Below are 288,358 nucleotides of genomic sequence, written 5' to 3' on the forward strand. Positions count from 1 at the left end.
GGGATGTGACGTCCTGTCAATCATCTTGGGTATGCAAAAGAGGCAGGCACATCACGGGAAAGAAGCAGAGGCCAAGTTGCGTTCAGGGAGCTTGATTGTGTGTATCTATTTGTACGGATGTCGATGACTCCTACGGTTCTGTCTCCCTACTGTGGTGGTAGGGACAACCTATGGTTACAGAGCCCTGAAAACAAAAGAAGACAACTCCCTGGCAGATTGTGCAAAAAAAAAAAAAGTTGATTTCAGGAAACATGATTACTGCTTAATGTTATTTTAGATGGAAATTCAAATTGTTGAAAATCCCTTCTGAGGGTCTTTGGATATTTGAAACGTTTATTCTTTGCCTCATAAAAAAAAGGAACCCATTAATTAATTAGAGTTTGGCAAGGAGAACTGAGTTTTCATTGTTCTTTGTCCAAAACTTCATTTATTTCAGATTTCCCTGAACATTTCCTGTCTTGTTCCTCACTGCACACAGTTCCTAGAGCACCTGTCATGGCTAGAACAATGGCCAAGAGATTAAACACAGCAGGAAAAGATAATTAATCATGGCTTCCCATGTGTTTTTCTTTTCCTTTTTCTCTTTTCTGAGGGAGTGAGATGGAGAAAGTATAGTCTTTAGTTTTATTAATTTGACTTTGATTGCGAGAGTCTTTATCTTTACTGCCTCATTTCTGGATATAAGTAAATATCTTGGTATCGTAGTCCAAATTTGGTAGCTATGATAAAGTACACAAGGCTGGGTACTTTATAAGGTAAAGAGGTTTATTTAGCTCATAGTTTTGGAGGTGGAAAGTCCAAGATCAGGTGATTGCAATTGTTCTGTATTTGGTGAGCTCCTCTGGCTTTATCACAATTGGATGTTCAGCTTTATATAGAGGGGGCAAATGCTAGAGTGGTGAGCAGAAGAGAGATTTGAAGAAGGTGTCAGCTCACTTATAACAACTCACTCTTGCAAATTCAATCTAGTCCCATGAGAGTTACAGCTCTTGAGAGTCAGCACTGATTCAAATGTGGTTCCCCAAATGACCTAAACATCTCTTAACAGGTACCATCTCATATAGATTCTATTAACATTGTGATACTGTGGACGATGTCTGTTTTTGGGGAAAACCCACATCTGAATCATAGCACTTGCAGTCAACCAGGCCCTGGTCCTTCTCTTAGAAATTACTTACCTCTGCCCCCAAACAGACTGGAAGAGCCAACAACTATAAGTATGTAGGCAAGAAGTATTTTGGGAGCAGGTAGCAGAGCTGTAAACCTAGTGGCAGAGACAGAAGCATTTTCTGATTCTCTCCTGTACCATTCAGCCTTGGTCAGATCAGAGTACTATTCACTCCCATCTCATCCTGTATAGCATGATGGTAATTTAATACATTAGGGTGAGTATTTGTGTAATTCAAGGTCTTTCCTCCATTCTGGAAGCCCATAATGGTATTGAGTATCTGACAACCACCAATGTCCTTCCTACTTGCCAGGGCACCCTGTGCATCTTTAAACAGATGAAAAAAGAAAAAAAAAAGAGTTAAGATTAAACTGTTTACCTGGTTGTCTGATCACTGCTATTCCTGCTATTCTTGCCTTCTGCAAACCGACACTGCTGTGGTGGACATCTGTGCTAGGGGTGCCTTATGACAGTTAGGACTCTGCACAGCTGCTTTTTTGTCAGCCTGCACTGGGGAAAGCGTTCAGGTAGAATTTAGATTAATAAAAATTGATTTCACCCCTAACCACACAGTAAATTCTGGCCACAAAACCTCAGATTTTACATAACACATTGGCTCCCTGTGGAGAGCGTGTGTTTATTCCTGGATAAGCACGTGTGTTTAGTTCTTCATATTGACGCCTTACCCTGGGCTGCTCCAGCCATTAGCCTTTCCTCAGGAAGGAGAAACACTGTCTCTTGAAACCTTGTTCATTAAGCCACGTTGTCCTATCTTATCCCCTCCTGTCATCACATTCAGCCTGGGCAGCAAGTCCCTAAAGACGCAGGAGGGTATTAGGTTGAGTAAATGCTGGGTTCTCACTTATCATAGGGCCAGTGGCGGTCACCAGAGACAGTGAATTGATCATTATTTTTGCTCTTCTGTCTGTTGTTCCCGAACTTTTAAAAATAAAGAATTATAGAGCTAGTAGATATAAGTAGGTGGTAGTTCTGAATTGACTGGGGTCAAATGTCAGTGTTTCTTCCTATTCGAATTATTTTAACCACAACCACAAAATCATCTCTAGACTCACATGTATTCTAAGTCACTTGGATTTTACTCAGTTCTCTCTCAAGAGGAACTTTCTTTGCCGTAGTATTGTTTTCCTGTTGACTGGACTTATGATATACAATTGTCTAATGATTCTGTAAAAGTATTGTGAATACTTGAGTAATACTCATTACTCTCTTAAAGACTCATCTCATGTTAATGAGCTTTAAGCTCCAGTAGCTGTCGCAATCAGTTTTGATTAAAAATGTCCTTTTTGAGTGATACCTATCTCCTCACCTCCATTCCTAACTGTAGTAGGGGTCCACCCAGGAAAACCTGATGTGGGAAATTTAGGCTAACTCTTAAAGAGTTTCATGGGCGGGCATCAATTGTTTGGCCTTTATGGATGGCTGTCACAAACAGATTTGTATGTCAGTTGCTCCAGTCTTATACGCTCTTACTTCGTGAAAATTTTATAGCCCAGCCTATGAATTTGCATTCGTGGAGTGCACAAAGATTCAGGACTGAGAGGCTGACTTAACATCTTGGAGCGATGAGCTGGAGTGGGTTTGTATTGGCTAGTGGGAATCAACGGTTAAATTTTTATGAACTTTTCAAACTGACTGATTTCATGTTGATAGCTTGAAATTGACCACAATGGAAGCATTTACATGAAGGAATCAGCAAATGTTCATTTGGGACTCTGTTTTCCTCTGAGAACCGGCTGGTAAAATATAGCAGCTCACCACTGACTTGTTAAACCATGCACTCCCTGCAAAAAGTCCCCTTCCATTTGCTAACTATGTGTTTTTGATGCTTTGACCCCTCTGGCCTTGCTGATCCTGGATAGACTAGCCCATTCTCAGAGATGATAAAAAAAAAAAAAATTAGCTCATGGGGATGCCTTCCATATGCAGCCCAACCAATCAGAGCCATCCTGGAATTACGGGGCCCCTCCATCATGGGCTACTAACCACATGTCACTCAAGGGCCAGGCACCAGAAAACTAGGGAAAGGCCCGAGCCTCAGAGCCCACTGAAAGTATCCAGACCAACCCATCCAAAACCTGCTTTCCCTGCCTCGTTCTTTATGCCCACAGAAACCACAGTAAAGGCTTTTGCCCAACCCCATCTCCTGACCAACCTGGTCATTCCCTCTATGGCTTTCCATGGTATGGCATACCTGATCCTCTTGAGAACTTTGAATGTACCATGCCATATTTTTAATAGCAATCATCTGCTCCTCAGTTGGCATTGCAATAACTCAACAACAATAAAAGCTACAATGAAAAACACCAACTCATAAACCTGGAGTCTCATCTCATAGAGGGACTACTTTTCTCTCATTCATCAAAACAGAGTGGGTACCTGTTTTCATGTTCACAAAGGGCCCATAGAAACGATACACTGGCCTCCCACAGAAAAACATAAGCCTATAAACCATAAACAAGCTCCTTTGATTCAGGGAGACTCGGGGTTTATGGCAGGGAGAATTTACCTGCAATTGCCCTTGAAGCTTTTTCTTATGACACTTGGGTATCACCAGTGTATCCTAAGTTAGTGATTTAAAAAAAAAAAAATTTAGGTAAAGTAGTAGTGGTGGTATGAAGGAGATGAGTAACCTGTCCTTGGTTGAACTATGTCAGGTCATAGTGATTGTGGGTCTTAAATTCAGCTCAGAGTAACCAGACATGGTGACCAGTCCATGTCAGCAGTAAAGGCCAGACTGACTGATTCACCCTCATCAGTTGAAGCTGGGCAGGGTTTCCTAATTACAGCAGGGTCTAGGCACCCACCTGCTTTGGCCAAATGATTAGTCACTCCCAATGTGTTGTTTTCTTTAAGTATACTTTGCCCTTCGAAGATTTCAAAGTTCTATCTACATCCTTTATAAGTGGTGGTTAGGTTCCAGGACCTGTGAGTATATCCTGCTGAAGAGTGGCAAATATTTACCACCCTTATCTGGGCACACGTGTCCCAGTCTAGAGGCCTGTATAAGTTCAAGTCTCCCGCATGGCATACTGCAGGAATCTGTGATTTTAGTGTAATCGAAAGTTCCAGAATGAACTCTACATCAAGCACAACCACAAGAATGGGAAGTTATACTCCATGTATGTATGATATGTCAAAATACATTCTACTGTCATGCATAACTAAAAAGAATAACAAAAAAAATTACAGAATGCACCACAAAAACTTGGCCATTTGAACATTCGTATTTGTATGTGCTTTATTTATATTAAAGATGTGATATACTTTGAAGGAAAACAGGGGTAGTTATGAAACACAAATGGTAGCAAGAGTTATTTTGGACTTGACTGTAAGATTGGATATCTCCAAATTATTTGCAAAATTAGATTCCCAGGAATAAACTTCAATATCCAGCAAATATGCAGTAACTTAGCAAACATATAAAGAAAAAAACCTCCAAAACAAAACAAAAAAAAACAAACAAAACAAAACAAAACAAAAAAAAACTAGACCCTGTTGGATTTTGAAGAATTCCCATGGGAAAATAACAAAGGCTATTAAGTTCTGCAAATAATTCTATTACACACAGATATGTCACTCAGTGGCCAGATAAATACACATTTACTAAGTGTTATGGAGGCCACTTGGGAAGAAGGAAGCACTTAATACAATTATAAAACACACAGCTCCTTGTTCAGGATAAAGCATTCTTTAACACACAAATGGGCTTTAAAAACATCTTGCCAAAAACTTGGACTCCTGAAGTCACAGCGAAAGGCTCTGCTTTGTACCATTTTTTTTTTCTTTTGTAATGTGTACTATTTTGACCCTCACAGAAATTCTCTTTTATTCTGACCAGTGACTACTTCTCCATATTTTAAGTAATTTTTATAATCATGCTCTTAATTTTTAATTTTGAAAAACATACCCTATTTTTTTCCTTCTTAGGCCACAATGCTGACAATTCTCATGTGAGAGAATGATCCAAATGTTGGAAATGATAAATATCCATAGTAGAAACTCGTGTGGTGTCTGTGAGTGACCATGCCATCAGGGAAGGTGCCATCTGGCTAATCCAAAACACCTTATGTCTTTAATAATTATAATTCAAAACCGATAACAACGGATAACGTGGTTAATAGTTTAACAATTTCTTTTGGCTACCAATTCCATGGCAAAGCCTTCAATCATCCCAAAGAATTTCATCTGTGTGATCTTTGACCTTTGATTTGTACTCCATGAAATCTCTAAAGGGATTTTTTTTTACATCTTAAATGTCAAGGTTGAATTTCTACTGAGAAAAAAAAATGAAGGCACAGATTGTCAGTACATTATTCAATATGATGAATTACATTATTCAATTTTGATTTTGGCAGGAAATTGTTTTTCCTTTCACCCCAAAGCTTTGACATTTTGTACAGAAAGGAGTATACCACCACGCCTGTAATCCCGGTGACTCAGGAGGCTAAAGCAGGAAGATTGCAAGTTTGAGATGTTTTAGGGAGACCCTATCTCAAAAATTATAACAAATAAAAGGCTGGAGATGTAGCTCAGTGGAGCAGCACCCCTGGATTTAATACTGAGTACCCCAAAGGAAAAAGGAAAAAAAAAGACTTAGTTCATTAAGTTAAAAGGGAGGGAGGAAAAAGGACAGAAAAAGAGGGAGGGAGAGAAGGACGGGGAGGGGGGGGGTGGGGAGAGAGAGAGAGAGAGAGAGATTGAGATTAAATGCTTTTGAAAAACAAGTTTACAAATTTAATATTCTGATTTTTCTCCCAATAAAATCAAATCAAGAGAGAGACTTAGTTTAGTATATTTTGTTTTTGTCAACTTTTGTTCAGCTTTCTTTAAAAAAGTTTCTATGTAATCTTTCTGATGGAAGGAAGGTAAATATCTTGTTCTGTTTTAAAATCTTAACCAAAATACCTAGTCAAATCTCAAAGCCTTTTATTTCTTAATATGAATGGATATGAAAAAGGGAAGTAATAGAAAGGAGTACCTTGAAATTTTCTGTCATTACAGTGCAAAAATAGAATTAATTCTAGGGAAATATCTTGAGAAAACATATTAACATTTGGACTAACATTCCCACAAACGACCTTTCTGTTGACCTTGACAATCATATGAGTTATTTCAATTAGAACTATGTCTTTAGGATTATTTCCATTTAGAAATGACGAGTTTATTTATATTTGCATGTGTGTGTGTATGTGTGTGTGTATGTGTGTATGTATGTGTGTGTGTGTGTAAGAGAGAGAGAGAGAGAGAGAGAGAGAGAAATACACAGGGAATACTAGTACTTGTAGTTTCCTGTCAAATTAGACATTTTTGATTCTTGATAAGTTAAACTATTTGAACATTTGAGTTCCATTCTTGTGCCTCAAGTTTGGTGAAAAGACTTGTTTTCATCCTTTTATTATTGCTACTATGGCTAGAAAAATGAAAGAGTTTTAAAGAATGGTAACATTCTTGTTTTCACAATAATACAATTATGAAAATTTCCAATTTGTAAAACATTTGCACTTTTAACAACAACATTTTTTCTTTTTCCTACTAAAGCACTGAATTGGTGTCCAAGATAATATTAAATAGATATTTTCAAAATAAAGTTTTCAACTTTTAAAATCTAAGTGTCCTTACATTTAGTTCTAATGTTGGTACTTTCACATTGCTCTATCTGGAAATATTTTGAGATATATGAGGAAAGGCTCTCAATTATTTTTACACAGATCTATTTTCAATGTAAACCTTGGAGTGGGTACCCTGGAAAAAAATTAAAGGTAAGATGACTTGATAAAGCTCTGTTGCTGCCTATAGAACTAAATCTCTTCCTATTGAGTCTCCTTCTTATCACCATGCCACATACGGAGTTGACAGCAGGATTCTAGTTGGTCTTTATTCATGTGGTTCAAACATGGCAGACGCTGAGATTTCAGGACATACCAATGATGCTAAAGAAGGAAGAGTTTCATCCTGTTCAGCCCATTCTTGTAATAAAATGAGCCTATCATCTACTAAGAAGAAAAGATAATACAGTGCCACCCACAGCACAACAATGTACTTCCTCTGGATGAGTTTGTAAAGGTCAAATCCATCAAATGATTGATTTGAAATATTTTGCATGGGGTTCTTTTAGATGGGAAAGAGTGGACTCTAATTTTGGTGCTGTAGAGATTTTTTTAAAAAAACATGGCCCACAGATCTGCCTGGTGTGTCGAGGAGAGAACCTCATGCAATTCCTGACACTTTAGTTCAAGGAAAGAACCCCTACCGATGGTGGACAGGGAGAGTAGCTTGGTTTCTACATAGTCTTTCAGAATGGCTAATCATTTCCAAGTGAGCATTCAGTAAATGCTAACTGAAGAAATGAAAGGAAACAAATTAAACGATACCATCACTAAAATTTACTTATGTATTTTAATGTTGCATGGTTCATATGCTTAGAAGAGCCACTAATAACAATATTTATTTTTGGTTTTTATTATGTAATATCAATAAGATATTGATTGGGGTCAGAAAATAATGAGAAACTAAAGAGCTATTACTGCCTAGAACCTGTTCTCTATGGAAGTTATTTAATGTATTTGTTCTGATAATAACAGAATATTTCTATAAAAACAAAAATACTGAAAGTAAAGGTCAATTTTATTGAACAACAAAAAATTACCTTATTTTTTTCTACTTAAAATAATTTTGAAGATGATCAATGTTTATTATATCACATATTTAGTAACTAGAATTTTTAAAAGTGATGCATATATCCTAAGTAATTTGTATGTAAGAAAGTTATATCTGCATATTTCCCCAGACTACTTTCTTTTTAATAGGGTTGAAAGTTTGATTCAAATATATGATATGCCAAGATCATTGTACTGTCATGTGTAACTAATAAAAAAAAAAGGAGTGACTGGGGAGAGAAAAAGAAGAGTTGGGCAGAGAGGAAGGAATTTCTTTTGGTTAGGGAAGAATAGACTTGTTTCATATTTAATAAGCTCTCCAATTTCTAGACAGTAGCTTCATTAAACCAATGCATTGCAGAGCGTAATCTGGTAAAACCCGCCTGGCCAATGACTCAAAACAGACTTACAATGACGCTTCACTGAATATTGTATTCACTTGTCAGTGAGACCCAGAGGTTGCATTGCATGATAGGCTCTGGAGTTCTTAACTGCTAAAGTATCAGAAAGTTGATTGAGAATACTTGTAGCATCTGCCTACATAAACTGAACCCAATGCAAAGAAGTAAAAAAGTCCATGCACTATTTGAAGCTGCTTAATTGATGTTAATTCCCACACAAATTATGAGATAGCCAAAGATGTAGCAAAGCATCTACCAGAAGTCAAGCAAGAGAAAGGGAGATAATTAAGAATGTATCACCATAGAAGATTACAGTCTATTCTTTAAAAGACTTTTGTAAAGTGCAGAGATGCCTAAAAGAAAGGAGGCAAGTATCAGACACTTTTTTAACCTCTCTACCAGTACCATGTAGCTTCCGTTTTTTAAACCAAGAGATGGTTGGTACATGGATACACCAAGCGACGATGTGCGTATATGACCTGAGAAGAAATTTGCCTTCTAAAAATCTCCATTCCACTAGAATGTTCACTTTGGCCAGAATCTGGTTGGAAGTGGAAGGGGATTCCAGGAAACATTTGAGGGTTCATCCTTAGACATTGTTCTTTTTCTCCTGATTTTATTTTTGTTTCAAATATGCTTACCTAGCTTTTGCAAGACTGGTCATTAAACTACTGAAATTTTCTTTTTCTAACCCAAATCTCTGCCATTTGGTAAAAAAAAAATATATATATATATAATTTTTTTTTTTTTTTTGCAGGAAAAGCAATAGGTGGTTTGAGAGAACCGAGAAATTTCACTCAAATTCCCTGTGTTTGAGGGGGTGATTGATTAGTAGTGTTATAGATTATATTTTTAATTAGTGAGTGGCACCTCACTGTAGCAGTTCACTGAACTGGGGATGCCAAGGGTGATACTCTATTCTTGGATCAAAAAACAATATGATCCATGATGCTTGGCACATCCAAGACATTTCTGGAAAGACAACCACAGAGATTCCCATCATTTGGATCAGATGCTGACAAGAAATGTAATAAAAATTCCTATGGCCATCTTAAGTTCTGGACGTTATTGTATGGTTATGCTACTCGGAGGACAAATCTCATTTGCCATGTGTCGAAATGTTCTTTCATTCTATAAAGTAGGTATCAGAGGCACCCTGGTTATACATATTATGTTAATAAATATCACCTTTGCCATCTCTAAAGATGTTCCTTATTATCATTTATGGGTTCAATACTGCAAACAGCTAGGCTCAGTTCTTACAGAACATTGTCTGGTAGTGAATCTGATGCGAAGGCATTTCTTTGTCAATGTCAACAATACTCTTGTTTTCCACAAATGTTCAGCACCAGTAAGGTATATTCCTAAGCAACAAAACAAAACAAAACAAAACAAAAAAACTACTATTCCTTATTAGACATGCAAATAGGGCAGTCTCTCTAAAAACTTTCTTCCAGAATGAACATATTCTTTGGTTTAATTTAAAATTAAATAAGCAAATGAAGCAAGAAGGGTTTGAGGAAGATGAGAAGCAATTCAAATCCAAGTGAGTGAGTGAGCTCCTCTCTATTTTTGCATCCACTCTTTCCCAAATAGTAGAAAAAGGTGATTTATGGGTTAAAGTAGCCCTGGTCATAATTCTATGCTGTCTTCACCTATGAAAACTTGTCATAATGAACAGATCATTCCTATTGGCTACCAATTAAACCTTTCTAGTAAGATCAGTTACAAATGAATGAATAATGTGATAATTGCACCTTTCAAGTTCACACTAACATAACAACAACGGACTTCTCTTAAACTCAGGAGAGAGTCTGTTAGCACCTTTGAATTTGTTCATCTCTACAGCAGAGAGAACATGCTGGGAAAAAAAAATAAAAGAAGAAGAAGAGAAAGTACATTCCTTGCTGTCCATCCATGGCTCTGTGTGTGAATACATCACTGATACCTTCTGGCAAAATAAAAGTTGTGGTCTGAATTTGTCCTTGGATGTACAGAACTCAATTAAAAGACATTAGTACAGTGGGGTTCTCTGAGCAGCTTCTTCATCACACAAATCCCCAATTCTCTGCTGTCCATCAGAAGTATTGGGGGTTCTATTGTCTTTCCTTAGGCACTTGAGGAGAAGGTTGAATTCTAGCTGCAACGGTCACACCTCTGAGCTGTCGCTATGGTGGCTCTGCGGGGGCATCATGGGCTCGCTGCTGCCAGAGCCCTTCGGAGTGTCCTTACCCCTGACACTTTTCTTGCTTTTGCACATCATTGCTGCAATGACAGTGAGGCAGATGGTGAGTAATCCCACCGCGATGCTGCCCACGATGGTGACCAGACTGACCTCAGAGCTGGGACTGTTGAGCTCCCGGGGTAGGATGCCTTCGGGGGGCACTCTCCCTGGGGGGGTCTGCCTCTTGTTGGCGCGGTCCAGGGCAATGTGCTGGATGTTTGTCCCTCGGTTGTTTTCAGCACCGATGTCCCATGCCAGTGGGGGTGCGCTCCTGATCTCTCTCTTCTTCCGGCTCCCGGTAGTTATCTGTGGCTTCCCTTGATGCACCAGAGAGTGGTACTCATACTCCACACTTCTTTTGCCGATACCTCGATTGGTGTTGTCTTTTGATCTTACTGTATAGATTGTGTGTATGTACCATTCTCGGCCCAGAGCAACCTGGAAAACAGCCCTTTTTGTTAGGAAATACGATTCTATGACAACCTGATTCATGATTCTTTACAAGAGAAATTAAAGGAGATAATGAAAAATGTTAATTTAGCCTGACTTAATTTACTCAATACTTTTTGAGGGTGTAGAGGTGCAAGGCTCCAGTGTAAAGCACTCTGTGATAACTTGTGTGCAACTCAAGGAAGCTTGCACTGGTGGAATATCGGTATTTGTAGTCACAGAATGTGAGTGCTGTAAAGAAGTTTCTTTAGTACATAGTCTAGCTTATTCTTTTAAAAACGAGCAAAGAAGAATACACAGTAGTTCATGCCTTGATCAATCTCTCCCAACTAGTTAGTGGCAGAGTTAGAACCAGATCTCAAATCTGACCCTCTGTGCTCTTTCAATATGTGTTGCTGCTTTTTTATAGATAAGACCACAGTAGGGAAATATTAACTTTAAAGCTTTTCCAGGGTCTGGGAATAGGAGGGATTTTCTGATTGACTCTTTGAAGCATTCAGGATTTAGAGAAGTTAGATGTTTTGAGAGATAATAACAAAATTGAGAAAGAAATCATATTTTGATCTGTTGTTTGAAAAGAGTCAGAATAACAAATATGCTTTCTTAAGATTCCTTCCTTAGGTTGAATGAGAATAACATTCTCCTGTCTGTGCAAAAATCCTGCCTGCATAATTTTCAGTAACTATCCTGAAGGGTGTATTTGCTCCCTCAAGGATTCACAATGCCAACACATCTCTGAATTTGTTGTTTGTATTCTCAGTGTTGTTAGGACAGCCTGCGTCTCTCTGCACTCTTGTCTCAGAATTTTTTATCTTCATGGATAGAATCTTTGAGAAGGGAGATCTTGTATATTGTGCACAACTGTTTTTTAATACATTTATTCAATCTTCTGTTTATTTATTTATTTTTTATGTGGTGCTGAGGATCGAACCCAGGCCCTTGCATGTGCCAGGTGAGTGCTCTACCACTGAGCCACAATCCCAGCCCCACAATTGTTTTTATGAGCCCATCAGTTCATGCAAGATCACTCTCAAAAGTTGGCTGTGAAAAGTCCCCAGGAAGGAAATTTTCAATAAGAAAAGCAAACTATACAGTTGTCTGACTTAGCTCTATATTCTGAGCTGAATAACAGTCTTCATTACATGTAGTCTTAAAATAGTAACACATTAATAGAAATAATAATAGCTAGAATTTATGGACTGCATTATCTTAAATGTTCCCGTTCACTATGTACAATATTACTATTACTTCCATTTATCTAGGAGACTTCTGAGGCAGAAATGTCAAGAGTCTTGCACATGGTTATTCAACTTTTTAAAAGGAGCTTGTTTGGGGCCTACCTGAAAGAGTGGTGTTGAGTCGACTTTAAATCCATCAGAGCCAGGCTGATTCACTAAGAGGATGGCTTCAGGGTCATCCACTGCCAGTTTGGCATTAAAGAGGACATTTCCAAAACTGGTGGCTTGTGTCTCTGGTTGAGCTTTGTCCTTAGAGCAATAAGGAAAGTGATGGTTGCTATAGACAATGCCAGTTTTTGCAAGGGCTGATAAGTTTTCCTATTAGTTGTGTGTAAATACAAAGCTTTTTAAGCGTTTACAGATCGACATAAAATGTTACTATTTGACTTGATTTAAAAGGATGATATTGTTTTAAAGTATAAAACCAACAGGCTTAGACTGAAAAATCTATCCAGCTCATGTTTGGATGAAAGCACTTACCACAATTTTAAATCTATACAGAAGTGAAGGAGAGTCGGCTAAACAGCCATATTCTTCATTTGTTGGACTATACTTGGGGACATAGCCATCAGCTCCAGTGCATAGGAAAACCTTCTCAATGCTGCAGTAAAAGGAGTCACCCAGATTCTGGACAGGATCTACCATGACACGACCATAAATTGTATCACCTGAAACAGACGTGGCAATGTGATTTCTCTCCTGTGATAGGATGACATCTGCATGATGCTATAGCTTATGACAATAATGACCCAGAGATTATTTCCTTTGTGTCTGTCATCAAACATGGAAAGCCTTTTCCTGTTAGGATCTGGTCAACTCCCAGGTCTCCAATAAGACCACTTTGTAGAATGACTGAGGCTGTCTGGAGCCTCTGACGCTCAACCACCACGGGGAATAATCTGAAAGTCTGGCCTATGATTTGATGTTCATAACATCCCCTTGTGGTTAAAGTCCAGTTTACGCAAATTAATTTTTTAGTGGGTGAGATGTAGACTCATATACTATAAAATCACACTGAAAAGGAAAACATCAATAAAAAGTCTAATTAACTTTATTTGCTTTGGAAAGAGAGTTTAGTGAAACCCCCTGGTATTTAATCACACATTTCTCAGTAATTACTAACCTCTTGGGTATGCTAGGTATTTTTCTAGGTGCTGAGTCTATACCATTAAGAAAAGATGGGAACACTATTTTCTTGTGAGGCATTTACAATCTCATGTAGCTGCAGTATTTTAACTTGTGAAAACTGAAAAAAATAAAAATCTAAGAAAAACCACAGACTGCTCTATGGTGAACAGAGGCTAAAAACAGGATAAAGACACCATCCAGTGGCATCTGCCCAATTTTAGTGACTCCTCATGTCTGCTGGAGTGATGAAGACTCAATTGTATTCTTACCTCCACAGGAGAGGCTGTCATTTTCTCCCTCAAACACAATCCCAATAAAACAAGGACAAACCCAGCAGCCCTACTCATTTGTGAAGTAATACCTTCTGCAAAAGCAACATCGCTTTCTTGTCCAAATCCCATGGATCCGTCAGACAACCAGAGACTCTTCTTGGAGAGTAGGTACATCTGAGTATTGAGGCTGAATTCAGCTGCCACTGGATCGCTGACCTAAAACCAAGGATAAAAGCCCTTTTATGTATTCTTGATGGTTCTGAAGATTCACAAGCACACACCATACTGTCCACGTCCATGTCCACTGTGTACTGTAGAACACTAAACACCATGCTGCAATCTCCATATCCAATCAAGTCAATTTAGGGAATTATTGTGTTCATTTTTGTCCTTCTTGAAAAAGCAAAACTATTGGGATTAAATCATTTTTTTTTTGAATGGGGCCAAGAAGCATTGCTTGAACTCATTTCTACTGGCATATTGGGGCACACAAAAAAACCCTGTAAATATCATGGTTGGTTGATGGTGGGTCAACATTTAATACATAATAACAATTAGGTACTTTAAAGTGGTTTGAACGATAGATTTCATTCTCCTTGAAGATTAAGAATGAGACGTAGATGGGCAGAACTCTGAGAAAGTTCTCAAATCTCTGAGGTAGCAAACTGCAGGAGCTGACAAGATGAGATCAGATAAGAGAAAAATCACTCCTGCATGAACTTAATCTATGGATTTTAAATCTAGGACCAACAACAGATAAAACTCAATTCCGTTTGCCTTCTTTCTTCCCCTGCTTTCTTCCTATATGACTTACTTTTTTCTCAGACAGAAGAATTAAAGTCATTCATGTGTGAAAAAAGGAGTAGTGATCAAAGTAAACCATGACTTTCATGAAGTGGGACCCCAAAGTCATGGCATAAGTCACTCTGTGAAACACACCTGTTGGAATCGGATGTCAAGGTCAAAGGTGACAGGCTCTCTGGGGTTGCAGGTGACTGGCAGTCGGTACTCCTGATTGGACGGGGTGGTGCATGGCACCAGCTTTACAGTATAGGTTCCCGAGTAGTCACGTACCTTTGAGAAGGAAAGAAGGCATTTATATAGTTTTCACTTAAAAACTCAAGGTGCAATCCAAAGGCAGCAGACAAGGAAAATTAAGCAAGCCTTACTTACTGCAAAGTCAGAGACAAAGCTCCATTGCTGGATAGGCTGGTTATAGGTTGGTTCACTCCTTACAAGGCGGAGGGAAAATGTCAGGCCTGGATGATCAGCTGACATGATCATTGAGCTGGTAAAAGATGCTAGGGAAATGCCAACAATAACAACAATTCAGTGGTTCCATTGAAAGAGTGCACAGCAGTTTCGTGTTCAAAATACTTTACCACATATTATTTGCTTGTATTCTTATAAGTCTGCAAAATAGTCAAGGTTGATATGGTAATCTTCATGTTGCAGGTATAAAAAAAAATTGAGCCGAGAGCAATTACATGACTGTCCCAAGCTCATCACACAGAGAGGGTGTGTGACTTCTGATTGTTAATTCAGTGTCTTTTCTGCTATGATTTTTTCTCAAAAGGTAATTGTACAGAAATGCTCAAATTGCTCAGGACTACTTTCCAGGGAGTCAGTGCAGAGGGATCAGAGTGGCTATGAATGTTTTTATTGTGCACCAACGTTGTGAGCTGAACTTCAAATAGTCTGTTAGCATCTGCACAGCTGGGCAACCCCAATCTACAAATGGGATCTAAATTTAATTAGATTCCCTGCAACTGAGGCTAAACAAAGATTCAGTTTATGAGAAAGGTGGAGCTGGGGAAGGAACTGTAAAGATCAGGAAATCCTCCTTTTTCAGAACTGTCAATTACAATAATGCAAAATGATTCCTTTTGGTTCTTTCTTGTAGCTCAATCTCATAAAAATACAATGAACCCTCTTTATTTGCCTGCATATTCAGCTCTGGTCTCTCTTTCATTAGGGCTTACATTCTGAAAAGGGAAGGATATGGAGAAGGAAAGTCAACTAATTTTCCTTTCTAATCTGACAGAAGTTGGCACTCCAGTTAAATACACAAACCGGTTTTTAGTAGTACGGAAAGTCAAATAGGAAAACAAATTATTTGTAATGAAATGTCCTTTTTAAAACAAGGAAACATGGGGCTTCACTGACTGCAGCTTCACTCATACTCAAAGCACTGTCCATCACATTGAGTAAAATTGCCTAGACAGTCCTAGCAGTTAAAACATTTGAAACTTCAGTAGGAAAGTCAAGTACCACTTCTGGCTGTCTTATAAGGATTTCTCACAATACCTAGAAAAGGGCTATAAATGGAGAAGTGTTTGCTAAATGAATCATCTGAAATTTAAAAGGAAAAAAAATATATATATATTTTGGCACAACAGAAGCAAAGTGGGGAAAAGAATTGTTATCCCCATGTTCTTTATATAAGGAAAACTCTACTAAACATGAACTCGGTGAGGTTTCCTTTTACATTCCACTATCTCTAAGAGTCTGCATAATGATAATTTTGTGAATGATGAAATAGCAGCAAACAATTATCAAGCCTTCAAGGAGATATTTGCACATATAAAATTCACTTGAAATTTAGGGCTTTAAAGCTAGCAGGAAGCCTGCCGAAACACGTGTGAATATGAAAACTTTATCTCTTTCTTATGTGAGGAGTGACTACTAATGGATAGTGGGGCTTACCGGGATGTGACAGCACAAACAAGCCATGGAACTGAGCCTGGGTCTTGAAGTTCACAGCCAGGCGCCCCTCTTCCCTGATGCGCATGCTCGTTGGGTAGAGAGATCCTACAATGGGAACAGCACACAGAATGGAAACACAGGTGAGCAGAGACTCCTAATGTACTGATTCTTTGCAAAAACAAATAAAATTTTTCTCATCTTTAAGCACCACAGGTGAAGGATATTATCAGAAGAAATCTGAATAATTAGAGAGAGAGATTTCTTTATTTTCTAAAGAGAAAAGACATCTAAAAAGGAGGTGAAATGAATTAGGTAGTGTCAGTTCACTATGAAACACACAGATTGATTACAGTAGAAAGAGCTTTTTTTTTTTTTTAAGTTTAGTCTACAAAAATGAAGCTGTAAATTGAGGGACACGATAAACTTGTCAAAATCATATAGAGCTTTGGACATCTAAGTGGAAATGGGGGTGTGTTCTCCAAAATGACTGCAAATTTTACAGGCTTAAAGAAAACTTTCCCAAGACATTTAATATTTTTGCAAAATTTAGTTCCACATATAAGAAAGAAATGAGATCCTTATGCACACATTGAGAACCAAGGGAGGATAATCATTAAGATTCACTTAAATATCCATCTAAGGTAAGATGTGGAATTAAAATACTGGACATATCCTGGAGTGATTCCTTAGAGTGATCAGGTTACTTGTCACATAGCTTTATGGTTATTTTAATCTGTCCAGGACAGTATATTTATGATTGAGATATGCTACCTACTCTGTTTTCTTTCTGGCTAGTAATGAAGTTTCAGCACAAAGCTATAACATTCATACAACCAGAACAATAAGGTATGTCTAAAAAGAAAAAGTCCTCATCTACAATGGAATAATTAACTTTAAGCCGATAGACTTTGAGTTATTATTCTCACAGAGTTTGAAATAAAATTTTGAATCTGCCAATGGATCTTAAGTATTCAAAGACTTGTGTTTTAAGATATTTGGCTATAGTATCACAGAATAATAGAATCTTAAATAGGCTAAGAGATATTAGATAGTTTTGTGTATCCCAGAAAGGTTAAACGATATACCTGAAATCACACAGCTAGTTTCTCTATCCATTTTCTAGAACCCAAGGGAAATATACATCAATGGCTAATCATCCAAGATGCATTGTTGGGAGTAAAACACCCATGGAATGCAGAAAGTTATATTTAATGGTCACATATACAAAATTCGAGGCATTGCTATGATCTTATTAAACAAAATTCTGTCCACCACAAAATGGAAATAACCTCATTACTGAATAGAAAAAGAAAAAAAATATTCATTAGCTACAGTGAACAAACCAAACCAAAACAAACACCCACACTCAATTCTCTTAAGTAATTCAAGTGGGTAAGAAAACTGTAGAGTGCCTGTCTGATGCACGCACCTTGGAGTTCGGCTCCTGGTGGGCTGCCAATTCCATTGCTCCACAAGATGGCAGTGTCATACACGAAAGTCAGACGAAGCTCCGACTTCAAATCAAAATGCTGCCAGCCACCTACTCCCACTGGGGAGTGGAACACGTAGGACACATACAGAGGTACTCGAAGGGTCACGTAAGACTGCACTAGGTTTAGGACCTGAAACAATAAAATCATACCTATCAACACGATGAATGATCCTGTGTTAACGAGAGGAGCCAATTTTGTACAAGTCATTTTCTCCTTAGACTTAACTGAGGATTTCACATAAGTCACTGAGGAAAGGAAATGAAAGCATTCATTCTGTAACACTGTTTTCCCCTCTCTTAACTTTGGATCAGTTAAACCATTGTTACTACCACCTTGATTTGCAGCAAAGGGTATGCAAAAGAAACGCTTAGGATGAACATTATTTTGAGCATAGTATGCTCACACAGTCCTTTTGATTTTGTAGTAGCTTTACTAAGATAGTTCATATATCGTATTGCTTAAAGTGGAAAAATCAGTAGTTTTTAGTATATTCAAGGAGTTGTACAAGTATCATCACAACTAATTTTAGAATATTTTTATCACCTGCCCAAAGAACTGGTACTCATCAGCAGTCCCCTCATCCCCCAATCCCTTCTACCCACAGATCCTGAAACACTAGTCTACTTTTGTGTCTCCATGCATGGCCTCTTCTGGACATTTGGTATAAATGGATTCATAAAATTGTGGCCTTTTGGAATGGACTTCTTTCACTTAGCATGTTTTCAGGGTGGCTATGTTTCAATACTTCATTTCCTTTTATAACTGAATAGCAGCCCATTTTGTGTATACATTATATTTTATTTATTCATTCATTAGTGGATGGGCATTTGGGTTGTTGTCAGTTTGGGGTTATAATGAAAAATGCTGCTGTAAGCTACTTTTCTTTTTAGTTAAACAGAGGAAGATGAGACAAAGCAGTGAAGATTTGTAAACAAACATATTTAATAATGACATGGAACATTTAAGATGACCTAAGAATAATTAGTTGCAAAAAAAATAAATAATTATTTTCAGTAAAGTGTCTTTATACTTTTCCTCTTCAGATCCTTAGCAGGTGGACTGGGAGTAGTGGAGGTTTAAGTAATATTTATTTATTGAGCACTGATCACATTTCAGACAATGTACTAGATTCCAAAAAAAAAGCTATTTAATATTTTCACTCTCCTCCATAATTATATTTATGTTGTATGTGTGGGTGATTGGATGGGTGGATAGGCAATGAATAGACAGAGAAAGAGATAGGAAAATCCTCTTGTAGAAATGAGGTACATTTCTCCCAGGATACTTTAAAGGTCCTGAGTGGCCCCCACCAAAATTAGAATCCAGCTTCTGGTCTAAGCTTTTTCTACTCTTACTATGATTTAATCACATTCCAAACAAAGCTGACAACAGTCCAAACATCATCTAACAAAAACTATCATAGCTAATTCTCTGAAGAACAGCAGGACAAACCCGAGTATTATCTTCTGTGCAAGTGGCAATGGACTTAGGTCAGGGTCACACTCTTTAGAAGTTCAAATCCAGCTGTGAGATAATAGTCTCATTTCTCTATGCCGAGCTGACAAGAGGAATCAGTACCCAAGTGAGCAAATAATTTCAATCAGGAAAACTCTAATAATGGCATGCCACCGTGGAGTTAATAGTGAATTCCTCACGTCACAAAAATGATCACCGGAATCACTAATAAAAATATATAAAATGAGAACCATCAACCAATAAAGTGGATTCCCAGCCATGTAGAAGCTAACACTTCCCATTTCCTGTTAATCTGGGCAGCAAAGAAGGTTCCTTGCAATACAAATTCTGTGAGAGACAGTTTTCCAAGAGTGGCAGTGTAATGGAGGGTAATTAAGTCAATCTGCGAGAAGTGGTCATTATGATTCATATTTCTTCCTGAGGTTTTCTAAAGCAACCAGAAATTCAGTTGTGAATTTCAAATTAAATTTTTATGATTTTTGCCAATGGTATACTCTATCCACCAACCATTACTCAGTGTATTGTTTTGAAGGGAATTGTTAACATTCACTTGCTATGAATAATTGGGATAGAACTTCATGACTAATTCTTATTTGATTTTGTTTGATTCTTATGGTGAATTAGAAATTGATCATCTCAAGACATGAAATTAGCATCTGATTGCATTTTCTGATTATCCTTGGCCAAGTCTTCTTTCTGTCTACTTAGAATCTCTGTCTTGAGAACAATCCACAAAATTACAACTTTCTTATATTTGATAAAGGGGCTAAAAGCATGCAATGGAGGAAGGATAGCATCTTCAACAAATGGTGCTGGGAAAACTGGAAATCCATATGCAACAAAATGAAGCTGAACCCCTTTCTCTCGCCATGCACAAAAGTTAACTCAAAATGGATCAAAGAGCTTGATATCAAATCAGAGACTCTGTGCCTGATAGAAGAAAAAGTTGGCTCCTATCTACATATTGTGGGGTCAGGCTCCAAATTCCTTAATAGGACACCCATAGCACAAGAGTTAATAACAAGAATCAACAAATGGGACTTTCTTAAACTAAAAAAATTTTTCTCAGCAAGAGAAACAATAAGAGAAGTAAATAGGGAGCCAACATCCTGGAAACAAATTTTTACTCCTCACACTTCAGATAGAGCCCTAATTTCCAGAATATACAAAGAACTCAAAAAATTAAACAATAAGATAACAAATAACCCAATCAACAAATGGGCCAAGGACCTGAACAGACACTTCTCAGAGGAGGACATACAATCAATCAATAAGTACATGAAAAAATGCTCACCATCTCTAGCAGTCAGAGAAATGCAAATCAAAACCACCCTAAGATACCAGTAAGATTGGCAGCCATTATGAAGTCAAACAACAATAAGTGCTGGTGAGGATGTGGGGAAAAGGGTACACTTGTACATTGCTAGTGGGACTGCAAATTGGTTCGGCCAATATGGAAAGCAGTATGGAGATTCCTGGGAAAGCTGGGAATGGAACCACCATTTGACCCAGCTATCACCCTTCTCGGACTATTCCCTGAGGACCTTAAAAGAGCATACTATAGGGATACTGCCACATAAATGATCATAGCAGCACAATTCACAATAGCTAGACTATGGAACCAACCTAGATGTCCTTCAATAGATGAATGGATAAAAAAAATGTGGCATTTATACACAACGGAGTATTATGCAGTACTAAAAAATGACAAAATCATGGAATTTGCAGGGAAATGGATGGCATTAGAGCAGATTATGCTAAGTGAAGCTAGCCAATCCTTAAAAAATAAATGCCAAATGTCTTCTTTGATTTAAGGAGAGCAACTAAGAACTGAGCAGGGAGGAAGAGCATGAAGAAAAGATTAACATTAAACAGAGACTGAGTGGTGGGAGGGAAAGGGAGAGAGAAGGGAAATAGCATGGAAACGGAAGGAAACCCTCAACGTTATACGAAATCACATATAAGAGGTTGTGAGGGGAAAGGGGGGAAGAAAACAAGGGAGAGAACTGAACAACAGCAGATGAGGTAGAGAGGGAAGATGGGAGGGGAGGGGAGGGGGGATAGTAGGGGATAGGAAAGGCAGCAGAACACAACAGTCACTAATATGGCATTATGTAAAAATGTGAATGTGTAACTGATGTGATTCTGCAATTTGTATTTGGGGTAAAAATGGGAGTTCATAACTCACTTGAATCAAATGTATGAAAGATGATATGTCATGAGCTTTGTAATGTTTTGAACAACCAATTAAAAAAAAAAAAGAATCTCTGTCTTGAGGAACTGGAGCCTAAATGGAATGACCTTGATCCTCCAGGTCACCTGTTTTTTTTTTTAATTGAAGCATGAGATGTAATCAATTTAACTTTAGATGTCACTTTAAAGATAGCACTCAATTTCCTTTTGGCCTGCTGTAACACAGGAATTTTTAAGGTATTCATTTATATTAAAAATGGCAAATCTTAAATGGAGACACAGTGAATGATTCCATGTGTCCTTGCTGACCTTTGAAGCTTTTTCAACAATGGGAAACAACACTTTACATACTATATTTAAAGAGAAAGTGTAGAATCTAAATGTCCTGGAAAAGGTAACACCTTGTCAAATTTATATTACTATTACTAAGTAGCAAGTATGTATTTGGGGAGTATATTATCTGCCTAAGAGAATGTCTGCTAATCAGTGTGAGATGCATACAGAAAAGGACGAATAGAGAGAAAGACTGTGCCCCCATAGAAAAACTGTACTAGTAATATTTTCTGAGGTGGGAACTAATGTTAAGGAAAATTGCAGTAGTTTTAATTCTTCGCTTATTTTGGGCATACAGTTGTAACTATCCAACTTACATTTTAAACTTCTCATAAAATAAGATACGATATATAAATGTGTGTGTTAGTGTGTGTGCTGTTGTAAAATTCTCATATAAGTAAACATACAAGAAGTATATATGTATATATACTAACATCCAAGTACATACACCAGTGTTGTTCCATAAAAATATATTATGAGTCACAAATATAATTTTAAATTTTTTCATAGATACATTTGAAAAAGTAAAAAAAAGGTGAAATTAATTTCAATTATACAGTTAACTTAGCCCAATATATCAAAGATTACATTTTAATATGTAATCAATGTAAGATAATTTTTGGTAAGATATTATACATTCTTTTTTACATGAAATCTTCGAAAGCTGGTGTGTATTTTACCTGCACCATGGCTGGGGCTATCAGATTGGACGGTGCAGATGTAAACCTCTATCCTCAATTTCTTCAACTACCTCACACATATTCAAAATAAAAATCATTTAAAACTATTTTTACCAGTAGGTGCATTCTGCACCTTTATCTAAGATAGGTGGTTTGTATTTGCCTCACAGATTAAAAACTAACCTGATCTGAGGGCTATCACTGCTGGGAATTTTCCACTGGTTGAAATATCTTTCTGTTGCTTCTTTGGTTGCCAGAAACATCTACATGTTGCATCAAGATGGTGGTGTTTGTGAATGTGGAAAAAAAGTTCATCAATTTCAATAACTCAGGTCTCCAGGTATGTTGCTTAGCTGCATGGTTTAGGTCACCACTTTCACAAGTTAGAATTCTTAACCATGTTGTATGAACAGCACACATCTGGGAAGTCTTGGGAGAAAGAGACCTTGGCTTTTGCCTAATTCCTAGACTTTCTGAAGGTCTGTGTAATCAGAGAGGCAGGTGAAAACCCTGGAATAGGTGTCAATATTGGTCCACAAATTCTTTTGCGGCAAGGAGCACTCTATGGGATAGTTAGAATGAAAGAATGATGATTTAAATGACCAATAACAAAAAGATGGTTGAATTCAGTGTGATGGCTGAATTCAACCATACATGTGAGTATCATGTAGTTATCAAAAGTCATAGATCTGAAGAATGTTCCTTGTCGTGGCAAATGCCCATGTTAGGTTAAAAAGCAGAATACAAAATGTTATAATAAATATTATGCCACTGCACTTAAAAATGAGATGCATATTAAAAGGAGACTAGAAAAATATGTCTTTGTACAGCAATAGTGGGATAATAGGTAAGGTATTTTTTCTTTCTTTATACCTTTTTAGTTCCCTAGAAGTCCACAATGATATTTCATTAAAACACACACATGGTTAAAAAATTAATTGGTAAATTTGACAAAACAGGAAGCAACACAGAAAGTTTGTTAAAGTTATACATTTTGGATTTCTCTTGCTATTTCTTGCAAAATGATTTAGAGCTTATACTTAAGCTAAATGCAGAGTAATGGGATGAAAACAGATGACCTCAATAAAGCATATTCCAGCCTCAAAGTCCATGTTTGAAAATCAAACACACCAGTAAAAAGAAGGCAAATTATTCATCAAACAAAGCAACTAGAATTTTTTTCTTTACTTTTCTAAAATCATGTCATATCTTCTCACAAATTCATTGCAATTTCATGTCTTAAGTACAAACTGTAACTGGGTTGCATTTCTGCAGCTTATTCATACACATTGAACCACGTTATCAGTTGATGTTTACCTAACAAGGTGAAAGTTAAGATTCTTACCTTGCAATATAGCTGATAAAAGGTAAAAGAACATCTTTTATTTTTTAAAGAACTTGTTTTCATGAGAAAAATCACAAAAAATATCCGATTCTTTTAAAATCTTAGTTTAATGTTAATAACTATTTTGTATCAAGAGTGTTTTTCATTGCAAAACCAAACAACTTTATTATCATCATTTTTTAATGAAACACAGGCACAATAAAGGTGGAATCAAATAATTTGTTTCATCTACATTTTTCTTTTCCTGTTATGGCCCTGCTTTTATATTTTAGAAACTAATGATTAAAAATTTTAGAAATTCAAAATTTCATTTTCTTGGCAAGTAGAATTCTTAACTTTTACACAAGTAATGGTCTGAGTCTTTTCACTTTGTTATCGTTGAAACTGTAAGCTCTGTCTAGTGTCCTCTCCCGGTATCTGATATGTTCCTTGGCACAGATTCGACGTTCATGGATACTTTCTTTAATGAATGAATGTACAAATGAATAATATGGCCAAAACTGATAAAATCTTGATAGCAGCAGCAGCAGATCATTGTAGTCAGACTGCATAAAAAAGTCGAACTTCATTGCAGTTAACAGATAACTACCCTGGATTTTCCAGGTGATTCTTTCACTTTGATAACTCCTCTTTATATGATAAATAATCTAAACTGGGTGGTTGATGAAGGCAGAAAACGCTTTTAGAATCTGTCAGAAACAGATCTCTAATCACACACACAGAGGCAAGAACTTGGCAATATTTCATGGTGCTAGCTTTATCTACTAAAAACACATAAAGAAAAAAATCAGTTCCCCATCTCATAGCTTCTGGCAGAAGCAATTACAGGTTAATAAAAGTTGTTTGCACAGTGATTACCTTAATCTAAAATGCCAAGTCTGGGCTGGGGATGTGGCTCTAGCAGTAGCACTCTCGCCTGGCATGCGCGGGGCACTGGGTTTGATCCTCAGCACCACATAAAAAAATAAAATAAAGATGTTGTGTCTACCGAAAACTAAAAAATTAATATTAAAAAATTCTCTCTCTCTCTCTCTCTCTCTCTCTCTCTCTCTCTCTCTCTCTCTTTAAAATTAATAAATAAATAAAATGCCAAGTCTAAGAAAGGACTAGAAAGGGAAGTAATGTCTGCTAGGTGGTTGGCCACGTCTCTGTGGCTCTGCAGAGGACAAATATACCTGCTTGTGCAGCTTACAGAGGAGGCTGATAAAACCACTTGAAATGAAGCTACTCAAAAGCACATATCATGCACACTGAAGGCTCCAATTTATTTTTGCCTGTTTTCACATTCAAAATGCAGAAATGTGAGAGGTTGGAAGACTTTCATGAAATTCTAAAGTAGACTCTATTCTCTGCACTTTTCCTTTGTTTTTCTTCAGGTGCCATCACATGAAATATGTCTGCATTTAAAGTTGAGATGTCTGCCCTTAGAGGATCACTACTGTTGGGATGTGGGTTTACTCCGTTTTATCAACAGTGGGTGTGAACATAACCTGGTGCATATTTTCATGATTGCTAACGAGCAGCATTCTTGTATCAAGAAAAAGGGAAACATTCATTTGGCTTCCTTGCAACTGTATCTGTGACCCTATCCATTCTTCACATTCACTCACTCAGTTAAATAAATACCCAGATAAGCATTATGATGTGGTTACGGGCCTCGGCTTACTAGCTACGTGAACTCGGGCAAGTTATCGAAATTCTCTCTGCTTCAGCATCTTATCTGTAAGGAGGGGACAAAAATAGTACTCATCTCAGAGGGTTGTTGTGAGATTAGCATGAGTGAAAATATACAAAGTATTTAAACAAATGGTAGATTCATAGTAAATATTAAATATATGTTAGCTATTATGATTATTATCATTGTTAATTGATAATACTATTATTAGAGATTTCATTTTCTTCTCTGGAACCCAAAATCTAATCGAGGAAAAGTAAGAAAATATCTCAGCAGGTTAGCTTTCTTCTACTTTAATTTTTATTTTCTACTCCTTCACCTATATGCAAGCAATATGTATGTGTGTTGTGGGGACAATGTGGGAAAATATCAATGCTTATTGATAGTGGAGAAATACAAGCCAAAGCCCAAGGAAGAAAGTAGGGGCAGGTGGGTTGTGCATTGCTATGCTTCAGCCCATAGCAACATGATTTATGAGCTTGTTTTACCTGTTAGATTAAACTAATCATTTTATAATTTCATAACAAGGTCCTGAAATCTCAATGAGTTACAATAATCTGTTCATCTCTATGATATTGATCATCATGGTGTATGCTATTAAATTTATTTTCAAAAATGCCTACATAGAAGAATCCCTTCAGAAGAAACTTACACAAGCTGGTTATCTACTGCAGAAGGTAAAACAAATTAGTTCAGAACTGGGTGCTGTCACAATTCTCATACGATGCTCTTTCTTTTTCCTAAGTATTATGTCACATATGCCTTTTGATCTGGTGGAATGTAACTGAAATCTATAGTTGCCAAGTGGCTTAACTACAAAAGCAGAGCAATGACTCTTCTGGTCAGTAGAGGTCATGAGAAGAAAAAAAAAATGTTTTAAACTTAAAGAATTCAATAGAGGAATTGGAATTTAAGAACCAAGGAAAGAAGAGTCAGTTTAGGCGAGCATTTTATATAGTCTGATGTGTTCTGAGGATTGAACCCTTAGAGGGCAAGCTCTGCATTCAAAATGACCTTGACACATTGGAGAACTATACAGACACAAAGGAATAAAGCTTAGGCAGGGTAAGTGCAAGGTTTTAAGTAGAAGAGGCTAGCTAAGTCACTTATATAAAAGACAAGAAGGTTGCCATTTTATGGAGAAGACAGAAAACATTCCATGACTTGACCAATTTCCTGAGAATAGAGTAACCAGAAGAGAAAGCAGAGTGATTCAATAATGGATTTAAAAATAGGCTCTGTGAGGAGGAGCTAAAGGAACTAGAGAGATTTGATCTATAAAGGAAACTTTTTGAGATAGAGTTAGTAAAATGATCCTTTGTTTTTATTCTGGGAATAGGATATTTTATCATGTTTTTTTTTTTTTTTCATGTGGCTAAGACAGGTTGGGACAGAAGGAAATGAAGAGCTGTCATTCATGAGGGCTTAAGTAACTTACCCAAGAAAACATAGGAAGAATATATTAGAACCAAGTTTGGGTCTCCATTAGATTGATCCCAGTATCCAGGTTTTGTACCACTATTTCACGTTGACTTTATGTTGGTGTTTTTATTTGGCGTTTTCCCTTATTTGTGCAAGTTACCAAGGGTTACTGCTTTTAAAGGAGGCTGTTAAGATGAAGTCTCATGACCTTGAGTTCAAAGCTCCAGACACCACACGTGTCTGCTCAATTCAACATCAACACCGGCTGAGCTTGTCAAGTCCCACAGCTTTGCCATGGGATTAAACTGAGAATGAGTTATCACCAACTTTTCTTTCTCTACTACTTGCTTTATATTTTAACACCTTAGGAATGAAGCCCAAAGGAATTTATGTATTGTCGATTCCATTAGGAATTGAGCCTCATCTTGGCTAAATCTTGAAAGATATGTTATATTCTGCATACCCCTCACTACTTTAATGCACAAACCTACTTTTATAACTCTTTATTCAGTCCAAGTAAGACAGAGCATTGCTTTCAGTTCAAATATGCATTACAATCTTAACCTATACTCAACATATTTATATTTTCTATTATAGCCCCATTGGAGACCTTGCTTTCTTATGATTTTTTTTAAGTATTGGGGATCAAACCCAGGCCCTCCTGAATGCTAGGTAAGTGCTCTTCCACGGAGTTACCTCCGTAACCCTTCTTTTGTTTTTATCTTGCTACAAGGTCTCCCAGATTTCCCAGGCTGACTCTGAACTTGGAATCCTCCTGCCTCAGCTTCTCAAATGGCTGGGATTAAAAGACCACACACCCAAATTGACTTTTCCTTATCATTTTAACATTTTTTTTTGATGATGGTGGTGGGAAGAGGATTTTGTGTGCAAGTGTGTATTTTATGCATAAATGAAGAGAAATTGTTAATTGTAGTGGAGAAACAACAAAAACGTTTAATGAAAATGATTTTGACTATTAGTGATGGAGACATAAAATAGAGAAAAAGGGGAGAAAATTAGAAAGAAAAGAGAGGAGAAAGAAACAAGGAATAATAAAAATAAATAAATAAATAAAAGAAACAAGGGGACAGAGGAAGAGAAAGAAGGGGGAAAGGAAAAGATAGTAAGGAGGGATAAAAACTGGACTTATCCTTGGGATTGTAAATCCTCATTTTAGATAATATATGATACAGTTTTGTAGGCATCTATACATATATACCAGATATGACAATGTATACTTTAAAGAGAGGTCAGTATTTGGATTTTTAAATGCAGAATTGTATGCAATTTCAGGCAATGGTTACACAGTGTTCTTCCCATACAAAACTAATGCTGCCTCTTATTTGGACTTAAAATCAGCATATTACTGTGATGCAGCTAACATTGATGTTTATAGCAGCTCAACTCACAATAGATAAACTATGGAACCAAGTTGCAAACTGAACACTTATTTAACCTAGGTGAACTTCAACAGATGAATTTATAAATAAAATGTGAGATATAAACTTTTCCATGTACACACACACATACACACACACACACACACAAAAAAAAAAAATACCAGATGATGAAATACAACTCAGCCTTAAAAAAGAATGAAATTATGGCATTTGCTGCTACATGGATGGAGCTGGAGAATATCAGGCTAAGTGAAATAAGCCAATCCCCCAAAACTGAAGGCCGAATGTTTTCTCTGATACGCAGATGCTAATACACAATAAGGAGAGAGTTTCAGGGAAGAGCCGAGTTACTTTAGATTAGGTAGAAGAGAAGGGGTATGGGGGTAGGAAGGATAGTAGAATGAATCAGACATTATTACCCTATGCATATATATAACTATATGATCAGTGTGATTCTACATCATGTACAACCAGAAGAATGAGAAATTAGACTCTATTATATATGATGTATCAAAGTGCATTCTACTGTCATGTATAACTAACTAAAACAAATTAAAAAAAGGAGGAAAAAAATACATGCATTTTGACACAATGTTCCAGAAATAGGCATGGGTTTTCATGTCATCCATGTCAATTATCTGGTCCCACTTGTAACCAATGACCTCCACTACTGAGACTGGAGTTAAGATTCAGTTAAAAATAAAATTCTATCAACAGAACAAACCAGCTGGTCTATGCAGGGATGGAAGCTCAGAAGTTAGAAATCTGTACCTGTCCGTCCGTTCCAATGGTGCCTCCGCAGTCAGCGAGGAGCTCTGACATGTCATAGTAGCTGACAAACTCCCACAAACAGGCCTCCAGGTTGAGGTTCCGGTAGAAGCGTAAGGTGCCGTTTCCTCTGAGAGGTGAGCTGTACTGGTAAGGATACGACTCTCCAATGACTTCTGGATTCTTCGTGGCATCCGTCAGGAAGCCATGGTGGGTCTTCACCTCAGTGTAGTCCAGGAGGTTGGAGCACTTGTGGTTCCCAACTCTGGTGCCATCGGGGCTGAGGGTCAGCTCGAAGTTGGAGAGCTCTCTGGTGGAGATCACCGGGAGCATGCCTACAAGGGAGCATAGGAACCAGGGTTTTGTCTTCTTGTGTTTGGAACTGTGTTAAATTTATCGGATTTTTGGAAATGTGTTAAATTGATTTAATTCTAAAGAGTGCTGAAATTGTCCGACTTTTCAAAGCTGGGAGGAAAGAAGTCCAGAAAGACACAAAAGGACTTGAAGTTCAAGTTGCAAACTGAACACTTATTTAAGCTTTGTTATTTAGGAGGTTACATCAAATAAACCAGATAACGAGGAGCCCAAAACTCTTCCATGGGGCTCGCTTACCCAAGTCACCTACCATCTATGTGTGGCATGGTGACTGTGAGCTTGATAAGGTTTGAGTAGTCCGGGTCCTCGGGCCCTGTGTAGCGCAATTTAGCTGAGAACGGTTCAGCCCCCACTACTCCAGGCACACGGGGTTGACAAAGACCTGGAGGAAATCAAACACATTTATGCTGAAAGAAGATAAGATCTAAAAAATATTTTAAAATAAATGTTATTATTTTTCTACATCCTTCACAATTCCCCAGGGACTACTAGTTAAGAATGTGCATTCCAAGGAAGCTGAACACTACCAGGTGAGAGATCATCACAGCACACAGCTGAGTGGCCTCTTTACATTTTAGAGACTTTAAAAGGTTTGAGAAAAAGCAGCTGTTATTCAACATGACTTAATACGCGCCAGTCATTTTGGATCATGAACATATTCCAAAAATAATTTTAAATATATAGTACTAACAGAGATAGTAAAAAATGACTGAAAGCCAGTAGGAAAAAAGCATATTTAAATAAAGCAAATTTGAGTTTTACCCTAGAATAATATCCTAATGATTAGTTATAAAGTAGACATAATTTCCTAGTGAATAAAACTAAAAATGTGCTCTTTTTTTTCCATCCAATGCCTAGATGGAACCCAGGGTTTCACCTTGGTAGGCAGGTGCTTGAACGCTGAGCAACATCCCCAGATTCTAAAAAATGTTTTAATTTTAAAAACAAAAACTAACATCTCCTTAAAATCAGAGAGCAAACTGAATATACCGTAGAGTTTTTCTCTTTTTATGTAATTTGTTAGCATGTGAGACTAAAATGCTGGATTTTAATTTCAAGTGAACTGGGAAATATATAACTTCTTTTCTGTTTGTACACAACAGAGAAAATAAATAGGCATTTATTAGAATAGTGGTAAAATCAGAGGTAGGCCCCAGAATCTGGGCTTTCTATTTTCTTAATGAGGACACTAATTTTAAAGTACTGTTTAATTTTTTTTTGAACCAAAGAATAGTTCAGTTTTAAGAGAAATTTGAAAATCATACATCATAATCCATTTAGAAGAGAATGTGTATTATAAGTGATATCATATCAAAAAAATATGTGATCTTGAGTATATAAAGGTAGAAAGTGGTACTTTGGCATATATTACTTTTGTTTATCAGCAAAGGTAATTGTGGTATGTGTGTGGGGACAGACAGGGGTGCTTGGGATCACACCCATACTAAGCAAGCACACTACCACTGGCTTACATTCCCAACCCTAAATGTGCTTCTGAATGCTGTATGCAAATAGAAATTTTAGAAATTGAATCATATACATATAACTTAAAAAATCTGATTTAGAGCTGGGGATGTAGCTCAGTGGTAGAGGGCTTATCTGGCATGCGTGAGGCCTTGGTTTTGATTCCCAGCACCAAAAATAAAATAAACAAAATCTAATTTAAAAGTTCTTGTGCAAAGTGAGGAATTAGTTAATAAAGTGGATTTTCTGTTTTTCCAGTGTTCTCCAGCCATATCCTACCCTCTATCCCTAATGCATTCTTAGCTTTAGCTCCAAACACAACCTCTCTTGTAATAAAAATGTATGAGCCTGTGCACATAACTCTCCACCTGGACTATCTTTATCTTCCTGTTCCCAGAAAACTCCTATTCATCCAACAACCTCCTTGTATGACACAGAAACCCCCCCGTTTAGACATGGCCCTTGCATCCCATCCTGCTGTGTCTCGATCCTTCCTCCTCTTCTCTCATACGTTCCCCCCTTTCTCTTCTGGTCACTCCTAAATTCCATGTTCTTTCATGCTTCTAGAAGTCATCACTTCTGTTTCCAAAATTCATTTTAAGCTTTTCCTCCATGAGGAGGCTTTCCTGATCCACCCAGGGCAGAACTAATCACTTCTATATTTGCATTACAGAGTTTTACCCAAACTCAAATTTATCTGTGTCCTCAACATTCCTGCGGACTCCTGGAGGACTAAGATCTTGCCTTCTTTTCTTACATCACCCAAACTTGCTCACAAAATGAAGGACAAATAACTTTTTCCGATGCATATTTTTATAAAAAGTAGATTTTCATTTGGAAGTAGAGTAGTATGGAACACACTGGACATTTGGAAAAGTTAATAATCACGTATTAGACATATGTAACATTCCACCGTGTTCCGGTGATCTTCATGCCAAACACATTGCCTCACCTTCTTCCCTGGCAATGGTAACGATAGGGCTTGTCAGCTCCAGACCTTCATTCCCGTTGGTGTTCACAGCACGAGCTGCACACTGCACCCGAGAGCCAGGCTGAAAGTATATGGAGTCTAAGGTGATCATCTTGGATGATGTAAAAAAGGTATCGAAGTCCACCTCTCTCATGGGGCTGGTCACACCATCAGGGCCAGCAGGAGCGCTAATCAGCCATCGGTAGCGGGTCAGAGTGTCGTTGATGTTCTCACTTGCACAAATAGAGCCCGTTTTATCGTAGTCTGAATATTTGGGGTTGCAAGCCTGTGAAAACAAATAATTGCATCAGGACCACAGTACACAACAATGTGGACATCATTCCTTTCAAGTCCTCTCAATCCTAGTGTTTTCAGTGCTCCCCACCCCCACCCCCACTTCCCTATGCTGTTCATGTCACTTCCAAATTTCTATTCCCCGTCACGATAGCGTTTATGAACTGTTAAGCTTGATTTCAAACGGCATATGGGGCTTTTCCACCTGTAAGCGGATACATGTAAAGTATCCAATCATATCATCTGGAACCCTCAGAGTGGTCAAATTATCCTTATCTCCCTCCACCTCCCCACTCCATGGAAAAGGTGCTAAAGTCCATCTGTCCTGCGAGTGACTGAGGACCGTTAATCTGCTGTTGGTAGGTGGCTCCCTTCCTTCCTTCCTTCCATGTCCAGTGGATTAGAGAGTTTTATTATTCTTCTTTTGCCATGACTCTTACATTGGTTTCTTCCTTTACATTCCCACCACCACCTCCTCATCTAATTCAGTTCTTTCTTTCCAGTCAAGTGACACATTACTGCTCTGCCAACTCTCCAACATCACCCCTCCAATCATGAGGTCCTTCTATGCAATAGCTCCCTGCTATCCAACCAGTGAAGTTCATGTAGAACCTTTATAATTTGGCACCAAATGGTTATGTATGCTTTCTTAATTCAATAAGCATTTATTGCCTACCTATTAAATGTGGGTTGTTACAACAGGGCTGTTGTGATAATAATAAAAAAAAGCAAGTCACAGTTTTTGCTCATAAGGAGTTTATAATGTTATTACCTTATTACTCAAGGAAAGGCAAATTAAAAAAAATAATGATGACAGGCCATTTATTCTTCTCTTCCTTTGGCTGTAGTTTGTGTTTTGATCACTTACTTTTGAATGATCTTTCTTGAAATTCTACCTGACCATCCTAAATCTTCCTTAATAGATGCAGCTGCAACTCTGCTTCCTAGTTTTCATCATTCCTATGATAATAATCACATCTTCTATTAGAGATACTCTCTTTTATGTATTTTTCTTTTTATTATTATCTTTTCTTTTTCTTTTCCTGCAGCACTAGGGATTGAAGTCAGGCCTCATGCATGCTAGGTGAGTATTCTACCACTGGATGCACCCCAACCCCTCTTTTCCTTTTTTTTTTTTCAAGAATTGTGTGTCAAGTTCATGGTTTATCTGTTTTTCTATTAGTGACATACTCTGGGCTCCTACTTGATGTATACATCAGTTAATAAAACTTTATTAGGTAAAGGAAGAAAAATGGGAGCTTCGTTTAATGAATGTTATTACCTTTTCTTCTTTAAAGGTCAAAGTTTAAACCTTGGAGTATTTTCCCACTTATGATAATACTGATTAAAGTGTATAATTATCCTAATTAATTATAATTTCACTCAGTTTTGTCAACTTCTTACTGTGACGCAGATGATGGGATAGCCCGACACAGGTCCTGCACTCTCCTTAGCTTTGGCCGTGTCGTCATACATCAGCAAGGACACGATTTGAGGGACAGAAGGAAAAGTGACATCTGCCATGCTGTTCATTTCTTCTATATACACAATGGCCTTGGTCACCTAGAAGGAAAAGATAATTATAATTGATTAGCAAAATATTAGGTGAGACTTTTGGTGCTTCTACTATTTAGGACAAAACTCATGATGCTGGGCAAACTCGTAGGATCATTGTGATGAGAACTGTGGAGCCACAGCCCATGCAGAGTGATAGAACTGGGGCCCTGACACTTGTCTCTTGTCTTGTGTCTCTAGTGGGGGACACCTGTTCTTGGGGCAGTAAATCCAGATGTTGATCAGTGGTCCCTGAATATTTGGGGTCCAAGTTCTTTTTCCCTTCTATTGTGATGATAGTGCTAAATCTGTCCTGGGGTTGGAAAGTGGAAGTTCTAAGAAATAAATTATTTGACAGTAGGAGGAAAGCTGCAGATACCCTGAGTGAAGGGAGACCCTCTAGGTCATGGGATAGTGTAGGACATGATGAAGTGAATACCAGTTAGAGGTAAAAGTCTAAATGAGCAAAAGTCAGAAGGCATTGCCTGAAGCCCAGAGAGGAGACAGAAGCCCAAAGGGAAGATGAATTCCAGACATGAGGAATCTGAGCGCATCTGCACTGGGCAAGGTGACAGAAACATCTTGCTATCAATGCTCTGACTCCAAAATAACTTCCAGTGTCAACTTCTTAAACCTAACCTTATATGAATCGATGCTCTGTGGCTTATAGAACGTTTACATCCCATAGGGCCATTGCAAGTTGAAAATACTGTAAGTCAGAAATGTATCTAACCCACGTGACCTGGTGAGCATCATAGCTTAGCAGCAAAGTGCACTGCAGAGACTCAGCTGTTCCTGATCACTTGGGAAAAGGCAAAAGTATAAATTTGAAGTATGAAACTACTGAATGCATAACAGTTTTACAAAATTGTAAATTCAAAAAAATTGTTAAGTTGAATCATTATAAATCAAGGATTGTCTATGTACCTTTTTTTTTTAGTTGTAGATGGACACACAATATCTTTATTTATTTTTATGTGGTGCTGAGGATTGAACCCAGTGCTTCACACATGCAAGGCAAGTGCTTTACCACTGAGCTACAGTCTCAGCTCCAGGGATTGTTTATGTACTTTTAAGAGAAGCTTTTATAACTGGAAGTGATTTTAGTGAATCTTTATTTCTTTCACTAATCCATAAAAATAATAATAAAGATTCATTTTATGTGTAAAGACATAAAAAATGTTTGATAAAGATTTTCCATCCAAACTTCTTGATTATAAGAAAAATATTATAAAAAAATATGACTTGAAAAAGAGTAACACAATGTAGCAGAAACACCTTCAAGCAATAAAAATGATAAAACGATAAAAATGTTTTAAAAAAATATTTTTCTCAATTTTCTCCAATTTGACTTCATAGTAATGAGGAAATAAATAATAAAAGCAATCGAGTGAGTTTAAGCCTAGATTTTATTAAAATAGATATGTTCCTAAAAGGACATGTAATTTAAAAAAATATTTTCAATGTAGAAGTCAGAATTCTGTGGAAATTACGATGGACTTGAGGACATCTGGCTGATGATACAGTATAAATTACATGAGTGTACAAAACCGGTTTTAGGACTGTAACATTTTAGACATGAAGCTCTGAGCATCAAATTCTAATCCAACTAGGAGAAACAGGTGGGAATTTTGATGGTTAGTCAACTGTTTTGTGGGCTAGAATGTATGCTTTAATGAGTTATGGTGCTGAATTAATATCTCATCTTTGTACCAAGATGATGCTCTTTCTCACTTTTCCACATTCAGTCACTACTGAGTGACATGGAAATGGTACAGGGTATGATATGAGGCTCAGTGACTCCATGCCTGAAATTTCTATAAACATGATTTGTCAAAAACAGAGAGATTTCCCTGGTTATGATCTAATCAGAACAAAATTTATTTCAGAGGGGAAAAGGGATTATGTACGTCCCTTTCATGTAAGGCTTGTACCAAGTCTCATTAGTTTATTGTATACTATTTGATTTCTTAAATGTGTTTGTTGGCCATGAGTTATAAAAATCAAATTACTCACCTGGGTCTCTGCTATCATATTTTCATCAGGTTTTAAGTGAACAGTGAAGGCCTCTCTCATCTCTCTCACCCCATCGAAGATTACTTCAATTTCAACAATGTGCTGGGTTTCTCCTTCCTTAAACTCAATTTCTACAAATACAAAATTACAGATATAAAAGTTTTGAATATGAGTAAGAACATTTTTAAACAAGTCTTTTTGACTGTGGTATACAATGAAAAATACATTTTACCTTGTGATCCAGTAAATTTTTTTTTGTGTGTGTGTGTGTGTATTCATGTGCATATAGGTGTCAAAACACAAGATTAACAAACATCACTTACTTTTTATATTGTACTGTGATATATTCTGTTCTGTTCTACTTTAATTTACCCTATTCCCCACTTCTCTACACAAAAGGAAGTCCTAATTGTATATTTCTAAATTGATTCGTTGATTTACAATTTGAAAAATAATGCTGAGTTATGGTATAATTAATAGTTCTTACACTGGGTCATAATCAGACAAACTCACCTCTCATTTCCCAGAATTCCTAAACCAATAGCATCAAGGGTATAATAGTGTGTCAATAGTATTTACTTTACATATATGTAGACAAACTGGATAAAAAATTGAGTTTTCAAATGCAATATAAAATTATATTTCAAAAATATTTCTTTTTGCTTTTTTTGAAACCTAGAAAAGTTACTACAGATAAATGTTATTAGTGACTTTTCCCCTCACCCTTTTCCTTCTCACTAAAAAGAATTGCTTTATTATCATGAAAGTTAAATCAAATTATCAGAATCCTTTTTTAAAACCGTTTCTTTACAAATTTAAAAATTTTCCTATCATTGGATTTTATTGAACTCATTATTGTGCCATTGGCCATATGTTAAACTTGAATACACAATTTTGTTGGATTTTTAAAAAATCTTTCAAGAAACTGGTTTAGAAGAAAAAATATAGAGAGTATAAAGCATAATCATTCAAATTAGAGGAGATAAGAGTTGCTTTCTGATGTTATTGTATCAGAATCCTATCAATTATAAATTTATAATTCTATCAGTTATAAATTCTATCAATTGTTATAAATTTAGAGTCTGGCAGGAAAAAAAATGCGACTCTAGAATATTTTTTTTCTACTTCAATTCTTTTATTATCAATGACAAAGAAAACTGTTTTCTTTAAAATCGAATTTGTGAGTCAGACTTCTTTACAGTTAGCTCTGTTCTAGAGATGGCATCCCCCATGCCCTTGCCCCATAGCCGTAGCATGTTCTTCAACCCATCAGTCCCAGGCTTCTTAGACCCTGAGATAATTTATGGTTCTTGTTCCAAGGGATAAGATTTAATTCTGGCCCACTTATTTGTTTTTAACTTTAATTTTTTAAAATAAATTTTATTGCATTTTTTTAATGTATACAACATGAGGTTACAAGATAATCTTCTTAGTTAGACTTGTGTGATGTGACAATAAAAATTTTAGTTTCTGACACTTGAAAATCCAGAATTTTCAAAGGAAACTATGGATTTTTGAGCTCTTTTTCCCTTTTATGCACCAATTTGTTTTAATTAGTCATAAAAGTAAGCAATAAAATGATCCAATAATTTTCAAAAAGAGAAAAGTGGAATGTACCCAAAGAGGCTCTTACATTCCAGAGAACTCGGGGTCCCTTTCACTGTCCTCTGTTAGCACAAACTTTTCTAGCTTTAGATTTTTATTGTGGGTGTTCTCTGAAACAGACTATCATCATGGCCAATAGGAAATTTACAGGAAAATTATTATTTAACGTCTGATCACTAGATGGAGATAAAATCAGAGAGAGGAAAGTGAGATACCAAATAGATCATCTAGGTCTTCTACTCAAAATTTCCCCAAGTCCTACTACATATATCCTGCAAATCAAAAGAAAATGCTAGAAATAAATTCTGTTCTTTATTTTTCTAAAGAAGATGAATTTAAAAGAGGGGTTGTATTGGCTGCATTTGCATTTCAGCTGAAGCTTTTCTTCTTCTCAAAGGCATAGCACCGACACATAGCAGTGCTGGCACGACCCACCTGGTGACAGGCCCTGGGAGCCCCGTACCTTCTGACACAGGGTGATAGTCTTCTCCGGAGGTGGCAGAGCCATCCTTGGTGTGGACTCTCACAATGGAGACCTTCGAAGTGTCTCCTTGGCGAATCACTGGAATTTCAACCACGACTGACTCTCCTGGTTCTCTGGGTTCGGTGACGCTAAATTTGGTTTCTCCAAATTTGATAATAGTCTCTAAAATTGTGGAAAACGGACAGATTAAATTGTTAGTTAGGGGATCACCTTTCTCCCATTCCTAATGTTTCCTTCCATGTGGGAGGAGAGTAATTACTATTGCATCCTGGCTCCTCTCTGTCCCCTCACTCAGTGTTAGTTTCGAGTGTGAAAAGTGAAGCTGCTAAGTTAGCTCAGCTCCTTTCTGGGAAGGAACCAACCCCCAAAGAACATGTGCTCTGGGATGTCCCTTTGTGCCATAAATATACAGGAGCAAACCACTGGCAGGGGGCAGGCAGGGAGTAGACTGTTGGCTCAGGAATACTTGTACCCGAAGTGTGTGTAAGGAGAGGACCAGGGATGAATGTTGGGCTTCCTTATCTAGATATAAGTCACAGTCTCCAAAATCAATTTTATCAGTTTGGTTTTCTTTTTTCTTTTTTTTTTAGTATTATTATTTATTTTTATTATTATTTTTATTTCTGTGCTGGGGATTGAACCCAGGGCCTTGCTCATGCCAGGGAAGCATTCTACCATTGAGCCTCATCCCAAGTCTTCAAACTTTATCAGTTTTAATGATTTGTTTTGTTCTCCATTTTGTCTTAGTCTTTTTCTTATTTCTCATTTGCTTTCAAATCTTAGTCAGCCAGTGGGGGTTATTTGCTGAGCTGCCTAAAACCTCAACACGGATGGATTTCACAGATGAGCGTGAGCAAGGACTTCTTACTATCAGCATCGTCTCGGATCCTTATCAGAGTTTCATTCTGTTCACCAACGGCAGCCCCAAAGGGAGAGCTGCTTTGCGGAGTGCCAAGTACCAGGCGGAGCTCTTCCACCTCCTCGTAGAGTATGTCATCCATCAGCTCAAGGACACATGGCTTTTCAATCTCACCTGGAACAAATAACAATAATAGCAGTTCAGTCACATCCCATAGGCCAGGAGCCATATGTCACCAATTAGAATTAAACGTCACAGGAGCAGGGGTGTTACTTTCCCCTGTTGTCTCAGGGGAAACAATAGAGTTTGGCATGAAATAAGCCATCAATAGATATTTGCCGAATGAGTGAATAAATATTTAAACACATTCTATGACTAACCTTATTCGTACAGGGAATTTTCTTAATGTCTGCTTTAAATTCTATCACTCATCTTAGAAAACAAAGAGGAAAAAGAGCATATGCCAATTTTGCTGAGGAATTTCTAGCATTCTGATTAGGAAGCAAATTGAGTGGATTTGTATTAGTTGATTATCATTAATTTGACCACAACACTAGTTTCTAGTATTATTACCTTTTGTCTTATTAAATAAAGCATTAAGTCAAGACCAATTAGGTCCCAGCCTCTAATGAATAGGGCCAATATTATGTCCTAAATTTTCCTTCATCTCATTAATAATTTTTAAAATGGTTTTTAATGGCAATGAAATATACTATAGTATAGATGTTCAAATAAATAGTTCTCTAATTGTTGGCCATTTATTTAAGTTATTTACAGTTTTCCCTTACAATAAATGTTAGTTTATGACAAACATCAGCATAAGTAAACTTTTTAACACATTTATTATTCTTTAAGAATATATTCTTATAATTACTGGATCAAAATAATCAAATAGTTTAAGGCACTGAATACATATTTAAAATATGGGGTTTATTTCATTTCAAAATGAAGTTCAAGTCCCAGTATTGTGAGATCTGCTCATTTGATATGTTCTTGTCCACTTAGTTGCAAATAAACAATATAGCACTTCCTTAGGAATCAGTGAGTTAATACAGAAACGCAAAGCACATTCATTCAACCTGTCTCAGCTGCTTCATCTTATCATTGAGTGAATGTGAAAACATCTCACAGGCTTGAAGTCAAGGCACTTGTATTTCCCAAATGCATACTTCTCAACAAACACTTGCTTTTCTTAAATTCCACATGAAACTTCCAAGCTCTGATTTACCAGGGAGGAATGTGATGATGGAGACGTCAGTGTTTGGGCGTTCTTCAAAGTCCATCATCACCTGTGCGGACCCCTGCCGTGTATAGCATCGCACTGAAGACCTGTACTGGATATCACCACTCCTGTGGATCATAGCAGCTATATGCCCATCACTTTCGCTGCCAGTGTAAACTCGTTCTTTGAATTGCATCTTAGGCACTGCAAAAACAAATAATCTTATGGATCAAAGTGAACAGAAATTTCCTCAAGGACCATGGCATTTTGAAAGATGAGATACAGTGGAAAGAATAAGAGAAAAGAAATGAGAAGTTAGGATCTGAGTCTTTACTCGGTCATTTGCCTATGTTTTGAAATTGAAATCACTTAACTTTAAGATCTTTGTTTTCCTTATCATTGAAATTTTGCTCTGCCTATTTTGTGGAATAAAGATATGCAATGAAATGATAAAGTAGGTGATATGATTTAGATATGTGGTGTTCCCCAAAAGCTCAGGTGGGAGTCAATGCAAGAAAGGTTACAGGTGAAATGATTGGGTTATGAGAGCCTTAACCTAATCAGTGTGTTAAACAGGGGATTTCAGAATTTCTTGGTATGAAGAACACTAAATATAATGCACTTAATTACAAAAGGTTCATGCAGACTATGCTGAGAAAGTTGACAATGAGTGTGCACATATATAATTTTTAGGTGGTACATAAATTGGGACAATTACACTGGGTTTCATTGGCAAGCACTTTCCTCTAAGCATAATCAGAATCATCAGGGCTGACACGTTCAGAATTCCCTTGTGATAATGCCTCAGAGAGCTCTGCCATGTGTTCATCGGCTGGTTATCACAGAGCAATATATTTGGCACTATATTAGGGAAATCTAAGGAGTGGCTGGGTGAAGGAAATGAAAGTGTCTTGTGGGTCTTACGAAGTGGGAAAAGACCATTGAGTAATGGTTTGCACAGCTCCATGGAGTTCTACCCATTTGTTGTGGGGAAATTCTTGGGATACAAACCAAATACTGACAACAACACCACTGTTTTCTTTGAAATTTGAGTCTAAAGGATTCCTTCTAAGACTTTTTCTATCAAAATGATAGGAGGAGAAAGGAGGATGGGGCCTGCTCATGTATATGCCTGGGCTGCACCTGTGTCTACCACTGCCCCTGTCACATTCACAAGTTGAAGTCCTAACCTCCGGAACATTAGAATGTGACCTTATTGGTAGGAAGGGACTTTACAGAGGTGACCAAGTTCAAATAAGGATATTATTGTGGGCCCAACTCCAAGATGACTGGTGTTCTCTCTCTTAACACAGAAAACTGGACACAGAAGATGATATAAAGAGACAGGGATAAGAGGGCCACCTCCCAGTCAATGAAAGGGTTCTGGAATACCCTTCCTTTGCAGAACTCAAAAGGGACCAAGACTGCTAGCACTTTCTGGCCAATGGCTCCAAGGCCATGAGGCCATCAATTTCTGTTGTTGAAGTCCTTTGGTCTGTAGTCTTTTATCATGGTGGCTCTGGTAGATGAATATAGGAATACATAGCTTATTGTTCTACTTGTGAATCATATAAACCCTGGCTTATCATTTTATATTTGTAAAATTAGCAGGCACTCACAGTCTGAGACAGAGTCATTTATGAACACCGTGGCTTTGCTGGGCTCCCCAAGGACAGCATTCATAGGCATACGAAGCACCAGTTCAAATTTCTCAGTTCCCTCCAGCACTGGTTGTCCAAGGTCATCCAGAATGATAACACGAACAGTCTGCATGTTGACTCCAGGTGCAAAATCTAAATTGCGACTGATTCCCACATAGTCTGTCCCAGCTATGAGAGTAACAAAAGGATTATTCAGTTAAAAGATAGACAAGAAATAAATTATATAGATATATTTTATTAAAAAGAGAGACAAGCATAATAATACAGAAAAATACTTGAATGAAATGCAAAAGATTAGTAGTATCCACATTGGCTGTTGAGGGGGGTGAATCAAAGATCAGGTTCTAAACTGAATCTATGTATAATGGTTGAACTTTGGATTCCTTATTTTAGCTTTCTGCATTATAGTTCCTCTGTCTTTATTAGAATCCTCTAATGGAGCTAATAAAAATCAAATCTATATGACTGCACACATGGTGTGACACTACATAGTGTACAACCAGAGAAATGAAAAGTTGTGCTGCAATTGTGTACAATGAATCAAAATGTATTCTGCTGTCATATACATAATTAAAATAAATAAATTAATAAAAAATCAAACATAAAACAATCAGCAGTGTCAATCAAATGTTAAATTTAATATAAATTATTATATATGAATACAAAGCATTTTTAAACATTAGTTAAATATCATACTTCTTATTTCTATATTTCTGGAGCTACCATAGAACACCCTGTTTAGGTGTATGGTTGTCTGTTAGATACAGCAACATATTTCAGGTATGAGCAGCTGTCTCCTACCCCTACCCACATTCACCCCAGGAAACAAGAGCAAGCTTCTATTCCAAAGATTTGTTTGATCTTTGATTTAATATTTTTCAGACCATGAAATGTTGGTATCTCCACTAATATCTAAAGTAGTGGGCTGGGGTTGTGGCTCAGCAGTAGAGCACTTGCCTAGCATGTGTGAGGGCCTGGGTTTGATCTCAGCACCACATAAATATAAATAGATGAAACAAGAGTATTGTGTCCAACTACAACTAAAAAATATATATTAAAAAAAATCTAAAGTAACTAAAAATGAAACTATCTTTTAATCTTTAGCCATTACATCTGTAAAGAAAGTAATTTAGCATTATTGCTTCTGTTTTCATACTTTTTGCTGTTCTAAGTTTCGTTTTGTACCTACTTTACCTCCAAATACACAACTTTCTAAGAGTATTTGTCATTAATTCAATTCAAGACTTTTCTTTATTTCCTGGGGCAGGGGTTGTAGCTTAGCATGCACAAGGTCCTGGGTTACATCCCCAGTGCCAAAAACAAAAATCAAAAGCGAAATAAAATAAAACAACAAAAAAATTGTATCTCCTTGTAGTTCTTTTTCTATTTTCTTTGCCTTCATTTCTTACATTTTATTCTCATTTATCTTTCCCTCCCTCCAGATTCTGATTTGAATTTTGCTTTCAAAAATAAAAAAATTTGGAAAAAAATAAAAAATTGGCTGAACAACTTTTACTGAATATTTGCAGTATGCAAAGCACCACACTAGTTCCATTGCATTGAAAAAGATAAAACTTAGTTGACTTTTGAAAATGGCATGCATGAATATGTGACATGTATATGACATATGTGTGCACAGTTCGCAATTCTAACACAATGATGAATGTATGTATATGCGAGACTTTGTATTGTTGGTTGACTAGAAAAAAGAAAAGGGCTGGGGCTGGGGTTGGGGTTCAGCAGTAGTGCAATTGCCTGGCATATATATGGGACTGGGTTTGGTTCTCGGCACCATATATAAATAAATAAATGTCTATCAACAACTTAAAAAAAAAAAAAGGAAATCTTGAACCCTATGCTTGCCCTAAATTTATGATCAGCTTTTTTGGGATATAGATCTCAGAATAAGAGAGAAGCATGTGGTAGCTGGGACAGTTTGTACAATGAAGTATGAAAAAGACTTTGGGTCTTATGTACTTCTGGGGACACTTGGTTAAAATAAGGAGGAAGTCAAATTAAGATGCATGACACGTCTTCAGATTTCTGTGAGGGCAGTCAGCATTACTGTTGTGCATGTAATTTAACAACATTCAACCATGTTAGATTTCCCAAGTATGGAAATCAGCTCATGTGAACATAGGCATTAGAATTTAGAATATCACTGTTTGGCTATTGTGAAGTCAAATGTGGGCATGCGTGTATCACTGTAGTATTACGACTTTAATTCTTTAGGAAAAATACTGAGGAGTAGTATAGCTGGGTCAATATTGTGGTTCTATGCCTTGTCTTTTGAGGATGCTCAATACCGAATTACATAGTAGTTGTACTAATTTTACAGTCTCGCCAACAGTGTAAGAGTGTTACTTTTTCTCTACATCCTCTCCAGCATTTATTATTCATTTTCTTTTTAAAAATTCTAATTTGTTATGTATGACAGTAGAATGCATTACAATTCATATTATACATATAGAGCACAATTTTTCATATCTCTGGTTGTACACAAAGTAGTCACACCATTCTTGTCTTCATACGTGTACTTAGGGTAATGATGTCCATCTCATTCCTCTGCCTTTCCTACCCCTATGATCTCACCCTTCCTCTCCCTCCCCTTTGCTCTATCTAGATTTTGTCTAATCCATCCATGATCTCCCCCAACCCCATTATGAATCAGCATCCTTAATATCAGAGAAAATAATGTGTCTGTGTCCCTGTAGTATGCTGTTTTTAAGTCCTTTGGGTGTAAACCTAGGAGAGGTATAGCTGGGTCAAATGGTGGTTCCATTCCCAGATTTCCAAGGAATCTCCATACTGCTTTCCATATTGGCTGCATCAATTTGCAGTCCCACTAGCAATGTATGAGTATGCCTTTTTCCCCACATCCTCACCAACACTTACTGTTGTTTGTATTCTTAATAGCTGCTATTCTTATTGGAGTGAGATGAAATCTTATAGTAGTTTTGATTTTCACCTCGCTGATTTTTTCTGTTGCTGAGAAGCAGCTTTTGAGTTTGAATCCATCCCATTTATTGATTCTTGATTTTGGCTCTTGCACTATAGGAATCTTATTAAGGAAGTCAGGGTCTAATCCCACATGATGGAGATTTGGGCCTAATTTTTCTTCTATTAGATGCAGTATCTCTGGTTTAATTTCTAGGTCCTTGATCCACTTTGAGTTGATTTTTGTGCATGGTGAGAGACAGGGGTTTAATTTCATATTGTTGCATATGGATTTCCAGTTTTCCCAGCACCATTTGTTGAAGAGGCTCTCTTTTCTGCAATGTATATTTTTGTCTAATATACATATATATTATATTATCTGTATAATATAATATATAATATATAACTGTATATATGCGGGTTTGTCTCTCTGTCCTCTACTCTGTACCATTGGGCTGTAAGTCTATTTTGGTGCCAATACCATGCTATTTTTGTTACTATTGCTCTGTAGTATAGTTTAAGGTCTGATATACCAATGTCACCTACTTCACTCTTCTTACTAAGGACTGCTTTAGCTATTCTGGGTCTCTTATTTTTCCAGATGAATTTCATGACTTTTTTTTCTATTTCTATGAGGAATGTCATTAGGATTTTGATTGGAATTGCATTAAATCTGTATAGTACTTTTGGTAGTATGGTCATTTTGACAATATTAATTTTGCCTATCCAAGAGCAAGGTAGATCTGTCCATCTTCTAAGGTCTTCTTTGATTTCTTTCTTTAGCGTTCTGTAGTTTTTTGTTGTAGAGGTCTTTCACCTCTTTTGTTGAGTCCCAAGTATTTTATTTTATTTTGAGGCTATTTTATTTTATAGTGAATACACAAAACAGTAAAATAATCGTTTATTATCAAGATTATGCACTGTATATAATTAAAAGTGCTATACTTTTATATGTCAGGCAGCACCATGGATTTGCTTACAGTAGTGTCAACATGTGAGTAACCTGTTATGCTACACAATTATGACAGCTCCACCATCACTAGAGGATAAGAAAGTTTAGCTGTTACAATCCTAGGATTGAGGCTATTTTAAATGGGTAGTTTTCCTTGTTTCTATTTCAGAGGATTTGTCACTGACATACAGAAATGCCTTTGATTTATGGGTGTTGATTTTATATCCTGCTACTTTGCTGAATTCATTTATTATTTCTACAGGTTTTCTGGTGGAATTTTTTGGGTCTTCTAGGTTCGAATGTTGAACCAACCTTGCATGCCTGGAATGAACCCCACTGGATTGTTGTGCAGTCTTTTTGATATGTTTTTGTATTCAATTTGCCAGAATCTTATTCAGAATTTTTGCACCTATGTTCATTAGTGATAAAGGTCTGAAGTTCTCTTTCTTTGATGTGTCTTTGCTTGGTTCTGGAATCAGGGTGATACTGGCCTCATAGAATGAGTTTGGAAGTGTGCTCTCTTTTTCTATTTTATGGAATAATTTGTAGAGTATAGGTATTAGTTCTCCTTTATAGGTCTTGTAGAAATCAGGTGTGTATCCATCTTGTCTTGGGCTTTTCTTGTTTGGTAGGCTTCTGATGACATCTTTTATTTCCTTGCTTGAAACTGATCTGTTTAAATTGTGTATATCATCCTGATTCAATTTGGGTAACTCCTATGCCTCTGGAATTTGTTGATGCCTTTGATATTTTCTATTTTATTGGAGTACAAGTTTTCAAAATAATTTCTAATCATCTTGTGTATTTCTGTAGTGTCTGCTGTGATATTTCCTTTTTCATCACATATGTTAGTGATTTGAGTTTTTTACCCTCCTTCTCTTCATTAGCATGGCGAAGGGTTTATCAAGTTTATTTATTTTTTCAAAGAACCAACTTTTTCAATTGTTTCTTTTGTTTCAGTTTCATTGATTTCAGCTCTGATTTTAATTATTTCCTATCTTCTACTAATTTTGGTGTTGGTTTGTTCTGTTCTTCTTTTTCTAGGGCTTTGAGATGTAATGTTAGGTCATTTATTTGTTGACTTTTTCTTCTTTGAAGGAATGAACTCCATGCAATGAACTTTCCTCTTAGTACTGCCTTCATAGTGTCCCAGAGATTTCAATATGTGTTCTCATTTACCTCTAGGAATTTTTTAATCTCCTCCTCGATGTCTTTTGCAACCCATTGTTCATTCATTAGCATATTATTTAGTCTCCATGTATTGGAGTAGCTTTTGTTTTTTATTTTGTCATTGCTTTCTAATTTCATTCCATTATGATCAGACAAAATGCAGGGTAGTATCTCTATTTTTGTATTTGCTAAGAGTTGCTTAGAGGCATGATATATGTTCTACTTTAGAGAAGGATCCAGGTGCTGCTGAGAAGAATGTGTATTCACTTGTTGAAGGATGAAATATTCTATATATGTCAGTTAAGTCTAAGTTATTGATTGTATTATTGAGTTCTATAGTTTCTTTGTTCAGCTTTTGTTTGGAAGATCTGTCCAGTGGTGAAACAGGTGTGTTAAAGTCACCCAGAATTATTGTGTTGTGGTCTATTTGACTCTTGAATTTGAGAAGAGTTTGTTTGATGAAAGCAGATGTTTCATTGTTTGGGGCATATATATTTATAATTGGTGTATAGTTCCCTTGAGCAGCATGTAGGATCCTCCTTTATCCCTTTTGATTAACTTTATCTTGAAGTCTACTTGATTTGAGTATGGAAACCCTGGCTTGCTTCCTCAGTCCATGTGAGTGGTGTGATTTTTTCCAACATTTCACCTTCAGTCTATGGATGTCTTTCCCTATGAGAAGAGTCTCTTGCAGGTAGCAAATTGTTGGTCTTTTATTTTTTTAATCCAATCTGCTAGTCTATGTCTTTTGATTGGTGATCTTAGGCCATTAACTTTCAGGATTATTATTGAGATAGGATTTATATTCCCAGCCATTTTTGTTTATTTTTGATATTTAACTTGGATTTCTCCTTTGATTAGTTTTTCCCTTAGTGTAATACCTCTCTCTGCTGATTTTCATCATTATTTTTCATTTCCTCTTCATTGAATATTTTCTTGAGTATATTCTGTAGTGCAGGCTTTCTAGTTGTAAATTCTTTTAACTTTTGTCTATCATGAAAGGTTTTTATTTCATCATCAAATCTAAGGCTTAATTTTGCTGGATATAAGATTCTTGGTTGGCATCCATTTTCTTTCAGAGCTTGGTATATGTCGTTCCATCATCTCCTAGCTTTGAGGATCTGGGTCGCAAAATCTGCTGAGATAAAAATTGGTCTCCCCCTATATGTGATCTGATTCCTCTTGCGGCTATTAAGATTCTATCCTTATAATGTGTCTTGGTGTAGATTTATTGTAAATTTGTACATTTGGTATCCTGTAAGCCTCTTGTATTTAATATTCCAATTCATTCTTCATGCTTGGGAAATTTTCTGATATTATCTCATAAAAGAGATTGTGCATTCTTTTGGTTTGAAACTCTGTGACTTCCTCTATAACTCTTAGATTTGGTCTTTTGATCCTACTCCATAATTCTTGGATGTTCTGTTTATGGTTTCTTACTATATTCACTGTGTGGTCAACTTTATTTTCCAGATTATATACTTTGTCTTCATTATCTGATGTTCTGTCTTCCAAGTGATCTAGTCTGTTGGTGATACTTTCTATTGAGTTTTTTAATTTGGTTTATTGTTTCCTTAATTTCAAGGATTTCTGATTTTTTTTTAGAGTACATCTTTCTTGAAGTAATCTTTTGCTACCTCTATTTGCTCCCTTATCTCTTTGTTGGTGTGATCAATGGTTGCCTATATTTGCTTGCCTATCTCTTTGTTGGAGTGATCAATTTTTGCCTGTATTTGCTCATTTAATTCTTTAATTCACAGATCATTTTAATTATGAACCTTCTGAACCCTTTCTCTGACATTTTATCAACTTCACTGTCTGTAGGTTCTGTCACTGTAGTATCCAGGTTTGTTTGGGGCAGTTTCCTCCCTTGTTTTTTCATGTTGTTTATGTGTCTTCCTTTCTTGCAGTGTGGATCTGAGATATTACAGTCTCTACCCTATAATCTTGTGGTATCTGTGCAGATTATTTGTACCTCACCTTGATGTTGGACTTCCAGACCCTGCAGGGGTCCCTCGATGTATGCTACTTCAACTAAAGTTGGTGGCAGCCATAAGTGGAGGTATCTCAAGATAGCAGTGGAGGTGTCCTAAGATGGATGCAATGTCTTTCAGAGACGGTGCTGAAAGGATGGCCTTATACTGTCTTTGGAATGCCTGCTCCAAGATGCAGCTGCTTCTAGACCCTGTTGTCCAAGGCTAGAGGCTACTGCGTGGGGAAGTCTATGGCAATGTCTGCAGTGTCCCAAAATGGAAGTGGGTTAGGTCTGAGCTTCCAGGTTTGGGGGTGTGTGGGGCAGAGTCAGACCTGCCCTGGGCCTGGGTCCTGTGCAGGTGGGTGGAGCCAGCCCTGTGCTGGAGCTTGAGCTCCAGCAGGAGTCTGCCCGTGGCAGGATGGACTCGGGCCTACCCTGGGCCTAGGTCCTGCGCAGGTCTGTTATTTGTGTTCTTGATGACTGCCATTCTGACTGGAGTGAGATAAAAATTTCAGTAGAGTTTTGCTTTGTATTTCCCAAATTGCTAATGGTGTTGAACATTTTTTCATATACTTGTTGGTCATTTGCATTTCTTCTTTTGAGAAGGGTCTGTTTAATTAATTTTCCTATTTATTAATTGGGTTATTTGATTTTTTTGGTGTGAAATTTTGAGTTTTTTATATATTTTAGATATTAATCCTGTCAGAAGAGTAGCTAGCAAAGATTTTCTCTGATTATTTTCTCTGATTATTTTCTCTTCACATCCCTAATTGTTTCCTTTGCTGTGCAGAAGATTTTTAATTTGATGCCATCCCATTTAACAACTCTTTGTATTATTTCCTGAGATTTAGGGGTCCTGTCTATCCATGTTTATAGCATCCCAGTTCACAATAACCAATCTATGGAACCAGTCTAAGTGTCCATCAATGGATGAATGGATTAAAAAAATGTGGTATGTATAAAAAATTAAGTTTTATTCAGTCATAAAGAAAAACAAAGAAATTATGTCATTTTCAGGAAAACGGATGGAAATAGAACCATTATTTTAATCAATTTAAACCACACTCAGAAGGTCAAGGCCATATGTTTTCTCTCATATGTGCAAGCTAAAGAAGAAAAAGTAAAATAAAGGTGGCGGGGGCAGGAAATCTCATGAAAATCAAAGGAAGATCAGTAGAAGAAAGGAATCTGGGGTTGGGAAGTGCTGTGGAGTGATAATGGCCAAATTATATTGTCATATGTGTGCACGTACAAATACGTAACAACATTTCCATCATTATGTACAACGATGATGCACCAAGAAAAAATGTGGAAAAATTTTCAGAAAGTTACAAAAAGCGAAACTTGAATTTGCCACATTCCAAGCACTAGGTTGAATCCTACAAGTGAGGTGACATGTAGATGCACCTTACGTGGCCTCCCACTTTCACCACCCTGCGGTTTCTCTTCTGCATTGTTGGGGCATCTTCACCTTGAGTCACTATTATGTGCTCACACATGGGTTGACAATGGTGGCATCTGGACTGAACATGTTCAGACTCTTTTTTTCCTAATCATTATCCCCTAAACACTAGAATATAACAACAATTCACATAGAACTTATGTAATCTGACATATTATAAGTACTCTAGAAAAGACTTGAAGTACACAGAAGATGTATGTATATTATATGCAAATATAGCATCATTTTATGAAAGGGATTTGAGCATCTGAAGATTTAGGTAGCCACAGAGGAGTCCTGCAACCAATCCCCCATGATATCAAGGGACATCTGTACATGTATCAAAACATCACACGGTGCCCCATAAAAGTGTACAATGATTATGTGTCAATTAAGAACAAAATTAAAAAGTGTTTTTTTGTGGGTTGGGATGTGGCTCAGTGGTAGAGTGCTAGCCTAATATGTGTAAGGCACTGGGTTTGATTCTCAGCACCACATACAAATAAATAAAATAAAAAATTTCATCAACAATAAAAATTTTTTTTTAAAAAAAGTATTTTTGGAAAGAAAAATAGAATTTAGAGTCTCTGTGTCTTTTAATTTAACCTAGCCTCTGATTCATGGCCCTGAATGTCCCACAATAGTAAATAAAGCCCAGGTTCATCTACTATGAGTAGATGGCGGGGGGGGGGGGGGGACACATCCATCCAGACTGTTTTAGTAAGAGCAGAGCCATTCTGGCTGTGAAGCATTTTGTGTCCTGATAGTTGAAAGCTGCAGAGCAATCAAAAGAGCGAATGTGGGAAACCTCTCACCATCTGCAGAAGGAGGATCCGTCTTCCGAGATCTCACTGTGACACTGGAAGGCCTGGAGAGGTCGGTACCTGTCCTCCACACCTGCACCTCTACGTGGCCGGAGCTCTCGTCCACAGAGTACTGCACATTCCCAAAGTAGAAGCTGGGTTCTGTTAGGAATGGAACACAAACCACTTCTGTTATTTTTACTTTTTCACATCAAATGCTACTGATGTGATTTCAAAGAAGAGTTACCTTCATCTTGTATCATCATAAGTTTTCCTTTTAGTAAGCTAAAATCTCTTCATTCTGTGCATCCATACAGTTGTTAGGTAAAAGTGCCATGGCTCACGAACAAAAACACTTAACGGTAAAGTGCTTTATGGAACTTTCTAACCTTGAGGCATAAGAATGAGTTTGTCGTCCCTATCTGGGATTATGAATGGCTTCTAAATGTACTTCTTGAAAGCTTAGATGGAAAAAAGAGCGAAATGAAATGTAACACATAAGACTGATTGTTTTTAAAGTCTGGCCCCAGCATTCATCATCTCCTACCAAATTTCCACTCTGATCCGGAGACATTATACTTGCATTCTGTCTTTTATCTATTAGATTTTGGGCTTAATCCAATGTATTTGGGTCCATTATGATAAATAGTGTGAGAAAGTACTGGTGCAAAGAGACTGAATATGCGTGATCACTAGCCACAAGGACTTTAAGGAGAACTGATTGCTGGTTACCTGTGTATTTTTTTTTTTTTTTGATCTTCTCTATCAACTGAAGCTTTCCTGAAGTGTCATGGTTTATATATGAGGTGTCCCCTAAAAGCTCATGTGTGAGACAATGCAAAAGCTTTTAGGGTGCAATGATTGGGTGATGGGAGTCTTAACCGATTTAGTGCATTAATTATCTGATGGGGATTAACTGGGTGGTAACTGTAGGCAGGTGGGTGTAACTGGAGGAGGTGGGTCATTGGGAACATGCTTTTGGGGTATATATTTTGTCCTTGGTGAGTGGACTCTCTCTCTCTGCCTTCTGGTTCCAAGTTCTCAGGTGCTTTCCTTCATCATGAACTTCCTCTGCAATGTTCTTTCTTGCCTCACTTCAGACCCAGATGGATAGGGTCAGTCATCTGTGGACCAAGACCTCTGAAATCATTAGCCCCTCAATACACCTTTCCTTCTCTAAAATTATTCTTGTCAGGTCTTTTGGTCACAGCAGTGAAAAAGCTGACTAAAACAGTGAGTAAACCATCTAATTCCAAGACTTCAGTGTTTGTCCTTATATATGAAGATGATGTGACTCGGGTTACTAAACTAGGGCATATGCTTTGGGACTTTGTCTTTTTCTCCAGGATTGGTGATGAGTCTGAATTTATCTAATCTGATAATTATTTTCCCTCCGATTCTACCTGTGACCAATAGTTTACTTTGTGATAGAGCTGTTAGGAGTCTGAAATAAAGCAGTCAGGTGACTAATGAAAAAAAACTGAGAGATAATTTGTGAGTTTTTTTAAGAACGTATTTTGAAATACAGAGAGGCACATAGGAATTTGGAAAAAAAGTGGAGTCTATACTTTTCCTATTTGTGAGCTCACTTTATAAGTCACTAAGAAAATTAATTGTATACACATAAAATGAACAGCCCTTTGAAGTGAACATTTTAGTCATTTGTCTCTATTTTATGAGATTTAAAAGGACTGTATCTAAAAGGATGGGCAATTCACATCACTGTTCCTTGGAACACAAAGTCATTAACAAGATATTGTCATGTTCCAGAGAATCTGATCCAATTCCCAAATTCCCCCAAAATGGAGCAAAACCTGGCAACAGTGGCTCAAAAAGCCACTGCAGAAGCCAAAAAAAAATCTCTGTGCACTATTCAAGTTGAATATGAATTCTTTATTTTCTTGCCCTAAATAATTTACTTTTATTAAAATTAGAAAAGTCTGTTCATTTTTTTTTCACATGATTAAAAGCACAGTTGCCCTGAATTCTTGAATAATGCCAAACCAATGTTGGACATTTTGGTTCAGGAGGTGATAAATCTGCTTACAGCATAGTCCACCTCCCTACTATCTCTCCAAGGTGGCTGCTGTTAGGGAAAGTGAGTGCGTGCATGGTATGGATGAAGGTGTTATCTTATCCACCTTAGTCAAAGCAGACTTGGACTGCAAGCCAATACATTCCTTACATTTCTCACACTAAGGAGGGGGCAAAGGTGAAGACAGAAAGCCCTGACAAGGCTTACTCTGGCCAGATGACAAACCAGGCACATCTGCATGTCTTTTCAAAGGCTTTTTATAATTATCATGGAGGCTCAATCACCTCCAACCAAAAAGTGAGCTCTCTAAATCTCTTTACATTCCTGGGAAACCGTAGCATTGCACAGATTAAGTTTCTGAGTTATGGGATAGAGCTGTGGAAGGCAGTCAGGAAGGACTAATCACCTATTTAATAATGTTACCTCCCACCTGCCTGCTCCTCACAGATATGTACTAGGATAGAATGGAATAAAATCATGGAAGTACAACCATAAAACACCAAAGCAGGGCTGGGGATGTGGCTCAAGCGGTAGCGCGCTCGCCTGGCATGCTTGCAGCCCGGGTTCGATCCTCAGCACCACATACCAACAAAGATGTTGTGTCCACCGAGAACTGAGAAATAAAAATAACACCAAAGGAGCTACTTACCAGAGGAAAAATTTGTGTTTTTTTTTTTTTGCATTTGTGTGTTCAGATTTGTTTTGTCAACTTTAGAACAAGTTTTTATTTTATAGCTTAATGCATAATTAAGAACAACTTTAGAACAATTTTTATTTTATAGATTAATGTATAATCCATACATGGTGGTGGTGGTGGGAGGTCCTATGTCATACTCTGAGAATTTTATTCAACTGGTCATTCAGAGTAAGGAGTAATGATAATAGTTAACGTAAGTAGACACATGTACTTTATATACATGTGTGTGTGTGGGAGGGGAGCAGCATATAGCAATGCCATAAATAAGTTCCATAAATGATGCAAACAATATTTTCATATTGCCTATTGTGTGGTGTATTGTTAGCTCCAGCAGAAAAAAGGAGAGGTAATCTAAACAGGGTTTTAATCCTAAATCCCTCAGTTCTAAAACAACAGTTAATAGAACGAGTTAGGAAAGTTAATTATTTACTTCCTTAAAAGGAAGTTTTGGATTATCAGTCAACTTAAGTTATTTATAAGATTTCTTTCTGTCTCTGCTCCACTGAGGATGACTGGAAAATTGGTTAAACACAAATTGCAATCATTGCATTCAAGTTTAAGGTGATTAATTATTATGAGATAATACAATTAAATAGTTCTTATAAGACAATAACAAACAAAAAACACCCATACCCTAACTACTTAGTTTCTTGGGTGGGGTAAAATAAAATGACTGGCTATTAGAACCTTTATATCTAGATGAATTAGAACTCATGCAGATTATTTGTATTTTAATTTCTCAATATCTTTTCAAAATCTCTAACATTTGAATAGTGTTTATAATTGTTAATTCTGGGACAAAACCTTATGCATAAAAATGAGCTACCGGGGATTAAACTCAGGGGCACTCAGTCACTGAGCCAAATCTCTCAGCACTATTTTGTATTTTATTTAGAGACAGGGTCTCACTGAGTTGCTTAGCATGTTGCTTTTGCTAAGTATGGCTTTGAACTGGCGATCCTCCAGTCTCACCCTCCTGAGCTGCTGGGATTACAGGCATGCACCACCATGCCTGGTGAGGTACAGATTTTTTTTTTAAACTATATATTTTTTAATCATCAATGGATCTTTTTCTTTTATTTATTTATATGTGGTGCTGAGGATCAAACCCAGAACCTCTCACATGCCAGGCAAGCTCTCCACCACTGAGCCACAACTTCAGCCCTGAGCTACAGATCTTTTAAGCAGTGAGTTGAGTTATGGACATCACTCAGGAAAAACAGCAAGATGTTCCTGGAATATTTTAATGGCTGCCAAGCAAGTTTGAAAGGAAGAAAAGGATAAATGGGTGAAGACTGTCCATGACTGAAGGATACCTATGAAAAATCCAGAATAATTGCTGTGTTAGCAAATAATTATTATTTATGAGTAAGATTTTTAACTCATATTTTCCTTTGGTATGTATGTATTTATTTATTTATTTTTGCCAAGGAAATTAGCTTCTTTTAGGCATTAACTGAAGATTTTTGTGGATCAATCATGGGAATACTCATATGACAACTTAAGAGTAAGTTAGCAAAAGCATGTTCACATGTTTAATTCTCTAATTCTGCTCTTAAATATACACTATGCCTTGTATTACATTGAAGTTCACAGACTTACTGGGGAAAACAGTCAGTAGCTGATATTATAACCAGGAATGAGCAGATAATCAGGTAAAGCCACACATCCTGCAGCCCACACCTATATGATACCATACAACAGCCATTTCTCGGCACTCCCTCACCCTCAGGTGAGACTCTATAATGCAAGTTTATTTCTTCTGCAGAGGAAAGATAAGTCATGTCCAAATTGCTGTGATCAGTACAGAGGAGGTTTGCAATTGGCCTAGTGAAAGTGTGAGATTCCTAAAGGGAGAAAAAAAAATCTACTCTCCAAGCTTTGTGGCATTGCACTTCCAAGTCCAGGATGCAATTAGCTCAATAAGCATTACTAAGACTTTCAAAGTTGGAGATACTTTTACTCCACATGGCACAGAAACAATCACATTTTTTTTCCTGCAAAGGCAGAAAAGAAGGCTTGGCAAGCCACACAGTGTACACACCTGCAACAAAGGGAAATAGTTTCAGTTTTTTTCCCATAGGGTAAAAGTGAACTTTTTTTTTAAGGTGTCTAGATTGATGTTTACAATTACACTGTGTCTCATGAGATGAAAGCAAGAGGTGCTTGGAGTAATTGCTATCTGGAGCCAAGTCTTATTTACTCACGTGTACATGAACCATCAGTCAAATAACCTTTGTGGATCTGACTAACATGTTTGTTTAGAACTGAACCGAATAGAAGCTTTCATGCTTTCTTTTGGTTCAGGCTGAAAATAATACAAAGAAGCCTCTAAAACTGTCTCCAACTCAGATCTTTCTTCTGAGCTTTGACCTTGAGAATTCACCACCTACCTAACCACATCCCAAAGGGCAGCTCAAGGTAAACTTCTCCAAAACAGAGTTGATCAAGTCAGTGCCACCACACCCCCTAGTGTCCTTCTGTCTTCCTGCCACTAACTTAGATGCCTGTGCAGCCAGCGTCACCTGCCATTTGAATTCCCCTAATAACCACGAAACAGGCTCTTAATTGGAATGGCCATCCCCAGAGCACATGGTATCAGGGCAGTCCTTTTGCTGAAAAGCTTCTAACATGGCTTATAAGACACTGAAACATCTGGCTCAGTTTACGTTTTCAACCTCCTGTCCCTTTTCTGCTTGGTTAGGCAATGTCTCCAATGTCCTGCTTGTACCAGTCCCAGACCTGGTGTTATCAGTGACACTCCTCCCTGCTCCTCATCCGGGTAACTCTTGCTCATCCATCCTAGCCTAGGAGTCACAGTTTAATTCCCAAGAATAATCTGTTGGGCGTCACTTCTATGAGAGCACGCTGACCTCCTGTCCAAGCCCTGGCTCATCTTCCACTATCATTGCATGTCCTGTCCCCCATGGTCTTTGAACTAACTACCTGTGAGGAGACATTAATCTTTCTTTATTCACTCATACTTAGCTCTGCCTGTACCTGGCAATAGGTACTCAACTGAGAGAGTAAACATGTCTGTTTCTGAGGTGGGTGAGTGAGCACCCGGAAGCATAGGAGCCTCCCAAGGAGAAACATGGGGTTGTCCTAGCCATAAAATCACTTTGCAAGGCTGCCCTTTGGATCAGGAAGAAGTCCACAGGGAAAGGGAATGGAATCACAATGAACTCTAAGAGAACCCCATCCCTCACCCCCTTTTCTTTAATACTTTGTCTCCAGTGGTCCTCGTGTTGAATGTGCTTTGGAATTATCCAAGGAGATATAAAAGTACCCTCACCTCTTATATATCCCATCAGAATATTCAGCACAGGCCTCCAGGCACGAGATTTTTTTTTTAAAGGAGTTTATTGTTTAGAGCAGTTTTTGTCTCATGCAGGAAGATACAGATTCCTCAGGCCCCTTGTCTCTACACAGGCACAGAACCAGTTTTGTAAAACTCTCTACATGAGCAATCTGCATGTTGTTTTAGCTCACTTCATCGTCTTTAGTGATGGTGACTTCGTTATTAGATGCCACACTTGTTTTAAATTCAATTATCTTATTTGAGGCTCACAACCACCCTTTGAGTATATTCTATATTAATCCTTTTTTTTTCATAGATGAGAAAGCCAAGGATTTAGGAAATCAAGAGATTTGCCAAAAATATCACATCAGGGAAATGTTGGAGTTAAGATTCATATTTAGATAATGAATCTGTACCCTCAACAACTATGAAGAAAGAACTGAGTTATAATGATAAAAGGTTTCCACAAGATTTTAACGGTGAAAAGTTTTACGTAGAAATTCATCATATGGAAATGCTAACATACATGTACAAGGATACACACAAAAGAATGTTTACTGTACTTCTTTCATTCACATTAGGGTGTCATAGAAACAAGTCCAAAATCCCCCAGAAGGGGGCTGGTTAAAATATAGTTCTATGGTGAAATAGACTACCAGGCCAATTGTGTGGCACACCCTGTAATTCCAGCTACTCAGGAGACTGAGGCAGGAGGATTACAAGTTCAAGGGCAGCCTGGGTAATTTAGTAAGAACTTGTGTCAAAATAAAGTAAAAAGGGCTGGGCTAGCTCAGGGGTAGAACACTAATGTATTTAGTCCCCAGCACCAGGGGGAAAAGAAAAAGAAAAAGAGAAGGAAAATGAAAACAAAGGGTAGACTACTAGGCTATTGCATATAATACACACACATATCTCCAGATTAAAACAAAAACTAGTTGAGATATTGATGCTAAGGGCAACTGTGGGATACTGTATCTTGTATTTTCCACTTATCTTTACCAACATCAAAAGTTAGATGAAAAATTAAAGACAATCACTTCTTTCCTTTTAGAAACTTTGAAGATTTCCCCTTTTATCATTAATATACTCATATGAGGAAGGAGAAATCTGTGCTCAGAAGAAGTGGGTTAAAAGTGGATTAGAACCTCACAGTGCTAAGTGGAAGCAAAGTGAGCGTGGTTCCGCTGCTCTCTGAGTCTGGAGACGCAGTGAATCCACTCTTGAGGGGGTGGCACAGGAAACGAAATTAAAACACCATTCAAGAGTGAGGGTAGGGGCTGGGGTTGTGGCTCAGCGGCAGAGCGCTCGCCTCACATGTGCAAGGCCCTGGGTTCGATCCTCAGCCCCACATAAAAATAAATATATAAATAAAATAAAGTTATGTGTAGAACTACAAAAAATAAATATTAAAAAAAAGAGTGAGGGTAAAACATGGATTTTTTTTCAAGTATCAAAGATGAAGAAGGTTCAGCCATCCACAAGATGCACATTGAAAAATTACTAAAAGCACACATATAAAAAAAGAAATTCAATGGATGGTGGTTACAAGAAACTATGTGAAACAAAGAAATTAATAAAGTTTGCTGGTACACTCGATACCTATTGATAAAAGGCATAAATAATAATTATGATTGATATTTTTCTATTCAATGCTGAAGCTAAAAATTGAGACAAGAATAAAAAGGTTATAAATGCAAGAGTTTAGTCTTGTATTTATGGTCTTTTTCCAGAGAGCAAACTTATCTTTCTTTTTTTTTTTTTGCGGGGGGGGGCGTGGGGGAGAGGGGAGGATACTGGGGATTAAATTTAGGGGCACTCAACCACTGAGTTTAATCATCCTCAACCTGATTTTGTATTTTATTTAGAGACGGGGTCTCAATGAGTTGCTTAACACCTCACTGTTGCTGGCTTTGAACTCTTGATCCTCCTGCCTCAGCCTCCTGAGCTGCTGGGATTACAGGCGTGTGCCACTGCACCAGGCTCGAGAGAGCAAACTTTCTTAGATACATAGTTAATATCTTTGATGAAATTATAAGTATTGTCACTGAAAGAACAGAAGGCAGAAGTCATAAAAGTAACTCTGAATAAAGAAAATGTTCCCCAAATAATGGGAAGCTAAGATAGACGGGAAGCAAAGAAAAAAATTCACATGCAGAATTCTGGAGAGAAAGGAATTCTATAGTCCATCAAAATTATATGATAATCTTGACTTTGCATTGAAATAGTTAAAGTGAAAATTGACAGACTTAAAGGAGAACATTGATCAGTCTACAATTATAGTAGGTTTTTATTGAATCACTTTCATAAAATAGAGAGGACACGGAACAATTTTATACGAATATAAAAAGTTAAAACCTAAGATTTGTCTAAGGTTTGCACTTACGTTCCTGCCCCCTAAAATGAAAGATCAGTATTCAAAATGAATAAAAGCTCTAAGAAAACTATAAGAAAAAGTCTAACAGCAAATGGAAGAATTGGAGAATTATATAACCATGCAAGTGTGTGAAGAGAAACTATATTGTTATACATAAATAATTGTGTTACTACGCAGGGAAAAAAAATTAGACACCAATGAAATTCTACAAGATAAGCAAAACCAAAGTAGTTCAACTCTATAAGAAAATAGACATCCTCAGATATTGTTGGTAGGAATGCACTTTACAGAGATTTTGTAATAACTGGCAAACTTTAAAGTGTATATGCAGTGCAATCCAGCTGTTTAACTACAAGGCCATTAGGCCATTAGAAATATACTCTACAGAATACACACATATATATATACATATATATGTACATATATTTATTTATTTTCAAAAATATTAACAAGCATGTAAAATGTTATATTATTTATACTTACAAAGCAAGGGGAAAACTCAGAATGAGTTAATTAAAATTCACTTAAATCCCTCAAAAATGACCAGATCTTCAAAATACAATGCCATTAATTAAAAAAATTGGGTTGAAATAAATATATATCTAATTATGATCACTGCTGCTCTTGGGGACAATGGCAGTTGAAAGATCCTAAAGGGGCTTAATATTATAGTGCTGTGCTTGATACCTTCAAAAGATCTGAAAGCAGGTTATGAGTGAAGCTCAGTGATAGAATGTGTCTTGCACAAACAAAGCAAATAAAAAATATTTAAACTCTGAAAAACAGCAACATTGCTTAGTTTGATACAGAGGACATATCTTGCTGTATTATTTTTATATTTTTGAACTTTTCTGTGATGAAAATTTTTTAACGGTAGTTATAGAATGGCATGCATAAAATGATTGTTTTATTAAAATGTAAGTATATATTACTGATGCATAAAAAAACAGTAAAGATTATATGTCAGACTGCTGATTGGCTAGGCATGAGATTATGAGGACATTTCACCTCCTAAGTCATATATTTCTTATACAGGTTCATTTGCTGTACATTTAACTTTCAAAGGTAGACTCTATTGTTTTTACAAATTAGAAAAATGCAGAAGGAAAAAAACCCTAATGAACTACCTATAATAAGTAATATATTTTTAAAAAAAAGTTTCAAATAATTTTGACTGAGACTTTTCCACTTTCTTCCTCAAGAAATATTTTAAATATATAAACAAACGTTCTTAAGAATGATCTTTAATCTAGTCTTCAGAAAGCATTTTCAAAATTCTTGTTGAAAAACTGAAGTTCAAATGTATATTTAAGGGGAAAGTTTAAAAGCATATATCATTTTAAAGGCATGTTTGACATTGTTTTTTCTTGCCAACTATGATTTTTTTCAGAGAGAAAAAAGGAAAGCCTGTACATGCTTAGGATGCTGATAACAACTGAAACTTTCCAAGATTTCTGTGGAGAATATAGCTGTTCTCCAAAAAGATAATGCTATCAGAGATTCTATTACCAATATAGTTTTACTCCAAAACTCTGATGTGATCTTTTAGAGGGTCAACATAAGTTTAGATTGAAATTTAAATGTCATAGTCAACAAAAATTACTACCATTTAGTAGCATGTGGTGAAGCTTCATGAATGTTCTTTATTCAAGAGACATTGTCCTGTTCCCTGTCTTCTGTTTTAAAGACTATTTTTTTTATCCTATATGATTCCATATTCCATAAACATGGAGGGGAAGGAAAAACTGGTCATGACCTCTTAAGTGATTTCTCAACTCCATGGTATGCAGTTCATGATTTTCTAAACACTTGTTCTTTATGACAATGTTTTCCTTAGGTGCTTACAGATCTGAATTTTAAGTCCCCAAGGAATCAAAAATTTTAAAGGGTCTCAGGTGAACTGAATGCAAATTGGAGACTGAGAAGGGCAGCCTGCCCTTTAGTTAGTGTGGGAGGACATAGGAGCAGAGTTAGGCATCAGGTGACAGGTGTTGCAGCCCAGTTTCCAAGATGGCAGGCTGCCCCAGAGCAGCAACCAGGAGAAGAGAACATGTGAGCTGGGCCTTGAATCCTGAGCATGGTTGGCCAACAGCAATGAAGTGGAAAAGCATCTCAGGTAGGAAGAAAAAGAAGGTGTTATGGTTTGGATGTGATGTGTCTCCCAAAAGCTCTTGTGTGTGTGACAATGCAAAAAGGTTTAGGGGAGAAATAATGGGATTAATGGAGCAGTAACTGAAGGTGGGTAGGGTGTTGCTGGAGGAAATGGGTCATTGGGGGGTGTGCCTTTGGGGTATATATTTTGTATCTGGAGAGTGGAGTCTCTCTCTCTGCTTCCTGATAATCATGTGAGCTGCTTCCCTCACACTCTTCTGCCATGTTGTTCTGCCACACCTGGAGCCCAGAGGAATGGAGCTAGCCGTCCATAGACTGAGACCTCTGAAACTGTGAGGCCCTAAGTCAGCTTTTCACCCTCTACAATTGTTCTGGTCTGGGATTTTAGTCACAGCAGTGAAAAAGCTGAGTGAACAAGCACCTGATGGGATGGAAAGTGGTGTGGCTGGAGTCTAGAACTCAGCTGAGGGGAAACGGCAGGGGAAGACATTTAGGTGGGAACCAGACTGTGCAGGTTCTAGCACTCCATGCTAAGAACAAAGAAAAGGAGACTCATTACTGATTTTTAAGCTGGAAGAGACAGGATCGGAACTTGATTTGTGAAAAGAGAACTCTAGGAGTGCAATGTACTAACTGAAGCAGGACTAGGAGCTGGGAACCATTCAAACCAACACGTGGTCCAGTGGATTCAGGTATTGAAGTCCTTAGCTAAGGCAGTGGGAGAGGGAAGGCTAAGAAATCATAATCAAGAAGGGCTTCGGAAATAAACACAATGCTTTGTGCTCAATTACACATGAAGGGCAACATCAAGGTGGATGAGGAGGTAATATTCAGCTTGGCAGATTTTTCATTGTGAAAGATATTGTCACTGTTTTGCTATTGACAACTAATCTCTCAGAAACAATCATTCTCCTTGCTTTTATTTGCTATCTCTCCTAGTACTCTGGTCTCCCTCTCTCTCTCTCTCTCTCTCTCTCTCTCTCTCTCTCTCTCTCTCTCTCTCACTCACACACACACACACACACACACACAGGTATTGTGGATTGAACTGGGGGTACTTTAGTATTCAGCTACAACCCTTGCCTTTTTGTTTCATTTTTTTTTTTTTGGTACCAGGGATTGAGTCCAGGGGTGCTTAGTCACTGAGCCACATCCCCGGCCTTTTCTCATTTTGACAGTGTCTTTCTAAGTTTCTTAGGGCCTTACTAAATTGGTGAGGCTGGTTTTGAACTTGTGATCCTCTTGCCTCAGCCTCCAGAGCTGCTGGGGTTACAGATGTGCACCACCACGTCCTGCCCTTTTTATTTTTATGTTTTTTTTTTTGTTTTTTTTTTTTTACTCGGAGACAGGGTCTTGCTAGTTATGTGGGGCCTTGCTAAGTGGCTGGGGCTAACCTCAAACTTTCGTTCTTCCTGTCTCAGTTTCCAGAGTTACTGGGATCACAGTTGTGTGCCACTGCACCAAGTCTAGTGTGATATATTTCTTCAAAATTATCTAGGTAAGAATATTTGTATGTTAACATGCTCTGTTCACACCTGTGGATTCCTCTTTTAGGGTAGAAGAAAATTCCTAATTTTTCTTTATGAGGAAAGATGAGGACATCCTTTAGATTGTTGCAGAGTTAATATATACAGAATTAAATTTAAGGTTATTAGTATATTTACTTTAGAGGACTAGTAAAAATACTGTATTTAGTCAGTGCCTTATATTTTACAAGACAAAAGCAAAGACAAAATTTGGAGAGAAGCATCTTTTGAGAATGAATCACTGTTGGAAAGTAGCCAAGTTGTTTGATGTGGGCAAAATAAATTTTTTCCTAAATCTGTGTATTCCAAGTATTTCTTCCAGTTTCTAGACATCATTTATGTACTTGTTTCATCAAAAAATGGAATGAGTTCTATACTCAATTAACCGGTGAAACTAACACAAAGAATATAAAATCTATTAAACAAAGAATATTTTTCACTAATGTCTCCATTCCTCTATTACACTACTTAGCATACTATCCTACAAATAGCATAAGGGGACCCCAGATGCTTTATTTTATGTAATAGTGTGTGTTTGTCTCTATCATCAACAATAAATATTTACCTTTGGTGTAATACCAAAGTGAGGAATAATAATAAATGGTTAAGAATTGTCTCCTTTACACATAATCTCAGCATATTCGATTTAAGAAAAAAAATATTAAAGAACAGAAAGTTTCTGATCTGTTAGCAGGTTTTGGCATCTTTACCAGCTTGCTGCAGCATTTCACAGTGTTTAGGACAAGTATGCTATCTAGGAAATGAATAGTCATTGCACTTAAAAAAAAATCACTACCTCAGAAGTCTCAAGGTCTTGCAGGGTTTGTAGCTTTTCATTCTTAGATATAACCTATTTCCAACTGATGGCTGCAACGTGTCCTGCCTTCTCCCACTTCTCACATTGCACTTTTGAAATGGTTCATTCACACAACACTCTCACTCATTAAACAGATCTCCTGGAAGGCAGGAATCATGTGTTGTTTATCTGTGAACTACAATAAAAAAGCATGAGGCTGGAGCATATAGGTCACACACACACACACAAAAAAAAAAAAATAGGTGGGGACATAAACTATGACTGCTTGCAAATTGTCTAATCGAAATTCCAGGCTGAAGCTGGAGGATTTGTGAGTTCAAAGCCTGCCTCAGCAACTTAGAGAGGCACTTGGCAACTCAGTGAGACCCTGTCTCTAAATAAAATATAAAAATGTGGTGGGGATGTGGCTCAGTGGTTAAGTACCCCTGGGTTCAATCCTCACTATCAAAAAAAAAAAATGCAGTTATTTAGCTTTGAAGCTCATCTTGTTCATCTTGTGTGTGAGAACACACCATTTAACACCATAGCTAATGAAATAGCAATAAAATTATTATTAATCATTATTACATTATAATGTAACATAATATACCCATAGCTATATGTTTTGAGTGTTTGTCTTTGCAAATCACATCAAGATCTTTAGAATCTTTGTGGTTTTTTTTTATATCACCTTTAGGATTCACAACAACATTGCAAGGTATCTGCTGTTTACCAACAAAATTGAGTTAAATACGTTGTCCAAGATCACATAGTTAGCATGTGATACAGCAGGATTCCAATGTAAAACGCCAATGCTGTAAAATGCGTGCCTTTTTTCATTAAGTAGTACTTTCTTTGAAAACAGTTAAATATCTAGACAAATAAATAGTTTTAGATATTTAGTTTTTTAGACTATTTGAAGATGTATAATGAGAGTGTTCTTGAAGGAAAAGGGAGAAACACTATACTCTATGTAAGAGAAAATGAGAATGTGTTATACAGGTCAGTATTCCTAAGTTGTGAGAAACATTTCTTAATTTAAAAACAAAAGGTGTACCATCATACGAAGAGGGAAAAAGCATGAGCTATGCTCTACTCTCTCTGTACCTTTAAAATCATCAATGCCTCCAAATCACCTGTCAGAAGCTATCCATGTATGTTTGTCCCTGCTGACTAAAGTGAATCAGGTGAGATTTCAGAATCAACAGAAACTCTGACATCAGGCTGATTTATTTGGGAATCCCAACAGCTGAAGGAAGAAAAGCTACAACTAATAAGGTGTTAAACACAACCTGTCTGAGGTCTCGGGAACAATGGCATGAGGCTGACACTCAAAAAATAAATAATCTTGACCACAGACTGCCTAACATTTGACACTTGAAAGGGGCCTGTGGGCAGCCAAGGAAGGGAATCCAGAATGGACGGTTAAAGCTACTGTATGGCAAGGGAAAAGAAGTGCGCTCCCTTTGGGTCTGGATCCTTCCTTGGTATGAGAGTTGCTGCTTGGTGGCCAACAGCTCTGCTGCTCTGCTTCCTGGTGCAGGACGGGAAAATCACTGTCCTCCAAACCCACGGTGTCTGTCTCCTTGTGGTCATTATGAAATGCCTGATATTGGGAGACCCACCTATGGGGTCTTGGTCTTGTAGGTCAGTATGGAGATAATCCAGCTGTGCCTTGTGAAGTCTCATGATAGAGCTTTTGTCCTCTCATAGATTCGTCTTTGAGCATTAATAGGCACTATTTGGTAGCCATCTCTCATGCAATCCATTCATACTTATTTTCTGCATTCTTCAGTGGAAGGAAGAGAGTTTGCTTCCTTCCCAGGAAAACCAGAATTTAGAAAACCATTCTTGTCTTACAAATTGTTTGTAAAAAAGAAAACCATAAACCAACATGATAAAAACTTAGGCGTTATGATTTTCGTATGACTTCTTATATTTGAAGAAAATGTACTCAGTAACATAGCTGGCTCTTAAGCTACCACCTTGTTTAATCATTTAAATGATCTAATTTATAACTGCTTAAATTAGTAATCATTTAATTTACTGAGAATAAATGTAACATTTTAAAAATAAAAATATAAAGCCATATTACCTCGTAGGGTGAAGCAAGCAGCCTTAATTGAAGGCCTGAGGATGCTCATGGCAGAGTCTTATAAGCCAAATAGTTAATAGGCAGCTCAAAGAGGAGGCTGGGTAATGGAATTGGACAGCTCAATCGATGGCTTTTATGTGGAAACTTAAAAGCCAATTTAAGGCTATTAGTGTTGAGATAAATATAGTGTCACTACGAAGCTATTTAGCACTTCTCCTCTAACAGCTGCATATAAGCTAGAGGAGGCCCAGGTTTCTGGAGCAGTGATGGTGCCTCTCTGCAGCCTTTGGGTGGGAGGACCACCAATGGTTTTCAGAGAAAGACTGAGAAAAATTCTAGTAAGCTACAAAGAACACATCTTGTTCTTGGAAATATTGATGTTTCATAAACACACTAAATGAGATAAATAAAGCTCCATTTTTATCTGAATTTTATTATAAAACAGTAAGTAACAGTAAGAATATTAAGAAATGAAAACCTGGCCATCTGCCTACCTCCACGCATTCACCCTTCAGTTGATTACCTGTGTATTGAACATCTGTAAGGGGTTAGGCACTCACTCATGCTTCGAACACTAATAGAAAAAAGCCCTTGTTTTTAAAGAGTTCCAGATCCACCAGTTGAAATAAAAAACAAACACACCATTGCACAGTTGTCCTGGAAATAATAACAGTGGCAACTAAACATACTTGTGTTCCAAATGCTTCACATCTGTTTAACTTAATTCTTCTTCTTCATAACAGTTCTATAAAGTAGGTCCTATTAAGTGGACATTGTGGCTCAGGAGGGTTAGTAACCTCAGGCACATGGTTACTTATAAGACAGAACCAGGATTAGACATCAAGCAGTATGGCTGCATGAATACATTCTGCTTCTCCATGAATTACGTAAGTCTAACTGCTTAGATGGTGCTACACAGTTTTACTACTTTATTTACCTTATGAAAATGTATCTCTCTTGTCACTCTTTTTTCTCTTATCATAAAAAATTCTCCCCAATACTACTACCCCTTTGTCTACTATGGAAATCACCTATCTTAAAATTTCTCTCTTCTTTCATTTGAATAATAGCTTGAAAACTTCTCTCCATTACCTGGGTGTTCTCAACTTCCGTTGATTTTGAAATTCACTGAGAAATGACTTCATCCTCCAAAACACTCAAGAATTACTCTCCCCATGTTGACCAGTACCCTTCTCTTTGCAAAATCCAACTGCATATTGTGAATCTTTGTCTTTATTTCTGGAGAGCTTAGTACAGTTGGCTACACCTTTCTTCTTGCACCTTTATCCCTTTGCTTCTATGATACCTCTTTCCCTCAGCTCTTCTCTCATCCCTTTCATTTCTTCCCTGTCCATTAATTGTGTTTGCTTTTAAAAGAAAAATATGAAAATGACCACAACATAAAAATCATTATTATTAACAGTTGGATTTTGAGGCATTAATGTGAGTTAAAAGGGCAGCAAGGTGGAGTGGGGAATCTTTGCAAGCATAAGAAGTAGTGCAGGTGTGGAAACAGGCTGAGTAGACAGTCTTGTAGGCTTGGGGACTGCACAGTTTGGTATGGTGTGCTGTGCTGCTTGGGGAAGGAGATAGGGTGAATAAAGAAATTGGGCCATGAAGGTCACTGTGGTTAGAACCTTGTCTTACAAATTAACAGTGAGAGGTGAGCTCAATTTTGAGAAAGGGAAGAGACATGATGAAATGCTTGCTTAGGGGTCTGGAGGATAAGTGGGCTGGGGAGGAGGGAAGTTGGGCAAACCAGAAATACAGAAACTAGTTAGACAAATGCTGGAATCTAGGCAAGACTTGAAGCAGGCTTGGCTGAGATGATGGCAGTTCAGATGGGGGAGGAAAGTAAGGATAAAATATGCTGTTATGGTTTGGATATGGAATGTCCCCCAAAAGCTCATGTGCTGAAAGCATGGTCCTCAATGCAGCAAGCTTCAGAGGTCGGGCTATTAGGCACTGATTCTATCACGAGGGCTCTGACATCATCAGTGGATTAATCCATTTGATGGACTTGATGACTTAATCCACTGATAGCTGGATGGACTTTTGGGAGGTAGGACCAGGTTGGAGGAAGGAGGTCATCGGGGCTGTACTCTGGAAGTGCTTGTCTTCTCCCCACCTCCTTCCTCTCTCTAGTTCTCTCTCTGCTTCCCAACTGCCATGAGCTCAGACACTTCCTCTACTGGGCCCTTCTGCCATGATGTTCTGCCTCCCTTCAGGTCCCGAGCAATGGATCCAGTCCACCATGAGCCCAAATAAACGTTTCCTCCTCTAAATTGTTCTTTTCAGGTATTTGGATCAAAGCAATAAAAAGTTAACTAACACATATGCATAGATATAAAGGAGGTAGAATATGAATTTGGAGTGGGAGAGGAAAGAAAGGAGTCCAATAGTAAGCATCCACCAAGATTAGAAATATAGGAGGAAAACCAGGGTAGAGCGAAGACTAACTACTCCCTCCTATTTATACCCCTCCCTGACTGACTTTGATTTCTCTCAGAATTGAAGGCTCTGAGTCCTTGGTAACTTGTGTGCCTGCATCATTTATCTTTTACTGTTTAAGAAGACCAAAACAATTTTCATTCACAGCTAAAATACTGGTCTTCTATAATTACAACACAAGGGTTTGCTGAAGTCCCCCTCTTCATAGAAATGTCAAGGGATGTAATGTTTTGAACACAGTAATGAAGCTTTCCTCAGAGAATTAATCAAACATCTCCTGCTAATGGAGGATTTGTCCTCCAGTATACGATGTAAATTCAGTACCTATTACTATCTAGAGGTACTGACACTTTAAAGAACTTCAAAATATTTATTCTGGATGAATGTCAGTGAAAACACAAAGGTTAGATTTGTCGGGAGGACAGGGATTCCCTGGAGAATGGGTACAAATCTCTGTACCTCCCAACCCTGTTGTGTGGTATGGATAATATTGCTCCATACACTGAGATGGAGACCATGCACAGAGACGTAAAGCCAGCACCTTTCCCATTTGTAATTCTACCTCATATTTACGGGTAAAATGTGAAGTAAAATTAATGACAAAAAATTGCAGTACTGGGGTTATGAGGACTCTGTGACTTGGGCTTTTTAGGTGTTTGGTTTAGCTTTTTTTTAAAGAAACAAAAAAACAAAACAAAAAAACTTTTCCAAGCAGTGAGTGTGGTCCTAAAAACTACCCCTCTCAATAACTGCGATTATTAAAAAGAAAAAGTAAAAAAAAAAAAAAAAAAACCCACCAAATCCCCCCAAAAGAGAATGAACTCCTTGCTGGTATTTTGGTATAGATCTCTAGCTTTGCAGTGTTTCCTGGAACTGTGAAACTGATTGCTTGTGAAACACCCTCAGAGAAATTGAAGCTGAGATCTATTTCAGCCTAGAAGGTGTAAAAGGAAACATTTTCCCCACAATGCCTATATTCTAGTTTTTTTTTTAAGTACTCAGTAGTCAAGAGCTACATCCCTTTTATTTCTCTTTGCAGGGACTAACTGATCTGTGCTGGGATGTGGCTCAACCCGAATGGTGCAGTTGTCTTCACAACAGAGAGACGGTCACAGCTTAAGGGGACATGTGACAATGCTCATCAATTTACAAGCTGCCAATTTGAATGACCCTCTCTTCTGAGTTCTTGGTGTCGGAGCCAGCTTCCTGGAACCCAAGGCCAAGTTGCATGACCTCTGAAAGCTTCCGTCCATCACACGTGGAGCCTGGCCTTATCATTTGCCTTGTTGCATCTGTTTGTCTTTCTCCTTGTTCAAATCCTCTACAACAGAGCTGATCTTATTCAGCATGGTACCCTTAGTGACTTAGGGCGTGCCTACCATTTAGTTGGGGCCTAGCCAATATGTGGAGTGAGGATTGGAGAAATCCTTGGTCTCTGTTTCCCTAACATAGTATCTGGGACAATGGAGGTATTCAGCAAGTATTTTAAATTAATAAATGACTGAATTCAGAGGATCTCTTGATAACCACGGTTCCAAGACTTTCTTGGATACAAAAATCTTCAGATGCTCCAGTCCTCATATAAACTAGACTGAAAAGTGCCTGCATATGACCTATACACATCTTTCCATAGGCTACTTAATACCTAGTAAATACCTAATATAATACTTAATACCTAATACAATGTTAATGCTATGTAAATAGTTGCTATCCTTCATTGTTCAGTGATTAATGACAAGAAAAAAATAATCTGTACATTGTTCAATAGAGATACAATCTTTCTCAAATATTTTCAATCCTGGATGGTTGAATCTGTAGATTCAGAACCCATGGATATGGAGGGCACAAGTCATGTTTCTCAGAGAAAAGATGAAGAGATGCTTTCTCTAAAAGTATGAAGGGAAAATTTTATACATAATTTTAAGTACTTCAAATTGTTAGAAATGGCTTAAAGAAAGGGAGCATTTTTAGTTTTAGCTAAATTTCATAATTCCAAAATCGATTATTATTGTGATTATTTGTAGCATAAAGTAGTTCACTGGTTTTATCAAGTGGTGTTATCTCTGCACCTTACTGTGCAATCTTCTAACTCTTTCAGTCATTGACAAGCTTTTCTGTATCATTCTAAGGAAGATAAGGTTCTTTACAAAAGGTTGTTTACAAAAACAGCATGTATAGTTTACAAAAACAGTATGTATAAGATTTATAGATGAGGAATAAAGAAAGAAGAGGAGAGTCGAGTCTTTGGCACAGACAAAGACCTGCTTCTCAGGGAAAATGTGAAGCCGTATTTCGTGTTTTTCATGAAAGGCAACATCAATCTGTCAAGAGAAAGAAAAATTGACAGAGCACGGAGGGACACTCTAAAGACTCTTAGTTAGAGAACTACTTCGGGTTTTATAAGGAGACAAACTAACAAGTTTTCACGGCTCTACAGTGACCTTGATATGTCACCAGTATCAGAAGGTAGTGTACGTTTCAAAAACTTTTTCTTAATTTTTCATTATAATACCATAAATTGAGATGTTACTATCTGTTTAGAAATGGACGCTATGAGCACATGTTTTCAACAAGAGGTCACAGGTGCACAGTGTATTATCTGGACTTGCTAAACAAGAAATCATAGCCCTAAAAGTCCCCGTAGCATTTCATAGACTCTGGCCTTCCTTGCATCACTGGGGCATACAGGCCAAGATTCTGAAGCAGCAGCTTTTGGCTTATCAGTACTTTGTTTTTTATATTTTATGATTTCAAAAACAGGATTCACCAAAGCCCTGCTGCTGGCAAATAATTAGAACTTTCTAGTGCTCTCAATAACATTTTTAAGAGAAGACCTTCTAAAATTATTCAACCTTTCATGCATTTTACTCATTTGGTTTTTATTATTAAGATTTTTTTTTCAGTAGTTTTAAGCTTACAGATTCTGAAGTCTAGTGTCTGAGAAGTGGCTTCTCAGATTTGTGTGATTTTTGCCACTCCGATGGAATCTGTCAGTGACTGAGTTCTTGAGGTTTCTATCAACGTTTAATGATATGCTTCCAGGGTTTTAGTGAGAATAAATCAGCACTACTTATCCTTTGATGTCTACAAGATACATGGCCAGATTTCACTCTCCTGTTTGGAAGAGATGAGAATCAGGCAGATAGTGTTACTATGAAAAAGACAAAGCAAACACAAGACAGTATTTAACATAAAGAACCTGACAAAATAGAGGCAGCTCAATCCTTCAGAAAGGCAAACACTCCCACTGGACAGCATGCTAAATGATGTGGAAAAAGCGAGGCTGTTCCTTGTCCGACCACAGTAGCAGACTACATTAATAAGCTCCTAACGATCCTGGAGGAATTATAATTGCCAAAAGGTGAACCAGAATAGCTCATTAACAAGTTATCCCAAGATCTATAACATTTTAATTACTCTAGGATAATGTTCAGGTTTCGTATTCATATAAAAGTATATATGCCTTGTTTCATCTTGTAAGGCTTTCTGTTAGGATATCTAATAACATCTTTTGAGTATTGCAGTGTAGAATCAGAAGGCAGCTGTTTTTGTTAAATAAACATAAGTCCTATATAAATAAGAGGTGGGCTGCAGAGGTTAATGGCACTGATGCTGAAATCAAGCTGCCTTCCTGGTTACCTGACCACTCACAGAGGATGAAACGCATAACACAACTTGCTCATAATATATGGGTGTGCTTGGGCATGCCAGTTAAAATGAAATAATTCAAGTCAAAGGTCTAGCATGCCTAGGAGGGTGCTCATGTTAGCTATGATTACATGAAATATATGTTGTCTACGTGGCCCTGAAAAATAAAGACATGAGTTCATTTTATACTGTGAACAGCATTGTCCTATTCAATGTCTTAACCTTGAACAACCCCAGCAGACCTCATGCCCACAGATGTACATTCCAAGAATTTGAGAGCTCATGTCTGGGTGAACTGCCCCTGTGTCCTGGCACGGTTCCCTGTGCTCACTTTCTTGGGGGCAAGAAGGTCATTGTTCAGGGTAAATTATATGCAACGGCTAGCTGTTCTCATAAAGAACTCTAGAGTCTTTGCCTTTTCTGGTAATGGTGGTGAGATGTTTTCCTGCAGCTAGCAGGAGAGATTCAAGTGGCTGCTTGCCAGCCTGCACGTGTGTGGTGGAACAAAGCTCCTGATGCCTCTCCTGGGGTAAGCAGAGCATTGTATTAACAGTTTCAAGAAAACCAGGGGGGTCCCCTGCAGGCAGCACAGCAGGCAGGTCTCCTTTGGAGGTTGAGCCAAAGGGACACTCATTGCTAATGACCCTTTTCTAGCAGTTTGACCCTTGATCTTTTGTCTTGATTTTGCCTGGTGCGCCCCTGCCCCCGCCCCCCCCCCTCCGCCACCATGGAACTATTTCTCCTTAATGGCTGCTTTTCTAAGCGCTGCATCCATGTCCAGAATTAAGTAGAGAGGGCTAGGAATTAGGATCTTGAGGGGCCATAGGTCTTCCAAAGGTCATACCTGGAAAAATCTCACTTCTCATATTTAGTAGAAGACTTCCTCATTTTCAAAAGTGTCTATTCCCCTCTGCCTTTTTTTTTCCAATGTAAAAATGAATACTGTGATTTTGCAATCCCTCTCCTGCAATCATCACAATTAGAAAGACAACATACAGTGATTCTATCAGAAAGAGGTCTAAATTTAACTGAAAGGATTTACCAAATGAGAGAATGAAACCATACTCATTTGTTTTTAGTTATATTTCAAGGAAGCAACATTTAAAGCCAGTTTATCTAAAAGCTCTGAAAATAGACTTATTGTTTGACCACTGCAATAAAGTACTCTATCCTGCATATTTCTATAATTTTTTTGTCGTATAATGATGGATAATTACCATTGCAATACATTGTGTATGCTAATATTTAGTAGAAATATCCTCAAATAACTTTTTATCACTCTACTTCACATACTTCATTTAATATAAATATATGTGAAATTCTAGTGCATGGTAACTTAACTTCTGTCACCTTCTCTCCCCTTCCTTGTAGTTGTCATGTTCCCTTCTAATTTCAACTATTACCACTGGAAATGCAATTTACAATTCTCACACTACAGCTTATGCAGTTCTGTATTAACTCAGCTGTCTTGCCCAGTCCCACAGGACGCTCAACCTCAATAAGTTTGTAAAGAACTTCTCATATTCTTCCAACTTCCTTTTCCTAGACTGGTTCTTCTTCTAACCTCCTATCATAGTACCAGTGTTTGAACCTTCCATGCACAAACTTTTTGGATATGCATTTAAAAAAATTCCTCTCCTTTCTCCTTTCTACTTGAAGTCCTGGTCTTGTCAGATTTTTCTTAACAATGGGTCATTTCCGATCCAGTCTCAATTCCTAACTTAATGCTTCCAATTCCTTTTTTGGTTCTAATTTTGGTCCACTTACATTGCTATGCAATTGGTAACCTCCAAACCCTGCTCTGATTATTTCACCCTCTGGTATCAGATAAATTCAGACCTCCTTCTTCATTCAAGCCACCCACGGAGTGTGTCAATCCTGCTTTCCATCATGTACTGCCAAGGAGTCTTATCTTTCTTTTGTTTAAGTCGTTTTAAAAGCGATTCCATACAGATCATATTGTGTGGTCTTCCCAAAATTTCTGTAAGCATGAGATGATTTATTCATGTTCAAAGCGAGGAGAAGAAGATGGAGAAGAAAGGTGGACTGGTCCAAAAGAAACCTCAGTTGGTCAAGAATCATTGCCTAGCTGGGCATGGTGGTGCAGCCTGTAATCCCAGTGGCTCAGGAGGCCGAGGCAGGAGGATGGCAAGTTCAAAGCCAGACTCAGCAACTTATCAAGGCGCTAAGCAACTCAGTGAGACCCTGTCTCTAAATAAAATACAAAAAAGGACTGGGGATGTGGCTCAATGGTCGAGTGCCCCTAAGTTCATACCCCAATACCCCACCCTCCCCCCATCCTGGCCAAATGGGATTGCCCACTGCGCCCAGCAGCCTTTCTCTCTCTCAAGTAATCTTAGAATAATTGGCCTTATTCTCTATTCATTTAAGTCCTTTTCATCTTTTAACGGCTCTATCCGTTCTTGCCCTGACTCATAGTGACTCATAGAGTGATTGCTTTTAATCACAGTCTGCCATTTTAGCTCTTTTCATGGCTTCAAGTTCTGTTTAAAATAAATTGTTCTCATTTAACCTTTGATAAGGTTATTTTTTCATCTTACATAGCTTTTCAGTCTTTTGAGATCCTGCCCTATGTCCTAAGTATGTTTGTGTTTCCTACTTATGTACTTAGTAGGGGGAAAACAAGTATTTGCTGCCTAGGTATGGGATCTCAGAATAGCTTTCTCTAAATGGCAAGACATATTCTCATAAACTGTTTTTATTTTATTTTTGTTTCAAAAGGATGTAGTATCTATATCACTATATCTAATATCCTTCCCATATGGAAAAACGGGTATAATTTCTCTTAGTCAACCCTTCTGTGCCTTCATGGGGCAGAAACTCCCTAAACATCCTTTGGTTTTCATTGAATCTTGGGCACCATCAAAACTATTAGTCCATAAATGCTGCAATGCAGTAGTATTCTGAGCATTGAGAAATTCATTTTTTCCATTTCTTGATATTTAATATTGCTCTACCTTAGGCAGACTAAATACAGAATGTAAGTTTGTTTTGTCACCTTGGGGCTTTAATGGAATCTGCCCATTTCTTATAATGACTGGCCTGGCGTTCCTTCATCGAAGCTAACATTAATGCAAATCATTGCATTTAAGAAGGAAAAAGATGGTGAGTAGGTCTTTCAGCTTTGCACAAATGAATTAAAAAATGCTTCACCCACACACTATCCCATGATGTATTTTTCTAACACTAGAAACATTTTCTTCTCTAAGCTACTCCTGCTGTTGAGAGAGCTTTTCTGATGTCAGTAAGCTTCCGAATGACACTGAATTGAGGTACATTTACCACAGGGCTCACCATGTCGTCTTTTACGTGTTCCTGGCTTCTATTGGGCATGGTAATTGTTCCAGGGTGGTCAAGGAAGACGGCACTTTAGCAAAAAAACCCCTGCAGGCTTCACACAAAGGCAGAGAATGGATTTAGCTTGAATGTGCCTTAATTAACTTCCAAAGACTGACAGCAAAGATTAGTGAAATATTCTTGGCGCAGCCTTAAGGAACTAATATTGTGGTATTAAGCTGTGACCTTATTGAAATACTGAGGACTGAAGACAGGGACGCAGGATGTTTAGGGTATCAGTACAGAGAGCATTTTGCACGTCAGGCATGTTGCTGCTGGGGAACATGCTATTCTCCAAACACAATGAAGTTTTTTTTCTCATTTCTTAAAGACCTAACAGATTTTATCACGACTCATTTCTGTACTTCTAGAGTCCCTGCCTTACTCTCCTACAGTAAGGTTGACACAGAGAGAAAATGCTGGGTTCCAGTAGAGATTTTCAGGCATGTGCACCTAAGAAGAGCTACTAGCAATCCATGGCTTGGTCCTCTGCTCTGCAGACACAGAAATCTCACTTTATAATTTTATGAGGAATAATTTAACTTTGCAGAGTCAAACATTTTAAAATTCAGATTGCCCTATGATACAAAATACAAGGGATTTATTTCTTTTTAGTTAGAGAACGGTTGGTGTGTTTCTCATCTGGTATCCCTATTACCATGGAAACACAGAGATCAGAGCTAAAGGCATAGGAAAGGGAAGAGGCACTCTTCATTCAGGCTGAGTAACAGGCTTGAATATTTTCCATACTCCAATTGCATAATTTTCAGGGATTGAAAAAATTGGCCACTCTTGGAAACATCTTCCTCTTGACAAATGTTGACATATCATTTTACTATTTTTTTTTTCTAGATTTTAGTTTTAACACCCTTGAGTACATCCAGGATTCATGATAGTGTAGTGGTGAAACACTTTGACTCTGAGTCTAATAGGCTTATATTTAGGACATGTATCCAACATTTTACAGCTGTGTGGTCTTAAGCAATTTTCTAATACTTTACAGCTAATGATGTTCTTTTTCACTTATAAACTTTGTACATGATAGGCAAAAACGTCACCATGAGATATCAAAAACTGAACACAATATAGGTACAATTAGTGTAACCATTTTAAATCTATGGAAACCGAGACCTAGATTCATTAATAAAACCTGATGTTAATAAAAGATGAAGTATCCCAACAAAGCAAATTCCTCTAACATCAACTGTGGGTTTATCTTGCCTACTATTTAAAAGTTGGTGACATATTTACATGTGAAAAAAAAAATCTCCCCAGGCTGGTTAAAAGCCTTCAGTAAGCAAAAGGGATATGACAATGACCCAGCTTGTCACATGCTAGGTGCAGGTTTAGGAACAACTCATAACACTTAGACACTGAAATGTGTTTGATCCTTAGATTCCTTTTTTTTTTTTTCTCCCCCAGTACTGGAATTGAACCCAGGTCTCACACCTGCTAGGCAAGTGCTGTAGCACTGAGCTACACCCCAGCCTGATCCTTGGACTCTTCTCAGTGCCTCATTTTCAGGGGTTCTCACACTGTCATATGGACTTCTCTCCTGTGCACCACTTCCACTCTCTGGTCAGCATTCATGAAAGCCATTCTTTTTTTTTTTTTTCCTTTCAACATATTTTATTGTTGCATGACAGCTGTCTATAATGATGGGATTTGTTGTTACATTTTCATACATGTACACAAAATAACAATATTTTGGCCGATATCACTCCCCAGCATCTTTATATTCTTTTAAATGGAGAATCATAAAATTTACTCATGGGATAAGTCATGTAAGGATCAATGTTGCATATTTTCTTAAGCAATCTTGTTATGGTCTGGATCTTAAGTGGCCCCCAAGGGTCATGTGCTAAAAAGGTTTGGTTGCTAGCATGTCGCCTACTGGGAGGTGGTGCGACCTTTATGAGGTGAAGACCTAGTGGAAGGAAGTTAGGACACTGGTTGTGCCATTTGAAGGGATCCTGGGAAACTCAAATCCTCTCCTTTCCCTCTCTGTTTCCTGGTGCCATGAGATGAGCAGCTTTGCTCTACCACATGCTGCTTGCTATGATGTCCTGTATCACCACAGGCTCAAAAGCAATGTAACCAGGCAACCATGAACTGAAACTGTAACTGTGAGCCCAAATCAGTCTTTCCTCTTTTATAAGTTGACTTTCTCAGGTGTTTTGTGACAGCAATGTAAAGCTGACTGACACAAACTGACTTTCTCAGGTGTTTTGTGACAGCAATGTAAAGCTGACTGACACAAACTATATAGTCTCCTAAGGCTTTTATCCTTAATAGAGATAACTTATAGCAATCTCTCTAGCATAGCACTCTGCCTAGCACAGAACTCGTGATCTCTGAAGACCCATATCTTCATTTGCCTACTTGACACCCCATATTTTGAAGTCATTCAGGCTCTTCAAAATATTGTGGCCTAAAAGAACTCAACATTTGGTTCCTAATCTGATTCTACTTCCATTCTCCCTCTCAGTGAACTGGACCAACTCTTAATCCCACTGCCCTAGCTAGAAACCAGAGCATCCCCCGAGTCTGACCTGTTCTTCATCTTTCCATGTCTTTCCATGGTAATTACTTACCATGTCATGTTCTCTCTCAGCACTGTCTCATGGCTGCTTGCTGGTCTCTCCCCTGGCTACAACCACTCTGTTTCCGCTGCTGTCCCCAGCACCTGTGCCCCTCCCACACTCCCCATCCCCAGCTCTTCAAAGCCATTCTCTATACTGTTGCCAGAGCAGAATATTTCTAAAACACAAATCTAATTTTGTCATTTGACTTAAAACCTTTTAGTAGTGTCCTATTTCTGTTTTAAGAACAAAACACAATTCCTTCACATGGCAATAGGGCCTTAGCAGACTGGGCCTTGTCCATCTTTCCTAACTCCTCTTTGTTACTCCCTCGTGTGACGTCCAGGTCCCTGCCACATACAAACTTTCAGTCTCATGGATGCATTACAGCCACAGAGCCATGTGCTCATGAGTCTTCCCCTAGGAATACACTTTCACCAGACTATCCTGATACTGTTCTCAAATTCTAGCTAGAAAATCATATTTTCAAAGAAGCTTTTCCTGAACCTGGGCTGGGAAAGATGCAGATGACTTGTCACATTTATTTTATGTTTGTCTGTTCATTTATCTGTATATGCCCAAAGTCTGAGTGACCTGGGAGTTAAGAGGCTATGGTTCTCTTGTTTCCTATTATATCCTCAGCACCTAGTAATGGGCAGGTATGAAGATGTTCAACACACATTTCTTGAATGAATGGGTGAGTGATAGGTTCTCAAAAAAATTTTTTTTGAACAAGTAGTTCTTAAACTGCAGTGTGACAACCTCCAGAGATTCTATATTATGATTTGCTCCAATCAGAAAATCTTTAAAGTGGTTTCTTTATCTAAAGTGAAATCTATGTTATACATGAAGTTGAAATTTTTACAGTGTGAGTTCATTTAAAATAAAGCACCAAATATACACATCAGAGTAACTTTAACCCATAGAAGAAGGGGAGGGATACTTTTGTTTCCATGTTTTCCTTTGTATTATTCACGTCAAGTATATGATAGATGTTTAAAGTGACTTCCCACAGGAAAGCAAAAAGGACCTCCCCTAAAATGACAAAAACCAGGGTGTGCTATATTAGGTTGAGGAGTAGATAAGCAATGCCAGGGAAGAAAGATACAGTTTGGCAGATGTGCACTCACTCTTTTTACTTATAGATCCTTTCTGCATTGAAAGACAAACCAGGTGGAAAAAAATATGGCAATTTTGGCTTTCTGTGGTTTTTTTTTTTTGTACTTTTGCATTTATTCTTCATGCATATGCAATTTTAGGGATCGTAGCCAAGGTAAGGAAAGGGTGAATAGTCAAGATACCATGCAAGAGAATGTTAAACAGAAAATTCACACGTGGACACTGAGCTGCTTGGCTCATTCACTGGACCCTTCCTTGATCCTCAACTCTTTTCAGCTTAGATAGCAAAAAAGAAAATAAGTCAAGGGAGGGCTTTTCAAATTTATTTTATTAAAATGTATATTTGTAGATGTGCTGTTGGGGGAAGTACTGTGACTGTTTACTTAATTCATGGGTTCCAAACTTAATTTATTGACTTTTCCCCTCTATTGAGTCTCAGTCACTAGAGATGCCTGGTGCTAAATGAGAAGCGAGCTATTTTGGTTGCTATTCAGTTTCCTCTACCTTGTCAAGTATTGCTGTCTTTTTCACGTGAGAACTTGGTTTACAATGGAATTTTACTAAGGCCATTGACAACTTCATTCTGAAATTCTGTATGAAGAATGCATTGTGGAAAACATTCAAATTGGATTAAAATAAGACTTCAAACAACTTATTTTGTGTTTAACTTAGATATCTGTCAAGATAATAAAAGAAAAGCAGGGTTTTCTCAGTAATTAAATTACTGTGCCCAAGAGGGTTATGTGCAGAAGTTAAAGTTCCTAAGAAAAATTTATCTTAACAAAAAATAAAATAAAAACAAAGTTTGGATGTGATCTTTGTCTTAGCCCTGATGTTTCTGAAATAAAAACTGTTAGTTCACATGGCAACCTAATATCATACAAGAGTAGACCAGAGCCCCACTAGAGAACAGTGTTAGAGACGCGTCATTTTCACTCAGTAAAAGCTTTTCCAATGAATTACAATGACAATATTGTGAAATAGATACTTGGAAACCTTCCCATAAAATATGCTACAATCATAACCAATGTTCTTTTAAATGTAGGTCTTAGAATAAAAAAGGGATACTTTCAATAAAACTGAATAAAAGAAAAGTAAAAAAACCAGAATGCTATGTAAATGAGCTAATACTGTGGTTGCCCTAAGCGGGTTGCATTTCACTACCTATGTAGGAACAGGAGATGTAAGGTGGGAATTTGCAACTGAAACCCCAAATGTAAATCCTGGATCCTGAAAGAGGTATACGAGTGAGGATAAAAATCCATCTTCTAATGGAGCTTGTTATTTCTGCCTGGACTGTGGAAGGGAATAAAGTTTCAAGCTATGTAGCACTGAAAATCCTAAAATAAGAGGAAAATTAACATAGAGTCTGGCTCCTACTACTATAAATGAGAAACTTCTCTGAGGGTTTAACCCTTGAATCTAGGCTGTAGTTTTCCCAACCATTCAAATGGGTACTGGGATGTCATAGAAGTGATTTGTCCAGAGCAGAGATGCTACTGGATTTCTCTTGTCTCCTTTCTCTCTCTCTCTTTTTTCTGTATTGTCTCTTTATTTCCTCTTTGGATATTATGCTCTTTCATTTTTCTCCCTTAATTTCTTGGAATGTCCTTGTCTTACTCCTTGGCCTGTCTTTGGTTTGTTCTCATAAGACTCATTCTCTCTGTGCCTCCCTCTTTGTTCTATTTCTTTCTCTCTCTTTTTCTCTCTCCTTATTCTGCAATTGGACTGGCCATTGTATTTTTAAGAAAATAATTGCAATATTTATTGAATAACATTAATAAATATCGTTCTTAATTAGAAAACGACTTTATAGGTTTTCTACCATTACACCATCAGAGTAGATTAAGCAATATTCTGTTTGCTTTTTCTTTCTTGCCTTGATTGGGGGTAGTGAAATGTGCCTAACATCTGGATGATGGTAAAATTTGCTGTTCATGGTTTTGAGTTTTGTACAGAGGAATGGTAATGGTATGAGTTTCAGCAAGATGAAATTGGTCTCAATGGGAACCAAGGTCTGGCTGGGAAGAGATCTGAGGCTTTGGGGCCTATGAGAAGTTTATTATAATCTACATCTGAAAGGAAGAGGGTCTGCCCAAATTAGAAAAGCATTGTTAGAAATGGAAGGAAAAAGACAGATGGAAGAAAACAGAGCAATCTGCACAGGACTCCTGATCCACTGACTATGGATTGGGTGAATGGAGGAGGCGGCGTGACGGTAGCTGAGAATGCCTGACAAAGTGCTGGTTGAGCACATGGTACCCTGAACTCATGGCGAAATCCAGTGGCCCCGTGTTCTGGGGTGAAGAGCACTGAGCTTTGGCTACCCCAGATGATGCCTACCTACTTAAAATGCCACTTGCCCTGTTCACACTGTGGATTGGTAAAGCTCAGATGAAACACTGATAATGATGAAATATTTTACAAGTATTAGCTATTGGTACCATATCATCAACCCGATCATTATGAGGGAGACACTTTAAGGGCAGAGTGACAGCAGAGGTCATGCATTTGGGGCCCAGAGACCACTGTGTTGTACACCAGCCTTGCAAATTTGAGCCTGTGTCTGTCTCCCTAAATCTTCATTGGGTCATCTTGAAAAAGGGATAAAGACATCAACCTTCTTTCTTGTAAAGATTTAGTGATATATATGTTTAATGGTTTATTTGTGCAGCTTTATTATTTTTCCCATGTGCATCTTGTAGCGATCCATATAGAAATTATTATTATTATTATTATTATTATTATTGATTATTTTGCCAATGAAACAAACTGAACTAAAGTAAGCATCAAGTAGACTTTTTCTATTTTTACACTAAACCTAATTCTTCCTGTCCATACAGATTATCAATAGGTACAGAACTCTCTGGGCAGTAGGTAGTCTTTTAGTGTGAATCCTTAGATCTGTTTAGACTGACATTCAATACATTGGTGCCTTCTCTAATATTGATTCCATTTGAAATAAAATTCTTACACTTTATTCAAATTCAGAATGGAACTTCTTATTAAACTAATACACTAAAGCAACATTTAAAAATATTATCCATACAGTTTATTATCTATGGATAAGGAGCTTATCCATATGCAGGGGTAGAATCAAGGCTTTCTTCCATCTTCTTCTAATAAAATCATTCCTAATTTTATCATCAGGATTTTTAAGCCTTTTCAGTAAAGGACATTATTCTCACAGAGAAATAAAGCACAAGATAGCACAAAGAATCCAGCACTGAACCCTGTCCACCTCTGCCTCTCACATTCTCCTTTCTCTTAACTAGCAGAGACCATTCCTGGTGGATTATTTTCAATTTGCTGGGTTTAAAGATGATTTGTGAGTAAAGTCTTTTGACTCTCCTCCCAGTGGAAAGACTCCTCCTTCTTGTCTTTCAGCTCCCATGAGAAAAATGTCCAGTGCCAGGTGGGGCAGGGCATTCTGCTCTCTCTGTTCACTGCTCTTTGCTTTCATTATAAGATTGTTTATAATCTTTGCTCTTATTCTCTTTCCTGACAAGAAAGTACAAACTATTTCTCCAATTGGGAGGATTAAGACCTCCTTTACTTTTTAGAAGGTCTGACTTCCTGGTAAGCTAGTTTCCCAGCAAAGAGTGGCCTAGTGTGTCCACCTTTCTTCATCTTCGGGGTCAGGGAACTGCCTGTTGGAACTTAATTTCCCATATATTCATTACCTTTCTAGTTATTCATTGAACAGCCTTATCTGATGGGTTTCTCTGAAAAAGGGGCTTGAACGCTGAGAAGATTAAAGTTACAAAAAAACAAGCTTTAAAAGCCAAGCAAAACAAAGTGAAATAAGTTGGGTTCATTAAAACGACTTCAGTTCTTCACCATGAAATTTTAAAAGTGTAATATCACCTAAAGGTAAATGGTATTATCAAAGAAACTCTATGGGGGCCAAATAAACAAACAACCCACAAAAACCAAAAAATTCAAACAACAATAACAAAACTACCATACAGGTTGTTCAGCCCTTTAAAAACATTAAGTCAAGAATGAGGCTTTGGTTGAGGCAACCAATCCACACCACTAAATCTTATTCACGTTATTAGAATCAAGCATAAAATAAATGTGCAGGCTTTGATTGCTTTAGATTTCTATGCTTCTGTCTAGGAAGTTGTGCTTGATATTTGCAGGTAAATGAGAACTTACCATCATCTCTGTCGGGGAGGATTGTAACCTGAGCTCCTGGGAACTCTGATCCAATTCTCCCACCCATGGGCATGCTCAAAAGGACACGGAACGTTTCCTCTTCTTCATATAAGGAGTCATCAATCACAACTATCCGACACATTTTCTCCCTTTCATCTTTGTCAAAGCGAATAACACTGGTATGGTCCTCGGGCCTGGATATGTAATCCGAATAAGACAACACGGAAGTTGGCACAGTTCCGGTCGCTGTTCCTGGAGGAGGGGAGAATCCAAGAGGTTTTATGTAGAACATGTTACAGGGTATTTCCAGAAACCACTGTTTCATATGCAGTATATGCAGTCATTTAAAAGTCATTAGCATATACAACACCCCCAGAATTGCAATAGCAACTGTAGACTGTTCTACTATCATGAGTGAACTTTAGGGTGACCTCAAACCTATACATCTCCAGTGTTTTCTCTTTGTCTTTCCTGTCCATGTACTTTTAGATCAACACGCTATTATAAAATAATAGTCCCTCTATTCAAATGCTTGACATCTATTAATCCTCTCAACTATCATTTTGGGTTTTACACATTTGGTAACTGAAGTTTACAGACATTAAACCACTTACTCTGGAGCTCACAGCCCAGAGCTTATTCTGAAGACTATTTTCATCATTATTCTATACTGCCTTCAAATTCATATACAGAAATAAAAATTTTAATGGAACTCTGCTCAGGTATCAATGCACATGTGACTTTTTCTTTTGCATTCTTAGAAAACTGTCTGCTTTGCTGGGCTCAGTGCCTCACGCCTATAATCCCAAGAATGTAGGAGGCCAAAACAGGAGGATTGTAAATTTCAGCCTCAACAGTTGTCTCAAAATAAAAAGGATTAGGAATGTAGCTCAGTTTTAAAGTACTTCTGGTTTAAATCCCCAGTGCCAAAAAAGAAAATCTACTGCTTTCCCAGAAGGCATCTAGTATGTTAAAGAATATTATGTATTCGTTTTAATTTTGCAAGACATAAATCACCTTTCATAGGGTGCTTGTCCAAGAGCAAAACAAGTATTTTGAAACTGGTTAAAATGAGTTTCACACTGGTTTTAAGTTAGTTTATTTTCCTTGGATATACATTGCTGCTTTTTTCTTTTTGTTTGTTTGTTTTAAGCAATAACTCCCCTCAACCTGAAGAGCTTGAATGGGCGTCAGTTTCTTGTCATCTGAAAAGCCTTGAGAATTACAGTAAGTGACCATGTGGAGTCAGAAACATCTGCGGTAAGTAGCAGATGCTCTCCGGGGCATCCTCAGAGGTGTGACATGGAAGACAACTTCTGAGTCAATGCTTTTTTTGTGATTATAAAAACTTCGAACCCTTCATGGCAAAATGTCATGGCTCCACCATGTTAAAGAGGTTTATTTACATGGTTTGGTTCTATTTCAGTTTAGTTTCTACCTTGCTGTGTGTAACAGATCACCATGAACTCCTGGCTGACGTCTCCTGTCCTCCTGATGGGAATGAACAGCTCGCCCACATCTTCTTCAATGGAGTATTCCGACTGGGGAATGAACACAGTTGATTCTGAAGAGAAAACACAATCAGGGTGCTATGATTATTTTGCTTGAGCTTTAATTTCCTGTGAAATTAAAATTTCTCTAGTGATTAATTCTTTTTTTCCTTTCGGGTATTTAGAATATAGCTCAGTTTTAATGTACTCCTGGGTTAAACCTCCAGTGCCAAAAAAGAAAATCTACTGCTTTCCCAGAAGTATTTAGAGTAATAGTGTGAGGGTTAAAGAGAGGAGGGGGAAAAATGAATGCAGGCTGTGGGCCAGTGATGTTTTAAATCTACACAGAACCCAACATGATTTTTATCTCCAGTGTATTGTCCATTTCTCAATTAGTAAGTGCTGCTGACAGAGTTCCTTTAAATCCAAATTTATTCTCTCAGCAGAGAGTCACCCCTTCCCCTGGAGAGGTATAATCTGAGAGGTTTGTGACCTCAGTCATTTCCTCAAACCTTATGGGGCCGGTGGCGGGGAGAATCTAGGCTTGCACGGTTGAAACTACTTGCCAAGACTCTCCCTGGTGGAATCAGGATTAGAACTCAGCTCTTGTAATGTCTACTCTAATTCTTTTCACTCTTAGAGTGGTCCTTTTGGATGATTCATGTTTAAAATATAATAATACCCTGTTTGACACTTTTAAACATAACAGTTTCTAAAGGAAATAAATCTATTTATCATAAATCCATCAGTTGCAGGGAATGTTTCTGCAGTATCCTTTCCCAGCAGGATAACCATAGCCTGTGGTATATAAATTAGATTTATGTACTATTATAAGTTTCAACAATTCACTTTTAACATAATTAAAAGGTACATTAAATAATAAAAATAACATAATTAATTAAAATTGTTAAAAAACCCAGTTACTATGTAAAATTATAAAAGCATTGAGTTCAATAATTTGACACCATAAATCCCAAACGGGCACCCTGTATTTAATTGGGAGAGTGTTTCCCTGAAAGTCTCATATCCATACACACACACACAAGATGTTTTGTTACTATTTTTTTAAAGAGAGAGAGAGAATTTCAATATTTATTTTTTAGTTTTCGGCGGACACAACATCTTTGTTGGCATGTGGTGCTGAGGATTGAACCCGGGCCGCACGCATGCCAGGCGAGCGTGCTACCGCTTGAGCCACATCCCCAGCCCTTGTTACTATTTTTAAAGTCATCACCCCCACTTTGGTGGATGGTTATAAAGGATGGTGGAAACAAGCCTTGCACCCTGTTCCCAGACCCTAGAAAATATATGAAATGTATGATGGTTCATTTTTCAACTTCTAGCTTGCAGGTGGGTCAGCCAAAGGGGGACACAGGAGTGGCCTTGGAGGGTGAGAGCCTAGTGAGTTTCAGCATTTATCCCTGCCCACCTCAGGTTTCCAGAGCTGGCTGTGTGCTCCTCTGGCCCATAGGTGAGAGCAGTAACCCTCACTCATCTTGGGGCACTCTGCTATGTCTGGGCTTCTAAAGATCCTTTTCTTTACCTTGGTAAAAGAGTCACAAGGCTAAATTCTATTAAATTAAATTTTATTAAATTCTATTAAATTCGATTTGAGCCTGTCATTTATTTTCTCCTGGGACTCTGACACACTAATTTTTAAATTGCTTATATTTAAAAAAATCTGAATATAAGATATAATAACTAATTTTTTTATTCACCAAATATTGATGGAGTGACCCCAACTCAACAGGAATTGTACTATGCAAAGCAGCTATGAAAGTAAACAAAAACCATGCCCTCCTGGAGTTTCCATTCTAGTTGGGGGATGGGGAGAGGAAGAAAAAAAATATATAAAAGACATCACATCAGGATATGATATAGTAAACTAAAATGTGTTCTCCAGTAGCAGGGCATGCTGGGGCTGGGCTTGTGGGGGTGGAGGGTTCTAGGATACACAGACGTCACAGGAGGTGTTTCTGATAGAGTCACATTAGAGCTGCAGTTGGAAGGTAGTGATGAGATGCCCTAATGTTCTGAAAATATGTCAGTGTACAGTGCCACCACCCCATGAACTGAGCCCTCCCATGGTTCCATTTTGAGAGAACACTGTAGAGATGACAATTCCAGGCAAAAGGAATGAATATGTGAAAAGGATTTCCGGCCATGTTGTGCCAAGTGTGTACAAGGAACAGCCACGAGGCCAAGCAGCCAGAGCTAATTGAGGAAGGCAGGATTAAGACCTAGGACCAGAGAGAAGGTGACAGGGTGGATGGTGGATGGATCACAGGTAGCCTTCAGGAATATTAGAAGGACCTTGGTTTTTATGGTGAATAAGAGTGGAAATAAAGTTATGAGAGCAAAGAGATGCTGTTTATTTAGAGCTTGAGATAACGATGGAGCCCACCACCTTTACTTGTGTTTAGACAGAGAGCCAAAGGCAGACAAAGAAGCGAGAAAGCTTAGTAGGGGAAAGGGAATCTCCCGTGAGCCCTGGTTACAGGCTGTGGGGCAGGAAAGATGTAGCAAGCTAACTAATTAGGGTGTCCTATGGGATTGTGAAGGGCTGCATATTTGGGTTTCTCTGGTTGGTCTATAGTTGGAAATAAGGAAAAGAATTAGGGAAGGTATCAGGTCAAGTCCTGATGATCTTGGTCTGATTGGTATAGAGGTTGTGGTTTGGCTTCTGTAGGTCCTGGGTAGAGCTGAATTTTCATATGTGGTATGGCCTTCTCTGCACATTCAGTCTCTCAAAATGGAATCATGGGAGGGCTCTGGCCATGGGGCGATGGCACAGTACGCTAACACATTTTCAGAACGTAAGTTTTGGCTGCTGTGAGATAGCTATTAAGTGCCAGCAACTGAAGCAAACAACTTGGTTAGGAGACTTTGCAACCACCCAAGGAGGAAATCACAGAAGATTGGACCGGGAGATACATTAGAGGTGTTACTGGATGTGTTACACTATGACCCTGGAGGATAGATTACCAAGGAAGACCCCAAAGAATTTTCTGAAAAATCACATATGTCATGTAAGAGAACCTGAAGAACCAAGGATGACTCCAAGTTTGGTTGTCTTTACTAAATGGTCAGATGAAATTTCTGTTTACGAAGGGGAGGAAGACTATAGGTGAACCAGATTTGGGGGGAACTTGGAATTCCATTTTAGACATATTAAAATCGAGGTGTCTTAAATATCCATATTGAAATGACAGAGTGCCCTGCTGAGAATATAATCCTGGATTTCAGTAGAGAGGTCCAGATTGGAAATACACAGGTGGGAGTTGAGGGCAGGTTGATGGTATGCCCAGAGTGAGTGAATCAGAAAAAAAATCACACAGGAAAGGATTACAGACAAGGAGGGGAATGGGTCTACAGACTCCCTTCAGGGCATTGAGATGTCAGGGAGGAGACTGAGCAAAGAAGGCTAATAAGTGATGGGGACAACCAAGAGAGTGAAGACATGGGAGGTCAAGTGCAAAACCTGTGTCAAGGAAAAGGGGGAAGCTGGGCACAGTGGCGCATGCCTATAATCCCAGCTGCTTGGGAAGCTGAGGCAGGAGGATCATGAGTTCAAAGCCAGCCTCCGCAAAAGCAAGGCGCTAAGCAACTCAGTGAGACTCTGGCTCTAAATAAAATACAAAATAAGATTGGGGATGTGGTTCAGTGGCGGAGTGCCCCTGAAATTCAATTCCCAGTACCCATCCCTCCAAAGAAAAAAAAAAGAAAGAAAAAGGGGGAGACCATTTGTTTCAAATGCTGCTAAATCAGTTGAGATGAGATGTGAGAGCTCATTATGAGATTTAGCAAAGAGAAGGCACCAGAAGTTGTCCATCTTCCCTAGGACTGTTTCAGTGGAGGAGAGGGACGAGATATTGAAGGAGTGGGTTTAAAAGAGAATGGGAGAACAGGAACTGGAGACAATAGGCCTAAGAATTTCTCTCAAGTGCTTTAAATGGGATCAAAGTGGCAACTAGAGAAAATCTGGTTTATTTTTAAGATGAGTTTTTCTAAGGGCAAGAACTGCACCTACATTTATGAAGTAAGATTTTACCAATTAAAAATTTCCACATAGAATCATCCTGACTTTAGTGCAAAAAAACACTCAATGTGTTTTTTGAGTATTCAAATATTGAGTTTCAAAAGTTTTTTTTTTTTCATTAACAGATGTACAATTGCCCTATGTCACCTAGGTTTTGGCAGACTTTAGGTCCGGCACTTGTGGCATGGAATATGAAATATCATGGAAAGCTTGGTATCTTTTCTAGGGTTTTTTAAGGGGTGCATGTTTGTGTCTCTTCAAATTCATGTGTTGACACCCTAACTTCTAGTGTGGTGGTGTGCAGATGGGCCTTTGGGAAGTGATAAGGTTAAGTGAGGTCATGGGGCCCCTAGGGTGGCGTGAATGTGCTTATAAGAGGAGCAAGAATGAAATCTCTCTCCATCAGTGTGCAAAGAGTGCTGAGTGATACGATGCAAATACAGCAAGAATGTAACCGTCTATAAGCCAGAAAGAGGGGACCCTTACCACAAACCATATCAGCCAGCACCTTAATTATGGACCTCCCAGCCTCCAGAACTGTGAAAGAGAACTGTCTGTTAACACCCCCAATATCTTGGTATAACAGTTGGAGCTAAGACATGGTCAGTCTATGTAATATTCATAATATAACCTATACTGGCCAATTTTGTTTTCAAATAAGTTATTTAGAAAAGTTTTATGGGTGGGATTTTAATTGCATAAACCTTTAAAGATTTATACCTTTAATACCTAAGGTTCCTCCTAAACTCCATGACCCATGCAGCATTGATTAAACAAGACAGGACTTCTTGGCAGTGCCAGCATGTTGAAGGATGAATAAAGAAGAAAACTGAGAATTTGGATCATGCCCTCAGCTCTGGAATTCCCTCCTACAGTTGATCTGACAGAGGGTAAATAGGCCCAGTATCAAGTGCAGGTCTTTTGTCGACCTAACTTCTAACAGAAATGTGTAATCTGTGGGAGAAACTAGGAAAGGGTATCAGGGAGACGAAGAAAGATTTCCCTGGTAGACTTTTCTGTTAACATTATTTTTCAACTTCAATTTGTGTATACAATAGAAGTGTATGTACAGGCTGCCTCAAGTATGCACAGCTCTTTAGGAGAAAAATTTCTAAAAGCGTCATTCTGGTATTATCTTTAAAAATGATTAGCTAACCCACACCGACTTCTTACTGTTTGCTGAGCCCTATTCTAAACACTTGACGTGTACTGGCTAGTTTTATCTTTGCAACGACCTTTGAGGGGAGAACTATTGTGGCTATTATTTTACCCCTGAGGACATGAGGCTCACCGATGTGAAGAAACCCCCGGAAGGGCTAGGTTGGCAGATGTTGATGGAGTTGAACGCAGACAGCCCATCTCCGAACCCTTGCTCATAAGCCTGTGCTCTATTGTCTGAAGGGAGAACACTCAGAGAGTGTCACTCAAAGCCCAGGAAAACAAAAGGCTAAACTAAGATGAGAAAAGAGGAATTTGAAGTATTGCTGAGAGGGGGAGAGAGCAGGGGCCTAGGGGAATGTATAGGGAAACTAGAAACAAGTGTTGGGAGGAATAATTCAAAGATAAGTACTGTTAGACCCAGCACAGCGATGCATGCTTGTAATCTCAACGGCTTGGGAGGTTGGGGCAGGAGGATCACAAGTTTGAAACCAGCCTCAGCAACCTAGTGAGGCTGTAAGCAACTCAGTGAGATCCTGTCTCTAAATAAAGTATTAAAAAGGAGCTGGAGATATGGGATGTGTATCAGTGGTTACAGGTCCTGGGTTCAATCTGTAGTATCAAAAACAAACAAACAAACAAAAAAACCAAACCCCAAAATACCAAAACCCAAAACCCAAAAATACCCCAGTACCATCACAGAAATTTTATATAGACATGCAATTGTAAACATACAAAGTTATAAAAGTATCATATGTACAGCAGTACAGCATACATATTAGTATATAAAGAGAATATGACATATGGATATTATATAAAAGTATATATGTAAATCTCACTCACACATTATATTGAAACTATAGCTGTCTTTCTGAAGATACTCATTGAGGGAAAAATCAAAGGGCTAAATTATAGAAATACAAAGTTCTTGCAAAGTAAGCAGAGACCAGTACGGGAAAAAAAAAAAAAAAAAACTACTCAAAGAACAAAAACCAACCAGTCAACAAACAAAAATGACTACAGAGTCATGCTCTAAAACATTAGCAATTGTTATTCCTATGTATAGGATTGCAAATGACTTTTAACAAAATTTAATATGATTTAGTGTTTGATAGTTTTAGGTTTAAAAAAAGAGTAGAAAAGTTAGTACATAACCCTACACCCCCACTTTTGTATTCCACTATTATTAACATCTTGGATTTGTCTTTTTGATAATAAAAGTGTGTAATTTTTAGACTTTCAGTATGGTTTCATTACTCTTTATTTTGAAAGATAAAGCAGAATTGAGTGAATGCATTCATTATTAGTCAATGTGATTGTACTGTAATGAACATTTGGATTTGTAACCATTGTTTTTATTTTTAGGTCTTGACTGTGCTTCAACTCAGGCAAAAAAAAAAAAAGACTTTTGTTCTCACAAATAAAGTAGTTGTAGCTATCTGAAAGAGAATGTTCATGCTGTCCTTTTGCTCAATTATACTCTACAAATGAAAACAAGCAAACAAACAAAAGGAACAATCAGACTTGGCTAAAAACATGATAGAACAAATTATCTTCTAAAAATTTGCCATAATAGATCAAGGAAGGAAAGGGAAATGTAGTACAGGGATAAAAGCACTGAGCGTTCACTGCTTTTAAAAAATTTGGCACATTCAAAAACGACTAAAAGTCATGCCGGTGCATCTTCCTGCTGTGATTTGTGAGGGCAGAGAGGATCTGCCATTGGCAAAAGGATCGTTCAATGGCAATCTTTCAGTTGCCATTCAGTGGAATTTCTGTTCCCCCAGATGGAGTGTAATCACACCCATTTCTGCTAATACCAAAGAAAACCAAACCAAACAGCCTGCAACTGGTTGACTTCTGCAGAGAATAAAGGATAACTCTATTTCTCAGGTCCTCATTTAGAAAATGTGGTAAATGTTCCATGAACTTTAAAGCCCCTTCTAATTGGAAATTTCTACATGCATACAAAAAAGAAGGAGATGATGGGATCCAACCGAAATAAGGAATGACAGTAATGGGCTAGAGAAGAACCAAGGAGTGAGGTAAAAATCATGACAACAAATAGCTAATTTTCCACTTGTGCAAACTCTGGGGCCACAAATGTCCCCATTTGTGGTATTACAAAGAGGTATTACAAAGAGAGGGTAAGCAACCTGTTCTTTCCTTATTTCAGTTCTTCTCTTTATTTATGAGGATTTTGAATGTATTTATATGTTCAATAAATGAATGAATCCGTTTGTCTAGGAAGTTGTTGATTTTCATTATTATGGCAGAATGGTATATTCTTTCTTCAGGGCTCCTACAGCAGTTTAAAGAATATCAGAAAAACCCTTTTTCAGTCTTGCATTTTCAAATGAAAAATATGTCTGTGCTGGACAAAAATGTGGACTTCCCAAGCCCTTCCAAAAGTGGCACTGCACCTGGGTGGTCCTCTCGGATTGGCAGGAGTAGGTAGCACCCGTGAGCACAGCCTTAAGAGTTTGCTCCATCATGTTCATGCCTTCCCAAAGCTCTCAGGTCTGTGATTGGCTGCCACTTGCAGCAGACTTTTGCTGGTGTCTGCCACTCAAGACAGGCTGTGCTTCTGCACAGAGGCTGCAGAATACCTGACGACTGGGCCACTTTTGACAGGGGAATTAACTCTATTGCTTATAGAGCTGTGGTTTCAAACTGGGGGGGGGGTGCACAGACATTATAAACCATCCATGTAAGCACTGGGTATTGCCTCAGATTAAATAAATAAATAAGCATTCAATGGTGTTTGTTATTTTTCCAATAGATGTGGATGCTGACATATGGAATTAAACACATGATCATTTAGGATCTTGGTCTAAATCGTAAATACATAATTTAAAAATATATAAATGGATAGAAAGAATTGTAATGTATAATTATGAGCATGTAAAAAGCCAGATGAATATATGCATATGCTATATATATATGTTGTGTGTATATAGAATTTATGTTTAAAAGTTTGTTTTTGTTATACAATTTGGGAACAAATGCTTTAAAACTTGGCACACGTGAAATTAAGAGTCTCCTAAAATCATGGAGTACAATGCCTAAAATGGAACACACATCTCCAACGGAGTGAGGGAAAGGGGGTTAATTGAAAGAGCATAATAAGGTGTTAAGCTTACTACCTGGTGAATAATAAGGGCTTGATGAATTTTAATCATTACCATTATCTGAACCAGTTATTGGTTAGTAAAGTATTGTGAGAAAGTATGCACTTTCATGTATTCATATGAATCAACTAATAAGGAAAAGTAGCTCCCAGCATAAAATGAAATGGAATTGCTTAAACTCTTCTGCCCCCCACAATCCTGGCCTAGAATCTGTTCAGCAATGTCATGTTCTGTTGGAAGCACCTATTTGTAGGGCTCTCTTTCCCACCTGCTCTATGGTCTTTGAGAGTAAGACTTTCATCCTATTGTCTTTGCATTCCTGATATAGTGCAGCTATATTTCCCAGTAAGAGAATGAACTGGATCATTTTTTAATGCATGGAAAAAAAATCTTGTAGTATATTCTAGAGTGAATATATGGAGGGAAGAGAGAGAGAGAGAGTTTATAAGCATAATGATTCCTAGGGCAAGTTAATTTACTTTTGAAAAGCTGGGAAAGAAAGTATAATAAGCAGCAAAAAAAATTTGAAGAGGTTGGGAAAGTGATTCTCTGTTTGAAAAAAATATTATTAATATCTTAAAATGAAATCTAATATTAGATTTATGATCTTAAGAATAACAATATTTGTATTCTGTTTTATCTTTCATAGAAATGCTGTAATAAGAGAATTATTGTGTTTTGTTCTGTGCATTAGGAAACTAAATCTGAATAAAAGCTCTCTGATTTAGGATCATACAATTAGAAATAATAGAGTTGGAATCAAATTAAAGTCTTATAATCTGAAGACCAATAGTCTTCAACAGGACATGAAACATACCAGGCATTGTGGAACATTTGTCAGTTATGAAAAGATAATCATGGTTTGAAATGAAAAGGGCTGCATTTGATCTAGAAAATTCCAAAACAATTTAGATAATCATTAAATAAATAAAATTATGGTAAACTTTTATTTTATATATCCTATACTAAGAAGAAATGATATAGGGGATTGTGTTTATGTGTGTGTGTGTGTGTGTGTGTGTGTGTATGTGTTTTAATATGCAACCACTCAGATATCACTGGTAGAGTGTGTCATTCTGGGTTTATAAATAGGAAGGCAGAAATAGGTTTAAAATGTTCTATTCCTTAAAGTAAAGTATAGCAATTGTACCAAATTTGCAAAGGAAGTCTCCAGAAATGGCCTTTAGCTTTAACTAATGGATTAGTTAAAATGTATTATTGCTGTCATGGGCTGTTTAAAAGAGAAAAGGTTTAATATTGAAGTACATACCAAAGCTCAGGACTAGAAGAAAGTTTAATGTCTTAGCCCTAGATAATGCAGATAAAATTAAATGTAATTAAATGCTAACTGTTCTTGAGTGGAAATGATAAACATAATTGGACTTCATATTTGACTAAAGGCAGAGATGTTAGTTAAACAAACCATGTCAGAGCTCCTGTGTTCTTATCCACTCTCGTTAATTATGCTCAGCCTTTTAACACAGGGATTTCCACATGCATCTCCATTTCATGTACTCAGCAGATTATATCTTTGCTGAACGTTTAAGAGTGTTCCGACTGACAAAGTAAAGTAGGCTGGCACTTTAAAGAAAGTCATGTCTGGCTTCTGACAGGATTTCAGCTTTAGAAGTCTCTACAAGGTTTGTCTAAATGCCAGCCCTCAAAAAAGCCATTCAAACTTTTTTTTCTTCTTTTTTTTTCTGCCTAACAAGCCAGGATTGTGGAAGTTTGGCAAGGGGAAGAAAAAGGTCAAGTTACACACAAAAGTATTAAGGTTCACTTTTACCAACATTAGCCAAGAGTGAACAATGATAAGAACACATAACCTATCAGAAATTAAGAGCAATGTTTCAAGACCCTGTTCATTGCAGATGGGGGAGGGTCAGGTAGGTGGGATGCATATTATGTAACAAGTATGGAAACCACAACCAAATGAAAAATTTTGGCTGTGGAATAAATGAAGGAAACTTGAATGATTAAATGCAATCTTGGGAGCAAAAATCAATCTCCAAGTGGTCTAACTCTTAAATCATTTGAAAGATATTTTAAGACAGCTAAAAGAATCAAAAACTGATGAATTAGTTCAAGAAAAAGGAAAATGAGTGGGCTGGGGCTTAGCTCAGTAGCAGAGCACTTGCCTAGCATGTGTGAGGTGTGAGCCACTGGGTTCTATCCTTAGCACCCACATGAAAATAAATAAAATAAAGGCAATCTGTCCATCTACAATTATAAATAAATAAGAAAAATGAGATGAGTAATATTGGTTCCAAAGGATAGAATCATAATAACAGAAAGGACATGTGGTAATCTGTGTAGTTCATTTACTTAAATGAAAAAATACAGCTTACTTTAATTACTCTAAGGTTTCCCTCTTCCCATTAATGAATCTGGAAATATTAAACTGTTAATCCAGAAAATTCCTTCTACAGAAGATGCAAATATTGAATTTTAAACTTTCTTTATAAAGTATTTTGTCATAAAAGCCCACCAGCAATTACACAAGTTCTTACCATCTCCTGGGTCAACAATTTCTACCGTGGTCACTGCAGGGAACTCCAGGGCAGCCAGCACAGGCTCCGAGAGAACCACCTGGAAGGTCTCGGATTGCTCATGTTCCCCGTCACTCAGGATACGCACTCTCCACGTGGCCCTGGTCTGGCCAGGGTTGAACTGCACTTGCTTCTGTGCTTTGCCTTTAAAGTCCTTGTCCTTTTCTGCCGTCCCATCTCTTGTGCCAATACCTGCACAGAAACATAGTATCCTTTTCTTAGTTTTGTTTTCATTTGTGTTAAGGCTTTCCTTGTTAACTATTCATATGTCTGTCCTGCAGAGTAAAGTAGACCCTGCTTGACTCTCTAAAATGGAGTATGGCTCTGCAGATGAAAGTGTTCTTCTGTATGTGTTGGTAGTTCATAATTCTGTTCTACTCTTGCCTCAGTTATGGTTTTGCAATATACTCTTTGAGCTAAGTTTGCATTAGAATTTCATACAAAACAAGACTGAGTAAATTCATACTCATGTTGTAAAATATCTGTACTCTTACAAAATCATATTCTAACTAGAAAATACAGGTCAATAAAAACACTCTGTGGGACAAAGAATTCTTTGATAATCTAATTCTAATTCTTTGATAATCTAACTCTTTGAAAATCTAATTCATGGTCAAATGGTAATAAAAATTATAATATTTCTTAAACATTTAATGGAACTGGAACCCTTAAGGGAATCTAATTCAGTGTTTTTTACTATGGTCCTTCCCAGGTTTTTAGTTGTGGAACACCCCATCCTTGAAATTATGTGAACAGGATCAAAGAGCTAAATAGATATAGTTATTATGAGCAGTATGCTTGGCTTATTGGATGGTTCACTCAAGGTCAATTTCAGCTGTCTGGGAAGGCCGAATAATCACCAAGCCTCTATCTATCTAAATCACAAGAAGATCTTTAGCATTACTATACTAGGGACTCAAACCATAGGATATATTATCAAAAAAAGCAGTGAACAAATTCAATATCATAGAAAGGTTGTAAAATCACAATAGCACCTTATATACCCTTAAGTACTGAATCAGAACCTCTCAGGCAAATCAAGTATAAGTTTCAAGTATATTTTTTCTAAACATTGACACAATTTCTGAGAAGTTGGTAAGGAAGATTTAAAGAGGGGACAAAAAGTATTGTGATTGTGAAATTTAAAAGTCTGAACATCACTTATTTGTAACAGTTTTCCTTTAATTAAAAAATTATCATTTTAGGAAAAAAAATTCCTTTTGTTTTTCAAAGTAGAATTGAAACTGTACCAAAAAAGAAGCATTCAACCTCAAATATTCATTGAGTACTTACTATGTGCTAGGCTTTGTTCTCTATGCTGGGTATGTGTCAGAGAACAAAACAGAAAAAAACCCTTGGCTCTCAGCACAAACAAAATTAATTTGAAGATTTATTTATTCATCTGAATATATTATTGGCCGTTAAAATGAGGATCAAAATAAAGGTTTTGTCAAAAGCATTTGTCTTACAGGTCTTAGAAAAATAACGGACAGATAAAGATTGCATTGTGTGTTTCTTTTCAGTTATGGATGAAATATAATTTTTTTAATGGCAGGAGAAGGGCCGCAGAATAGCAACTATAGTAGTATGCATACTACTCAATGTTGCAGACTTCCTACTGGCTCTCTGGTTCCTAATGCCCAGAGTGGTTGTCAACACCTCTTGGATCCACTGCAATCCATCACCAAGGGGATGACAGAAGGAGCCATTCTCTGTGAGGTTTCAGAATGAATGCTGCTCACTGACCCAACCATCCCCAGTGGCATGACCACCAAAAATCTGCTAGTCTGCCTCTGATAGCTCCTGTTTTTTATTTTGCTGTATTTTTCTTTTATAACCAATACATTCTTTTCCTGGAGATTCAAAAGACCATGAAAAACAAAAAGTTATTCATGTAATGCAGGGAATAGAAACTAGTGCCAACTAGTCATCTTTACTACACAAGAGTCAACTCCTTCAACCTAAAAAATAATAAGTACTAAATCCCAAATGTTGCTACTGAAACACCCATAATTTTTCAGTTTGCTTATGAAGTGAAACCACAATTGCATCTTTTTGTCTTACAGGGAGAAATACCCAAGTACTTTCGGAGTGAAAAAAAAAAAAAGATTTTGTGTATCAAATCAGTATATAGACATGGGATTGCAGATGACTTACTGCCTTCTCTCCAATATAAGAAACCCGTGATTCAGTGGTTAAGGGTGTGGGCCTTGGAACCAAATCTCAGCTTTGTCCCTTACTAAATGCATAACTTTGGGCATATCATAACCTCTCTGTTTCTCACCTGTAAAATGAGGGATATAATGGCACTCTTCTAGCAGGGTGAACTATGGAAGGTGTTGGGAATGAGGCTTGGCACATAAGAATTCAGTAAATGTTAGCTATCATTAGCACTTCAAAGGCCATTACCTAACACAGCACCTGGCATGTAATGAGCACTCTAGGAAATATTAGTTGAGCTAGTGAGTAAAGGGTTGCTGTGGACTAAGAGAGAGACATAAAGTGCTTCATGTTTATGATAAAGCATTTTGCCTTTGGTGAATGTTTGATAATAGTAGCAATAAGATCTTTGAGATACAAAGACTACTGTGAAATACAAATACACATTTAGTTTATTAGTAGATTATAACAGTTATAAAGTGAATGATCAGCTTTGAGAAATACATCTACAAATAACTCATGACTCACTGTTCAAGTGATATTTTGTTTTTAGCTATCGTGCAATCTAGCTCTTTCTAAAAGTCCGTTAGTGACAGTGGAAGTTGTGTGGGGACGGCTACATGGAATATTCTCAGTGCAGAGACCTACCAGACAGAAGTTCAGTTTATCCTGCTTTGTCCCATCATTCCAGACATGGAACACCTCTAAACACTTAAATATAGTATGTAACATACAATATAATTTTATGATATGTAGCATAATTACATAATAATGTAATTAGAATCTAATTAATATTATATATATATATATATATATATATATATAAGCTCTAGATTATGACTTCCAAACTATTTTAATGAACCTGTGTCAATTTCATTAAAACAAAGAAACTTGGACTTAATGGGTAATCTGACTTTCATTCCAGGCCCTAGCAAGAATGCTGTGCCATTTTCATTGATGGAAGAGGTGGGTTGCACACAGAATTTTCTAACTATTACTGCAGTTTACTAAGTCATAATCTGAGGTTAACCAAGTAACGCTTTAGAGCTATTGTAGAATCGCCAGTGCCACCATTAATTTGTAGGGAAATAATAGTTCGTTGAAACAAAAGAAAATAACTTGGAAAACAGCTCTTTTAAAATATTTTAGCATTGGGCTTAAGTGGAAAACAAACAAACAACAGGCAGTGGAGGAAAAAAATCCAAAAGGACAATTTTAAAATCTTTTCCAACTATTAACTTCTCACTTTTATCCACAGGCCAGTTGTGAGCAAATAAATTTGCGAGGAGTGGAAACAAATGCTACCCAGATATCCTTAATAATTGCTAAGGTGCCCTGTTGCTAAGGTACTGTTTTTTAGTGACTTTTCTGAACAATTTATTTGCTATATTCTTAACATGTAGCACAGTTAAGATTAATCTCTGCCAGGTGCAGTGGCACAGGCCTGTAATCTCAGCAATAGGGTTCGGGCAGGTGAGGGTTGATGCAGAAGGACTGCAGGTTTTGAGGCTAGCCTCTGCAACCTAGCCAGACCCCATCTCAAAAAGTAAAAAGGGCTGGGGATGTGGCTCAGTGGTAAAGTACCCCTGGTTCAATCCCCAGTACCACCTTCCCACCCCCCAACTCCCCTACAGATTAACCTCTCACTGCAACAGGTACGACAGGTTCTGCAGGGCCTGTGTGTGCAGACAGAACATGCCCCCAAAGGGAGAGCAATAAGAGCACTCATTACACCCTAGAAGGTTCCACACAGAGTTTAAAGGACAGCCGTGTGGGAGCACATGCAAACAAAGAAGGAAGCACAGCTGCCCCAACATCTGCAGGTGCCAACCCCCCCCGCCCCCCAGAAGCCAGCCTCAAGAAATCCACAGAGTATGAAAACCCTTTTCTAAAGTTAAAAAAAGAAATATTTTTAAAGTAAGCAGCAATTAATATCCAGTATTAAAACACATCAGGGGAAATCATGAGGAGGGCAGGAGGTCGCGGCCAGGCAAAGGTGTGGTGGTATGAGGGGGTGGTTTTCTGTTGATAAGGACTGAGTACTACTTAAAGGTTCATAGACCAGTAAAATTTCAAAATAACCATTCTGAAGACAAACAGGGTTACTACCCTTTTATTTTGCTAATACTTCCCTAGATTCCTTAGTTGATAGTCTAACTTAATGAAAAGCTTTTACCATGTAAATTCTATCAACCTAAATGTCAATAAGCTACATAGTACCCAAAATAATACAATTGTTAAGGTGCTGCCAATTTTCATAAACGTTATCAAATATTTTGTGCCACTATATCATAGCTTCAAGTCACCAGTATATCTATTTTTCCCTATTTTATGCGTGAATGAATTTGAACTTGAATTAGAGTTGAAAAAGTTATACTCATTTGCTTTTGACTTTCAGTTTCACTAAAAGAAAATAAAGCAGAAGAAAGTGAGTAATAATTAACACTTTAATATTTGTTACCAAGAAAAATCACAACATAAACTTTTATATAACACATTGATGATATTCATAGAACTTTTAGTGATCAGTTGGAGCATTCGAATTCAACAAATAAATAGTAAACTACACTTTCATGCTTAATAAATCACTGAATAGATTTTTTGCTTATTTATTAGTGTTTTACACTGTTGTTTCAATTTAGAATAAGCCTAAGCTTATTCTAAGACCTAGTGACATTTGTTTTTAGTTGTTAATTCATGAGTGATTACTTCCTATTTTATAAAGTTATTTTATATCAGAAAAAAAAAACACATTTAGGTTGACGGCTTGAAGAAGTACATCCCTTGACACAAATCTGCAGTTTGTTTGTTTGTTTGAACCAGTTAAAGAAATGCCAATGTCTCCCTGAATGTTTAAACTAGAGAAGTGAACTGGAGGGAAGTTATAAACTGCTGCTAGAATAATGGGATTTTGAGACAGAAATGCAAATTAAACTTACTTATAAATGAAGTTTCTCCCAAGTAACCTCTACGTTTAAGAACAACATCGAGAAATTTAGAATCCTCATTGATCAGGTAATATTCCTTTTCAAAGGAGATCCATGCCCAATTCAGACGAAAATGCTGATTGGTTAACTTGTTTCCACCTGGAAAATAAAAATTTAAAACCCTTCATTAATACTTTCTTGAAAGAGTGACCTTAAAATTTCCAGCATGCTCCTGCAATCTATACACGTGGGAATAATAAGAATTCATACGCTATTTGAAACAAATGTATATGATATATAATATGTCAAGATCAATGTAATGTTTTGAGAAACTAATAAATTTCTGATGTTTAAAAAAAAAAAAAATTTCCAGCATGCAACTTGAAGAATCCATACAGCTGCATGGTTTGATACACAACTCTCGAAATCGACATGAAATACAGCTTACTGTTCAGTGGTTACTACACAGACACAAAACAGCTGACTTAATTGTTCAAAAATGCCATCCTCTTTCAGGGGGGGAAATTGGTAAGGGTGAAGAAGCACTCAACTAATAGAGGCAATTTAGCTCAATCCTAAAACCGAATATCTACATTGCAGGATGATGCACCTTCCACAAGGTGTCGCTGAAGAGCAAGCTTTTCTACGGAGAGGTCCTCAAGGCTCCTTTGTGATGTTCTTAAAAACACAACTTCACAAATACCTTTTTCTGGTTCACCGAGCAATTGGGTGGAAGGCTTTCATTATAACCACTTAAGGAAAAACAAATATCCCTTCCCCGCCCGCCCCTCTCCACTAGATTCCCCTCCATTCCTCAGAGCAAACAGACAACTCTTTTCATTGACTTCCATTCCTCTCTGAAGATAAAGGTTTCTCCTCCCACCTTCCCACCAACACGAAGCTGGCTGCCTATCAGGAGAAAATAACCTTTGCGTGTGATCTTTCTATTGTGAAAGCTACTACGTTGGGTAAATGAAAGGAAAAATGTTTATCAGCTGATCACTCTGCACCTATCCCTAAACTCCTTTTGATCTCTGCCAATTATTTCAGAGTAAAGTGAGGTTTATAAACAAAAGCATCAGTAATTCCTTTTAAGTCTTTCTGGAAAAGAGTAGGGGGAAAAAGCCCAAATAATAAACATGGCTAGAGGCACAATTTCGATTCTAGTTTCTTTTCTTAGTTCACATAAAGAGAGCTATAGTAAAGAAAACTAAATGAGATGGGGAAAAAAATCTTTAATAGACTGGTGAAAAAAAATCTACATAGTGGGAAATGAGTGAACAAATATGTTGTTTCTTCTAGAATTTTTTTCAAAAATAAAAATTACAGTGACGTTGAGTTACCAATTAACACATACTAAAGAATAAAAACCTAGTCCAGCTGAGATTATGTAGGAAAATGGGTTTTCCTGTTTATTTTTGTTTGACTTGCAAGTGAGCACAAACCTTTTAAGATAGCTATATGACAATGCATACAAGAAGAAAAACCATGTTCATATCACTCCATCTTGTAAGTTCTTGTATGGGAGAAGTAAAAATGTGTTTGTGAGGAATCATTCATTGCCATATTTTCTACAATAGCCCCAAACCCGAAAAATAAGATTAACTATATTGTGATACATCAAATCAATAAAATGTTATTTGCACACTGAACAAAAAAATAAAAGATTCTTGTTGAAACACTTCAAACAATGCATCGTGTGTGTACTTGAAATAATTACAGGTGGTAGTTAGCAGCAATGTCATTTGACTCTCCAGATGAAGAGACTGAGGTCCAGAGAAGAAAGTTGCCCCAAAGTAGGCAACAGATAAGAAATGAAGTGGCCCTTGAATTCTAGGTCTTCTCATCCACAGCTTTTCCTCTGCAGAGCTGGGAGTACCCAGGGACCAGGAAATGTTTGGCATAACAAGTTCACAAAATATGAATGAGTTTCCTTCTTAAGTTGACAAAAAAAATTCCTGGTCAGAAATCAATTTATATTTAAAAAAATTAAGTAAAAAATGGATATGTCCACAATCCCTCCCATTTAAAGCACCAAGCAGTTTCCCATGTGTAATGCCATATTTTAGGTAGCTACACTCACAGCATCAAGACCATCTGTTCCTGTGATTACTTCAAGGATCAAGTGAGATAACCCATACACATACAGCACCATGTGGTCCAGAGATGGAATCCTTCAACAAATGTCAGCCTACTTCGCCCTGCCCCAATGCATGTGCAAATCCATCCTGCACCCCCACGGCTAGACTCTTCATCTTCCCCAAGACCACCTGTGCTGCTTTCTCCTTAGCCCCATTTCCCTACAGCTGCTGCACTCATCAAGTCAACCCTGTCTGTGGATTTCCAGGTTCAGCCTGATCTATCCCGATCATTACTTTTGAAGCTGCTCAGTCTGTGTTCAGACCAAGATCCTGGCAGTGCTCAGACTGTGCTACCCTTACTCCTCTGACACCTTGTTCTCCTGCCCCAAAGATATACTTTGGCAAAGTTCTACTCTTGAAATCCCTCTTTCCCCAGCAACTTCCTGAAGTCTCCTGAACCTCTGGAATTCAATAGCTGCTCGTGTATTATTGATTCTGCATAATCGTGCTCTGAATCATTATCTTTCATATGCTTTGATTGTCCTAATTTACTGACTGTACTAATTCATGACAGAAATAGAAAGTGACCATTCTTTGACAACTGTCAACGCTTCATCAATTAAGTGAAGGCAAAGACAGTTTGATTTATTTTTTTATTGGTGCATTTTAATTACATTTAACGGTGGAATTCATTATGCCATATTTACACACGCACATAATTTGATCAATCTCATTGCTCAGTTTCCTTCCCTTTCCCTCCTCTCCTCCTCCGATCCACTTGTTCTACTCTACTGATCTCCCTTCTATTAAAAACAGGTCTGATTTCTAAACAAATTATCATATGAGAACAACTTTAGGCTACATTTTTGTCCATTTTGATTGTGGTTCCGGTGAGCCCAGATTTTATTCCAAACTTCTTGTCAAGCTATCCCAAGCCATTCCTTATCCATCCTAACACCTACAGCTGCACATCCCATCACTTCCTTTCTAAAAACTATTGATTGTACCTGTTTGCGGGGCACCGTGTGATAATTAGATACATACACCCAATGCGCAATGATCAAATCAGAGTAGTAAGCATTTGCATCTCCCTTAACATTAAAAAAAAGAGATTCTTTTAAATGCCCTCACTAGAGGCTGAGAAGGGTGGAGGGAACTGGGAATGGAAAGAAGTTGGATAAGGGTTACCCAAACACAGTGAGGTGGTAGGAGTAAATTCTAGTGTTCCACAGCAAAGTGGGGTGGGGGATACAGTTCACAGTAACCATAGCTATTGTTTAAAACTCAAATATTCCCCAAAGGCCCACAAGTTTAGATAAAATACAGAATTGAAGGAAGGAGCCCAAATGCTGGTTAATCCAAGGTTTTATATGACACACAGTTGAACAAATCTGCCAATATTTCACATGTCCACCCACCACTTTGAGATCTCATTAAAATGAAATTCAGAAACAGTATCAAGAAACTTTGCCCTGTAAGACAATGAGATGCCCCAAGTTAAATATTATATCAACTTAAATTCCACTCTAAAACTGGGATTTTAAAATAGATGTTTAACTAGAGAAAATAAAATTCTGTCTATAAACCTTAACTCTGAATAGAGGTAAACATGACAAAACTCTTCTGAATCACAGGAATTTGTAAAATCCCAGTACTCACTTTTGATGCTAGAGTGATACAGGATTTGAGGAACTGAGCTGTAGCTCATTTTAACTCCCTTTACTGAAACTGTGATCTTGCCTAATTTAACTCTGTAGTTCGCCTAAAGAGTGGAAGGTCATCTTATTTACTCATTTATTATACACCTCTCAAGTGCCTCATAAAACTGCAATAAATGGGAATAGTGAATAGCTACAGCTACTGCATGTGAAATTGTAGACGGAATTGAGTAACTTTAAAACCTGACAATTTTTTACTTGCATGTGATTAGCTGCCTTTCTAAAATAGAATTTGTCATCTATGATGCTGGAGGAGATAGTCTCATTGGAATCAAAGTCCATAGCTTGTACCATAAATCCACACAACAGGTGCCTGACAGCTGATAACCACACTCCCAAATGCTTTGTCCTCAAACCTTGACACTAAAGTCATTAAGGTTTTGATGAAAAGACCCCTTTTGAACTTTTCCAGCTGGTCTTCAGGCTTCTTCATTTTCTTTTTCAATTCACACTCAATAGTTATTTTAGAATAACAAAGAATCCCAGTCTTCAATTAGCCCTCCCTAAAAACACAGGGCCCCTGATTTCCCTGAAGACAAAGCAGACCTCTTCAATAATAAGAAACTAGTGTCACAACTTTGACTTATGCTTGTTAAAGGCTGGTGCAGCTTTAACACTGACAAGAGAATGCTTCCTGGACAAGTTAGTTAACAATAGAGAATGTTCTTGGTATTTTCTAGCTTGGTAAAATTTCATTTGCCCAGAATAAAGTTCCACCTAGAAGCTGAGCTGGAAACCAAATATACAGCTACTAAAACAAACAAACAGACAGACAGAAACCCCTCAAAAAACCTGGATGGAGTAATTTAAACCAGCAACAGAAATAGGTATTTACATTAGAAAAGATTATAATATTATTACCTAATTTATTGGGGGAAATGAGATAATTTGGTTTTTAGGCAATTTTTTTTCTTTTTAAAGAAAGAGTGAGAGAGAGTGAGAGAGAGAATTTTTTAAAATATTTATTTATTTATTTATTTTAGTTCTCGACAGACATACACCTTTGTTTGTATGTGGTGCTGAGGATTGAACCCAGGCCGCACACATGCCAGGCGAGCGCTACCACTTGAGCCACATCCCCAGCCCTTTAGGCAAATTTTAAGGGATCTTGCTCACTTACAGGAAAAGCCCAGTGATTAACAACTGTGCAATCACCGTCAGGATCAGAGCTGGTAATTCTGGTGAGAAGGTAAAATTAAAGTAAAAATGAGAATTCTGTTTTATCTCCATTTCTGTGATAAGGTGATCTTCTCAAACTCTGCATTGTTTTTAGAATCTTCCATAGAATCTAAGCTTGTGGAATCCTGTCCTCTGGGCCATGAAGTCAGGTTGATTTTACTGTTTACTGGAAAACATCTGGTGCAAAGCTGAAGCCAACTCGGCTCTTACGGGCCCTCAGGGGTTGGCATTTGACACAGGAGATGGCACAAGCCAGAGATATTGCACATAAATTAGATCCTGACAGATACTGTAAGAAGGGCACTATTAAGGAGTTATGAGAGTTCACAAGAGGGAGGGACTTTAACCTCTGGGCATCAAAGGAAAAGTCATGGAGAAGATTGTGTTCAAATGGGCCTTAAGTACAGGGTGGTTCTTGGACATTCAAGGAGATGGAGAGGAAGGTGTTTCTGGAAGATTAAATATAAAACTAGAGATAAGAAATCCTGTAAAATAATGAATTTCAAAGAATTCAATTCAGGTAGATGCTCAGGACATTTATTAAATATTTATTTCCTGCTCCTTTTCCTATTTAAATGATTGCATAATAGAGATAAAGAAGCAGTAGTTAAGATGCATCCAAAATCTGCCCTTTTGGGTGGGAAGGGGTGTGCATTCTGAGGTGTCCAAGAAACACAGAGGTGATGATCATCTATTGACCCAAGAGCAGCTGTGCCTCCTGTGACTGTGGAACTCCTGAGGAACTTCAGACAGACCCTGAAGAATTGCCAACATAGTTTTTGTTTTTATTCCTTTTGTTCCCCCGGCAATAGTTTTTAATATTTGTAGACTACTTAATAATTTTAATGCTTGTTTTGGCTCGATAGTTAATTGTTCAAAAATTACTACCAGTGCATGCCTGTAATCCCAGCTAGTGAGGAAGCTGAGATGGGAGGATCACAAATTTGAGGCCAACCTCAGCAATTTGGTGAGAGCTTCAGCAACTTAGTGAGACTCTAAAAATTTAAAAATAAAATAAAAAGGGCCGAGGATGTAGCTCAGTGCTAGAGTGCCCCTGGATTCAATCCCCAGTACCTCAAAAAGAAAAAAATTATCACCATATTCAACTTTGATCATTGATATATTGTTTTCTTCCTCCATTTTGCACACCTCACATTTCCACTATTTTATGCACAAGGGGTCAGATCCACAAAACAAAACAAACCACATGCAGACAAGCAAACAAAACAAACCAAAAACAAGATAATGTATAGAGAAATGTATAGAAAGAAAAAGAAATGATGAAGACCCAGGAGGTAGAGAGAAACAAGGGGAGCACATGTTGGTCTCTACTGGATACACACACCCATCCAGGATCTTGTAGGCTACTTTCAGGAAAGATGAAAACAAGCACACCCTTCCTCATTAAAAGAATAAATGGAAATATCATATCTTGTAATTGTCACACGAACTATGTTGAATGGAGCTCAGGTACGGAGTAGTTCATGCTATTCTTTGTTCTTCTGTAGAACCTGTAGATGAATTTCCAGGTGATATGAGGGTACAGATTGCGTCTGACAAATATACTGATGTTCACCTTGAAAGCCAAAAGTATTACAAGCCACATTATTGCCTGTAATTTTGTTCCTTGGGGATGTGATTTGGTCATATATCTACCCATAACAGGTGGAGAACGTGGGTTTAGAGTGGGTATTTGTACATGTGGTTCCAAAGACTTTATATTCCTATTTTTCTACTAGATCACAAGCTAACTCATAGTCCATACTCATGGTTCCTGGATTTCATATTTGCAGATTCATCTACTTATCAAAATTTATAATTTTATCATCCCCAAATTAGTACTCCAAGTATTTCCAAGGTCATTCTTAGGCATGTGCATTGTAGGGTCGAAAATTTTGCAAAACCTGCTACTTGGCTTTCTGTTTCTAGCTCCTCTTTCATAAACACCATGTCCTTTTCACAGTCTGTTTAGCACCACACTGTTCACATCTGGGTATTATTTTCTTGGTGTTTTCACCATTTAAAATGACTCCAGATCATAGTGCTGAAGTGCCATCAAGTCTTCCTAAACACAAGAAAGCTGTAACGTGTCTTAGAAAGAAAATGTGTGTGTTGGATAACTTTTGTTCACACGTGAGTTACAGTGCCACTGGCAGTGGCTGCAAAGCTACTGAATCAACAAGCAATATCAAATGAGGTGTCTCTGAACAGAAGCATACATGAAACCAGGCCATGTATTGATTGGTTGATGGAAATGGACTAGAGCTCATAGGAACCAAACCCTGTATTTCCCCTAGGAACAACCATTCAGCCTTACCTAATTTCATATTCATGGTGATTTTATAGAGTCTAACTGCTGTGAATCATGAAAACCAACTGAACTTGCTGAGTACAAGTTACAATAAATTATTCTTTTAAGACATGCACAATGGGGCACAGGAGCAGAAACTTCTTCTTCCCAACACCTTTTCCCTTTTCTTGAATCAACACATTCCCTGGCTTACGCTCAGGAGTGTGAACTAAAAGGAACTCTCACTATATTCTTAGACAGGCACTCCTGGCCTTCCTCCAGCCATCTGTCCCTGGCTACCACTGCACAAGGATGCAGACACCACTGTGGTTCATGGATGAAGGGTGTCCTGCCTCCTGCATGACTATGTGCCATGCTATGAGGATAAACAAAGAGAATTTAGAGAATTGCTATTAACCAATGTGAAAGTAATGTGCATGGAAGAAATTCTGATGCAGAATTGCTCCTAATCCTGCCAGAGTGTCTTAGGATAATTCATATTAGCATCTGTGTTTAAAGCACAGCCCACAACTGGGGTTCATGCCTACCTATGCTTATGTGGGGAACTGGAGTGACAGACCTCAAGGAAGCTGATTTTCTCGGGCTATAGGGAGCCTTTGGAGAGAGAACTCACAAGAATGGAAATCAATGTCGGACACAAAGATAGATTCCATACAAAGTTTTAAGTATCAGTGAAGCAGATTTCAAAGCATAAGTTTCTTCATCTCTGACTTTTACCCAGGCTCCTGAATGAATGTTTGGGTCCCAAGAAAGAGAAAACTACAAGTGGAAATTTAGAGAGTTGCTTAATTAGTTTTTTTTTTTTTTCCAAACCAGGGTCCAAGCAGCAAGCTTTTGGACACCTTTTTTTCTTCAATACAGAGTAACAGAAAAAGGTTACCACACAGCTCTAGGGCCCACTCCTTGGGGTTCTTGGAGACACGGGCAGGGTCTATGCTATGGGGGAGCCAGGCATAGCTGCTAGAATTTCTGAGGAGCTCTGTTGGTATCAAGGGACCAGGTTTACTGTAGAGAACACCTACTCTTGGGCAGCAGGGATAGTAAACATCATCTTCACCAACCAGTGGCATGGGCTTGGACCAGGAGGCCTTGGGACAATGCAGGTATTAAGGCATAAAAAAAAGACTGGAAAAAAGCAGCTGGAACCTGGATGTACTTGCAAGATATCTGAATTCAGTTCAGCCTTGAAGACCCTAAAAATGCCCACTACAGAGGGCTGGACACACTGGGGGCCATGGTCAGTGTGATCTTTAAAATATACACATAATCTTAATGAAACTCACAGTAACCCTGCAAGTTAGTAATTTTCACATTCTATGAATCAGGTAAATGAGTGCAGGTTAAGTTACCCAGTTAAAATCTCTATAGATTTAGTAGGTGGCAGATCTAGGATTTCAATCCAGCCTGTTAGTATTCTTTCTAAACTTCCTCCAAGTTATCAGATCATGTCATTCAGATCAATATTTCTTTTCAGGCTATTCCAGATTAATCCTGATTTGCTTAACTTAATTTACAAATTAATGCTATTGAATAGGAGCAAAATATTATCTGAGTTTCCTTCTATCTCTGATGCTAATGAATAATGAAGCAGGCAAATAGTAAAAATTAAAAAATAAACAAAAACATTTAAAAATTTTTTACAATAAATAAAAACAAAAAGCAAAAAGCCAGAATCTGAAGGTCAGTTTCTAAATATGGACTTATTAATTAACACAAGCTAAGAATCAAAATCCTCTTTTTCTATGAATGAATTTATAGTTTAAGCTGGGAAGACTGAAAGGAAGAGTCTTCTTCCACACTTACTGATCCAGGCTGACCCATCAGGCCACAGCTGGGGTGGAATCTGCAAGCCCCAGCCTGCAGAAATCCTTCTTTGCATTATCCAAGCACAGAACCCTCCCCCAGCTCTAGTTTAAAATAAGTAAATAAATTTAAATTTTAAACAAATTGTGTTTATTTCCATTCTCTGCAACAAAAAGAAAAAGAGAAGAGCAGAACCACAAGTTTATATCCCTTCACCTAAGGTTTAAGCAGATTTCCTTAATCAAATCTGACTTAATTTTGTCCCACTTTGCTTTCTTAGTTGGAACCTTCACACCAGTGTCATGAATGTCTTTACTGCTGGTATGCAGGCCTAGGGTAAGGAATTCAGGTGCACATCCACAAAGCACAAAAGACAGAGCCAACATGTAATAGCAAGGTGAACTTTCACTCACCACAAGGATGTTACTGCATTGTCATTTGGAATCTTAAATGAAAAGCTAACTTTGCCATTTTAAAGATGCAATGTGAGAAGCTAAGAATTTTTTTCTTTTGCTGCTAAAAATGCAAATGTAACACTATATTTTAAACAAAACCACAAACTAATTCAAGAAATAATTGTGTTGGTGAACAATACAAATATAGACTCCAAGCATTTTGGAGCAAGAATGAACATTGTATTGTATCTTTTCTCATGCAATTTTACAAGATCCAGAAAGATTGTGATTTGAATAAAATTATAAAGAGAGTATTTATAAAAAAGAGGAATATATTCCCATAGGTTTTCCTTTCTGGTTTAGGGGCCTTTATATTTAATAGACTGATCTCAAATACTGTCCTTAAGCAAGGACAAGATCATAAAAATAATGTGCTTAAAATTTTATGATGATATATTATATAAAATACATTTTGTGTCTAATTTATATTAAAATTATATGCTTAAAATTATATGTAAAATATATTACATATAATGTTTATATCTAATTTATATTTAAATTGTAATTTATGACATGTTATATATACATATACATATATGTATGTACATAGACATATATATATATATATAAATTGGGAGGGACTTACTTTTCTCTTTTTAAAGCAGCCTAGGAATAATTTTCTATCATTTTTCTCATTTACCAAGAAAAGTCAAAATTAAAAAGCAAAAATCCACTGCACTTTCATAGAAACACTAAATGCTTTATGGAGAGCTGAGTTTGTGGGGATGATCCACACCCTCTTCTCCCTCTGGGGAAAGGAAAAAAAGGCAAAACACCTGGTGCAGCAAGATTTCATGCATGCGCAGCCTGAAGCTACAAATAAATTTATTAGATCTCTGGCAACACATTCTTAAAATAAACTTAATAGCCTTCAGGTCTCTGTTCAAACCAGAACCTAATTCCTTTTGTGGCGCCAGACATCTCCCCCACCCCAAAGAGGCTGGGGAAAGGAAGGCAGTGGTTCTGGGTACCCTGAACCTCCAGGAGTAACCGGTTTAGCACCATTTAGTTAATTCCCTGCAAAGTAAGGCTGTTTTCTAATTCCTATGTGTATAACAGTAATAGACACATTACTGTGAGAATCTCATTGCAATTAACATGCATTACACGCTGAACTGTATTTTGGATTATCTTTTGACAATGTGGTATATTCACTTCAGGAGACAAAAGTATAAAAGAGAAGGGAATCAATCTAACTTTTAACAAGAAAAAAAAAAACCTTTAACCTTTTCCATTATTCCAGAATTTAAATTTGATGGCCAGGATGGAGGGATTTGTGTGAGACAGGAGCACAAAAGCTAATCTACAAATTCAAAATATTGTGATTGAATTTTAACTTAGTATACTGGAAAGTTAGAACTAAGGGAGAATTTCCTAAAGATCATTTTTGTTTATTTTTTTGCTATTGTTCTTTTAAATGTGGCTTGGTAACATTTTTCAGCTATATTTGCTTTCAGTAGCAAAATCAACATGTGGCAGTTTTACATTTGTAGGCTTAAAATAAATTTATGGAATCATGATTGGTTAATAGCTATTTCTTCTATAAGAGAAGAACGAAAAGAAGAGAATGTGTGTGTGTTGATGGGGGGAAGAGAAACAGAGACAGAGAAACAGACAGAGACATGGAGAAGAGGTGAAATACTATAATATCAATGCACATGTTTATTCACATTATCTTTTCATTTATTTCAGATTAGTTTTGCAAAGCTAGCTTTTGTACTTAACTTGTAATATTATTTAATTAGTTCAACCCTTTGGTGATTGCTCTGATCCCTTTAAAATTATGCCAGAGCTACAAAACTCAGCCCTCCTTGGTGATTTCCCTATCTGAGATTAATTTGAAAGTTGTTCATTTACATATTTAGCTGCCAAAAGAAGAAGAAGAAGAAGAAAAACTACAATAAGTTTACAGAGAAGTTGGTTTTGTCATATAGCATCATACCCTGTTAGCCAAACAAAAATTGAACAAGGAGCCGTTTAATTCAATGTGTATTTTTGAACAGAGCTCTGGGCAAAGCACATATAGTAGGACATATAGGTGGTTCAAATATATTCCCTTCTGTAAAACTTAGATTCTAATAAAGGGGATGAACCAAACACCACACAGAAATTGTATTAAAGATGTAAACATAAAGTACCTGGGGCTCAGTGGACTGTGCAAGGGTATGAGATGGGACACAAAGGGCTGGGCCCCCCTGGAGGGGAACTGCAGGGAAACAATTGCAGGTGAAGGATGATGGGCAGGCTCCTAGGAAGGAAGGGATGAGTCCAGCTCTGCAGGGTCAGTGGAAGCAGTGGGAAGAAGAAAGAGATAACTGAAAAGTCAGCCTGCGCCTGGGAAGAACGTGGGTTCAGGAGAGTTAGGATCTGCATCACGCTTTAAGAAATGTCATTTTTAAAAAAAATTCCTTAGGAAAATGATGCAAAGGAACATAATCCAAGAGCCCATTTGTCTGCAGCAGTGAAAAGAAACTATGGCAGGATTCCTTGAAGGAGTTTTGGAACTAGGTTATCTATTTGGTCAAAATCCAAATGATATCACGGGCAAAAATCATGCTTCTCTCTCTTTTCCTCTCTCTCTCAAGAAGAAAGAATCAACGTGACAAAATTCTTTTTTGGGTCAAGATAAACCATATTTTTTCTTCACTTGGTTAATATCCAAACACAGGTGGCATTTTATGAATAGGCTGAGGATTTGAAATGGTGTATTAGAGACAATTTGAATATGCAGAGAATTCTGACTGATGACATGCAGCCACTTAAGAAAGCACATCTGGGAAGCAACTACAATGACTCTACAACTCATAATATAGTCTAAACCCATGGTACCTGGGAGTGGGTGATTGAAGGATATAGACCAGAGGCCCCAGGGAACGTTCTTACTGTTCCTCTACCTTCCCCGCTGCCCCACCCCCTCCATGAGCCCACCACCCAAACTCCTCCCATGACCTGGGCCTGCTAAACCCTATAAAACCCAGACCTTTGTGGTGGCTTGCAGCCATTTTCCCCTCAAAAATGTGCCCCTCCACTGCTGAATAAAGCATCACTGGTCCACTGAGGTCTGCCTCCATTTTCTTTCTCTTTTTGTATTTTCTTTTGTGTGCTTTCAGTGATGATTTTGCCACTAGGGGCAGGGTTGGTTGTGTCTGGAGATATTTTTGCTGCAATGGGTGGGGGGGCAGAGTGGAGAGCCAGGAGGTTGTTATTGTTATGTTTTGGTGGGTTGAGACCAGGGAGGCTGGGATTCTATACAAAGAATCATCTGGCCCCAAATGTCAATAGTGCTAGTGTTGAGAAAGCACAGTCTAAATTTATTACGTTCTGACATATCAACACATATACCCTAGCATAAGCATATTATCTGGCTTTCCCACTCTTTCTTAAGAGCTGAATTAACAATACATATGATCAAATGATAAAACTGCCTCCTTGTCTTATGTAACTATGCAGAACTGTTCAAATCCATCAATCATGTGGAAAAATTCTGAGTACAAAGTGTTTATTCTCTTATTTCAGGAAGTAGTTGAGCCAGTAGTTTTCCTACTTAGTTAAAATTTATGGCTAATCCCATGGGAAGTTAGGGGTGAGGAAAGATCTTGAGAAATGCAGCAAACTGTGTCCAAGTAAAACTCCCTGCAAGATTTAGATTTTAGCATGAAATCAAATATGTGGGCAGTGATTTCCACTCTCAACCTTTTTGGCAGATTAGGTTTCACCAGGGCACCTGAGAATTCATGTGTTCAAATGCACCTGTGTGCATGTACACACACACACACACACACACACACACACGTACACACACACACACCCATGCACATACTTGCATGTGCATCCTTACTGTTGCTTCTACAAAGGCTGAAAATAGTTTCCCAACCACTTTACTGAATTCAACACACAGCACCTTTTATAGTCTCTTCACTGAACAATTTAGGGAAAGATTTCCCAAAATATGTTTTTGTTTTGTTTTGTTTTGAAACTTATTTTTTTCCTAGATGTTAGGAGATTCTTTATTTTTTTTTAAAGAAATCACTCTATATCAGCCAGAAGAGAAATATTTAATAGAATTCTCCACTGCAGCAATTCTCAGGGGCATGCAGCATCCCCAATCTATTTTACCAGGAAACCCATTCCTTAAGGTTTCACGTAGACTCTGTTCTATGGCATGCATTTTGGGACAAGCTGGCTTCAACTATGGATGCTTTAAAAGGCAGATATAAGCATACAGCCTTGTGCAGTATCAATCACATTCAGGTCACATAATATTCAATTGCCACTTTGAATACCAATAGTTAGAATTGTATTTCATAATCTTTAGAAGCAAAATCAAGGGATTTCTTTCTTTCTTTTTGTTCTTCTCACTATGAACAATCCAGATTCTGGCTCAAGGTATTTCCATTTCCTAATCTAAATGTCAAAGTAAACATGTTAGTTTGTAGACTGCCAAGAAAAATAAGCTTTGTTCAAGTGAACACATCTGACGACTGGCATGCCTACCACATTTATTGTTGGAGACGCATGCTTTGCTTTTTTGGTGGCTTAACAATATAGTTCTTCAACCCTGCCTTTTAATTAGTTAAATGTGGAATCAAATCTCAAAAGAGACAAAGATTAGGATTTTGGTCAGTTCAAACACACACACACACACACACACACACACACACATACAGAGAGAGAGAGAGAGAGAGAGAGAGAGAGAGAGAGAGAGAGTTAAAATCACCAACAATGTACAACGAGCTATGTCAGCCCCCATTTTCAATGGGATCTTACTCCCCGTGGATATTTGAACCCTATGATCTGCCCAACTCTGATAAGGGATTTAAAGGCTTACTAAGAAGAATGTTTCTGAAGCTATTAAAACAACCAGCACGGGAAGCATGGGCTAAGCTGGGTTTTGGAAAGAGTATAATGCTGCAACATAAACTTTAGGCTGATAAACAGATAAAAATTCTGAAAGCACATTGTTCCCTGGTCTGTTCTTCTTCCTCTGAGCAGTAACTGCTTCCCATGAGAATATCCACAAATACAACGGCTCTGTCCTCATCAGTTTCAGAAGGAAGGTGAAAGACATTTTGAGCCAACCATTCACAGCTCAATGGGTTGCTATAATGATATTAACAAATTCTCCCTTTTATTATAAAAGAGTTTATAAATACCTTTTATTGTCTGAAAAACCAAATGGGCTACAAAATGAAAATGGTTAATTAACCTACCCCGTGTTATATATGTACACAAGAATGTGTGTGTGTGTGTGTGTGTGTGTGTGTGTGTGTGTGTGTGTGTGTGTGTATGTCAGGGGTGGATGCTCTGGACATTTAGGGCTTTAGGAAACAGAGTACACACACACACATACACACACACATATTCACATCTACATACCTATCACCCAACTTTATGCCCCTAAGAAACTAAAACTGATTTTTTTTTCTAAGAAGAGAAAATGTATGCTCAGAAAATCAGGCCCTGAGTACCTTTTAAAGAATAACAGGAAAACCATCTTTTAGGAATATAGAAGATTCATAGAACGCATTCTTAAGAAAAATCTAGTAATTATCTTTTAGTACCTTACTGGTAACCAAGTGAGCACAGACACCTAGGAGCGCCTCTGTTTCTTGTTTCTATTAGACCTTCTCTTGCCTTTCTTTCCTCAACACAGGGGACGGAGTATGTGGCGGATGGAACCCAAGGCATTCCCTGATGGAACTTGCAGAAGCTGGATGAAGTGTGAACAAGGCAGGCAGGACTAAGTTGCCCTCATTTGTAGTCAGGGACTGAATTAAGACATCTGGACTAGACTGGAGGGTACAACCTGGCCAGTGTTTAGAACTCTGCACTGCCTTGTACCAAAGACCTGAAGTGCTGCCAAATTGGTGAGGAGAGCCCCGTGCACTCCAGCCTTGGGAAACTCCCCCTGCATGGCTTCATTTTTTTCTCTGGGGGAAGTTAAATCCCCCTTTGGTTATTTAAAGCCCTCTCTCCTTTCATGCCAGACTCCAACTCAGCTACTCCCCTTCTTTCGGCCCAATCTCAATTATAAACCCCTTTACCTCACTGACATTTGTCGGGTATAGGACATCTTATCTTCATTAATTATTTAGCCTAAAAGATGCACAGGCTTATTTTTTTTAATATTTCTTAGAAAGGAAAGGGCTTTGCGATATTAATACCCTTCTAGTAGAGAGAATATTTTTAATATAATTATACATAATCGTGGAATTTATTGTTACATATTTATATATGCATACGATATAATTTAGTCTATTTTATTCCCTAGTACATCCTCTTTTAATTTTTTTTAATTTGTTCTTTATAGATATATACATGACAGTAGAGTGCATTTTGACATAGTATACGTTCATGGAGTATAACTTATTCTAATTAGGATTGAGAGGGAATATTTTTATGAATGAGTTTTTCAACAATATTTTTTTTTCTACATGAGACCATTGTTCTTCATTACTTTGCCGGGCAGTATAAATTCACAAAACCACATGACTGGTTCATTTCATCTTCTTGTCCCCACCTCCTGGCCATTCACTTCCCTCACCTGGTTATTGCCAAAGACTTTCGTCTAGAAAAGCGATCTAGGTATTGTCAATATAAATGAGAGCATTTTTATGTATTGTGGAAAAAATCTTGACTTTATGGCATTTTATTCTCAATATCCTACACAGTATTAAAGAACTTTCACTGGGAACAGCCTGAAGACATACAGTAGCTTCATTGTGCACAGGTTTCTCCAGTCATGGATTGTTTGCAAGCCTTATCAAAATGTTAAATAGGGTTGGGATGTAGTTTTGTAGGAAAAAAAATTTCATAGCTATGAAGGCTATGCTCAGAACTCCTTCTTGGCATGAGTGGTCTAGAGAACAATTCGGGGCAGAAGAGTAGAAATGAATGCTACTACTATGCCACTGTAAGAGCTCTACAAAAATGCACTGTTACGAATTTAATGAGAATATCTGCTGTGTTCTATGAGGCAGGATTCATTAATTTGTGTGGTACAGGGATCATGAAGTGTGAAATAGAGTCCTCATATAGAAACAATTACATGGCCCAGAAGGGATATAAAATGTGAATTTGGCACAAGGGACAAAATACAGGCTCAGCTGTAAGGAGTTAGGACAGGAAGGAAAAATGAAGAAGGGAAACACATATAGGAAGAAGATTCCTAATTTTACCCCTAAATCTGCTCCCACAATATGAACAATAACCCAGCACTGACTCTGTCAGCTACTTAGTTTCAATCTGACCATGGACTGAAATCTCAGAAACCATGAGTTAATAAAATTTTCCTTCTTTCAATCTGTGCCCAAGAGATGTTGGAGGGAAAAAACCCCCAACCAACCATTCTTCTGTGGTCATGTTTATATAGGGTGATCCCTGAAAACAGTGACCAGAGTAGAGTGCCAACCTGACTTCTTTGATTTGATAAAGGGGAAGAAGGGGGAAGGAAAGTTCTTAAGAAGGAACAAAACCACATGAGAAGGACAGGAATGAACCAGATGTTTTCAGACACCTGATTAAATAGTACCTCTTGACTTTTAAAAGAAATCATACCAGAATAAAAAAAAATAATGATGTGAAAAAATATTAGTAAATATATACACTGTTTTATTCATTTATTTTTTAAAATATGGAACAGAAGTCTGTTATGGATTGGATTGTAACTGTCCCCCAAAGGACCATATGCTAAAGGTCTGGCTGTCAGTCTGTTCTTGGAAGGCGGAACCTTCAGGAGGTGGTGGAATGAAGGTAGGTTACTGGGGGTGTGTTTCAGTCAGGTTTCCATTGCTGTGACCAAAAGACCTAACTAGAACAACTTAGAGGATAAAAAGTATATTTTGGCTCATGGTTTCAGAGGTTCAGTCCATGGTGGGTTAGTTCCATAGCTCTGGGCCTAAGGTGAGGGAGAATATCATGGCGGGAAGATGTGGCACAGAAAATCAGCAAAGGACATGGAAATAGAATCATAATAGAATCATATCACTTCTGAACATTCTTGCAATGTCTTACACATGAACTTTTAGGGGACATCTGTAGTTAAACCATAACAGAGAGCATCTTTGAAAGGGGTATTGGGATCTGAGCCCCTTCTTTCTCTCTCCTTCTTTGCTTCCTGGCCACCATGAGGTGAGCAGCCTCCTCTGCCATGTGCTCCTTCTCTGATGTACTTTGCTACCACAGGCCCAAAGCAACAGGCCCAGGTGACCGTGGACTGAAATCTCAGAAACCATGAGTCAATAAAAATTTCCTTCTTTAAATTGAATTACCTCAGATATTTTGTCACAGCAACAGAAAGCTGACTAACAATTCTATTAAATTTATCCTTATTTTGTTAACTCTACTCATCCATTCCTATGAAAATTAGGAAGATTTTCTTTTGTGCCTTTTGTTTCAAAAGTAGCTCAATGATCCTCATCATTATTTATCTACAGTTGTTTGTATTATATACAGGTTGAGTATCTTTTATCCAAAATACTTGGGATTGGAAGTGTTTTGGATTTTTCTGGATTTTGGAGTATTTACATGTATACATAATGAAATAGCTTGGAAATGGGACCCACTCATAAACACAAAACTCACTTTTGGTTCATGTACGCCTTCTACACATATCCTGAATGTAATTTTATACTATTTTTATACTGTTTTTGAAAATAATTTTGTGCATGCACTGAAGTTTTATGATGTGGAATTTTCCACTTGTAGCATCATGTTGGAGCACAAAAAGTTCCAAATTTTGGAGCACTGTGGATTTAGTATTTTTGAATTGGGGTGCTTGACTTCTCCTGTGTGTGTCTGTGTATCCAACTATCCAAAAATAGGAAAAATCAGGATAGAAAACTTAAGTGTGCCAAGTATGAAGTTGGCTGGAGCATCCCTGGCTTGTATATCCCAAGTGTACTATTTAGTAAGAAGAGATTGGGACACACCTGTGATAATTGGGATGCAATGGTACAGGGACTCAGTGACATCAATTTTGTTTAGGAGCTTTTTTTCCTTCCTGCTCCTTCTTACTGGTATTCCATATAGGTTAGTTTGCCAGGTACACTGAGTCTGAGAAATGTGAAGTTTATCGGTTCTTGTGAGCCCAGTTCATATTATCCCAGAAATCCTAGTTCAGATCTTGTTATTGGGCCATTTCCATAAACTGCCTCTTGATTATAGCCCTCATGATTATTTTACAGTTGCAATAATTCATAATTGTTCTTACCAATGTAGAAGTTAAATCCTCATTTCAGTCTCAATACTCATTGGAAGAACTACTGCAATGTAGTAAAGAACAAAGCTTGAGGTTCATGGTTAAAAAAAATTACCCAAAGATTACACTTAGATATTTCTATGCTCTTTGGAAGCACCCCAACAATTCTAGTCTTGTAAAAAAGGAAAATGGTATAATCCCACAAGAACAAAGAGAGCAGGAAAGAAGGCAAAATAAAACATTTGTAATTTGGAATCAGGTGGGTTAGTGAAACAGACCAGAATATCAGAAAAAGCACAAAATGAAATTGACCTGGGAAAAAATCCACAGACAACCCAATTTGTGTCTATATACCTAGAAAGACTTAGACATTAATAATGTCAGGTGATTCCTCACAGCTAGCTTTTGTTTGTTCCCTGTACCAAATTCACATTCCTATACTCTTTCTATTCCACATAATTTTTCTGTATGAGGAATTTGATCTCATTTTTCATTTTCATGACTCCTTCCTGTATCATATAACTGAAGAAATCCTACCTCACTTAATAAAGCAGAAATATTTCTTATTAGATTTGCAAATGCACAATTTTATAAAACTCATTAATTACATTCATCTCAATTCATCTGTCCTAAATTGTTCTTTAAAGCAATTATATGAACTGAGAACTCCAAACATACACTCACTAACTGGTAGATATACTTAAAACTTGAACAGTTAAAGGGTACTCACTGTAAGGAAGAAACTTTGCCAAAGAGGAAAATGACTGTCCAATTATTATAATGAAAATTCTACTTTGCTTCATTTGAGTTCAATCATTCAACATACCACTTTAATGGTTTATTCATTATGGATATCTGACCTCTGCTCAAAATGTATTATTTTTCAGCATCAAAATTTATCAAATGGAAAGCATCAGCTAATAATCAGCAAACTTCAGTGCCTCCTCTATCTCCAGAGAAGCATAGTAGACGTCAGCCCTAGATTTACACACTGGTATATTGGGGGAAGTTTCCACCAGTGTGTTGATGAAATGATTCCCAATTTCACATCCTCCTAAAAATGCATGCCTAGAGCAATGGATACATAGCAATTACCTCCCATGACTGAAGAACAAAGCCACTTCAAGTAAGTGAATGAAAGCAGCCCTTTCAAAATGTAGAGAGCAAGAGGGCCACTGAGGTGTTGCAAAGGTAATAGGCATCTCAGACTTATGATGCTTCCTAGGAAAAACTAAAATCAAGTATCGCCGGTACCCCCATTCACTTCCAACAGCGACTTACTTGGGACAAGAGAAGTTTGACACACACTTCATCGTACACACTTGAGAGCATCCTCCATAGACCCTGCTTATGATTTTTTTCAGAAAAAGATTACTGAGTTCTTAATTAATGATAATTTGATGACTTGATTCAGGGCACAAAAGAAGGAAGAAATTCTGTTTGTAACATGACAGATGGAATATTCCTTCCATGTTTTGAAATATGTAACATGCCATGCACTCATCTTTGTATTTCTGAGTGTCTATCACTACTTCTCCACAGTCTCCACCAGTGCTCAATCAGGCATGAACCGCAGTTGTCTCTTTTCTGGCTACACGGCTACAACAGGGACTGTGTGCTTTAGTGGAAATAACAGGTGCTTTGGAGTTACATGGGACAAGGGTTTGAATTCCAGCTCTGTCAATTACTCCCTGTGACTAAGAATATTTAATCTCTCTCTGCCTTGGTTTCCTACCTCTATTGTGTGGGTAAATACCTTATAGGGTAAGGATTTGGAGTCAGTGACTGTAAAACAAAAAGATACATTCTCCGATTTATTGTGGAAATTTTTACATGTGACCTGTATGTACACAGAGGATTTCACTGCTGAAAGTGAAATTATTTTTCACTTTTTGGTTGAAACTATCTTACTTATCATTTTTTTTAAAAAAGATGGCCACAATATCTTTACTTTATTTATTTTATTTATTTTTACGTGGTGCTGAGAATCAAACCCAGTGCCTAACATGTGCAAGGCAAGCACACTTACCACTGAGCCACAACCTCAGCCTCCTTACCATTCTTAAGAAAGGCAAAGCACAAGAGCTGTAAGAAAATTTCTTATTCATGTTTTCCTCTAACAGAAACCATATTAATAAAGCGGCAAGCTTCCAAATTAACACCATGAATAAAAGTTTCCTTAATACCTTAATACAGTATGCAAGAGAACAATCATTTTTACAGTGGTAGCTTAGAACTGCATTTCATTGCAATTAACATTTTAATTATCATCAATATTTATTGATAGCCAGAGGGCTAATAGCACTCTACTGTATTTTTGTTTATGATGTGTATTGCAATGAAATCAGAGAACAGAATCCAGAATGATACATTTATTACTTTATGAGGAATGATGTTTCCAAATGGGATATTATAATTTTCTTTGTCTATTTTGTTCTTGCAGTGAAGAATATAACAGAGAATACAATGTAATCATTGGGTTCTTCTATTGGCTCCTATTTATCACCTCAGTAATTAATGCATTTCAAGTTCATTTTAAAAGCCCTATCTCCTAAGAGTGCTCATATTGTTAATGTCCCATTTCTGAATCTATTTGTTTAAAATCTTGTTTATTTTATTCTCTTATTTTTCCTTTGTTACAAGTCTTCAATGTTTATAAAATGAAGTAACATACCTCTAGACCATGAAAATGCAGTATATAATAAATGTCCTTCTAATTTTTTTCTTGATAGTTTATTAAGCATTTCAGCAACCCTAATCTCTTGCATTACAACTGGACTTGTTGATTTACACAAAACACATTGATCAAGAACATTTAAAAATAGATAATTATAGCTCAAAACTGAAATGTTTCCTTTGGGTTTATAAAATATGGTGATGTTTTTGTAGAAGTATGCAATGGTTTTGGCTTTGAATTGCCATGCAGATAAAAAGTATAAAATTATAAGAAGGAAGAACTGTGATCTGCCTTGTTATTTTAAAGAAACTTAAACATAAGCTAATTAAATGGGAAGATAATATTTTGCTAGTATCAGTAGATAATGCTCTTATCACATGGTTAAGGTCTTAGATCTGGGATGAGACAGTCATGTTTTTATACTTTAGTTCCAGAAATATTAGCAATGTCACCCTAGACAAAACTAGCTTCTCTAAGGCCAGTTTCCTGAATGGAAAATGTCACGATCATAGCATCTATCTATGAGGAATTGATGCCAGCTAAATCATGTCATTTCCATTTGGAAACCCTTCACTAACTCCCTATGGACATGAGGGTACAGTCTACAACCTTAGAACAACATAGTATTTCTGTGAAGATTAAATGATATCACATATGTAGCACATTGGGCCATGACAACTCTCCCACCTACACCCACAGTAATTGCTCTTGGTGAAAGGAGCATCGGAAGTAATAGAAATGGAGGAGCAGTAATAGTAGAAATCATCATCACTATTTTATTACTATTAGGAAAATTTCAAAGTCATTGGATATGGTTTTTAAAATTGGCAAATATTTGGAAAAGATAAAGGAAGATAGGTACCAAAAACTTCCCAATGTATTTGAAAACTTAAACTTGATTGGTGAACTTAATAATCACAGTGGGACAAGAAGACCTACTGCCATATGGGCACAGTGTTAGTAGCGGAAGGTAAAGGAATTGGGATTGATTTTGTAGAACCCTTTGTTTGAGGGTTTGGGAAGAAGAGAATGGGGCAAGAGTTGGTGTCCTGTCCTTAGCTCAGTAAATGGCCTGTTCCAACACCCCCTCCTGAAATTGAACTGTTCTAGATTTTATGATAAATAGTGCTTCTTGATCTCAGGTACCAAACAGAACATGAGAAGTCACACCAGCTTCTCTCATTCACTCACCTCCACATCTAATCAGGGATCAAATCCTAAACACATCTGGAATTCATCCCCCCTTTTCTTTTGCCATAGCAAGTTAAACGGCTCCCTTCTGTCAGCCCCACATAATCTCTCTGCAAAGGGTTTCTACCTGGTGCATCTGTGTTCCGCTTCACATTCTGTTCCCCTTTTCATGCTCATGGAGTGTCCCAATCATCTTCCTAAAATGCCAGCTAAATCATGTCATTTCCATTTGGAAACCCTTCACTAACTCCCTATGGGCATGAAGGTACAGTCTACAACCTTAGAACAACTTGACCAAATCTTCATGATTTGTGGTCTCCTTAACCTCCCCGTCTGTCTCACCCCTGTTGTCTCCATATCAACCCCTCCTTTAAGTCATGCCATGCTGCTCAGGGTCCAGGAACATGATGCCGACCCTCAAGGGTCCACTTGACTCTAATCCACATTCAGTGAGTGTCTAGATTTACCAAACACTGACGTAGGCTGTTTCCTTTTATCCCGTTGTCTTATAAAATTCTTAAGACATTTAGTTTTAACTTAGTTTCAACTTTCAAGTTATAGCTCAGAACTGGTTTGTCTATCACAGATCAAAACAGATTTTCCCTAGTTTCATTTATGCTAGATAATCTTTAAGAACCTGCTCTTTGCAAAAGATATTAAAAAGAACTATACTAACATTGTGTTCTCTCTCTCTCTCTCTCTCTCTCTCTCTCTCTCTCTCTCACACACACACACACACACACACACACACACACAAATGTCTTGGGTTTTAATTAAAATAATCTAAATAATAAAAGCATGTGCATTCCATCTATCTAGCATTAAAATAACAACAATTTAGAGCTTCTTCGGTTCCTGACTGTTCAAAAGTTAAGCTCCTTAATCATTCTACTCATTTATTCAGTGATCTTGAAAATGTACAATGTTTAAGGGGCTGTGCTGGACAGGCAAACACAAAAATGAAGGAGACACACAGTCTCTCCTGGGGAGAGACAGGAAAACCAACTACTGAAACCCCTACACATGATACCCACTTGTGCAGGGCGCTGGTGGGTGAAAGAAAGAAATTGCTTCATATTAGTAATGGTTTCTAAGAGAAGAACATGCTGAAGTGGAGTCTTCAAAAACAAGGATTTACTTTAAGTAGGAAAGGGGAGTAAGGGCATTTGAGCCAGAGAGACTACCAAATGCAGAGGCCTACTAAAAGTAAGTGGTGAGAGAAAAAACAGAAGTAAGAAAGAATTAAAGGAACAGGAATGATAGTAAACAGTTCATCTATGAGTTAGATGTCTGTGTAGTTTCTAAAAGTTAACACTGTTCTACTGGCTAATGGAAATTCCATCAAAGGGAGATGTTTAGTTTTTAACATCAGTAACATCAGTATGAATTTCTTTGCATGATTATTTTCATTATTTATTTTAACTAGGATTATTTAATAATTCTTCAATTTGTCTTCCTAAGAGTTGAGATTTCACCATGTATCCAAGGGTCTGCTTCTTCTGTAAGCCTCATGCTCAAAATAGTCTTGTTACATAATATTATGCTGCAAACCCCCAAAATTGATAAAGAAACCTCGCTGTCTTATATGAATATTTGGGGTGTAAATATTTAACAAAATGGAAATATTTCATTGTAAACCATCAAAAATTTTGACATGACATAAAGTCCTACAATAAAATACAAATCCTTTTCCTTTGACTTTTCAAAAAATGAAAATACCTGTTCCCTGGCATTTTTGATGAAATAGCAGTTAATAAAATCATGATATTTCTAAACAGATTCCCTTCCTAGATCAGTCTCTCCACCCCAATTTCCAGTCATTTGTTTTCTGGGTCCTTTCGAAGCAATTTTGTAGCTCCCTTAGGCCAGAAAACATATGGCAGTTAGAACCACTTGCTGAAAATCATTCTTATAAATAGGTTACTTTCTAGTTAAAAATTATCTTTCAAGGTTTGAGATAGCTTGTATCATTAAGTGAACCTCTGAGGCAGAAAAGAGCTTGACTGAATAAACAGTGTAATCTAGTCTGGGCCTGAGCAATGTGGCTGGGGGAAGTTGGGTACATTGAAGTAGTTTAATACAGCCAAAGGGCACCTGCCTTCTGCACGATTGTGTCCCTCGTTCGTTCTGCCACCGACTGTTTCTCTGTGTTCCTTGCAGCAGTAAGGACACCAGCTGTCACACCAAGGGCACCTATGTGACTGCAAAAGTCCAGGTGAACGAACTCTCATATCTACCTGAATCACCTGGAAATACAGGTGGAGATGGTTCCGCAGAGAGGGAGGCAGGGGAAGGAGAGGGTACAATCTAATCTTGCAAGATGTTGAAGCCCTACCAGGAGCTGTGTCTCAGATAACAGATGCTCAGCTTCTGAGTCTATGGAAAAGCCCTTCTATTCTCTGACTAACCCAAACTCTTCATTTGAGACTTCTCATTACCAGTAAGTTAAGCTTTCCAGCCACAGCTATTTAAGTTCTCCTGAGTGGTTTCCCAGGAAGGCATTTTAAAAGAGATCTTGCTATATAATTTCCTGCTGTGATGATGACAAGTAATTACTATTTTGATAAATGGTTTTTCTTTCAGTAAGAATAAAAACTGAAAATGAAATGACAAAGGAGTGGTTATCGTGTTCACAGATATAATCAGAGAGAACCATCAAAGAAAACAGGTGATTCCTTCCTTTAATGAATTTCACTTTCAAACAAAGACATCACAGGACATGTGTGTTGCCCTCATAGGTCTGTGTTGGTCTAAATTCAACCACACAATTTCTAAATCAAGTGGCACATTGATAATTTAGCATGTGAAGATTGTTGTAAATTGGGATGATCTTAAGGCTTTATGCATTAAGATGAACACCTCAATTTCTAAAAATTAAAAATATAGCATTTGAAGATAGACTTCTTCATAACAGGGAAAATTTAGCAAGGCTGTATATTCAACCCACCTGGCATATCACCACCAATCAGATGTAGAATCAGATCTGAGAGCCCTGCCGTCCTCTATTAAGCCAAGCATTTTAGATATTCCTTAAAACATTTAGTGCTGCACTTATCACTAATATTTTTATTTAGGAACATGGAGTTACTGTTAATAATATTGTTATTTTAGTATAAGACAATTATTTTATATTTAAATGAATTGCTAAATTACTATCTGAATTACTTTTTTCTCAGTTTAAATTATGGTACACATGAATAGGTATATCCCAAACAAAATCTGATTTATTTGAGGGTCTCAGAAAAGTTTTAAGAGATCTTAGGTCTGAAACATCTGAAAACCTGCTACACAATATGCAACAAAAAATAACTGGGTCATAAAACCGCCCCAGGTTAACAAAAACAATATTTTAAAACTAGTTACTTAAAATAGACTTTGTAGCTGAAGAGAGAGAGAGAGAGAGAGAGAGAGAGAGAGAGAGAGAGAGAGAGAGAAAGAGAGAGAAACTCTGCCTCTTTTTAAGGATTCATCTAGGCCTCTTCTTTCTTGTATTGGGCTATGCCTCTAGCCAGTCTCAAAATTATATATTGAACACTTATAGCTTAGTAAACACACATGATTATTGAAAAAATGAGATAAGGTAATACATGATATTTTTACAAATAAAAAGTTCTTTAGAAGTGTTTCATTTTACCTGGTTTGTTAACTTGAAATGTCTTTTTGTAGATTATAATAGGTCATTTAGTTTATATTATACAGCATTGCTCTCCTTTCATTAACTAACATGACCTATTAGACTCCCTACACATTTGTTTAGATGAACTACTTATTCTGGTTTAGGACTAGAAGCCCATTTTCATCATTAATTGGGCATTAAAAATAGTCTTATTTAAGACATTTTGTGAAACACAGGCAGTTTATGTTTCCCATGATCCAAGTATGCTATTTGCATGTATGAATATGCAACAACGAAGTTCATTATTCAGTGTAATTAAAATGCATGAATTAAAATATCATGAAATTTAAAAATTGATTTTTGACCGATTATTTTTGTATATGTCTTTAAAACAGTAAAACAAAGGAAAGGGATTTGAAGGAGAAAATATGCCTCTGTTTGAATCATACCACTTGTTAAGGATGTATGGATTAAAGATTCTTAAAATCTTGTATTCATTACAAAAAAAATCCTTTATTGGTATGTTTTCCTAACACGTTCCTTTAATGGTTACTGAAATCATTTTACTGGGTAGATCTGTAACGAGCAAGTTAACAAAAGGAATAAAAATAGAAAGTGTCAGTTTATTGTAGAGAGTAAAGGTAAACATCGTTTCAGAAAATTTACTGTACTTTTCATTGTTTTTATTCAGTTCTAGGCAAAAACATGTGCTTTTGAGCATTTCTATGGTCTTTTTCTTTGTTGCCTTCAAATCCAATCTTTCCATCATCAGAAAAACCCATTATTCCTAAACTCCTGCAAGGAAGGTTGCTCTCTCCTCCTGCTTGTCCCGGCCACAGTGGGGAGTAGGTGCTGGTCCATTTCTTACTCCTCAGTGTCTCTTAGGATGTGGAGGTTCCTCAGCCATTTCGTGACAACTTTTTCCACACTGTAGTCTTGACCTTCAAGACGCCCTTCCTCTGTACTTGATGGCTCAAGCAGGCAGCTTTCCTTGCTCTGTCACCTGCTGCTGACTGCCATTCTCTAATAACAACAACCCAAAGCAAAACACACCAAAAACCCAAAAAGCCTCATAAAGCGACAACAAAAACCAATAAAACCTCCTTCATGTCCGGATGACAGATGCTCTTCCAGCATCACTGCGACCTGTCAGTTATTGAGACAATATTTCCAGTAATACCAGAAAATGTTTCACTGTTAACCAAACCAGTGTTACTCCCCAGGCTCTGAAGGTTTGTTTGAAGTTTCCCAAACTATGACAGTGTTCTCCACAGACTCACTACCCAGATGGTACTGAATCTTCATTGACATTTGGCAACTCTGATATTAATTTCTTCTTAATTTCCCCTCTGGATCTTGCCAGGAGGGCTTCTTACTTCCCCAAGTTCATCTTCACTGGTCCCTTTAGTGAGCTTCAGTGATATTTAGAGGGACTGCACAGCTAGGATAGTATATGCAAGTCATGTTCCACTGGACTCCAGGGTCACCTCTTTCCCCACTTCTACACCACTGTTGGGGGGATGGTAGCTACATATTGGTGACCTTTGAGTCACCATACAGAGTTGAGCATAAAGTCTTCTTAGGGTTCAACAGACACTTGTTGAACTCACATGTATTACACCTTAAAAATAATGGTGGCCATAACTCAAGTAGCTTATTAGGTAAAAATAAATCAATGTATCTAAATGACAGTACAGTCGTGGCAATTTACTATGAGCAGTGATTTCTGTTAATTAGCAACATTCATGGGTGAGCTAAGTCCAATTAGGAATTTGGCAAGATATGGAACCTGAATTGACAAGTTATGATTTATGTGCAGTCTTAACATGAAAACTCTAAGTGAACAGTATTCAAAAGTTAAGCGTTAAAGGACTAATAAGACAGGCAATTTTGTCAAACCTTGTTGTATTCTTTTAAAGGAATTTTAATGAAGCTTAAATTTTATTCATCCTTATCTCATTCTTCTGAATGTAAAAGGACAATACACTTCTAATTCCATTTTCCTCTTGCAGTCACCAGATTCCCTGAATGTGAAGTACCTGGTGGTTCAGCATATACTAACAATTCAAAGCTCCGGGTGACATATTAAAAATGAAAGTTCAAAATCAAGTCTTTTAGGCCAGATATCAAATGCTGGTGATTTGTGGAATCTATTTTCAGTAGTGGGATTTTCCTCCAATGTAATTGTTTGCTTAGTCTCTACTGAACAGTGAAGAGTCTATTTGTTTTCCTTTTTAATTTTATGGACAAACAGTAGCTGCTTCACTGAGGCCATTTATACAGCTCAATCTATTCTGAGCAAATGTTTGCTTTATAGTTGGTAATGTAGGTAAGCTCCAGGAGGGCAGGCTGGTTTGCTCATTTCAAAGTTGTTCCCAGTGACTAGCACAGCATCTTGAACAAAATCAGTGATGGTGTAATGTGATTATTGAAGAGTTTTCTTTTACTCTTGTGCAAATCCATAATCTGTAGGTTGACCATTATTTACTTGTCCAGGACTGCCCTTGTTTATATTGGTTGATTTCATGTTCAATGGTTAGAATCCCCTTTTCTCTCTCAAAAGTGTCCTACCTAGATAATAAATTATATTGTCCATCTGATCTTTCAGATAATGAAACAGCCCATTGTTAAGGTAACGTGTTCAACAGAAGACTGGCTCCTTGACTGCTTTTCACCAGCATCTCACAATTTCAGGGAGACCCCCAGTTACATGCTATTTTTAAATCCAATTTATCTAAGAATAATCTTTAATCATCCGTTTTGTATGTTTTACATACAAAAATGTGTGTAAACATAAATCATTATAAATCATTTACATAAAAATAAATCATTATAGTTTTCTTGATTTAATACATAAAGTAGTTCCTAAGTAAATAAAGTCAGTTAAGCATATATTCTTCATTTCTTTCCACAAAGGTTACATTTTCTAGAAGTTAGCACAGACTTTTTGAAGTCTTCCTTAAGTGTTATTCTTTTTTTTCTTTTTTTTTTTTTTTTTTAGTTATATATGGACACAATACCTTTACTTCTATTTATTTTTAAGTGTTGCTGAGGATGGAACCCAGTACCTCACACATGCTAGGTGAGTGCTCTATCACTGAGCTACAACCCCAGCCCCCTTAAGCGTTACTCTTGCCACTGTTGTGGGATAATTCTCAGACATAAAATTTTGAATGGAACACTATTATGAATAAAAGGCAGAAATTGAGCTTTAAATTTTGCCTTCAATTTTAAATCTAATAAATTATGGATTCTTCAGATTAGACAATATCTAATATCTAATAATGCTCCATTATCTATAAGAACATTAATGTTTCTCAGCAAAGACATAAGTAAGAACTGTTGTGAAGAAAAACTCACGAAAACTAAGTTGCATAAGAATGTTTTATAGCCATTTCGGTGTATTTGAGCCAGCTTTTACACTTTGAAACTTCAAAAACTCAAAGAAAAATAGCGTCTTTGAACCTTCTTCACTTTAATATACAAACAATGATATTCCTGGCTGATTCATCTTATCTGCACCTACAAAATGCCGGCAATGAGTCTTATCTAAATGACAAATTGTAGTTCCATAAAAGAAAACCATTTTCATCTTAAAAGAATAAAGCTACAAACACATCTCAAAACACATAGGTGCAAATAATAGGTTTGAGGGAATATGGATAGGAGAGTGCACAGTCTGAGGCAGAGGTCAAATATAATTCTTTTCCTTTCTTCTTGCAAGTCTTTCCAAGAAAGTGCCAAGTCTTAATGAGAATCTCCAGCAATCCAGCATTCCTTTCTCCCAGAATGGGATGCAGATTCACACTGGTAGAACAGCAAAAGCTCAGAGATCCCTCACCCCATCAAGCACATCAGTGCCTCCAAGTCTTTGCCAGAATGCCCTGTTCACACTCCCTGCACATCATCCTTAGGTTAAGTTCTTAGATTCCATTTGTGTTTTTACCACCGAATGATGGTTAACAGGCAGCATCACTTTACAAACAAAAGAAATATTATTTATAAAGAAGTTATGTGTATGGACACCCTCCCACTTTTAAAAACAAATGTATCATAAGCAGACCTTGGGCAGTGCTGTGGAAAATGGGGAAATTGTAGTTACCGGAAAGATCTCTTCACATTGTCACCAGACCCAGGGCTACTGTATGATGTCTGATGATAGAAATCTTTACTTATCTATCAATTTCTCAATTTTTGACCATCATGGATCCACTTCCCCTTGACATTCCTAAATAACTATTCTAATAATTATACAAAAAAGGGAAATTCCTTCTTAAATGAAGAATTCTTCTCTTCATGTATTTCATAGAATGTAGCTTTATCCTGACAATTTTCTCTGTTTAATTTTTTGGAAAAATCTGGATAAAACTATAGTAAGCCAACATAAAGACATTTTATTTATTGCTAGACCACAGTAAGACTATCAATTCTCCTGATTCACCACTCATTATATGAACCACGTTTAAACACTCTGTAATTATGCATTTTTGAAAAAGAAAACTTATTTACCTCATCTGATCACAATTTCTTGGTACCATCTAGCCACACTCGAATTTCAAAGAAAGTTTCAATATGTGTATCGCATGTGTCTAGACAGAGTCACTGGTTTTTAAATGCCATTTAAATCAAGCAATTTTACATTGAAAGTAAAAATCAATAAGGGAATTTTTTCCCCCAACTTTAATAGATAAGGTAATCAACTGGAAATGAATGTTTCCATTCAAGATTTCCAGTCTGTAAGAAGAGAGAACAAAGTAGAATATAGCAGAGCTCATTATCCTGGTATCAATGCCCTTTTATAACATGTACACCTAACAAAAATGAGATTTCTGGTAATGTGTACATATCATAAGTAACAGGTCTTCAGAGAGGTATCCTTTATTAAAAACAAAAGTTCAGTGAAAATTAAATTCAAGTCTTTTAGTAAGATTGAAAATGTCAGAGATGAAAATAGTCCAAATTCCTAGTTAGGTCAAGAATTCAGCAATAATGATTATAACAAAATTTAAAAATCACAATCCTGGTGATGTTTCGCTAATGAAAAACTATATGCTTTCATACTCTTGAGGCTATTACAAATTCACATTCTTTTAAGACAGCGTGATGGTATTACATTTCAAGAATGACATACAAGTTTTTATCTTGATATTATCTTAGAAATAAAATAATTCAGGAGAACAGTATCATATGCACAAAAAGTATTCATCACTTAATCCCATAATGCGCACCATGAGATGCATTCTTTAGAAACCAAATTCCACAGGACACCATGGTGTTACCTGAGAAAGGAAATGCCTGTGATCAAATGAGTATTAGTTACAAGTTTCTTTTTTTCAGTACTCTTTACTGTGACTCTCCAGGAGACAGATAAGTAGGTGGAATTTCCCGAATGTACTTGACTATGAAACTCTTCATTTAACATCTCATGAACCTGCTTTTTTGTAGAAAGTTTTCATGGAGATAATAGCATGGAGTCCTATTAGGTGTTTCTTCTGAGACACAAGGACTGTTCCTTATCATGCAACCTTCTGCAGTACCCAAATGGGAACACCAAATTCATGATCATTGTATACTTGTCCCTATTATTTAAATTGTACTTGGTGAAAAATTGTAGTACTCAGACTCCTGCCAATGATAACTGGTAACTTGGTCCTTACAGAGATTCATAACATCACCAGCTAGGAAAAAATAAAAGATACCATGTTCTGCATTGTTTATGGTGCAGTATGCACATGAGGGCACAGTTTATCCAAGATTCTAGTCCTGAACGTATGATTAGTTAATGGCATCGAACTAAACATATCCTAAACCTCTACTTGCCTTATTTGATTCATCTGAGAAATGACCTATGCCCAGTATATGCTAGAGGGTTAAATATGACTTTCTCAAAAGTTTTGTGAATGTTACTATTGTGTCTTTGACTTTCATCTAAGCCATGGTCACACGACAATCTTGGGTTAACTTTTAATTGCAATTATAACAAAAAAGGAATGTTATTAATCATAGAGCTCTGATGTGCTCCATTTTGCCATCACTAAAATTACATAATAAAATTATGAAATATTATTGCCAGAAGCTTCTCAGAGGTTATGCAGTGCACACTGTTTGAGGAGATGGCAATGCTCACTGCATAGATAATTCATGGCCATTGTAGTGTACCTGGTAAACTCTGGTTCACGTATTTACCAGAGGTTTTCTGAGAGCTTACTTTGTGCCAAGTGCTATGCTAAGTGCTAGAAAAAATGATGAACACACATGAACCCTGCCTTGAGCAGCTTGTAAACATTTTATCTATAAAAGAAAAATTCTTAGATATACCTGAATAGAAAAATGATCTGCATTTTTACAGTATTTTAAGTAAATGAATAAAACAATATTATACCCAGAGTGACTTTTGAGGATTGATTATATAAACAAAAAGATTTCTATATCTTAGGCTCAAATCTAAAACTCAAATCTCTTAGGATTTAGAGGTGTTTTGTTGCAGTAGAAGAAAATTTTGTTTGAGTGCTACTGAAATTGTATTGAAAGCATAAAAACTATTTCCAATAGGCTTTGGAGAATTAAAACAATACTTTCTTTGCACCTTAATTAAAGTCAATAAAGAATCTCACTTTGTCAGGCCTGACAATCACCACCTTTCATTTCAACCATTTTAATTAAAATACCTAGCGACTTGGCAGAAGTTCTACCGATTAACAGAACTACCACTTAACTCTGATGGAAACATCTATCAGATTCCAAATTAAGGTGCAACAACAGCTGTGATTTCATTATATGCATAATAGGTAAATATTTTTATTTCCTCCACCAACAATCATGTGTCTGTGCTCAAACATAAAACATCCCATAAGAACAGTTTGGGCAACAGGATGGGGTTGGGAGAAGGCAGCTGCTTTTTTTTTTTTTTTTTTTTTTTGTCTAAACTCCCTCTGGCCATCATCTTTAGTAGTGGAGGAAACGAAAACAATGTTAAAAGAAATATTTTCCAGTCTCTCTCTCCCTCCCCCGCCCCCCCCCCTCTCTCTCTTTGGTACCAGGGATTGAACTCAGGGGCACTCAGCCACTGAGCCACATCCTTTGGCCCTATTTTGTATTTTATTTAGAGACAGGGTCTCACTGAGCCACTTAGTGCCTTGCTTTTGCTGAAGCTGGCTTTGAACTCCAGATCCTCCGGCCTCACCTGGGATCACAGGTGTTCGCCACTGCGCCCGGCTCCAACCTCTCTTTTGGATGCACCTTCTAGCATTTTAGTGAGGCTATCTGGGATAGCCAGTATATCTTAACTTCCTTCCTCCACACCCACAATGCCACACACGACAAGTGTCATTGACACATTCAGATCCTGTATTGGCTATATTTTCATACATTCTGTGTTCCTGGTGCTCTGGCACTTGGAGCCTTGCTGACTCAGGAGAAATGCCTGCCCAAGGCTAGTTAATTCCTAGAGAGAGCAAACTATCCCAGCAGTGTGCCTTTCACAAGGAGATCAACCACTCCAGCACACACTCCAAACACCTCCTCCCTTTGGCTTTTACATTCTAGGAGGTGACATTTCTTTGTCATCATCATCTCAGGCCCAGTTCCCAGACAACTAGAGCCAGACGGTGCATCCCAGACCTGCAGAAATGGTTTGAACTAGCCAACGCTTGCTTACCATGCTTTGCCTTTCCCCCAGAAACCACGATGCAGGATGAGGCCCACATTGTCCCTTTATTGCCTCTGCTTTCTCACTGAGCCCGTTACTTCCCATGTGGCTCTGCATGGGATGGTATGCCCTTTTTTCTTAGAAACTGTAAATAACAGATACCATTTCAACAGCAGTTGTCTCCTGTTGGCCTCAGTAGATCTGAGTAATGAGATCTCCACTTAAAAATAATCCTAAACTACTGTGAGTCCTACAACTCTGTATGAAATGGCTTGCTGGACACCTTACTCATAGATATCTCCATTCTGACATTTCTACAGCCAAACTTTTCATTTCCTAAAGCTCACATGACCCACGTCAGTCTTGCCATTCTTCCAATTATTTGAACCCCAAAAAACCAAAACCCAGTCCCGTTCTACAGAGATCTGTCAAAATAAAGTAGGGTTTTTATTTGTTCGTTTCCTTTTCTTTTTGTGACAGGGTCTTACTACATTGGCCACTCTCAAACTTGCAAGTTTAAGCAATCCTCCTGCTAGAGCCTCCACCTAGCTGGGACTATAGGCATACACTCTTGGCTTTGCCAGGTATTACTTTGTTCCCTAGGTTGAAAACCTTCCATAACGTCCAAGGTACTTCAATGGATCCACAGTGCTCAAGAGGGCAAGGCTTTGATTGACTGGTCCTCTGCTCAATTCCTCTATTTCCTTCTAGCTCTCTTTGTTTCAGCCATCCTGGGCTTCTCAGTTCCAAAGAAGTGGCGCTTTACACTTTCTTAGAACTTTGCACAAAGGACCTGGGCTATTTCTTTTGAGTGGCCCACTTTCCCCCAGATCTTTCCAGGGTTAACTCCTTTTCATTCATCAGAACTCAGCTTGAACCTAGCTCCACAAGAATCGCCTAAGGCCATGCTTTAGAAAAGTTAAGCCCTCTCTACACTTATTCATTTCTCCATTACTCCCCAACCACACTTTTGTTTCCTTTTATATATGTATTAGTTGTAGTCAGACACAATACCTTTATTTTATTTATTTATTTTTATGTGGTGCTGAGGATCGAACCCAGTACCTCAGACTTGCTAGGCAAGCACTCTGCTGCTGAGCCTCAACCCCAGCCCTTCCTTTTTATTTTTAAACCACTCATTATACTTTATAACCATTTTTAAAAATTTTGTTTACGAGTCTGCTGTTTGTTTTCCCCATGCATTTAAGTGCCACAAAGGCAGGGATTTCATGTTTTATTCAGTGGTCTAAATCTTGCACTTAGTGTTACAACTTGACATAAATTTGGCCGATAAAAGGCAAGTAATAAATGAATGAGTGAGTGACAAATGAATTTGTATGTATGCGCTCCCATTTGCATATTCAGATCACTGGCTGTGGTTTATAGGACATAAACTTGGGATTATGCATAAGTCTTATCTATAACTTGTCTCTTCTTTTCCTTCCCAAAAGGACTTGTTTCAAAACAAATATATTTTATATTTAAAAATTTCCAGACACATTTCCTGTTACCCCAGCAACATCATATGGAGCATATCACCCACGTCTCCCCACCAAAGAAACTTCTGGTAGGTGGACGGGCATGTGTTCTTAGTTGATACAATTACAGTAAATCTTGGAATTTTATAAGAGTTACCGCAAACGAGACTTGCTCTTCCCACTGAACTTGAATGCAGTTGATGTAAAACAAGTGCTGTAGCCATCTTGCTACCATATTGCCCAGAAAATAAGGACAATTTAACAAAGGCGAGCTGAGCCAAATAGAAACAGAAAGACCTCAGGTACTCAGGATGCTTGTTCTAATCATCTCTGACATCATTCTCCCCTGGCTTCAAATACATTTATTCTTTATTTAAACAAATTTCAAGTGTTTTGATCACTTTCAATATAAAGAGCCGTAATTGATATGATGCTACTATTATTAGGATAATTTTTATTTTACATAAAGTTGTTTTAAAGCCTTTAGTTCTTTAAATAATATCTTACAAAAGATAGTATCTGAACTTTGGGCTTTGGAATCTAATAACATATCCCTGTCATATGCTGGTGGTGGCATTTTGGTTACTTTATCTTTTGGGAGCACAGAGGTATTTAAATTATAATGTGTATTATCTTAGAAGGCACCATTGGGAGTGAAGTGAGAAAACACAAGTCTCATGGCAGATTATTAAGCCAAGATTAGCTGCGTACTTTGTTCAGGGCTGATTTCCCATGATTCTTCCTCTTTACTATACGACTCACTGCCATCCCCAACCACTTACAGATATAACATGCCATGGAACAATCTGTGGGACAGTGCTGGAGCACAGAGGTGTTGGGTCAGCTGACTCAGTAAATGAGTAAATCTAAAAGAAACACAAGTCTGACTCCAAACACATTTGCATTGTAAAGAATCTAGCACAGCAACTAAGAATCGGGGTCCCTAAAGGGGACCATTCTTCCTCTGCTACTTTCTTTATGACCTTGGGCAAGTTATTTAGTTGTGCCTCAGTTTCCTCACCCATGAAAACTGAGGATAAATAATAGAATCTATTTTATAATAGTTGCAAAAATTAAATGAGCTACAGCCCACAAAGTGCTTGGAGCAGTGCCTAGATTCCAGTCCTACAGGAAATTATTTCAGTGATTATTTTCTCAGTTGATCAAGGCCTGACCATTCTAGATGAATAGTCATGAAGTAAATTTATTTTATGCAATAGATGTTTTAGGGCATTAGGAATGGACTTTCACAAACACTGGTAGATAAGAGATAAGGAAAGTGCTCAATAAATATTAAGGACTATAGAAGTTCTCTTTAAGAGACAGTGAAGGGACAGTTGCTTCCCAGCCCATATGCAGCAAGGATTCTAAAAATCATTTCCACACATTTCTTAACCCAAAAAGTATTTTTAAAGGACTACATGTTCCTTTATTCATGGTGATATATTTGTTCAGTCGAGCCATGCTCTGAAATCTTCCTGTTACTTAAGGAGACCAACTTCTCTCTAAGTCCTGACTTTCTTTCCAATAACAACGGGCCCTGACAACCAAATATTCTTGCTTCCCATTCTACCCCACTTCACCAAAAGCTTGGTTTCTGGCTTAGCCGACAAAGGAATCTTTCTTCATAAATGTAGGGGCAGGAGAAGGCATGCAAGCACTCTTAATTTTGTGATAAAAGTTATTCTCACCATATTTGACAAAACAAAAATTTGGCACACAGGTTATCAAGATCTACTTAGTATATACTATGTGCCAGACACAAAAACTAACATGTACAATGAATAAAAACACGGATTAAGACACCCTCCCAAGGACATCCCCAGCTATGTTTTGAATACTTCAAAGTTTAAATATTCAATGCTTTGACCTAAAACTTTATTTAGGAGTTTTCGACATGTTGGCAGAAATGAATAATACAAAGTACTTAAAGTCTTGTGTTTTATATTAGCCCTGGGCCACAGATTGAGTCTCTGAGGTCAGGTGGACAAGCAGTAGGATGGAAAAAGTGTTATCAGGGCTGGGGCTGGGGCTCAGTGGTAGAGCACTCACCTTGTATGTGTGAGGCCCTGAGTTCAATCCTCAGTACCACATAAAAATAAATAAAATAAAGGTATTGTGTCCAACTAAAGTAAAAAATAAAATTTTAAAAAAGAGAAGAAAAAAACAAAAAGAAAAAGTGTTACCAGACATCAACATTGGTCATCTTTACACCATCTTGTGAGGACAAGGTTTCTCAGCACATGCCTCCAATGCCAATAGCTTTGGCATCCTGAGTCCCACCTGTACCTATGGAATCAGATCCATCGGATGTGGAGCCATCAACCTGTGGGTCAAGAAGCCCTCCAGGTTAATTTGATGCTTGCTACAATTTGCGGACCACTGCTCAAGAATACTGACTTAGCTCAGTAAGTTAAATAAGTATTAGGGGAAAAAAAGTTCAGAAATGCAGGCCAGCCAGCATTGAGGATTTACTTTCTCTAATCCAGTGTTTCTCAATCTTGGCTGCATTCTGAAATTACTTGAAGAGGTTAAAAAACAGACCAATGCTTGTGCCCCCAAACCAGAGATTCAAACTGCTAGGCTTGTCCTGGGCTTTGGGACTTTAAAAATTCTCCAAATGATTCTGATAACAGATCAGCACTTATTCTCTCTAAAGAGTAGACAGTATCCAAGAAGGATGGCAACTCATCATCTTAAACTTTCTATTATTTCTGGCACTAGTAGCTTTTGGTACCATCGGGAGATAATGAATCTGCATGTGTTCCACTAAAAATGAAGGGTAAATATTGCTTCATTTACTGTTTTCAAAATAAAATTTTGTAAGTTTCATCAAGATGACTGGATTTATCCAGTGCTAAACTATTTTTCAAGGGCTAGATTAGCCTTAGAAATTGGAACTCCAAAACAACTAATGCTTTTTGTCCTCCAGCTTTATAGTTTGTTGATATTTTATCACTTGGGTATGCATAGCCTGGCTAGCCACTCTTCCTCATAAGTCTTGCTGTCAGAATGCCTTTTGGATCAGAATTGGCAGATGGTTATCTCCAATACAACCAGCTGGTTACAGGAATGTTCTGCCTTAAGGATCAGCTTGCCACTGCCACACAACGAATGCATGTTCCACAGACAGCTGTGGTGCTCTTGGACTGGTGCTACTTCTCAACTCCTCCAAGTGGCTACCTTTAGAAATGGGATTTTTTTTTTTCCTTTTAAAACACGACTCTTGGGATATCCTGACATCTCCCTTCTCACACCAGTGTCTTTAAGAGGCCACACCTTGTCTAGGTCTGGTCTTTCCTTCAATCTTTGGAATCTGTTTCCTCTGCCTTGGTTTCTTTAGCATTTGTCACTTTGTCTCATGTAGCATTTGCAAAACACGTCTTGGCCCCTTCAATTCCAATTCAGTTGGACCGAGGACGTTAGATTTTTGCTCCTTTGGCTGTGGGCCAAAAACCCGCCCTTACCCTGGTTCTGCTCAGGCTCTCAGAAATCCTGCCTGGCATCTGACTTTATAAGGGCGTGATTCAGAAAGCTTTCTCTGCGACTCATTTAGATCACCCAGTCAGAATTTGTAAATCTAGGATTGTGTGTGTCAGAATCTACCCAGAATGAGAGGCACAATTAGTATCTGCCAGAGCATGTATAAGCTACATAGCTTTAAGCAATGCGGTTTGTATATACTAAGAATTCAATGAAAATTTGTCCAACTGAATGGACTACTCCTCATGCTAATCTCTGCAGACAAACCTCCATTCCATTCTAGCTGACAGCAGGCCCACTGATTTTCTTTGAGTTAAACTGTCAAGCATCAACAAGATAGTAGTAAATAAGGATTAATAATTCAGAGTTACAATGCTGTTTGTACATGTTTGTATGCCTAAGTGAGAGGGAAATCTTACCACTAAGACTGGCTCCCGGCCAAATGATATAGTTGGCTAAAAAGAAAATTTCTATCACTCCACCTTCCCTTTCCATGACCTCTGCCTCACTTCCTCCCCCTCTTTAGGAATGTTCTGTGTGTACTCAGTAAACTACCGGTGAACCATCTCCTGAGCACCTATGTTATCTGAATGTCATTTTGGGATTCTTAAAGGCTTTTGAACAGAAATTGCCCAAAATCAATTCTAATGGTGGAATTTCAAGCATCACAAAAAGCTGTGCAATAGATATTTTTTTCATCCAAAGACCTACACTGAGTCCCTTGAATCCCAAGAACAGGAAGATAAACCTGGATTGGACTTATCATGTGGCTCCTTCTTATAAGTAGGATGACTTTGGTCGGCTGAATGTGGGTTCCCCAAAGATATCCATGTCCTAATCCCTGGAATTTATGGATGTGTGAGTTTACATGGGGACAGGGAATTAAGTTTGCTAATCAACTGATGACCACGAGAGGGGAGATTATCCTGAATCATTTTAAATTAAATTCCGTATAATCACAAAGGTCCTTTTAAGTGAAGAAGGGAGGCAGAAAGTTAGAGCTAGAGAACAAAGATGACTGACAGACGATGAAGATAGAGACAGAGGCCAAGAAAAAGCAAGCAACCTCTAAGAACTGGGAAAGGCAAGAAATTCAGTGTTTTGCTATTAAGTCACTTGAGTTTCTTGCATAGTTTTCCTTAGCCTCTTATCAGATGCATGATTTGCAAATATTTTCTCCCCTTTCATGGGTTCTGTGTTCCTAATTATTTCCTTTGCTTTGCAGAAGCTTCTGTCTACTTTACTGCAATCCCATTTGCCTGCTTTTGTTGCCTATGCTGAGTCCTAAGAAATCATTACCCAGACCAATGTCATGGAGACCCGAGTTTCTTCTAGTCCCTTAATTCCAGGTCTTATGTTTAGGTCTTTCGTTCGTTTTGAGATCTTTTCATCCATTTGCCCTCCCGCTCCTTCCTTCAAATGATCTAGGAGTCTAACTTCATCATTCTCTATGTGGCTATCCAGTTGCTCCAACACGATTGAGGAGATGGTCCTTTCCCTACTGTGTGATCTTGGCACGTTTACAAAAGAGAAATTGACTGTAGTAATTGTGTTTCTGACTTTCTTTCCTGTTCCATGTGTCTCTTTTGATGATATCAGAACCATGTTGTTTTGATCACAATAGGTTTATAGTACATTTTTGAAATCAGGCACTATGCTCTCTGTTCTTTTTTTTTTTTTTTTTTTTTTTTTTTTTTTTTTTTTGCTCAAGATTGTTTTTGATTATTTAACCTTTTCTGGTTTCATATGAATTTTAAGATAGTTCTTTTTTTCCATTTCTGTGAAAAATGCCATAGGAGTTTTGATAGTGAATGCATTGAATCTGTGGATGACTTTGGGCATTATGAGTATACTAACAATATTAATTCTGCCAACCCATGAACATGCGATATATTTCCATTTATTTGTATCTTCTTTAATTTCTTTCATTAATGTTTTATTGTTTCTGGCATAGAGATATTTCACCTCCTTGGTTAAACTTATTCCTAAGTGAGCCAATTTGGAACTACAGCCCTGCAGCGCCAACAGAGACTGGAAACCCAGATGGGTGAGTTCAAGGCTAAGTCCATGTGAACCTATTTGAGCCTAGCAAAGACTTAACCAAGCCTAACAAACCCAGGGAAAATCAGAAGCTAAGAGGATTTTCCCAGGGGGGAACAGAAGTTGGAAAGGCTGGAAACAACCCAGCTCCCCCCAACCCGGTGAGTCTGGTGGCTGGCAGGAGCTCACAATGCCAGCTATAGCAGGTCAGGAAGTTGAAAGAGGACGTATGAAAGAGTATGTGAGGACGATTGGCTCTTGGCTTGTCTGGCTGGCCTGACCCCTATCTGGCCTATGTCTGGTACTGCCAGGCCTGCCTGTCCCTCTTTTCTGCCAGCCTGTCATCTGGCCCATTGCCCATCCAGGCCAATTCAGCACACCCAATCCAGCTCAATGCAGGGCCCTGTCCCTGCCAGCTCAGCCTACCTGACCCACCACTTCACTGCCTGGCCCAGCTAGCCACTTCCTGCCCCACCTGCTAAATGGCCCACCAGCGTCTCAGTGGTGGACCAGAAAGGTTACAAAGGCACCTTGGAGAGACTTGTGGGGTACAGTCTATCAACACAGATTGGCATCTACTGGACTCTAGGTGTATATTGATTCCAGCCCTGCCAGAATATTCGCCATGCAGTAAAGCAACTGGAACCTCAGTAAACCCAAGTCCAGGCATCTCTACCTACCAGAGCCCCTCTCATAGAACCCAGCAGTGGTCACACCACATAATCTGACCTTGCCACCAATGCTACAACAATAAATAATATGGCAGAAGTCATAGATTGATGAAAGAATCAATAAATCAAATAAAAAATTCAATGGAAAGCATCATCAACAAACTAGATCATTTGAAAGATAGATTTTCAGGCCTCAAAGACAAAGTATACAATCTTGAAAATAAAGTTGACTATAGAGAAAAGATGTTACAAGACCAGAACTTTCAAGAAATATGGAAAAACATTAAAAAGCCAAATTTAAGATTCATTAGGATAGGTGAAGGCTGTGAAATACAAACTAAAGGAATGCACAAAATTTTCAATGAAATAATGTCAGAAAATTTCCCAAATCTTAAGAATGAAATAGAAAATCAAATATAGGAGTATACAGGACTCCAAATATACAAAATTGTGACAGAACCACTCCAAGGCACATTTTTAAGAAAATGCCAAGCATACAGAATAAGGATAGAATTTTAAAAGTGGCTAGGGAAAAATGAATGGTCAGATTTAGAGGTAAATCAATCTGTATCTCAGCTAATTTTTCAACCCAGACCCTAAAAGCTAGAAGGTCTTGGAATAATATTTACTGAGCTTGAAGAAAATGGATGCCAATCAAGAATACTATATCCAGCAAAATTAAGCTTCATATTCAAAGATGAAATAAAAACCTTCCATGATAAACAAAAGTTAAAAGATTCACAACTAGAAAGCTGGCACTACAAAACATACTCAATAAGATATTTCATAAAGAAGAAGTGTAGCATAACAATGAAAACCAGTAGAGGGAGAAACTTCACTAGAAGAATACTCAATTAAAGAAGAATCTAATTCAACTTATAAAATATAAGTAAATAAAAATGATTGATAGGATATAAAAAGCATCTTTCAATAATAACGCTGAATGTAAATGGTCTAAACTCATTAATAAAAGACATAGGCTTGCAGATTGGATTTTAAAAAAGACCCAAGAATATGCTGTCTCCAAGAGACTTACCACATAAACAAGACATCCATAGACTGAAGGTGAAAGAGTAGAAAAAAATATATCAATCACAAAGACCTCATAAACAAGAAGAGGTTTCTATGCTCATATCAGATAAGGTATACTTAAAACCAAAGTTAATCAGAAAATACACTTCATACTGCTTAAGAAAATCATACAATAGGAAAAAATAACAGTCATAAAATTTATTTATGCTCCAAATAATGGAGCTACATTCATCTTGATATCAAGAATCAAATAGACCACAACACAATAATACTGGGTGATTTAACATAACTCTTTCAAGACTACATAGATCATCTACACAAAAACTAAACAAAGAAGCTACACAACTAAAAAGTACATTCAATAATCTAGATTTAACAGATATATATATATATATATAATATAGAGAGACATATATACAGAATATTCAATGACAGAATAAACCTTCTTCCCAGGCCATAAAGAAACTCTTAGCAAATACAAAAAAGTAGAGATAATACCTTGTATACTATTAGATCATCATGGAATAAAATTAGAAATTAATAAGACAAAAAGTAGAAATTACTCTACCACCTGGACACTAAATAATTCAATATTGAATGATAAATGAATAGCAGAAGAAATCAAGTTGAAATTTTAAAAAAAGTAGAAATAAATGAGAATAGTGATACAACATATCAAAATCTCTGGGACACTCTGAAGGTGGTTCTAAGAGGAAAGTTCATTGCATTGAGTTCATTCATTAAAGAATAGAAAATGCCAAATAAATAATCTAACATTACATCTCAAGGCCATATAAAAAGAACAAATCGACACAAAAAAACAATAGAAGACAGGAAATATCAAAATCAGAACTGAACACAATGAAATTGAGATTTAAAAATAATTCAAAAAAATCAACAAAACAAAAAGTTTATTCTTTGAAAAAATAAAAATATGATAAACTCGTAACCAAGCTAACTCAAAGAAAAAAATGAAAGAGTTCAAATTGTTAAAATCTGTGATGAAAATGGAAATATTACCAAAGACAAAATTAAAATACAGAAGATAATTGGAAACTACTTTGAAAATTTATACTCCAATAAGCTAGAAAATATTGAAGATATTAGCAAATTCCTAGAGACCTATGACCTACCAAACTGAACCAGGACATATTGAAAATTTAAACAGAGCAATTTCAAGCAATGAAATTGAAGATGTGATCGAAGGCCTACCAAAAAAGAAAAGCTCAGGACCAGAGAGTTTCTCCAGCCAACTTCTACCAGATCTTCAGAGAAGAACTAACACTAATCCTCCTCAAATTATTCTGTGAAGTAGAAAATGAGGGAACCCTTCTAAGCTCATTCAATGAAGCTAGTATCACCCTGATACCACCAGTAAATCACCATCAGTAAATTTTTTAGAACTAATAAATGAATTCAGCAAAGTAGCAGGGCACAAAATTAACAACCATAAATAAACTGCATTCCTATAGTCCAATGATGAATGATGTGAAAGAGATATTAGGAAAACCATCTCATTCAAAATAGCCTAAGGGAAAAAAAACACAAAAAACTTAGGAATCAATCTAACAAAACAGGTGAAGGACTTCTATAGAAAAAAAAACTACAGAATACTAAAGAAAGAAATTGAGGAAGACCTTAGAAGATGGAAAGACCTCTCATGTTCTTGGATAGGCAGAATTAATATTGCCAAAATGGCCATACTATCAAAAGCACTATGCAGAGTCAATACAATTCCCATCAAAATTCTGATGATGTTCTTCATAGAAATAGAAAAAGCTGTCATTAAATTTATTTGGGAAAATAAGAAGCCCAGAATAGCTAAAGCAATCCTTAGTGAGAAAAATGAAGCAGGAGGCATCACAATTCCAGTACAAAGCTATAGTAACAAAAATTGCATGGCATTGACACCAAAATAGGCAAGAATATCAATGGAACAGAAGACACAGAGACAAACCCATGTAAATACAGTCACCTCATACTAGACAAATATGCCAAAAAAACATTGGAGAAAAGAAAGCCTCTTCAACAAGGGTTCTGGAAAAACTGGAAATCTATTAATAATAGAATGAAAGTTAACCCCTATCTCTCATCCTGCAGAAAAATCAACTCAAAGTAGATCAAGGACCCAGGCATTAGACCAGAAACCCTGCACAAACTAGAAAAAAAATGTAGGCCCAACACTTCAACATATTGGCTTAGGAACTGAATTCCCTAACAAGAGTCCTAAAGCACAAGATATAAAATAAAATATCAATAAGTGGGATGGTATTAAACTAAAAGGTTTCTTCACATCAAAGGAAACAATCAAGAACACAAAAAGAGAGATTCTGTTAAATGGAATTTTTGCCACCTGAAACTCAGATAGTGCATTAACCTCCAGGATATACAAAGAATCAAAAAATTTAATGTACACACATGCATACACACACACACACACACACACACATACACAAACAAAACCAAACAAAAAAACAAATAACTCAATCAATAAATGGGCAAAGAAACGAAATAGATCCTTCTCAAAAGAAAAAATATGAATAGTCAACAAATAAATGAAAAAATGTTCAACATCTCTAGGAATCAGAGAAATGCAAATTAAATTATGAGATTTCATCTCGCTTCAATCATAATGGCAACTATAAAGAATATAAGTAACAACAAATGTTGAGAAGGATGTGGGGAAAAGGGAATGCTCATACATTGTTGGTGGAACTGCAAACTGGTGCAACAACTCTGGAAAGCAGTATGGAGATTTCTCAAAAAACTAAGAATGGAACCACCACTTGACTCAATTATCCCATTCCTCAGCATATATCCAAAGAACTTGAAATCAGCATACTACAGTAACACAGCCACATCAACACTCTTTGCAACACAATTCACAATAGCTAAGGTATGAAACCAATGTAGATGCCCATCAACAGATGATTGGAGAAATAAATTGTGGTATATACACACAATGAAATATTACTCAGTCATTAAGAAGAATGCTTTATGACATTTGCCAATAAGTGGATGGAGGTGGAGACTATCATGCTAAGTGGAATAAGACAATTCCAAAAACCCCAAAATCAAATGTTTTTGCTGATATGTGGAAGCTAAACCATAATAAAGGTGGGGAGGGGAAGAAGAGAAGTTCAGTAGATTAAACAAAGGGGAAAAAGAGATGTTAATAAAAGGGTACAAAGTTTCAGTTAGACAAGAGGAATAAGTTTTAGTGCTACAACACACACACACACACATACACACATACACATACTGCTAAATTGGTGAGGTAATAGATATGTTTAATTATCTTGATTGAATCTTTATATAATACATACACCGATCAAAACATCATTGTACCCAATAACTAGATGCAATTATTACTTGTCAATTTAAAGTAAATAAAAATAATTTAAAACTACAAATTCTCCTCTAGAGCTTCCAGTTAAAAACAGCTCTATTTACATCTTGACTTTGATGCAGATAGACACATTTCGGATTATTAATGTCCAATATATAAAGCCATAAATTTGTGTTAAGTCATTAAGTTTATGACAACGTGTTGTAACAGCAATGGGAAATAAATATAGTAACTTTGAGAATTCCATTTGTTTATTTTGGTCATAGGGATAAAACAGGTCCTTGCATCTGCTAAGCATGTGCTCTACCATTAGGCTACAACCCACCCGCTCTCCCCTGAGAAATCCAATTTCTTAAGTCTCAATTTCTTCCTAAGTAAAAGGGAATAATGGAAACTACTGATTGGTCCTGTAACAATCCATGAGTAGACGTGGCGAAAGTGCTGCTCACCGAGGAAATAGTCAACACATTTTCCTCATCTCTTTCCTCCATTTGCTGGCCCACTACCAACCACTACCATAAATCTTGCTGTTTTGCTTATATTCAAAACCAGGAGTATGTGATTAAAAGGTAATTATTTAATAAAAATTATAGAATTTTCTCTCCAAGATATTAGTGTAGTTTTTAAAGGGAAAACTGGTAGAATTAGAGCCATCAGCAAATACTGAAGAAAAACTGTTTATGTACAGTTTATCACTGGAGGATACAAAATGACTTCTGAGCGAGTAGGTGCTCTGAATAGGTATGCCAGAAATTCCAAGGTCAACAGATCATTATAAACTATACTTTCTTTCTATTAATAATACAGAGAAGGAGTGGTAGGGGGTGTGGGTGTTATCAACCCTTAAAAGCAGAAAGAATGTAGCTAGATTCCACCTGCTAACAGTGGAAGACAGAACATCCATAAACTGATCCCAGAGTATCTTTTCACCCCTGGAGCTGGGATGCCTTCATTGGTAATGTTTACTAAAGCTACTTAATCACTCACCTCTTAAAAATATAAACTTCTTTAAAATGTCAGTAATTGTTTAAGTAACTTATAGAATATAACCACATACTAAAGTACCAAGGAATCATTAAAAACAAAGTTGAAGATCTGTATTCATTGATCTAAAAAGATGTTCAAAACATACATGAAATATGAAAGCTAGGCCTTCAACAAGTTTATGTTAAATGGTGCATTTTTTTTTGGTAAAACATGATATGGGAAAAAACCAAAGCTAAATGATAATTGTGCTTCTTCTCAGTTAATGGGATTATGATTACTTACTCAATTTTTTTTTAGTTTTGCATTTGGCAATTCTCCTATAATGAACATATATACTTTGTACAAAAAAAAATCCCTCAATGAATCCCACTGATAAAAACTCCCTCTAATCTTCTTGCAGATAGTAAATGGGCAATGTTTTCTACAAAAAAACATTCCTAATCATCAAAATAAGGATCCATAGATTTTTATTTGAAAAGTCATTTTCTCAAGTGAAGCTAAATCATACAAACTTAGAATTAATATCTAGCCCAGTCTCTCACCCTGTTTAGAAATCTGTTTTTAAGACACTTGGCAATAGTTATTCAGTCTGGAATACTTCTTGTGACAAAACGATTATGGTCACATGGAAGCTCACTTTAACTTCAAACAGCACTTGTTAAGAGCTTCTGTTTCACTGTTATCAAATCAGACCTTTCTTTTACTTGCAGCTATTGTTCTGGGTCCCGCATGAAGTTATTTACAGGCATTCGAGTGCAAGCTCTCTATGGCTTAATGTATAGCAATGGATAAAAAACCAAAAAGGGTATCTAGCTTATATTTGTATGTATATGTGTACACACACATATGTGTGAAAGTGCACATGTGTGTATTGGAAGGAAAAGAACATATATATATGATTTCAAAGCCAACAAAGTGGAGATAGATATGAGGGAAGATAATGGGGAAGAGAGACATAAAATCAATGCTTTGAATATGCCGTGCTGGAGGACGGTAGTTAAATGCAGGCTAATTAGATTTTTATACCTATTCTGGATTGAAAATAGAGAAATACACTGCACAAAATGGTAGTGAAATAGATTGCAGGCTTACAGTGATCATTAAACTTATTAATACTAATTAATACTGGTATTAAATGACTATTAAAATACTGCAAGGGGCCTATGTGGATATATTCTTGAGGGATAAATACAGTTTATGACACAGCCTGCATTAGGCTATTTTGATAACTTAGATTCAAAGGAGGCTTAATCACGAATTCAGTGTGTCTACAATTGACAATAAGAAAACTTGGGCCAAGTGACACAATCACCCTGGATTAAGCAATTACCTGACATGGCAGAATCATGTTTTCTAGAGTGTTGCAGAAGAGCCCTTAACCACAGCCACGATCTCCACCACATGCTTCCTCTCTGCTCTGTTTACATCTAGCTCTTTAACTTGCATTCGCGGAAATGCATGATAGCCAATCCTTCTCTCAAATTTCAGAATTAAAGCCTATACAGTATCAGTAACTCTAAGGACTCACAGCTCATGGTTGTTACCACGTACATTCCCACACAGTGAACATTTAATCATTAAGGTAAACAAATAAAACTCATAAAGATAGACATCCTTAAGATATCCCTTATCACATCATCTAGGAACATCAGTTTTTTTTTTTTTGAAAACCTCTAGTATAAATTGCTTTGCTAATCCACTTCTTCTCTACTAGTGTTACCTTTGCTCCAAACTAAACAGACATCCAGTGTCATTTAATTGGCTTCCAACTTTCCTCACAGGTGCACACTGGTAAGAGGTGGACATGGGGATGGAAAGGGGTGGGTGCTGTCTCAGTTTTGTCAAAGAAATGTAGGGACAAGGGAGAGTGAAATGAGTCCACTAAGATGAAGGTATAAACTCACTACATTCTCTTTATCTAGAACATGAATACATAAGGTTCAGCATGTCTTATACTAACCAAGAAAAAGAAATTGTAGCATCCATAAATGCTGAAATGTCTAGAAGCAAAATCTCGTATCCAGAAACATACCCAGGCATATACACATAGGAAAATATGCTCCATTTTATAAAAAGTAAGACCATTGGATGTCACCAAAAAAGTCTATACAAAGAATAGTGGGAAAGTTATATGTTCACATACTCCTACATGTGCTTGAAAGATATCTGGAAGTGAACACAGACTTCCATTTATTTTACATTATTTTTAACTGGTAAGACTATTCTCTTTTACTTTAGATTTTTCTCTTGACTCCCGAAGTTCCTCCACATTATTCTTTAAGAGGAAACAAATCAACATTCATTTACATTCTGCATTTACTCATGACTTCATTCACATTTCTTGATCTCCTACTATGTGCTTTCTGGTGACTAGGCACTGGACAAGGAGACACACATATGCATAGAACACCTATTGTAGTTGAGAAGCTTCATAAACACAAGGGTACAGAAGAAGTTCCAGCACCGAATGGTACAGTCAGGGCCGCTGTGCTGATTGTTAAAATACCGGGTACTTCTCTATTGATTTATAGGTAAGCAGAGAGATAACTTAAAACTCTAATGGAGTCAGGATTCAAGCTCAAAATGCCTAAAATAGCTTACATTGTTAAGCAAGATGTAATGTAAACATGTTTTATTTGTCCTGATGTATTAGATTTCACTGAACTAAACCTTGCATTCCAATGATTAAGTTTTGTAACTTTCTGTATAAACAGAGATATTGGATAAACACGAATCTCATCTATTTTGTAAAGCTGAGAAATAGTTTGGATGTGATTGCCTTCGTTTAGGAAAAGCTGAGAGTAAGTAGATTCAGCTTCACAACAAGATCATTGATGTTAAGGGCAATTTTCTGCCAATTGGGGATGCAAGTCACTCAATAATAACCAGTTTAAGGGTGAAGTCCTATTAAGAGTTTGACATGTATTGCCTATAAAATCATGGCCTAGGAAGGGTATCCATTAGCTTGTGAAAATGATTTTAATAAAAAGTGACCACAAAAGACTTAAATATTATCAGTATCCTTTGAGGAGCAATTTGTATTATAACATGCATTTATGAAACATAGATATATGCACATATATAATATATTATTCTGCATAGTATTTCAACAACCTTACACGTTACATATTAATTACTTGTCTTCTACTTATATGGTGAGTCAATTCCATATACATGTATGTGTGCATATATATATATATATATTTACATATATGTAAGATTTTATTGTTGGCATGATTTAAGTTATGATTTAAATCACTATATTGTTATATAAATGAATATTTTTAATATAACCCCCAGATACAAATATGAGTGGTTATGGGTGTGCAGAGGAGGTGATGTCTGATCCCGAGGACAGAAGCAGAAGGAGTCAGGGAGAAAATGTGCTATCTGAGCTGAATCTCATGCAGAGGTAATAGAGGGTTTTCAAGAAGAACAAAGAGGCAGGAGTGCAGGAAGAAGCACAGAGCACAGGAATCCTGAGTTAGCACTGTGGCTACTTGGTCAGAAATGGCTATTTTGTACATTAAGAGAAAAGTCTGCATTTTATGCCATGAAGAGGTCATGAGAGTTGAAATCTAAGGACAGCTCAGATTTGAATTTTAGAAAATTAACTATGAAGGGAGGGAAGAGGATTTTTTTTACAAAGATAATTTAATATCACATCTGCTATTTTTAGTAACCATGGAAACAGGCATATATGAATCAAAGGGGAAAACAACAAGAGAGAAAGACACCCATGAGGAGAAGTGCATTTGACGAAATAGACTCATTCATTCAATAACTACGTAGAAATCATTGAGCATCTGTGTGTGCCAGGCACTAAAGACATATCCATGAAAAATAGAGATAAAACACCTGGTTTTCCTGGGTATCAGCCGACATTATAGTGGGGGAAATGGCTCAAACTGATCAAGAACTTACTTTGGGCCAGTGATTATTTTTAGCACTTTCCATCTATTAAGTCATTTAAGATGAACATCAATGTGGTTGTAACGGAAGTAAATAGACATGGAGTGACATGTAGGAATGTGACAATTCAGGAAACAGGTTAAAAAAAAAAAAGTGGTCAGTGACATAAAATGATATTGAGGTCCCGGTAGCAAGAATAATTCTGAGGGGATTTAAAAAAAATCTTAAGAGAATAAGTATAGTCTACCTTTTTAAATTTTATAGCTGAAAAGCAAATCACTTCATTTTCAGCTATTTTTGCATCAAATAAAGTGAGGGAAGAATTATGGGAACCCGAGATGGTTTTTCCTGTCTCCTGGATTTCTGAAGTTCTCCAACCAGTTTCACCACTTTGTTTTCAATTTCCGAAGTGGCTCTCTTGAACGGTGCTTGAAAACACTGTTTTCAGTGTTCTCAACTCACGCCTCCCACAGCTACAGAAGTGGAGTTAGAGGCAGCAGGTGGCACGTTACCAAGATGAAATGATTCAACCTTTCTTTACTAAAGAATCCAGCAAAGGAATGGAGAGCAAGTGGTTCTGCTCTCAGTCTAGAAGAATGTAGTCAGAGCTGTCTCCAGTCAAAAAGAGAATTGTGTCCTGGGTTCCTTCATCAAAAGGTGCCAGGAAGGTTGTTATTTTCCAAGCTTAGTTCAAAATTAACATGAAGAACAAACAATAGTTCTAAATTGAAAACCAAACATAACTTTATAATTATTCTCTTACTCTTTTTTCTTTTAATTTCTTTGTTCCAAGAATACTGATACTCTGTTTAAAGAATAAATCTTGAATGATAATTAGCTATAGCTGAATTATTCATTCTGGAAAAATCTCTTCTAGCAACAATGTCAGAATTCTAAATTTAAATCATTTGAAGGTACACTGTTTCTTGAACACGATATTTATTCTCTTAGAGAAAATTGCTCACATATAGCTACTTGGCAATTTTTTATTTTTACTTACAAGGGCAGAGCCAAATTAATAAATTAATAATTTAGCATATTCACAATAATTGTTATAAAACAGAATATTAAAGAAAATTATTTTTTCTCATTATCATTAACATTTTGCTCTAAGGAAACATACATCTATCTACTCGAATGGTGTAGGAGCTTGTTCTTAGCCCACTGTTTCGCCTGTGGAGCCCACAATTCACGCAAAGTGAAATAAGCCCCTCCAAAAGAACCAAAGGCCAAATGTTTTCTCTGATATGCGGATGCTAATTCACAATGAGAGGCAGTTTAGGGAAGAATAGAGGTACTTTCCATTACACAGAGGGGAGTGAAGGGAGGGGAAGGAACATGGAGGTAGGAAGAATAATAGATTAAATCGGATATTATTACTCTATGTATGTATAGGATCACACCACCAGTGTAGTTCGACATCATGTTCAACCAGAACAGTGAGAAGTTATACTCCATCTATGTATGATGCATTAAAATGCATTCTATTGTCATGTATAACTAACCAGAACAAAAAAAAAACACAAGAAAAAAGAAAATTAATCTACATTTGTAAAGTGCTAACAAGAGCACCAATACTTTATTTGAATGTGTGCTTCATTCATTCATCAATTTTTCACAAAGTTAAAGTTCAATCAGTCTTATTTTTCCTATTTGTAATCAGGATTAAATATGATATTTGACCCTTTGACCTCAATGGGATATTACCAAAAGACATAAACTTTAATACTTACAGAATAGAAAGTTTAACACTGTAGCTGTTCAGTAAAATCCATTCATTATCCAATCATTATTTATAAGAACGCCAGGATTACAAAATTTTTTTAAAAAATAGATATTTTCTCCCTAATCTCATGGGAAAACAGATTTTATATTTTCATGACATGGAAACAAGAAGTATCTGTTTATGACAAATTGTTCTCACAAGCAACGTTTATTTTTTAAGAAACATGCTGGGTATATGCACATATACTCAGCACTTGTTTTTCAGTGACCTCAACAGAAAATTTTCAATCTAAACTTATGAGCATTTCCAAGGGTACATTTGTTTAATTGCTTTATTTTCTTTAAAATATTCACTAAATGGGGCATCTGTCTATCAGGGCAACTACAGCATTCTGTACATACTAAGCCTATTGGGTAATTCTAAGACCTGAATAAACATGGCATCTTATCAATATCTTCAGGCTGTTGTGACTGAGTGTATTAGAGATTTGCAAGAAAAGCTATCCTTTGGATTTTACATTTGCTAAACCTAGATATTTTGGAGAGCTATATTTTGATAAAATCAAGTTAAGAACTTTAATCTTCAAGCCTACAAATTTTATACTTCCAGCCAATAGAAAGGAGAAATAAAACATGCTATATTCGGCTCAAGAGACACAGACTTTTGTATTTTTCTTATATGATCATAGGGAAAATTCCTTATGTGTATATATATATATTTTTTTTCATGAAAATCTTGGTTAAGCTCCTTACGACCTGTAAAATAACTTTGGCAGCATCCTTAGCCTTTAAACTATGTGTTACAGAAAGGCTGCTCACCTTTCCACTTTCCATTACTGTAGTTCTCCCCATCTCTCCACCCAAAACAGACAATGGTATAGACCACTGCTGTGAGAGGAACAAGAGAACACAAAAAAGGAAGAAAGGGAGAGAAGAGAAAAGGAGAAAGTAAAATAAAGGAAAAACAAAAAGACCAAACAAGAAGAGTAAAGAAAAAAAAGACTCCCAGAAGTCCCTCCAAGGGACAGGGACAGCAGCAGGGAGCAGCAGCCCCTGCACAGTAGGTCCTATTTAGCAGAAACTGCACCACATGAGTAATCTTCTTTCCATGCAACATCATACTTAATCTTCAAAAGAACCCTATTAGCTAGGTACTATTATTATCCCCAGTTTATCAATTAAATCAAGGTTAAGAATGTTTCCATCACTTGGCTCAGAGTCACATCAACAATTTTAGCAAGAGAACCAGTGCATGTTCTAGTTCCTACTCTGAAGGCTGTGCAGCTAACTCTGATGAGGAGAAGATAAGCAGGGTCAGGGGCTGGCCTTCCTGTGTGCACATTTCAAAGGAGGAAGGCATCTTATAATTAACATGCCCCAAAGGACCTCCTAATTTCCTGCTTTAAACCTTTGCCATTCCTTCCAGCCTTTCCCTTATCTTAGTAAATATTAGTAATATTCTTTGGGGGCTACGAAACCCAGCATCACGCTTGCTTAAGTTCTCCTTTTTGCTTTGCTATGATCCAATTCATCAATAAGCCCTATAGATTTAGATCCCAAATTGTATCTCCTTTCCACGTCAAATCTGTCCTACTGAACCTCATGTTAACGTCGGCCTCATCTTAATCTCCCTCTTTGCTTTATTGACCTTGCATTGATTCTCTACAGTCGCAAGGGTCCTCTTCTTAAAGCACAAAGTGGAATATGTTACTCCCTTGCTGTAAAATGATTTGAGGGCTTCCTTTTCTAAATTACTCCCACTGATTTACAAGGTTCTGCACCATCGGGCCAGGAGCTCCTCTCTGCCTGGTCTCTGGTTTGTTGACTGAGCTCCAGGCATGCTGGTGCTCTCCCAGTGACTTGATCACCAAACCTCAGTACCTTTGCATGTGCTTCTCCTTCTACCTGGAGCACCTCTTCTTCTTTCCTGAGCAGCTGTATCTCATTCTAAGTTTAAATATCACCTTCTAGAAGCCTTTCCTGATGGCTGCATTTCTATATTTTAACCTCCAGAATACTTTAAACAATGCACAAATGTTTCATCTGTTGCTTTATCTTCAGGATGAATCTCAGGTCAAAGATTATGATTGTTATATTCATCATTGTCTTCCCAGGTCCCAATAGACACCCCAAATGAAGTGGGTACTTCAAAACATATTTGTCAAATAATTTAAAGGAATAGGGAATCTCTTTTAAGCAAATAAATTTCACCAAGAAACTCTGACCCTTCTATGATATCCCATCCTGGTTCTCTCATGCATTCTCATTGCTTCTAGCAAATAGAGAATAATGCAACTTATACTTGTGAAAGTGCTCACTGAAAACCACTTTGGGATTCTCCCAGTCACCCAGAGGAAACTTAATGAGATAGAATGGAATATGACTGAATTGTGTAATAAATACCACAAAGAAATATTTGATTTGTGATTATGGTATTTTAATCACCTGTGAAAGTTTTTAAAAGGTGACTGTGATTTGTTCTCAATGTAAACAGAGGTTCATGTTAAAATCTCTAGAGATGTGCCTGATAAGAATTCATACTCACCCAAAGATTTAATGATTTCGGGAAAGTGTCCTCTGAACTAAAGCCAATAAAAACAGTAAAGTCACATGATAATTTTGGAATGAGCCTAAAGCATAATAACTGATACAATTCAGTTTATATTTTTCTGTCTAAAAGGTATAATTTCTTTCCTGGACACTGAACAACAGGCATATTAATAGAGTGATGCTTTAAAGTCCAGGATGCAGCAAAGAAAGATCTTAATGACTTGAAGGATTCTGAACTACTCAATGGGGGGGGGGGGAAGCTTGTGTACATTTAACACTAGCCAACACTCCTCCCTAGGATCTGTATTCTAGTAGATCTTGTGCATGCTAACAGATTAAAAATATTTGTATCAGTGCCTGACATTACTTCACCATCTTACTATAACTAGTATACTTCCTCTGGTTGTCATGTCACTAGCAATTAATTTTATTGTCAAGAATGCATGCTTCACTCTCTAAGCTGAGTATGTCTGTATAATCTTTTAATGCTTGTACTCATACCTTATTTTTCTATTCATAGTACTGATTTATATTTTTCCAGCCCTCGATTTAACTTCAAGCTAAATATCAGTAATTGCTTTGCCATAAACCCTGAGGTTACTGGCCACCTTCAAGTTAAAATTTGTGCTCCTTCTATCTAGAATAATATCTAGTTTCTAGTGGTCTTTTTGCATTTGAGTATTTAGTTGTCAAGGATGGGATAAAAATTCAAAAGCCTCGACCTTAACTGACATATCAGAGATAAAAATGACTTTGAAACTCTTCTACTATGTCAAGATGCTATTTATATCTTTCAGTAGCACACAAGTTAAGGATCTTGGCGAATGGAGACTTGGGCACCAAAAGGCATGATCACAGACAGCAGCAAAAAAAATGTCTGGCTGTGGACCAGATGCACTGTAATGGCCTACACAGATTTTATGTCACTGCCCCAGTGTCAATGCCAAGACTGGAAGGCAGCACCCAGACGGCATGCCCATGTCATATGAGAGTTCAAATGAGGAAGCAGCAAACAGGTTTTGATAATGAAGAATAAAGTCCAGCTCCTCCTACTCAGTATTATTAAGCCAAATGACCACACATTCTAACTCTTTCTTATGACCATCAAAAACATCTTTCGGGCTGGAGATGTAGCTCAGTGGTAGAGCACTTGCCTAGCATGAATGAGGCCAAGAGACCCTGGTTTTAATCCTGAGCAATGAAGGAAAAAAAAAAAAAAGCAAACTATAAAAGTTTACACCACAATCTTTTAATAAGAACTGGTGATACTTTATGCTTATACAGATTTCTATTTCTTTGTCATAATGTTGTCTCATCACATGAGGAAAAAATTGGTGTAACCAAAACACAGAATACTTATGATAGTTTTTCTGGCTTCAAAATTTCAGTAATTTCTTTTAAAAAAATGTATATTTGCCTTTAAATTGTATAATTGTTTACACAGCATATTGACAAATAGTTTATGTAGTATATTGACAAATATTGATTTTTCCTGAAACTAATTCTTTAAGAATAATCTGAGATTGGAACTGGCGGCTACAATGAATTTTTTCAATCTGAAGTATATTTCAGTGAAGATTTCAAAGGAATTTTCACAGTAGTTGATTTCATGTATTTATATATGTGAAAGCTTTACTAAAAATCTTTCTTGGTGCCACAGGGATTTATAGTAAAGCTAGGATAAGAGATCATTGTAAAGGAATGCAGAAGGTCTACTGGAAATTGTTTATAGGAACTTTCCTTAAAATACTACTTAATTGAGTTTTTCCCTCTCATTTATCCATTCATCCTTTTTAATATCTGGTAAGTATGCCACGTGCTCAGCCCTGTGGGCCTAGAGGTACAAAGATTAACGATATCCTTTGATACGAAGGAGCTTCTTTCCTACTAATAGAAGTCTTGATGTTAACAAATAATCATAGTACAACATTCTTTCTGCAAATAAAGTTATGGATAGAAGCACAAAGAAGGGTGAAGCTAACTTCCTCATTATGATTTGGGGAATAACTCTGGAGAGGAAACCACATTTGAGCCTGGTTTGGAAGAGTAATTAACAGTCATTTGGTTTGAGGGTGGGACATACCTGGAATAGTCATGTGAGACTGTCTTTCACATCACAATACACAACCAGAGGAGCTCCCTTAAGAGAAAACTAAAAAGCGACTGGGGAAAAAAACACTTTTGTATTAAAATAGCTCACAGAAAAACCATAGGGTTGAACGCTGAGAAGGAATCAGATAAGAATGTGTTCAATGATGAAGGAGACAAATGAACACCCCCACAGAAGTCTGGAGTACTAAATCTGGAATCAGAATTCAGAGGCAGGCATCAGGAGGATGTGTTTCCCAGGTCTGTAGTAGGATTATGTTGGTAAAACAACAACAACAACAAATAGTATGATTCCTATATAACAGAGGAGGAAACCACATCACAGAAATGGGTAACTGACCCCCTTCAGTTTGTACAACCAAGTAACCAGAGGCTGACTTCAATCCCAGATTCCTTCCCCAGGGATAACTGGTAATGCCCCACTTTCGTAGGACAGCCACAGGATGGGGAAAGCCTCCTGAACTTCACATCTCATGAAGATATAAAGGGTAAATAGAAAAGAAATGGAAGACCCATTGATTAAATCCATAGGTGATTGCTTAAAGGCATTTAAATGCACAGGCTCATTAGAAAAAGCCACATGTTACTGGAATACATCCCTGAACTTCAGAGTTTGTCCTTCCAGGTTGGTACTGTGCATCCACAGGTGGTGACTGGCCCCAGAACAACTGGATGGATGGGCCAGTCTGACTAAACATTTGCATGCTCTTCCTTAACATTCTAGTAAACATATTTCATTACTAAATAATCATTTTAAGAATTTCACCATAATACCAGGGAAGAGCACGCTAAAGTTTATGGAAGTAGGACCTTTAAAGTGTTCTAAAAATTCACATTCCAGGAGACACAAAACTTTCTGTATGCCTTATCAGTAAAAGCTATTCTGACTCAGTCTCATCAATTAAATAGTCCTAAAAATTTGGTCTGGACAAGGCAGAGAAGTTAGGAGTCTTTCCCTATCCTGTGGCTATCCAAAGCAAATGGGAAGTTATCAGTTATGACTCTGGAAAGAATCTGGGATTGAAGTCAGCCTCTAGTTACCTGGTTGTACAACTTGAAAGGGGTCAGTTATCCATTTCTGTGATGCAGTTTCCTCATCTGTTATACAGGAAATCATACTGTTTGTTGTTGTTATTTTATCAAGCTCATGGGGCTGCTATGAAGGCAATATTACCACTAAACCATATAGAAAGTTTAAAATCTAATGGAAAGAACCCTAAGATGTAAGGATCCCTGGGCTTTTAAACACATAGGGCTATATCAACCAACATTCATCAAGTCCAAATACAGTAGAATCCCCCAGAGAAGAAAACCCTGACATTATCTTTTCCTCAGTACTCTTTACTCCTGTCATTTGGTAGGAACCTCAAAGTGCTCCAAAACCTAAAATGTGGTGACCATCGCTAATCCAAGGCTACCTCATGATAGAAAAATCCTGTGGCCAGACAGGTGTCCACGATCACACAATTAAATCTACTTGATCCCTGAAATTAAATTATTTGTTACCTTTAAGATTATTCAAGGATTATACTTGCACCAATAATTTACTTAGAGGGATACCATCCTAAAATTAGACTTATTAATTTGAAGGTGAATTTAAAGGATTGGAACGACATTTGAAATAAAGAATTATTAATTTTAAGCTATCATGTCTTGACTGGCTTTCCAGATGTAAAATACTTGAAGTGCTTCATGTATTTCATGGGTACAATTTAAGGGTATGCTTACTATTACTATATAAAGTAGATAATAATTAGTCACTATAGATCATATTCTGCAAGTTTAAAGAACACTATTTCTCATTCAAATGTGAGACTACTTATGAGATAATACAAGAATCCCTTTATAAAAGGAATCAGGTCAAAACAATTTTGAGATATATAGGTGGCTTTTTGTTTTCAGTCTTGCAAGTTTCTGTGTTTATCTGGTCAAAGGAAAATTTTCTTACACCTGGGAAGTTAAGGTAAACTCTGTTTTAAGAGTTTGCCCGAATCTGCCTGAGCTCTCTCAGTCATGCTATGCCTGTGGAAAGGAAGAGAGTAAAGAATATCTCTGAAATTTTTCTTTTCATGTGAAACTGAAACTCTGAAAAAGCTCGAATGATTTCCTACTTGTTCCCATAAACACAAAGACAATCTTCAGAAGCCGCACCGCATTTCCAGGAATTCTAAAATACGCCTAGTCTCTTCAGCCTGTCAATCCTAACTTAATATTTGGAAATATGATACTACATGCTTTCCAAAGTTGAACACAGACTTAAATTTAGTGAAAATGATGTTATTTCACCCAGCTAAGGGTGTGCAGAATAATAGAATAAAAGTGTGTGTGCATGTGTGTGGGCATAAATGGGGGAATAAAAGCAAAAAAAAAAAGTATGATCTATAATATCTTAGAACAGTTGTAGCTATTGGGATTTAAACTTGTAATTTTAAAGGATTTAGACTTTTGCTATTAGGGCTCGTTTAGACATTCTAAGTGACAGATCTGATGTCTTGCGTCAATATTTGATTATTTCTGGTGTCACTCTACAGTTTCTTTCAGCAGACTCTAACCTTTGAATAGGAAGATCCAGGAAACTTTTTTAAAAAATAAATTTGATTTCTTTCTTTAGAACCGTGTTCTTTGCTAGGATTCCTTTTTTCAATATGTAGAGTACTAAGCTGTGACTTGTCACTCTCGAAATAAAGGCATTAGCTCTATTAAGCTCTGATTTAAATAGTTGAGCCCAAGTTAACACACTTTTTTGCCTCTCTGGCACACACTCAGCAGATGTCATTTCTGAGAGCTGTGATCATGTTGTGTCCAGTGATATTTTAAACAAATTCTATTTACTGCTTCAATGAATATGGAGGCTAAGGATGCAATCATTTTGAGATGGATGACTTAATAGTGTGCCATTTTTAAAAGGCATCATAAGGAAACAGATGACTGAGTCTGACTCATTTTGCTTCTCCCTCTTTTCTCTCATACATGCCCTCCTTCCGGTGTCCCGTTCACACAACACAAGCACTTGCTGAGTCTCTTCTGTTTCCCACGAGGGCACACAAGAACAAAAACATCTTTATAACCAATCCAGAAGTGATCAGTTTTCTCCTAGTCCACAGGGTTTAGAAGAAGAGGCACTGGGAGCTGGAAAGAGCATAAGTGGCAGCCGGTTTGGGGGAATTAATGGTAATAACATTGCCCAGAAACTTAGATGGAAAACGTTACAGTTTGGGTCTGGAATGTTTGACCAAAGCTTAAGTGTTGAAGACTTGGACCCCAGTGCATCAGCATACAGATGTGGGGCTTGGGGAAGTGATTGGATCATGCAGTCTCTGACTTCATCAATAGATTAATCCATTTGGTGGATTAATAATTTGAATTGTTTACTGGGAGGAGGTGGAAACTGTAGACAGTTGGGGCATAGTTAAAGGCTGTAAGTCATAAGGCACATGCTTGGGGACATATTGTTCATGGCCTCTTCCTCTCTTCTCTCTCTCTTTGGTTCCTGGCTACCTTGAATTGAGCAGCTTTGCTCTGCTATGCTCTTTTACCATGAAGTTCTGCCTCACCTCAACTCCAAAGCAATGGAGCTGGCTGGCCTTGGACAGGAACCTCTGATACTGTGAGGCAAAAGAAATCTTTCCTCCTCTATGTTGCTTATATCAGGCATTTTGGTCACAATGATGAAAAATTGGACTCTGTCAGAAATTTATACCCATTCTCTGCAGTATTCTTCAGAATTCACCAAGGAAAATTTTTTAGCTAGACTAGGTCATAAAAAAAAATCCTCAAACTAAGAAAAACATTAGGTATCCTGAGATAGGTGAGATAAAACAACCCTTTATTTAGCATTGAGTTCTCTGTGAGTGCAAACCTTTTCTATCAGAATGAATCTACAGGGCACCGTATGCAAATTAGAAAAAGATACTTATTTTGTGTAGATACACCCAGCGGGCACATGGCTGAGTGGAACTGGGCTGGATTCCAATATCCTTGCATCACCTCAAGTAGTCAACTTCATGCAAGACATATTCTGAACAACTGGACGTGGAGATCCTATTTATACAGATCTCTCTTTAGTGCTTACAAATCACCAAGACAAAAAGGATACAACTATAACATGTCTATAGTCATTGCAGACTAGCATTGTGTCAGATTTAAATGATAAAATTTTCTGTAGCAAATATTAAATTCACTCCACCTAAATGCAGATAAGCATAAAGTGATACTTGATCAAGACTCCTTGTAATATTGATATCAAAGAGCAATGAAGACAAGTCCCTCTCCTCCATTTCACTACTAGAAAAATGGAATACTTACCACCATCTTCAACTGCAAAATGGAACACATCACTTGTGGCATTAGCCCCTTCTTTTAAGACATAGCATATTTTCATGTCATCAATGTCAGCTAGAAAATAACCAAAAGCAAGATGATTAATTACTTTGGCAAGTTACTTGCTGTAAGTAAATCCTATTGGCTGTTGCCTTTCTGTAAATGTGTTTAGATCCTCTTCCAGGGGAACAGTACCATCTTAAACCGTCAGATCTCTAAGCCTCTTGATTTCAGCTGTCTGTGGAAATTTGATGCCCTACACAAGAGTGCAAGACATAGGATGTAATAATAGCAAGGTGTCGCCACTCCCAATAGTGCTCACATGTTCGTGCACCAAGAGTGACTCCTAAATACGGAATGTCAAGCACCATGACAGGTGGAAAGGAAGATATTTTGAGGCATGGAAGATTTCCTGGCCCTCTTGAATCACAACCTTTGCCTCTCTGGAGGGCTGGCCCTCAGAAGCAAAAGGCTTTGCCCCCTCACTCTTACCTTCTGTGGTATAGCAGGCTGTTTCGAAGGGCTCCAAAGTTTAAAAGGCAAAATCAAGGAGGTGTTTCTTTAAAAACCTCACAGATTGAAATAACTATTCTGACTCGATGTCTAAGAGAACTTAGAACAAAACTACATCTAATAAGAATGGAAAACTTTATTTAGAGCAGAAAGTTATACTTCCTCAGGTTGTTTCCTACTCTGTTGAATTCACTTGATATCAAATTCACTCTATGAAATTCAAACTAAATGACATTTTGTTTTCATTACTAGGGCACAATTTTTAAAATTTAGTCATCAATTTGTCAGTTCTCCTCCTTAATGATAGTGCACAGAGAATATAATAGGACAAATATTCTGTTCTGTGACACTCACAATAGATGGTTATTTGACCTGGGCCAATCAGTGAGTTTCCTAAGGTTACATAAAACTGGATCACAGTTAAAAATAGCTTTCAACAATAGTCTATAATATATATTTACCTGGTATGTGTTTTAGGGTTTTTTTCATCTCCAAAAAACTCTACTTCAGTTCATGCTAGGGAGTTCAGAGGATTTATATATATATATATATATATACACACACACATACATACACACACACACTCACACACACATTTATATAATATACATCTAATGAAATACAATAACTTATGAAAGAATAAACTTGAGTGAGGCAAGGTGTTAGGATCCATGCGTTTCTACAGCCCTACTCTATACATGTGAGATGTGCTCCTCACTGGCTCATACAAGTTTGAAAGGTGACTCACAGTCAGGAATCCCTGGGGTGAAAATCTGATTTTATAGTTAATTGTACCTTCTTGCTAAAAGAGGTACGTGGAGGCAAAGCAAGTTCAAGATGTTCTGACCTCCTGCAATACTTCCTTTTAGCTGTGCTATAATTTCCAAAACTCTCTGCCTAGTGTCATTTTTATCTTTCTGTGTGGCTATCTTTCCTAGTAGATTGAGAATTTCTTGGATATATTGTTTCCCATCTTAACTTCCCCAGTCCTTTGCTCAGGGTCTTATAGTCCCTTATAGTAAAGGCTCAAATGTTCCTTAATGTAAAACGAAGATGTTAAGTTGCCTGATGGCTCATACTTGCATCTCTCCTTTGGCATGGATGGGTTTCTGCAGGGTAAGGAGTGCAGGCCCCCTGAGAGTCTCTTGGTCTGTTTACCCTCCTAACTCAACTCCTGTATCCTTCCCTTTGTCAGTAAGGAGTTTAATCATCTCCATTGACTATACATCCCTACCATGGGAGAAAACAGCTTTGGGCCGTGGGGGAAGACTCTTTCCAGTATTTTCACCTTTTCTTAAATTTTATAAGAAAATGTAAAAGTTTTACTAGGAGATAAGAAAGAAAGAAAGAAAGAAAGAAAGAAAGAAAGAAAGAAAGAAAGAAAGAAAGAAAGAAAGAAAAGCCCTGCTTAGCACATCCCACATTGGTGTCAATGATTTCTTAGGCAAAAATACAGTATTTTGGAGACAGTGTCATTGAAACAAATAATTGCTTCAAAACTGATTTTTCAGAACTTTTCTTTTTTAAGAAAAAGAGAATATGAATGCAATATGACACTCAGGTGTCATGTTTCCCTTCCAAACCAGTGAATGTGTTATTGATTAATTGGAACTTAACAAAATTCTTTTAATTTTTCCTGAAACTTTGATACTAATTTATAGTTTAAGAAGAGGCTTTTTAAATCCCAAATAAGTACTTTGGGCAAAATATTGTTATCCTCCAGGTGCCTCTGGAAATAACATAAACATACTGTAAATATGCCTTAACTCTAGCTTTCTTAAGGCACCCAAGTCCTAAGAAGATAAAAACTCAAAAGTTAAAGTGCTATCTTCTTCAAGCAAGCATCTAGGAATTAACCAGGGTTTCTTCTAATGGTTAAACATGCAATTACATTTATTTTCAGTTTACCCACACAATCATTCTGTCTTTTCTATTGTAAGTTCATTAACATGTCTGGTAACCACATCTGGTTCAAACTCTTTGGGGACATTTCCACTTTACTGAAACTGATTTATAAATTATCCCACACAGTGTATCATTATGTACCTACTGCAAATTAAAAAAAAAATCCAGGTTTTTAAGACATGTGATTCAGACCTGGTGTGAGGTGTTGGCTAGAAGGAGGGTGGGGGCACCTTGGGAAAGTTGTAAAGTTCGAAATAAATAAATAATTTTGACTGTGGCTGTAGCTCAGAGATAGAGCACTTGCCTAGCATGCATGAGGCCCTGAGTTCCGACCCCCATACCACAAAATAATGATAATTTTCCTAATCTGATTCATTGGACACTGTTAATTTTTCCTTATAATGAACTCCAATTAAAATTTTACAAATCAATTCTTCTTCTTTTTCTCCTAGGAACCACTTGGTCAATCAACATAAAAATTTTCTCTGGCTATCTGTGCAAAATTGATTCAAGTCAGTGCACTGAAAAATCCATCAAAATATAGTTTAGCTTATCCCTAGATGATAAAGACAAAGCAAAAACAAATTAAAAGACAGCACAGTCCTTCCTCTGCTTTCTTTCTCCTACTGGAAGAGCTGCTCTAGCAGTTCTCTGATGAAGCTTTCTCCATTTTTAATTGCTTATCTAATCTCCATAAATAACTGCTATGAAGTAAACTCCAGCCTCAACTTGTTCATGTGAGTGCTGTGTGACTAAATTAAAACCAACAGTTTTTCTAGTCGATATTTGAGTTTGTATTGCAATGTAATGACTTCCCTTAAAAAATCTAACTTTTCCCCCTAAAAAGAGAATCTCTATTTGCAACAAACTTGTAACTACTCTACATCTACCAAAAAAAACAAAAAAAACCAAAAAACAAAAAACCCACAAAAGTTAGTGAAGATAATTCAAAATCAGTGAGAAATAGAACAACTGCCTAGAATAAAGTGGCATAATTTTTAGGGTTGAACATTTAAGAAATAACATTCCAATATTTTGAGCTGCTGGATTTGGTCTGTAGAACTCAAATCATTTGCTTGTCTTCATCCAAAAATTCTTTAAAAAAAATTCTCTGAAAAATCAGATTCTCATTTCAGGTCTGGAGAGGGATTTGAAGTACATTTTCTGTCCTCTAATATATTCCTTTCATCCTTTTCACTTTCCATGAAAATGAACCAGTGTAGGATTGCATGGCATCCCCATCCTCAGAAAGCCTTCACACAAAAGTTTCCTGCTGGTCTGGTGTGACACTTGGCACTCTGGGGTTTTCCTGTCCCTGCAGGCCCTGGGATACATTCAGGCTTTCAGCCAAGAATCAGGAGGTTGGAGTGTGAGGCTACTTGCCAGCATCAAAGAGAGAAGCAGCTCACTTGAACACTACGTTTTGCTACATCCATGTTTATTAAAGTATTTGTTATCTAAGAGCAGAACACTGTTGTAGGAAAAGAACACCCCCACTGGGATGCCCTGGGGTTAAACTCCATCTCTGCCCACAGAGCCCACAAATGGTAGATCTGATTTCCTTTCTGACATGGTGAGGTTTTCATGAAAGCAACCCAAATGCCTTTGTAATGCACGTTCTAGAGAACAGAGTCCTAACTCCCAAGCTGGCACACTGAATGGACTTGTCCCTTCTCTCACTGAATAACCCAGCACAGGTCACCTGCCCTTCCTGTCTCAGACTGTGTCCACCCACCAGGGAAATTCAGGTTAGAAAAACCCTGTTACCTCAAGAACAAAGGAGCTTGAGGCAACTGGTGTTTGAAACAGGCCAGAGAGAGGGCTCAAAAATGATTTCCTCTGTGTACTATTAATCTTGTTTACATATCTTCAGGTTCTAAATAATGAAACAGGTGTACAGTTTGGTGACGAATACATTGTCTTCTTATAAGTGTAATATAATCTCCTTTTCTTGGGTGTATCTTCCCAGTCAGTATATCCTGTGTTATCACATATAATTCTAACTCATATAACTTGTTGTAACTCTAGATGGGTGTTTATCTGTTATGTCTTTGGACAGGTGTTTGCCTGAGTCATGAAATATTATAAGAGAATTGTGAAAGTCTCCATGTAAATGTGAACATATGTGTTTTTTTCTTTCAGTTACAAAGTTCCTAGCAACCACAATAGTATCAGTGATGCTCTTCAGCATTAATCAAAGTAACACAAATTTAAAGGTTTATTTGGATGCTCATTAATAATGATAATAATCTGAATAAATACAATTTAGCGAGCTACTCTAGCTATAAAGTGTTGAAATGCTTCATGAAGCATTCATAGCATATGAAACAGAGGATGCTCAGAGGATAGCAGTGGCTAATGCAGCAGAATTGGAAAGTCTGCTTCAATTTTATTTCACCAATCCTGCCCCTACTTTGGCAACATAACTTGCTACTATTGAAATATATCAGTACTCTCTCTAATAAAGGTCACTGTCATGGTACATCTTACAGCAAGGCAGCTGTTTTTGTAAGAAAGTAAGTATACAGTTATTTTTCCCTTTTCTTTTCTCCCTTCTCTTCCCTTGGACCCTAACTCAATGCTCTACTTATAGGCTTTCAGGGATGGCCACACTCTCAGGAAATAAGACCTGGAATGTCCTTTGGGTATAAGGAAAGCAAAGGAAACATACCTTGAGTAAACTGAGTGATGCTGTGGTTGCCTTTATCCAGGTTGAAGAGATATCCATGTCGAGGTGCCTCTGTCACAGTAAACTTCAGAGAGAAGTGCAGGCTGTCTCTATCCTCCACTTTCAATATTTTGCTTGTGATCATGAACCCCAAGTGACCAGTGGCCAGATTGCGAAGCACAGAGGCCCCTTTATTCACTGCAATTTGGGGGACACTATTGTCAACAGGTAAGATCTGGATCTTCATCACTTGAGGTCTCCTCGTTTCAAACACTGTATCTGGGAAAACATAGAAGTCTGTATGGGTGCCATCGGTCACCGTGAAGGAGAAGCTGTCTTCACTCGACTCTGTGCCATCATGCTTGTAGCTGATTAAGTTTTCATTCAAGTCTTGCTTGGTAAAAGCCGTGGCAGGTTTGGTATTATTGAAAACGAGATGACCATGAACAGGCACCTGGGTGACAGTGAATTTCAGGAGTTTGTCGGGAGTATCTCTGTCTTCAACAGTGAGTTCAAAGGGCGTGATCAGCTTGTTTTCACCTTCGCTGACAACCAAGTTATGGATGGTGACCACTGGCTTTTTGTTGTCCACATCACTAATGGAGATACGGAACGTTCGGAAGACAGGGTTACGCCCGTCAGTGACTTGAAACTCAAAGCTGTCCATCTTCACCTCATCGTCAGCTGTGTGGATGTAGTAGATTTTGTTGCCAGCCAATTGGAGCTGAGTGAAAGATGCGATGGACACTCCAGGTTGGTCAGTGCACTCTAGGTGACCTCTCATGGGGGCCCTCGTGATGGTAAAAACCAAGTTTTCATCGGGGCTGTTCAAGTCACTTGTGCTTAGTAGGTCTGTTGTGAGGGTGACTTTACCACCTTCCTTCAAGGACACCCCCTTACTAATCACATCAGGGAAGACAATGTCAACACTCCCAATGGACACATAAAAGTATCGATCAATGAGGGCGTTTATTCCATCAGTCACATCAAATTTAATTAGGTCCCGGATGCCCTCTTGCCCAAAATGGACATACTGAATTAAGTTTCTGTCCACTTCATCCTGGGTAAAATTCATGCCCAGTGTGATATTTTCAAAGGCACCTGTAAGTTTTCGCCTCTGTAATACACCATGTCCTGGCCCATAACGAATGATATAAGCCAAGGATTTGTCTTCAGAGTCCAAATCAGTGGCCATTAATATTTTGTTGTTGATGACTTTGGTTTCCCCAATTTCTATCTCCAGTCCATTATTGATGGCCATCCTGGGGGTCTCGTCATCCACAGGGAGGATCATGATGAGGGCCACCTTTTCCAGAGAGTGCTCACCATCCGTTAACTTGATCACAAAACTGTCTTCCTGGGTCTCGGAGTCATCATGCTCATAAATAATGCTGGAACTCTCTATGATCTGATCCAAGGTGAAGCTTTCGACAAGAACCGTGCCATTTACCTGCTGGTTCATGATGTGCCCATGAGTGGGAAATCGGGTAATAGTGAAGGTTAAGTCATCCGGGGGGATGTCAGCATCAGCAGCATTGAGGATGGGCGTATCAATCACCAGACTCATACCTTCCATGACTATAAATTCTCTCATAAACATTTCTGGCTTTTCATCATTGGTAGGGATGATTACAATGGGGAAAAAATGTCTCTCGGAAAAGTTAATGCCATCAGAGCAACGAAATACAAACCGGTCCTCCACAGGTTCCACCCCTTTGTGGACACTCTGGACATAGTTAATGTGGCCCTGCCTGAGATCTTTCAGAGTGAAGGCACTTATGGCAATCCCTGCCCTGGACTTCTCAGAGCCTGGGGCTGGAGAAATGTTTTCGACATAGCCTGAGGTTGGCTGAATAACGATTGTGCACAGGAGGTCATCATTCAGGGAGTCAATATCTTCAGCGCTGATGTGCATCGAGGTTATAACACCTTTATCACCTTCCATTACCGTAAACTGTTCACCCACAGAAATTTCTGGGGCCTGGCTGTCCACAGGGAGGATGGTTACCCACACCGTGACACCTTGAATAGTATTGCCACCCATTCTCCATTCTTGAGACTTTTCTGACAGGCTCAGGTTGAAAGAGTCTCCTTTGGGCAACAGGCCAATCTCACCACTGGTGTGGGCATAGACAACGGAGCCCTCCAAGAGGTCCTTTTGGGTGAACTGCTCTGCTGGAGCTCCATTGACCAGGATTTCTCCATACAAGGGTGGATCTTCCAAGAGGAAAGTCAGCATCAAATCATCAGTGTGTTCATCAGTCCCCTTAATAACACTGGTGGTGATTTCAGTAGCTCCGTTTTCTAAGACGTCTAGATAGGACTCCAGAGTACCTGTAGGAAGGCTCAGCATGGGCACCTCCTGGTCCACTGGCCGGACATTTACTCTGAGAGTGATAGGCACCACATGGTGTCTGTCACTGACCTCCAAGGAGCAGCTATCAGTCAAGGACTCATCTCCATTATGAGTATAGGAAATTCGCCCCTGTTTTATGTCCTCCAAGTGGAAGAGCTCTCCTACATGCAGTGTCTGTCCGGACACTTGCATGTGGCCATGTTTGGGTGCCTGTGTGAGGGTAAAAATGATGTGGGCCATATCAGTGTCTACATCACTCACATGCAACTCAGTCTCACTTAGGATGTGGTGGCCCTTCTCCTGAATAGTAAAGCCAGTGTTGAGGATATCAGGTGGCTGGTTGTCCACGGGCTGCAAGTAAAGGGTGAAGGTACCAGGAGCCACATTCCCAGCTCGGTCCTCCACCTGGAACTGGAACTGGGCCACTCGAGCAGCCACTCCCAGTTCTTGACCTGGGGGTTTGTATGCAATTTTATGGTGATTGATCTGGGCTTGGGTAAAATGGGTCACCACAGTGGATGGGTAATCAGTCAGGACCAAGGTGCCCAGTGGGACTGGTGAGTGGTTTTCATCGGTGTCCACAGGGGGCTGGGTCACGGTGTAACGGAGTTCTCTATCATCAGTGTCCAGATCAGTGTAGCGCAGCCACTTCTTCCTCAGTGGTGTGAGCTGGGATTCCTGCACCACCATCCGAAGGGGACAGCCACTGACCAGCTCTGGAGGGAGGCGATCCACAGGATGAATACGTATGACAAACTTCTGTAGTCCAGATTGATTAGGGGGGTCATGGTTATCCTGAACTCTAAATGTAAACTGGTCCATCACTGGGCCAGGACTATGGGGCCCAGAGTGTCTATAGAAGAGCCGCCCTTCTGTTATGTCTTTCTGCTGCCACTCTGTCACTGTTCGTTCATAATATGCCCCCTGCTTCCTCCAAAGGCCACTGATCAGCTCCTGCTCCTCTTGGGGAGGATGAGTTTGGCGGAGAAGCAGATGCCCTGCAGTTGAGGAGGGTGATTCCAGCACAAAAAGCAGCAGAGAGTCATCAGAATCTATGTCAGTTGCACTCAGAGCAATCGGTGGGATAGGCACTGTTTCACCTTCTGCCAATGTCAGTCCAGTGTTGGCATTCAGGACAGGTGGCTGGTCATCCACAGGCACTAAAGTGATGGGGAACAGGAACTGCACCTGGTGTCTGCCTCCTCCATCCACCATGCGGAGCACCAGGTTGTCACTCAGTGAACCATCTTTGTCATCATGCTGGTAAACCACATGGCCAGCTGCTAGCTCTGCCACTGTAAAAGTCTTAGGAGCAGAGTTGCTGCTGGGAGCCCCCAGAATGACAAGGTGACCATGCCGGAGCCCAGCCACCACTTCCAGTCGCACTGCTTCTAGGTCATCCTCATCACTGATGACCAAGTTTTGTGGTCCACTGCCTGCAGGACCTGTGAGAGGCCGAGACTGACCTTCGTACAGAATAAGACCAGTGTTTCGTGTGACCACCGGAGCCAGTGTGTTCATAGGCTTCACCACTACCATGAAAGCAAAAGGATCGGAGGCTGCTCCTTCTGGGTCCACTACTTCTAGCTCCAGTTCAAAGAGTCGCTCCTGGTTAGAGTCTTCAGAAGGGGGCTGGTAGGCTATCTTCAGAAGGTGCAGATCTCTCTGAGTGAAGGAGGAGAGGGGTAGGCTGCGGTCATCGGTGCTCACCAAGTAACCCTGGCCGGGCTGTAAGGGAGCAGTGAGGTTGAAGATCAATAGGTCAGGGGTAGACTCGGCATCCTCAGCTGCCAGCATGTCTGGAGTCAGGGCGGTCAGTACAAACTGGTCCACCTCCATCATCATCATGGCCACAAAACTGGGCTTAGGTGCGGTGTTCTCAGCCCCTCCTCGGATCCTCACTAGCACCTGGAAGTGCTCGCGTTTTAGAGCAGGGCTGCCAAGAGGAGCCCCTCGTGAACGCAGCTCCACCACCATGGGTACCCAATCTCTGTTGGGTGAACGACTGGGGGCTGTGTGACGGTAGCGCACACCTAGCTCCTGAAAAGCTTTGCAGTCCATCAAGAGAGGCTCCGAGGTACTTCCTTCTCTGGCTTCTCCAGGGACCTGCGGATAGTGGAGGAGTTCTCCATAGCGAGGCAGCGCACTCAAGCCCGTCAGGATGCCCACGCGACACTCCTCGGTCTCCGACTGGTAGGCAAACTCCAAGCTCCGCGCGTCCAGGGCATTGCTGGTCCCCAGCAGTTCTTCCACGACCAGAGGCAAGTTCCGAGTCACAATCTCCAGTTGGGTGAAGACTACTTCCACCTCCAGGACCAGTGGTAGCACTACTGCCCCTCCAGGAGCGTCATAGCGCAGCTGCAGTCGCACGCGGTCCCGCGACGGGCTGCGCGCACCCAGGTGGGAATAGCGCACCTCTCCTGGGCCAAAGTCGCAGGGGAAGCGCTTGGGACTCAGGCGGCCGGGCCTCTGAGCCAGCGCGTCGTTGTCTAGCACAGTCACCGCGCAGCGGTCCCCTGGCTGCACCTGCAACACTAGGTCGTGCAGCGGATCGAGCCACACTTCACGCCCGAAAGGCACCCTGAGTCCGCGATTCGCCATCACTATGGCCTCCTCGGAAGGAACCCCCGCAGCCCCCGCGAGACCCGGAGACAGCAATGCTCGGTCACCCACGGCGAGCTGTGCCGAGATGCGGCTTACCAGTGATAGGAGAAGCAGCAGCAGACTGGGTGGCGGAACAAGTTTTGGCTGAGAGCTGGCGGAGTTGGCTGTCCGGCGCGCGCGGGTAGCGACCTCTGGGGTTCTGCCTGGGTGCATGATCCCGGTGTGAGGGCTCAGACAGGTCAGTCTGAAAAGCGTGCAGTCAGTCCTCAGGCAGGCTAAAAAAGACACCTTCGTAAAGTGCCAAGAACACCGCACTCTGCCTGCTGAGTCCCCCAGTAACTGGGACTGGGCCAGAAGGATGGGCAGTGTCCGGTGCGGTCCCTGCGGGAGCCGCAGCGGAAGAGGATAAGCCCTCCCAGCTCGTGGGACTCCGCCGCTGCCGGCTCACTCACGCGGAGAACTGAGTCCCTCCAACTCTTACTTCCCAGGTCCCCAAACCCCAGGCTGTGAGGGAAATCCTTCCCCTCCTACCCCCTTACTCTAGTCTTCCCAGGAGACCAATCGTTGGTCCCGGGAGGAGGGACGGGAGTCGAGGGTTGGGTAGTGATTTCTGTCCATCAGCTCTAGGGACCGAGGCGGGGAAACAGTGGGGAGGGGAGGAGAAAGAACCAGCAACAAGTTGTCTTGAAAGTGCAGCGAAAAGGGACCTGGAGCTTCATGCTCTTGATCGCGTTTTGCTCTGAGTTGCTAGATTTGGGGATCACGCATAGGAAGCGGAACGCGCTGCGGTGCGGGATTCACTTCTTAGAATTTGTCTGCAATTAAGAATATCCCGTATTAACCCCTCTCCCCGCTGCAATGAAATCCTGCAAAGAGGATAGTTTTGTTTTTTTTTTCACCGAAACTTGCAAAGCTGGGGAGTAAAGTTAAACACAATGCCTCCTGAGTTTGAATCGAAACCCAGAGCAGTTTAAGAAACTCCGGGCGCATGTTTGCAAAAAAAAAAAAAAAAAAAAAAAAAAAAAAAAAAAAAAAAAAAAAAAGGGCAGCTGGAATTAAAAGCCAAAGCAAGAGCAGGTTACAACCCCCCAGCCCCGCCCCAGGTACCTTCTCATAAGTTTCCAATGGACACAGTCCTCGGACTGGTGAGTTTTTAACAAGCCCCTCCTTTGCAATCAAAGTTCACGGAGTAAAAGGAAAATAGGGCATTTGGAATGCGTGAAAAATGTAGTCTGATCAGAATCGCTAGTCTCCCACCAAAGAATAAGTTCTAGGGAATGTCGCCCCAGGCTGTCCCAAAGCCGCCGCTGTTAGGGTAGCTGTCATTAGAGACGCTCCTGTTCTCTTCACAGTAATTAGACCAAGAACAAACTAAACCCACTTGTCAGCTTCACATTTCTTTGCCTGCCAAGAGAATTGATAAATATCCGGAGGGCGAACTACAATAGTTTAGATCCCATTTCAGTCAGCCGGTTAGAGTTGAGCTCTTCCTGCCCCCTTGTGTTTGTCTGGTTTCAATCCTGTAGAGATTCCCTTTGTAACAGGTTTCCTTACCACCCTCATCTCCCCACCCCACTCCCTCAAAACTTCTCATAATTAAAGCGACCATTTTCAATTAGTTCTCTGAGCAGTCTTGCTTATATCATGGTCAAAATGTCTTATTTGGGGTGATTTTTTCCCCTAAAAATAATAAATATCTGATTTTAAAACAGAAACACAGAATAATAGCAATCTTGCTCTTTTCCTCCTCAAAGGTTATTAATTTGGAAAAGAGAGGTGTGTAAGAAACTGTTAATACCCTTTTAAATTTCAGTCTAAATTTAAGATATAGATGCATTCAAGGATAATTTCAGGATGTTGCCTATCCTTTTAACTCTTTTGTGCTTTTAGCTTTAGCTTCTGTGTCAAGATTATGTTTCTGCTCGACACATTCAGAGCTACTTTCCAGGCCACGTCATAAATTCTGTAAGTATGGATGTCAGATGGGAGATGTCAGATTCTGTTCTAGGAAGCACTCTGGGCAGTGGGTCCCTACAAGTCAAAGATGGAAAGTTTTGAAACTTTTCAAAAAGAAGCAACACATTACTGCAAATAAACAAGGTTTAATTAATTGAATTTTAACTAACCTTATTGTGTGTGCTCTGCACTGTTGAAGGAGCCTTAACTCACATTTAAAGTTGATGGATACATTTCACAATATTACAAAATGAGCATCTAGGAACATAGAATGTGGCCAGTATTTAAAACACATGACAAAATTTCCATCTAATTCCTCACCAATTTGCAATTTTCTTTGATATTATTATTTTATAATTTATTAGGATTATTTTATCATACAGAATTCTAATGACAGAGACATGACAATATTCTATTTCCTGTTCATGAATGGATAATAAGAAGATGCCAAGTGGAAAAGAAAATTAATTTCAGAATACACTTTCTTTCCATATTATGTTTCAAATTCTGGTTATTTGTTTTTTATTGAAAAATGTCATCTTGAAGCCTAGTGGCTCTTAGTCAGGCATGGTGACCCTGGGTGGGTTCTGACCAGAACCAGACCAACAACCTGACTCTTGATGCTTCCCAGTGGCTCCAGGGTTTTCCTTTTTTCTTTTTAAAGTCCAACTCTGTTTGACTTGCCCCTGATGATAAGATCAGCATTTGAAGTATGGTAGTATGCCTGAAGGGCAGAGTTCAATATTTTGTTTCATGCAAAGAATACAGGTCCACATTTATTTTTAAGTAGCCTAAGGAAATCAATAAACTATAATCTTTTTTGACTTTTAAATTTTACCTGCCAGACTGAAGTGATGGAATGTTTCTTGGGGTGTGTGTGTGTGTGTGTGTGTGTGTGTGTGTGTGTGTGTAACTCTTGGGGTTTTCTTGTTTTTCCTCAGAAGGCAGTACATATGATTTAATTAATAATCTTTATATTAATGACCATTGATAAAATAGAAAAACATTACCTTTTCCTCTAAAAGCCACTAACATTGATGATGATCATCTCTTTTCAGAGTAATAGTACAGTGTTAAAAGATTTCTGTGCTTAATTAGCATGAAAATGTTTTAAGACATTCTCAATCTCTTAAGAAACTAAGTTAACAATGTGTGATTTTTTAAAAAAATCTAACCTTAATACTTCAGTTCTTATTTTTGAAATCCTTGTAATGCTTCCAGTACATATTCTGAGCAAAATGTTCATTAAAATATATATTTTTTTTAATATTTTAAACACTTGAAATGTATCCTCAAAAAAACTTAAAATTAAAATTATTGATTGTAAAAACTCAAATGGTTTCTGACCTAAGGTAAAGTATCAGAGAACTTGTTTTCTAAAGTAAATTCATCATTCTAATGTGATGAATTTAAGACTCAGACAAGATTCACAAATGGAAATTCAATGGCAGGTTTGGGACTCTGAAGTCAGACTAAAGCTAAAAGTGCATCTATTTAAATTTTGAATATTACAGCTTTCATTGTAGATATTGTTTTATTTTTCTAATGTTCCTCTACTGGGTCATAAGACTTTAATAGAGGAGAATGCCTCATAAACACTTTAAAAATATGTTCAGTATGCACAATTATACCCCAGTATTCAAGGGGGACTGGTCTCAGGACTCCTGAGATACCAAATTCACTAATGCTCAATTCCTTTCTATAAAATGGAGAGTATTTGCATATAACCTATGCACATCTTCACATAAACTTGAAATCATCTCTATATTGCTTATAATAGCTAATAAAATATAAATACTATGTAAATAGTTGTTGTACTATATTTTTAGGGAATAAAAGACAAGGAAAATCAGTCTGTGCATGTTCAGTACAGATGTAATTTTTTTCTCTAATCCAATTTGGGTGCGTTTTTAATCCCTGCTTGGTTGAATCTATGGATATGGAGCCTGCAGATTCTGAGGGCTAACTGTAGGTATAGACAAAAGATTTCAGTTTTGTACCAAGCATCTTTACTAGTTGTGGACATGGTTTATTCCTCAATAGCTTTAATACAATTACTTGCCTGCAAACAAAAAAACTTGACTGATTTCAGAGCAGCAATCAGGGAGAGCAAACAGCCCTGGACTGATTAACCAGGGGCTGATTCCAGCCTGGGTTCTGACATCCACTAACTGTATGTTGTGATTGTATGTGCGACTTGCACCAGTTCTTCTGTTTGCAATTTCAGTCTCCTCAAATGTAAAGTGAGGAACTGCCTTTGCAGACAGGTTCCCTTTTGGTCCTAATATGCTAGTGCCATAGGACCAAATTTATGGAAAACTGCTATTGTGCTTCCCCATATTATGTGTGGTTCTCATTCTTCCCAGAAAGACTGAGAGAATCTTTATTTTTAAAAAAGTATCATTTTTACTATGTTAGAAAACTAAATCAGATCTTAAAGCTCATGCCTCTTGCCTGTAGAGCAATTGTTCCTTTCTAAGGTTTATAGAGCATCATTTGCTTTCATGGATGTGGGCAACTTAAATATATCTTAAAATTACCATTGTTTTTTAGCTCAAAAGAAAATTGAGGGGCTGAGGTTGTGGTTCAGCAGTAGAGTGCTTGCCTAGCATGTGTGAAGCCCTGAGTTCAATCCTCAGCACCACATATAAATAAAATAAAATAAAATAAAATAAAATAAAATAAAATAAAATAAAGGTATTGTGTCTATCTACAACTAAAATTTTTTTTTAAAAAAATTGAGATAAAAATCAAGCAATACAAAACTAAATAAAAGTTATTTTGAGGATAGATGGAATTTTAAGATGTATCACTTATTTAGTGATTCATGTGGCTTACAAACATCCAGACTTTCATATAAAGCTGTGTTCCGATGCAGGTCTACCAGGTAAGAGAAGAACATTGACCCAGAAGCCAGAAAAACGTTGTTTTAAACTGGCTTTCCACTTCCTTGAATCTCAGGACAAGTCACCTGTCCATCTCTAAAAATGTGTGATTGGGAAGATATAATACACATATAAATACAAAGTATGTATGTATTTATGTATGGGTATATATATGCAAAGTAGAAATGATAAAAATAGTCATGGTTTTTAACCCTCCACTATATATACTTATAACCCTCCAATATATATATTTCAAAGTAAAGATGACAAATTCTTGGTTTCTCTTTAATTCCCCTTTTCTCATTTTCTGGACTTTTTCTGAATATCTTATTGATGAAAGGTTGTTTGATATGGTTATAATGAGTAATAATATCTATTGATAGTATGTATTGATTGTTCTATTAGTTTTCCTCTCTCACCTGTATCTTCAGTCTTTCTAGTTCCTTTGCTTGGATTAAAATCATGCTTAATTTTTCTATTCTGTAGAAACACAGTTTTCCTCAACAGCAATAACTCCTCCAAGTAGGCACAAACTCTCTGGGAATATTTCTGTATCATATATCTCTGCTTCCTCAGTTTCTTAACCAATTGATTCATGAATTTTCCATAAGGTGATATTTCTTTCACAAGTTCTCTTCATCATGCCTCTACTTGTTCTCTGCAGTCCATCATCAAGCTGGGGAGAATGTCTCCGTTCTTTCACAACTGTCTTCTCTTTCCATTCCTGTCTGTCACCACCCTCTCTCTGGTATCTTCAGATCCCAGCCTCATTGCTATTAACATCTGCCACCTTACACATTGATGTAGATAAGACAAAGTCCATCTTTATCATAGTATTTTGCTACAAATCTTTTCTAGTATCCCCTTGCCTATCAAACGAAATGTCTCTTCCTTTTATGATTACATAAATGAATTTTGTGTTTAGGCATGGATTCCATCTCCAACAGAGCTTATTTTGTACATGCAAATATTTGAAAACCTGAAAAAAAAATCCGAATTCCAAAACATTTCTGGTCCCAAGCATTTGAGATAAGAGATACTCAACCTTACGGTGAGATGACATCAATTGTAATTTTTAAAATTTATTTTCATTTAATCTAATTTATTCTTATTTTGTCAGTAAGCACAAAAACTTAAAAAAAAATTCACCAAAACCCTAAGATGTTTCAGTTTTCTCAAATATAAAATGGTACAATTGATACTTATCGTCCTATAATGAGCAGTGATTGTGACTGGCTCTCTCAAATACAAACATTATCCTCTAAGTGAGGAATTTCCACAATATGACTCTTAGTGGTAAAGACTCCAGAAGACCAAAAAGTCCAAACAGTCACTTCCCCATACCCTTGGAAGTCAGCACAGTGGCCTGTGACTTAGGCTTGGATAATCTGGTCAAGCCTGGATCTTCGCAATCACTTTGACAGAGACAGAGAATGATTAATTTCGTTGGTGGTTCTAGTGACACCCCAAATCTACAACCAGTAGAGGCAATGGCTTCCAAGTGGCTGGTTCACACTGGGTGCTGGTTGTAGTGGGGTGTCACTGGCTAGATTCAGTGCCCAGCAGTGGTTGTAATACTAACCGTATCAGAATCTTTGCTTCTGGTGGCTTGGTTTTTGGTTTTGTGTCATCTCAGAAATTGTGGAAGCAATCTAAGTATCTTTTAATTTTCTTTTTGTTTACTCTATCCAAGGACAGTTTCTGTTGATTGGTATGAAGAAAACTGCATGACATTCTTGACTACTTTGCAAAGATGTTGTAAAACATGATGAAACTATTTTACGTTTCATATACATCTTATATACAGACGGAATTCCTTCTATACAGTATTTTTAGTGCCTCTACATTTTGATTGGAATTTTCCATTTGTGGTATTATGTCAGCACTCAAAAATTTTGAACTTTGGAGCATTTCAGATTTCAGGTTTTTAGATAAGGGATACTCAACCTGTTCTACTTTGCTATTGGCCGATTATTGTTTCTTTTATATTCTGAAATATGCCCATTTTTAACTATCAGGAACATTTGGCCAAAACGTTTGGAGGAGGGAATGAAGCTAGGCCAAGCCATTGTGGCTGCAGAGGGCTGAGAGGAGCTGACCATGTGGCCTGAGGTTCAGCCTAGAAACCTTCATTTGGTACCCTTTACATCAGTTTAATGTCCCTAAACATTTTGTTAGGCCATTTGTTAAGATATTTTTGAAGCCAATGATGTCAGGGCATAACATTTACAGATTCTCTACCTTTGGATTTACAAATAAACCTTAGAATGAAGTAGGATATAAACAGTTTAAACAAGAGATCATCACTTGACTGGATCACAAAGAACAATAAAGAAAAAAAGCTTTTCCTTTATTGCAATTTTTTACAAGTTTAAAAATATATGAAAATATCTTCATTGATCTCTTTCAGCAGAAAATTGTTATTGGTTTAGACTTTAATTGAAATGCCCACAGTTTCCATGGGACAAACAATATGACATTTGACAAAAGCCCTTCCGAAGCATAATGCTCCCTTCTGTCTATTTCTCACATAAATTCAGTTCTATGATCTAAGGGTGAAAACTTAAGTTTAAAAAAAATCTAATTTGAATGTAACATGAATAGTGCATACACTTCTAGTGAAGAAAAAATACCTCAGTTCCATAGCTTCAGAACCGATTTTATTAATCTACAACCTAAGAAAACCAATTGCAGATTTATTTGTCAGGAATTATTATTTAAGATGAATCAGTTCATGAGAAGGATTTCATTGATAGGTCAGTTAACATTTCCCCAAACATTCCCTTTCCTTTTAAATTTACCTATTAGTCTCCAGGCCCACTTTTCATAGTTTTTCAGCTCCAATCTGGGAAGGTGCCTGCCCTGTTTATGCAATGACCTACCTAGGATCTCCAGCAGAGTTCCCAAATTGCTTCCAACAGGTTTATCTTTTGGAACGTACCCCAAATTCCAGTTCCCTGTTCCCTGCTGTCCTGGCTAGACTTCTCCATGTAGCTTTTGCCATCTAGGATGGATGATCATTTGTCTGCTGTTAAAAATCTTCCAGTGGCTTGCCATTCCAGGTGGGTCAGGCTCTTCACTGAGAATCCATAATTATCAGTAAGTCCATTCCTCTACGAAGCTAAAACTGCTTACTGTGATTTCCATCTATTCACTTCTATAGCATGAACTGGATCCTATCTTTTCCCTCTTCCATGGGACAGCTCTTTAGGTATTTGAGGTCAGGAGTCATGTCTCTACCATGGTATCTTTTTTATAGATTAAATAATGCTGCTTCACTCAGCTGTTTCTCAAGACAAGTGTCTCAGAACTCTTGCCATTTTATTTGCTCTGTCTTGAGATTACATGAGTGGCTGAGCTGAGATTTGAACCCAGCTAGTGTGTATGTGGTGACTGGGTACTTCCATACTAGATCCTCCTTCTTTCATCCTCACAGTCCCTGCAACTTTGGTGGCTTAAAGTCACAGTCAAATCAGCTCCATTCTTCTGTTAAAAATATTTGAAACAACAGAAGATAATTAATTGGAACTATCTCCAGCTCTGTTTTTTACCTCTTAAATTATAAAAAACAAACAAGACAACAACAACCAAACTTAAAAGGAAAGAAATAATATAGGAAGGTTGACTAAATTATGGAGAGTGTAAACTGTTACCCAACTTGTTGGAAAAGGGTTCTATTATTATTAGACAGTTAGACAGTTTTCAGTGGGAAGGGAATATTTTTAATTCTTATGAAATAGTTATTTAAACTTCAAGAATTTAGCCTAGGAACTAATTCACCTTGAAGTGAATACATAAATAAAGATGTTTATGGCAATATTATTAATAAAAGAAATAAACATACAAAAAAAGCTGACTGAAAGAAAATGGAAAGAAATTAATAGTAAATATATTGACTCATTATATAGTCTGTATATGTTTAAAATGATATGTCTATAAAGAAGCAACAGAGAAAATTTATAATATTAACTATTACATGATGATTGCAATATATAAAAGAAGAATATAGGGAAAAAATTGGAAGAATAGGCAAAAAGAAAAATCATTATTGGTCTGTATTGATAGATTTATGGATTTTTTTAGTCACCTCTCCATCACTATAACAAAATAGCTGAGATAATCACGTATAGAAAGAAAGGGTTTATTTTTGGAGGTTCCAGCCTTGACTTGTTGCTCCCATTGCTTAGGGGCCTGTGGTGGGATAACACATCCTGGTAGGGAGTGCTTGGCAGAACAAACTTGCTCACCTCATGGCCAGGAAGTGGAAAAGGGGAGAAAAGAAAGAGGCTGAGGTCCCCATATCCCCAAGGACATGTGACCAGAAGACTTTCAACGAAGCCCCAACTCTAAAAGTTTCTACCACTTCTCAGTAGTGCCATGGGATGGAGACTAAGCCTTTAACATATGGGCTTTTGGAGATATATAAACTATAGTAATGGATGGCATTTTTCTTTTCTTTTTATTAGTGCTAATAAGTTATACACAACAGCAGGAAGCTTTCTGATTCATTGTACATAAATGGAGCAGAGTTTTTCACTTCTCCAGTTGTACATGAAGTAGAGTCACACCATTCATGCAATCATACATGTACCTAGGGTAACGATGTCCATCTCATTCCACCATCTTCCCTACCCCCATGCATTCTCCCCCCAGACCCCCTCCCCTTGGCCCCAAAGTTCCTCCACTCATCACATGCCCAGCCCATTATGGTTTAGTATCCATTTATCAGAGAAAACACTCAACCCCTGGTTTTCTGGGATCAACTTATTTAACTTAGCATGATATTCTACAACTCCATCTATTTACCTGCAAATACATGATTTTATTATCTTTCAATGCTAAGTAATATTCCATTGTGTATATATGCCAGGTTTTTTTTTTTTTAAATCTATTCAACTATAGCAGGGCATCTAGGTTGCTTCCACATTTAGCTATTGTGAATTGTGCAGCTCTAAACATCAAAGTGGCTGTGTCACTAAACTATGCTGTTTTTAAGTCCTTTGGGTATAGACCGAGGAGTGGGATAATTGGGTCAAATGGTGGTTCAATTCCAAGTTCTCTAAGGAATCTCCATACTGCTTTCCAGATTGGTTGCACCAATTTGCAGTCCCACCAGTATGAGTGTGCCTTTTCCCCCACATCCTTGCCAACATTTATTGTTGCTTGTATTCTTGATAATTGTCATTCTGACTGGAATGAGATGGAATCTCAGTGTAGTTTCGATTTGCATTTCTCTAATTGCTAGAGAAATTCAACATTTTTTTGTATATTTGTTGATCAATTGTATTTCTTCTTCTGAGACGTGTCTGTTCAGTAGACATACTGAGTGATTTTTGAGCATAATGAATTCGCTTTTCCATTTCCATACGAAATTTAACCAAGGATTGTTATCTTTGCCTTTTGACCAAATAAAAAAAATATCATGATAGAATTCAGCAAGTGAAGGGTTTTCATACTGAATAAGAAAAACTGTGAAAGGGACATTGAGAAAAGTGTGTGGTAGCCTACTCTTTTCATAGCCAAGGGCTTGCTGGCCTTTAATGCTTCAGACTCTGAGGTGGGCATGAAGGTTTTTTCTTTTTCTTTTTCTTTTTTTTAATTAGTACCTTAATGGTTTAACCATACATTTTTTAAAAAATCTATTATAAAGTATCAGATGGGCTGGATCTATCACATTGATGTCTTTGTAATATTAAGAGAGTGAATAACCTATAATGGAAGGCATGCAATGAAACACGGTAGGCGTTGCTTCATAATCCATGTTAACATTTATGTATTTTTACTCAGTAAATATAGATAATGCTAAGTGAGGTTAGCCAATCCCCAAAAAACAAATGCCAAATATTTTCTCTGATATAAGGGGGTGGCTCATAGTGGGGTAGGGAGGGAGAGCATGGGAAGATTAGATTAATTCTAGATAGGGAAGAGGGGTGAGAGGGAAAGGGAGGGTAAAGGGGATTAACAAGGATGGTGGAATGTGATGGTCATCATTATACAAAATACATTTATGAAGATTTGAATTTGGGGCCAACATACCTTATATACAGAGATATGAAAAATTGTGGTATATATGTGTATTAAGAATTGTAATGCAAAAAATATATTTACCTGTGAATAAAAGACTATTGAAATCACCTGCTTCAAGATTTTAGGGGAAATAGTAAGTCCTTGGGTTCTAGGAGCGTGAGTCTATTGCCACATATTCTTTTTTGCTGTAAAGTGAATTCCTTGATCAGAAGTTCCATGGGATACCTTGAAAACAGCTAAAGCACCTGAAAGCCCACAGCTGTTAGTGTTGTCAAAGCATTGCCCTGCAGGGAAGGCCCCAGAAAGGGGATGGAGTGCTATAGCTGTCCATTTTCTAATGAAGCCTGCATAATTTCCCGAGTTGGAGTGAAAGGATCTATACCCCTGGGAACGGGGAAGCCACTTCCACTGGGGATGGAAAGGCTGTTGCACTAGCGAAGAAGACTCATCAGAATTTAGGGGCTCAATGACTCTGGCTTCATCAAAGTTTTCCTACGTGCCTCGTAACTTAAAAGATCCCATTATTTCCCAGCTAGTGCCTGCAATTTAACCATAGACACCCTGTAAATCTGGGAGTTCAACTTGTATTTCATTTATGAAGTTTCAGGATGAGACTCTGTATTTAGTTCGTGGCAGTCTTATCCCTACAGCTACAGGAGATAAGGGTTTCCTTCAGGGTGAACACAGAAGGCTTCAAGCTCTTCATGCTGTGATTCAGTTGGGAATTGAAATCTCTGAGCTCATTTTTTTTTTTCCTGTACCGATTCATCCAACAATGTAGGAGCAACCAGCCAACCTCATTATAGTCATTCATTTTCCAGAAATATTCTGAAGTTACATATACACAGTAACCCAGACCCTTGCTTCTTATAAGTGGTTGATTAGAATTATTCAGTCATATATTTTGCATACCTTAATTGCCTGTTCAATTCATAGATTATCCCAGCCCCCCCCCTTTTTTTTTTACTGAAAATGTAGTCATTAACATTTAAGATCTAATCACAGTAGAGATTCAACTCCAGAAACCCCAATTCAGGTCACTTATGGTTAAAATTCTGTTTAAATTGACATATACCATCATATATCCATGAACAAAGAATTACAAAATACATGTAAGGCAGGGGGTAAGGCTTAGAATTAACTGAGAAGCCATTTGAAAAATAATTTATATAATAAAGGTAGGCAAATGCTACCTTTTTATATAAGAACCAATCCTATTGATTCACAGCTACATCCCTGTTCCAATGTACCACCTTGACCTAAGCAACCAAAACAGCACCAGAAATTCATTTTAGGTGAATATGTTTATTTAACAACTGCTCATAATTATTGTTTAATACTTTAAAATATTATATAGGGCCAGAAATAATAATAATAGGGCCAGACAGGGCGGTTTGGGGAGTAATGAGATAAAGGAAAAGTTAGAAAATTTATAAATAAGGAAGTATTCATAATAAGGAACTTGAAGACATAACTGTTGAATATTTACTATGTGCAAGACCAAGCAGTCAAGGATTGACTGGATAAAATGAAGAGATAATTTTCTCTTAAAAAATGTCAGTTATATAAAACAAAATGTGTGTATCTAACTTTAAATGACTAAATACATTATAACTTAATACTAAGATATGGGGTGTAGCTCAATGGTAGAGCACTTGCCTAGCAAGTTCAAGGCCCTGGGTTCAATTCCCAGCAGGATTAAAAAATTAACAATATAACTTAGTACTAAATATAATACTTTAAAAAATAACTTACCTTGAAACTTAAATTTTCTTAAATTTTGGTTTATTTTCTTATAAAATTTAATGCTATTCTTTCTTGTAAGAATAGTTAGGTTTCTTATCTTACTTTTCTTACAACTTATAAAGAATTATCAGAACAACTGGTGAATGCACTAATAAGTAAACTAATTTGTATTAGTTTGAACTTAATGAACTTGCTTTTACTTTGTAGCTTATATACAATGTTCATCATTCACTTTGATTTCTTAGAAGAAAAATGTAGTTTTTTACTTCTCTTGTGAATGAATTCTCTGGTATCTTCTGACTTTGCATATCAAAATCGATATATAGGGGTCATGGGTGTAGCTCAAAGGTATGAGTGTGTCCTTAGCATTCACCAGGCTCTGGGTCCAATCCTCAGTATCAGAATAATAATAACAATTAAAAAAAGATTTGATTTGAAAATAGTCAACCAAATTTGATATACCAGCCAATAAAATATTATATTAAATAACTAGAGGGGAATTCTGAATAATATACAATTAAATAATATATATTGCTAGGTAAAGACTGTGATTGCTCAGAGAAAAGAAGAGAAGGTCATTATAGTAGAAAGTAGGAAGGTTTAATAAAGGAGCTGGACTTGAGTTGGAAATTAAAGGATAAATTTGGATAACTGAAGAATAAGAGAGAGACTATAGGCTAAAGAAATATATGGAAGAAAATTCAGAGTTGTAATTAGACCTGCCCCTTCCTAATAGACACTCAGGGTGAAAACCAGCTCTTTTAGGGGTATAAAGAAAAGGATTGATGAGTAGGCTGAAGTTTCTGAGCTTAGAGAGTCATTATTAATAAAGCATTAAGATTTGGAAATGAAATTAGTGGTAGCCATTGGAGAAATTCTGAAAGCATCATTATCATCATAATGATAATGAAAAAAAGATTCACAAGGCAGCCATCTCTCTGTAAGCTGAATGAGGTTGCAGTTCAAGGAAGTCATTGCAATGGAATGAATGCGATGTGAAGAAGAGAGTTACAGTAGAAATGAAAAAAAAAAAAAAGGAAAAAGTCCAGGATTTGGGGAAGTAAAAAATATATCCATAGCAAGAAACTTGAAGAAATAATTGCTTCCTTCTTATGTCATGCAAAGGACTGTGCTAAGAATGGACAGAAGCTTAGTGAACAGAGAATGGACAGGAGAATCAAAGTCAGCTTTATGGTTTGTAACTAGACTCATTCCCTGAAAACACACGTAGAGCTGGGAGAGCTGAAGCCCGTAGGGAACATGGGCCCAGAGAACAGCAGCCCAGCACCACCTAGGAAGAGATTGTGCCCTGAGTCTTTCCTGAGGATGCATTGATGTCAGTGTATACACACCCACATCGGCCACAGTACCACCCAGAAGAAGGAGGCCTGTAATTTTATTTGTAAGGCTGTTAAGTTTCTTTGATGTATTCCTGGAATAAAAAAAAAACTATTATACTCAAAGATACTTATTCTGGGGTTATGAAGAATAGTTGTAATACCTCATACTCCAATGAGAACTTTTCTTCTAGGTCTTTGAACAATTATTTTAGACTTTAGAATAATGTAATTATAATATTTAAAAATGTGTACCTTGTGACTTAAAGTCTGAAACTTTTTTTTTCTTTTAATTATGTAGCCAAACAAATATTTTTTGGTACAGTCATAATTTGCTCAAGATTACTGCATGTTGATGTCTGTCTGGCCAGGTACTTAAGTATTCGAATACAGCTTTACATTGTGTGTGGATGGTTTTGTGAAAATGTGCAGTTAAGCTACATGAGTCTTTTTATGAGCTTTATTTTATTTTATTTTTCCCTTCAAACCCAGGATTCATACATGCAAGGCAAGTGCTCTACCACTGAGTTACATTCACAGATGCAGATCAATGAGTTTTAAGTCAGAAAAAAATATATGTAGTAGAAATATTAAAAGTTTTACTCAACATAGTATTATTCTGATATTATCTGGGAATTTATGTGACTGAAAGTACTGGTGTGTTATAAATATCAACACATTTCACAAGTGTTTGAGATAATATTAGGTAGGGGAAAACCAGGCTATTAAAAGAGATAATGTCCTCAAATGAAAGTGTAGTCTAAATATGGTTTCTTTCTTGGAATACATTTCATGTCTCTAATCCTGGTGACGTGAATGAAGGAAAATAACTATTTGGATATCAGAATTTGTTTGACTCCTCAGTATAACATAATCATTTCCTTTTGCAAGTCACTGAAATGACATACCAGATTTTAGTAATAGAAAAAAAAAATCTGGCTTTCAGTAATTTTATGAGAAGTGGTGGCTATGATTTACATAAGTTCTTACAAACTAGCAATAAAAATCAGGCGGTCTAGTAGAGGTCTATCAAATACAATATTATCCTCCACTTTGCTAGTGGCATTCTGCATAAGTGGCTCATTAAGAGTCATACATTACATGCATAATGCATGGGCAAGGACTCTGAGCTCTTCTTATCCCTCTGTGGGCTGACATAAATCACAGGCAGTGCCTAGGGCATAGGACACCATGAGACACTGAATCCATCTTGGTACAGCTTCTCCCTGGAGGAGAGAGGTAACCAGTATCCATCACAGAGGCAGAGAGGCCCTAAGGTGACATATTCTCAAGAAAATGAGAGGTAGTATTTTCTTTGTGGGTGGTGGGTAGGGAAGCATCTTTTCTCCTTGTTATAGGAAGTTAGGAAAGAGCACTAAGGTTATGGCAAATAGTGTCTGGTTCATAGCACAGTGACTAAGTCATAGCAAGTACCCCGTGAAGGTTTGCCAAGGGAATATTGTACTGCTGTGCTAGATGGTTAAGCCACAAGGATAAATAAATAAACAACAAACTCTGTCCTAAGAAACTTACCATTTTGTTGGCAGAGTGACCAAAAAAAAAAAAAATCAACAGTGAAAAAACAATGTAGTAAATATTCTATTAGGGCTAAATACAGGGGCGGGGGGGGCTACAGGTGAAGGGCAAAGTCTTCTCTTTTTTGTGAGGGCCAGGCAAGTTTTCAGAGTGAAGATGAAGAGAAATTCACCAAGCCTTAAGGGAGGGATGAATACTCATTCATCAGGTAGATGGATGGGAAGGACATTTTGCAAGTGAATTCCATGACTGTTTCAGATACTTGATGCTGGAGCTCAAGTTGACATTGCTCTGCAGAGCCCCCAGCCACATATTTATGTTAGAGCAGTTTCCACTTGAATCAATAAATAAATAAATAAATCAGTCACCCTCTGTCCCTTTCTCATGTACTAATTTTCAGGTTTTAGCATTGTCTACTATTCTCCAATTTTCTGCTTAACTCTGCTTATTGTCTAATCTGATCCTGATCCTCTGCTCTGAGCCTTTTTTTTTTTTGACAATGAATTTCTTTGCACTTTCCCAGTTTCAACAATAAGCCCTGTTGATAATAATTGTCACTGTAAGAAAACCCTATGGTGACAGACACATGGTGATTTGGAGAAAGCACTGTAATATTTAGGAATTTTAATACTACAATATTTACGTTGAGTTAGAAGCATTTATCTACGCATTTGAAATAATTAGTAGTTGCATACTTCATTACTCTGAAAGAGTAAAATTATTAAAAAAATTCCTTACTGGATAGTCAACTGAGAATTCTTCTTTTTTTTTTAGGATCCCTTTCCCTTTCCTCACAGTTTGAAATACTGTTCAAAAACTTCTGGGTGATACTTTTGTGTCACTGTTCTGGGTTCAAAAGGATAGTTACTTAATCGACCTTTACCTTTGCTTCTTGTATTAGCTTAGTTTTTCTCAACCAGGGGTGATGGATGACCCCCAGGGATATTGGACACATTTTTAGTTCTCACAGTTGGGGGAGGGGTGTGATGCCACCTGCGTTGTCCAGGTAGAGGCCAGGACTGCTGCTGAACATTCTGGGATGCACAGGAGATCTCCTGCATGAAAAAGACCTTTCTGTCCCTAAATGGCAATGCTGGCACATGGAGAAACCCTGTTGTGGCTTTAGATAAAGGACATTGTTGGCGCCTTGTATAGATCTCCATTCAGCTTCTTAGTGTTGGCTGATAAGCCCCCAGGCACTCTCCTTGAAGGAGCCTAGTACTATTGTCTATCCAACCATCATCAGACCAAGGCTAAAGACTCCAAAGGCCAACCCTTACCTCCATGTGGGACCTGTTCTGCGGAGTAATTAATGCTTCAGAGCTGTCTTGTGGGATCTCACTGAAGCTAGTCTGTAGCTGAGGCTACATCTTTGCTTTTTTTCCTCCTTGCACTATTCAACTTCTGAGTCTTTCAATTTCCTGAGCTCTTCAATGAATCACTTGAACAATAATCCTTGTTTTGGACTCAGCTTCTAGGGAACCCAACCTAAGACAATTGGATTTGGAATGAAAACAAACACTAATGTGGAGCTTCCAAACACTCAGTTACCTATGTGACCTGGTGATGGTTTGTTGACCTTGACAGTAACCTGAATTTTATTAGGTCTGGCCTGATAAAGGTAAAATTTGATGACATTTCTATTGAGGCCCTGTGTGTCTGAATCAATTCCTGTCACGCACCTGTTCTCATCCTCTCGAGAACCAAACTAGGATTGTATTAAAATTCCTTCTCAATTATTTTGAGAATCTTTGCTTAGGTCTCACTTATAGCCACTCTATGTAATGGATCTTTTTTTAAAAAATATTTTTCAGTTGTCAATGGATCTTTATTTTATTTACTTATATGCGGTGCTGAGAATGGAACCCAGTGCCTCACACATGCTAGGCAAGTGCTCTACCACTGAGGCACAACACCAGCTCTTGTGTAAATGGATCTTTTCATTGCCTTTGCTACTGGTGTTCTCTGTGAGACCTCTGATTCTTTGCCTGGAGTTCTGTCTCCCAGAACTTTCTAGATGCCAATGATATTTTTACCCATTTACCCTTCCACAGTCCACTGGCTCCCTCTCTTGTATGTCCATCCATCCATTCATCTATCCTTGCATGCATTCACTTATTTATTCAACATGTGTGAGGAATACATTTTCTTTATCAGACAGCAAGAGTGCAACTGAATTAAGCCTCTGCTTCATGTAGCCTATTGCTCAGTGATGAATATTGAAAAGAAAAGAGATCATTGCAATACAGAGTGTTTAGGTTTGGCCTGATGAATGTAAAAATGAATGTAAAATAACTACACAGTAAATGATCAAAAAGCACAAAGTTCAATTTATTGTTTACTACAGCAATGGAAAAATTTGTTGACAGTTTCTTTGAATGGAGTAGACTGTTGGTGTGGGTCATGGGAAGAAAGGAATCCAGAGTTTTGCAGATTTAGGGGAGTATAATGACATTATCTGTAGAGTTAGTTATTCAGACGAGACTTCTGTGGGTTGGTTGACAGATAGAGAGGTTTAGAAGATTGAGTCTGAGCCTGCTCACATCTGGCTGATTGCTGACTGGTGAGGAACTGTTTTCTGACTGTTGCCTTGCCCAAGTGTGTTCCCAGAGCCAAGTTGTCATTGATTAAACCAAATGTAGACTTGTTCTGATAGCTACTCATTACCATGACTACAGAACAATCAAGTTTTTTTCTAGGAATATAGATTTTTTAAGAAAAGATTTTCAAATAAAATTCATATCAGGATGGGATATTTTTGCTACTGTGTCCTTTGTTTTTGTATTTCTTGTAATTATTATAGCAGAATTAACACAAAAATTGAGGACAGGAAAGACAGAATTTTAATTTTGATTGCTTGACCCTAAAATCTCTATAATCAAGGTGAGAAACCAGTTTTAGATTAGACTTATTGATTTTAAATATGAGATCATCATAATATGAAAGTGCTGAGCTTTAGATGGATTGTAGATGAGTATCTTTTCTAAATCAGGGTGTTTCTTTTTTTTCCCCTCTTTCTCAGCTTTCAGTGTATTTGCAAATAAAAGTTGTATATTTTTGAGACATACAAAGTGATATTTTATGTATGTATACATTTGAAATGATTTAATCGAGCTAATCAATATTTCAATCACCCATATATTTTTTTGTGTGTGTCAAGAAAAGATTTAAGTTCCACTCTTTAAGCAATTTTAAGTATATAATACACTATTATTAGCTATAGTCACACTGTATAATAGACATATAGAACCTCCTCCTAACTGAAATTATGTTTTTAGACAGACATTTCCCCTGTGACTTAGCCTTTGATAAACACTACTTGCATTTTGCTTCCATGATTTTGACTTGTTTAGATTCCACATATAAGTGATGCACACCACATTTTCTTTATTTATTCATCCATGGATGGATACTTACATGATTTCCATACCTTGGCTGTTAGGAATAATGCTGTAAAGAGCAGGGGAGAAAAGATATCTCTGACTATTGATTTCCTTTGAATGAATATTCAGAAATGAAATGCTGATTTATATGTCTTATTTTAATTTTTTGAGGAGTCTCTATACTGTTTTCCATAATGACTATACTGATTTATATTCCCACTAACAATGTACAGGTGTTCCTTTTCTTCACATCCATACCAATGCTTGTTATCTTTTGTCTTTTTGATAACAGATATTCTTTCAGATGTAAGGTGGTATCTCATTGTAGTTTTAATATGCTTTTTCTTGATGATTAGTAATGTTGAACACTTTTTCATATACTTGTTGTCCATTTGTATATCTTCTTATGAGGAATATCTATTCAGGTCCTTTGGCCATTTTTAAATTATTTGTTTTCTTAATATTGAGTTGTTTGAGTTCCTTATGTATTTTAGAATATTCTCTCCATAGCACATATATGATTTGCAAATCCCCCCCACCCCTCCATGGGTTGTCTCTTCACTCCATTATTGTGCAGAAGTGCAGAAGCCTTTTCATTTAATGTATTCCAATTAGTTTATTTTTCTTTTTTGACTAGGTATTTGGGATTCTTAGAAAAAAAAATTCATTGCCTTCACCAATTTCAAGACTCTTTCGCTTTCTTTTTTCTTTCAGTAGCTTCAGGTTTTATGCCTATTTTTTTCACATGCTAAACTGACACTTTATTACTGATTACCACTAAGTCTTTAATCCATTTTGAGTTGACTTTTGAACATGGTGGGAGATAGGCATCTGATTTTATTCTTCTATATGTGGATATTTAGTTTCCCCAATACATTTATTGTAGAGACTATGTTTTCTCACTGGTCACTTTTGTGGAAGATCAACTAACTGTACATGTGTACATTTATTTCTGAGCTCTCTGTTTTGTTCCATTGCTGTGTATGTCCGTTATTAGGCCAGTACTATAGTTTTGTAGTGTATTTGGAAATAAGGCAATGTGATACTCCCAGCTTTGATCTCTTTTATGATTTCATATGAATTTTCTAGGATTTTTTTCTTTTAGTTTTGTGAAAAGTAGCATTGATACATCAATAGGAATTGCATTGAATCTGTATGTCCTTTGGGTACAATGGATATTTAATGATTTTAATTCTTCCTATCCACAAACATTGGCCATCTTCCTATCCACAAACATGGATAGCTTTGAGATATCCATTTATTTTTATCTTCTTGTAGTGACTTATTTAGCTTTGAGATATTCATTTATTTTTATCTTCAATTTTTATCACCAGTGTTTGTTGTGGTTTGGAGATGAGGTGTCTCCCTAAAGCTCCTGTGTTAATGCAGGAGGCCAAATGATTAGATTATGTGCATCAAAACCTAATCCATCCATTGTAATTTGAATGAATTAATTGGATGGTAACTACAGTCAAGTTAGGTGTGGCTGGAGGAAGTTAGGTCACTGAAGCTTTGCCCTTAGGGATTGTATCTTTTTCCTTTCTCTCTCTCTCTCTCTCTCTCTCTCTCTCTCTCTCTCTCTCTCTCTCTCTCTCTCTCTCTCTCTCTCCCTCCCCCTTCTGGCTCTATTGAGGTGAGCAGCTTTCCTCTATCTCCAACCCAAAGCAATGGAGTCAATCAGACTTGGACTGAGACCTTTGAAACCATGAGCTCAAAATAAATGTTTTCTAAGTTGTTCTTTTTGGATATTTTAGTCACAGCAATGAAACACGATATTTAATAGTCTTCAGTGTAGAGAGCTTTTACCTCCATGGTTAATTTTATTCTTAAGTATTCTTTTCTTGACACTACTGTAAATAAGATTATTTTCCTTATTTCTTTTTTGGATAGTTCATTTTTTTAGTGTATAGATATACTACTGTTTTTTACACATTGATTTTGAATTCTACAATGTTACTGAATTGTCCTTTTAAAAAACATTTATTTTTTAGTTGTAGGTGGACACAATACTTTTATTTTTTAATTTTTATGTGGTGCTGAGGATCGAACCCAGTGCCTCATGCATGCTAGGTGAGCACTCTACTCTGAGCCACAACCTCAGCCCTGTTAATGAATTTTCTAAAAGTTTTTTTTTTTTTGGTGGAGGCTATATAAGATCATATACTCAAAACAGAGACTATTTTACTTTTTTCTTTTTGTATTTGTATGAATTTTATTATTTCTTCTTATCTCATTGATCTGGTTAGAACTTCTGGTATTACATTGAATAGTAGTGGCAAAAATGGGCATCCTTGCCTTCTTCCTAATCACAGAGGAAAAGCTTTTAGTATTTTGACATTGAGTATGATATTTTCTGTGAATTTGTCATGTATGTGGCCTTTTTTATGTTGAGGAACCTTCCTTCTATACATAATTTTATGAAGCAGAATCACACTGGTCATGTGGTCATCTATGCACATAGGGTAATACTGTCTGATTCCTTCTACTATCATTCCTCTCCCCATATCCCCCTCCCCTCCTTTCACTCCCCTCTGCCTTGTTGTTTCTTGTAGTGACTTATTTAGTTTTGATATCAGGGGAGTACTCATTCTGTAAAAATTCACCTCCTGAATATTTTGAAAGTGTTTGAGAAGTGTTAATATTATTCTTTAAATGGTAGAATTCACTAGTGAAGCTATGAGATCCTAAGTTTTTTATTACAAGGTCTTTAATTACTGATTTAAGGTCATTAGTCATTATTGGCTTCTTCAGATTTTTCTATTTATTCATGATTCAGTTTTCATAGATCCTATGTTCCTAAGAATTTATCCATTTCTTCTATGGCATATAATCATTCATATTGTGTCTTATGAGTGTTTTGTAATGTTATTGATAATGTTTCCTCTTTCACTTATAATTTTATTTATTCAGTTTGTCTCTCATTTTTTAAAGTCTAGTTAAAGTTTTATTGATTTTGTTTACCAAAAAGCCAAATTTTAGTTTTACTGATATTTTCCTTTCTTTCTTTCTTTTTTTTTTTATAGTCTTAAGATGTTAAGCCCCTCAATGAATGTTCACTATCATCTGTCAGATGCAAACTGAAATGTATAGTGGAAACTTGACTCTAGTAAGAGAAGTCATAGCAAATTGAGAGTCACAGTATGTACTGTCAGATCCATTACCAGGAAAGAAATAAAAAAATAATAATTTGAAAGGAAAGGATTTCAGAAAACATTGTGAGCAAAGCTTTGATTTCTGCCAGACAAAGAGATGGAGATGGAGGAAAGCTCCTATGAATGAAAAGATATTTTTTTCCTCTCTTAGTTCACTTTTTGTTGTAGAAAACAGTGCTTCAGAATGGGTAAGTGATAGAGAAAAGAGGTTTGTTTTGTCTCACTGCTTTGGAGGTACAAGAGGAGGAAGCTGCATCTGGCAGTGGCCTTCTTGCTGGCAGAGTCCTGCAGCAATTCAGGGCATCACACGGTAAGAGGAGCACTGCCCACGGTTATTGTGTTCTGTGATCTCTTCCTCTTTTTAGAAAGCCACTAGCTTTCAGTCCTGGGGTCTCCAGCCTGACGATTGTCTACTCCTGATCCATTCTGAGAGGGCCCACCTCTACCTTCCATAGCCAGATTAAGTTTCCACCCCCTCAGGACATCACCGTGAAGATTGAACTTCAACAGGAGGTTCAGAGGGACAAACCCTATTCAAACCACAGCCCTATTCCTGAAAACATCACTAACAGTATGATACAGCGTTGCACAGAGACACTCTTTTCCCCATTTACCCTAGCACATTTCTACACTGATTTGTTTCTGATTAAGTTTCCTATTTAGAAGATTTGAGTGTTTAAAAAATGCTATCAACTTTAAAAGTCAATTATTTTCTATGTGTTAGTTCAAATACTATTCGAAAATATGGTATTTTCAAAAATGCTATTAAATGCTATTAAAAGAGGAAGAAACTTTTATTTTTGCTTGAAGTTTGCTCTTGACTGATTGTCATTACCCCTTTCTCTCCCTCTCTCTCTTTCTACCTCTCACTGTCTCTGTTAATCCGCCTATCTCTCAACATTTCCGTGCCATGCCACTCCAAACACAGAGTAAGACCAGAGAGTAGTGTTTAGATGATTTTTAAAATAGTTTTAATGTTTACATCTATGGATAACATGATAGAGATGTTATATCTGGAGATGATCATGAAGATGCCTTGATCCTGTCTCTCTTCAGGAAAGTCTTCTGCAGGGAGCTGAGTTAGTTGACTCCTCTTGTTTCCATTTCTTTGGATCCCACACATGAGATCATGCTCCCTGAGGTAGCTCCCAATCAAATGCTCAAGAGGATAAGGACACAAATACCAGGCTCATTCTTGTCTAACCTGGGATTCCTCTTACATTCAGCATTTGCCTGGTTAAAAGGATTTCAGAACAGCACCTTGATCTAAAGTGCTTCCTTCTCGATTCTCCCCTGACTCCTGTCATACCTGCTGGGACCAGATCTAGGTCCGAAGGCTGTCTGTTTCTTCATCCTTTACAGGTTTTCCTGGTGTATGTCTGCCTTGTCTATGCTGTCTACACACTTCAGTCTCAGAAAACCTGTGCTGATATGTAACTATTGGTTGTGGCTACAAGAACAGGTAGCCACATTATCAGCAAATCCAAACCCTGTGTATCTTCTTACCATTTCATTGTTGCTCCCAGGATGTGCTGATGGTGGCAACTGCTACTCATCCCACTCCTTTAGTCTCTATTGTCTAAGTTCTGTTTAAAACCACATCTACTCATCCAGTTTGAGGTAGGGGACCACTTGGGGCTGTCACCAATCCCAAGTGAAGTGTCATCCAAATAGCATCTGGTGGCCCCAGTATAGCCATCAGTGGGGAGTGAAAAAAGGGCCATCAGGCAGGATTTTTTTTTTGGAGGGTGACCTTTTTAGAGGGCAGGAGAATTAGTGTTACTATAATTCTACTTGGCCCACGGCTAGCACAGAAATGACAGTTTAACTCTTTGTTTCTTTGATTTGACCACATGCTTTTAGTTAGTGCTTTCTTTGTATTTCTAAATATAACAAATACTTTTTTGATTTCTCCATAGGTCTTGTTGTGAAAACCTGTTTTGTTCTTTTTTTAATGGCAGTATTTACAGACTTATTTTTTGTAGTATTATACCCTATGACAATTTCATTAACATTATTTGCTCAATATCAGTAAACTACACATCTGCACATTCATATAAGGTGTCAGGGAGTTTTTGGCTATAAGCTTTGCATACCCACCATTGTTATCCATGGAGTCCAGGAGCACATGGATCTGAGATTCAAAATACTTGCTCTCTAGAAACTAAATGAAAAAGGCAAAAAGAGGGCCCACACCTAAAATTTCAATATGAACATTAAAGTGGGATAAAAGCTGGAAACAGGAGTAATACAGCCAGGAATAGAGTCTATCAATTTAACCCCTCTACTACATAATAAAATCCATCCTACATGGTTTTGATTTCCTCTGATCCTTGTTCTTTCTTTTTCCTTCCAGAAAGTTTTAAATTTTAAAACTATTAAAACAAGGTTGATTAATGTTGGGACATTCCTCCTGAACAATCTTTGATGCTCTGTGTCCTCTATATAAGGTTTGTTTGTCCTGTCACTCAGCTTCAGTGCAGTGGATAGAGATAATCAAATAGAAATTAAAAATATTTAAAAAATACAGTGTAGCAGTAATGTGGGCTTTTCCACAGGAAGTTCATAACCTGTGTGCTCTGTGTTAACATGGAGGTTTCATTTTACTTCATGATGATGGGCACATCACTTATCTTCAGGTCTGTGGTTTTCCCCCCAAATAAGAAAACCTTTCCTCTAAGTCACCCAGGGATGGCTGTTGTGTGTCTGTCTTTGATTCTCAAGGATTTGAAGGATCAATCCCTTCCTGGTACTACTGCAGGCAAAATACTCTTCATACATGTGTGTCATAAATCACTCAGAGAGATTTCATTATGCAAACACCAAAATGATACACCTTCAAGTTTGAACATGTAGAGTTCATTACTGTCAACCCAACTCCACATGTCTCTTTCTACCTTAGTTAACCTTTGGAAAAGTGATGCTGACAGTTTGAAAATCAGATAAATGTTTCTAGAGGCAGACAAAATGCAGAGTTGCCACACACTGTGTAGGGGGCACACAGTTGACTAATGGGTTGATGGCCAGTTGACTAGTATGCAAAGCCAATCCTCAATTTCAGGCATCAGCCTTAAATTTATGTCATTCATTCAGTCATATTCTGAGTTTCTAGTGTTACCTTAGGAAAAAAAAAAACAACTCAAATTGAACTAAATCAAAGCAAAAAAGTCATCTCACCCCTGGAGACCCTAAACCTGAAGGCAAGACAAATTATAAACAAGCAAATTGCAAATTTTATCAGCATTCCAAAAAAAAAAATTATATACTTGCAGTAGCCTAATGTTTGTGACTTTACTGAAGATTCCCTCCTTAATAGTGGGAAATGCAATGATTTTTTTTTATAAAATACATGACATACCCAAAGAAAAAAATGTTTGTAAAATGGTTTCTTCATGTGATAAATGAAAGTAGCTTTATTTTGCTGCTATTTGGGGAACAGTGCTTTAGAAGAAGTCACAATGACAACTCTGACATCAGTGACCTGGGGGAGGAGCAGTTGGAGCTTGGGAGGTAGTAAGGATATCTTCAATATTTCAAAAGAGAAACTGCAAAGGAATCAAATAAAAGAAGAGTAATAGGATAGAAAAATGTCAGGAGAAGGCATTTATGTGAAAAAATTTGACAGAAACTGGGCAGATGATGGGTGCACTTTAAAAACAGAAAAATTAGAGATTAAATTTCTCATTTTTTACTTTGGGAGATATAGAAGTACTTGTGGAAAAATAAGGGTATGAAAATGAGGTGGTAGGAAAGGAAGGAACTTGCATTTACTGAGCACTGCTTATTTAATTTTCACATAATGTTCCTATGTCAAAGGCTAATTTGCTCACTTTAAACCACTGTGGACATAAAATAACTCTGCTATTCCATTACTTATCTTTATAATCTCTTTGATAGGTAGGAAGTGAGATATTCATCCACACTTGTTTCCATTTAAAGGATGATATTTCTTGTGGCAAAAAATCTAAATAGAACCATGGGATTTTATAGTTTTCAGTGTACAGATAGTCTACAAATAATTTTTTGTTATTATTTTAAGTGTACAAATTTATGAGGTACAGTGTGATCATTCCGTACATGAATATAGTGTGTAATGATGAAATCAGGGTAATTAAATTTTCCATCCTCTTAAATGTTTAAAATTTGTTTGATTAGCATAATAATCATACAGATTTATGGGGTACAGTGTGAAATATCAGTTCACATATGCAAGATGTACCAATCAAATAAGGGCAATTAATGTTTCCATCTTCTTATCATCACTTTGTGTTTAGAGGCCTTGAAATCCTTTCTTAGTGATTCATAAAATACATGTCAGGTTATTGTGAGCTATAGTCACCCGACTGTGTTGAACAACAGTAGATACCCATTTTACAAACATTTTTTTCCTTTGGGTATCTTTTCTTCTAATTATATTTGAGTACCTCTTATTCAACCTCCCTCTATGCCACTATTCTCAGCCTCAGATAATATTATACATTTCAGTTGACCTTGTTTAAACATCCACATATGAGAGAAAACATACAGTATTTACTTTTCTGCATATGAATTATTCCATTTAACAGTGTTTTCTAAGTGCCATCCACTTTACTGCAAATGGTAGAATATCATTTTCTTTGACACTTTCAATTATCTCTAGATTATTTATAATACCTAATGCAAGGCAAATGCTTTGCAAATAGTTGTTATGCTACATTGTTTAGGTAATAACGACAAAAGAAAAAAAAATCTGTGTATGTTCAGTACCAAGACTTTTGAAAACTATTTTGGAAACATAGTTGGTTCAATCTGGATAAGGAACCATAGATGCCTAGGACCCATGGTACCACATACCTGAAAGATAGCCCTCCAAAATGGAAAATGGCATACATATAAGTGTTAGAATATTAATCGAGAGTTGATTATTAAAATAGGGAAAAAGGATTTTCTAGTGTTCTCTTTGGAAAGAAAAGTTCCCACCCAACTTCAATGTGAAGACAAAATGGACTTAGTTACTATGCTTGGTAAAGGGAAGGTTAAACTTCTGTCCGTGTTTCTTAGCCAGCTTTCCTTTCATCTCCACTGGGAGAGTTACTGCCTGTGAGCAGCTGGGGTCCTGCCCAGTTCTTCAGTTCAATAATTCATAGTAACTCTCATCGTAAGAAGAAGGCTGGAACTGATTTTGTAATCTACCTCCTGTCCTCACTATGCACGGCTGGTAGATAAAAAACAGCACTTAGAAGACCACAGTGGAAACTTCTGCTCCCTGCTCTCTTCTTCCAAAGAGAACAGAAAGAAAAATATCAAACACCTGTTTTTGAAAGCATATTTTTCAGACCCCCCCAACAGAAAAAGGTCAGAACACATGAGACTATTTTTACTTTTTAAAAAATTTCTTTCCCTATTCTTTGGTTAAAAAAAAAAAAAAGCAGAGTTAGGATAAGATACTGAATTTCCAAATTTGGATAGTCTAGATGAGTTAAGATTTAAACGATAAATGTGCTTGTTACTGCAGTTTTTCCATCTATCCGCCCTGTCCTCACCTGTTTTTCATGAAGGTAATAAAACATGATAACATCTCAATCTCGCTATTTTATTAAAGTGCAAGGTAGATCTGCAGATAGATTTTTTTGGGAAAGGAGAATCTGGATTTTTGGATAGTCCCTTTTATCTTAGGGTATATGAAAAGGAGCCGCAAAACTGTCTTTTAATCTTAAATGTGAGTTTGCATTCTAAGTTCTGTGAGTCCCAAATACCTTGGATAAAACACACACACACACACACACACACACACACACACACGTGAAAAGAGAAGGAGAAAATGAGTTAAGATCCTTTTACATTATTGTATGTTTTCCCTTTTCCAACATAATCCATTTTTATACATTTCATGTCTATTTCTATATTCTTCATTTTATTATAGCATTATCATCCATGCATATGAATATACAATGTTAGGGTAATTTCTGAATGTTTTACACGTTAAAAAATTACTTAAAATATTGAATTTTAAAAAATAAATATTCATGCGTTTTAAGCATATCCTTTGTCTCTAGCCAGTAGAGCCTTTCTCGGGTCTTTGGCTAAAACCAACCATGATGTTCCACCATATCCACACGGGTGTGGCCGTGACACACACTGCAACCTTAGCAGTAAACCTCGGGTGCAGAAGGGAATGTGTATTTCCAGAGGAAGCAGAAATATGTAGAATAGGGAGAGTTCAGATTCAAATTTACCAAGAGACTAGTTGAACCTAAGGGTGGTCAGATTTCAGTCCAGTGCTTCAATTCCAGAGTGGGCAATGGACACCAACTGAGTAGCTCAAGCACATGGACTGGGCACATGTGGAAAGTGAGGTGGGGGAGTTTTTTCTTTTTCTTTTTTCTCTTTTGTGTGTGTGTGCTCGAGTGCATGCTAGTGGTGGCAGGGGAATGGACTGGAGAGGAAGGCTGCAGGTGAGAGACATGCATATACTTAGGCAGCAAGATTTTAATTAAACCCTGCTGCTGCATGTTGCTGTGCCTAAGCCCATTGGAATGCAGACTGCCATGGTGAGGGCTGGCTCAGAATCTGAGCTTAGCAAATTCTCATAAGTTCAATAAAGGCATTGTCTGCAAATGAGAGGAGCTTGAGAAGTTAGGCACCAGCTTGTCCATCTTAGAAGCCATTCAGGTCAGAACTTATGGCCTAGGGACCTGTGTATCTGGGTGCATATGAGAATGCCTTTTCTTCTTTTTTTTTTTTGCTTTTTTTTTAATATTTATTTTTTAGTTATTGACGGACACAACATCTTTTTTTTTATTTGTCTACATTATATTTTTCTTTCTTTTTTTTATTGTTGGTCGTTCAAAACATTACATAGTTCTTAATACTTTTTATGATAAATGACTGAGATTTGGGGGTTGGTTTTGACTATGCTAGAGTCAATAGGAGCAATGTCACTTCTTAATGGGGACAAGATGCTAATTTACTGAGATCCACAAAAAATCAAAGATAGCAGCAAAGGAACAGTTAAATTATTCTTTGAGACAAACTGGAAAGCAAGAGATGTGAATCTTAAAACAAAATGCAAATAATTTCAAATACCCTGCTGGAGTAGCTATTTACTTTTGTGCAACAAATTATCTCAAGCCTAATGGTTAAAAACAACAAACATTTTCCATCTTCAGATTCTGTGAGTCAGAATCTGGGAGAAGGATAGTTCCTGCTCAGGATCTCAAATGAGATTACAACCAAAATGTCACCTGAGGAGAGAGCCATCTAAAAGTTTTGGTGAAGTTAGAGGATCTGAGTTCTTAAGAGATTCACTCACATGACTGTTGGCTGGAGATCTCAGGAATTCTTCCTAGATGGCTTACCACTTGGCAGTGTATTTCCTCCAAAGCAAAGGATCATAGATAGAGAGGGTTGAGCATAGGTCACACTGACTTTTGTAACCGACTCTTGGAAGTGTCACACCATATGAAATACACTGCTCACTCTAACTTCCCCAAGTTGGTCAAATTTCACAGGTTCAGAGCACAGTCTCCTACAAGGTTGTTCTCAACTTCAGACATCAGCTACAAGCACAGGGGGTCCCAGACTACCTTTAGTTCTCACAAACTGGCTACAAATTCTAGAGTTCTAACCACCCTTCAGGTTCAATATTTGCTAGAATGACTCAGAGTTATTACGATTTTATGATCTTTCTTTTATTATAAGGAATAAGAAGTAAAATAACCAATCAAATGAAGAGACACATAGGGGAAGGTCTAGAAGGGTCCCAAATGCAAAGTTTCTATGTCTTCAGGACTTGCCACCTTAGCAGCACATCTTTGAGCATTATTAATTGGGGAGCTCTTCTGAGTTTCTTCAGAGTTCAAGGTTTTTATTAAGGTTCCATTGTATAGGCATGATTAATTGAATCATTGGCCACATGATTGAATTAAACATAGTGTTTCATTTCTTCTCAAAAGGTCAGACTGACCTCTGATGACATGGTTGGTTATTCTGGTAAAACCAAACTTATCTTAAAACTATGTTGGGGCCTACCATGAGTCACCTTGTTAGCATAAACCCAGGTGTAGTTTGAGGGTTCATTGTGAATAACAGACACTCTTATCACTCAGGAAATTCCAAGGGTTTTGAAGTTCCCTACAAGGAATGAGAAATGAAAGTTAGTTAAGTTCTTAATTATGTAATATTATGCTTCTTACAGATGGACCCTTATATGATGTGGAAGGGGACGCCACAAGGGTTTAAGTCCCAAAAGGTAAGGATCACTGGGAGCCATTGTGAAGACTGCCTACCACACCTCATATTAGCAGAATCAAAACAACTGTACCTTATACTTGGATTTCTTATAAAATATAATTTAAATTATTAAACCATTTTTCTGCAGTAGGCATTCCATAAACACCCTGGGGTGTTCATTGAAATATAGCATATTGAAATGTTCTTGTTTTTCACCTGGAGAAATGAATTATTATGTTCAGTTAAAAACTATCGTTAACTTAGTTCACAGATAAAGTATTTAAGAAAGAATTAATGATAATGGAAATTTCTACTGATGGGGTTCTATTGGTTTCTAATAATATTATGTTGAACAAAAAAATAAATAAAAAGAAAGAAAACTTTGTAATCTATTTCAAGAAAATTAAAGAGAGACAAAGACTGCAATGAAAAACAAAACAACAACAACAAAAAAATCCCTAAATCTTTTCTTCCATTTTCCTTCATTTTTTGGTCAACATGACTTAAGAGAAATTTTTCTACTCTGTGCAATCAATTTTCTTCCCTTCCTAATTTGGCAGAGAAATTAACTTTAAGTGCAATCTTTCCACTTAATTACAAAGTATAAAGACTTAAGGAAGTTTAAGAACAACCAGAATTAATCTTTAACCAAAGTTAAAATAGCAACTCAGTTCATGTGGCTAAATAATAAATGAATACAGTACATTTTAAGTAAACACGATCTTAATTTTTATTTATCATGAATTTAAACCAAGTGACCTTGTATACTATCATACCACATACTTACAAAATTTATCTAGTATGTTCTGTTTGAACATTAAATGTGCAGATTTAGCTTATTGTATTCCCTGTCTACACATTTTTGTAATTCTCTGAACTAATTTATTTTTCCTTACTAGAGTTTAACAGTCTAATCCTTGAATTCTCTTCACTCCTTTTTGATAAGTAGCCTTTGAAAATGATGTAATGAAATAAAAGGGAGTATGCCCTTTTACATAAACTATTTCTTACCTTTACCTTTATTTATGAATAGCAGAATTATTATATGGTTAAAAACAACATATTCTTTGCCTTTCTTCCTTTGTGCAATAAAAGAAAATATACAATACAAAAGGAATATCCCAAGAAATACAACTTTATGGTTTTGAGTTGCTTTTTTTAGGGCACTATCTACAATCATAAAGTGGCTTATTTTTAAATGATCTTGTATTGAATCTCAGTAATTGGCTGGGTAGATGAAACAAGGATAGAGGACTTTAGAGGAACTGCAGAGTTTGTAAGGGTTATTTTATTTATAACCATGAGAAGACAAAGCTCAAGGGTATTTGAAAATAAATCAAGCAGGCAGTGGAAGAGCTAGACAATTATGACTTGATGACAAAAGAAGCATTTTCTTGCCTGGATGTTCAGATAACAGATATGAGGGCCCATGAAAATAGGACTCATGTATCAAAGCTTCTCAATTTAACTGTAGTCACTGAACTGTTTTTTATTTAGTAGATTCTCAGATATGTTGCTACACATCCACCCAAGATTTCATTGCTCCAGAAATAAAGCAATTCAAGTCTAGTCTACAAATTTAAAAATCTGGGGAAAATCTCTGTATCTTTCATCAGTTTTCATTCAGATGAAATCTAGGAGTCTGCTCAGGGGATAGATGGGTCCTCAAGTGCATAATAGCATGAACTGCTCTAGCATTGGTGGGAAGTAGGGTCAGAAGTGAAAATGACTTTAAAAGACATCTCATCTCTGGGCAGAACAACTATTTTTGGAAGAGTGAATTAAGTGAGCTGGATTTGGATCACTTAAGAAATCACAAAAGCAGGAAAAACTGCTTTTTGATCACTTTCTATATATACACTGCTTAATGAGGAAATAGAGAGTTAACATTATATACTTTTTTTTTTGCCTTCAAGGCATTTATATAGTGCAAAGGACAATTAATGAGTAAAATTAGTTAAAAAGTAAAGAGTGATAGTGGAGAAGTCAGTAGGTTCTGTAAGTTTATGGTCAGTCTATGGGCATAGGAATTTCTAAAGGAAGATAATTCTCTGAATAAAGAGAGGAGAGATGATGTTTACATCAGTGTGATTTTAGAACAAGGAACTCTAAAGGTCGTGGGGATAAGAGACCACAAAGGTAGGTTTGGGGGCCAATTGCATAATGTGAATATATGAAAAAAATGAAGAAATTTAGTCTTTTTACTTTAGAAAATTCTCAAAGGTGAGTATTTCAGAGGAATTAATAAATTGGTTCCCTTCAGAATGAACTTTAGGTAGAGAAATAAAGGTTCAGAAGTCAGGAGGTTACTAGAGCAAATTGGAATCAAAAGGGATGGAAGTTTTATGATGGGAATCATAAGAAAACACTGGTATTTGACCATTTTTGACGTGTATAAATAGAAAATTATATCTAATAATTAGTAATATTTAATATTTGAAAATACATATATGTGGTTTGGAAAAAGACTGTTACACACAGATATAAAAGAAAAAAAAGGAAAGACAATTGGTAGTCAAGGGCAACTTGAAAAGTCCAATTTTAAGTATATTGAATTTGAAGTGATGAGTGGAATTGTCCATTGGTGGCTGAAGATGCAGAACTGAAGCTCAGGGCAAAGTTAAGAATAAAAATATAGATTCAGAAGTTCACCTTATAGGAGGGAGCTTGTTGAGGCCAGGTAAGAAGAATCTTTGAGGAAGGGAAGATAGAGTGAGAAAATAATAAGATCAAAGACCTATTTCAAATGGAAGATGAGGGGCAGAAATAGAACAGGAGATGGAGTAATTCAGTAAAATCACACATAACATGGGGTAAATACCCGTCTTTGAATTTAATGATTAGAAGATGATTCAGAATCTTTGGGGAAGCCAATTAATTAGTGGAATGGGGATGAAGGGAGACTATTTAGGAAATAGGAGACCATGGATAAAGGTGATTATGGCCTTCTATGAAAAAAGGGAACAGTACTGGGCTATCAGTTCTGACCTCCTCCCCCTAGGAAGGCTGAGAGGAGATCACTTCAGTTTTGTGCGTGTTTAGACGTCTCCATGGTACTTCAAATTCTTTACCTTAGAGCACTTCAGAATATAAATTAAACTATCTTAAAGAAGTTCCAACTTACAGTTATGAGTGAGAGCCATATTTACTATGCTGGTGTTAGTTATGTTCTTGTGAATTCCCATCCCCACTTCATCTGCCAGGCCCGAAGCGTTCACACCCAGGTGCAGAGCCTGTGGTGGCATTCTGCATGGCTTGAGAAGGCCAGGGGCCCTGGATTAGGGGTAGAGGTAACCCGCACAGAAGCTGGCACGGGCAGCTATGGTCTGGGAGGAGCTCCTCATGTTGTTGTTTTTGTTTAACCCAAACAGCTGAGCTTTAGGTCATGCCACTCATTGCAATTATCATATCCTATAAATAATTTTATTCACTCCAGTTTACACATTTATTTATAAGACATTCTCTTATTATTTTTTATTCCATGGTTGTTACTTTCATTTTTATTATATATATATACATATATATGTATATATATATATATACATACTTTGTCATATATTTGTGTTTGTTGTTATTGAAAACTATTTTGAGAAGATTTATTATAAGAGAACCTCCAATGTACAAATTAGAAAAATAAAATGTATCACAATCTGAACAACGTAATGATAATATAGAAATTAGCTAGATCCCATTTCTATTGTCATATTTAATCAAATCCTGATTTAAGTACTTAAATGTTTTAGAGACTGTAATGTCAAAAGACTACTTTAGTCATCTTTTTCACTTCTGTGACTAAAAGATCTGACCAGAACAAATTTAAGGGAGAAAAAGGTTATTTGAGGGCTAATGGTTTCAGTAATTTCAGTCCATAGGCAGCTGGCTCCATTCCTTGGGGCTTGAGGTGAGGCTGAACATCATGGTGGAAGAGAGTGGCAGTAGTGGCTCACATGATGATCAGAAAGTAGAGAGAGACTCCATACTCTGGATATAAAATATATATCTCAAAGGCATCCCACCTAGTTAATCCCATCACAAAATAATCCACTGATTGGACTAAGGCTCTTATAACCCAATCATTTCTCCTCTAAACCTGCTTGCATTGTCTCACACATAAGATTTTTGGGGATACTTCACATCAAAACCAACAAAGTTCATTTTCGCAATTATTTTTTGACTTTGATATGATTACACTGTCACTGTAATATTAAAGTGAATTTTTAATTTGGAGAACTGAACTTCAGTATTGTCTCAATGGGGGTGTTTTCTCTTAGTAGCCATTATACAACAATCAGACATTGTAGACCTTCATTCTTTTATGCATAATGGCCATTGTTAGATCCAAGAGCTACGGTACTATATCCCTGCCTCCTGAGCCACATCCTAGATGTCTTTATTTCCTCACAATTAGGGAACTGTCTTAGGACAAACCTGGATCAAAACCAGGAGTAATGAAAGGGAGATAAGAGTTTTCTATTAAGTGCTTCTATTAATTTTATTGACCTGTAATGGTTCATCTTCAAAGTTTTTTTGTGGTTATTTCTGATTTTTTCCGCAAGTTACTGCAAATTATTTAATATTTCCAGCATTCTTTTTTTGTCCCATAGACTTACTCAATTTTCTCAACTTCATTGGTGGATGCAGAAAGTAAGATATGAAGGGCATAGATTTAATATTTTCATTTAGTTTATCTTGGATTATGACAGAATTAAGAATATGACATTTTACCATGAATGATCATTATAATCTACTGTTGGGAAGAGAAATGTGAACAGAGTTTTTACATTTGAATACTATAATTGCTTCTGGTTCTTGAAGAATTTATAAACTTAGAGTCAACCTAGAGCACATCAGTATACACAGAAGTCCCAAAAGTACATGTGCAGCATAGAAAATGCAATTTAAAAATAAATAGAAAATAAACACAGTTTCTTAAACCATTTGTGGGGGATGCATGAGTCACTAAACATAATTGTGCCATTCAATCAACATAATCTACTGCATTCCAATTGCAATTCTGGACATTGAGGATTCAGCAATAGGAAATTTCTGCCCTTGTGGAATGTAAGATATGCACTTCTATTGCTCCTTCTGTATGTCAGACACTGTGCTAAGCACTGGGATGCAGAAAACCCTTGTTCTTAGCCTTTCCATTGTCATCTAGGAGGATGACAGACTTCTTGTTGCTCAGGCGGGTACAATAATTGTCTATACTAAATAGAGAAATCCTTAGTCAGATAATAAGTTATCGGAGGGAGACATTTATTGAAGAGAGCACATTTATTTAAGGGAAGTACACTCCCTTAAATAAAGCTGGTAAAAATGCTTTAGCTAAAAGCATAGATGCTCAAATCACACAGACACACACAGCGCATAGGAAATTACACTTAACTTTTAATTTTGCCTCCATTAGGAGATTGGCAAAACCAAGAATAAAGAGGTACTCTTATAGCTTAGGGAAGTTGTCAGAACATCTATGAAGGACTTCTGTTTGTAATTTCTGTTGGACAGTGTTGGCACAGTCATTCTGAATCAATCCATACTTTTTAAAAAATCTGTGTTCACAGATGCCCTCTAGAAGAACAGAGAATTGAGTTTTATCATCCCCCCCTTGATTATTGCAAGATTTTTCTGTCTGTGGTGTGCATGCCAAGAAAATAGTTTCCTTTAACAACATTACAGTAACAAAGATAAATGCTGCTTAGCTGTTTTGTACATAGCCAAGGGGTTAATTATTGCCAGAAGATGGGATGATAAGCCATTGCAGTCTGGTCTTCACCACCAGGCTGTGCCGTTTTGATCATACAGTCACTCATCAAGCCCTGTAGCTGAACACAAATGTCTGCCAGGGTTTTTTTGCAGTATGTATCAAAGAGGAGACCTAGCATCATAAAATTGCTCACCATACCTCTTTTTCAGTGCACTTCAAACAATTCCTTTAAACAGCGTTTGATCTCGTTTTTGGTAAAGTTCCCCAAACTAAATAAAAATACAACTACACTAATTTTACAGCAGGCATTTGTAGTCATTAGTTGGTCCTCATGTTGTTTTAGAAAACAAAATGTGTCTTGGTTACAAGAAACAGCTGCCACCCGAAGCAGGGAGCACCACCCTACTTTGTGTTCTTGGCATTAGATTAAGCTGTCCATTTTTTTTCTTCTTCCACAATTTGTCTTGTTGAATGAAAAAGAAATGGTGAAAAACACTGTATAAAAAAATAATGATTTTTTTCCCCATTACCTTTTGCTGGTCTACTGGGGGAAATTCAATAGAAAAAAATTTACTGGTCAGTGGTACCTTTAGTATTTTTTTTTTTCAATGCACTTGAGTTTTTTTTTTTCCCTTCCCTAAATGTACTGTATCAGGTTAAGGCGAGGGGGCGGTTATGTCAGCAAGGTTAGTGGAGAGCCATTTTTCATCTAAGACAGCTTCACATATTCGTTTTGCTCTTTAACATAGTGCGTTTCAAGTTGGGGTTTACAAATCCCTGGGGTTCCTTAATACACTTCCAGGGAGTTTTCAAGGTCCAAACTGCTCTCATTGATACAATAACACATTATTTGTCTCTTACAATGTGTTGGCATTTGTACTGGGAGGCAAATGTAGTGGGCAAAACTCTTGAAGACTTAGTGTATATCCATATGATGCATACGACTATATTTATTGCTATTGTATTGTTTATCGGTTAAGAATATCATTGATGAAGCAGTATAAAACATCAATTTTGTTAAATTGCAATCCTTGAATTCTTGTAGTTTATTTATAGTGTATGACAAATAAGAAATATGCATGAAGCACTTTCTGCTCCCTACCAAAATGTGATGGCTATCTTGGGGGAAAGTATTTGTGCAAGTGAGTTGCAAGTTGGATGAGCCACTTTTTCCAAGTAACAGTGCTTTTTAGTTGAAGAAATGATTGACAGGCCAACTATGGTTAGTTGGACTTGGATATTTGTTGAATGTTTTTTTTTTGTGGAAATGAACAAAAATATGGCTGTCACTTCAAGCAAAACGGCTGATGGTATTTGTTGCCAGTGATAAATTTTGAGACTTCAAGAAAAAATTAGAATTTGGAAAAACTTTTAACTAAAAATTGGATAATTAAATGATATTGGATAATGAAATGTAAAATGATCACTCAGAAGATTCAGTGAACCAGTATTTTACTAATGATCAATGCGTGATGTTACAAAATCATTTGTGCATAAAAATTCTCTTTTTGTTCAAGATAGACCAATGCATTTTAATTCAACAGTATTATAAAATCTCCATTAAAATGGCTTTATTTCTTATTGTACCTACTCTGTTATGGAATAACCTTAGTCAGATTTGGTGTCATAATAAAGAAGATTATCCATGATTATTTGAAAAAGGCTAAAATATGTTTACCTTTTTCAACTATGTAACTGTATGAAGCTAGGTTTTCTCTGTATACCTCAACTCAACAACAGATCACAGCAAACTAGATGCAAAAGCATACATAAGATTTAGTCATTGTCTATTATTCTAGACATTGAAGATTTGCCAGAAATGCGAAATGATACTAATTTTCTCACTATTTTTTAAAATTTTGTAAAAATGATTCCTTATGTTAACATTAATGGATTGCTATTACTTTAAGTAATTAGTAAATGCATCCTTTAAATTTTTTTCTCCAATTTTATTTCTAATACAATAAATACATAAAGGTACATTCTACATAAACCAAAATTTTTGGAGAACTTTTATAGATTTCTAAGAACATGAAGAGTATATGGGGTGAGAAAATGTGAGAACTACATTTTTACAGTACTATTATGTGACAGCTATGTTTTTACAGTATTATGTGGTAAGGAGGAGAAAATTTTGAAACAAAGCAATTGAGGAAATCTGGAGAAATCTCATCATCTAGTGACATGTTAAGATTGCATAATCAGCAAGAACATTGATTGCCATTTTGGCTTTTGTGCTGGGAGTTACTGACATTGCTAAGATACAGTATTATTCAAATTATAGAGATATTAGTGTCTAATTTAGGGAAACAATTTAGGTGATTTAATATAGCAGATTGTGAAGAGAATCCCCTTTTTATCGTAGACTAGATGTGTTATCACTGGACAAATTATTTTATTTCTCTATGTATCAGTTTCTTCCTTTGTATAACAGAAATAAAAATAATACTAATTGACTCTTAGCTGAATTAATTGAATGACCTGGAAGTGTGACTCCCACATGAAGCATCCTTCATGGGATGTCATCCATTACTTTACTTCTCCCCGTCCTATTATCTCCTTTCCCACTTTGTTCTCTCCTTGCTTTCAGTATCAGATATTTTAATTGATCACTTAACGGGTGAACTGATCCCACCAACCCCTTTTTATCAATCACTGAATCATTTCTCCTCTAATGCATGGGCATTAAGTACAACTACAGGAAGCATTCAGTATGTCAGTAACTAATGCTTCAGATAAACAATCCTGGGAATTTCCAACATGCTGATTCCAACAAAACAGCACCATGTGAAATATGCCTAAGGAAGGAAAATACATAGCAACTTAATTAGCAGGGAGACCATGCTTAGGACTTAAATCTTTAATTTTTTTTTTAATGTTCATAAATCATTACAAATAGGTTAGAGCCTTGAGAAATTTCTCTAGGGTTAGAGAATGTTTGGAAACCACCCAGGACTTATAATATCAGAAGAGGAAAATTCTTCAACAGTGGCAAGGATGAAAAGATTAACATAGCAAAATAGGGATTTTGTAGTTAAGGTTTTTCATGTTGGGATTTACATTAAACTCACTAGGTATGTGTTTACCATTTTTCTGTCTTTACTCCCTGTGTTCTTTTGACAGATATTGAAGGAATTAAATGTCTTGATTGGAAGAAATATATGCTTTGTTTTTATTTTATACTACAGGATGAATCAGAAGAGAAAACATTTAAAGCAAGGGATCTTTATAAAATCAGATGTTTTGGCATCAGTCTGTCCATTTGTCTTGCTTCAAAAAATTTTCCCCAAACCAACTTTTCATGCACAAAATCTGCTATATTATAGAAAGGAGGTAAAAATGAGAGTTTCAGCATTGAGTCAATAGCAGATCTGACTTCAGATATTCCTGTTAAGATTCCACAAATAGGTTGCATCCATACCTATTCAATCCTATAAAGACAAAAGAAGTTCTTTATATGAAGTGTGCCAGATGCTCAGACATCATGAGCTAAATGTAGATGTAGACAAACATTATTTTATGCTATTAATGTAAAGACATAAGCCTTTTAAAAGAGTTCTGTGCCCCTAACATATCATTCTGTCAAGAAAATATTTTGCATGGATGTCAAACCACTTGGATATTTCTAACAAGGGAAATACGGGTGTATTTCAATGTCATTGCCAATGTTACCATTATATTAAATCTGAATTCTGAAGGATAAACTTTCTTGCCTTAAGCATTTAGTGATCTTTCTCCTGTCTAGTTGATGGAAAAAAGAGACATAATTACATGAGATTAATTATATTATATAACCTTTTCTCCAGGGATTTGTAAATATTTTATTGTTAATTGGTTGTTCTACAGAAATATATATTTTTTTTGGTTTTGCTTTGTTTTGTTTTGTAGTACTAGGGATCTAACCTAGGCATGCTTTACCACTGAGCTATACCCCCAGCCCTTTTATTTATTTATTTTTCTTATTTTGAGATAGGGTTTCAGTAAATTACTGAGGCTTGTCTGGGATTTGTAATCCTCCTCTCAGTCTCTGGAGTCCCTGGGATTACAGGTGTGTGCCACCATGCCTGGCAGAAGTACGATTGTTTTTAATATATATTTTTTAGTTGTTGATGGATCTTTATTTTATTTATTCATATGCGGTGCTGAGAATTGAACCCAGTGCCTTCCATGTACTAGGCAAGTGTTCTACCATTAAGTCACAAACCCAGCCCAGAAGTATGATTTCTTAAATGCATTTTTATTGAACTTTACTCCTTAACTTTTGAACTTTTGTTTTGCTATTTTACTTCCCAATTTAAATTTGTTCTATATTCCTTATTTTTGTAAATTTCTTTTAAAATTCACTTCTCTACCCACCCTTCACATTCATTTATTTGTAGTTTTCTGATTTGTCATCTATTTTTATAATATAAAATTTTCTCCAAATCCATTCATTAATAAAGTATTTGGTAGTAATTTAGGTATAAAATTTCACTATAAAGGCACTTAGAATGGTTTTCAAAGAAAAAAGATATCTCAAATTTGTGAAAATATTAGAAATACTTTCATTTGAGAGTCACTGGAAAAAACTTTCCATCCGAACCTGAATAAAGGTGATTTTTCTCATTTTAAACATTCTTCAATATTGTATGTATTTGAATGCTACAACTTGTTTTATATTTGAGACTTTTAATAAGTAAATAGCAAAAACTTAGTCATAAAGTATTTATATTCCTAGCAACTAATGACTATTCAGTAAATGTTTGAACTAAACCAAATTGTTTGTTGAAGTATGAAAAGAAATTCCTCACTGGCAGTATGCTGCTATATCAGAGCTCTAGTTCAAGGTTCAAATATAGACACTTAAGCTCAAAGGGAATGATTAATGGCTCTTATTGCATAAATAAATAAGCTAGGAATGCTGAACTATTACTCTGAGTACATGCCTTAAAACCTATGAAGTTAATGACCTGAAAAAGTTTGATTGCAATATTTTTTACTTGGTTATTGTAATTCATATGTTACATCGAGTGAATTAAAGGCTGTTTTCTTGGTTATGGTTTTCTGATGATAGAAAATAAAAATGAAATTGATTTAAAATATAACATATTTAACTATATTACAATATTGTACTTTACTCCATCCCCTGGAAATTGTTAAAAAAAAAAACTACAAGAGAGGATTTTAAATGACTTTACCATAAAGAAATGATAAATATTTCAGGACATAGATATGTTTAACCCAATTTAAACATTATACAACGTATACAAATCTAAGCAATTCTTTTTGGTTTCATGTATCTGTTAAAAATAAATGAAATGAAAAATATAAAACGTTCTGTTTAAAATATTTGAACATACAAGTTTTATTTACCTATTAATACAAAGATTTCTGAAATGATTTTAAGTAAATTTACTTTTAAAAAAATCTCCATGTTCTCAGTATATTTACATCCTAGGATGGAATTATGGCAAGCTCTTTGTCACTGAAAATGATGGCCTGGGTTAGAAGTTTTTATAGAAAAGCATTGACATTAGCATGTGTAATGTGCATGCTGTCAGTGCTCAATTAGAGAAGCAAAACTACTTGAGATCTATGTTAAGAGATTTGATGCTAGGAATTGGCTTGTGTGGTTAGGGGTGCTGACTGGGCAAGTAAGTCCTGCATCTTTTTAGGGCAGGCTGTCAGGTTGTGCAGGCTGGATCTCTTGAGCTACCATCCACAACTTCAAGTGGAACTTCTTCTTTAGCAAAGCCTCAGCTCTGCTTTTATGAACTTTGAATTAATTAAGTTAGGTCTACTCAAATTATTTAGGATCATTCCCCTTACTTAAAGTCAACTGATAATGGACTTTAAATACTTTCACAGCTAAAATGGATAACAGGATTGTAACCTACTCATTAGACCATTACACCACAAAGACTTCCAGTTACTTTTAGTGATTTCCCTACTCCCTTGTCTAGTTCCTTTTAGTAACCCCCCTCCCCGCCCACCACTATAGTTCTATAATATATTGATTTAAAATGCAATATATTTTTTTTGGAAAGGCTTATTTTCCCAATTAAAGACAGTTGTTGAAAGCCTGCTCACTCTGCTTATACTGTACTCCAGCCAGAGTGCTTGGCCTAACTCAGAACATTATTAGATTACGTAACCTTACTGAAGCTTTTTGTGTTCTGTTAGGCGTTTTTTGACTGGAGATAAATAGTCACTTCTTCCTTGAGATTTATAACTTAAGGGGGAAAATGAATTTAGATGCCTAAACTTAATTAATATATAACATTTATTTCTTGTTTTACAAAGGGCCATATGGATATATTTGAAGAGTAAATGAACAAAGATTCATATCTACCGTGTGTTGCTTGAAGTGTTGTGAGCTTACATTATGAGTGACCATCTAATACCAGTTCATCCTCAATCTTTAGTGAATATTTGTAAGTGTAGAACTCTAAGCTCAAGACATTTGGGAGTTTGCAGACTAATTGGGAGAGACAGATCACTTTCATGTAAATTATAAGAATAAGTTCAAAGATTAGAGGCAAGCAAGTCCAAGTGCAGATTGCATGTCAGTATTAGACTGTGTGCAATGCTGTGGTGGAAGGTGAATAGTGTAACATTAATCAATGCACACAGATCCAGAGGTGTTTGTTGTTGTTTTCATCTATAAAGGATGCCATCCACATGCATAACAACCTTGGATCACAAGCATTATTTTATCTTTAATGGTAAGAATCATCTAAGGGAAGGAGCTCAAGATATCCACCCACAGTCAATGTCAGCTAATTACACACAAAATCAGAACAAAATTTTCTACAACAGTATCATTTGTACTGCAGTTCTGTGCATCTAGGGATTTGCTTGAAAATTTGAGACATTCATGTTCAGCAGTTACTCAATGGATTCTGTGGCCTCTTTAGATTCAATTTTTATTTTATATTTTTATTAAGCAAATACTAGGGCCCAATGCTTCACAGATCATATTCAGTTTCATACTTATTTGCTCCAAACCCACACTCTCTCTCTCTCTCTCTCTCTCTCTCTCTCTCTCTCTCTCTTTCACACACACACACACACACACACACACACACACACCACACACACGCACGCACGCACACGCACACATACAACTACTATAATATCCCTATCTCCTTCCAACTCTGTTGAAACTCATTTATTCCATGAGGTATTTACTATGAACTCTATGTATATTATTGTTCTATTTTGAGTTGTTTTATGGATTTTACATTTAGTAGTAATTCTATTTTGGATTTTTGTTTCATTCATAGAAATACAGTTATTTACAGTCTTCATCTGATAAACATGCTTAATAAATGGTTTTAGTGATGATCATGGTTTGTTATTACATGCTAAAATCACTACTATGTATATATGGAAACTGCAATTGTAAAATTAAAATTTTTAGTTTGTGCATTGCTTATGTTTATACTTAAACATCATTCTTTTGTAGAAAAGATTATATTTTCTGTTTGCTTGCTAATACAGGTCATAAAATTAAAGTATACAATTAAAAATAGCAATCATGATTATATCAGTTTATAGAGATGAAATTTGAGAATTTTTGAGATTTGATAAAAAAGGTTTAATTTTGTTTAGAGAATAGGTTACATGTATGTATATATTTGACAAAACACTTTTGTATTTCATCAAGTGTAAATTACATCTTATCAAAAATTTGCAAGTATAAGAGTAAGATTCAAGTAGAGTTAAATAGGAAAGGAGAGAAACCTTGTCTAGATGCTTATCATTAAGCTGTTCCCGATTTTGCAATAGACCAAATTTAGAGAAATACTGGAAGGGGAATTCAGAATAAAGTTGTCTGACTTCTTAGTTTTTAGTCTCCCATGCTAGCAAGGTTTTTGTTTTACTCCAAATTTTTCCTCATTCTTATCAATAGTGACAACAAGAGGAGTTCTCTGTATAGAGGAAAAATATCTAGAATATGATGAAAAACTGGGTCCAATGATTTTGTTTCAATAATGTGTTCATTTCAAACAACATTCTCCTAAAGTATGATATCCAGTTGGCTCTGAATAAAATCTGGTAAAACAGACATTTGTAATTAACAAGTACCATTATAAAATAATTTTCTCAAATTTGAAAATACATTCATTAATGTGCAAAATAAGGGCAGAACAATGTTTGCCTGGAACATTTATAGCTAGAAGACATAATTTATCTTGCTGCCTGGAATACCTTCTTTTCACTTTTCCTTCTGGAAACATCTTAATCATGCATAAACACCCAGAAGATACTACATTTTTTTTCTGTAAATGTCCTAGATTATCCCTGTCATGATCACATCTTCTTTGTTCCCAAAGAATTTATCCATCTTTCTAACAGAACACAAGTTATATTTTTGTGTAATTATCTTTCCTTCTCCACTTAAGCAGCTCACCCTCAAAGGTAGACTGCATTTTGCTTGCCTTTCTGTATTATTATCAGTTGGTATATCATACTTGATGCTGATGTTTTAAAATATTTGTTGAATACGTAGGTAAAAAATCACATTAAAATGATTTTTTATTCTCTTTCTGTCAACCAGCATGACTGAAATAGAATCTTTTTCAGAATGATAAATTTTTGTGATCAGACTTAGAGGAAGTAGATGTTTGGCTCTTAGGTCAAATTATAAAAGAGTCCCTGATAATTCAGTTCCAAAACATTTTTTTTTCTCTTGGGATAAATATATCCTCTGAAAATATGTCATCTTGTTCCCTTGCCTTTCTTGTCCTTGACCTCTGTACTCCACACCACCAGACTAAATTCAGCAGGCTCTGTTTTTTCCTAATGCATGCCCTGCCCTTCTCGTCATGGAAGGGCAAGAGAAATTAAGCAGATGTCCTCTCTCTTTTTATGAATCTCCATTAGTCCTTCTGGAACAGCGAGGACTTTATTGTAGCTTTCTTTATTTTCCAATAGTGCTGGATGCATTTCTCCTGGAGCCATGTCTTGGTTTTATTCACTTGTTAACCTTGTCAGTTGGTGAGCACTGCAAGGTTCAACAAATATTTGTAACCATTTAAAGAAAGGAGTCAAGGGGGGCTGGGGTTGTAGCTCAGTGGTTAGTGCGTTTGCCTTGCACATGTGAGGCACTGGGTTTGCTCCTCAGCACCACATAAAAATAAATAAAATAAATAAAGATATTATGTCCGTATTAAAAAAACTTAAAAAAGAAAGGAGTCAAGGAGCACCCATTTCTGCTTTTAAGATGCAAACTAAATATCCAGGAGATAAAATTTACTGTATAGTGAAGAAATTATTAAATCTTTATGAGCTCAAGACCAAGGGAGAGATGACATTTGAAGGTAATTAAACTAATCCTGATTGCTCTTTGAAATTATAAGACTTTGTCCAATTTACTGCTGTATACCCAGGGCCTAGCACAGTGCTCCATGCATGGAACACACCAGTCAATGGTGACTGAATTAATTAAGTAGATATACCCACATGTATTTGAGGTTGGTTAGCTTCACCATCCTGTTTTCCACATTTCCATGATGTGCAAAGGGGTGTAACACCAATGTGACTGAATTCTACCACTAAGAACTAATTTCATGAAACAGCTACTATCCTCAAAGACTGGGACTGTTTGCTATCCAGAACTTACAGGTGTTCATTATTACTTAAATGTTGTTAAGCCCCATAGTTCTAGATGTTGATGTAATAGTATTATGTTTTGGGGAATAAGAAAAAACCCTATCAGAAATGTTAACTTTATCATGAATGCTCTAGACTGTTCTTTAATGTTGATGTGATAATGAATATTTTCTGTAACTCTATAGGATAATTATAGATCCTTTAATTTTTTTCTGCCTTTAATTAACCTTCACTAGAAAAGAAATGAATTTCTATTCTACTATCTCTCTGAATTTAATGAAGAAAGGAGAGCCTCCTATGATTGCATCTCATAAATTCAGAAAGCAAAAATATGTTAAAAATAATTTATTATATTTGCCACCTCAAAGCTTGGAAATTGTTAAGGTAATGAATTCTGTTGGATTAAAAGAAATCTAATTTGTCTACAAAAGGGCAAGGTTTATGTTTTAGTCAAGTGTCAAAAGCAGTCAGCTTTTGATTCTACAGATTTTGGATGCTAAGAGTAGAATTCAATGCATTGAGATAACTTTGGCTCATTTATTGTCAAGAGACAGAAAAGTTCTTTTGGTTGAATAAATTTACATTTCCATATTTTGTAATGTACATGTTACTTTAGATTAGCACAGTCTACTAGAACTTTCTGTGATGACAGATTTGTTATATATCTGAGCAGTCGACAGCTTCACATGACCATTGAGTACTTTGCTAATGTGAATGAAGAAATTTAAAATGAATTTTAATAGCCACATGTGATCAGTGGCTACCATATTGGACAGCACAGCTCCAGAGTGTCCAGTTATCCAGGAAAATGGCTAGAGTAGCTTGAAAATTGGTCTATGCATCCACTAGAGAGTAGTGCTAGCAAAAGCAGACATCCATATTTACAGGACCAGATAATTTACTCAAATAACCTCTTCTTTTCTACAGTCAGAAATAAAGGATTTGGAAAAAGTGAAAATTACCATAAAGAAACTAAATGGAATTTCTGATTACCTTCTAATATAAAGGATGGTAGAACCAGCTTTGAGAAATATTAAAATGTGCCTAGTATTTCAATTTGTTTTAAAGTGATTGAAAACCCTCATTGAAAAGCTGATTGAAAAGATGATTAAAAAGCTCTAAACAACTTATCTCTGGGGAACCAAACTTACAACAAGTCTATCTGTTCATTTATCAGGTGTGAGTTGTATTTTTCATCCTGATGTGTGATAACAAAGCATCTCTACCTCCCAGTCTTTGAGTGTTTCATCTCTTTCCCATCATATGCAAGGAATGCAGTGCTAAGGCACCAACAACCCACATGAGACTTATTTACTTGCTCCTTATTCCTTTCCTCCTTTGTTCTCAAATTTGTTCATACATTTTTAAAATTTAGTCCTGCCTGGAATCCAGACAAACTTTTATCAGTCCCTACAATTCATTCCTGAAATCTGGTTTGCACGTTGACAAATGAATATCTGGTGCCACTTTCAGTCCTTCGAACAAACAGAAATGGTTATTTAAAGGATTTGAAATAGAAATAACTCAGAAATTAGGATCATATAATACATACACAATTAGAAGAATCCTTCCAGTGCAACCTAAAGTTTCTTTTGAGGATAATTGTTGTTTCCTCTTCTCTGGAGATCATCTGGGCTTATTCAAGCAAGGACCCCCTCAGGACTCCAAGCCTACTGAGCCTGGATTTCTGCCATCACTCTCTCAGCTCCCTACCTACAGTTTTACCCCATCTGTTTCATCTTTTACATGCTGCTTTCTCAGGTGGTGTTTAGAATGTGTGCTTCTTGTAGGATATCTCCAGGGCTCCTCATTGACCTAAAAAACAAAATTCTACCTAATGAGCTCAAACTACATAATCCATGTTTTGCCTGGATGAATTGGCTCCTTGTCACAAAATAACAAACGGAATTCAGGATTATTCGTTGCAGTAGCCTGCAGGAAAGATTGTGGCCTCAGAATCCACTTCTTCCCTCTTGTCATCTATTCTGTATAGCATTTCATTGTAAATGCAATGAACGTTGGTAGTTCTGCCATCCGAATTGTATTTGCCTACCATCAAATCTCAGATTCATTTAAGCATTCAGTTCATTTAGCATTTCAGAAATCAGGGTCACGGTTTAATTTCCATTGACTATTTTTTGTATGTTTTGAATAGTAATGAAACAGATTTATTAATTATTAAATATGTTAAAGAAATAATTCAGATTTAGTTAAATTTTTACAATTATAAGCTATTGTAGATTTATTTAGGGACTAACAAACTCATAGAAAATGTGAAATAGCCATCTATAGTTGTGTAAAGGCTTCTCTATCCCCAAATCTGATATACTCAAATTATTCTTTAAAGGCACTATATTCAGATAGCACAACATGTTTTTAAAAATATGCAATAATTTTATTCTGTAAAGATAATTTTTTGTATTAAACCAGACTTAAACTTTTCTAAATTAAAGACAGTCTGTGAATATATCCAACCTATCTCCCGCAATTATTCTGGAGCAGACACAAATGTTATTTACCAAATACCTGGTAGATACTATTTAAAAAATGCATTTCCTGTATTATGTATCCCTCAATGTGCTCAGCCACAAAAGTCTGCAACAGTATCAGAAAGTGGAGTTAAAGTTTAATCAGTCTTTGTCGATAACATGCATCTGTGGGGAGTGGACTGACCTGCCCAACTTGTTCTTAATGGCATACCATCAATGGTTCAGCTCAGCTAGACAGCACCAGTCTCCCGAGGTGCAAGATGCACATGAGCATGTTCTACTCACTAGCCCTCTGGGCTGCAGAGGACATCCGTTTGAACAGTGTTTGAATTCTTTTAAAGTCAAGGTTGAAATCTGAGAAGTTTAAATTTATCATAAAATCAAAGTCAGCAAGCTGTCCACTTGTGTATTCTTATATAGTCTGGGATTTGGGATTTTAAGTGATTTCCAGAGCTTTATTTCAACACTTACACTTGATGGAAAAAAATTAGTTTTATCTGATTACCATTTAGTTCTCTGAGATATCATCATTAAATCAACCATATAAACCAGAAGGAAAAATGCTAACTAATAAATGCTAAGAAAATAGCAATAAGAAAAACAACCAGGATAGATTATGTTACTATGTAACACACATGAATGAGTTTAAGATCTTTGTTCTTATTCTATCATAAATTGTTTCTTGCTCTGAACAAATTATAAGGTGGTTTTTTGTCAAGTCATATGAACAAAAATTCAGTGATCATTTTATTCCTTATTAATTTTGTTCACACAAGATTAAAAAATAATTCACATAATACACACTCTTTTCAAAGATTCTATAGACACGTATGCCAAAACTTTCTCCTCATAATGATACCCTGAGAATCTGGAGATGTCCAAGAGATTTGCTTAATGTCAGAACTCCGTGCACATCAATGAATGGATGGAACAAAGTATGACATGTATTAAGCCTAATGTATCCATAGTGTACCCAATGGTGAAGGACTCCAAGGGGAACCATGAAAGAGCTTCCTCATCAAGCTTCTGCACTAAGTAAGGTGTAGAGATCAGAGAAGGAGGAAGTCTGCCTCATCTCCAGGGCATGTCTTGCTTCTGGGTTACTCCAAAGAGGAAGAGGCAGAGAGTGCTTGATTTGTTCTTATGACATGTATCAATCTGATAAATCACTCAACTAGGAGCTGACTGAATAATGGGTTATAGAGGGCCCTGAGATCCTTAGGATACTTCCCCTAACAACATGCATTGCAAGCACCAGGCTTTGCAAATCTAGCCCCATGTTAGTTATATAATGAACTTCTACTGCATGCTTGTTGTTCTGTTTCTAAGTGACCTCTAAAGAGCCATCCACTTAATATTTATGCCAAACTATTCTATGTACACATATGAATATACCACAGTGAATTTTACCTTTGCATATATCTATAAAGCACTAATTTAAAAAATCTATAGCTGGGTGTGGTGGCACACACCTGTAATCCCAGTGGCTAGGGAGGCTGAGATAGGAGGATTGCAAGTTCAAGACCAGCCTCAGCAACTCATCGAGGCCCTAAGCAACTTAGTAAGACTCTGTCTCAAAATAAAGACCAAAAAGGGCTGAGGATATAGCTCAGTGTTAAAGAGCCCCTGGGTCAAACCTCCAGTACCAAAAATAAATAAATAAATAAATAAACAAAAACCTATAAATAATTAGAAGCAAGACCAGTAGAGTAGATTGAGAGGGAACAGGGAGTGGGTGGAGGAATGGGAAAGGGGAAGTACTGGGGCTGAATTAAGCAAATTGCATTCTATGCTTGTATAATTATATAAAAATGAACCTCAATATTATATATGACATATTAATTAAAAAATCCAATGTCTTCTAAGGGGTTCCTGATTTCGGTAAGGAACCACTGCCCTGACCTTTTGCTTGATGTGTACCCATGACTGTTCTGTGTCTTCCAGGACATTATTTCCTAGTTGATTTGCTGCTGTCAATTCATATGAATGTCCTGAAATTATTCTATCTCAAACCCACTCTCTCCATCCATTCAATCTTCCCCACAGATCTCTCTTATCTGTACAGGAAATTGATGAATTTTCTGTGTGCTGGTTAGACCTTATTTGACATTAATTTCCTATCCAGGAAATGTGTGTGGAGTGGCTTCTCCAAGTCTTTAGCAACTTTCTGCGAAATCTTTCTTTGATGGTGCTATCTCCTTGACCCTATGCAGACGGACGGCACATTTGGACTTTTCAGTCTAATGGGACTGAAAAGGTGTAGGGAAAGGATGATGTCCAGATGAGGTAATTTGCATGGATATTTCACTCCATAAATATTTCTTGAGTGTCTTCTACTTGTGGCAGGTGCTGCCCTAGACCACAGGGTCATTAAGATGAACAAGAAATGAAGCTCACATTGAATTTTGGAATTGGGTAGATTACAGACATTATCTAATTTTTTTATGCTTTTATGTTGGGCCAAAGTAAAGGCCATTGTGTATTCCTTCTAAGGATAGAACCCAAAGAAACAAGAAGAAGTGGAAAACTGAAACCTTTCCAACATTTTAGAAATTATTTTATCTATGAGGACTCAGCATGGATAAAATCTCTGAAATTATTTTCTGGAAATCTTATTTCCCCTTTGGGAAACCACCATACTAGTGATAGATATAAACTGAAATAAATGTCTTCAGAATTATAGGGATTGATGCTAATGTTGTTCATTTATGAATCTGCTGGTTGCATCTTTCTTAAGCAACCGTTTTTCAAGAAGCCATAAAACAACTACCATGTTGCCCATATCCTTCAAAAGTTGGAAGCTAAACCTAGGTCCGTCTTATTGACTTAGCTGCTGTTCACTGTCCAAACTAAAACCACTTTTAACTTCAAGCCTTTTTCTTGCTGTGTGATCATCTGGAAACCTTAAAACATTGACAATCCTTAAGTATTGATTGTTTCATTATCTCCCTTCTTTTGTTCTTTTTCGTCTATGTTATGAATTTCAGATTATACAAATGGCACTGGATTTTCTTTCTAAAGGAAAATGATAAAATTAATTCAAAATCATTCTTGAGCAAGCAATGGAAAGTTGGTTAATCAAGAAAACATGGTCCTTATAATAGTGGGATTTTGTCTACCGAGATAGACTTTAAACACATAAAGGCATAAGTAAGTGGAAATCCTAACCACCCCTATGAAAGAAACACATAGAATATTTCCAATGAGAATGCAAAAATCACATGACCAAATTTAGACTGGGGAATCTGGAGAGATTCTTCTGCAGAAGAGATGTTTCAGTTGTGATCCAAAGGACACTATGGCATTCTCTGTCTTGAGAAGGGGTAATTAGAAACTTGCCTTTCAAATAATGATGGACTTTTTTCCCAGAAGCCAAAGAGCAAAACATTGTTTCTGATGAAGATCTTCAAACTTACATAAAAGGAAAATTCTTAATCTTTAAAGTCATTGAGAATGGTGACTTCAAGTGAAGTGATAATAAAAGGAGGATTAGTAATCACTTGAATTTTGTTACCAAAATAACTTACTGCCATCTGTAGCTATCATTAGCTCCACTGCAGAGTCCAGACAGGAAAACATCACTTTACTATATTGATGATGCCTGATTTAAGCTCAGTGTGTTTTTTTTAAAAGGTCTTGGCAGCATTTATGTCTTTGTCTTATCTCTGCCCCAAATATCCTTGAATTTTATTCTCATATTTTAGACCTTTTATGTGTGAGAATAAAATATAATAAGAAACATATTTTAGCATTCTGATGATTTACCATACACAAAATAATGAGGCATCTATCACATGTCTGAGGTCCTAGGACAATAACACAGCAGCCCGGGGTGACCTGAGCTGAATATCAAATATTTAGGATTTTTGGATGCACATTAGAAAGCAAATAAAGCTACTGTATGTGGAAGAAGCAATCAGGCATAGTGTGCCTTGCAAATAAATAAACTCTCACTCCAAAGCCTGCTTCTCCTGGCTTTTCATTCAAAAGCCGTGAAACCCACGACATTTCCACTCTCTTCTTTACTCTTGCCTTAAATTGCAATCTTCCATTTTGTCTATTTCATTCACACTTTATTCAAGTAGCTCCGTGGCTTTGAAAGCAGACTTTTTCACCTTGCTTTTGGTATTTTGAAAAACCTGTTAAAAACATTGTGTTCCTCAAAAATGATGGGCAATAATATTTTTTAATAGCATTAGCATTCTGTAAAGAGTATCCTTAATTTGGATTCATTTTGGAGAATTTTTAATTCTGGCTTTTGAGTTTAATAGTACTTGGAAAATTCATAAACTCCTGATTTGAAGTGGTGAACTAGATATTATATTATGTAAACAGCTATTTATTTACTATTGAAAATGTATGTAAGCAAGAAACTAGTTCTTAGCAACACAATTTATGAAATCTGATGGATTTGGGTTCAAATCCACAAGATTAAGAACCTCCACCTTAGGTCTGGGATTGTGGCTGAATAGTAGAGCACTCACCTAGTACTTGCTAGGCTCTGGGTTTGATCCACAGCACCACATAAAAACAAATAAATAAAATAAAGGCATTAAAAAAAACCCCCAAACCCCTCCACCTTACTACTGTATTGTGATGACCCAATCATGCCCCCGACCCTTAACATTTACAGGGCTTAGGGCCAGAGCACAAATGGAGGCCCACATCTGATATGTCTAAATATTTAAAACTATTAAATAAAAATGTTCTCTAACCTCTGTCTTCACAATTATGTAGCGACAATATTAAAAATGCAGGCAAATATGTATTTTGTATGATTAAAAATTGGCAAAATATCAGACAACTATGTTTACATGGAGAAGTTTAGAAGTGTTGCTGATAATCAATGAGGTTTAGATGATTAACAAACACATACATAATTTGCAACTATTATTTATTCTCTGTATTTACTTTGATGCCACTTTAACAAAGTCACTAATTATGATATCGTAACAAAGATTTTCATGTAAATTGTGTTCTGTCATTAGTAATGATCTGAGGAGTAAAATAAAATATATCAATCTATCCAAAGAATAGTTATTTATATGTTATTAAAATTGAAGTCTTATTTAAGTTTTCAGAGTAGTTTTTTTCTAAGAGTCAAAACTATCTTTTAAAATTGAAATGAAATCAAAAGTTACAATTAATGAATAGCAAGAACACAAATCAAAATCATTAAACATAATCGAAATTTTAAACTTTCTTTTGAATGTGTATTACATCTTGTTAAAATTTCACAAAAACAAATTTCTATAAGACACTCCTTGTAATTCTAGTACTCAGTACCACCCAGATGTCACTGCAGAGAATTGGTGGCATGCTGACGTATTTGCATGCATGTCTGCCTTGCTCAGCAATGTTTTACTGGCAATTTGAAATCATTTATAGTAGAATTATTTAAACTAACTTTAGCCAACGCTACAGTTCAGGCTCTTCCCTCCCAGAGAGTTGGCTATTAAATACTTACTAGCCTACCATGAGAACCTGAGTGGTTCTCAGGCGAAACCTGAGAAGCCCAAGATCTGATCAGAACTTTTCAGAAGGAGTAAGTGGTCAGTTGAATCAAATGCTGCTGAAAGGTTGAACCCAATGAGGGAAGAACCATATTTATAAATGTGCTGACATGGGTTCTTGTTTCCCTGATGGGTGGTTTTAAGGAGAGGTGGGAGAAAGGACAGACTAGCCTGTTGGAAAAGTAGTGGAAAGTGAAGTGTAAATCCAAGGCACAAACTATTTCAAGAAATGTGACTACTAGCAAAGCAGAAACTTGGGATGGTAGATGAAGGCTTGTCATTCCCTGAAGGTAAATGTCACTGATAGTGTATATATTATTAACGACAAGCATTTATGATATTTACAACGTGTTTAGTAAAATCAATGCCATCAAATCTTCTAATAGACTTATAACTAGGTCTTCCTAGTGGGAGGGATCTTTGTTCTTATTCCAGCATAAATTGTTTCTTGCTCTGAACAAATTATAAAGTGGTATTTTGTCAAGGTCATATGAACAAAGATACAGTGATCATTTTATTCATTATTAATTTTGTTCACACAAGATTAAAAAATAATCCACATAATACACATTTTCCCAAGATTCTATAGAAACGTAGGCCAAAATTTTCTCCTCATAATGATATCCCGAGAATCTGGAAATGCCCAAATTTTCAGAGTAGTTTTCTTCTAAGAGTCAAAACCGTCTTTTAAAATTCAAATGAAATTATAAATTACAATTAATGAAGAACTAGTGCATAAATCAAAATCATTAAACCTATCTATCACTAGAATGGCTTTCAAAATATTTATATAAACTGAAACATTGTTTCAAAGTATGAAGCACAGTCTTAGGTGCAGTTGAATTGTGGAGCCCTTTAATTATACATTTATAGTGATGCACATTAAAGAGATGAGTTTTGAAATTGAACTGTGCCAAACTGACAACCAAATATGTTTAAACACAGTAAGGACAGAACCAACATCTTAGCCATTAGGAATAATGTTATTATTATTAGAATAATATGCCTGGACTATAGTATGCAAGAAGCTTCAAAATAATTAAATAAAATGATAAAGATAATTGCTAGCACTTATTGAGTCTTACTATTGCCTAGAACTGTGACAAGCACATGTGCTATCTCATTTCGTCTATGTAGAATCATCTCCAAAACACCCAGAGGCAAGAATTGTTAACTAGTCCCATTTTATGGATGATTAAATAATTTAAGTAACTTCATTAAGTTTATAGAAGTGAGATCTGAATTCCAGAAGCCTTACTGATTCCAGATGGCTCAGAAAGCAGGTCAATGAATAGGCTATGATTTTTCTCCCCTCTTCTATAGATTGTAAAGTCCTTGAGCCTAGAAATGGATTCTATTTCATCTCTTCCTGTCACTAAGCAGAACAGTGCCTGTGTGGAGCATGTGCTGTACAAACGCATGTTGTACTAAATAGTTATTTTAGTGATAGGACCTGCCTCAATTTTTAAAGTTGTTTTCATAGAAAACGTAGGATTTATACAGTATTAAATCCAAGGAAGCAAAGTCAACATTCACAAAAATCTGAATGAAGTTCTAATTCTTCAAGAATGTTGCTATTGTGGCCTACCCGGGCACTTTGCCTAAAAATCTGAGTCCCACCCCTATCATCCCTGTCTGAATATGCAGGCTTCTTGCAAAGAAGCATAGTTAGAGGCTTATCTTCTCAAATGTAATCCATTGGCAGAAGAGATTAGAAAACGAAAGACTCAACATTACCTGAAATCAAAGACAAAAAGATGATTACAAATGAGTTTAAATGAAACAATATGTGACAGAGAACACTTTGATATAGTATCTGTGGGGTCACTCACGGATTCCTGGCATCCATGTATATTAATTTTCAGTGTGATTTCTTTTATTAAGTGGAAGAAGATAAGTATTATATCAAATCCCAAATATTTTCTACATGTAAAAAGACTCCAATTAAAAAAAAAATGACTGCAGTACATGAATAGGAAATACGAAGAAGGAAGTGAATTGGACAGTCTTCATTTGATCAGTGAAGTTAGGCATACCATTTATTACAGTGCTTACTCCTCAAATAAAAAGGAATTTTGGTTATGACTTAGATTGTCCTGTATCCTTGCCATAACAGGATGACTTCGGGCTTCTATGATAACTGCAGAATGAAGACAGTAGCCATGAAACCTACAGGGAGAGTCTCATCAGTGAAAGTTACATTTCTGGAATTTATGAAGCAGATACTGGATAAGGCTCACTAACATAAGGTGTTTAATTTAGTTTAACATTGTTCTATGAAACCCGGAGACTGAACAGTTGAAACATAAATGGTCGGTCAGTTTGGTTGCAAAGATCAATGATCTTTCTAATTAACAAAGTACTCTCAGGAATTAAAAAACAATGACAGTTGCATAAGACCCATAGAAACAGCTCCTGTGCCTTCCTGTGTTCTACCTTTGACAAGACTCACCTCTGTTAGGTGTTGCATCTCTTTCATTATCCTCTCAGCTTTCATATCAAAGAGGTCATTTTCTACCCCATCCATATCTACTCTATCTTACTTCATCATTCAGCTCATTCATAATTATTACAGGACTTATAACTTCTTTTTCTTCATAATATTTTAGTTTCTTTTCCAATGGGATTGGGCTGCCTCTTCCTTATTTGAAAGGGTGTTTTGAGATCAGGGCACATCATTACTCTTGGCCAATTTATACATTAACTATATTTAAGTCAGATGCCCAACCTCGGTTCAGTTAAGTAAGGACCATGAGAAGGTGCCAAGACAATTCAATGGAAAAGAATAATCTTTTTAACTAGTGATTCTAGGAGAACTGGGTATTTCTGTGCAAAAGAATGAAGTTGGAGCCTTACTTTGCAACATGTGCAAAAAGTAATTCAACATGAATTAAAAGCCCAAATGTACGATCTAAAACTATAGAACTCTTAGTAGAAAATAAAGACATAAATATCTGTGTCCTTTGATTTGTTTGTGATTTCTCAGATATGAAATTGGATATCTTTAATATTAAAATCTTTTGTGCTTCAAAAGACACCATCAAGAAAGGTGTCTATAGAAGGTCAGAAAATATTTGCAAATCACATATTGGATAAAGTACAAGTATCTAAAATGCACACAGAGAGCTCTTACGACTAGATAGTAGGGAAAGTAAGAGCCCAATTGAAAAGTGAATAAAAGTTATGAACAAATAGACACTTCTCCAAAGAAGATACTCAAATGGTCAATAAGTACATGACAAGATTCCCAACAAATTAGCCATCAGAGAAAGGGAAATCAAAACACAATAACATGCCACTTCACACTCACTAGGATGGCTACAAAGAACGGAGGAAGAATAAGTGTTAGTGAGGTTCTGGGGATATCAGAGCCTTCCCCCACAGTAGGTGGGAGTGTAATATAACATAGTCATTATGTAAAGCACTTTTTCCATAAAAGACTACATGTGAAATTATAAGGGGACAGGGTCTCACTGAGTTGCTTAGCACCTTGCCATTGCTGAGGCTAGCTTTGAACTCATGATCTTCCTGACTCAGCCTCCCAAGTGGCTGGGATTACAGGAGTGAGTCACCATGCCAGGCATGTATCCTTCAAATGAAACGAAAACATGTCCACACAAAAACATGCTCGTCAGTGCTCACAGCTGCATTACTTAAGATAATAAAAAAGTGGAAACTATACAAATGCCCAATAATAATGAAAAATAGTGGTGATAAATCTACATAATGGAATATTTTGGCAATAAGAATAATTGAAGTGCTCATATATGCTACAACAAGGGTGAACCTTAAAAATATGTTACATGAAAAAGTCATTCACCAAGGATAACATCATATCACTGTATTTATATTAGATGCTTTAAATAGGTGAGTATATGGAGACAGAAAGATTGAAGACTGCTTAGGCATGGGGGAGAAAAGGAGGTATATTAAGGATAGCAACTAAAGGGTGTGATGTTTCTTTTCAGGGCAACAAGAATGGTCTAAATTTGTGGTCATGGTTTGCACACCTCTGTTAACATCCCACAAGCTATTGCATTTTGTACTTTAGGGTGAAGTGTGTGGTGTGTGCACTCTGTCTTGATAGAGCTGCTTTTAAAACTCACAATTTTGACAAGTGCAGTGGTATATGCCTGTAATTCCAGCAATTTAGGAACCTGAGGCAGGAGGTTTGCAAGTGTGAGGTCAGCCTCAGCAACTTAGAAAGACTCCATCTCAAAGGAAAATAAAAAGGGCTGAGGGTGTATCTCAGTGATAGAGCACCCTTGGATTTCAAACCCAGCACTACGCACACACACACACACAAAATACAATCTTGAAGATATCTAATAAAGATTATCTTTCAATATGTTCTTCTTATTACCAATTCTGTCACCCAGTCTAAAATCTTCATCTTAAATTCTCTCCTCTCTCTCATGTCTCTTTCTCCCAACTTTCACTTAGGCCACATCCATTTAGTTTCTAAGTCTTTGAGATTCAACATCATTAGTATTTCTAAATCCTTCCTTTTCACTCCATCTTTATTCCCACTGCTTGAATTTAGGCTCTCATTATCCACCCCCCCCTGCATTGGTAAATCTTAAGAGTGTCTTCCTTGTCTCTAATCTGAGGCTCCTCTGTGCCACAGCAATGATGATTTTGGTACAATATCAATGCAATCCTTTGTGACAATGGTTTAATGTGAGTCCATGTCTGTATAGTTTTCAGGATAACGTTCGAAATCACCGAGTTTTGTGTGCGTGGCTGTTTCTGAGCTGGTAAGGCCTGTCTCTTCCCTTCCCTTAGCTGACCCACCTCTCTAGACAAACAGACATGCTTACAGCCTCTGGAACATGCTGTTCAGTTTTAAATCAGCACCTCCTGGCATATTTACAAAGTCAGTATATCTCTGTTGAATACACAGTTCAAATAAATGAGAATTTATTGTAGACAGGAATATTACTGTGTTCATCCAACTGTCATCCAAAACTCTGTCCTTATAAGTAGTTGTCTACCATCTAGATCCTTAGGCTCCAGACAGCCAAAGAACACAATCAAGTATCGTGTGGGCTATGTGTACATACATGTATATGTACTACATATTTATTTCTTAGTGTGTTGTCATGATACAGGTATGAACTGTGTTGGGGAGGAAAAGGAAAAGAACAAAGAAGCCAATGTGAGTAATAGTTGTTATGGGTGGGAACAAGGAAATTGCTTACCACCTAGAAGCTCTTCCTTTCTAAGCTTTGAACAGAGCCAAGAACATTTGTCAACACTTTTCAAATATTAAACATCCCAAGGAAAAATTATTACTCTCACTAAGTGAATTTGCACTGTGCTGGAACTTTCATAGGTTGCTTAGGGTGGTGCCTTGTGAAACTAATCTGTCCCACCTTTTAATGTTCCCATTATCAGCAACATAGATCTTTAGCTTACGTTTAACAACTAGATCATTTGAGCTGTATCTTGAGCAAATATCCAGTTTTTTCTTTTCCTGTTCATTCCTTCATTCTTGTTCTTTTTAACTACAGTAATGACTAATCTTTGGACTGTTCCAGAGGTGACCTATTCTGGTTAGTCCATGAAGCTCATTACTGACTGATGATAAATGGACTCTTAGATGCCTACAAGTTAAAGGTGGACAATATTCTAAGCATAGTTTTTAGACTGTATTTTTCTAACTGATTAACCACTAATCATATTTTTAATAGCCAGTTCATATTTTTAAAAATATCCATATTCAGCTACATTAATGATAACTTCAGAGTGCCATTTAATATTGCTAAGCATCAAAAGTCAGCCTAACTCAAACATGGTTGCCAGATAGCTCTCACTTTTAATGTTAGGCAGGTAGATGGTCACATATTTGTGGTGGTCGTGCTACTTATTTTGCATATGATGTACTTATTCTTGGAGATAAAGAAAACTGAAACTCTGAGACATCTGTAAAAAATGTATTTATCTAATACATAGAAATGAAAAAAGTATTTATTAGCCAGATGAATATGAGAACACATTATCCAAGGCAATTAAATTGCATTTTTCTGCTAATTCTCAGAGACAGGGACAAAAAGTGCAGATCACCCTGAAGGCCAAAAAATAGGGATTGTCCTGCTATAGAAAGAAAGTAAATTCCTTTCTATCCTCATGCATTAACACATGACTTCAAGGCCAATTTTAAAAATCACTTGAGCAACTGTCTTTATTTTCAATGGGTGTGTCTTAAGAGTATCTAAAGAAGGGATCACCCAAGACATGGAGCCTCTATAATTAGGATTGATATGTCAACAGCAAGGATCATATAATCCCTGCTCCTATCACACTGGAGTAAGTTTCTTTCAAAAACATTCCAGAATGTTTATGTTATCCTTGTGCTCTCAGTATGAAAATACATACAGATACCCCCCACACACACACACACATGTATGCATGCAAAGTGGACACACACACATACACACAAACCCACACACACTTTCTGACACATAGGGCTTTCATATACATATACACATACAAGGTTTCTGTTGTAATATTTTTTAAGCCACATTTCAAAGAACTGTTTTCTTGTCTTTCTTTTTCTAGATGTCTTGGGAAAATTCTGAGAAACTATGGCATTAAGAAATAATATTGATCTTATTTGACCCTTTCCAAAAAGTAAACTCTCAAGAAACTTACATAGGCTTATTTAGTTCCAGTCATTTGAATCTACTGAATACATTTGTAGATATGAATATGAAATTGTGGAAAATGAGCATATAGGATCTGCCTATGTTTTAAATTTTAAAAATAAAATTTAAAAAGCGTGTTATTGCTTTTGGACACTTGTATCTTTTTAATTTTTATTTGACATGAATATAATTAGCTTAAAAGAGAACCCTCCTTTTTCTTATGGCAGGGAATCAATAAAGAAAAGTCAAATCTTTATTTATTTATTTATTTATTTATTGGTTGTTCAAAACATTACAAAGCTCTTGACATATCATATTTCATACATTAGATTCAAGTGGGTTATGAACTCCCATTTTTACCCCAAATACAGAATCACATAGGTTACACATCCACATTTTTACATAATGCCCTATTAGTAACTGTTGTATTCTTCTACCTTTCCTATCCTCTACTATCCCCCCAAGAAAAGTCAAATCTTAAAAACATGATCAGTTCAACTTCAAAAGTAGGGTGGTATTTATGTGTAAAACCAGTACTTCCAGATTCCAGCTGCATAAATTAGTTGTGAAGCAATGAACCAAATGATTTAAGAATTATCTGGTTTAGTTCCAGTTACAAAAGTTTGTCCTACTTACATGATTTTAAATTTACACTAAAGATTTTCTTTTTTTTGTGACTTTAAGCTTTCTTTTAAAATAGATCTTTGAAAATCAATCATTTTAATTATCTCATTATTTCTCTCTCAAATTTCATAATTATTAATTTGATGCACATTTTCCCAATGTTTTAAAATGCTCATGTAGTTATTATCTCTGCTCTAAAGAAAAATAAAATTGCTAACAATGAATATCAGTCTGACATTCAAGGATCATCCAATCATCATTCCTTGCAAAGTCCCTTGCAATTTTGTGCCCTGGGGATAAAAGAAAATATGAAATAGATCTCTTCTGGGAGCCAAATGGAAACACAGACACACACCATGCTGTCTATACATGGCAACAGACATACAGGTAAGGTATTATGTGGCATTGAATGCCAACATGTTTTCACCTTTACACTCACTTTCAAATTGGTTTTGATTTTTATAGCTCATATGACTATTCAACCCAGTTGTATTGATTACAAATTTTTATTTCCTTTTTTCCCCAATAAAATGTTGATTCTACAAGAGTAGAATTAAATTTCTTATTGTTGAAGCCCCCAAACCCAGAATAATGACTGTCATATAGCATTTGAACAACAAATATTTGTTCAATGAATGAACAAATGAATGAAGGAAGGGCGGTAGGAAGGAAGGAAGATGTACATAGTAAGGTGTGGAAGTCTTTATACTGGGGTGGTGAGGCAGGGGTAGTATCTGAGCTCTCATCTTTTGAATGATAGGTAGGTATTTACCAAGTAGGCAAAAGAGGAAAATATCCTCGGCAGAAGGAAGAGAAGGTGCAGATTTATTGGAGTAAGAAAGACCTGGTGTGTTGGGAGCTGAGAGTCATACTCAATTTTGCTAAAGGAGAAGACATATCAAAGAATGACTTGTGTGAGACAGTAGAAGAAAAAAAAAGGTATGAATAAATTGTGGGATATAATGATAATGTAATGTTTGGAAATGATTGTTGAGTTTATTAAGTGATATTGTTGATAGTAATTTTCTTATGCTGTGATATAATGTTGTTGCTACTTGTTCTTAATCTTTTTTTTTGGTAGTCTATTTTTTGGTCTTGTTCCAATTCTTTTATCCCTAGCAAAAGTTAAATGCTTTTATTAGAGGAGCTAATTGTCAGAAAAAGAGCTATTCATAGTTTTCAGATCTCTCGAGGTCTCTCACTGAGAGAGCAAAAGTACATGTGTTCACCATCATTTATTTCAGCAATCTTCATGTGCCAAGTATTGTTCTGGATCCAGGTCAACATTATTATTATTATTATTTTTAAGTCTAGGCTTTACAGTACCATGGTGTCTGCCCTAATTTCTCAGCTTTGTCATTGTAGGGTGAAGGCAGCCATAGACAACACATGGATAAACACATGTGATTGTGATCCAACAGCTTGCTCTTTATTATGGGCACAAGAATTTTATATATTTTCATGTATCGTGAGCTGCTATTCTTCTTTTGAAGCCAAGGTTTCTCTCTTTTTTTCCCCAATATCTAAAATTGGTAAATCCTTCTTAGTTCACAAGCCACATAAAAACAGGTGGTGAAAATATGGTCTGTGGACTTGAGTTTGCAGACCCCTGCCTTAGACTGCAGCCAAATAACAATAAAAATAAGTATCTCCACCCACAGGACATTTACATTACAATTGGGAGAGGAAGGCAGCAAAATGGGTTAAAGTTCTGTGGGAAAAATAAAGCAGGACCAGGAGGAGGATAGGGCTAGGAAGGGATGTGTGTGAGCCTGAGGGAGTGGGAGTGTAGGCACTATGGTAAACAGACTTCTGGGTCCTGGTGACATTTGACCTGAATGCAATGAGGGAGTGAGCCTGGGGGAAGATGCCCAGGCAGAATGAGAAGAGCAAGTCCTAAGGCAGGCTCCTGCTAAGAATGCTTTAAAAACAGACTAAAAGGGTAATGCAGATGCCTCAGAGTAAACAAGGAGCAGGAGACACTGTCACCGGATAATGATCCACAGAAGGGAGGACAACACAAGGAGTACAAAGAGTTTTGCATCCCTGGATCCAGTCACCTTTGAAGCCAAGGTTTCCCTCTGGGCTGCACAGGGACTGTTAGTCATTATGGCAGTTTGAACCGGGTTTCTTCACAATGAGAACCCTGATGTATGTCTCCAACTATTTGAAATTCAGAAGTCCACAAAGACATGGATACTCAGACAGCCCTCATTTGTAGGTAACTCTGAAGCAGCAGCCACAAACTCTCGAGCTCAGAGGCATGTTTCTCTCTTCCTCTGAATTTCCACTCAGCCCCACGGTTCAATTATCTTATTTCATCCCACAAAAAGGATCTGGAAAAACAAAAGTTTAATGACTGAACCTACAGCAAGCACTTAACATGCAGTAGATGGGTGAAAAACAAGGAAAAAAAAAGAATGAATAAATCCCTGATAGAAAAAAGTACAATTCACTCATAAAAGAAAACAGCCTAGTTCTTTCTTTTAGGAAACCTCTTATGAGCACGCTATGATGCTCTCCCAACACGAAGACGCTAGTTAATACTGACGATGTATACACGTCTAGGCTAGGATTTGAGGACTCCAGTCCACTTATGATCTTCAAGGATAGTATCCAGGCCAGGAAAGTGACAAACTTTATAGAAGAAGGAACCTAATACAGCTAAACATATTTTCCATTCAAAATCATTTTTTTTTACAATTTGTTAGAATATATATAGCATATTTACCATTTTAGACATTTTTTAGTGTATAATTTCAGTAACATTAAGTAAATTCATGCTGTTGTAAAATGATTGTCACCATCTGTCTCCAGAAATATTTTCATCTTTTCTAACTGGAACTCTGTACTCATTGAATAACGACTCCACTCTCCCCTAGACCTTAGAAACCACCGTTCTTCTTTCATCTCTATGGATGAATCTAGTCCAGTCACTTATATAAGTGGAGTCATACAGTACTTATCCCTGTTCCCTGGCACCAACCTAGGTGCCCTACGACAGATGAATAGATAAAGAATATGTGGTATATATACACAATGGATTATTACTCAGCCATAAAGAAAAATGAAATCATGAGATTTGCAGATAAATGGATGTAACTGGAGATTATCATGTTAAGTCAGATAAAACAGTCCCCCAAAGCAAAGGCAGAATGTTCTCTCTGATATGTGGATGCTAACTCACAAGGGAGTGTGGACTAGAAGTTCATCGGAGTAGAAAAAGGGGAATGAAGGGAAGGGAGAGTGATAGAAATAGAAAAGACAGTAGAATGAATCGGACGTATCTTTCCTATCCTTATATATGAATACACGACCAATGTAACTTCACATCATATACAACCACAATAATGGGATCCTAATTGGAACAAGTTATACTTACTCTACATGTGAGTGTCAAAATACAGTGTACTATCACATATATCTAGAAAGAACAAATTTAAAAAAGAAAGAAGCAAAGAAAGGAAGGAAGGAAAGAAAATGAGTGTGAGAGAGCTTGCATTTGTAACAAAGCCACACTGGTGATGCTAACCTAATCTCTCAATGATGACATTAATCCATTCCTGAATGTGCAGCCTTCATGACCTACTCACCTTTGAAAGGTCCTACCTCTCAATATTATCATTATGACAATTAAATTTCAATATGAATTTTGGAGGGGGACATTCAAATTCCAGAAGTGGTATCTCAAGTCTGGCTTCATTCATAGTACAACGTTTCTGTGATGATGCCCATGTCGTTGCCAGCATAAGTAGCTCATGGCCTTTGATCTCAGAGTTGTATTCAATTATGCCACCATTTGTTAAGCTGTTCTTCGATTTCTGGATACCAGGGTTCTTTCTGTGTGTGGGGTGTGTGTGTGTGTGTATGTGTAAGATGTTATGAAAAGAGCTGCTATATTTGTGGAAGTGTTTTTGTGAACATTTGTTTTTCTTTTTATTCAAAGTCATGGGTGGGGGTTACTGGGAGCCGTAATCCACTCGACAGGCACTTCTTGGCACTTGTGCTGGCGCCAGGGGAGTGATCTGATTCCCCACATTACAGGCTGGGACAGCTTTTGTCTTGTCTCTGACAGCCTCTTGCCCTAGGATTTCAACTTATGATTCATCTCTGTTCCTTAATGCTCCCAGCTGCTCTGAAATCCCATATTACAAGACTTTCCCTCCTCATTCTTATGGCTATAGGCTGTCCTACTTCTTTAAGATGCACATGGACTTGGTCCCAGAATCAGCCTGGAGAATCACTCACTTGTGAGCTACTTGGTTTGGATGTTAGGTCTTTTCTTTTGTTCTTTTATCTTCCTAATTGTCAACCTGGCATTTGGTGCACATCAAGCCATGATTGATGAAAACTTCTCTGGAAGCCCTAGTGTCATGTCAGGAATCCAAGTCCTGTAGATTCTAGTTTTCAGAGTAACGATTATTCACATCAGTCAAGAGAAAATTTGAAGAGAATCCTAAAAAAACATTAGATGGCTATTGGAATAAGGTGCATGCAAGATGCTTTCAATCAAGATGCTTTCAATTAATGCTTTTTTAATCAATATACTTGAACATAAAAGAGAGTGAGTCTTAAGGATTTGGATAGAGTAGATATTGTTTTCTGCATTTCTGTCAACATCACTATGATGGTATATTTTGTACATTAGATATTCAAGGAATATCTGTTGAATTTGTAAATAAATGAGTGAATGTTAAATAGGTCTTTCCCAAAAGGCACCTGTTAAGACACAGCAAACATTTTTCTCTGTTGTTTGGCAGTAAGTGTGGGCCACAGCTGGTCAGAGAGCTGCAGATGCCTGAAATACACATAAGTATCCAATATCAGGATGCATCTGGGAGCAGAAGGTTTCCTATGCCATCTATCAGGTGTGAGTGGATTAGAGAGACTGTTCAAGGCAGTTAGGAAATATGTTTTCTTCTCATAGTCCTGACTGAGAGGGAAAACTGGGAAGAAAAATAATAGTAAAATTATTTACACAAAATAGAAGCTATAATTTGTATACGATGATAGCACTTATCTTATGGTTAATTCTTTCAATTGATTGAGCTAGCAAATACCATACAAATGCAGAGAAAGATCTGTCATCATGTAGTTGATAAAAACAGTTAGGTATACTGAGAATTCAAAACTCAAAACAGCCTATCCTCAATTACTAATTGCTACCATCAAGTTTATTAATTTTACTCCAGAGTAAAGACTCAAATACAGGGAAGGGGGGGAGAGAGAGAGAGAGAGAGAGAGAGAGAGAGAGAGAGAGAGAGAGAGAGAGAGAGAGAGAGAAAGAGAGAGAGAGAGAGGGGGGGGGGGAATGGAAGCAAATGTCCAAGCATGTGCTCAGCAAAAGAGAAAGGAAGTCTAGATGAAGTGTGACAGGAGCTTTTAAACTGCCGAAGCGTGCAGACAGCCAGAAGCCAGGTACCACTGGCCCTGATCAGGAGATTACAGACAACCTTCCGGTATCCAGGCTCATAGTATCCGGTATCCAGGCTTCCTGACCATGACTCAAAGGTAACATTTCCAGGTAGCTGCCTCAGGAAATGATAGTACTCATTGTAATATATATCAACCAGCATACAAACAGGCCATTTGACAGTTTGTGTAAAAATATCAAAATTGAAACACTGATCATATAATCGTGTTTGTGGTGAATGGATGCCTGGCTTTGAGAAGAAGATAATATCAGTTTGGATTATATTAGGCTCAGATTACAAGTAAGGATTAGAGTATAGATTTGAGTTTCAAGATTTTTTTTTATGATGGTTGACCACTAAAAAGTGGCTTCATCCTGTAGTGTTTCAGAAATGTGCATCTGTAGAAAACATTGAAAAAGTCCCTCTTACTTTTTGACCATTGTGAGTTGAATCATAGACTATTTGTTTTGTTTTAAACTTTGCGATAATTCCAATGCATTTTATAATCCCGAGACTTGATCTAATTGAACCATCTTGAATAACAAACCCTTTGGAACTAAATTATGGAGATGAACAAAGTCACAGATTTGAAGATCAGCACTTTAGAGACATTAAGATCTACTCGCCTATGGTTCTACAATCATGGCAGATTCTACAATCATGGTAGAAAGAACACAGGTGATGTAGTAAGTAGAGTTTTTCCTATTCCAACTCCACCACTATCTAGTTACATAATATGGGGAAAGTCACTTCAATGCTCTGAGCTTCTGTTTCCTTTCCAGAAAAATAAGAAAACAAATATGTAATATGCATGAAAACATAATCTAATTATTAGAATGATTACAAAACTTTAAAAAGCACCCTTTAAAAACTACGTTGTAAACTGGAGTGATCATGGAAATGTTAATTGCTATTGATCTAATGATTTACTAATAAAGAAGCTAAAAATTTTGTTATTAAGTATTTCAATGGTTTAATATTCTGTGAGGGATATAAGAATACACAGGGATTTTATTCAAGTATTGATTAGCCATCTCAAAAATCTCTGGCCTCCATGTTGCTCCATGTTTATCTTTTTAGCACATTGATTGTTTTCATTCTGGAATTGAATCACCATAGGATTTTTAGTCAAGTTGTGTCTGGAAAAAATGTACCAAATATTTCTTCTCTTCTCTTTCATCCCCATCCTTCTCCCCTCTCTTCCTCCTTTTTCTTCTTCTGCTTATTTTTTTGTTTTTCCTGGACATAGCCATGGGGTGATGGTTGCCTCTTTTCTGTTTAATGTACATTGTAATCTCAGTGTAATAGGAATATAGTTGAAGGTCAGTTGAATGTTGGAATGTTATTATTCAAAAGTTAAGGATTACATATAGTTGGTGAATTATGATGATGATGATGATGATGATGGTGGTGGTATTGGGGATTAAACTTAGAAGTACTCAACCAAACTTTTTTATTTTCTATTTTGAGACAGGGTCTCTCTAAATTGCTTAGAGCTTCACTAATTTGCTGAGGCTGGCTTTGAACCTACAATCCTCCTGTCTCAGCCTCCCATTCCACTGGGATTACAGGTGTGTGCCTGGTTGGTGAATAATTTTTTAAATAATGTTTTTTTTTCAAATATGATTTTTGTTAATACTGTGTGAAATTTGGGGATGAGGAATGGTAGGAAAAATAAAGCAGGAAAAAAACATTTAAAAATATTTTGCAAAAGAGACTCATAATCAGGCAAAAGAGTTTTACATGGGAAGCAGATATGTTGTGTTTTAGTTTCAATTCTGTCATTTCAGTTAAGTAACTTCATACAATGTACCATGCTCAGTTTCCCTTTCTAAAAAGAAGGAAAAGAGGGTGGATCATGGGGACACTGATGATCTCTATAATTTCTCACAAATTTCTGTATTTTTGTGAAACGAAAGCCTTAACCCACTTTAATATTTTTGGATATTTCCTGATGTTATCTCTGTATGGGGGGAGGGAATTTAAGTGGAAATTTCTCTGTTCAACTTTATATTATTTCACTAGTTTCCATGATTTCTTGATGCATTATTCATAAGAAAATTTATATTTTTAAACATCATTGAGTGGAAATTTGTCTTAGCATCTCTCAAAGTGAATTAACTGCTTTCCACTTATTCTGAATTACCTGGTAATATGTTTGTGACATACAGTGAGCCTTTCCCATTCCTCACATTCTGTCTGTGGCTTCTTCCTTGTTCCTTCTTTACCGAAGGAAAAGTGGTTGCTTTTCAATGTCGTTCTCCACTCTTCAGCCTAGGATGACTCTGAAACAAAAGGCTTCAGGAATAAACATTTTACATTATTAAAAAGCTGTTTTACTGCCCACTTTTTTACACACTGTGACCAGTTCACTGTAGGTGCTCAATGAACATTGATTATTTTCCCATTATGTGAATGAATAAATTAAGAAGCTCCTAAACGATTTGCTGTTTTTCTTGTCAATAGAAAATTATAAGGAGAATTGATTATAATATTTCTATAACTGAGAACACAGGATGATGTATTATTTTCATCACTGACTTAGAAAACTAAGACCCAGAAATACCTTTCAGAAAACTAAACAACAATAACAAAACCCCATATTTTAAATAATTCTCATGATTTAATTTCCAAAGCAAAGCACTCCTCATTATACAAGTTCATATACTCTTGGGGGTTGCTTTGGTTTATAACACTATTATTGCAACATTTGTGGGTGCTGAGTATGGGGAGCTAAACATTTAAATTCTTGCATTGAGACTGTCAATGAGTGATATATGCACTTTTTTAGCAAAATGGAGTAATCACATTGTTATCAAATAGATCTGGGTATCCATCTCTCTCAATTCACCTATTTGTTTATAGTATGGAAATTAGTTCAAGTGCTTGAAACTAAATTTATCATATCTTCCACAGTAAGCATTCACAAGGATTTATGTATTTTTCTAAGGAAATATTTTTTGCTGAAATAACGTTTTTTTAATTTAGGTTATTCAAGATAGGCTAATTGCAGTGTCAAACAAGCCCCAACTTTAGGAACTTAACACAATTAATAGCTTCTTCATCCACCCCAGCACAGTTGGCCGCATTGTGTGAAGGTCACTTTGGGTCCCCGGAGCAACATTTGAAGGAAGTGTCCCATGGGCACTTCTGCCTCTGCAGCCCTTAGATCTGAGGCCTCTAGGAAAAAGTGCTTGACAGACATATTGTGATCTCAGTCTTGTCAAGCAAAATGTGCCTTTAGCATCAGTTCCTAGCATTAGCAACTCATTAGTATGCTCCCGCTGCCACCCAGCATGTGCCGGATTTTAAGGGGAGAGCTATTGCCTATGGAGAGTTCAAAGAACTAAGCCTAGAGGACTTTGAAGGGAAATATTGATGCTTCCTTTTATCATTTGGCTTTCACCTTTGTGGGTTCTTCAGAAATTATTGCTTTTAGAGACAAAGACAAAGAACAATCATGATGTTAACTGTGAACTTGTTGTTGTTTGGTGGGTTTCTATTTAAACCATGTTGCCTGAATAAACACATCAGAGAAGAGAGGCAGATTGGACCACAAGAGTTTGCACCCTTGTCAGAGTTAACAAAACAGATCTCCTGAGGCCAAGGTGTGCTGCTAGGAGGTTTTGGTCTCATACTAACAGAGTTGTTCCTACATGATGACCTTTCAATCAGTGGCTCTTCTGCTATTTATCAGCACCTTCTCACACCAGATGAGCCACACATGGAAACTACCTTTAACATTTCTTTTTTTATTGTTGGTCGTTCAAAACATTACATAGTTCTTGATATATCATATTTCACAGTTTGATTCAAGTGGGTTATGAACTCTCATTTTTACCCCGTATACAGATTGCAGAATCACATCAGTTACACTTCCATTGATTTACACATTGCCATTCTAGTGTCTGTTGTATTCTGCTGCCTTTCCTATCCTCTACTATCCCCCCTCCCCTCCCCTCCCCTCCCCTCCCCTCTTCTCTCTCTACCCCCTCTACTGTAATTAATTTCTTCCACTTGTATTATTCTTCCCTTACCCCTCACTTCCTCTTGTATGTAATTTTGTATAACCCTGAGGATCACCTTCCATTTCCATGCAATTTCCCTTCTCTCTCCCTTTCCTTCCCACCTCTCATCCCTGGACACTGCTACATCGATGTTCATAGCAGCACAATTCACGATAGCAAGACTGTGGAACCAACCTAGATGCCCTTCAATAGATGAATGGATAAAAAAAATGTGGCATTTATACACAATGGAGTATTACTCTGCATTAAGGAACGACAAAATCATAGAATTTGGAGGTAAATGGATGGCATTAGAGCAGATTATGCTAATTGAAGCTAGTCAATCCTTAAAAAACAAATACCAAATGTCTTCTTTGATATAAGGGGAGTAACTAAGAACAGAGTAGGAATGAAGAGCATGAGGAGAAGATTACCTTTAACATTTCAAAGACGATTATAGAAGGCAAAACTTTTATGATGTTGGTATTAATTGCTATTACTCTATATTTTGCATGGCATGGTGAATATAGTGAATGATAATGTAGTGTACACTTCAAAATGGCTGAAGAATAAATTTCAAATGTTCTTTTTACGTGCACACAAAACATAAGTGTTTGAGATGATAGGTATGTATAATAGTTTGATTTATTTATTCCATACTTTATTCATCAATCATCATATCAATTTGTATATCATGAATATATATATACAACTATAATTTGTCAATTTACAATTTTTTAAAAAGTCACACTAAATGTTTTCTATTTCTGACGCTGGCTCAGGTTTTCAAATCTGGTGAGTTTAATAGGAGATCATCTACTGGTGACATCCTGCTATTGAGCTAGTTCCTAAAGCGCTCCCAGCTCATTTGTCTACTTCTTAGATCAAATCTTCAATGGAAAAAGGACACATTTTGTTATTCTAAGGATTATTTAAACCTCGTTCATGAGAGTTAGTACACCAACCCTTGAGAGCTTCTGATCAAGGGTTCTGAAATTTCCTTGAATTTTTTTTTAAGCTGAATTTTCTTTTAAGGTAACAAAAAACAGAATTTTAAGTTGTTAACACTTGGGGTCTTAACTCTTGCAATGGATGTATATGGGATTAAAACAAAAATGATTTAAAAACAATAGTGACAAAGTAACTTAATTGATCATGCATGATCCTCAATTTTGAGATTTATATTTTACATATTTTGTTCATATGGTGACTTAATGACTACATATATTTCTAGATACCTTTCTAGTTGAAAGATATTTATTGACCAGGGGTTGCTTTTGTCATTATTGCAGTTATTTTCTTTCTTAAAACTATCTATGTAAAGTATATAATAAAAGTAAATATGTTTGTAAGCACAGTTCAGCGTGGGATGGCAAGAGGCCTGCCCCTCCTTGTCTTCATGCAGGGACCCAGGATCCCTTCCCTTCTTTAACTCTGCACTCTTTCGATTCTAAGTTCTTACTGGTTATGTAGTGGATGGGGGGCAGGGGAAATATAGAGGGTATTACTAAGGTTTTAGAGCCATGTGATTTTAATCTCCATACCCTCCAAAATCTAACAGTGTGCTTTGAGAGCAGTCCTCACTTGGTTTTACAGACTAAATTGTGTTTCTACAGAGTGCACAGGTTGAAGGTCTAACTGCCAGTGTGATTGTATGTGGAGATGGGACCTCTAAGGAGATAGCTGAGCTTATATGAGGTCATAAGGATGACCAATAGAACTGGATTCATCACTAAGGGAAAAGACAGACACAGGGGCACACAGACTAAAGACCATGTGGGGACACAAGAGAAGGCAACTGTCTATAAGTCAAGGAGAGAGGCCGTAGGGAAAACCGGCTGACTTCTGTTCCAGAACTGTGAACAAAAATTTCTATTAAGTGACGCAGTCTGTGCTTTTCCTCAGGGCAGCCTTAACTAATACACTTTGCTACACCAGTCACTTGGAAATCAATGCATAATTCTATTGTGAAATTATTTAGGATTGCCCTTATATATCTTCATAATTCGTATCCTTCCTTTTATTCCCTATATCACTATTTTGTTTATGATCCTTACTCCAAATCTGTCCTATATCCCAACTGATACCCTCCCAATCAATAGAAGGTTACAGGACGGTTGTCTGAAATCTAAAACCTAACCATGTGAACTTGTAGTTTAAACTTTCAGTGACCACACAGACCTTGAGACAAAATTCAAATCACCAGGTATGATGACCTTATGATTAAGTACCTGCCCACCCACTTAATGTTATCTCTCACCTCTGCCACCCACTCTCCTTAAAAGTCTCATGTGCTAGCCCCATAGAATGGCCCGGAATTCCCTTGAACACAATTGTTATTTCTTACCTTCATTTTTTTTCTCTTCTCTATGGAATATTCTATTTCTGCACTTAACTAATTTCTACAGATCCCATGCTCAGCTTAGAAGGAAATCTCCCTGGAACATCAACTCTTGGTTTCTCCTTCTCTCAAAGTCCTGATTTAGTTTCCTTTCTTTAAGATTTAGTAGTGAATTCTGTCTGAAAACCCCACTCTAATATGTATCATATTTCCATGGATTTTTTGCTGCCTTCATCACAAAACTGTGACTTTTATAAGGACAAGGATTTTATGTTTCAAAATAAGCATTGAGTAAATATATTTCACCTGCCTGTGTGAGCAAATCTAAGACTCAGTTTATCTCTGCATCCATGGCTTTCAATCAAATGGCAAAAAATGTTCACCAAAGAAATGGAAATAAATAAAGCTTCATCACTTTATAAGCATAAATCCATTCAACTGTCTAGCACTGTTTTTTTTTTTTCAGGTTGTCTTTACTGGAATTTCAAAACCACAAAAAGAGATTCATCACCACCTGCTTTCCTTGGAGCATAACAGTTCATGTTCATGTTGGAAGTTGCTAGATCATTTTCTTTGAAGAAGCTGAATTCATTTATGCATCTCATTAGGCAAATACATGAATGGGTAAAAGTAGAACTGTGTGGTCTACATCTTTAAAGAAGGTGGTGGGTGGTGTGTTTTGTTCAACAACATGTGTACCACCACCCTCTCAGGTCAACTACAATCAACAGTGATGAAAGTTTCTAGACCACCAGGGTTTTATAGTTAGGCTCAACTCTTTTAGACTGGGCCAACTTAAAAAAGGAGAAATCAATGAACCAAGTGTATGGAATTAGTCCAAAGGAACAAATATTAGAAACAGGTGTGAGATATTTCCTGGGGAAAATGAAGCATTAATTCGTTCTAACTGGCAGTGGACCATGTTATATTTCCTGAAGAATTCGCTGCCTTGAAATATTTTGACAAAGGAGTTAATTATAAACTTTTTTTTTCTCATTTCAAGCTAACTTTCACAAAGCCCACACATCTGCATTAAGAAGAAAAAAAAAACTATTAGGCACTTATGTACACTAAATGTGCAAGTGACTTGCTTAAAAATACTTTATAAAACACATGGATGTCTGCAATAAAAATCTTTTGGGAGGCACTTTGCTAGTAACAGCAATGTTAAATTAAAATCATTCAGAGAAATCAACATAAATCTAAGGAAAAAGATGATCCAGACTGCCTTAGGTTTTAAAAATATTTTCATAGGTAGACTTCAATTGAACAAGATAATAAATTTAATTATGATAAACAAGGAAACAATGTCAACTCAGTAGCTTTTCACTCCCCTTTCTAGTCTTTTACCCAGTGATAGGTTTTGTGGATCCCTGAAAGTGAAGGAGATTCTGTTTTCACTTTTGCAACTTTTACTAGTTGGTTTATAGTCCAAACCCTCAAATTGGATGTATATGCTTTTTGAGTTTTGAGAGGTATAAAGGAATTAGTGCTTCCTTTTTTTACTGTTAACATTTCCTCTCTTTTTTCCCTCTGAGCTATTTTCTACTTCCCAGAGCACCCCTCTTTGGCCCCTTCTTACAGGGGATCTTCCAGCTGCTGTTACTGCTAAGAAGCATTGGTGGCACTAGCATTAAAGGCAGTCATGAATGAAGTCAGTGTTAATTCTCTGCCACATCCTTCCTGTCTACCAAGCTCTGACTCTTCCTAGAAACCAGCACCCATATTTATATTGCTAAAATGGGGTCAGGTGCAGATTCTCAGTATATTTGTGAGGACAGTATTTTAAGCAATATATCAAAGCATTCTTTGAACACCTTGTGTAAGCTTTGCAGTTCTGCGTGCTGGAGAAGGGAAGGATCCACTTTTGTTATAAGAAGAACAGGTTAGGAAAATGATAGGGGTAACCCTCCAATGCAGTTTGTGACCTAGAAACAAATACTCCTTCATTCATTTATTTATACAGTTCAAAGCAAATGCACATTTAAAGGAAAGGATTGGAGACACAGATAAACATTTCCAAACAAACAATCTTTGGCTTCAGCCTCTGATCTAATGTTTTAAAATGTCAGATAGTGTTCCTCACACATGAGAGCATACATATAAGACTAAAAACTGGCCAGACAACCTGCCCACTGGTATGTGAACAGATTTTTGCAGATGAAATTGTTTTTTTCTTTTCATGTGTGGTTTGACATTCCTAAAGAGGCTCTTAAAATACTGCCTAGTGATAGGAAATTTAAAAAAAATAGCTGTCTTAGATATATAAATCAACTTTATTACATCTGAACCCTTTTCTTCTTTGTAGCAGAAGATAAAGCCAAGCAATAACTGCTCAATTTTAGTTAATATCATTGATAGTAAACTTCGTTTACTAGGAAACCATGTTTTAATTTTTTAAAAATTATTATTTTTTTCAGTTGTATGTCTTACTTACAACTATTTCTAAGTGTTCTAAAATGTAATAGAGTAAACTGACTTAACTGACTATTCCAGTCCCAATGATTGAGGTAGCAGATTAATAGATCTTCATTCTGAATGTTCTTTACAATTGCAATACAAGATTATTTCAGTAGGGAATTAAAGACAAAACTGTTAAAAACTGTAGTGTTTCTGCTTGCAGTAGACACAATTATTCATGTAGGTGAATTTCTTAAAATTCTTATGTTCATGATTTAGAAAAAAATCGTTAAAAAAGAAAATTATCTTTACAACTGTAACTTTTATCCAAAACAACCAGATAGGAACATCCACATGGGAGCATAATTTTATGATTTCTTGCTCATTTACCCTAGGGTATAGATTTTTTGTCAGGAGGCCTTTTGCTCCTTCTTCCAACAAGATCAATTAGTTCCTCTGCAATGTTTTGACAGATCTATGTAAATTTTTTTGGAGGGGAGGTACCAGGGGTTGAATACAAGGCACTCAACTGAGCCACATCACCAGCCTATTTTGTTTAGAGATAGAGTCTCACCGAGTCACTTGGCTTTGAACTTGTGATCCTCTTGTCTTGGACTCATGCGTGTGCCACTGTGCCTGGCTACCTAGGTACATCTTGCTTCTGAATTATATACATTCTAGATATCTACAGCCCTTGTCCATGCAAGTTTTTAAACTGATACATAAACACTGCACATATTTAGGGGTACCATGTGATTTTGAACAAATGTGTGCATTGTGAAATGTTCAAATGAGGGTAAGCATATCTACCTCCTCAATTATTGCTTTTTTAAGGTGATAACATTTAAAACTATTTTACCCATTTTTACCCTAAAAATACTATACAATCCATGATTACCTGTAGTCATACTACTGTGCAATACACATCAAAACTGCTTTATCTCATCTTACTAAACCTTGGTCCCTTTAATCAAATGTTCCCAAGTTCTCTCACCTCCCTACACCACCCCCCAGCCTTTGGTAGCCACTATTCTATGAAATCAACTTTTTGAGATTTCACATACAAGTGAGATCATGTGATACTTGTCCGTCTGTCCCTAATTTCTGTCATTTAACATAATGATCTCCATTTTGACCCGTGTTGTTCCAAATGACAAGATTTCACAGGATTTCCTCTTTTTTTGTGTGTGGAGGAATTATATTCCGTTATGTATATGTACCACATTTTCCTTATCCAGTCCTCAATGGGTGGACACCTAGCTTGTTTTTTTTCTTGGGTTTGATGAATTATGCTGTTAAACATAGGAGTGTAGATGTCTCTTTTACACTTTGACTTCATTTCCTTTGGCTCTATATACTATAGAGGAATGGCTGGATCATATGGTAGTTTTATTGTTAATTTCTTGAGGAACTTCCATACTGTTTTCTACAATGTCTATACAAAAATACATTGCCACAAATAATATGCAAGTGTTTCCTTTTCTCTACGTCTTTCTCTAGCACTTATTATCTTTTGTTTTTATACATAGCCATTCTACCTGGAGTGAGATGATATCCCACTATGGTTTTGATTTGCATTTCCCTGATGATTATTAATATTGAATATTTTTAAACATATCTGTTGGTCATTTGTGTGTCTATTTAGATCTGTTGTTCATGTTACAAGTGGATTTTTTGGATTCTTTTAAAAATATTTGGCTGTGGAGTTGTTTGAGTTCTTTAAATATTCTGGATATTAAACCCTTGTCAGACGTATAGTTGGCAAGTATTTTTTTTCCCATTCTGTAAGTTGTTTCTTTACTTTGTTGGTTATTTCTTTTGTTGTGGAGAAGCAAAGGAAAAGGGGATGAAATTACATTTGTCTATTTTTGTTTTTATTTCCTAAACTTTTGGGGTCTCAGCTAGAAAAAAAAACCCTTTTGTGTTTGTTTTCTTTTATCTCTTACTTTCAGGTTATATATTTAGGTCTTTAATCCATTTATTTATTTATTTATTTTGGTGGGGGGGATTTTTATCCCCAGATATATCCCTAGATATTTTACTGGGGGTTTAACCCAGGGACATGAAACCACAAAGTCATATCCCCAGCCCCTTTTATTTTTATGTTGTATTTAGAGACAGTGTCTTGTTGAGTTGCTTAGGTCCTCACTAAACTGCTGAGGATGGCTTTAAACTTGTGATCTTCCTATCTCAGCTTCTGGAGTCCCTGGGATTACAGGCATGGGCTAGCTACCGTGCTTGGCTCTTTACTTTATTTTGAGTTGATTTTTATAAATGGTCTGGTTTTGTCCTTCTGCATTAGATGTTGTAGTTTGGTTCATATATGTTCCCCAAAGGCCTAAATCCTAATGGTTTGGTCACCAGCCTGTGATGCTCTCAGGAGGTTGTAGAACCTTTAGTAGGTGGGGTCTAATTAGAGGAAATTAAGTCACTGTGTGGGTATTCCCTTAAAGGAACCTTGGGATCCTGTTACTTCTCCTTTTCATTTATTTATTTATCTATTCTTGCCCCCGTCTGCATAAGGTAAGCTGCTGCCTCCATTATATATTTCCTTGGGCCTAAAGGTAACAGAACCATGTGACCATGGGCTGACATTTCTGAAACTGTGAGCCCAAACAAATCTTTCATCCTTTTGAGTTGAGTATCTGACACGAGCAAAGGACGGCGGCGAGGTCCTCCGACCGCTCCCGGGTGGTCCTGAAGTCACGGCTGCCCCTGCCCCAGGTAACCTCTCCTGGCCGACGATCCGTGTCTTGAAAGAAGAAGCCGCCACACGCGAGATGCCTTTTCGAATGCCCGGTTTATTCACTCCATCACATCACATCACACGAGGCACAGGAACAGAGGCTGGTGGGACTCAGTTCGCTCGATGTTGACCCACACATAGTGAGTCTGAACTGGCCAAAGAGCTCAGCCTTCCTGGCCTTTAAATACTATAGTTGTTTACAATACTTTAAACCAAAAACATGTTTATTCCATAATTTCTATTTCTTATCCTATCTTAACAGATCGTCTCTATTACATCACATCTTGTTTACATCTTTGCTTATCTTAGAAAATCACACTTGTTTTGTGCTAAAATACCTCAAAACATGTTTACCTTTTATCCTTATCTATTTCACACATTTTCTAGCTTAGGCACCTTTCTTCATCACAACATGTTTACTTCAAACTCTCCTGTCCTTTGTTTATTTCAAACTCTCCTGTAACTCTCCTGTCAGTATCTCAGGTATATTTTCTAGCAACAGAAGGCTGACATACACAAAGGGTTGATATCCAATTTTTCCAGCACTTTTATTGAAACATTTTTCCTTTTCAAAAGTGTGTTCTTAGTCTTTGTCAAAGTTCATTTGGTTGTAGAGGTGTAGGTTTACTTCTGACTCTCTGTTCGGTTACATTGGTCTGTATGATTGTACTAAATGCCAATAACATGCTGCTTATTATAGCTTTCCGTATATTTGAAGTTAGGTAGTGTAATGCCTACTTCATTGTTCTTTCTGCTTAAGATTGCTTTAGCTATTCAGTTTTTTTTTTTTGTTATTTTGTTTTTGTGGTCCATATGAATTTTTTTCCCTATAAATAAAGAATGCCACTGGGCTGGGCCTGGTGGCACATGCCTATAATACTAGTAGCCGGGGAGGCTGAGGTAGGAGGACCACAAGTTCAAAGGCAGTCTAATCAAATTAGTGAGATTCTAAGCAACTTAACAAGAACCTGTCTCAAAAAATAAAAAGTGCTGGAGATGTGTCTCAGTAGTTAAGTACCCCTGGGTTTAATCTCCAGTTCCAAAAAAACAAACAAAAATAGTCATTGGTCCATTAATGTTTGCCTTTTGCCTCCTGTCTCTTGCCTTAGATATAATCCGCACATCTTACAATTCACCCATTTAAAATCTCTAATTTAATAACTTTTAGTATATTCACATATATGTATAACCATCACAACACTAAATTTTAGAGCAACATAATGCTTTTAACCATATTTTTTATAAACAGAAATGAATAACTTTAATAGTTCTGTTGCATATAGATAAAGCAAGTGCCATTTTGTAAAATAAACTTTATTTATGTGTCTGTATAATTGTTGCTAGAGGCTTAAAGTTTGCAATTTATCTTTTTCATAGATAAATGAAAATATAGATGACCTAATAGATGGTCATCTATAGATGACCTAATCTGAAGCATTTTATAGTTGATTGTAAAGCAGAGTTCTTAAGCCAATCATTTCTACTTGTGTGCTCTAGATGTTGCTTCAGGAGCTATGTGATGATGTCAAGTATCGTTACTTTAAATGACCTAAAAATATTTCATGCTGGGCATGGTGATATACACCTGCAATATCAGCAATTTTGAAGGCTAAGACAGGAGGATCTCAAGTTCTAGGCCAGCATCAGCAATTTAGCAAGACTGTTTCAAAATAAAAGAACAAATAGGTTTGGGGATGTAGCTTGGTGATAAAGTGCCCCTGGAAATCAATCTCCAATCATTCCCCACCCCACAACCAAAAAAAAAAAAAAAAAAAAAAGATTTTGTGATGACTCTTTAAACCAGTCCAAACAAGAAATAGAAATTATTTTTAGTCAATTTGAATTTTCCCTTTTCAAGTTTTGAATTATACTTTTTAAGGTGAACAAAATAATTTAAAATGTCAGGATAAATTTTTTCTGATAAATTTTGACCAATGTATTTTTTTTTGTGTGTGTGTGTGGCTGTTTTCCTTACCCTTTAATTAGTCTGAGTCCTTCTCCCATTGAAAATGGGACATTCATTATTTCAGAAAATTCTTGACAAAGAAGAAATTGCTTTGAGTTTAAAATAAATACCATGTTTTGAGTTCTTACAGAAATCATAGCCTAGGAGCAAATGCTTTTGATTTGTAAAAATCAGACTCTGTTGAATAAGGAAATGGTTTTCTTTCAAGTCCTGAAAGTTGACGCTAGAATACTAGAGCACAGAGGTTTTCACAAAGAGCTAGAATAGGAGGAAGGAGTCACCAAGTCAAAGGCTTCCTGCAAGGCAGGGGGGAGCCCTTCCTAGGGATGGGGAGGAGTCGGAAGAAAGAGTAGAATGAAGGACTGGAACCTTCTCCGATTTGACATCCTAGGAAGTAGAATTGGGACATTGAGACAAGTGTCAGTAAGTTAACTTTGTCAAGCTGAATGCCAGCTCTTTCCTGGGTGGGGTCCAGAAGCGGGTAGGCCTTTCAGACAATCCTCTGGAGTTCACTAGAATACAGCACAGGAACCCCAGAGGTGCTCCCGCACAACCAGGAGAGAGTGTCTATGTGGGTGTGGGTGTGTGTGGTGGGGGAGGATAGCTGAGTGTTTACTTTTCAAACTGGGAATGAGAAAGTAAAGAGGCCCAGACATAATTTTAAAAGAGGCTACACAGGTGGGGACCCTATTACTGAGGGGAGTGACACTCTCCACACTTGTACCTGGGGGTCCCAGCTGGATGATTATAAGACCTGCAGGGCTGTCAGGCCTCAGGCATACATGTGTTAGAGTTCAGAAGAAATCTGTTCAAAACTGTGGTTATGCTAGGGATTTCTGCCTGCCAATTGGTTAGTTATTTAAATTCTTAGAACATATATTTTTAACTTAAAAAAATAGGGCTAAGCTATATTCTTTATGGGGTTGTTTGGAGAATTAAATGAGAGGGTGTGTGTGGCAGAGAGAAAGAAAGAGAAATTATCAAGCACTGGGCACATCATAGCTAGAATCCAGGTCCAGAATCCTGGACCCCACTGTGAAGAAAGGCAATAGTGTTTAAGATACGTTTTAAGTCAATCAGTCCACCTCATAGGTTGTGTACCACAAGCTAAAAGAGACGTGTCCACGTTTAATTTATGTTTATCCTTTTTGCTTTCTTTTGATGAAAGTGACAATGGAATCTACCATGCCCATATCTAAGTAAGCTTAGGTCTTAGAGGTCCCATATATGAAAAAGAGAATCTTGGCCTAGTGGCTGGAAGAAAATTAGACTCAAGGTCACTTTTCCTTAAAAAGTAATCAAAGCAAAAAGAAAGATTGGAAGAAAGGGAAGGAGAAAGAGATCAAGAGAGGGAGGGAGGAAGAAAGAAAGGATAATAAAAGTGCGAGAGTCATTACTAAGGCCTGCGGTTGCCCATGGTATCACCAGCAACATGTCAGGCCAACAGAAGTGACAGCTAATATAAGTAGCACTCACTGAGGTAAGTGAAACTGGGCTGTCTCTTTGCAGCTTTTTGATTCCAATGCAAGTTTGAGCAAACTTTGTCTTTGACAGGATCTTCTAAACACAGTGTGCCTGAGAAGAACCCCGAATCTGTCACTTGGTATGTAAGCCTAAGTAACATTAAGCTCCCTCAAACTAAAGATACAGTGGTTATTAGCAAATGGAAAGCAAATGACCTGAAAACAGAGAGATGACTGATTTTTTTCTTGCTAAATATTCATGAAAGGTCTTAAAAATGAAAAGATTGATAAAGAAGTCAGAAAGCTTATTTTATTCCTATCTTTAAATTTTTCATTAACAACCCTACCCATGCAGAAAATATTTCTGTGTGACCCCACCTAATTTTAATCCTGTTTTAAATATAGGTTTCCTTTAGTATTTATGTGCATAGCTTTTGCCATTATCTGTGAATCCAATCTGTTAATATGTTGCCTGGTATACATGCCCCGTGATTACTTTAAGGATGTAATACCTGCCCTTTCTCTTTGTTATAAGCTTCACGAAGATAGGAATAGTGCTTTACTTCTCTTATTCCTTTGTATGTATTTACATTTAATATACATTTTATGCAGAGTACAATCCAAAATTAAATCATAAGTAAAGCAGAACCCTTTCTAAAGAGATAAGAATACATTTTGAGCACTTCTATAATGAAACTCATTCATATTTATTGAATGTTGAAGAAGTATTGGTCTTCAACTTTCAGAGTTATTTTAAATGCAACTTTTTAAAGTAAAACAGAGTTTCTGGAACAAATTTCAAATATTATGAAAAAGTAAAAATTGTTGCTTCTGAAGACCACTCACTTTGTAGTTTGGCCAAGGTTCCGCCTTGCTTTATCTTCTTTTCCCTTATTGTAATGAAATGCTTTCCATGCTGTCTGGCCATGTTCTTTCTGCTTATTCTGTAAAACCTCACTAGAGAAAATCCTCATCTCCAGAACCATCTTTAGTTCAGTTTCACATAGAACAGCCAAAATTGAGGATAAGTAAAAGATAACTGAACACTAATGTACTATTAATTTTTCAACTTTACCTATTGTTTGGATTCTTTAAGATGAAAAAAAAACTCATTGGAACTTACCTATTTTGAAGAGAATGAGAAAAAAAATCACTTTACAATTGGAGTAATAACTATTTTTATTTCTGTGTTTGAAATACATTCAAGACGTCTAATCCTTTTTTTTAAGAGCTCTGTCTTTATTGACAGAATAAAAGAATCATAAAATTCCTAGTTGCAAATTGGATAATTTGGTCATCACCAGTGTCAGAGTCCATGTTGTAGAACTGACCATCACGTCGTTGCCAACTCTCTTCAAACTTCTGTGGTGAAAGGGAATTTACTACTTTATTATTTTCTAAGGCAACCCTGGCTTTTTAAGAGATGTTAAAAAAGTAGTGCTTGAATTTAAAACATTTATTTTATTAAATTCTTTTCTACCTGAAACTTTTTACCCACTGGATATTTTTTGTTTGTTTGTTTAAATCTTGATGTCTTATACAAATACAATCTTCATTTTCAAGTGATATTTGAATAGAATCATCTCCTTCCTGAATATTCATTTTTTCCCAAAATTAACCTCTCTAATTCAACAGTTTTCTGGATCATAGGGTTTCAAGTTCCTTCATCAACCTTATGATTTCCTTCTAGTTATATTTCTATTTGATCCATTTCAACTTAAAGCATAATGCCCAGAAGTGAAGATAATAGTTCAGGTGAATTCTAAAACTTTCTAGTATGGCAAAAACGCTGGAGATTTAAGATTTAGATTAAATTCACGACTGAGCACAATGTAGCTACTCTCCTCTAATCATGTATTTCAGACATGACTTCATGAAAATAGTGTTTCTAATGTAGAAAAAAACCTTAAAATTCAGGAAAGGTGATCATCTTGAGAGGTAGGTGCAGTCAAGGTGGAAATGCACAGCAGGAGAGAAAGGCATCTGGATATGAGAGTCTTGATGTCCACTTTAAAAACGAATCAGACATCCTTTTGTAAACTTTCTGAGCTAAGGTCATGGCAACATCAGGTCTGTGTCTCTCTGGCAATGTGGATGGTGTTGGTGACAGGGGTAGGACCACGTTTGGAGACAGTGCTGTTGCAACAAAGGATTTACAAGTAGCTGGACTTGGAGCATAGAGGTGTGGCTGAAAAGAAGAGAGGTAGAAGTGGTCAGGCTTGGCATCCAACTAAATATAAAGGAGAAGGAATGAAAAATAATTTTCAGGTTCGATGCTTGATGCAAGGGTATATGGAGGTGCCATGAGTCAAGGCACACTGTGACTAGGCTGAAAGTTTTCTGAGCACTGGCATTGCATTTGACTCAGTGTTCTATCCCCAGTATAGCCCCATGCCTACATTCTGTTTAATACGTTATCATTTCTTTGAAGAAAGCAGTGAGCAAGTGCATGGGCAAGGGAGGAGAGAGGTGTGCAATTTGAGACATGTTGAGTTTAAGCTTCCATTCAGGTGAAACCATCTATCCTCTTCACTTCATCCAACTCCTGTATTTTTATTATCTTTCCCAGGCCTTTACTTTAGCTATCTCAGCTTTATAGCTTTTTGGCAATTGGCCTTATCACTTTTACAAGACTATAAATGCCTTAGGTCAAGGTCCATATCTGATTTACAGCAATAGACACTGTAGTGTTTCATAAATAAATGTCTGGAAAACAGTGGAAAGATTGTGTTTGATGCTTAGGGAGGGCTGTTTCATGTCTTTGATTTCTCCATATGTTTCTTAAATTAAGCAGTGTCTTAATAATAGCTGATGATTTATTTGATGTGTTTTGCACTGACCTTACTGATTTAGCAAGCAGCCTCATACTTTGTTGTTAATGTGTCATGAAATAAGTACCATAGGAGGCATACTCTGCTAAATTTTAACACATACATAGTATATGTTATACTCCTATTTAAAACTATGCTCATAATTTAGGAGACTTCAGAAAGGGAGACTAATCGAAAACAAAATGAATTTTGTTTGAATGCCTTGCTGTTAGTGTCTTTGGAGCTGACCCCCTCTTGACACCTGTAGAGGGGCTTGCACCACCAGATTCTGTTTAACAAGGCGACTCTGATAAAGACCATGCCTCCTTTCCTCAAGACCTGAAAACTGGCCTGTGAAGAGATGTCATCCAGAAATTTGATGACAAACGGCTTATTCCTAACTTGTCAATCCAATAAGCATTTTGTCATGAATGCAAAGTCCACACTGATAACCACTATTTCAAATCCTGAAGGCACAGCAACTTACTCATTTAGAGTGAGTTACATTTTCGTTGTTTGAGTTGATGTCCATTTAAAATTACTCAAGTTTTGTTATTTTTTTACTGTGTAAACTTTACATTTCTCAAGTACTTTGTCAATTAGCAACTTTCTCAATTCAGATTGCTGCAGTATTCTGTAAATTCATACACATAAGTCATATCAGCACTACAAAAGCCAGTGATGAAATGGAGTGAGATTTCAGAGTGGTCTTGGTGTGACCATCCTTCCAGAGACAGACTCTTATTCTGCTTTCATTTGGGTGAAAGGGTGATTCCAGGACACACAGGATAAACAACTGTCTGGATTAAAATCTAGCAATACTTCTGGGTTTAGAGCTGCAAGTTTCTATGCTCTGAGATTATTAATTTATCTCAGAGAAACATAATGTTTGAGAAAGTGAAGGTTTTTATATAAATATTAGAAATATTATATATCAAAGTACTTTGCTTTGGTTTTCAAAATAATTTTGCAAAAATTTTCACATGAAGTGGATAATTTTTTTTCCATCTTGGATTTTCTGATTGTTCAGAGTGTGGCAACTGCAAGATAAATAATGTTATGAAACAAGAAATATGTATTAAGTGTACCTAAATATAACAATTCTAAGGGCACTTAAATTTATAGACCGAGTCCTTCCTAAATCAGGATGATTATTGTGCAGAAATATCAAATCTGTGAAGTGCTTTAATTTCTTATTATACTGTCTAAGTAGAGCCTTCTCTTTTTTTCTTAAGAAATGTTTGTATCAGATTGTCTTTTGATATCTTATAAAAATTTCAAATAAACAGAAAAGTTAGACAACTACTAAAATACTTAAAATTTCTCATTATTCTACAATTAACATTTTCCTATTTTCTCTCTCAATTATTATTGTCCTCAGAATATATCTAACAGGGATCTACAGAGTCCTGTGTTCAAAAGTTTCTCATAATAATTCTTTTCTCTCTATGTTTAAGTTAATAACAACTAGATTCATTTCTTTCCATTTATATTCAATATTCTAGTGAATATAAGGAGGATCTTCTTTCTATGTTATTTTCTTATTCATACCCAATATATAGTTAACCATTTTCATTAATTTCTATTTATTCTTCCTGTGTTTCTTATACCAAAACTAAGAAACAGCATGCATACAAATATAGGTATACATTTTATACACATAAAATTCTAATTTTCCTATCAGTCTCACACAAAGGGAGCACAGTAAATGGATCGCTGAACACACTTCCTTTCTTTCCTGGAGAATGTCCTTTTTCTTTGGTCTGACTGCACAAAATTCCATCCCTGGGCATAACATAATTTTATTCAAACCTTGCTGCTCTTATAATGATCTTGTCATAAAGAACTTTAGGCATAGGTTACTTCATGGTTGTGAAGATCAGGGTTGATTTTTCTCTTAGTATTATCTGGCTAACAGTTATATGTATATTTAATTCTATTAACTATGGCAAATTCCCTTTTTAGGATTTATGTCATTTGGTCTATTCCTCAACACCTATTTGAATGTATGTAATGTGAATGTTTCACTACAGTATATTGCCAACTTGTTCAACGTTTTTTAATCAAATGGGTGAGGCATTGCATCATTGTATAGTTTTACCTTGTCATTTTCCAATTGTGTCTGTCTGACTTCTACTGAGATAATACACCTAAGATTATCAAATTAAAAGGAGAAAGGTTTATTTTGGCTTATAGTTTCAGTTCATGGTCACTTGGCCCCGTTTGGGCCTGTGGTGAGGCAAACTCTCATGGTAGGAGTGTGTAGCAGGAGAAGCTGTTCACCTCCTGGCAGCCAGAAGGAAAGAGAGAGAGGAAGAGGTGGGGTCCCAATATCCCCTTCAAGGGCCCCACCAACAACCTAATTCCTTCCACTAGGCCCTACCTCCTAAAAGTTCACCATCTTCCTAAAGCAACATAGGCTAGTGACCAAGCTTTTAACGCATGTGTCTTTGGGAGACATTTCAGACCAAACTCTAGCAAAAATTATGAAAGAGAGTGATATATATTTTTTTCTATATGTCTAGGACTTTTTATTTTTCTGCTAAATGTCTGTTCATATTTTTGCTCATTTTTTATTGTTATGTTTTGTCTTCTTACCTATTTCCTATTAATAATTATTTTTGTCTTAGGGAAATTAGACCTTTTTCTTTCTAATGAAAACCATAAATATATTCTCTTAATTTGTCATTTAAACTTTGACATTTTACAATAAAGTCAAACTCATCAAGCTTTTATGTGTTCTCATTTTTGAGTATATATGTGATTTATTTTATAGAGATCTAAGTGGTTTATCTTTATTAATTTCGTGAAATACGAATAAAATTTATCTTTTTACAAATAGCTGTTTAGGCTGCCCCAACACCAATTATTATAATGTGATTTGTGATGTCACCTTTTTTTCCTAGTGATTTGTGATGTCACCTTCATAGATAGTTAGACTACCCTAAATTATCTAGGTGGGGCCAATCTTATCTCATGAATCTTTCCTTGGGGGAGAACCTTGTTTGGCAACAGTTAGAGGAAAAAGATGTAATGATAGAACAAGGGTCAAAGAGATGCTATGTAGACAGCTTTAAAGATGGAGAAAGATAACCTTAAAGAAAGAAGAAGAGATTTATGAGTCAAGGAGTATGGGCAGCTTCTAGAAGCTGGAAAGAACAAGAAAACATGTTTTGTTTCAGAGCCTTTAGAGAGGGACATGGCCCTGCCTAAACCTTGATTTAGTTCATTGAGATCTGAATTGGACCGGAACTCTAAGGTGATCAATTGATGTTGGTATAAAACACGAGGTTTGTGGCAATTTGTTACAGTAGCAGTCCAAAACCAATAGAGTGTCCATACATACTGTGACTATGGATTTTTTTGTCTTAGTCCATTGTCCTATCTGCAGTCCCCTACTATATAAATGGTAAGCTTTGTGTATGTTGTAATATGTGTCTTAATTCTTTAGACATACTCTACTTCAAACTAGAATTTATTATGACAATGGTAAACCCAAGAGGAGGTTAATTTACTATAGACTCATAATATCAAGACCAACTTAAGTTTTTGAAGTTAATCATGTGTGCCTACAAAGCACTATGTTTAAAAGAATAGTTATTTAATGCTTGACCATCAAATATGGAACCCATATCTTTGAAAAATTTTGTAAGGCAGTATCAAAGAAAGTTAAAATGAAGAAATTAAAAACATACAGATACATAGAATCAATAAATGAAATAAATTTTTAAAAAGTCACTGGACACCTATTTTCCAGATCCTATGTTATATCACTGTCTATTCTTTATAACTCTTTGCTTTCAAGAAGTTCACCATCACATGGGAACGCAGGAAATTTCAATGGAAATTTGAAATAGAATGGAAAGGGAATTAAAGAAAGCAGCACACCTTAGGGGGTAGGTATTACTGGGCAAAAGTGGAAAGGGAAGGTGTGGGGGAGATGAAAAACTGAAGCTATATGTATTATGATGGGAGAGAGGCACCGGTGGAAAGGCAAAGGTGAGAACTTAAAGGTCTCTTTTGCCACATTAGTGGATTGGGACATCAGTCTAAAGGCAAAGGACAAAGACTGAGGCACCCACCAAGAATCTGAGGAGGTAATAAGGAAACTAGGAGCACAGATGCTTCTGAGAGAGTAGACAAGTGTTAGACATTTCAGAAAGGTGAAGAGTATCCACTGTCTCCTGGCCATAGAATCAAAGAGATCACTGAAATCTTTGGCAAATGATGCTCTGATAGTGTAGTGGGAGGTGAAGCAGATCTGCATGAGGCTTCAGAGGAAATGGGAGGTGAGGCAGTGGACAAAGAAAGAATATCAATAGCTGGAATGGGAGTAGCAGAGCAGTTTGTTTATTTGTTTAAACTGAGAGGAGTTGAGAATGTTTCAAACTTGTTATATGGAACCAAAGAGGCTGAGGACAAAGATGAAGAAGCTGGAGTAGACTATGAAAGAAAGACAAAAGTGTCTTCAGTGAGGTTGGGGGTGGGGGTGGGAGATATTCTTTCCTAAAGAGGAAGAAAGTAAAGATGGAAAGAGATGCTGAGTAGTTTGTAGCTGGCATAACAAGAAGTTAAAGAATTACCTGGCTAATAAATTCCATGTTCTTTGCAAATTAGCAGTCAAGGCCATTTGCTGAAATTAGGGCTTGGCAAATAGTAGATGTTTAATAAATATTATGTAAATAAATAAATGAAAAAAAAATGTGAGAGGGAAGAAGATGACTGGGTAGTAAGTTCTAGCAAAGTTAAATAAGATCGGAAGAACGTGTCTGGGGAAAAGGAGAACTTCCAGGAACACAGGAGAATGGAAACCAAAGTCAAGACAGGCTCCCACGAGTACATAGACTCATCCAAGGAGAGGATGTGTGATGACTTTCTAGCTGTTCCCAGCAGCACTGAGATTGACGGTTGAGGTTTGATAAACATCTGTGAGCAAAGTAGGGAAGATAATTGGGAAAAGTGGCACAACAGGGAATTGCGTAATTGCTGTGGGATCCAAGCTTAACTAAAGGAAGTGAAGACAGGTACAGAATCTAAGGTTGAGAGATACTAAAATCAGAGGTGTTGATTAGGTGGAAGAGTTTGGCAAAGTGTGAATAATTGAATGAAATTGTCATAGTTAAGCTGTAATGAGTCTGAATTTAAGAATTATGAAGAAGGGCTGGGGATGTGGCTCAAGCGGTAGCGTGCTCGCCTGGCATGCATGTGGCCTGGGTTTGATCCTCAGCACCACATACAAACAAAGATATTGTGTCTGCCAAAAACTAAAAAAATAAATATTAAAAAAAAAAGAATTATGAAGAAGGTCCATCCTGGAGGGTGAGAGAGCTAATCTGGGACTGTCGTTGGGCTTACCTGTTGGGAAAGGGAGGATACAGGTGAAGATGATGGCATTGGCTGCGATGGTGACAGCAAAATTTGGGCAGAAAAACAGACTGTGCAGCAGCTACTGAAGTCTTTGACCAAGGGCTATATGTGGAGGCATGGGAGGCGATGGTCGTGACACTGATCGGCTGAGAGAAATATGTGGTCTAACTACAAAATGTTTGCTGCTTTGCTTTTCCTCAATCTAAAACCTTAAAGTCCAAAAATGAAAAATCTTGGCACATATCTGAAGATACATAATCTCATATAACTGGCTTATAATTAGAAAACATTCCCAGAAATTTAAGGCCTTGCCACCAATTTGTTCTCTAGTTGCTAGCTCACTGATCTGAAAAATTAGAATTAGGAAAAAAACATTCCCTGAAAGTCTAGTGAAATATTTGCTTTCTGCAAAAGAAGAAGAAAATGGGGAAAACTGTTTGGGTAGGATATAAAATTTTTTAATACCTTGCACATGAACATAAGCAAAGTGTAACAAGGACACATTGACACCATTGCTAATGGTAGATTTCTCTTCGCTGGTCTTGCCAATGAAGCAGTCATGCATAGAGTACAGCGCCTTTTAAAATTATTTTCTGAGTCTGTTTGAAACATGGAAGATTTGCTTATATTTGGAGACTGAGTTCTTAGCACAAAAAAAGTGTGTGCTTTTCAGACAATAGGAATCTAGAATTTAAGGGTACATGATTGAATGTTTCAAGGGCAATGGAAAAAATCTTGGGGAATCTTGTAATGAAGAATGACTATTTTTTTGTGTGTGAGAAGATAAAAGGGGGAAAGGAGATACAAAGAAGAATAGAGAAAAAGTAGTTAGGAGGAAAAAGAGAATTTTAAGACTAGAAATAATGAGACCACAAGTAAAATAGAGATGTGTTTGCTATAGTGGAAAGGAAATAAGATTATCCCTGAGTTCAAATTTTGGATTTGATAATTCCTAATCATGAAATCTTGGAAACAGATTCACTGAGCCTCAATGATAACACTAACTAATACTTAGTGAGAAGTGTTATTGTTAAAAATAAAGCAAGTCCTACTTGCAGGGCCTAGTGCTGAGCCAGACATGGAAGGTGCTCAGTAATGATTCTTCCCTTATAGGAATATTTTACTTAAAGTCATCGAAAGTCACTGGCAACTAGGTAGTTGCTATTTTTGACCATTCTCATTTTTGCTAAACTTGATCAATTTTCTGTTAGGGAAGACCATTGATTATTATCACATCAGGTATGGCAGGCAATCTGAGATGAGCTGCTTTCTCTTTTCAGACACTGACTGCACAGCAGCAGTGGCCCGAATCAGTCTCACGGGGACTGTTTTACTGACAGGCAGGTGGAAGCAAAGGCTGGGCCAAAGTGCTTTGCTTTCCAGTTCTTCCTCTCTCTTGATTCGTCAGTGCACATTCCTGTCCAATCTCGTTGGAGATTTGAATTACACATGGTTTGCTAGGTCTGACACTTGGCCAAGAAGGTACTTAATGGCACTTATGTCAGAACTAGCGATCAAATGACACCACCTTTCCGGAGCATCATTATCTTTCTAGCGAGTGATACTTTAAGCCTCACTGTGCTTCTGGTTCCTTTGATGATCACAGTCTCCACATAGAACTCGTCTTAGATGACCATGTACAAAGACTACACATAATCACCAGAGAGCTGAGGTTGATTTGCATTGCCACCTTCCAACAAAAGGGGAAGGGTCTGACTTTGAAGTTGGGAGTAAGTGCTGGTTATAGATATCAAGCCTCTGTCCACAGGGTATTTAGGAAAACCCTACTTCAAATTCCATTTCTTAAAGTATCCATGAATCACATGCTCTGCTGTAATTTTGTTATACTTAAAAAAATATCCAGTTTTAGATTTAAAAAACCTCATAGAGGGGAAAATAAGTATTTGATGTCATTTGTACCTCTCCTCTTAGGCTTCATTATTTGTTTTTAAATGTGAAAATGATTATGGGAGAAATTCAAGTTTAATTATGGTGATGAAGTAAGTAATTCACTTATTTCAAACGAACATTTATGAACCTAACTTCTGTCTGTTCTGAATTTAAGACTTGATATTTTTACAGGATACATTTCTTTGTTAGAAATGGGAAATGGCTCTGCCATTCTGGAATCTTTTCTTGATTTGAATTTACATTTTTCAAACACTTCATGAGTGTCTACCATGTTCAAACAACATGCGGTAAGTATATAAAATACAATATTAACAGGTAAAGGCCCTGGTCCCCCATTTTATAGTCTGAGAGAGAATAGAGACTCGCAAAAACACAAATCAAAATACCAGAGGAAATATATTTGGGTTATAGATGTATTGACCTAAAGAAAGAGAGAAGATTTAAGTTCTTTATTTCACTTAAGATAATGAGTGAAAGAAAGTTGGAGGGGATAGAATTTGAAGTAAAACTCTGAGGGTCTAGAGGAGATTGAGTCAGGTAAGTGTGTGTGGCTGGACAGCGTGGAGGGAAGGCCTAGGGCATTTGTGGTTTTGAGAATATTCAGCAGTTAAACAAGGCTATAATGAAGGTCAACTGTGATGGGGAAATGGAAGAGGAATATGAATATTAGGGTAAGTCTGACCAATTGTTTTCTAAGTTCTTAATTTCCAAATGGCTGGTTCTTTATGGTGATCAGCAGAAGAGCTTCTGAGAAGAAAGATATGGAGGGGAAGACCTTTTAGCCAGAAAAATGCATGTTTTCTGTGCTGTAAATATGTAGAAAGACCCCTCCCCTGCCCAACACACTTACCTTAGGAGTCCTTGACACAGAGGTTGCCATACTTAAAATCCTTGTTAACTAACTTTTTTCTCTTAACAACAACAACAACAACAACAACTTGATCAACTAGAACATTTATTTTTTTAAGCTGAAACGAATGCTCCATTGTGTTTCTTAGATGTTTTTAGCTTTATCTTGATGAATGGAGAATACAGTGTGTACCTATATAACAATTGTTAAATTACAACTTTTCAATTTTATTTTGGTGCTCTAGCGTGCCTAATGTATTTCACTATACAACAAATAACATGATATAAAACACTTTATTGTAGAATGCACTTTGTGTTATGTGATTTTCCCCAACTGTAGTGTATACTAAGCATATTCAGGGAGGCTAGACTAAGCTATGATGTTTAGCAAGTTAGGTGTATTAAATACATTTTTGGGGGTATGGTAGCTCCAACATATGATGAGTTTATGGGGAAGTAACCCCATCCAAAGTCTAGGAGCATCTGTTTAGGGCATATGCTGTGAGTATATATCTGACACTGTAGGAACTCTGATATAATCACAGCAATGCTAAGTTAGCATTGTGCTGTACTGTTTATGAGTAGCAATATAACATAGTGTCATTTATTCAACCACAATTTAAGTTAAAAAAGGGAAATTAAGCAATACTCCTAAAGCAAGAAATAAAATCAAGAACCAATAAATGGGATGATATCAAACTAAAAAGCTTCCTCACATCAAAGGAAGCAATCAAGAACATGAACAAAGAGTCTATAGAATGGGAGAAAATATTTGCCAATTGCACCTCAAATAGAGCATTAATCTCCAGGATATACAAAGAACTCAAAAAACCCAACACCAATAAAACAAACAACCCAATCAATAAATGGGCAAAGGAACTGCACATACATTTCACAGAAGAATACAATCAATCAACAAATATATGAAAAAAATGTTCAACATCTCTAGCAATTAGGGAAATGCAAATCAAAACTATACTGAGATTCCATCTCTAGTCAGAATAACAATTATCCAGAATACAAGCAACAACAAATATTGATGAGGATTTGGGGGAGAAAAGGTGCACTCATACATTGCTGGTAGGACTGCAAACTGGTGCATCCCCTCTGGAGGGCAGTATGGAGATTCCTCAGAAAAGGGAATGGAACCACCATTTGACTCAGTTATCTCACTCCTAGGTTTATACTCAAAGGACTTAAAATCAGCATACTACAGTGATGCAGCCATATCAATATTTATAGCAGCTCAATTCACAATAGCTAAGCTATGAAACCAACCTAGGTGCTGTTCTCCAGATGAATGGATAAAGAAAATGTTGTATGTTGTATATATATGTGTATATATATATATATATATATATATATATATATATATATATACACACACACACAATAGAATATTAGCCATAAAGAAGAATGACTTTATTGTAGCTGAATAATATCATGCTAAGGAAATAAGTCAATCCCCCAAAACAAAGGAAGAATGTTCTCTATTTGTGGATACTAACACACAATAAGGAGTGTGGGAGAGAGGAATAGAAGTTCATTTGATTAGATAAAGGGGAAGGAAGGAAAGGGAGAAGGTATGGGCATAGGAAAGACAGTAGAATGAATGGGGCATAACTTTGCTATGTTCATATATGAATATACATCCAGTGAAACTCTGCATCATGTATAAAGGCAAGAAGAGGATCCTAATTAGAATTAGTTATACTTCATGTATATGTCATATGTCAAAACACACTCTGCTCTCATGTATATCTAAAAAGAACAAATAAAATTTATGATTCTAACCACTATGTGGTTTGGAATTTTTCTGTCATTTATAGATGCAAAGATAGCAATGGGACTTGAAATATTTTTCTTTAGAACATTTTAACCAATGGCCAGACTGGAATTCACTTCCAGGCAATGATTCCAAACACCATGTTCTTTACATGGTGCATCACGAAATGCACAGACTACACAGGGAATAAACCCACCTACAATTTAAAAAGTAGATCAAACAAATATATTCAAAGTACATTTGTTGATCCTAAGTTCTAGCAAAGGTGAACCTAGTGATGAAGAAATTCTGTTATAATTTAATTAGTGACACTTTTTATTAATATAATTATATCCTACAATTATTCGTAATCCTACTTTTTATCATTTAGGGATTTTGTCCTCAGTGATTTTTATTTTAATCTGGAGTTATTCTTGTTTAGATTTGTAAGGTGAGAATTCAAAAACCAAAATTTACTGTGGATATCAGACATAAAAATGACACATTTAAAGCTGAGTAATTTATTAGTTCTTTCTTTATTGGGAATTTTCTTGTAAATGTTAGAATAAAAAAGCAAGAATGACCTCTCAATTATTTCAGGCATAGTAAAAACAGTACGAAGAATAATAAATTGTGTTTACTTATCACCATTACATTGTTACTGTTTTATAGAGTTGAGTTAAATGGGGAGTAGTGATCATTGGTGCTTACATTTGTTGCTATAGATGGATTTTGGCTGTCCCTCAAAGGCCCAGGAGTTAAATGTGTGGTCCTAGAGTACTGTTATTGGGAAGTGGGGAAAACTTTGAGAGGTGGGACTTTGTGAAAAGTCTTAAGGTCCTTGAATGGGGCATACTCTCAAATGGAATAATTAATTATGAATTCACCCTGGTCCCTCCTTTTCGATTCTGGCCACAGGGAAACAGTTTTGCTCTACCATGTGCTCCCACCATGATGTGCTGTCTTGCCACAGACCTATAGTGATGGGGCCAATTGATTTTGGGTTGGAACCTCCAAAACTTCAAGTTTCCAGTTAAACTCAAAATAAACATTTTCTCCTTATAAAGTTTGTCTCAGGTATTTTATTACAGTGACAGAAAACTGACACGTCTTTCTGTTTTAAAAAGACCTCTAGAATAAAACGTCACTACTTTGTTTGCTACATGCCAGGAAACATTCATGTACTTTTCAAATAGTAATGTATTTAATTCTCTTGAGAAGTATATGAGGTAGGATTTGTTATTACTACAATTTTACAGATGAGGAAATGCAAAGACAAGGAGTGAAATTATGTAGCTTGACCATAGTCACATACCTAGGAAATGGTGAAGTTAGGATTTGGATGTAGATATTGTGGGTTCTAGTCTCCAGGTCTAGAACTAGTATACTTTTTTTTCCCCAGCAAATGGCAGTCTGGTTTAAAAAATGAGATTTGACTTTGACAACTTGGTCAGACGAGGCTAATGAAATAAAGAAATTTTTCTTGGTTCTCAATAGAATTTTTTTAAAAGTATGATAACATATGATATGAATTTGAGCATTCTTCATTCTCCATGATATTGTAGAACACTATTCCTAGCTTTTAGTTTTTATAAAGAAATGCCACAGTGGCTGAGGCTGTAGCTCAGTGGCAGAGTGCTTGCCTCGCATATGTGAGACAATAGGTTTGATCCTTAGCACTCATAAAATAAATAAACAAATAACAAATAAATAAATGAATAAGAGCATGCTGTCCATCTACAACTATAAAAAATTTTTTAAAAATACCATAGATAAGAAGCCAATTTAAAATTTGTACCCTGCAACTCAAGTGTGCAAAAGTTTAGCTTTCTGATTCATTCCATTTTGCAAAGATGGCAGAAAAGGCAAGGTGTACTCACTTCAAGTCATATTTTTCAGATTAAAACACTTTACTCAAATACTTTATGAATAACCTTAGGACTCTCCTTCAAAGTCTTTCTTTTCTCCTTTCTGGAGAAGGAAAGAAATTTGGAAAATGGAATGGTTGCTGAGAGGTGTCTGTTTTGTCGTCTCTGTTACTGCTGCTGAAAGAAACACTGCACTCTGCACAGTATGTGGCACACAGTTAAACCCATGAATGTTAATACCATTGACTGTCCTGTTTCCTCTGCTTAGAATCTCATTTTTTCCACTTTTCCTTCTACCACTAATAGTCATCCTAGTCTTTAAGACACATATCAACCTCATCTTTTTTTCAGAAGACTCCCATGAATAGTATCTAGAATTCCTCTCATGCCACATACATAGTCAAAGCATTTATGTGGTATTTGTGACACGTAGCAGAGTTTATTTGCATGAAGAATGGTTCATGAATTGGTCAGCACTCAAAACCAAAGAAGGCCCAGAGGACAGTATCCAGAAGTGTGAGCAGGGGTTTTTAGAGGCCAGACATTATAGCAAAGTAGAGAAATAACCTGATTGCCTGCAGCTGGGTGACTGCCTAGTTTGGGCCTGGAGTGATGACAAATAGTATTTGTCCTCTTCCAGAATGGTATAATAAGCTGGCTGCCAGTAACTGGGCAAAACTTGACTGCTAATAACTGTTATACTCTTAACTTAGACTTTGTTTACTAAGGTTGCAGTTTACCAGCAGGGAGTCAAGGTAGGAAGGCTGCCTTGTGCCCAATTTAATACTACTGAGATAAATCTCTTACTTGGACTCTTTGCTCTTTTCTTGCTGCATCTGAGGCTACCGGGCTAGGACACCCCAATTCTTGGGAACTGCAGCCATCTCAGATATTATTGTTCCCAACTTTAGTAACTGGTCTTGTTTTCCACAACTTTTGCGTCTTTCTTGTCTTAACCCCATTCTGTCTCAATCCAAAGTTACTTTCATCATGTTTTTGGCCCCTTATAGGGCATGAGAGTGGTTCTGGATCTCCTTCCTGTCACATACTGGAGGAGAAACTAAGAGAACAATTTCAATTCTTCTCTGAACTGAACAATTAAGAGAGGTGCCAGTCTGGGGCATGACTCACAGAAATCATTGTGGGAATGACTGGTGCATACAAGAAGGATGTGTCAATGATGCCCTTAATTAGAGTCTTCCTCCAGGATCATTGGATATCTGTTGGAAATAAGCAACAAAAGTTTCAATTTTGTCATTTGTATATCTTCCTCCATTGCTGTCTCCATTTCCTCTACCAGTGCATGGTTATTCTTAGCTAAATTTTTTCTTGGTTGACACACCATTTTTTTTTTATTCTGGAGTATTTTATTGAGATAGAATTATATAGAGATCAAGAACAGAAACTTCAAATCTAGAATGCCAGTGATCCAATCCCAGTTCCAAGACTTAATAATTCCCAATACTTGAACTAATTAATCAATGTCTTTGAGTCTCAGTTTCCTCATGTACAAAATGGAACCAGTAATGGTATTATTTTGATGATACAGTTGTGAGAATGAAATAAATTAATATATTTAGGCACTCTGAACAGTATGTGGCACACAGTTAAATCCATGAATGTTAATACCATTGACTGTCCTGTTTCCTCTGCTTAGAATCTCATTTTTTTCCACTTTTCCTTCTACCACTAATAGTCATCCTAGTCTTTAAGACACATATCAACCTAATCTTTTTTCAGAAGACTCCCATGAATAGTACCTAGAATTCCTCTCTTATGCCACATACATACATACACATACATTTATGTGGTATTTGTGACATTTAATTCTAGTTGTTATTTTACTTATGTATCCCATTAGATTGACGTAAATGAGAACATCATATTTACCAACGTGTTTTCACATTGCTCATGAGGTAGAGCAACTAATAGGCACTCATACATATTTATTTAATGCATAAATGAGGTCAATGTCCTATGCCTTCATTCATCCTAGAGTAATGAGCATTCTCTTCTCTGGAGCACATACATATAAACATATGCTCTTTAAGCCGTGGTCCCTGAGATAGCAAGCAATGTGCACACAGCAGGACAGGATATGTCTTCTCCCACCTCCTCACCTCATCTTGGGCAAGTCTTCTCCTCATGCTCCTCCAACCACTCTCTTCTAATTCCTGAAAATCCCAGCACCTCCCCACCTCTCTTGGAGCCTTGGCACTTGCTCTTCCTCCTACTTGGAGATGGTCTTCCCTCAGCTTTCTTCATGGCTTGCTCTCACAGTTGACCCACTGATATGCTCATATGTCACCTCCACCTGACCTGTCTCCTTCATCTCCACCTGACCTATTCCCCAACTGACCCACAAGAGTTCCACCTGCTTAGTTTTCCTCTGGAGCATTTAACATGTCACTTCACATACTCATTTGTAGACCATGTCCTTCCAACAGAATGCGTTTCGTAATGCCAAGGAGGTCATCCTCTTTTCTCGTTGTTACATCTTTAGTTCTTGGACGGGTGCCTAGCAGGTAGTTGTTCAATGAATGGATCAAGAAATGAATAAAACAAGGTCTGGTGATTAAGAGGATCAAACTGTTTCTCCCATCTGCAATAACTTCATGGCAGCATAGCTCAGAGCTGTCCTGCAGCAGATCTTCAACTCTTCCTGACTTTGTCCTCATCAACAAACTGAAATTTGAGGGCTAAGGAGGGACATTTTATCTCTGTTTTTTTTTGTGCATGCCTTAATTTGTCCCTCAGCATCTTTCTGTGGCCAATGAGATGCAGTGCTTTTTTATTTTTTTCTCTAAATTTCTTCTTTCCACCAGATGGCACTGTGCCTTCAATATTCAGAGGTAAAGGTATGTTAAAATTAATTTTCTTTGTTCTTTTCCGTACTCTATGAATCTCTTTAACCCATAATGAATGGGTTAAAGTCGCCTTTAAACCAAAAGACATCTGAGTTATATTATGTTTTATAAAATATTTATAAATGCCAAACTAAAAGCAATACAGACACTGGTTTCCATATGCAAAAGCCAAGAGAAACGAGATTTAAGTGAAAACAAATGTCGAAATATCACATTCTCACACAGCAAGTCTAAAGTTTTACAGAGATGATGAATAAATCAGCATAGACTGACATTATGTATAGATACACATACACAGGGTGGATATGGCAAATAAATATGTATGAGTGCCCATGAGATGATGACAGTGTAAATCATCTAATATACCAGCTAAATTTGCCAAAGACAACTCCTACAGTTACGTTGCGTTGGATGAAAATGATTTGTGGGGCAGCCTAAGTACTAGGACATTTCAGAAAGTTCTACATCCATGGAAGAAAAATTTGCAATGAATTCCCTTACATATGGAAAGAGGTGCATTAGGGATGAGCTTATGGCATTTGGTTCCAAGTGCACACAAATATAAGAAACACAGAAATCAACATGATTTTCCCCTTAACTTACATAGAGCTGTACATAATCTCAATAACATGCTTTCCAAATCTTCTATTTAATAAAAAAAATGTTTTCAAAGTAGCTGTAATGGTCCCAAGGTTTCACAACGTATTCTACAAGAAACAATCTGAAAATCTTTTGAGAAAATTCAAAAATATCTACCTTAGAATCATTTTCTTAAGGTGTAAAACCAATGTTTATTGGAACCTCTAAGCTTTATTTCATCTTACTATTATTTTCATATTTCCAGGTTCTTTAGGAGTCTATGGTTTCTTACAGATCTCTGTCATCTTCTCTCCACAGGTTTGGTTCATGATTATATATTTCTAATATATTTATATTAAATGTCATTAATTTCATAGAAAAAGTACATTTTTTCAGATTAAAGATATTTTTAGACATTTGTCAATCCTTTATAAATGACAAATCTTGAGAGTGAATATTTTATTTTCTCTGCATGTTTAAACTCAATTCACATTTTATCTTAAAAATGAAGAAGAGAAGTAAATCAGCAATTCCGTCATGGTATAAGGCATAAATTAATGTAAGTTTTTGTCTGCCAAAAGTTTATTTCAGAAATTGTTAAAAAATTGAAAATTGGAATTTCTCCTACAAAAAATAATGTTATGGCATCTAACCCGACATGTATCTTTATTCTTTAACAGCACATATTATCCAAACTGTACATGGTCTTTTATTATTCCATATGATCATCTTTATTTTATAACAAGTCTTCACCCTGTGAAATCATATTATGTGTGGACTTATTTGTACATATCTTTATTAATGATGAGTATTACTCTCCTATTTGTAAGTTATGAAACAACCCAATTAGAAATCATTAGAAAATAAAAAAACAAGATATTGAAAGAGGAGTAAAAAGGGAAAGAAGGTGACGGAAAACAAGTAGAGGACTCAACAATGTAACCTTGTAGATACTAAATAACAAAATAAAGAGCAGATGGGACCTTTGGGCCTAGGCTTTTACTGTTAATTCTGTTAGTATTTAGAGAGAAGGATCTGAAACATGTGTAAGCAGACCACCCAGGCAGATTCTAACAGGCCCTAGGTAGGTTAACTAGGAAATTCAGTCCCATGCTATAAAATAAGGAATGTATGGAACATGTGTGGAGACAGCTGTCCAAATGTTACATTAGCAGTAGTAAAAGACAATGAACTGACAATCATCTGAATAGTTAAGAAGTCTGGCCAATTAGCTTAAATTAATTACCATCCTACTAGATTATTTACGCCAACTCGATAAACGGATAAACGCTACTTGGAATAAACAATTTGCAAGCTTTGACTCAACCTAGAATCACAAATGCTAGACACAAAGAAGTTAAATGGAAATCTTCAAGGAGAAAAATTAAAATAGAAATAAGGGCCCCTTCCTGGTGATGAGAGGTATAGCCTAAGCACCCTTGGGGCATAGTCAGAAGACTCCCAGCAAGGCCACCTAATTGACTTGTCCTTTTGATAGATTAGTTTTCCTTGAACCAATCAAAATCTGCTGGCTGCTCCAGCCTGCTCTCACCGACTTAGTAATAAAACAGCCCCCTACTACATTATAATTATGCTGTTGAAAATGTTTCCACAATACAATTAAATTAAAAATTTCCTCATTTAGAACTGAATTTGGGTTTATTGGGACAATAGCTTTAAAAAAAAAAAAACTAACTTCCTTCAGCTTTGAAATCTGACTTCCTTCAGCTTTGAAAAATGGGACAGTTACATGAAAAAAATTTAGGTTGAAATACTCTGAAGGAGCTTTAAGAGTTAGCAGGTAAAAAAACAACAACCCTGTTTTTCAGGATTTCTTCAATTTTTCAGAAAAGAAAAATCGGGGGAAATTTCTAAGTTTTCTGTGGGGTAAGAATTTATAGGTGGACATGGTGGTGCATACCTGTAATCACAGTGACTGGAGAGGCTGAGGCAAGAGGATCACAAGTTCAAAGTCAGCCTAAGCAACTTATTGAGGCCCTAAGCAACTTAGCAAGACTCTGTTTCAAAATTAGAAATAAATAACTAAAAGGGCTGGGGATGTAGCTCAGTGGTTAAGAACACTTGAGTTCCATCCCTGGTACCAACCAACCAACCAACAAACAAACCAAAACAAATAAAAAACAAAGTTCAAACTGCATTAACAACAACAACAAAGAATTTACTTAATAAAATTAATGGTAGGAAGATGGGGATGTGGTTTAGTGGGTAGAGCTCTCACCTAGAATGTGAGACACTTCAGGTTTGAATCCATCTCTGCAAAAATAAAAAATAAATAAATAAACAAATAATGCAATAAAATAGTTACAAAAAAGAAGAGTGGGAATTTTCCTATATATCACTATAGTGTATGTGGGCTCAGCTCTGACTTTTTGGTCATTATAAAATTATGTTTGGCAAACTTAGCTGCATGCATAAAAAAAGACAAGCTTCAGCATAACAATTAGAATAAGGACAACTTCACTTTTTCCACCATATAAGGATACAATCAGTACATACTCTGCCATCCTGAAGAGGGCCCTCACCAGAAACCGACCACGCTAGAATTCTGACCTCAGATTTTGAGCTTTCAGAACTGCAGAACTTGAACCCTAATGGTTCACACAACACATTTGCCTTATTAGAAATACCTTTTGACCAAAAACAGGAAAGGGAACATACTACAATTTTAATTATGGGATCCAGGATTTCTCTCACCATTGTACATGAACTTGAAAATATGAAAGAAGGTCTGATAGAGAATGTAGATCAGTGGAATCATTTGGCTCAATGAGAAGATTTTTCATGGAAGTATGTTTCTTTTATATAAAAAAATGAAGGTCCGAAATACCATTTGTTGGAGTAGCTATCAACAAGGTGTTAAATAATTTTTCCTTTGCTTAGGTTAAAACAGCCTTGGAATAGCAGTCAGTCCCCCTTCTACTGACAGCATACAAACACAGTGACAATTCTACTTATAGTATAGAATAAACAATTTTTAAGAAAAGAAATTAACTTAATTATATACTAAATAATATATTTTACCAAAAATGATTTATTTTAAAGGTAGCATCTTCATCCTACAATCTTGGGCATAACATATACACCAATTTAAAAATAAAGCTTCTCTCATAATAGTCATTACAGGTGTTAATGTAAACTGTTAGGGAACAAACAGATGAGGATGGTGATATTAAAAGAATAATTGTATAAAATAGGCCCACGGTGCTGAGTCCCACAAGCTTCCTTTGCCAAAAAGCAATTTACCTGCAGCCCTGCCTGGCCTAAGTGGACAGGATATGTCACATTCCTCAGCAAACTACCAGTTATCTGCAAGGAAATGCAGGCAGGAAATAATGTTGATAAGAAGAACCCAACTTACTTTGAAGGGATAGACTTTTGTGACCCTTTTCACAGACCAGATCTCCTGAAGATAAGGATAATTCCTCTAACCATAAAACCTGTAAAAATGATTAAAAATCCAATTAGAACCACTCAGCATGGGCCAAGATGACATGGGGTTGTCATGGCAATGGGAAATTGAAAGCCTGAGGTCATGTTGCTGTCAGTCAAAAGTCAAGAGGTGAACCTAGGCAGGACTCTCTGGAAACTTCCTTTCGAATCCCAATAAAAACTGGAGTGTAGGAGAGGCACATTGTCCCTCTCCTCTCTGGGAGGACCCTCTGTCTCCCCCTGAGTGTCCCCTTTTCCTTTTCCTATTCCTTCAATAAACTCTGAGTTGTTGAGTTACTGTTACCCTGAGTGACATGTCTGAAATCTTTCTGACTTGATGGGGAGAATTGGGGTTTGAAGAGGTGGTCTTCACACTGCCTCATTTTCCCCAGAAGTCCTCAGCCCCATAATATAATAAGTTATGAAATGAAATTACTTTAGTGTACTAAAAAAAAGTTAGCAACCAAATGTGAATTTTAAAAGTTGGCATTTTGTACAATTGTGCATATTCTAAAGTAATTGACTAATGCTTTCTTACAGAACATGATTCAAACTATTGTTTGCATTTCAATATATTCTTTGAGATAACAAAGTATAAAGTCAATACCATTCCAGTGTTACAAAGGAGGAAATCAAAGCTCTGTAAGTGAGGGTGAAGTCCCTGTAGCCTTGGTGAAGTCTGGCTGTGGCTCATGGTCACTTCACTCCTGGTGGACAGTTCAGTGTCCCTTTTCAGAAACTGTTGACAAATCACTTCATTCTAACAGTTTGTATTGGTATCTAATTAGTTTTCAGTGGGACTTTGTTATTAGATTCCATTGAGCTCCCTCAAGCGGAATAGCCATATTCGTAGTTAACTAATTACACAAAACACCCAAGGAAATGTTGGTTTCCTGGAAAGGAATCCTAGAAGTCTTTTTTCCTCCCCACCCAACCTCAACTCTTTTCTTCCTACTTGCCTAATTTTACTGGGAAGACAAAGTGCTTAACTAGATTCTGGAACAGAGACTACTGGGATGTGTTTTCTAAGAACAAAATTTCAGAGGGAGAATTATAACTATACCCATATTAATTGAACACATTCATCTATTTATGCTCTTGAATGTAATCTTTCATTAAATCAAAGAGGTTAAAATATGGAGCTTATGGTTTAGCTTTTGAGCTGCAAATAGAAACACACACACACACACACACACACACACACACACACAAAGATGCTTTTTCCAGCTTTGGTTTGAGTTTCTAGGATTGCATTGCACAAGGCTTCTATCATAGTGAATCTTTGCAGTGGCCTGTGGGTGTGCAGTTCCATTAATAATAAAAATTTACTTTGAGTTGTTTCATTATCTTAGCCTGCATTGTTCTTGAGTGAGTGTGTTGGTTAGGTGATTCTGAAACTCTTAAGTTCTCTAATTACTATCTATCTCGCCACTTTCATAAAAGCACTTCTTTTTGCTACCCTCATGTTGTTGTCTGAAATGGTAAGTTCAGTGAATGTATTTCCTGATATCTTGTAGGTCCTTAAGAATGCACTCAAATACCAAACTTTACTTCTGGAATGTAGCTGTAGGTCCCAATATGCTAAATTAATTTCAATGTTACACCATGACCTAAAACTTTAAAGCTTTTAGAAACTTTTCATCTATTATTAATATAGACCCATAACAATTCCTGGAGAAGATCTTGGCTTTGCATGTAGATACTTTCCTGACCCAAGCCTTGTATGGGTGGCTTTTTATTCAGATGTGTGTTCTTATCAGACTGTTCAATCTTTGCCAAGAGGATGTCAGTGTTATACCCAGTTTTCTAAATGCACATTAAACATGCATTATATGCTTCGTCTATCTAAAATGGTTTTATTTGAGCCAATTCTTATGGCATTCAGTGTTTAATATGTTTTCACTTACTATAAGAAGTTTAAGATAATCAGTATTTCTTGAAAATGAAAGAGCACATAGGTTACTACTTCTTTAAAAATATTCTTAAAAACTCACTATCATTTTTAATAACCAATTTTTTTTTCAAACAAATTTTATGCAGCACTCCAAGAATTAAAAGTAAATTGCTTTCTTCCTGGAACCTGAGATCTTTCACTGGAACACAGTATGAAACATTGGTACGGTGATTCTCAATTCTTTCATTGGAGTGTACAGAAAAACAGACTACCGCAGAGTTGGACAAAGTTGTTCTGGCTTCCTGAAGAACATCTTTTATTGAATTACACATGGCCAAGATTATATTGGCTTACTTGGAGAGATAAGAGATAGCTTTTTTATGTTGCTTCAGTGTTGTTGAAATTGCTATGCATTATATTGCATGGCTTGTTATGTATAGGACCTGAGGTTGAACTTTCTTTGCAGTCCTGCCTTAGGCAAATGGCTGTTTATGTCTAGTGGACTCCAGAAAATATGGTTGATCCCATCTCTGGAAGGCGTAGTGGTTTACTTCTGGTTCTTCTCTAAATCTTAAAACTTCTCTAGGACACAATGGTTTGCAGTAATCTAACTTTTGGCTATAACATGTTGCTCATGGTTTATTTTGTTCCTATAGGATTTTCAAATCTTTGGTGAACTACTCTTTAATATATCTCTTTTTAAATGGGTTAAAAGTTTCTGATGTTTCAACTACCACCCAAGCTGAGCCATACAATATGACCTATCTGAGTATATATTTTTATACCTATTTATATATTTGTACACACACATGTATATGCATATTTATATAAATATATAATACATATTCTATACCTTGAACCTAATTTTATGTAAATATATGCATACATTAATATATAAAAATACAGAATATCAAACATTGAGATCGCTTGTAAAGACATTAGTGGGACCTTGATATACTATATTATATTTTCTAAATTTTCTTCAATGTCATTTTATTTTAAATCAGAAAAAGTGATAATAATAGAACTTCAATAAATAATTTGAAATTTGATATACACTAAGAAAAGATTAAATAGACTAAGGACAGAGTAGGGACGAAGAGCAGGAGAAGAAGATCAACATTAATAGGGATGAGAGGGGGGAGGGAAAGGGAGAGAGAAGGGAAATTGCATGGAAAGGGATGGTGATCCTCAGGGTTATACAAAATTACATACAAGAGGAAGTGAGGGGTAAGGAAAGAATAATACAAGTGGAAGAAGTGTTTTACAGTAGAGGGGGTTGAGAGAGAAGAGAGGAGGGGAGGGGAGGGGAGGGGGGATAGTAGAGAATAGGATAGAGAGCAGAATTCTTCAGACACTAGAATGGCAATATGTAAATCAATGGAAATGTAATTGATGTAACTGATGTGATTCAGCAATCTGTATACGAGGTAAAAATGGGAGTTCATAACCCTTTTGAATCAAACTGTGAAATATATCAAATTAGATGTAATGTTTTGAATGACCAACAATAAAAAAAATAAAAAATAAAAAAATAAAATAAAATAAAATACAGTTAAACAATAAAAAAAGAAAAGATTAAATAGTATTTTTCTAAATAGTTAAGCAATTTTGCAACACCATTTTTAAAGCAAATCATCATTTCTGCATTAACAAAAAAATGACACCTTTATTATAAGCTAACTTTCTATCATTTGTCAGAGACTAAGGTTTGCTTAGCCTGGCATTGATTCTCTGCTTCTTTAATAGAAACACCTCTCTGTTTTTGAGTCAGGTACATTGTCACTAAAATGACACTCTGTACTTTCCAGATCTCCCTGTGATATGTGTCCAGGTTCTGGCCAGGAAGATGTTGGAAAGGTTATGTGTGGGTTCTCTGGGAAGGTTGATGAGAGGGAACCCACTCACCCAAGAAGGAACACACATTTGCCTTTTTGCTTTTCCTTTGGTGTTCCAGGAAATGTATTGGACCAAATCCTAATCTGGAGAATAGACTTCATACTTGGGATGAAGGCACACCCTGAGAGTGTCATGGGGTTGGGGGGATGTCAGAATTTTGATCACACTGTGGAGATAGTACTAACTTGACTACCTCTAGACTTCTTTTACACAAAATACCAATACATAGATTCTATTTATACCTTTCTTCTTTGGGGTTTTTCTCTTCTTTTTAGCTTTAGAACTTTTTCCAGTTTGAGCTATTTTGTTCTAATTATTGAAACACTTTAAATGCATTTTCATAATTGATAATGTACTCTACCCCCAATTTATTTTGACCATTTTAATCTAGTTTTTCAATTGCACAAGCTCCAGTAACATTTTTGTACTGTGATTTTTATATTCAGGAATATATTACTGTGATTTTTATTATAATTATATTCATGAGATGTTAATTAGGAAAACAGGTATATATGTCTTATTGTTTTCTGCTCCAGTGTTACAGTATGTATCTGCATTTGTATGTATGTGTATGCGTGTGTTGAGACCCACTGAACTATTTGTAGTTTATTTAGATTCTTCATATTCTTCATATTCTATCATATTTTAATAAATTTATTAAAAATATATAATTTTGGCTGTTATTATGAACAATATTTATTCCCTTAGAATTTTCAAAAAGATTATTTTTGGTACACAGGAGACTATTGAATTTCTATTAATTTGGTAATTAGACATTTTTCTGAGTTCACTTATGAGATTTTGTCATGTTTAGTTAATTTTCTTTTATTTTCCTGGTGCACAATAATGAATAGATTAATATAATTTTACGACTTTTTCTCTGATAATTATTTGCATTTTTACACTTTTGCACTGATTAGAATGTCTGAATAACATACATTCAATCATAATGGTGGGGTGACAGTAGTATATTCCTGACTATAAAGGTAATTCCATTTTTCACCACTAAATATTATACCAATTTTGATTAGTTTTTTACCATGTTAAGAATAAATCATTCTGTCCCATATACCATGTCTTCAGTTTTATTTAATTATTATAAGAAACATTTATATAATATAATCATTTTCAGTCTCTTGGATCTCTATATGAATATTAATTACTTTGAGTTTCATGTTTTATTTGGCATTTTTATTAATCTAGTAAACATTTACTTTTTTTACTTTTACTTATCCTTGATTAGATATGCATAGTACCCACAGCTATTTAATCTAGTTATAATTTAATATTGTGACGTTTTATTGATTCTTTTCTTCAGAAGTTTCTTCTATTCCTCAGTTGATTCCTTTCATTCACACTGTTTAGATCTGTGCAGGGGTGAATATAATGGAACATCTGGTTTAATTAGTATTGATGTCAGAATGAATTTTCTCATGGTTCCTTACCTGGAGATAGAGAGGGCTTCCTCAGAGGACAGACATTGCCTTCTGGGTTTGGAAGGTCTGTTTAATTTGTTTTATCAGTTTGATTTTGACAAAAAATAAAATCTTAGTACATATTAGAATTCAGACATGTAGAACCAGAAGGGTTAATAATAGAGCAATACTTGATCCAGAAGAAAACTTGGAAGGTTTTCTTTGGATCCATCACCACCACCACCACCACCATCATCATAATCTTCATCTTCACCACAACCATTATCATCATCACAACTATGATTGTTATTTACTATTTGCTTTTATTTATCAAGAAATTCAGTGCTTGCTAATATTCAAAGTGCTCTGAAATTGTTCACTGGGGGTGACAAATTCAATCTTTATTCCAGTTTTCTCTGCCAATCCAATAGCATACTGCTTGAGAAATGAAAAGGCTGACGTTTCTGCTCCCAGTTTGACCTGGCAGCTCACACTGCACCAGGCAGGAATATTAGTGTCCAGCAATAAGCATTCTAATAAGTGACTCCTTGTTTTTTCCAGCAGTATGGTCTTTGGTCCTTGGAATGTTCCCAGGGAAAGGTTATGGAAATAGATATTCTTAGGCTGTTCCTTCCTACCTGATCAGTTAAGTTTTTAATTATTTTTACTCCTCTGGCCACATCACCAACCTATTTAGCAAAAATAAACTCCTTTGTTGTAAATACCACTTTTTTTCTTAGATCACATCCTGACTAAAAGAAATCTTTCTATTCTCCTTGTGCTGATGGCCATTTCAACAAAATCTTAAGAGAGGAGAAATTAAAATGGGCCTGTAAGTCATCGGTTTATTCAGCAAATAAATCAGAGCACCTGCTCTGTTCCAGGTCCTCTCATTCCAGGCACTGAGAGACAATGGTGGGCAAGAGCACGACCCTCCTCACTTGCAGACATAATTCTGCCTCTGGGTAACTTACTTAGCATTCATTTCATCCATTCATTTTGAACTATGTCTGGTCTTGAATTATATGCGTTTTAAGTAGCTGTCCTAATTTTGAAACAAAGTGGCTTATAAGTGGATAAAAATAAAATATTAATTAAGTACACATAAAAGGTCCATCACTTAAACACAATAAATATTCACTAAGAATCCTTTAAAAATGGCTCCATGGTGTTGCAACGTCTCTGTATCTCCATTCTTTACATATAAAACATGGCCAAATTTAAAAATCTGAAGGCCTTTGCAGAATGGTTTCATTGTTCATTGGAAATTCTAATCACAAGAAAAGATTATTTCTAAATTGCATCTTTCATTTAAAATTCTTTGGACCTATGTAACAATCTCAGGTTCTTTTACTTAAATTTTAAAAACTATGGACACAACTTGATTATTTATAAATCTTAGAGCTTCCATAAATAGAAAATAAAGGTGCAGAGATGTTTTAAATATCACATATTTATTTTTATATGATGATCTGAATAAATGAATCAAATCCTTTCAAAAATAGTAGTTAGACAGCATTTCAACCTTCATACTACAAAAATTCATAGTATTAAGACACAATCCCTATAGGATTATTCCACTTCAAAGCACTGCTACAAAGCTCCATTTATTTACTATATGATTTTTGGATAATAGATGGATTCTTTGTTGCTCATTTGTATTCAAACGGACTTCAGGCTTAATACGTACAATCCTTTACAGGTCTTTATCATCATCATTTCTAATATTGGTGTTCACTGCTGCTATGTCAAGTCTATGCAAATGCTAATCCATCCTTTATTTTTATCTTAAATATGTTTATTTAAAGTATAGCCTTAAGTTGTTTCTGGATAAACTGCCTTATTCCAGTGATAGCTTTGGGGCCTCTCATTGCAAATCACTGCTGAAAAGAGTAACTGCAAAGAGTAACTGCTTTCTTTAAACTAGTTTAGGTGCCTGAGGCTTTTCATTGTTAATGGTGTTTATTGCTGCAGCCACAGAAATGTTGGGAATTAAGTTAATTATTAGTTATTTAGGTGTTTATTAAAGAAATTCCTTGCAACATTTGAGTTTATAGATGGTGAAGTATCTGTGCACAGCTCAGGTACAAGAAAACACGGGTTATTCAGGTTATTCGTACCAACATGGAAAGGACAGAGACAGGCAGGGTCCAGCTCCTGAGCAGGGCAAACGCAGGAGGAACTGACAAGTATCAGGGTTAATTCTTGATTCTAAAGTCTAGAAAGGCAGCCATTTTCCAAAGATGAAATTGTAGTGTAATTTCTAACCAGACATTCAGTACTTATCATATATTATTAGAAAAGCATTATGCCCCATACACTGTTCTGTGCAGTGCAGAGAAAGATGAAAATCAGTCACTTTTCTGAGAAGCTCCAAGCCTGGTTGGGAAAGGAGATCAATAAAGAAAAAAATTTCAGTACAGCAGTCAAAATGCTACAGGGGCACAAGGTTCTGCAGAACAAAGAGGACAGTGTCTAAATTCAGACAGTGGTCGCTAGTCAGCAAACAAGTGTGTATTCATTTTCTAGTTAATCTGTCACAAACCATTATGTTAATAGCCAGACTGTAGTGGAGGGATTGACTTCAATTCTAAAAAAGAACCAGATGTAAAAAATTTGTCAACTGTCTCCAAACCAGAGTTTAGAAAAGACTTTAGTTTCAGTGGGGTCTTGGTACTAGGGACAGTAACTGACCACAACAAAGAATAGAAACAAAAAGAAAAGGCAAATCTAGAAAAGGGTAGTTATTTGCTAATGAAGAGACAAATGAGGTGATTTGGGTGCTGCATATAATTCATATCATCATCCTTAGAAAGGAAGATGGACTAGGCTGAAATCGAGAAATTACTCCGGATCCCTGATTTCAGAGGGCAACTCAACTTCATTCTTCAGTAGTTGGTAAGGACGTGAAGACAGATTATTTCTGGCCTATGAGAAGCTAACTTGAGGACTAGAGGGTGATTGATCTGTATGTCAAGGTTTAAATTTATACCTCCTTAAGGAGCTGGGCATGCAATTGCAAAGAAAATAAGGCTGAGTATCAGAGATGTACAGTGATTATAAAAATGTTATGCACAAAAAATGCAATGCTTCAAAAAGCATTATCTTAGTTATCTTAGTTGTATGAGAACTTAAATATTTTACCTGAAAAGTGTTTAGATTTAAGGTCTTTTAACAGTGGTGAAATGACTATTATATTTTATGAACTTTTAATGTGTAGGACCCTACAGTGTTTTCAGAAAATGTCCAACAATAATTAACCAGTTGAATGCACAGAATATGATTTCTCCTTATATCAAGGTTTTGTAAGCTTGACATTTTGCAATGGAGATTTCTTTGTGGTGGGGGACTGTCCTATTCATTGTAGGATCCCTAGCCATTATTCTAGATAACAGTAGCACTCCTGACACCACTGCCACACTGTCAATTGAGTCCGACAAAAATTATATCCAGACGCTAGAAAAATCACGGCTGGCTGAGAATCACTATTTTATATTTTAGAATTTGAATAACTTTATAACATTATACTTGCTCCATAACTCATTTCTTTAAAAAATTCTTGCCGGATGAAGTGGTGCATGCCTGTAATCCCAGCAGCTCGGGAGGCTGAGGCAGGAGGTTTACGAGTTCAAAGTCAGCCTCAGCAACAGCAAGGCGCTAAACAACTCAGTGAGACCCTGTCTCTAAATGAAATACAAAATTGGGCTGGGGATGTGGCTCAGTGGTGGAGTGCCCCTGAGTTCAATCCCCGGTACCCAATCCCCCCTAAAATTTTTTTTCTCAGTTCCTTTCTTAATGAATAGCTTGATTTCTTCCAGATGAAGGGCATTTAAAGATGTCATCAAATCTCATCAGTGGGACATATTTTTAAAAACAAACAACAACATCGCTACCTTGGAGACAATTTTATTATCCTTCATTGGTCACCGCATAAATGAAGCAAAATATGTTTTTAACATCCAGACCTATTCAAAAGATGGGTTTCTAGAAAAAAATTGTCACTGGAGCTTGATTTTTCGACAAATAACAAACCAATCAACCAAATGCACTGGAGATGTTGTTATGCTCATCACATGAAACATAAAAGTGACAAGCCCATAGACTGTTGGAATTGCCACATGAAACCCTTGAGAAGCTGGAATTTGCATTAACGTTATCTTGTTTCCTTTCCCTGTTAAAGATAACAATTGATGTTATAGATTACATCTCATTTTTGTTCTTCATAGGTTTAATTTTTGTAACTGCAACATAATGTCACTTATCAAATATAAGTTCACTGCTCAGCATCCAGAATTGTGCTTGACACTCAGTACACATTTGCTCATCGAATGACTCTGGTCATAATGTTCCATAGCATTACTAGGTTCTCCTTAACACCAAAAATTAAGTACTTATCCAACTCATTTGAGAAATTACTTGCAATATTTTCTCTTTCAATAACTGCAGTCACTGTCTTGGTGCACAGGCCCTGGGAAGCACTCATTTCCGCAGGTGTCAGGAGTGCTGGCTACAGATGACTAGCAATTGAGTACTTAGCAGGAACCACCTTTGGTCAGAAGCAGGTGGGGGCAGCTACATCCAGTGGCGGTTCATTTAGAGATGCAAAATTGCCTTCCTTTGAACATCTTTGAAGGGTCATCCTTGCTTGCACCAATGCTCTCCATGGGAAGAACACTTGTGTTTCAATTGCATATCTGCTCAGCTTCTCCCTCTGCCTGTGCCCCATACACCCCACATTCCACAAAAAGCTTCCTGTTCTCAAATGTCCACCCCACAGTTAGTCCACCCTGGGAACCTGAACCTTAGTAGTGCTATCAAGAGTACACTGTTATGTTTTGGATGTGAAGTGTCCCCCCAAATCTCACATGTGAGACAAAGCAAGAAGGTTCGGAGGAGATATGATTGGGTTATGAGTCTTAACCCAATCAGTGAATTAATCACCTGATAGGGATTAAGTGAGTGGTAGGGTGTGGCTGGAGGAGGTAGGGGTATTTGTGCCTGGCTTTGGGGTGTATATTTGTATCTGGCAAGTGGAGACCTCTCTCTCTGCTTTCTGATTATCATATGAGCTGCTTCCCTCTGCCCCACTCTTCCACCATGATGTTCTGCCTCACTTTGAGCCTTGAGGAATGGAGCCAGCTCCTTATGGACTGAGACCTCTGAAACCATGAGTCCCTAAATAAACCTTTTCTCCTCAATAATCGCTCTGCTTAGGTCCTTTTAGTCACAGCAGCGAAAAAGCTGACTAAAACGTAAAACCATAGAAAAATAATCTAAGATAAAAATTTGGAACCAAAAAGCCTCTGGCCTATTGACAGTGACCACACCATCCTTGGTCAAAGGTGAAGTGTGGACAACCTCTGTGGTATGGTGGCCATGCAATTGCTGAAACTCGCTCGTGGTGAATTGCAAGGAGTTAAGCAGTTCTCCGGGGTGTGATTTCTCCCTCCCTCTGCCCTTCAGAGAACATTTGGGAAAGTTACGAGTCAACTCTGGTATTCACAGTGTGTGTAGGGTGGAGAGGGGGCTACTTACATCTAGTGGATAGCAGCCAGGGATGCTGCTAAATATCCTACCAGGCACAGGACAGGTCCCAACAAGAAAGATTCATCCCATCCAAAATGTCAGGAGGGTGGAGGATGAAAAACTCAAGTTGTGGTAGAAGAGAATGTTTCTCTTAGGTGTTAGAGAGAGGTTAGAGAAACCAATAAGTGGGAGAATGATAGAATAAAGATGGTTCTCACTGTGAAATCTCAGCGCTGACTAATCATCAATTTAAGGCAAAGTGTGAAAGTCAAGGGCCCCATGGCAGCATATCTCTTTTAGAAAATCCTGGGCGTCAGGCCCAGTGATTAATTATAAGGGTAGTTGAACTCCAGACAGCTATGAATTCCCATCCTAAACAAGGCTTCTTTACCAAGATGAAAGACAAGTTTGGGAGGAGTGGAACTCACTTGGACTCAGGATGTGCAATTTGGGTCAGCTCACTTAAAAGTCTTGCAACCTCCACCTCTGATGGCCTGCAGAACTCCCTCACTCCTGCTTGAGGATGATACACAACATTCTTCCTTGTGAGACAATGTGTGCTCCCCTTAGGATCTGTGCCCACCGTCCCTCCTACCAATGAGAAGGGTTGAGTTATGGAAAAACCCATCCAACAAAGTGCTGGGCTTGCTGAGGAAGACAGGGAAATACATCTGGAAGAAGTGGTGGGACTTAGCATGGGCAGAGGAGTGTTCATGGGACTCCATCCAGGAGGGCACTGGAGGAGGAGGAAAGCAATACAAGTTGGATAAGAGAGAAGGTGACCATAATACAAGATTGGACACTCTGGAAAGCACTCAGGTGAGGGTGCCCTGCTAGGGTGGCTCTTGGAACTCTGGACCATGAAGGCTCACATTGAGTGAGGCAGACATGCGAGAACTGGCGTTGCAGATGACATAGCTCTTATTGCTGTTGAGGAGCCCAGTTCTAGAACAGCAACTCTGATCATCAGCCCTGGCCTAGAGGAAACAATGCCACTGAGATTCTCTATAATGTTGGTTTATCTCCCACCTTATTGCTTCAAAAATAGTGTCTGCTGAATTGGAATGTGGGTGGGGCTTTCTGACATTGCACCCATCTATCCAGATTCTTTCCCTTATACCTAGCTGACCTTTAAATAACAAATACACACACACACACACACACACACACACACACACATCTCCATAGGCATCTCATCCTAGGCTGCTTTAGTCCACCACACTACTCCAAAGAGAGGAAAATCCAACCTAAAGAAGACCCAGGATGCCTCTTCATTGGTGTCAGAGATATGTGGTCTTTAATCTCTGTTTTAAGGGGGAAATTTCCCTTGCTCTCATAGTCTTTCTCAGTGCTCTCGTTTGAATATGAGGTGTCTCTGCAGAGTTCCAGTGTTATTGCATGACTGTTCAGAGGTGAAATGATTAGACTGTAAGAGCTGTGACGTAATCAGTCCACCCTAATTGGACTGAGGGGTAGAAGAATGGGCCATTGGGGACGTGTTTTGGAAGGCCCCTTTCCCTTCCTCTCTCTGATTCCCAACTGCCACCAGCAGAGCCGCTTTCCTCCACCAGGCCCTTTGGCCATGATGTTCTGCTACACTCTGGGCCCAGAATTTCAGTGTCAGCCTACCATGGACCATACCTCTGAACCTATGAGCCAAAATAAACTTTTCTTCGAGGCTGTTCTTGTTAGGTACTTTGGTCACAGTGTTGCAAAGCTGAATAACACACTTAGTTTGCTAACGTTCTTTATTTCTCTATACTCCATTTTTATTATTTGGATTTTGAATGTCACCAGAAGCCCATGTATTAAAGGACTGGTCCCCAACTGGTGCCATTGGGAAATGGTAGGGAACTTTAAAGAAGTGACAACTGGTGGGAGTTCCTTTGGTCATTGGGGTGTGCCTTTCAAAGAAATTGTGCAACCTGAAGTGCTTCCTTTTTTATTTTTTATTTTTTTGCTTTTTGGCTATGGGTTGAACTGTAGTTTGTGCTCCTGTCATAATGTACTACCTTGGAATAGGCTCACAGAATAGCAATTGATCTTGGATTGGAATCTACAAAACTGTAAGCAAAATAAATCTTTCTTCTTTATAACTTATCTCAGGTATTTTGTGATAGTGATAGAAAGCTGATTAAAATACCTATATTCCTGATGTACAATGTTTAACTTCAATCACCAAATAAAAGCAAACATTGCGGTTGTTAATCTCTTCCATGTATTTGAAATTTCACATTTTAATATCATTGATCCAAGTCAACAGAATCTTTTGGAACTTGAACTTGAAACATTATAAAACATAGTAATATACCTGACCTTTCATTGGTTAACAGTAAATTGCAATTTAACTTTTAGTGTATTTATAAGGCTTTGAATTCTACTTTTCAATTTTCATTACAGAAGATCATCTCTCTGTAAATTCCTAAGGGAGTTTCTTACCGTTTAATTGGAAATGATTTAATTTCATTGGCCTCATTGGAAATTTGGGATGGCATCTCCTGGCAATGACCACAAGCACTGTGACCTTCCCTCCATATTTTTCCCCCTAAAGCCAGCCAAAAATAAATAGAATTCATACGTTTCCCTCATGTGAACATATTTCAGCCAGAAAATATTTTGCATGTTGGCCTATCACAGGATTATCTGATTCTATTTCCCTTTCAGATGAGTTTCACAGCTTTCTGGAATAAATGTTTTGAATATTGATATTTGAGCTCTGCTTAAGAGATTCTTTGCAGCAAAGCAGAAAGAAACTAAATGTTTGGCACATATCATTAGATGATATGTTTTAAGGATATTGTACATTGTATTCTTCAGATGAGAAGGAACAGCTATAAGAGTATTCAAACTTTCAATTAACTGAGGAGATGGAATACCTCAAACAATGTGTCA

General features: G+C 36.9%; 1 protein-coding gene across 1 annotated transcript; it reads right to left on the reverse strand.

Annotated features, from left to right (window-relative positions):
• Window positions 1-4,394: 4,394 nt before the first annotated feature.
• On the reverse strand, window positions 4,395-172,648 carry Frem2 (FRAS1 related extracellular matrix 2). The gene is made up of 24 exons (XM_005330232.5): window positions 167,163-172,648; window positions 162,059-162,148; window positions 100,552-100,698; window positions 95,414-95,644; window positions 84,524-84,649; window positions 83,086-83,337; window positions 50,844-50,993; window positions 41,512-41,721; window positions 39,899-40,096; window positions 38,680-38,844; window positions 37,791-37,973; window positions 35,723-35,853; window positions 33,557-33,715; window positions 31,841-32,144; window positions 29,675-29,806; window positions 29,053-29,384; window positions 17,694-17,886; window positions 16,265-16,369; window positions 14,732-14,859; window positions 14,498-14,632; window positions 13,648-13,774; window positions 12,639-12,826; window positions 12,261-12,407; window positions 4,395-10,908 (listed from the first exon to the last, which is right to left on the reverse strand). The coding sequence occupies exons 1-24, from the start codon at window positions 172,330-172,332 to the stop codon at window positions 10,396-10,398; spliced, it is 9,516 nt and encodes a 3,171-aa protein (XP_005330289.2). The 5' UTR covers window positions 172,333-172,648; the 3' UTR covers window positions 4,395-10,395.
• Between the last annotated feature and the right edge of the window lie 115,710 nt (window positions 172,649-288,358).

The sequence above is a fragment of the Ictidomys tridecemlineatus genome, chromosome 6, assembly GCF_052094955.1.
Source record: "Ictidomys tridecemlineatus isolate mIctTri1 chromosome 6, mIctTri1.hap1, whole genome shotgun sequence".
Taxonomy (NCBI): Eukaryota; Metazoa; Chordata; class Mammalia; order Rodentia; family Sciuridae; genus Ictidomys; species Ictidomys tridecemlineatus.

What these genes read in the sequence shown, in the direction of transcription:
- Frem2 (XM_005330232.5), bottom strand. Translation starts at nt 172,332, where the DNA reads ATGCACCCAGGCAGAACCCCAGAGGTCGCTACCCGCGCGCGCCGGACA. An exon ending in CCATTGGAACGGACGGACAG is followed by an intron (nt 17,887 to 29,052) that starts GTACAGATTTCT and finishes TTATTGTTTCAG; the next exon opens with GTCCTAAACCTAGTGCAGTC. An exon ending in CGATGTTGCTTTTGCAGAAG is followed by an intron (nt 12,827 to 13,647) that starts GTATTACTTCAC and finishes CGTCTGTTTCAG; the next exon opens with GTGATACAATTTATGGTCGT.